General features: G+C 38.8%; 5 protein-coding genes, 1 long non-coding RNA gene and 2 pseudogenes across 18 annotated transcripts; 4 read left to right on the top strand and 4 right to left on the bottom strand.

The window, feature by feature from the left end:
• Positions 1 to 1268: 1268 nt before the first annotated feature.
• MEIG1 (meiosis/spermiogenesis associated 1) lies at positions 1269 to 16388 on the bottom strand. 3 transcript variants are annotated; one of them, XM_077169341.1, is made up of 4 exons: positions 9782 to 9936; positions 9089 to 9268; positions 4988 to 5154; positions 1269 to 1609 (listed from the first exon to the last, which is right to left on the bottom strand). In XM_077169341.1, the coding sequence occupies exons 3-4, from the start codon at positions 5123 to 5125 to the stop codon at positions 1481 to 1483; spliced, it is 267 nt and encodes an 88-aa protein (XP_077025456.1). In that variant the 5' UTR covers positions 5126 to 5154; positions 9089 to 9268; positions 9782 to 9936; the 3' UTR covers positions 1269 to 1480. The 3 variants fall into 3 exon arrangements, with proteins under 3 accessions (XP_077025456.1, XP_077025454.1, XP_077025455.1); XM_077169339.1 differs by lacking the exons at positions 9089 to 9268; positions 9782 to 9936 and adding an exon at positions 16192 to 16388; XM_077169340.1 differs by lacking the exon at positions 9089 to 9268 and having other exon boundaries at positions 9782 to 9932.
• Positions 16389 to 16496: 108 nt separating this feature from the next.
• Positions 16497 to 82149, top strand: DCLRE1C (DNA cross-link repair 1C). 5 transcript variants are annotated; one of them, XM_077169342.1, is made up of 14 exons: positions 16497 to 16697; positions 19618 to 19669; positions 35101 to 35185; positions 39245 to 39304; positions 40788 to 40843; positions 41362 to 41463; positions 41838 to 41910; positions 42091 to 42231; positions 43901 to 44002; positions 47785 to 47921; positions 58350 to 58404; positions 62077 to 62165; positions 64164 to 64261; positions 77541 to 82149. In XM_077169342.1, the coding sequence occupies exons 1-14, from the start codon at positions 16589 to 16591 to the stop codon at positions 78437 to 78439; spliced, it is 2058 nt and encodes a 685-aa protein (XP_077025457.1). In that variant the 5' UTR covers positions 16497 to 16588; the 3' UTR covers positions 78440 to 82149. The 5 variants fall into 5 exon arrangements, with proteins under 5 accessions (XP_077025457.1, XP_077025459.1, XP_077025460.1 ...); XM_077169346.1 differs by lacking the exon at positions 16497 to 16697 and adding an exon at positions 17053 to 17428; XM_077169344.1 differs by lacking the exon at positions 43901 to 44002.
• Positions 82150 to 97281: 15132 nt separating this feature from the next.
• SUV39H2 (SUV39H2 histone lysine methyltransferase) lies at positions 97282 to 116369 on the bottom strand. 4 transcript variants are annotated; one of them, XM_077169351.1, is made up of 6 exons: positions 116255 to 116369; positions 113686 to 113831; positions 102340 to 102471; positions 100463 to 100609; positions 98919 to 99048; positions 97282 to 97957 (listed from the first exon to the last, which is right to left on the bottom strand). In XM_077169351.1, the coding sequence occupies exons 1-6, from the start codon at positions 116298 to 116300 to the stop codon at positions 97851 to 97853; spliced, it is 708 nt and encodes a 235-aa protein (XP_077025466.1). In that variant the 5' UTR covers positions 116301 to 116369; the 3' UTR covers positions 97282 to 97850. The 4 variants fall into 4 exon arrangements, with proteins under 4 accessions (XP_077025466.1, XP_077025463.1, XP_077025464.1 ...); XM_077169348.1 differs by having other exon boundaries at positions 101800 to 102471; XM_077169349.1 differs by lacking the exon at positions 116255 to 116369 and adding an exon at positions 114983 to 116030 and having other exon boundaries at positions 101800 to 102471.
• A 100-nt stretch (positions 116370 to 116469) lies between these two features.
• Positions 116470 to 118374, top strand: LOC143689647 (uncharacterized). Its single transcript, XR_013178866.1, has 3 exons — positions 116470 to 116570; positions 118034 to 118117; positions 118227 to 118374. It is a non-coding gene; the product is annotated as an uncharacterized LOC143689647 (long non-coding RNA).
• A 1024-nt stretch (positions 118375 to 119398) lies between these two features.
• Positions 119399 to 138904, top strand: LOC143690441 (nucleolin-like; annotated as a pseudogene).
• A 2589-nt stretch (positions 138905 to 141493) lies between these two features.
• LOC143691200 (heat shock 70 kDa protein 14) lies at positions 141494 to 192614 on the bottom strand. 4 transcript variants are annotated; one of them, XM_077169355.1, is made up of 14 exons: positions 192336 to 192613; positions 191399 to 191479; positions 191244 to 191326; positions 183306 to 183354; positions 183068 to 183173; positions 182165 to 182255; positions 180783 to 180887; positions 179257 to 179418; positions 177703 to 177858; positions 176186 to 176288; positions 146199 to 146411; positions 145619 to 145792; positions 142502 to 142572; positions 141494 to 141704 (listed from the first exon to the last, which is right to left on the bottom strand). In XM_077169355.1, the coding sequence occupies exons 1-14, from the start codon at positions 192390 to 192392 to the stop codon at positions 141626 to 141628; spliced, it is 1530 nt and encodes a 509-aa protein (XP_077025470.1). In that variant the 5' UTR covers positions 192393 to 192613; the 3' UTR covers positions 141494 to 141625. The 4 variants fall into 4 exon arrangements, with proteins under 4 accessions (XP_077025470.1, XP_077025467.1, XP_077025471.1 ...); XM_077169352.1 differs by lacking the exons at positions 191399 to 191479; positions 192336 to 192613 and adding exons at positions 187775 to 188273; positions 188772 to 189504; XM_077169356.1 differs by lacking the exon at positions 191244 to 191326 and having other exon boundaries at positions 192336 to 192614.
• Positions 192615 to 192721: 107 nt separating this feature from the next.
• On the top strand, positions 192722 to 223626 carry CDNF (cerebral dopamine neurotrophic factor). Its single transcript, XM_077168198.1, is given in 6 exon segments — positions 192722 to 192936; positions 217690 to 217761; positions 217764 to 217816; positions 218807 to 218948; positions 223456 to 223483; positions 223485 to 223626. Coding segments are annotated over 6 exon segments (552 nt in total). The 5' UTR covers positions 192722 to 192821.
• On the bottom strand, positions 205936 to 208983 carry LOC143689646 (52 kDa repressor of the inhibitor of the protein kinase-like; annotated as a pseudogene).
• Positions 223627 to 288358: the final 64732 nt, after the last annotated feature.

Genomic DNA, 288358 nt, shown 5'->3' on the forward strand with positions numbered 1-288358 from the left:
AGGCTCTCTCAGAACGGTGAGACCCAACAGCAGGGCTAGGAGGTAAGGGACTTACCCAATCTGTGGTGGATGTAGCGGCAGGCCGAGAGATCCCTGTCACTGGATATGTGGAGGAAAGAGGAGAGAGGAGGAGTCCGGGTCGCCCCTGGCCAGGCGGGAAGCACCCAGGCCCTCCTCCAGGGTTTCCGGCACCAAATGAAAGGTTTTGGAGGCGAAAGAGAGAAAAGGCAGACCAAGTAACCTTACAGTGAGCAAGTTTATTCCTGCACTCCCGGGCAGAGCTCACAGAACTCAAGGTAGGAAGTTGTGAGTGCCTGCCTGGGTCTTGGCACAGGCGGTTTTTAAGCAAGGGGGTCAGGTGACATCCAAAAGGGGCGGCACATTTTGTACAGCTCAAGTCATGGTGACCTTCCCTGTTCTCCCGACCTAACAATAGTAGAGAAGGATGACAGAACACAGCAGAACCACAAAGCAGAGTCCACCAGCCAGTGACTTTGGGAGATGAATAAAGAAAACACCTCCTGGGGAGCTTCATGAAAAAGAGGCCCGGAGAGAAAGCCAGCAGATGGCACCGTGTTCGCCATGTGCCTTTCCAGAGGAGGGAAACCCTGTGTTTGCCATGTGCCTTTCCACTTGCAAAATCCTGTACTTCATGGACCTTCTTGAATCAAGGTACCTTTCCCTGGATGCCTTAAATTGGACATATCTATAGACTTTCTTTAATTGGGACATCTTCATGGCCTTAGAACTGTAAACTTGCAACTTATTAAATTCCCCCTTTTAAAAGCCATTCTGTTTCTGGTATATTTTATTCCGGCAGCTAGCAAACTAGAACAGGAAGTGACAAGGAAGGGAACAAAGGTGACTAATAGAGGAGTCTATCAAGCAGATGCTCCTGTGGGTGAATGAAGCTTAATCCTACTGGGGAAAGTCTAGGAGCCAGTGTAACACAAGTTCAGACTGGTTGTACCTGGGGAGCAAAGGAGCTGGGTTATTTATACACCTGCTCACCAACAGCCATTGATTGTGGACCACATCCAGGGGGCATTATCGCCTGTCTGTTGGGGAAAAGGAACTCCTAAGGTGATGAAATGCAGATGTGGAGGTTCAGAGTCACATTTGGGTAAAGTGGCAAAGGCAAGGGGTGGTGAGAAACCAAACGAGAACACATATGTAGCCTGATCACTAGAATGGTCTCCCACATGTTATTTTTTTCCCCATGTATTATGGTTATTCTACCACAGTTAAAATGATCAGAAAGAGTGGGATCAAGATGGGTACAACTCCTATGTTTCTGCAGTTATATTTAAGAACAGGATACGATAATTATGGATACCAAGTTTCATAGCTTTTGCATTCAACAACACTACAGTGATGACTACATTTTGAATTATTTTGTAAAATGACAAACATTTGCATGATGTAGAATGAAACTGTGAATTTAAAAGGTGTAACTGACAAGTAATACAAAGAAGAAAGGCTAATATGCATAAATTTTCACTTTGTGGACTTCCTTGTCATCACATTCCCTCTGTTTGTTGTAGTAATAAAAAGTATTGTCCCTTCTTTGGAGTTTCTTTACATATCCTGTCTCTGGCCAACGATCTACCTGTAAATCAAAAACCAGAAAATAAATATAGTAATACTGGTCTTAAAATTATACTGCAAAAATGCCTGAAATCTTAAAGAAACTGTTACACATACACAAAACACATTTTAAGTTGCAGTCTTATACTGTAGAAATACTAATTTAGTGCTTCTCTGTAGACCCCAATATTTAGATTTAAATTTCTGCTTAGTGAAGAAAAATATTAAGAATAAACTAAACTCCTTTCTTCTCATGTTTTCAAATATTTTATAACTTTCTAACTTCTAAAATAATACCCCAGGAGGAAATTAGGACTGCCTATTGCTGATTGTTGTCCCCAGAGCAGTGACTTGACAAGCAGCAGTTAAAGTTAAGATTGATCTCGAAGGCAGATGCATTCCTTTATGTCAAAATTTCAAGTCCACCTTCAAACCCAATTTTTAATAGAAAGTTGAGTTCATGAATGGAGTCCACAACAATCTTACCTCTCTCTACTCTTTCTTATGTATCATATTGGTTTCTTTATTGCCTAGTTTGATTTATTTTGGACATTTTTCTCCCTGCCCCCTCAAAATTCACTTTGTCTTCTTGATCACATCAATCAATTTTTATCTTTGTTAAATATGTTCCTTCTGTATTTTGTGAGATGCATTGTTGAAAATCTATTACTCGGGTAAATGGTATGCCTAAAAAATGAAGTTTTGTTTGTTTTTCAACACCATTTATACAAGCAGCTCTCCACTTCTCATATTTCCCACTTAGAAATTACACATTTCACTTGCAAGAAAAGAATACACCATCTGTGTAGTCACATCTTTATTTTCTAACTACACATTTTACTTTTCTTTTATCTTATTTAAAAATAAACAAAAGTTGGTAGCAGCATGTTTAGTAAATATCAACAGACTCGCTAACATCTACATTATAGAAAAAAAAACAAACAACTTTCCTCCGTCACAAAGTCAAACCTTCCTTGGATTGCCCTATCCCCTCAGACATGAAGGGAAGGTGTTCTGGATGCCATCACAGCTCTCCTCCTCTGGGCCCAGTCATGTTCTCTGTCATTTGCCACTGTCCAGAATACAACTGCTACTTCTCCAAAACATCCAGAACCACCAGCTATACTGACCCTGTGCTGCTCAACTTCGAGACTTCTTTCTTTTTATATCCTTTGCCATCTCTAAGTCTTTTCTTCCTTGGCTTTTTACCTGATCACTCCCATTCAATCTAGGAAAACTTCACTCCTTAAAGTATGGTGAAGGGGAGAAATCTATTTTTCAAGTGTAATGACCTTCCTCTCAGGTAGAGAGACCCACAAACACTAATAGCATCTGTAATAGGAGTGTGCTTCAGGTAAAGAAAGAAAAACAACTGAGCTCAAATCCTTCAGACCACTGTGCACCTAGTAGGGGCATCCCATGCAAGGCAAGACTTCAATTGTCATCCTAGTTATCATTTATGGTCCACTGCAAACACCATTAGGGTCATGAAGTCTTCTGGTGATTGACCCCAAAAAGGAATCCCTGGGCTTCTTTTTCTAATGCATATATCCTTTGATTTGTATAAGGCTTTATTGTTCTTGTTGTTACCTTGCGCTGCAAGATAATGGTAATAATAAAAGTTACTGCTCATTAAACACCAATCATTCAGTCAACAAATTATTACTGAGCACTGCAATATTAAACACTCAAACACATGCTTTCATTTAATTGCCGTGAGGATCTTCTAAAGCACGTGTAAAGGAAATGGAGACACTGTGAAGTTAACACCACTGTTCAGGATTTGACAAGAGGTGGAGCCAGGATGTGAACACTGGAGAGTTAAATCCAAAGCCTGTACTCTCTTCACTGGCCCACTAAATGTTTTGAGGTCAGGGAATCTCTCACTCTTATTTTTATCTTCTAAAACACTTGGCACAGACATTTTCACATGGCAGTAACTCAATAAGAATATACTGAATTAAAACGCAAAATTTCTCCATAATTACCAAGTCATAAAGTAAATAACACTGTTCTACCTTTCACTTTTCACACACACACCTTTCAGTCACCTTTTGGAATGACCCCTATATGAATGTCCCTTGTGTTCTCTTAAACCTGATTTTACCCCAATGACAACATTGTTGGAGAGTGGGTCAACGGCAGGGATGAGAGGAACACAGTGTGCTGTCATTGTCCTTATGATCCCAGGTTTCCTACATCTTGTAGGGGCAACTCAAGCTCTAGGCAAAGTAGGAAGCTCTTCTGTTTTTAAATCCAGCATTAAAATAAAATATTTTACTTACTTAAAGGCCATAGTTACAGTAATGAAAATTATATTTCAGTACTAAGGGCAGAGTAAAATATCAACATATATATATCACAGATACATAAAAAATCACAGTAATTCAATCTTCATTTTGATCAGTATTTTCAATTTCATCCCCACCAACCATAATAATATCAACTAAATTAATGTCTACTATATCAAAGTCTATTAAATTTTAGCTCTGTTTTGCCCCCATTCCTTTTCCTATCTACTTTTTTTTTTGGAAGCCTTTAAATAGAGATCAAAGGATAGAATGAAGGATGACAAAAATAAAAAGATCTGAAAAATCTACAAATGAATTAGTCTCTGAAAAAAGTCAATTTAAAAAATCATCAACAAAAGTTTTTTAAAAGCCCTGTGAATTAATAATAAACTTGCTGTAACCTCAAATCTGAAATTTATGAATATTTATGAATTTATGAATATTATGTCATGTTCTATCATATTCTTAAAAACTTAGGCTCTTAGTATCCAATTAAATAAATGAGTGGAAAAAAAGAAGGAAAATGTCACATTCGAAATTGGTGTCATGTCTCAATTTTGTAAAACAAAGTCAAGTCTCTCAACTCTCAGGAAAGCCTGGAACACACAACCAAAATCAAGAGTAGGTTCTCCAACAGTTTTTGTCATCCCTATTCTCCGTAATAAACAGAGAATTTAGCTCCTTTCTAATTCATGGTTAAAATTTAAAAGTACAAAAAAAACCAAATGAAAGAAAAAATCTTTAAAGTACATTCACAGGAAAGAAATTATAGCAACATAACCAGCATGGGAGAGGATAATATCAGTTAATAAAACTTCTTAAGTGAGGGAAAAAAGACTCTCCTTTTTTTTTTTCTTAACAATAAAAGACTCATTTAGCAGAGTATAACTGCTCAATAAAAGCTAGAAAATTCTTAACTCTTCCAAGTTGAGAGTCTACTCCTTCCCCAAAAACCTGTCTGGAAAATCACTCTTTTGGGCCTCAACCTCATCAATAAATCGACAGCTAGAGGAGAATTCCATTTCAGTTACTCTCTGGCTCTGTTTTTAAATATTTTTACCATCTAACAAACTTATTTTGAGTCGAGTTTGTAGAGGTATAAATCTTACCATAGAAACTTGTTTCACTTGTTTATATTCAATTTCATCCCGATATCCTGCTTGTTGAAATCTGTACAGATTTTCTATCTCATCTGACCATTTTTTGGCACGACTTATTGATTTTGGTTTCACGTCAGAACTAGCCATGGCTAAAGAAGTCTTATTACCAATTATTTCTGAAAGATGTCAAAACAATATTAAGAGATAACATAGTAACGACAACTTCGAAATTCCTTTAAGAAAAAACAAAACTAACATTTAAGAAAATCCTATGGCTTTTAGAATCCCATCAAATATTTTACGTTTTTAACTTTCAATTCCAAGGTTGAGAAGGACTCATGTACTTAGGGAGAAAAAAGCCCTGAAAGATAGAGAACTGTTTATTTCTTGATTAAATAAAATTGCATTCAGTTTTGGAGTGATGTCCTAAATGCTGTATACAAATTCTGGTGTTCCAGGCAATAGTCTGTACATTTCTGAAACAACACTCTTATTTTTAACTGAATTTTTTTTTTCCTAGAAAGGGAATCTAAGATCAATCTTCTCACTCTCTTCTTCTTGTTGGTAAGCAATGGTTTCTTCTCTTTTCCATTTCTTAAGTGCTTGGAAACATCAGTTACTGCAATCTATTTACAGGTCACCGTGGTGGCACCAAATCCTGTGATAAACCAATGTGAGAAGCTAGACTAGCAAAAATTCTATGGCAGCTGTATGGTTGTCATGATACTGAAAGCACTGACTTAAAAACATGTAGGAGGTCTCTAATGGTCTCCGAAATTCAAACATTCAACTCTAGTTCATGTAATTGCCTACTCACCAAATGCCTATAGACAGTTTTTTAAAGAAAATATTGCACTCGTTTTCTCTTTTTTTTATTACCAAAATACATTAACTGAAATAAAGTGCCCAGAATTTTCACCATGATTCCTTGAACCTTTTCTTCCATTGAAATATATTTCTGTTGGTTGAAATGCATTAAAGTCAAACCTGTAAATGAATTCACATGAATTTTTCAAACAATGACAGTGCTCATTATGTTCAAAATCTAAGAAATATAGAAAAGCACAAAAATGAAAAGGCAAAATAATCATCACACCAATTAGAACTATCCATCCCTTGTGGCCTCTAAGCCGACATGGCACATGAACTCATGCCCTCCCCGTTCTACATGGGACATGACTCCCAGGTGTGTAAACCTCCCTGGTAATGTGCGACAGAAATCCTGGGATGAGCTGGGCCTCGGCATCAAGGGATTGAGAAAACCTTCTCAACCAAGGCGGAAGAGAAAAATGAGACAAAATAAAGCATCAGTGGCTGAGAGATTTCAGATAGTTTCAAGAGGTTATCCTGGAGGTTACTTTTATGTATTATATAGATACCCCCTTTTAGGTTTATGGTGTTTTAGAGTGGCTAGAGAGAAGTACCCGAAACTGTAGAGCTGTGTTCCAGTAGCCATGTTTCTTGAAGATGATTTTATGATATAGCTTTCACAACGTGACTGTGTGATTGTGAAAACCTTGTGTCTGATGCTCCTTTTATCCAGGTTATGGACACATGAGTAAAAATATGGATAAAAAATAAACAAATAATAGGGGGAACAAGGGTTAAAATAAATTCAGTAAATTGGCAGACGTACTAGTGGTCAATGAGAGGGAAGGGTAAGGGGTATGGCATGTATGAGTTTCTTCTGTTTTCCTTCTTTTCCTGAAGAGATGCAAATGTTCAAAAAAATGATCATGGTGATGAATACACAACTATGTGATGATATTGTGAGCCACTGATTGTACACCATGTATAGAATGTTTGCATGTCAAGAACGTTTGTATGTTTGTTGTTTACAGTAAAAATAAAAATAAAAAAAGAAATATCCATCTTTAACATTAGGTAAACTTCACTCTAAACATGAGTTAGAAGCATAGTTTTATAAAGAGAGATCTTGATAACTGTATTTCAGGTGATTACATAAGTGACTCTCCTTGTTCTTAGAAAATGTACACGGAAGTACTGTGTATTCAAAGAACATGACATATATGGCCCACTCTCAAATGCTTAAAAAACAAATAGATAAAATGATATGGTAAATGTGGCAGTATGTTAGAAGTTGATGGATCTGAGTATCTGGGGTGGGGGGTATAATAGATTTCTCCGTATGGGGTTTGTATTATTCGTGCAACTGTCTTATAAGTTTGAAATTATTATTATTATTTTTTTGCATGGGCAGTCTCCAGGAATTGAACCCAGGTCTCCAGCATGGCAGGCAAGAACTCTGCCTCCTGAGCCACCGTTGCCTGCCCTGAAATTACTAAATAAAATTAGTTTAAAAAGCAATCTTGGATAGGCCAGCGTGGCCTGGCAGGCAGAGTTCTCGTATGCCATGCCGGCGCCATCATCACAATATCATCACCCCCATGCAGGGGTGGGGGTGGGGTGGGGAGGTGGGCAAGGAGGAAATGGAAGCAAAACTGACAGAATTGCTAAATTTCAGCCAAACGTTTTTCAATGTGATAGATGTAGCCTAAAACGTTCCTCAATGGTTAATAAAGAGAAAATTAGCAAACGTCATTTTTTCTTTTTTTTTTGGGTGCATGGCCCATGAATCCAACGTGGGTCTCCCACATGGAAGGCAGGCATTCTACCACTGAACCACCCATGCACCCTATTTTTTTAACTCTATTTTTTCAGTCATACGCAAGGACTGACTGACACCTTCTTCTATGGAAAACAAGAAAATTGGTATTATACCTCCTTTAGACTTTGTTACGTTATTTACTTAACATTCCACAGGGTTATGACATCTACATTTTACATTTTAGTCTGAAGATATCCCACAGTTGTTTGGATTTAGTTCCAAATTTAAATGAAGTCATTTGAGGCCTACATTTCTTACCTTGAGGAAAATAGTGGTTGCTAAATGGATAAAGCATTAATATAGTTTTCATTTTTCCAATATGTATACATATATATATATAATATATATCAAAAAATTTAGAAAATTGTTCATATTTGAATTTTTAAAAAGTTTTGACCCTTATTAATTTGGGTTCAGTATCATGTTGCACTTTTAAAGGGAGTCATTGTTACATTATTATATGAATGTATGTAAAATTTAGAATATATGAGAAAACAATAAGTAAGCCATGTTTCAGGGAAACACTTGTTCTTCAGTGCCATTCATTTTAATGGGAGGTTAACTGCTTCACTGTTGCACAATATACCAGCTATGAAGAACAAATACATTGGGCATATGTATTTTCTAAAAGTGGTACAATCTTCATTTTTGTTTTACCTAAGTCATTTTTGTTTCAGGCTTAGCTTGTTAATACATAATAAAATACCTTTTTTGTCTAACCTTTCGTCACTTTCAGGCCAATTATATCAGTTATACATATAAAAATGATCTATTTAATAGAAGAGCAGAAAATACATTATATTCAGCTGGACTATTGGGGAAGTCACCATCTACTTCAGCAGAAACACAGATCTTTTAGATATTTCAGAAATTTAAGTACCGTCTTCAACATATATCCTTGGTTTCAGAAGTTTGTTTCATTTTGGGTCAGTTTCCCCAAATATCTAAAAGGAACATGGATGCAACTTGCACTATTACAGGAACCCTAGTGGCTATATACCTGTATTACATGGTGGTAAGAAAAGTTCATATTTTTGGTGTCTCATAACTTAATTTCAATCACTAAAACACAAAATGAAACTAAGATTTGGAAAGATCAACGTACAATTCCATAACTCAGCAGTTCTGGGAAATTCACTAGCAGTCCTAGTTCTGCAATTTCTAACATTTGGCACTTTGAAACTTAGTGGGTGTGACCAAAAATAACTGATACAAAATGCATTTGAACTCTATGATAAGTTATCTGCAGAAACAAGAAACGGCGATGTCATTTCCCTCTTGAAAGATCTGAGTTTCTTGCTTGTGAAAACTGTATTTTATTACACAGCTTTAGGGTTTATACGGGTATAAAAACATCACCAATCTCAAATCCCTAATTTTAACCAAAAACAAAAAGCTAACCTTCTAATGTAATAGAGCCGCCTGCGACAGGAAACTCTATACAAAACCGCAGTTTTCCCCTTAAAACAAGCCCGTCTTACTTCCTCTCGCTCTTTAAGATCCTTCGTGATTTTAAAACCCCATGAGCAGAAGCATCCGTAATCTTCCATTTCTTTCTCCATCTCCTGTTTTCTGTACCCCAGCGGCAGCAGGATGTGGCGGGGGGCCCTTTAACTACCCTGTATTGGCCAAGTTCATTAACATCTCAGGACCTCAGTTTCCTAAATTGCAAAAGAGTGAAGCATTAAGTAGTCTCTAAAATCCTCGCATTCCCCCTCCAAATTCGGGGTGGGGGGAGTGTTTAGCTGAAAGACAAAAAGAGATCCCAAAACACGCCCTTTGATCCACTGTCCAGACTTGCTCATCTGCCTCCTCTCGGGACTCCACGGCGTGTTAAGCGCGTTGCCCCGCCCCAAATGACTAGTTTCGTCGACCAGGCAGTCTACCGGGAGGGCGGAGACGGAGATGGTACTGGAAAATAGGGGGTCCAACAATGTCCGCGCGAAAACTCAGCGAGGAGACTACCGGAAGGTCTCAAACTCAGCGGGAACAAAGAAAGGCCGCCGACAAAAAGAGGGTAGAAACGTGAAAACGAGTAGGGAGAGGCACGGGCCAAAGGCCTGCGGACGGAAAGCGCTGTGCACGCCGGGCGGAAGGGGTGGTGCACGCTGGGCCGCTGGGGCCGGTCCCCACGGCGACGCGACATCCCACCCTGTCCCCGCCTTCCTCATTACCCTTGCTCAGCCGACGTGGAAGGCCGGGTCATACGGCCCGGGGAGCTCCAGACGAGGCGGTTGCCTCGCGTTCTCCTCTCCGGCTGTTGACGCTGGGCAGACAAAAGGCCAACAGTCCTGGCTTCCGTCACCCTCACATCTCCTAGCAACGCGGTGGCACCGCCTCCGGAAGCCCAGTCCGGTTCCGCCCAGATGGAGGCTACCGTGCCCAAGTGCGAGCTAGAAGCGGGGCTTGGGAGTGCATTGTGGGGTCCGTGTGGAGCCGAAGATGCACCACTCTGGGCAGACGTGGAGAGCTAGGAGTGTTGCTGCAGCTTCTTGAATCCCTTCTGGTTATTGCAAAAGTACCTAACAGATCTCCTTTGCCCCTATACTTTTCCAGCCACACTGGCCTACTTGCTGTTACTGGACTAGCTCCCACCTTGGGGTGGGAAATGGCATTTGACAAAATACAGCATTCTTTCTTGATAAAACACTTCAAAAGGTAGGAATCAAAGGTTATTTCCTCAACATAAAGGGTATATATTAAAAACCCACAGCTAACATTGTACACAGTGGTGAGAAACTGAATGTTTCCTTCTAAGATCAGGAAAAAGACAAGGATGCCCGCTGTCACCAATGCTGTTCAGCATTGTGCTACAAGTGCTGGTAGAGCAATTAGGAAAGAAAAAGCAATAAAAGGCATCTGAATCAGAAAAGAGAAATAAAACTTTCACTATTTTCAGACATCATGATTCTATTATTTAGAAAGTCTTGAAAGATCTACCACAAAGCTAGTAGAGCTTAATAAAAGAGTTCAGCAAAGTGATGGGATACAAGATCTACACACAAAAATCAGAATGATTCTATACACTTGTAATGAGCTATCAGAGGAGGAAATCAAGAAAAAATTCCATCTTCTATAGCAACAAAAACAATCAGATATCTAGGAATAAACTTAATGAAGGATGTAAAGGGTTATAGTTCAGAAACTTACAAAACATTGCTAAAAGAAATCAAAGGAGACCTAAACAAATGAAAGCACATTCCATGTTCATGGATTGGAAGGCTAAATGTCATTATGATGCCAATTGTATCTAAACTGATACAGATTCAATGCAATACCAATCAAAATTCCAAAGGCCTACTTTGCAGAAATGGCAAAGCCAATTATCAAATTTATTTGGAAGGGTTAGTGTCCTCAAATAGCCAAAAACTTGAAAAAGAAAAGCAAATTTGGAGGGCCACACTTCCTGACTTGAAAGCATATTACAAATCCATGATGCAGAGAACAGCATGGTACAGGCATAAAGACAGAGATACTGATGAATGGAATTGAATTGAGTGTTCAGAAATAGACCCTCAGATGTATTATTAGTTGATATTTTTTTTGTATGCTGTATTGCAGGATCACATTTCATCATTTTTCCATATGAGTATCCTGTTATTGCAGCACCATTTGTTGAATTTTTGTTTGCTTATTTTTTGTCTGTTTGTTTTGCTTGTTTGCTTTTAGGGAAATGCATGGACTGGGACTCAAACCCGGATCTATCACATGGCAGTTGAGAGTTCTACCACTGAACTACCCTTGCACCCTCCCCCCCATCAGTTGATTTTTGAGAAAGTTCCCATGTCCACTTGCTTTGGTTTGCTAAAGCTGCCAGAATGCAATATACCAGAACGGATTGGCTTTTATAAAGGGGATTTAAGATACAAGTAACAATTCTAAGGCCATGAAAATGTCCACATGAAGGCACCACTACAGGATACCTCTTGGAGGAAAGGCAGCTGGCATCCGGGTTCCTCTGTCACATGTAAAGGCACATGGCCACATTTGCTGTCCTCTCCCAACTTCTGGTTTCAAATAGCTCTCTCAGCTTCTGGCATCTCCTGGGGCGTCTCCTTCTGTATCTCCAAATGCCTGTGTCTGAACTTTCTCCAAAAATGTTTCCCTATTAAAGGACTACAGTAAGCTGATTAAGGCCCACTTGAATGGGTAGGGTCACATCTCCATGGGAAAAAACTAATCAAAAGATCCCAGCCATAATAAGTCTGCACCGACAAAATTGGATTAAATGAACATGGCTTTTCTGGGGTACATAAGTTTCAAACCAGCACACCACTCAACTGGGACAGAACAGTATCTTCAATAGATGGTGTTGGGAGAACTGGATATCCATTAACTAAAAGAATGAAAGAGGAGCACCTATCTCCCACCCTGTTCAAAAAGTAAATGAAATGGAATAAACCCCATAAACATAAAAGCCAGTATCATAAACCTCCTAGAAGAAAATGTAAGGAAGCATCTTCAAGATCTAGTCATAGGCAGTGGTTTCTTAGACTTATACCCAAAGCACAAGCAATGAAAGAAAAAATAGAAAATTAGTCCTCCTCAAAATCAAATACTTCTGTGCTTCAAACGACTTTGTCAAAAGGGTGAAAAGGCAGCTGGTTTGATGGGAGAAAATATTTGGAAACCACACATCTGATAAGAACTTGATACACAGAATATATAAAGAAGTCCTATAACTCAACAATAAAAAGACAAAGAACCCAATTTAAATATGGTCAAAGGGAAGTGCAAGGGTAGTTCAGTGTAGAATTCTCACCAGCCATGTGGGAGACCCAGGTTTCATTCCTGGTCCATTTTGGGGCACTTCCCCCAAAAAACAAGCAAACAAGTAAAACAAACAAGCAAAAATTCAACAAATGGTGCTGCAATAACAGGATACTCATGTGGAAAAGTAATGAAATGCGATCCTACCATATAGCATACGAAAAAAGGGGGGGGGGGGGATGTACAAAGACACGAATAGATATTCTTCCTGAAGAGGAAATACAAATCGCTAAAAGGTGCATGAAAAGATGCTCAGCTTCACTAGCCGTTTGGGAAATACAAATCAAAACCACAATGACATTTCATCTCACACCTTCTGGAATGGCCATTGTCAAATGAAGAGGAAATTGCAAGTGTAGGAGAAGATGTGGAGAAATAGGAACACTTATTCAGAGCTGGTGGCAATGTAAAATGGTACAGCTGCTGTGGAAGATGGTATGGAAATTCCTCAGGAAGCTAAATATAAAGCTGCCATATGATCCAGCAGTCCTGCTGCTAGGTATGTGCCCAGAGAAACCGAAAGCAGGGACACAAACAAATGTTTGCACACTGATGTTCATAGTGGCATTATTCACGATTGCCAAATGATACAAGCAATCCAAATATCTGCCAACCTATGAATGGACAAAGAAAATGCGTATACATGTGATGGAATATTGTAAAGCAGTAAGAATGAATGAACTCCTGAAGCATGTAACAACATGGATATACCCCGAGGATATTATGTTAGTGAAATAAGTGAGATGCAAAAGGACGAATGTGGTATGATGTCACACACTTGAGAAGAATGTATATCCTGCTGTTTTGTGGTTCCTATATGTCTGTTTGGTCTAGTTCACTTATATATTTAAGATCTCTTGATCCTCTGTTTGGGTGTTCTATCTATTATATATAAAGATTATATATTGTATATTATATATTACATATTTAGGATCTCTTGATCCTCTGTTTGGATGTTCTATCTGTTGAAAAGCATGGTATGTTGAAGTCTCCCACTTACTATTGTAGAGAAGTCTATTACTTCTTCAGATTTGCCAGTGTTTGACTTATGTATGTTGAGACACCTTGATTAGGCTCATAGATATAATTATGATTGTTATTTATTCTTGGTGAATTGTGTCTTTTATTAATATATATAGTCTTTCTTTGTCTCGTGATATTTTTTCATTTAAAGTCTATTTAGTCTGATACTATAATAGCTACCCCAGCTTTTTTTTTGTTACTGCTTATGCGGATATCTTTTTCAGACATTCACTTTCAACCTATTTGTATGTTTTGGGTCCAAAATGAATCTCTTGCAAACAGCATATGATGGATCATATTTTTAAAATCTATTCTGCTAATCTGTGTCTTTTTTTAAATCTGTGTCTTTTCATTGAGGAGTTTAATCCATTAACACTCAATGTTATTACTGTAAAGGTAGTACTTACTTCAGCCATCTTAACCTTTGGCTTTTCTAGGTCATGTCTATACTTTTTCTCTTTTCATGCTTTTAATTAAATTTTAATCTTCATTTCTATACTCTCCTCCAAGCTTCTCTCTCCTGCTTTTTCTTCTTAGCCAGCAGAACTCTCTTTAGTATTTCTTGTATGGGAGGTCTCTCGTTAACAAACTCTTTCAGCTTCTGTGTATCTGTGAATACTTTAACCTCTCCCTCATTTTTGAAGGACAGCTTTGTCAGATAGAGAATTCTTGGCTAACAATTTTTCTCTTTTAGTATCTTAAATATATTGTGTTTGGGGATTTATGTTTGGGGTATGTTGGGCTTTTTGGATTTGCATATTTATATGTTTTATAAGGGTTGGGAAATTTTCTGCCATTGTTTCATCAAATATTCTTTCTGGCCCTTTCACTTTTCTTCACCTTCTGGGACCCTCAGAATGCATATGTTTGTGTGCTTCATGTAGTTGATCCTTTTCTTGAGAACCTGCTTAAATTTTTCCATTCTTCTCTCCATCTGTTCTTTTGTGTGTTCAAATCCAGCTGCTCTGTCTTCTAGCCTGCTGTTCCTTTCTTTGGCCACTTCAAATGTACAGTTGTGTGATTCTATTGTATTTTTAACTTCATAATTTATCTTTCATTTCCAAAGGAGCAATTATTTTTCTTTGTAAGCTTTCAGATTCTTCTTTATGGTCACCCAGTGTCATCTTAATATCCTTTATCTCTTTAGTCATGTCCTTGAATTGATTTAGGATATTTGCTTGGACATCTTTTATTAGTTGTTTTAAGTTCTATTATCCACCCTGACATTTTAATTTGTTACTTTGACTGGGCCATAACTTCACATATTTTAGTATGGCTTATGATTTTTTCTGATATCTTGGCATCTGATTATCTTAATGGGCTTATTCTGAAGGATATTTCCTCTTTTTTAGAATTTTTTGTTGTTGTTGATTGGGTTTGTGTTAAGGCTCTTTAAGAGTTGGTTTGTCAGTATTTCCCAGCCAAAACAAGGCCAGGTACCCATGAAGTGGACACAGACCAGATCCAAAAGGCCCTGGGAGAGGGTCAGGAAAGACTCCAAAAAACCTATTTTGTCACTTGGTTGCACTTCTTGTCCTGCCCAGAAGATGGTAGTCTTTGGCTACTTATACCCCTCAGCTCTAAGAAGGCAGACTGTGGCCTCTAGGAAAGCCAAACACATAGCCTACATTTCGTTAGAGTATATTGTGCAGGGCTGTTCTTTACTGTCTTCATTATTTTCTATCCTACCCTTTCCCTTTGTTCTAACTCTCTCAATAATTTCCTTCATTCTTTTGTACTATATCTACTGAGGAAAGTAGTAGGAATAAACAAAGTGGGCAAAGATGTAAAAAATAAAGGTGTACACATTGGATTCTTCAGATGCCAGGCTCACTGTGGAATTTATCCTAAGGCTAGACAGCCTTAACCACAGTAGAACCCCTACACCAAGTCAAATGTGTGGAGGTAGTATACCAGCAGACTATTTAACTCAAATTAGTGATTGTGGTGTCTATACTTCTCCCACTTCGCCCGCCCCCCTCTCCTTTAGATGATTCTATGCAGATCAGTATTTGAAGTGGACCCTTTGCATATTCTGCTGCAGGAACATGTGCTATTCTCTGAGGGTTGTATTTGATCTCTGGAACCCCTGGGAGAACCAAGGTAATATAATTATTCCCATATTACCTTGCGTCCCTGAGGAAGCACTTATTTACTATATTCTACAAGCGTGTTTTGTACCCATGGATTGAAAGTTACTCCAAGGTACGTCTTATCATCTATGTAACCACCCCAAGTCTTGTAACGGTGTTACAGCACAAAGCAGGACCTCAAAAGTGTTCCAGCAGGTTCTGATTAACAATACTGTGATATGTAAGGAGAACTGCTAGGAAGGGCCACAGTAAATGACACTGTGACGATCTGGTGAATCTTAATGCTTTCCCAAATCTTTTAAAAGTTGCTTTGGTAATTAAAAAATTCTAGACCCAAAAAAAAAAAAAAATTCTAGACCGCCCCCCCCCCCCCCCCCATTATCCTACTGTTTTGTTTGTTTTGCATGGGCAAGCAGAGGGAATCGAACCCCGCCTCCGGCATGGCAAGCGCGAACTCTGCCACTGAGCCACCGTTGCCCGCCCACTTACCGTTTTCTTTTAGACTTGATTTTTTTAATTTCCTAAAAAAAATAGCTCAAAGGTGGGAGGGAGGGGACCTAACAGCTAAAATATCTTTGGTATCTTTTGTACCCTAACATTAGGCACCTAAGAGTGATCATCAAGGATCTGTAGAGTACACATGAGTCAGGGAACTTAGAGTATACATGGGACAGGGAACTAACAGTTATTGAGCCTACCAGCAGTCCGATGCAATTTTCTCATACAATCCCCAAGGATATCACACGAGATAGAAATTATTCCATTGTTAAATCTGTAAAATTGAGCTCGATCCTGCCCCGGGGCCCCGCCCCAGGCACGCAGCTCAGCTCCTTGAGGCGGAGGTTACAGGTCTGCACCCGGCCGCCTGCACCCTCTACATAGGTGTGGTTTAGCCCTGGGGCTTCGGCCAGGCGGCGGGGCCCCTCTGATTGAGCGTGGTTTCGCCCAGGCCACCGGGCCCCTCTGATTGGGCACGGCTGCAGCCCGACCGGCCAATGGCGAGCGGCAGGCAGGCTCCCGGAAGTGGCGGCGCGGTCTCGGCGGTCTGGGGATTTGCACTACTGCGCTGTAGGTTCCTCGGGTTTGGCCCGCGGTATGAGTTCCTTTGGGGGACAGATGGTGGAGTACCCCACCATCTCCATCGACCGCTTCGACAGGGAGAACCTGCGGGCCCGCGCCTACTTCCTATCCCACTGCCACAAGGGTGAGTGAGGCCGCGCGGTCGCTGGGAGCTGGGATTGGGTACCCCGACCGGACGGAGAGCTGCCGCTGCCCCCGGTCCCGGCCCCACGCTCCGCTGGCGAGGCTTAGTGCCCTGGTAGGCGAGATGGGTGGGGCGTGCCAGCTGGCAAGGAACCGTCCTAGGTTGTTTAGTTCTGTCGCAGTGGCGGTGGTCCGAGGTTGGCGCGGGTTCCTTCTTCCTCACATCCCCCCACTATGTTATAAGAAGACTGGGCGATTCCTGCCACACACATCTAACAGAACCGGCAGGCGCTCGCACAGATGCGCCTGCTGTGACCGCATGAAGCGCACGCTCGGCGTCGTTTTAGAAGTCGGTTCACGAAGGTTCCTTCTAGTCCAGAGGCAGGATGCGGTTGCCCTGAGAGAAGGCATCGGGCGTCAGAACACTGCGACGTCCCAGCCGGGCCCGCGTCCTGTAGGGGTTAAGCCTACAGTGTCGCCCCTAATGATATGGATTCAGGTCTCCCTAGATGCTCCTTGCGAGGATGGAGAGCATCTCAAACATTTTCGCATTTTTGAACATTCTTTATGCGATTAAGAAATTACTAACTTTTTCAAAGAAAGCCGTTTTAATATTCGTTATGCTAATAAGCACAGCCTTTGACATTGATGAGTCTTAAGATAAACCGAAACACTGTAGCAGCTGCCCCTTGGAGTGTGGGCTTCCAGCGGGTGCTAGAGACTACCCTTTTGGTGAGTGTATTCCCCATCGAGATTAGTGATGGCACATAGAGGGTTACAAATTTATGGATAGGTTCATATCACACAGGGCAGAAGTGTTTTGAGAAGGCTATGTATCAGAAGGCTGCCCTTCCTCACGGGGTTGCGTGAAGATTAGATGTCTTCTTATGTGTGCAGCCAGTCAGTTTAACTTTAACCTGATGTAAATTGCTGAAGTTACTGCTTTTGGTAAGTGCCACTGCTTCCTTACTCAAAGACACCATTAGTCTCTCTTTATTGAGGAAGATCTGGGCTACCTATCGATTTACCAGTAAGCACTGTGAGCCTCTGAGATCTGTCTGCTCATTCTCGAGAATAACATTGTTTTTGTTTCGTTTTGCCGTTCGTTGAGAACCCGCTGCTGTATAAAGCTACCCCCGTGCTTACCTTTTGTGTCCAGTCACCCTACAATCTCTGAACTCAAAATATGGTTGACATTATTTAAGTATGGTTTAGGGACATGCCCTGGATGTTTAGGAGTAATGAGTTTGGAAAAATAATTCCTCTAAATTAATTTGTGAAATCATCATCATTTAGTTCGTACATTAAGCCTGAAATTGACTTCTTACTATCTAGCTGTTTATAGTAACTTCCTCTTCCCTAATTGCATGTGGGTCTGTTTGTTCAGTCAGTATATAAGTTCATCAAGGGTAAGAACTCAATTTCTACTTTTGAGTGTTTCCCATGTTGCCTATTGGTGGTTTTTAACCTTTTTGGGATACAGCCTTTGATTATCCAATAAAAACTATGATCTCTTTTGCTGGGAAAAAAATGCACACATACCTAGCATCTCGCTTTGACATATTTGCACTCCCCTAAGGACCATCGATGGGCCATTTGGAACCCAGTGATGTGGAGGGGACCCTTCTTGGTCTGACAGATTGGCCCAGGGAGAAATCCTGTGAGGGGGCTACTGAGGATGATTTACTCTAGCCAAGGAAAAGGCAAAAGGCCCTGGAACGTAGGCTCTGTGTGCAGTTGTAACAGCACAAAGCAAACTCACCCGGGTTCTCTTGACCAGCAGTTGGAAAGGGGCCCTGGCATGTGGGGATGGAGAGTCCTAATGAAAAGGCTCTCGGGTGCTACCTACTGTCAGTTTGGGAGCACGGACCTCCTTTTGACCATGGCACAAACTCTTTGGAAACCCCAGTTACTGAAAGTCCTATGCTGGGATGGGGACCCTAATAGCCTCAATGATTGGCCTAGAAAGTGAGCTGTAGAGACTCACCCTCTGAGGAGCAGGGAGGCTATTCCTGTGGGGGCACATGACCCATCAAATCAGCTAAGGGAAGTGGAGAGACCACCTTATTTTCACTGGCTCTGAGGAGCCTCACATATAAATTGAAGGCATGTGGAGCAGGTGTTGGGGAGGGGAGATGTGTAAATTAGAATTAGTTTGATTTGACTAAACAGTTTCAAAGCGTTTGGTCATTGTTATCTCCGTCTTTACCTGCTGAAGATTCAGGATGCTTTAGCATGCCATTAAATGTTAAAATTGTGTATTTTATAATTTATAATTTAAAGTTATATAATTAGTGAAATGTTTGGTTTAAATGTTATCTTTCTTTAAATGTCATCTCCATGTATTTCTTTTATTTTTCAGGGCAGTGGAGAAAGTATGTGTGCGTGCTAATATCCCACCTTTCAGCCCATAGTTCAAGCGGGGGGAAGGAGATGAGATAATGTCAACTTCTAATTCTTGTCTAATCCTGATTGATTTCCTAGCTGTGTCCACAAACACAAGCTTGAATTTCTAGATGGAATAACCTTTGTGAGGGGCCTGACATGGCCTAAAGGGTGGTTTGTATTGAAATGAAATAAGAAAGTGAAAGAATGGGCTGGTGGCGGATTCCAGTGAGATCCTGGTCACTTTGTTCCTCTGTGGCATCCTAGAATGATTTAGATTCTGCCCAAAGGTGCAGGGCATCTTTTTAAATTGCCTTTGAGAGCTCAGACATGGTCTACATTTTCTGGTTCCTGTTCTCAGACAGATTCTTCACCTTCAGAAGAAGGAGCCCTATCAATCAATTCTCCTAGAAAAAGTGAACTTCTCATTTAATTTCCCTTAAAAGGAAGCTTAGAGAACAGATGATTCAGTTTCCTTGTCCTAAGGAATCCTCTGAAAAGTGATGTTTATGATTTTTTTATTCGTTTGTTTTTAGATCACATGAAAGGGTTGAGAGCCCCTGCCTTAAAAAGAAGATTGGAATGCAGGTAATGTATTTTGTTACTCATATGTGGTTTTTTTTAGGTAGACATTTTAATTGAGGTGTAACATCTCTGCAGAAAAGTACATACATCAAAGTTTACAAAGTGATCACATCTGTGTAGCTTACAGCATGATAAAGGACTAGGACAGTGCCAGTATCTCCGGACCCCTTGTTTGCCTTCTCCAGATCTTCCCCTCCCCCCTCAGAGGTAGCCTCTGTTTTGATGCTTATCATCGTAGTTTAGCTTTGGCTATTTTTTTTTTTTCTACTATTGTGTTTATTTATGCTTCTTTTCATCCTTGCTATGTACCCAACTTTTTAAAAATGTAATTCCTTTGCGATATGTTCATACATCATACAGTCCATCCAAAATAAACAATCAATAGTTCATAGTTTCATCACATAGTTGTGCATTCATCAGCATGATCATTTTTAGAACATTTGCATTACATCAGAAAAAGAAATGAAAAGATAAAAGAAAACCCAAAACTATCCCACACCCCTAACCCCTCCCTCTTGTTTACCACTACTATTGCATTCTACCCAATTTTAAGACTTACATAGAGGTAGGTTAACTAAGACAATGTAATATTGTTAGAGATAGATATAGATAGATACATAAATCAGTGGAACAGAACAAAACATCAGATCCAACTTTGAGCACTCTTTTTGCTGCTCCACATGGGGCTTCTGGAATAAAAATGAAATATGGATAAAAAAATACTTTAAAATTTAACATATGAATGTAAATTATAAGGTTTTATAGTTTATATAAGGTTTTATAGTTTATACTACACTGGTACATTTATTGAATTTCCCAGTATTCATGATGCCACGGACAGTAAGATGCATCATTGTTTTGTGTATCACTCAGAAAAAAATGCTGTCAATTAAAGTATAATAAAGCACTTTCTTGAGGCCTCATGAGAAAACACACCCCAATTTTAGAGATGTTAAAATGAGGATAAATTGGAAGAGATGAAACAAGGCATTATCTTATTTGATAATGATAATGCAGGTCAAGCAGAATATTCCCCATTTCATAGATAAGCTAAAGCACAGAGAGGTTAGTAACTTGTTTGAGTGGAGGAAGAGATTTTGGATCCCATGGCAAGTGTTTTTTCTGCCACGACCCACCTGTATTATTATTATTATTTTTTTTTTTTGTTCATTTTAAAGCGATTCATTTCATCTTTTTTTTTTATTAATTAATTAACGGAAAAAAAGAAATTAGCCCAACATTTAGAAATCATACCATTCTACATATGCAATCAGTAATTCTTAACTTCATCACATAGATGCATGATCATCGTTTCTTAGTACATTTGCATCGGTTTAGAAGAACTAGCAACGCAACCGAAAAAGATGTAGAATGTTAATATAGAGAAAAAAAATAAAAGTAATAATAGTAAGAACAAAACAAAACAATACAAAACAAAACAAAAACCTATAGCTCGGATGCAGCTTCATTCAGTGTTTTAACATGATTACTTTACAATTAGGTATTATTGTGCTGTTCATTTTTGAGTTTTTGTATCTAGTCCTGTTGCACAGTCTGTATCCCATCAGCTCCAATTACCCATTATCTTACCCTGTTTCTAACTCCTGCTGAACTCTGTTACCAATGACATATTCCAAGTTTATTCTCGAATGTCGATTCACATCATTGGGACCATACAGTATTTGTCTTTTAGTTTTTGGCTAGACTCACTCAGCATAATGTTCTCTAGGTCCATCCATGTTATTACATGCTTCATAATTTTATCCTGTCTTAAAGCTGCATAATATTTCATCGTATGTATATACTGCAGTTTGTTTAGCCACTCGTCTGTTGATGGACATTTTGGCTGTTTCCATCTCTTTGCAATTGTAAATAACGCTGCTATAAACATTGGTGTGCAAATGTCCGTTTGAGTTTTTGCCTTTAATTCCTTTGAGTAGATTCCCAGCAATGGTATTCCTGGGTCGTATGGCAATTCTATATTCAGCTTTTTGAGGAACCACCAAACTGCCTTCCACAGTGGTTGCACCATTTGACATTCCCACCAACAATGGATAAGTGTGCCTCTTTCACCGCATCCTCTCCAGCACTTGTCATTTTCTGTTTTGTTGATAATGGCCATTCTGGTGGGTGTGAGATGATATCTCATTGTGGTTTTGATTTGCATTTCTCTAATGGCCAGGGACATTGAGCATCTCTTCATGTGCCTTTTTGCCATTTGTATTTCCTCCTCTGAGAGGTATCTATTCAAGTCTTTTTCCCATTTTGTAATTGGGTTGGCTGTCTTTTTGTTGTTGAGTTGAACAATCTCTTTATAAATTCTGGATACTAGACCTTTATCTGATATGTCGTTTCCAAATATTGTTTCCCATTGTGTAGGCTGTCTTTCTACTTTCTTGATGAAGTTCTTTGATGCACAAAAGTGTTTAATTTTGAGGAGTTCCCATTTATTTATTTCCTTCTTCAGTGCTCTTGCTTTAGGTTTAAGGTCCATAAAACTGCCTCCAATTGTAAGATTCATAAGATATCTCCCTACATTTTCCTCTGTTTTATGGTTGTATTAGTTAGGGTTCTCTAGAGAAACAGAACCAACAGGGAACACTTGCAAATATAAAATTTATGAAAGTGTCTCACGTGACCGTAGGAATGCAGAGTCCAAAATCCACAGGGCAGGCTGCGAAGCCGATGACTCCAATGGATGGCCTGGACGAACTCCACAGGAGAGGCTCACCAGCCAAAGCAGGAATGCAACCTGTCTCCTCTGAGTCCTCCTTAAAAGGCTTCCCATGATTGGATTTAGCATCACTAATTGCAGAAGACACTCCCCTTTGGCTGATTACAAATGGAATCAGCTGTGGATGTAGCTGACGTGATCATGACCTAATCCTATGAAATGTCCTCATTGCAACAGACAGGCCAGCGCTTGCCCAATCAGATGAACAGGTACCACAACTTGGCCAAGTTGACACCTGTCCCTAACCATGACAGTCCACCCCTTGTCAACTTGGCACATATATATATATATATATATATCACCTTAGACCATACTTAATTTCCAAATGAAAACAAATAAACGCACATTTTTTTTTTTCCTGACAATACTCAACTGTCCTGCATATAACTGGAAACACATTAAATCTCTCCAGAATAGCGTGCAAATCCTTGGGCAACATTCATTTTTAAACTTGATATCTTACAACTTAAATAGTATAACACAAACAAAACAGCATTACAGTCCTCGTTTCTGTAACTGATCACGTGGTCGAAGTTCATATTTATCACTACCTTCTTCCACTACCCATTCCATGTTCCCTTTCCCCTCAGGAAGCACTTCAGCTGGCCGTGGTTCTTTGCCTGGTGGGGTGACCCAAACCTTCATTCCTGAAGTCTCAGAGCCATTAGTGGTCCTGCCTGGATGGTGTTGTTGCAGTTTTCCATTGATTTTAATCACAGGGCATGGTAGTACTAATAGACGCTCCAGGGGATCTCCTATATTCCAAGAAAACTCTTCTTTACCTCCATTATGTAGTTGCAGTCCTACTTCCTTCTGATAGTCAGGGTCAATTACCCCAGACAATAATGTAATCCCCTTCTTGGTGTGTTGATCCAGAGGCATAAGTAGCCCAAAGTGGCCAGGTGGCAATCTTAACTTCCAGTTCAGTGGTATCACTGTTGTTTCTCCTGGAGAAAGCACACCCCGTTTTGGAACTAAAACCTATAGACCAGCAGAACTCAGGGTAGCAGGGACAGGAAGCAAAAATTTTCCTAGTGGATCACTAGGAGTAATAGTGAGTGGCACCACACCCATTTCCACCCCTTGGTTCCTGGACCCATGGATCCTGGCTATGGGAGAAACAGCACCATACAGCAGACGCTGATTCAGAGCATACACAGCTTCCTGGAGAACATTACCCCAGCCTTTCAAGTTTTTGCCACCTAGTTGGCACCGTAATTTTCAAAAGGCCATTCCACCGTTTTCAAAAGGCCATTCCACCGTTCTATCAATCCAGCAGCTTCTGGATGATGGGGAACATGGTAAGACCAGAGAATTCCATGAGCATGTGCCCATTCTCGCACTTCATTTGCTGTGAAGTGTGTTCCTTGATCCGAAGCAATGCTATGTGGAATACCATGATGATGGATAAGGCATTCTGTAAGCCCACGGATAGTAGTTTTGGCAGAAGCATTGCGTGCAGGGAAAGCAAACCCATATCCAGAGTATGTGTCTATTCCAGTTAGAACAAATCGCTGCCCCTTCCATGAAGGGAGTGGTCCAATGTAATCAACCTGCCACCATGTAGCTGGCTGGTCACCTCGGGGAATGGTGCCATATCGGGGGCTGAGTATGGGTCTCTGCTGCTGGTAGATTGGGCACTCAGCAGTGGCTGTAGCCAGGTCAGCCTTGGTGAGTGGAAGCCCATGTTGCTGAGCCCATGCATAACCTCCATCCCTACCACCATGACCACTTTGTTCATGAGCCCATTGGGCAATAACAGGAGTTGCTGGGGAAAGAGGCTGACTGGTAGCCATAGAACGGGTCATCTTATCCACTTGATTATTAAAATCTTCCTCTGCTGAAGTCACCCTCTGGTGTGCATTCACATGGGACACAAATATCTTCATGTTTTTAGCCCACTCAGAAAGTTCTATCCACATACTTCTTCCCCAGACCTCTTTGTCACCAATTTTCCAATTATGGTCTTTCCAAGTCCCTGACCATCCAGCCAAACCATTAGCAACAGCCCATGAGTCAGTATACAAACGCACCTCTGGCCAGTTTTCCTTCCAAGCAAAATGAACAACCAGGTGCACTGCTCGAAGTTCTGCCCACTGGGAGGATTTCCCCTCACCACTGTCCTTCAAGGACACCCCAGAAAGGGGTTGTAATGCTGCAGCTGTCCACTTTCGGGTGGTACCTGCATATCGTGCTGAACCATCTGTAAACCAGGCCCGAGTTTTTTCTTCCTCAGTCAATTCACTGTAAGGAACTCCCCAAGAGGCCATAGCTCTGGTCTGGGAAAGAGAAGGTAATGTGGCAGCAGGAGTGGAAACCATGGGCATTTGTGCCACTTCTTCATGTAACTTACTTGTGCCTTCAGGACCTGCTCTGGCTCTATCTCGTATATACCATTTCCACTTTACAATAGAGTGCTGCTGTGCACGCCCAACTTTATGGCTTGGTGGGTCAGACAACACCCAACTCATGATAGGCAACTCAGGTCTCATGGTAACTTGGTGGCCCATGGTTAAGCGTTCAGTCTCTACTAAGGCCCAGTAGCAGGCCAAAAGCTGTTTCTCAAAAGGAGAGTAGTTATCTGCAGCAGATGGTAAGGCTTTGCTCCAAAATCTTAAGGGTCTGCGTTGTGATTCTCCTATAGGGGCCTGCCAAAGGCTCCAGACAGCATCTCTATTTGCCACTGACACTTCCAGCACCATTGGATCTGCTGGATCATATGGCCCAAGTGGCAGAGCAGCTTGCACAGCAGCCTGGACCTGTCGCAGAGCCTCCTCTTGTTCAGGTCCCCACTCAAAATTAGCAGCTTTTCTGGTCACTCGATAAATGGGCCGGAGTAGCACACCCAAATGAGGAATATGTTGTCGCCAAAATCCAAAAAGGCCAACTAGGCGTTGTGCCTCTTTTTTGGTTGTGGAAGGGGCCAGATGCAGCAATTTATCCTTCACCTTAGAAGGGATATCTCAACATGCCCCACACCACTGGACACCTAGAAATTTTACTGAGGTGGAAGGCCCCTGTATTTTTGTTGGATTTATCTCCCATCCTCTGACACGCAAATGCCTTACCAGTAAATCTAGAGTAGTTGCTACTTCTTGCTCACTAGGTCCAATAAACATGATATCATCAATATAATGGACCAGTGTGATGTCTTTTGGGAGGGAGAAACGATCAAGGTCTCTGCGAACAAGATTATGACATAGGGCTGGAGAGTTGATATACCCCTGAGGTAGGACAGTGAAAGTATATTGCTGACCTTGCCAGCTGAAAGCAAACTGCTTCTGGTGGTCCTTACTAATAGCTATTGAGAAAAAAGCATTTGCCAGATCAATAGCTGCATACCAGGTACCAGGGGATGTATTGATTTGCTCAAGCAATGATACTACATCTGGAACAGCAGGTGCAATTGGAGTTACCACCTGGTTGAGTTTATGATAATCCACTGTCATTCTCCAAGACCCATCTGTTTTCTGCACAGGCCAAATAGGAGAGTTGAATGGGGATGTGGTGGGAATCACCACCCCTGCATCTTTCAAGTCCTTAAGAGTGGCAGTAATCTCTGCAATCCCTCCAGGAATACGGTATTGCTTTTGATTTACTATTTTGCTTGGTAGGGGCAGTTCTAGTGGCTTCCACTTGGCCTTTCCCACCATAATAGCCCTCACTGCACGAGTTAGAGAACCAACGTGGGGATTCTGCCAGTTGCTCAGTATGTCTATGCCAATTATACATTCTGGAACTGGGGAAATAACTACAGGATGGGTTCGGGGGCCCACTGGACCCACTGTGAGACGGACCTGAGCTAAAACTCCATTGATCACCTGGCCTCCATAAGCCCCCACTCTGACTGGTGGTCCAGAGTGGTTTTGGGTCCCCTGGAATTAATGTCACTTCTGAACCAGTGTCTAATAATCCCCAAAATATCTGATCATTTCCTTTTCCCCAATGCACAGTTACCCTGGTAAAAGGCCGTCGGTTTCCTTGGGGAAGACTTAGAGGAAGGTTAACAGTATAAATTTGTGGCAGTGTAACAGGTTTCTTCCCCATAGGGACCTGGCCTCCCCTTCATTCAAGGGGCTCAGGGTCTGTAAACTGTTTCAAGTCTGGAAATTGGTTAAGGGGCCGTGACTCTGTGTTTTTGTAATTCAGGTTAGACTTCTGTTCCCTTGACCTAGAACTCTTTCGTTTATACAGCTCCAACAAGAATTTAGTAGGCTGCCCTTCTATTGTATTTCTAGGCACCCCATGATTTACTAGCCAATGCCACAAATCTCTGCGTGTCATATAATTTTGATGCCTCCTTTGAGTTTGTTGTCTATTATAATATCCGCGTCTACCCTGTCTTTGGTGATTAAGTGCTGCCACCTGGCTTCTGCCAACTCGGGATCCTGTCATCCCCATTGTGTTTAAGGATTCCAGCTCAGTGACAGCAGTTCCTACAGTAATATCTGACCTACAGAGAAGTGCAACCACAGAGCTCTTGAGGGATGATGGTGCTAGTCTCACAAACTTATTTCTCACTGTTCTGGTAAAAGGTGCATCCTCTGGACATTCCTGGGGTGTAAGATCAGGCTTTGCATGATAAATCCACTCTAACATCCCAATCTCTCTAAGCCTCTGGATCCCCTCATCTACATTAAACCAGGGCAGTTCTGGCATTTCAACCTCAGGTAATGTTGGCCACCTTTTGATCCATATTTCAACCAACCACCCAAACAAGCTGTTAACACCTTTTCTAACTGCTTGAGCTATAACATTGAATGCAGAATCTCTGCTTAGTGGGCCCATATCAATAAATTCAGCCTGATCCAGCCTTATATTCCTCCCACCATTATCCCACACTCTTAAGATCCATTGCCACACATATTCCCCTGATTTCTGTCTATATAAATTGGAAAACTCACACAGTTCTTTTGGAGTATAACGTACCTCCTCATGTGTGATACTTTGTACCTCACCTTTAGGGGCCTGTTGGGACTTTAGTCTAGTTTTAGGTCTAGAAGAAATGAGGGATGGTGGGGGTGGGTCATGAAAAGAATTAGAAATATCTTCCAAGCCATTTGCTTCAGGGCTTTCATTTGCAGTTTCATCTGGTGAAACAGGATTAATAACTCTAGGGCTAATCCCTTCACGAGGAGGTTGGGTGGCCAATTCCTCAAGGCAAGCTGGAGGTGGGGCGGCTATGTCCTCAGGGCAGACTATTACAGGGTTATCTATAGAAGGCTCAGCATGGTCTAGGGTTTCAACCTCACCCCCAACATCATTATCAATCCATATGTCACCATCCCATTTTTCAGGGTCCCACTCCTTTCCAATCAATGCCCTCACTTTAACGGCAGACACCATGCAAGACTGAGATTTCAGTTTACGTTGTAAAGTTGCTATTCTAACAATAAGATTCTGAGTCTGATTTTCAGAGATCTCAAGTCTACGGCTACAGGAAATAAAATTTTCCTTCAGGATACTCATAGAAACCTCTACATCTTTCAGACGGCACTTAAGCTTCTTGTTTGAAGCCTTAAGCCCATCCCTTTCACCCTTTAACGTAGACAGTGTATCTAACAACAACCATCTAACATCTCTATAACTCTTATTCCTACAAAACTCTGTAAAGGTGTCAAAAACATTATCCCCCAGAGTCTGGCTTCGTACAAGCGAAGCATTAGGACAATCGAATGATGATATTTTGACTATCTCCTTTGCCAACTCAGTCCATGGATTGGGAGTGTCATTCTGATTACGTGAATCAGAGACCTTAGTGTCTCTGAGCCCAGTCAGAGTAGAAAACCATTCATAAAAACCCATTTTTAAGATTCTGTTCCTTAAGAACCACTCCTGGTACCAAGATGTATTACTTAGGGTTCTCTAGAGAAACAGAACCAACAGGGAACACTTGCAAATATAAAATTTATGAAAGTGTCTCACGTGAGCGTAGGAATGCAGAGTCCAAAATCCACAGGGTAGGCTGCGAAGCCGATGACTCCAATGGATGGCCTGGACGAACTCCACAGGAGAGGCTCACCAGCCAAAGCAGGAATGCAACCTGTCTCCTCTGAGTCCTCCTTAAAAGGCTTCCCATGATTGGATTTAGCATCACTAATTGCAGAAGACACTCCCCTTTGGCTGATTACAAATGGAATCAGCTGTGGATGTAGCTGACGTGATCATGACCTAATCCTATGAAATGTCCTCATTGCAACAGACAGGCCAGTGCTTGCCCAATCAGATGAACAGGTACCACAACTTGGCCAAGTTGACACCTGTCCCTAACCATGACAATGGTCTTAGACCTAATGTTTAGATCTTTGATCCATTTTGAGTAAACTTTTGTGTAGGGTGTGAGATATGGGTCTTCTTTCATTCTTTTGCATATGGATATCCAGTTCTCTAGGCACCATTTATTGAAGAGACTGTTCTGTCCCAGGTGAGTTGGCTTGACCGCCTTTTCAAAGATCAAATGTCCATAGATGAGAGGGTCTATATCTGAGCACTCTATTTGATTCCATTGGTCGATATATCTATCTTAATGCCAATACCATGCTGTTTTGACCACTGTGGCTTCATAATATGCCTTAAAGTCAGGCAGCGCAAGACCTCCAGCTTCGTTTTTTTTCCTCAAGATGTTTTTAGCAATTCGGGGCACCCTGCCCTTCCAGATAAATTTGCTTATTGGTTTTTCTATTTCTGAAAAATAAGTTGTTGGGATTTTGATTGGTATTGCATTGAATCTGTAAATCAATTTAGGTAGGATTGACATCTTAACTATATTTAGTCTTCCAATCCATGAGCACGGTATGCCCTTCCATCTGTTTAGGTCTTCTGTGATTTCTTTTAGCAGTTTTTTGTAGTTTTCTTTATATAGGTTTTTTTGTCCCTTTAGTTAAATTTATTCCTAGGTATTTTATTCTTTTAGTTGTAATTGTAAATGGGATTCGTTTCTTGATTTCCCCCTCTGCTTGTTCATTGCTAGTGTATAGAAATGCTACAGATTTTTGAATGTTGATCTTGTAACCTGCTACTTTGCTGTACTCATTTATTAGCTCTAGTAGTTTTGTTGTGGATTCTTCCGGGTTTTCGACGTATAGTATCATATCGTCTGCAAACAGTGATAGTTTTACTTCTTCCTTTCCAATTTTGATGCCTTGTATTTCTTTTTCTTGTCTAATTGCTCTGGCTAGAACCTCCAACACAATGTTGAATAATAGTGGTGATAGTGGACATCCTTGTCTTGTTCCTGATCTTAGGGGGAAAGTTTTCAATTTTTCCCCATTGAGGATGATATTAGCTGTGGGTTTTTCATGTATTCCCTCTATCATTTTAAGGAAGTTCCCTTGTATTCCTATCCTTTGAAGTGTTTTCAACAGGAAAGGATGTTGAATCTTGTCAAATGCCTTCTCTGCATCAATTGAGATGATCATGTGATTTTTCTGCTTTGATTTGTTGATATGGTGTATTACATTAATTGATTTTCTTATGTTGAACCATCCTTGCATACCTGGGATGAATCCTACTTGGTCATGATGTATAATTCTTTTAATGTGTTGTTGGATACGATTTGCTAGAATTTTATTGAGGATTTTTGCATCTATATTCATTAGAGAGATTGGCCTGTAGTTTTCTTTTTTTGTAATATCTTTGCCTGGTTTTGGTATGAGGGTGATGTTGGCTTCATAGAATGAATTAGGTAGTTTTCCCTCCAGTTCGATTTTTTTGAAGAGTTTGAGGAGAGTTGGTACTAATTCTTTCTGGAATGTTTGATAGAATTCACATGTGAAGCCGTCTGGTCCTGGACTTTTCTTTTTAGGAAGCTTTTGAATGACTAATTCAATTTCTTTACTTGTGATTGGTTTGTTGAGGTCATCTATGTCTTCTTGAGTCAAAGTTGGTTGTTATGTCTTTCCAGGAACCCGTCCATTTCCTCTAAATTGTTGTATTTATTAGCGTAAAGTTGTTCACAGTATCCTGTTATTACCTCCTTTATTTCTGTGAGGTCAGTAGTTATGTCTCCTCTTCCATTTCTGATCTTATTTATTTGCATCCTCTCTCTTCTTCTTTTTGTCAGTCTTGCTAAGGGCCCATCAATCTTATTGATTTTCTCATAGAACCAACTTCTGGCCTTATTGATTTTCTCTATTGTTTTCATGTTTTCAATTTCATTTATTTCTGCTCTAATCTTTGTTATTTCTTTCCTTTTGCTTGCTTTGGGATTAGTTTGCTGTTCTTTCTCCAGTTCTTCCAAGTGGACAGTTAATTCCTGCATTTTTGCCTTTTCTTCTTTTCTGATATAGGCATTTAGGGCAATAAATTTCCCTCTTAGCACTGCCTTTGCTGCATCCCATAAGTTTTGATATGTTGTGTTTTCATTTTCATTCGCCTCGAGGTATTTGCTAATTTCTCTAGCAATTTCTTCTTTGACCCACTCGTTGTTTAGGAGTGTGTTGTTGAGTGTGTATTTGTGAATTTTCTGGCACTCCGCCTATTATTGATTTCCAACTTCATTCCTTTATGATCCGAGAAAGTGTTGTGTATGATTTCAATCTTTTTAAATTTGTTAAGACTTGCTTTGTGACCCAGCATATGGTCTATCTTTGAGAATAATCCATGAGCACTTGAGAAAAAGGTGTATCCTGCTGTTGTGGGATGTAATGTCCTATAAATGTCTGTTAAGTCTAGCTCATTTATAGTAATATTCAGATTCTCTATTTCTTTATTGATCCTCTGTCTAGATGTTCTGTCCATTGATGAGAGTGGTGAGTTGAAGTCTCCAACTATTATGGTATATGAGTCTATTTCCCTTTTCAGTGTTTGCAGTGTATTCCTCACGTATTTTGGGGCATTCTGGTTCGGTGCGTAAATACTTATGATTGTTATGTCTTCTTGTTTAATTGTTCCTTTTATTAGTAGATAGTGTCCTTCTTTGTCTGTTTTAACTGTTTTACATTTGAAGTCTAATTTGTTGGATATTAGTATAGCCACTCCTGCTATTTTCTGGTTGTTATTTGCATGAAATATCTTTTCCCAACCTTTTACTTTCAACCTATGTTTATCTTTGGGTCTAAGATGTGTTTCCTGGAGACAGCATATAGAAGGATCCTGTTTTTTAATCCATTCTGCCAGTCTATGTCTTTTGATTGGGGAATTCAGTCCATTGACATTTAGTGTTATTACTGTTTGGATAATATTTTCCTCTAACATTTTGCCTTTTGTATTATATATATCATGTCTGATTTTCCTTCTTTCTACACTCTTCTCCATACCTCTCTCTTCTGTCTTTTTGTATCTGACTCTAGTGCTCCCTTTAGTATTTCTTGCAGAGCTGGTCTCTTGGTCACAAATTCTCTCAGTGACTTTTTGTCTGAGAATGTTTTAATTTCTCCCTCATTTTTGAAGAACAATTTTGCTGGATATAGGAGTCTTGGTTGGCAGTTTTTCTCTTTTAGTAATTTAAATATATCATCCCACTGTCTTCTAGTTTCCATGGTTTCTGCTGAGAAATCTACATATAGTCTTATTGAGTTTCCCTTGTATGTGATGGATTGTTTTTCTCTTGCTGCTTTCAAGATCCTCTCTTTCTCTTTGACCTCTGACATTCTAACTAGTAAGTGTCTTGGAGAACGCCTATTTGGGTCTAATCTCTTTGGGGTGCGCTGCACTTCTTGGATCTGTAATTTTAGGTCTTTCATAAGAGTTGGGAAATTTTCAGTGATAATTTCTTCCATTAGTTTTTCTCCTCCTTTTCCCTTCTCTTCTCCTTCTGGGACACCCACAACATGTATATTTGTGCGGTTCATATTGTCCTTAAGTTCCCTGATACCCTGTTCAAATTTTTCCATTCTTTTCCCGATAGTTTCTGTTTCTTTTTGGAATTCAGATGTTCCATCGTCCAAATCACTAATTCTAACTTCTGTCTCTTTAAATCTATCATTGTAGGTATCCATTGTTTTTTCCATCTTTTCTACTTTATCCTTCACTTCCATAAGTTCTGTGATTTGTTTTTTCAGTTTTTCTATTTCTTCTTTATGTTCAGCCCATGTCTTCTTCATGTCCTCCCTCAATTTATCGATTTCATTTTTGAAGAGGTTTTCCATTTCTGTTCGTATATTCAGCATTAGTTGTCTCAGCTCTTGTATCTCATTTGAACTATTGGTTTGTTCCTTTGACTGGGCCATATTCTCGATCTTCTGAGCGTGGACCGTTATCTTCTGCTGCTGGCGTCTGGGCATTTAGTCAGATTTCCCTGGGTGTCGGACCCAACAAGGTTGTAAGATTTTTCTGTGAAATCTCTGGGTTCTGTTTTTCTTATCCTGCCCAGTAGGTGGCGCTCGTGGCACACGTTTGTCTCACGTGTTTGGAAGGGATCCCCCCGGTCACCAATCACCGCGGCCTGGGGATTTCCGATCCAATTCTCTCCGTTGGTTCGGGGGGCCGCGCTTAGTGGGGGCGTCAGCCACCGCGGCTTGAGGGGACCCTGTGGCTGGTCGCCGGCCGCAGCGTGCCCGGCGAATTCGCCACCAGACCAGGAAGTCGCCCGTGGGGGAGGGGCGTCGGTCACCGGCCGCCACGGCCTGGGAAATTCCCCACCGGACCAGGAAGCCGCCCGTGGGGGAGGGCCACCGCGGCTTGGGTAGCCCTCTGATCCGAGACTTGTAGCCGGACCTGGAAGCCGCCCACCAAAGAGGAGTGCTGGCCGCCTTGGCTTGGGAAACTTGCCTCTCCGAGACTCTGAGCTGGCCCGGGAAGGAGGGAGGGAGGCGCTCCGGCCGCCACAGCTGCCGCTGCTCCGGAAATCGCGCGCCGTTCGGGGATCTCACCACAGCCGAGTCTCACAGTCAGACTAGCCAGTCCAGACTGGGGTACGCTGTGTGTCCATTCCCTGCCGTGGCCCCGGGAGCTGTTCTGCACTGTTTCAGTTCACCTAGTGGTTGCTCTGGAGGGGGAACTAAGACGCACGTACCTTACTAAGGCGCCATCTTGGCCCCGCCCCCAGCTTTGGCTGTTTTTGAAGGTAATTTGTGTAGAATCACACAGAATAGACCCTATAGTGGTCAAGTTCGTCACTTAACATTCTATTTATGTGATTTATCCATGCTGTTACAACAGCCATTGTTTGTTGTTCTTTGCTTCCATAAATGTGGTTTGTCTGTGAATGTGGTAATGGTTGCTCCATTATAAAGAATCATTTAACATTGTTGGATCTTTTCTCAGAGCTGAACTATTACATTCTCTTCTTATTGCTTTGTCCAAAGTTAAATTCTGAATACTCAAGATATATATTCAGAAAGAGCCCTGTTGACATTTTTTAACTTTGAGCCAGAGAATATTAGGCTTCTCTGCTAAGTAATACTGACAGTTTGTGCTCTGGATAACAGCTGGTAATATGTATTGAGTGCTCCCTGTGTGCCTGGCACCATGCTAACACTTTACATGTATTTATTAGCCCAGCAGTCGTTTTGAGTGCCTGTGGTGAGGTAGGCACTCTGCCAGATATTGAGGATAAAGCAGTGAGCAACACAGACACAATCCTTGCCCTGTCGGAGCTCACATTCCTTGTAGAGCCTCTTGATAACCTGTGAATAGAAACTGTTATTGTTTCTATTTTGCAGATGAGGAAACTAAGAAACCAGAGAGGCTAAATTAGTTGCCCAAGGTCACACTGCCAGTAAGTGGCAGAACCAGGATTTCTACCAGCTCTGTCTGGTTTTAGAGCCTCTATATCAGTTATTTATAACTCCGTAATACATTCCTCCATAACTTAGCATCTTAAACAGCAGTAACCATTTATTATCTCTCTCAGATTATGTGGGTTAGGAATTCGTACAAGACACAGCTAGGATGGCTCTTTTCTGCTGGATCTGGGGCCTGAAATTGTCAGAGGCCTCATTCACTTACTTGTCTGACACCTGGGTTGGAAAGCCCTAGCCATTGCTAGGGCTGGATCAGTTGGGGCCTCTCAGGCATCTCTCAGTCTCTGTGCAGTCTTCACAGCAGAATACCTGGACTTCTTACAAAGCAGTTGTCCTTGGAGAGGGCAAGGAAGAAGCCAAATTGCCGGAAGACCTGGCCTCGAAAGTCATACAGCATCACTTTACCTCACTTCTGTAGGTTAAGGCACTTACAAAGGTCTGCCCATGTTCACAGGGAGGGAACACAGACCAGTGGAGGAATTCCAATGTCTGTATTGTAAGAAGAGCCTGGGGGATGGGGCATATACGAGTGTGACCATCTTTGGAAACTACCACCTGTTACCATCTGTATTCACCACCTTTAACTATGTTATTGATTTTTTTTAAGTTTATTATGAAGTTAATATATGAACAGAATAGCTGAGTAGGAAGTTAAAAACAGAAACCTTCAATCCCCTATACCTCCTTTCATTCCCCCTAGGTAGCTTCACATTTGGTCAGCAGCTCCGCAGATATACTTGATCCTGTGCAAGCATCTCTCATAGAAATGTGAGGTGGTCAGAGGCCATGGTGCCTTCTCTGACTGCTTTTCCCCTCCTGTTATACTTTCGATGGGACTGAAAAATCAGTGATTATAGGTCATGTTGGGAACTAATCTTAGTAGTTTTTGTGCCAGCTGGCACAGTTTGTGAATTATTGGAAATAACTGATAGATGTTGAAGTGTTTCCTAGTGACTAAGTAAGATGGCTCATTTTGGATTGCACTGAAACAGAATTTTTTCATCTTTTTGTTTCAGCTTGAAGGTTTACTTATACTGTTCTCCCGTAACTAAGGAGTTGTTGTTAACCAACCCGAAGTATAGATTTTGGGAGAAACGAATTGTAAGTTTTATTTTTTTGATTAATGCTAATTTTGTTTTAAGTGGGAAATATTTTTGGAGATAGATTTAAAAAAGCAATGGAATTATTCAAAGCTCAATTCCTCACCACTGTATTCATACTAATTAGGATATTGGAATTGTCTTTTATAATTCAGCAATTTAGAAGAGGTTGACATCTTGTTGTTCTAGACTTATTTTTCTTGTCCCTCAACAGTTTAAGCTAGATTTTTTGTTTTCTTTGTTTAATTTCATTTTCTTTCTAGCTAATGTGCATTTTAATAATTTAGAGTTTAAATGTTTCTTAACATAATTGCTAAGTTTTGTTATTTAGATTATGGGATAAGTTAGGAAAAGCAAGTCTAATTTGTAGGTTGTTGTAAGAAGGGTAACAACCAGAAAGTAAAAGTAGAAAGTAGAACTTTCAATCCGGTGGAATAGAACGGATTTATCCAATGGAAGGAAGTAAAGAAGAGAAAAGTGAACCAAAGTTTGATATATAGAGAATGCTAAGATGGCAAAGTCCTGTCATAACAGTAACTACTATAAATACAAATGGGTTTAACTCAACTCTTGCAGCTGTTGATGAAAAGGCAAATTCTCAGTTTAGTTTAAAAATTGAGAACGACCCATCAATATTAGTCTACAGTATATATATAAATATGTACGTGTATCTTGTGTATGTATGTATGTGTGTGTGTTGACATAAAGAATAAATATAGTTGAATGGAAACAAAGGGAAAAAGATACACTAAAAGTGCCAGAGTGACAATTTTTATGTCATACAAAGCAAAATTGAAGGCAAAAAAGCAAATCATAAGGTTCAAGGGGATGTTATTTATGTTAAAAGTGAACCATGGAGCAAGAATATATTTTGCAATTGACAAAATAGCCTCTTTTAAGGCAGTAACTGAGCTTGATCAGAGAGGGAGAACCACAGTGAATAATATAGAATTGGGGTTCCTTATATGGATTAGACCTTAAACAACTGTGGGAGCTGTCAGAGCCATCTGTGCACATATCATAAAATGTCGATTTGAGTTAGACCGCTGACATCTTTCAAGTCCCACCCCTCCTTCCCCTTGTGCCCCATATCTGGGCAAACTGATAAGAAAGCCTGTCCCTCCCTTGGCACCAATGGGGAATTCAAACCATGTAAGGCCCATCCTTATCCACGATAAAAACCAAGGCCACTCACTCCTACTTCACACAAGCCAGTTACTCATCAGAAAGCCCCTTCTTTCCCCAGAAAGCCCTATGATGTGAGTAGTACATTTTTTTCATACCCTCTTAGTGTGTTAGATGTGTCGACATCTGACCTATGAATTGGGAGGAGTCCATCCCTTCTGCACAGGGTGCCACAACATCAAGACTGTAACCCATACCTCTGCATTAGTCTGAAGCTACAGTAGCTCAGCCTGGCTGGCATTTAGGCAGAAGAGCTAGAGGAGAAGTGGAGAGGAGGAGAGGCAGACTGAGACCCACCAGGACAAACTGAAACTCATGTCTGTGGCTCACTTCTTTCAGCTTTGATAATGCTGGTCACTCCCTGTTTTAGTTTCCTGGCTGCTTAAGCTAAAACCATGCAATGGGTTGACTTAACAACAGGAATTATTAATTTATTAATAAATTAGCTCACAATTTTGAAGCTAGAGGAAATCCAAAATCAAGGTGTCGTCAATGCCATGCTTCTTCCTGGAAGATTGCGGCTTTGTGGGGCTGGCTGCCAGGGGTCCTTGGTCCTTGGCTTTTCTGTCACAAGGCAGTGCGCACTGGAGCCTCTCCTGGCTTCTCTCTTTTCTTCTGGGTCTCACTGACATTCAGCTTCTGGCTGTTCTCTCTGACTTTCCCTTTGTTGGCCCTCCTTATAAGGCCTTCAGGAATAGGATTAAGAGCCATCCTGATTCAGCTGGGCCATGCTTTAAGTGAAGTAACCTCATCAGAAGGCCCTATTTACAAGAATTCACACCCACAGGCATGGATTAAGTTTAAGAACATGGTTTTCTGGGGTATAGAGCGCCAAGCCCAGCACACCCTCTTTGCCCCTGGGTTGCACAAATATGAGCTCAGGACTCAGTGCAGCTAATGGAGCTCAGCAGAAGTTGGAGGTACTGTGGGTCTGCTCCATGACAGGGAGTTGAACCTCCGTGACAGCAGTGTACATGAACTGTCATAATTTCTGGCACCCTTCAGACTATAAGAAAATGGCTGCTGCACTTCTGCCTTCCAGATCTCACACAAATGTTCCTATGGCCATCCTAACCTGGAAATAGTTCTAGCTTCGCTAAGTTGATACAGTACAAGGCCATCACTGATAAAACAGTATTTAGGTTATACATGAGTGTTTACAAAAATTGACCATGTGTTATGTCACAAATGAGGTCTTAAATTCTGATGTTCTGTGTTCTCTGGCCATAATTCAGTGATTTTGGAAAGAATAAAGTAATAATAGATAAAAATTACTTTATAAAAAAATTTATTTAAATAAATAAAAGTAATAAAATTACTTTTGAAAAATAATAAATAAAATTACTTTATTAAAAAATAATAAAGTAATAAAAGGACAGCTAAATCATTCCATACATAGGGGAACTAAAGACATATAATAAATAATCTTGAGGTTAAATAGGAAATTGTAAAGAAAACTTAGAATCAATGACAATGGAAACACAATATGATGGAATTTGTGGCGCACAGCTGAAGGAGTGCTTGAAGGGAAATCGATAACATTAGTAGATTTTGTTAGTCTTCTTTAGAAAGCAAAGACAAAATGACTGAAGTAAGACTTTAACTCGATATGGAAAAGAATCAACAGCAAACTGAAGGAAATGTGAAAGAAAGGAGTAATTAAGGTGAAAGCAGAAGCTAATGATATGAAAACGAACAAGTACAACGAAAATAAAAAGGAAGAGTGACAAAACTAAAAGTTGATTCTTTTAGTTTAGAAATGAAGATACATTTCTGCCCATTGAAGTGAAAAAAGAGAAAAGATGTATATAAAATAGAGAACAATAAAAAGGGAAGTAACGGCCAGCACAAGAATACATTTTTTTGGAAAATCATATTCTAGTGTATTTGATAGTTTAGACAAAGCAGACAAGTATCTGGAAAGATGAAAAATACCGAATTGAAACAAGAAAAGTGGAAAATTTGAATAAATCGTTAACCATCAAATAAATTAGGATAATTATCAAAGACCTCTTTATTAAGAAAAGCCCAAGGCCCAGATGGTCTTATAGATGCATTTTACTGAATGTTCAAGAACAAGTAGTTCCTATACTGGATGTGTTGTTGAAATAATAAAAGATAAGCTGCTCAACGTTACTAGCAAAAGTAGATCACAATAGTACATGGAAAATTAAGAAGCCATTTTATATATGAATGAACATGTGAAATTCAAATGAAGACAGTAGCTAACAGAATCTAACAGTATTAGAAAGTACTGCATTGTAAGAATGAGATGTGATTATTCCAGGAGTGCAAGGATGCTAACACCTGAACCCCAATCGCTGTAAGTTTTACGACATCAATGGGCTCAAAAGAGTTAAGATTACACTCATCTGTCCATCACGTGCTTATCGAATCCCCGTTAGGTGCCTGTCACTGCTGTAGTGAGGTGTGTGTGCGTGCGAGTGAGTGCTCTGTGGCAGCTGGAATCGTGGACAGCATCCTGGGTTGGTCCAAACTGTTCTGTGGCACAAACTGTAGTGACAAGGCATCACTACATATTTTACAAAGATTCCAGTTCAAGGGGAAAAGCGCATGAGTGACCATGATGGGAATGTGAAGGAGGACATTAAAATTCAGGGAAATATAATGGCTGTGTCAAAGGATATATACACTGATAAGGTCCTCTAGAAAGGTCCTATTTTAGCTTTATGATTTTTCTAAGCTGTTAAGAAGTGTGTTACAGTGAATTCAGAAATTGTTATACAGAGACAGTCTGTACCTTCTTATTGTAGTCCCCTTACTGTGCATGAGGTGGCAGAGGCATATAAAGCCATGAAAAATTGTGGAAATATCTGATACAGCATGCCTGTGAACTCTTGTTTTATCTTAAAAGGTATCAATTGAAATTGAAACTCCTACCCAGATAACTTTAGTGGATGAAGCCTCAGATGAGGTATGTGTGCTTTTTAAAAATCTTATTTGACACTTAAGTGGTTGTTTATCTTTCTCCTTGATTTCAAATAAAAATTATAGCAATTTTTTTTGCAATTGAATTTTTATTTAAAAAATTTTATGACATGTTTATTTCCTGCATCCAAAGGATTGGATTTGTTTATGTTAAAAATTCCTCCTTTTTAGTGTTACATGCTGATGACTTGGAACTCCAGTTCTTAATATTACTACATGATGTCACTAGCATGTTTATCAAATTTTTTAATAGTGTTTGAGATATTAAATAGTCATTGATATTTATTATGATTTTTTTTTCCTTAATCATTTTCTTATTTAAAAAAAAAAAAAATCACTGCTCAGGCAGATAAAGTTTATTTTTTGTCCTTAAATTTAGAACTGGAAACCTTTGTGTTCTGAATATATTATTCTAATAGAAAAAGAACTGGGAAGCGCCCCTCCCCTTTTTTTGTTTCCTTCAAATTATACCTAGGCCTAGGACCTTTTTCCTATTTTGTGACAAATATTTGTTGCATAGCCTAATTCTAAGGTGCTGCTTTAACATGTTTCTCTCTGAAGGTAGCCCTTGCTTTTTGAACGTGATCAGTATACAGGGTCCCAACTTTCCAGACATTACTTTTTTTGGAAAAGATCAGACATTTGATATATTCCTCCCATCAAATTCCTGTCCTGAAGAGGGGCACAGAGCCTGCTTAGGGTGGGATAAAAAGAAATGAAAGACTGGCCCATGCCTTTCTCATGACAGTTTTTCTGCGACCCCCTCGCTAGCCGGCCGCTGCTTACTCACACTCGGCCAGCACCTCCTGGGGGCAGAGCCCTTCTGTCCTAACAGCCCTTGGTTTCTTCCTGTGTTCTGTGACTTCTGTGCCCTGTTCATCCAGGTCCAACCAATGGGAAATCAGGTTTCAAAGGGGCCCTCTGAGGGAAATTGTTTGAGTGCAGTTAGGAGGGGTTGCCCATTCCCACCTGCAGGGGCTGGGATGGGGGCAAGCCTGCCAGCTCTGCCCAGATAGCACGGTGGCTGGCATAGCTGGGGTGTCAGAGACAGGCTGCAGCCAGCCTTTTTTTTTCTTTAAATAGCAGCTTTATTGAGATAAAATTCATGTACCATTCAATTCACCCATTTAAAGTGTACAGTTCAGTGGCTTTTAGTATATTCCAGATGCACAGACCAATTTTAGAACATTTTCATCTCCCCCAAAAGAAAGTCCGCACCCTGAGCTGTCCACCACCCCTTCCCCTCCTAGATACCTTGGCATGAAATTCCCAGTTCATGGTAGCTCCTGTTTAGCTGTTTATTGAGTGGACACAGATTCTGCTTGTTTACAGAATTGATAAAGAGAAGAGTGGGGAGAAAAGGCAAACTGTATCCTCAAGAGGTTCTTGAATGTGTTCTATGAATCGAGGCTCTATTCACTAGCTCCTAATAATGACTGCTGTTTTTCTTTACTTTGTTTTCTTTTCAGAAGGAAGAGATTCTTGTGACTCTATTACCAGCTGGTCATTGTCCAGGATCAGTAATGTAAGGGGCTTGTCTCTTTGCCATTTTACTGTATCTAGATATGTATGATATTTGTAGAAAGAAATGTTTGGGATCAAGAACATAATACATAAGTATAGGGAAATTTGATTATTTTTCTGGCAATTTCTTTGATCAGTTTCCAACTAGAACTTAGGGGACTGATGTGAAGGCCAAATTTGAAATGTATCTTTCTTATAATGGAAATCTTCAATAGCTGTTTTTCCAAGGACTTGACATTTTCCAGTGATGTGGATTTCTCTCTCCTTGAACAGGAATAACTTCACTATGTAGTCAAGAGTGTTGACATATTTCTGGGCTAGCCATTACAGACTCGGTATTGTCCACAATACACTCGTCTTTCCTACCCCGGGGAGGTGTCAGTGAGTGCCTAGCATGGTTTAGGGGCTAACTTCACACATCTCTCTGGCAGGAGGTATTTGCTGTAGATTTGGCATGTATTTTCTTCACTAAGATTTTGTGTAAGACCTAGAAATCACAAAGACTCATTTCCTTCCCAGGTTTTTATTTCAGGGCAGCGGTGGGACTGTCTTATACACGGGAGACTTCAGGCTGGCGAAAGGTGAAGCTGCCAGGATGGAGCTGCTGCACTCTGGGGGCAGGTATGGCCACCTCTGCCTCTCAGATGCAAGACTGCGCAGCTTCAAAGGTTTATTGCTCTTGATTTCTATTAGAAATAATCTATAATCAAGCTGGATTATAATATTTGGCAACTTTTTTCCTCGAAATGGGTTTGTTTTATACATTGACTTGGGTAGTGATTACATGAATTTGTCAAAATTCACTGAATCATATTCACAAAATCCATGTATTTTATTGTATGGAAATCATTTCTCAACAAAGTTGATTTAAAAAAATAATCCAAATGGAATGGAAAGCCCTTTAAAATAAAAGAACCAAAAGTTTCAATTTTACACACATATTGTGTTACTTTAGATGGAGCAATACCAATTCTGTGGTTTTGTCTGTTTTCCAGAGTAAAAGACATCCAAAGTGTGTATTTAGATACTACTTTCTGCGATCCAAAATATTATCAAATTCCGAGTCGGGTAAGTCTCTGTGGAGAAACTAGGGGACAACCTGGGCATGACTGTGTTTCTTGAGGAAGTTTTATAGGATGATAAATTGGGTCAAAATTGTCCCCATTGTGTTAACTTCTATGAATGTTGGGCATGGCAAGGGCACATGACACTAGTAAGTATTTAATGCCATTTTAAAATACTGTGCAGGAGGAGTGTCTGCACGGGATCCTAGAGCTAGTTCGAAGCTGGATCACTCGGAGCCCACACCATGTCGTGTGGTTGAACTGCAAAGCAGCCTACGGCTATGAATATTTATTCACCAATCTTAGTGAAGAATTTGGAGTCCAGGTACAGTGACCATTCTATCTCTGTTGCTCCTGTCCATCCTCCCAGCTCTACCTTCCACCCCCTGTACCCACCCATATACACACACACCGGTAACTGGAAACAGTAGCAGATGGATACAGGCAGATGGAGGTTGCCCATCCCTAAGCCAAGCACCGCCTGCTCACTTCTGGTCACTTCCTCGCTGAAGGACGCTGGTGGAGCCCCTGTAACTTAGAGGAGCCCTCAGTGAAAAGCCCTATGGAGGAAGTGCATTTTAAACCGTGGGTCACAAAATACATACAGTGATTATGACCAGCACAGAAATCAAGTTTAGAGGAGAAAGTATCTGAGTGTGTTGCTTGCAGTAAGAGTGATTATTGTTTGTGAAACTTTACTTTTGGGATCAGACACGTACATACTCACACTCATCTGTACGTGTGTCCTGAGCTGCGGTTGAAACTTTCTAGCCCATGAGCCATGCCAGAAAAATTGTCCTTGTGTACTAGTGTCTGAGCCCACATGACAGTTCTGTGTCAGGCTGTGCAGGAGCTTTCTCCGGCCTTATTCCCAGCTGCAGCCTGTGGGTCCCTGAGCATCCTTGAGTGTGAGGGTACAGCCATCAACTCCCCAACCTGCCTTCCCCCAACAGTGCTCACGTGAAGTGTGTGGCTAGCACTGTGGTTTCCTAAGAGAAGCTGTATTTGTGATAATGACTGAGTGAGATAAAGTACTGAAACTAGTTGGACATTTAAGTTCTACTTCGTTTTGTACCTTTTCATACAATTCCCACACATGACATTCATGTGCCAAAGACTTAATGAAATGCAGTGTGATTTAGTGAAATGAAAAAGATCTAGTTTTTCTGTACTTGGAATTTCAAAAATTCTCCCCTCCCTTCCCCTCTTATGGAAAAGTAAACAATTATGTCTGTATTCTTTTTATACTTATCTTTTGTATTACATACCACAACAATTTGCTATTATACTCATCTTTTTTGTTATAAAGACTTTGAAATGAGAATACGTCTTTTTGCTGTATCATAATTCTAATATCAGTTTAGATTGTAGTCGTTTTACTTTGAACTACTCAGAAGATAAGCTTTAAGTAAAACTGACACATTTGTTTTAACACCTTAAAAGTTATTCACCTTAAAATTCTAAAAGTGACCTGAGTTTGAATATATGTTTTTCTGCCTCTGCCCATCCCTTCTAGTCCGGTGAAACAGTCTGCAGGGAGGGAGGGCCTGATGTCCTACTTCCTGGTCCAGCTGCCTCTCCGGGGCACACTTGCTTGTGACTTAAAGAAGTGACTCTCGATTCTTTTTTCTCCTTTGTTCACTGCTAAATGCCCAGTATTTAATATCAAGCTTGATACCTAATAGGTATGCAGTAAACACTTGTTGGATGACCACGAAGAAATGAAGATGAAGAAATGAGGGCAATACCAGTGTGATCAAATGAAATCCATGACCGAGGTCTCCACGCAGGCCGAATGGAAGGCGATCCCCAGCCCTTTGCCCTGTTGACTTCCTAGTAGAACATTTGTGTATTGAAACAGCCATAAACTAGATTTCAAAAAAGAAGAGTTAGTCACTAACTGGATGATTTGTCCCTGAAGAGTTAACCTGTGAACAGTTTATTAACAGGACATTCACTTTGCCTAATTTGCTGATGAACTTTATTTTCCTCAGGTTCATGTTGATAAATTAGACATGTTCAGAAACATGCCCGACATTCTCCATCACCTCACCACAGACCGCAACACGCAGATCCATGCGTGTCGGCACCCAAAGGTATGCGTGGAGATGACTGTTCTTGCACTGTGTGAGCCATAGAAAACAGAATTTCAGGTCTAGAAGGAACCTCAGAAATCACATTTCCAGGCTTCCCATTTACAAATGAAAACTCAGGGCTTTGATAAAGCTCGGATTGCAGCCCTAAGTTGTTGCCCAACGCCCGGCACAGGTGTACTTAACCACCATAAATTTCATGATTAGCAAGGAGATGCAAGAACTTAGAGATTGTTAATGAAATACAGTTGTGCACATTGAAAAAATATATATATTTTGCAATGAAATATAATACAACATTCTAGCTTATTTAAGGGAACGTATTCACAATTCACTGCTATTGATTTCTTATACTCTTGACATATGCATGTGTATTAACCTTATTTTTCTTCTCGTTTGAGATTTATATCTAGACATAACTTGCTTCACACTTGGAAATAATTACATGTATGACAGTCCAGCCTCCAATGAATATTCCTAATGTCTTTGCAAATCACTGGTAATTGTTTTCTAATACCATCATGGAGCACCTCTCTGTTATTAAATGCCAGTTATAAAGCTTCTAATTCGAATTTTTAAATAAACTTTTTATCTTGAAATAATTTCGAACATACAGGACAGTTGCAGAAATAATACGAAATCCACACAGAGAATTCTAATATGCCCCCCACCCCCACCAACTGTTAACATTTTGCCACATTTGCCATAACATTCTTCCATCCATCCATCCATATCTATTTTCTAAACATTTGAGAGTAAGTTGCATACATCATGTTCTTTGAACATGTTCCTTGATGCTTCCATTTACATTTCCTAAGAACAAAGATATTCACTTATTAACCACCTTAAGTACAGTTATCAAGTTCAAGAACTTTAACATTGATGGACAGCTTATAGTCTATATTCTATTTTTTTTTGTATGCTCTAATAATGTCCTTATGGGCCTTTTCTCCTCCATTATTAGGTCTAGTCAAGGATCATGAATTGCATTTAACTGTTATTGTCTCCTTAGTATTTCTTCTTTTCTTAATTGTGGAAACATATAATACGAACTTTCCCATCTCAGTCCCTCCCATACATACCATTTAGTGGGATTAATCACATTCACAGCATTGTGCTTCCCTCACCACTATCCATTGCCAGAAGTTTCCTTTCACCCCAAATAGAAACCCTATACCAGTTTCTCATTAACTCCCATTCCCTCTGCCCCTAGCCTCCGTCCCTGGTAACCTGGACTCTACTTTCTTTCTCTATAAATTTACATATTCTAGTTATTTCATATAAGATGAATCATGCAATATCTATCCTTTGTGTCTGACTTATTTCACTCAACATAATGTTTTCAAGTGTCATCCATGTTGTCACATACATCAGAAGTTTATTCTTTTTTTTTGGCTGAGTAATGTCCCATTGTATATGTTTACCATATTTTGTTTATCCGTTCATCCGTTAATGAGCATTTAGGTTGCTTTTATCTTTTGGCATTTGTGAACCCAAATTTGCCCTTAAATGTTTAAAATTTTTAATTTGTATAGTCATAAAACATCACTGCCCTAATTAGTGATTGTCAAATGCAGAGGTATGTCATAATTTTCTGTAAATTTTAAAATATTTTAGCATTTAAATGCTGAGTAATTTTTTTAGTAAACCCTGCATTTATACATTTAGATCACCACTGTATTAGTAATATTGGCTCCATGAGTCCCAAAAGCTTAAAGTGCAATTTCTCTGGCCCTAAAATGAAGCTCAAAACAAGAATTCTTAACCCACAGCATGGAATGTTCTACTTCAGGCCACTATAGGAGAGCTACAAGGTAAGAAATGAGTTTTGGTTGCTTGGTAAGCTGTATGTTATAATGTGCATTCGTGAAAGATTTCATTATTTTGAGTGTATGTGTGTGTATTTACACCCAGAGGCTTCGTGGATGGATACAAGTAATGTAGCTACAAAACAGAATCTGTTTTGAACTTTTTACCTGTGGCATTTGTAGGCTTTGGTCCTTTGTCCCATACACCTTTTAATTGGCAAGTTTCTTTTTGCTCTGAGTACTCAAGCATCCCACAAACCAGTTTAATTTGTATCTGCTACTGCTGTCATTTCCCACATTTGGCTACTTTCCTCTGGGTGGCTCATGCTGTTTCTTAGATCATGTAGCCTTTAAAAATACTGAGCAAAACTGAGTGTGCAGGGCCTGGTAGCAAGAAGCAACAGCTAAGGCACCCCCACCACGTCTGCAGTCTGCTTTGGGTGGACTGCTGACATTTTGAAAGGATTCATACCTAAAAATAATGTGTTTGGAAAAGTAGTCCCATTATTTTTTTTACCTTTTATAAACATTTTTGTTACTTTTTTCTCCAACTTTATCTTTTTTTAATATTTTTTTCAAGAGATATATACACACACAGTCCAACCAAATACAATCAGTGGTCTACAATATCATCACCCTTCACCATTATTTTTAGAACATTTGCATCAATCTAAAGAAAAGAAGAAAAAAGAATTCATATGTCCTATACTCCTTACCTCTCTCTGTCATTGACCCATAGTATTTCAATCTACCCAATTTTTACCCTTTATCTCCCTGTATTATTTATTTATTTATCCTTTTTTTATTTTTTTTTTACTCATCTGTCCATACCCTGGGTAAAAGGAGCATCAGACACAAGGTTTTTAACAATCATACAGTCAAATTGTAAAATCTATATAGTTATGTAATCATCTTGAAGAATCAAGGCTACTGGAACACAGCTCAGCAGTTTCAGGTACTTCCCTCTAGCCCCTTCAATACACCATAAACTAAAAAGGAAATATCTATATCACGCATAAGAATAACCTCCAGGATAACCTCTCGAGTCTGTTTGAAATCTCTCAGCCACTGACACTTTATTTTGTCTCATTTCTCTCTTCCCCCTTTTGGTCAAAAAGGCTCTCTCAGTCCCATAATACTGGGTCCCAGCTCATCCCAGGGGTCCTGGCCCACATTGCCAGGAGAGTTACACCCCTGGGAGTCATGTCCCACATAGGGGGTGTAGGGCAGTGAGTTCACCTGCCAAATTGGCTTAGAGAGAGAGAGAGGCCACATCTGAGCAAAAAAAGAATCCACCTTTATTTTGAAAAAATTTGAATCAGTAGTACAGGTGCCAGACTACTACAGTGAACACCATCTGCCTTCGTCTGGAGCCACCAGTTTGCTAACTGTGCCACAGGATGTGTGCCTGTATGTGTGAACCCTGTGCTCACTCCTGCCTCCAACCGTTTGACGATTGAGTTGCAGATTTATTTATTTTTTTTTTTGGGATACGTGGTCCAGAAATCAAACCTGGGTCTCCTGCATGAAAGGTGGGCATTATAACCACTACACTACCTGTGTACCCTCGGATTTCATTTTGACACCCCACTTCTGCGTGTGTCTCCTGCATTCCTGTATAGCCACAATGTAATCACCACTCAGGAAATTTAACACTGATATGATGTTATAATATAATTAGATATTATACAATTATCCCAGTCTTCCCAGTAATGCCTTTTGTAGCTTTGGGCTTGGGAGCAGTGGCATCCAGAATTTAATTAAGTGTTGTGTGTTGTGTTCAGTTGTGTCTCTTTAGTCTCTTTAATACAGATCAAGTCTCTAGCCTTTTGTTTTTCGTTCACCTCGTTGAAAGTCCAGGGCAATTGTTTTGCAGACCATACCTCCATTTGGAATCATCCAACTGCTTCCTCAGGTCTACATTTGTTTTTGAGACCCTTAGCCTACAGTCGTTCTCTTTTTTTTCCTCTTTTTTAGTCAGAGGAATATTTTCAGTGGAACAAATTACCCTGTGGAATATCTTCTAAGAACAGAATTCCTCTTCACACAATCAGCATTAAGCCATCCACTATGTGGTTTGGAGAAAGAACCAGAAAAACAAATGTGATTGTGAGGTAAGAAGGTGTCATGGGAGGTCCTCTGAGAGAAACTTTGCTTTGAAATAAATCTTCTGATTTAACTTTGCTTAAATGCAGTCCAGCTTTTATCCCAAGAAGATTATTACCATTTTGAAAAATAATTTATTTGCCTTTTTTTAAACTAAAGAGGTGCTGCTTCCACACCTACCCTGACACCATTCCTAGTATTCCCTGAGGTCATCCTGTTTAGAACCTCAGAGGGTGGGAGACCGGGGGTTTCAAGCGCTCGGTATGGAGAATGTAGCAGTTGTCGTAGGTTGTGGAGGCTGGATGGAGTAGGGGAGACACCATGATGGTCCTGCTGGCCATCGAGAATGGCTGTAAGGGAGAGCAGATGGTGGTGAGGTGAGCAGCTCGAGGGCGGCCACAGAGGAGGTGAGGAAGAGAGTGGAGAAGTTCCAAGAGAGCAGGCAGAGGCATGGGACAGGTTAACCTGAGTGACTGCCTGGGCTTTGGGAACAGATGCTTGGGATGAAGTCATAGCTAGAAAGTCTGGAGCCCTAGTTTACTGATGTTCAAAGCATTTAAAGTTTAGTAATTTTAGTTTCACTTATTAAAAAAAAACAAACATGTAAGTACAACATGCTACCTCTGTTGTAAATGCTTTACATGGTTCAGTTATTACCCCCGCAAAATAAGTCTATGAGACAGGTGCTGCTATCACTGTTCTACAGTTAAAGAAATGAAATGTTATTGATGTTTCATAACAGCTGATAAGTGGAAGCAGGAGAGCAGAGCCTTGGATACAAGTGTGTCTGATGCCAAAGCTCAGATGTTTTGCTCAAGAGTGAAGTGCAGATAACATCAAAGATAATGCTTTCCTCCCTTAGAGAATTTTTTTTTTTAGTTTCCAATATCTTTTTTAATTTTTATTAATAAAACCAATCAACATACAATATGAACATTCTTTTTTTCATCACATAGTTGTATATTCATCATCATAATCATTTCTTAGAACATTAGCATCAATTCAGAAAAAGAAATAAAAAGAAAAAATTCATACATACCATACCCCTTACCCCTCCCTTTCATAGATCACTAGCATTTCAATCTACTAAATTTGTTTTAACATTTGTTCCCCCTATTATTTATTCTTAATCCATGTGTTTTACTCATCTGTCCATAAGGTAGATAAAAGAAGCATCAGACACAAGGTTTTTACAATCACACAGTCCCATTGCGAAAGCTATTTCATTATACAGTCATCTTCAAGAAACATGGCTACTGGAACACAGCTCTACATTTTCAGGCAGTTTCCTCCAGCCTCTCTGTTACGCCTTAACTAAAAAGGTGATATCTATTTAATGTGTAAGAATAACCTCCACGATAACCTCCCGACTGTTTGGAATCTCTCAGCCATTGACACTTTATTTTGTCTCATTTCTCTCTTTTCCCTTTTGGCTGAGAAGGTTTTCTCAATCCCTTGGTGCTGAGTCCCATCTCATTCTAGGGTTTCTGTCCCACATTGCCAGGAAGGTCCACACCAGTGGGAGTCATGTCCCACATAGAGAAGGGGAGGGCAGTGAGTTTGTTTGGCTGAGAGAGAGAAGCCAAATCTGAGCAACAAAAGAAGTTTTCTTGGGGGTGATGCTTAGGCCTAATTTTAAGTAGGCGCAGCCTATCCTTTGTGGGGTTGTTTCATATGAACAAACCCCAAGATTGGGGGCTCAGCCTATTGCTTTGGTTGTCCCCACTGCTTGTGAGAATATCAAGAATTCTCCACTTAGGAAAGTTGAATTTTCCCCCTTTCTCACCATTCCCCCAAGGGGACTGTGCCAATATTGTTTTATTCACTGTTAAAATCCTATGGGATTTGTAGGAGCCAAGGGTTAAAACAAGACCTGCAGAATTTGTTGGGAGCAGCTGGCGTTAAAGTGGCAGCAAGAAATTGAGGAGGCAGTTATTTGCTTAATGGAGAACAGTCTGGGAGAGAGAGAATGTTTGTTTTGTCTTAGCCCCAGGTTCTTTGTGGTCATCTTAAGTAAGCACTCTGTATTCTCACCAGGTGCATGGGTACTCTTTGTCACGTGAACCCTGCAGTATATAAGCAGGAACTAGTTGAGAATAAAATTGTCTGATGTCTCTAGTCTGTTATCGCTGAGCTTCAGACCCCCTGAACCCATCTGTGTCTGTCTTTCATTCTGTCTTTCATTCTTTCTTTCTCATCATTCCTTAATATCCTTCGAGCTCCGTTTCATAGGAAGCAACAGGATTTATTGAGACATCACTCTGGACAAACGTACAAAATCTTATACCCTACTCAAGGTTCCATGTACTTAGGGTGTACAATTAAGCTGTCCACATAAGTTATATTAGGAAATGCACTAGTCGAAATATAAATTTTGTACCAAATAAACATTTTTTGCTTTAGTCTCACGAATAAATTACATAAGTAAAATATTACCATCTATTTTCCACACCCTGCATTTTGACATTCCTTTGTTCTTCCTCATACAAGACATTTTTAAATTTGTACATTTAGTCACTATCATCATACACTCTAGGCATTCCTAGATTATACCATCTCAGTCTTTATTGTCTGTCTTTCCTTCTGATTTCCTTTGTGCCCCCAGGCCTCCTCCCTCTATCATTCTCACATTCACCTTCATTCAGTGTTCTAATGTTATTGTATTACAGTTAGGTAGTATTCTGCTATCCATTTCTGAATTTTTACAATCAGTCCCATTGCACAATCTGTATCCCTTCAGTTCCAATTACCCAATATCTACCCTATTTCTATCTCCTGATGACTTCTGTTCTTAACTGAAATTATCCAAGTTCATTCATTAATGTTGGTTCATATCAGTGAGACCATACAGTATTTATCCTTTTGTTTCAGGCTAATCTCTCCCAGCATAATGTCCTTAAGGTCCATCCATGTTGTTAATACTTCATAACTTTATTCTGTCTTACAGCTACATGATATTCCATCAATGTATATACCACAGCTTGTTTAGCCACTCATCTGTTGATGGACATTTGGGCTATTTCCATCTCTTAGCAATTGTAAATAATGCTGCTGTAAACATTGGTGTGCAAATGTTCATTTGTGTCTTTGCCCTCATGTCCTCTGAGTAGATACCTAGCAATGGTATTGCCGGGTTGTATGGCAATTCTATACTTAGCTTCCTGAGGAACTGCCAAACTGCCTTCTACAGTGGTTGTACCATTTGACATTCCCAGCAACAGTGGATAAGTGTGCCTCTTTCTCCACATTCTCTCCAGCACTTGTTTTCTGTTTTATTGATAATGACCATTCTGGTGGGTGTGAGATGATATCTCATTGTGGTTTTGATTTGCATTTCCCTAATAGCCAGGAAAGTTGAGCATCTTTTCATATGCCTTTTGGCCATTTGTATTTCCTCTTCTGAGAAGTGTCTGTTCAAGTCTTTTGCCCATTTTGTAAGTGGGTTGTCTGTCTTTTCATTGTTGAGTTGTACAATCTCTTTATATATTCTGGATACTAGACCTTTGTCTGATATATTGTTTCCAAATATTGTCTCCCATTGTGTAGACTGTCTTTTTACTTTCTTGACAAAGTTCTTTGATGCACAAAAGTGTTTAATTTTGAGGAGTTCCCATTTCTTTCTTTCTTTCTTCAATGCTCATGCTTTGGGTGTAAGGTCTAGGAAACTGCCTCCTATTATAAGATTTATAAGATATTTCCCTACAGTTTCTTCTAACAGTTTCATGGTCTTAGATCTAATGTTTAGGTCTTTGATCCATTGTGAGTTAATTTTTGACAGGATATGAGATATGGATCATTTCATTCTTTTGCATGTGGATATCCAGTTCTTTAGGCACCATTTATTAAAGAAACTGTTCTGTCCCAGGTGAGTTACTTTGACTGCCTTATCAAAGATCAGTTGTCCATAGATGAGAGGATCTATATCTGAACACTCTATTCGATTACACTGGTCCGTATATCTATGTTTTTGCCAATACCATGCTGTTTTGACCACTGTAGCTTCGCAATATGCCTTAAAGTCAGGTAGCATGAGACCTCTGACTTCATTTTTCTTTCTCACAACACGTTTAGCTATTTGGGGTACCCTGCCCTTCCAGATAAATTTGGTTATTGATTTTTGTATTTCTGAAAAGTAAGTTTTGGGGATTTTAATTGCTATTACATTGAATCTGTAAATCAATTTAGGTAGAATTGACCTCTTAACTACATTTAGTCTTCAATCCATGAACATGGTATTCCCTTCCATTTATTTAGGTCTTCTGTGATTTCTTTTAACAATTTCTTATAATTTTCTCTGTTTAGGTCTTTTGTCTCTTTAGTTAAATTTATTCCTAAATATTTTATTCTTTTGGTTGCAGTTGTAAATGGAAATTTTTTCATGATTTCTCCCTCAGATTGTTCATTACTACTGTGTAGAAACAGTACAGATTTTTGAGTGTTGATCTTGTAACCTGCCACTTTACTGTACTCATTTATTAGCTCTAGTAGTTTTGCTGTGGATTTTTCAGGGGTTTTGATATATAGTATCATATCATCTGCAAACAGTGGAATTTTACTTCTTCCTTTCCAATTATGATGCCTTATATTTCTTTTTCTTGTCTAATTTCTCTGGCTAGAACTTCCATCACCATGTTGAATAACAGACATTCTTGTCTTGTTCCTGATCTTAGGGGGAAAGTTTTCGGTTTTTCCCCATTGAGGATGATGTTAGCTGTGGGTTTTTCGTATATTCCCTTTATCATGTTGAGGAAGTTCCTGTCTATTCCTATCCTTCGAAGTGTTTTCAACAGGAAAGGATGTTGAATTTTGTCAAATGCCTTTTCTGCGTCAATCAAGATGATCATTTGGCTTTTCTGCTTTGATTTATTGATATGATGTATTACATTAATTGATTTTCTTATGTTGAACCATCCTTGCATATCTGGGATGAATCCTACTTGGTCATGGTGTATAATTCTTTTCATATGCTGTTGGATTTGATTTGCAAGAATTTTTTTGAGGATTTTTGCATCTATATTCATAAGAGAGATGGGTTTGTAATTTTCTTTTTTTGTAATATCTTTGTCTGGCTTTGGTATGAGGGTGATGTTGGCTTCATAGAATGAGTTAGGTAGCTTCCATCCTCTTCAATATTTTTGTAGAGTTTGAGCAGGATTGGTACTAATTTTTTCTTGAATGTTTGGTAGAATTCACATGTGAAGCCATCAGGTCCTGGACTTCTTTTAGGGGAGGTTCTTAATGACTAATTCAGTTTCTTTGCTTGAAATTGGTTTGTTGAAGTAGTCTATGTCTTCTAGAGTCAGTGTTGGTTGTTCATGCCTTTCTAGGAAGGTGTCCATTTCATCTACATTGTCAAGTTTATTAGCATAAAGTTGTTCATAGTATACTCTCATTACTCCCTTTATTTCTCTGGGGTCAGTGGTTATGTCTCCTCTTCCATTTCTGATTTTATTTATTTGCATCCTCTCTCTCCTTCTTTTTGTCAACCTTGCTAAGGGTCCATCAATCTTATTGATTTTCTCATCGAACCAACTTCTGGTTTTGTTGATTTTCTTGATTGTTTTCATTTTCCCAATTTCATTTATTTTTGCTCTAATCTTCATTATTGCTTTCCTTTTGCTTGCTTTAGAGTTAGTTTGCTGTTCTTTATCTAGTTCTTCCAAGTGGATAGTTAATTCCTCAATTTTTGCTCTTTCTTTTTTTTTGATATAGGCATTTAGGGCAATAAATTTCCCTCTTAGCACTGCCTTTGCTGCATCCCAGAAATTTTGTTGTGTCGTATTTTTCATTTTTATTTGCCTCAAGATATTTACTGATTTCTCTTGTAGTTTCTTCCTTGACCCACTGGTTGTTTAAGAGTGTGTTGTTGAGCCCCCACGTATTTGTGAATTTTCTGGCCCTCTGCCTATTATTGATTTCCAACTTCATTCCTTTATGATCTGAGAAAGTGTTTTGTATGATTTCAATCTTTTTAAATTTATTGAGACTTGCTTTGTGATCCAGCGTATGGTCTATCCTTGAGAATGATCTATGAGCACTTGAGAAGAAGGTGTATCCTGCTGTTGTGGGGTCTGATGTTCTATAAATGTCTGTTAAGTCTAGCTCATTTATTGTATTTTCAAATTCTTTGTTTCTTTATTGATCCTCTCTCTAGATGTTCTGTCCATTGATGAGAGTGGGGAATTGAAGTCTCCAACTATTATGGCAGATATGTCTATTTCTCTTTTCAGTGTTTACCTCATGTATTTTGGAGCATTCTGGCTCGGTGCATTAATATTTATGATTGTTTTATCTTCATGTTGAATTGTTCCTTTTATTAATACATAGTGTCCTTCTTTGTCTCTTTTAACTGTTTTACATTTGAAGTCTAATTTGTTGGATATTAGTATAGCTACTCCTGCTCTTTTCTGATTGCTATTTGCATGAAATATCTTTTCCCAACCTTTCACTTTCAACCTATGTTTATCCTTGGGTATGAGATGCATTTCCTGTAGACAGCATATAGATGGGTCCTGTTTTTTAATCCATTCTGCCAGTCTATGTCTCTTGACTGGGTGGTTTAATCCATTAACATTTAATGTTACTACTGTAAAAGCAGTACTTTCTTCTACCATTTTACCTTTTGGATTTTATATGTCATATCTGATTTTCCTTCTTTTTTACCTTTACTGATAGTCTTCATTTCAACACTCTTCTCTACACCTTTTTCTCCTGTCTTTTCATGTCTGTCTCTGGTGCTCCCTTTAGTGTTTCTGGCAGTGCCGGTCTCTTGGTCACAAATTCTCTGTGATTTTTTTGCCTGAAAATGTTTTAATTTCCCCCTCATTTTTGAAGGACAATTTTGCTGGATATAGAATGCTTGGTTGGCAGTTTTCCTCTTTTAGTAACTTAAATATATCATCCCACTGTCTTCTTGTCTCCATGGTTTCTGCTGAGAAATCTACACACAGTCTTATTGGGCTTCCCTTTTATGTGATGTGTTGCTTTTCTCTTACTGCTTTCAAGATTCTCTCTTTCTCTTTCACATCTGACATTCTGATTAGTAAGTGTCTTGGAGTACGTCTATTTAGATCTATTGTCTTTGGGGTATGCTGCACTTCTTGGATCTGTAATTTTAAGTCTTGCATAAGAGTTGGGAAATTTTCAGTGATAATTTCCTCCATTAGTTTTTCTCCTCCTTTTCCCTTCTCTTCTCCTTCTGCAATACCCAGAATGTGTATATTCATGTGCTTCATGTTGTCATTCAATTCCCTGAGTCCCACTCATTTTTTTCCATTCTTTTCCCCATATTTTCTTTTGCTTGTCAGATTTCAGATGTCCTGTCCTCCAGTTCACTAATCCTGTCTTCTGCCTCTTGAAATCTGACATTGTATGTTTCCTTTGTTTTTTTTTTCATCTCTTCTGCTGTGCCATTCATTCCCATAAGTTCTGTGATTTGTTTTTTCAGACTTTCAATTTCTTCTTTTTGTTCATTCTTTGCCTTCTTTATATCCTCCCTCAGTTCACTGATTTGATTTTTGGTGAGGTTTTCCATGTCTGTTGGAACAGTCTGAATTAATTGTTTCAACTCCTGTATCTCATTTGAATTGTTGGTTTATTCCTTTGACCGGGCCATATCTTCAGTTTTCCTTGTATAATCATTATTTTTTGCTGACGTCTGGGCATTTAATTACCTTAATTAGTTTATTCTGGATATTGTTTTCACTTTTTATACCTAGGATTTTCTTGCTGGATGACTTTGCTGTCTATCTGTTCTTTGACATTCAGCTCAGCTTATTCTGGACCTCTAGCTTAGGTTTTGTTTAACAGATCAGAATTTTTCAGTTCTTATTTTCTTGTTTCTTGACTTGCCTGTATAGTGCCTTTTTATTCCTGTTAGGAGGGTCTACTTAGGTATTATAGACCCCAGCCAGATTTTCCCAGACCAAACTGGCCTTCTGTCAGGAGGAAAGAGTCACCTGCATCAGTTTTCCCTGAGGGTATGACCCAGCAGATTGAAAGGCTTTCCTGTGAAGCCTCTGGGCTCTCCATTTTTCCGTTCCTGCCCTGTATGTCATGCTTGTCTGCCTGCAGGTCCCATCAGCATAAGGTGATGCGGTACCTTTAACTTCAGCAGACTCTCCTTACTGGGGTGTGGTCCAGACAGAGGAGTGGTTGTAGGCTGACTTTAATTGCTTCAGTTTCCCAGACCCTGGGGTCTGAGTTCCTTGAGGGAGTGATTACACCTGATCTGGGCCCCACCCCTCTCTTGGGGAAGGCACAAGCTCCAGACAAACACTCAAACAAGCTTAATTCTGTCTATGCCTGGGGCAGTGGAGCTTGAGAAGCCTTGCAGCTGTATCCAAAGAGCAGTCAAGCCATAGAAACACAGCCACCAAAACAAAAGAGAAAAATCCTTTTCAGAACAGGAACCCTGTTGAGCTTAAGTTGGTATGTTGCTGTATGTATCTCCAGGTCCTATGTGCCCCCTTCTTTCCTTCAGGACCCAGACCTTTTCAAAATCCAAAAAAATCTGTTTGTTTTTTTTTTTCCCCATCAGCCCTGCCCCCTCTGCACCGGGGCAAAAACCAGCGACCTCAGCTTTTACTCAAGGTTCAGCTGAGCTGGGGGCCTATTTTTAGTAGTCAGAATTTGCGAATTAATTCCACAATTGGAGCTTGGTTGTGCTCATCACCTGCTGCTAAAGTCTCTTTCCTTTTCCCTCTGGGAAGCAGCCTGTGGGAGAGGGGCGCTAGCCACTGTGGCTTGGGGAACTCACAGTTCTGGGTGGGCTCGCAGCCGGTCCAGCTGGTCCAGACTGGTATACACTGTGTGTCTGGTCGCTGACATGGCCCCAGCAGTTGTTCTGTATTATTCCTGGGTATTTACTAGCTGCTCTGGAGGACAAACTAAATCCCACACCTCGCTAAGCCGCCATCTTGGCCATCCCTTAGAGAATTTACTATCAAACATAGCCTCCAGTGGGAGGCTTTGCAAGATGATCTGGTACAGTGCAGGAAGAAAGCACTTTAATTTATTTTTTAATCTCATCCCTTCACATTTGTACATTTTATAAATGCATATAATGTGTTTTAGTATTCGTAGAATTGCATAATTTATAAATAAAGGCATAAATATTCACCAAGGGGATGTACAGTAATTTTTTTATGGTAGGATGGACTGATTAAAAAATAGTTTGAAGCCCAGTGAAGTAATGAGGGATGCAAGAAAGCCATCTGTTTCTAGAGAATGTGATCAGAGCCCCAGTGTTGTCTGGCTGGGGAAGTTAAGAAAGGTTTACAGAGTAGAAGGGGCTTTGTCAAGCTGGGAGGGAGGCCAAGGACAGTCCAGTACTGAGGGGTATTTTGAACGTTTAATGATCTCGTACTGAATGGATCTTGCTGACTTCCAGACTGGAAGACCAGAGCAACTTTGGCGCTGCTCTCTGAGAGGCAGGTTTGCCGAGCCAACCTGGCACATGGCCTGGATCGTGGTACAGATATGGATCCAGGCTAGGGTGGTGCGCAGAGCCGGTGGCATGGTGGAAGCGAGTAGGCTCAGAGAACATGAGGCCAGATGGGGCCTCCTTGGGAGCCTAAGATCAGTATTGGTCCTAACTCTCTAGGAGAAGAGCAAAGAAATACAGGGACCAGAATCAAAACCACAGGAACCAGGGAAGGCTAAAAGAATTATAGTGACATCACTTGGAGAAAAGGCTGGAGAAGGAGTAACAATAGTTGCCTCATGTAAATGATGCAAGGCAATCTATCAGATTGATTTCCAATCCATATGTAACCTTAAGGACAGGAACAACCACCAAAATAGGAAAAAATGTTCAGAAATCCCTATTTTAAAACTGCTGATTCTGTAGGAAAATGTCAAAGAAACCTCATCTTAATTACTAGGAATTGGTACTTTCAAAAAACACCTAAAAGAATAAGCTTATTTTGTGTCACTGATTCTTTCACAGCAAATTATACAATTTTGAATAATCTTTGATTTTCCCATTCCTTTATATCCTTTGTAATAACTAAGCCTTGTTTTGTAAACCTTGAACCTAACTCAAACACAGTAAGTATTTTATAACTGTGCAATGCCACAAGTTTCCTTGGTAGCAGGAGAGTTGCCCTCCCTATGTGTTGGGAGCTGGGGAATGGTAAGTGGGGTGCAACCAAGACATGTTCCTTTCTCTGACCCTGACATGTGTATCCTGCAAAGCACATTACCGAGAATAATTTTTGTTCTTTTTTTATGTAAAGGGGAAACACATATTCTGCTTTTTATATTTTCTTCCCGAAGGAGGGCTTACATACTTCTCATCCACATCAGGAAGAGTTCACCCCTATACTAGGAAAAAATTCCTGATTGTAGGGCAATTTCATACTAGGTGATTTCATACCAAGAATTTAGCTCAGTTTTGATAAGTGACCTTTCCATTTTGTGTTTTATTCCTTTAGGACCGGAGAGAGTTCATACAGAGCTTGCTTTTCTTTTCATTCCTCCTACAGTGAGGTAAGAGGACCCCTCACTGCAGACTTTGTGGCCTTCTGGGTGGGAGCTGCCATCCCTGACTTCCAGGGCACCTTTTTCTGCTACTCAAGACCAGGGTAGCATAAATACATGGAATCTTGAGTAGGGCGTGACACCTTGTTGGTTTGTCTAGGTTAGTGTGATGCCCAATATATCCCAGAATAATTTGGGCAGAGAATAAAATAGTATTTGCAAAGTCCACATAGGGGACTGGGGAGAAATGCGGAAATATTTAACTTCCCATGTGGAAAATTCCTGATATTCTTGCAAGCAATAGGGACAACCAAAATCAATAGCCTCAATCTTGGGGCTTGCCCCTGTAAACTTTATTCCTGCATAGGATAGGCTAAGCCTACTTATAATTATGTGTAAGAGTCACCTCCAGAGAACCTCTTTTGTTGCTCAGATGAGGCCTCTTTCTCTAAGCCGACTTGGTAGGTGAACTCACCGTCCTCCCTTCTACATTGGACATGACTCCCAGGAATGTAAGTCTCCCTGGCAATGTGGGACAGACCCAGGAGGAGCCGGGACCTGGAATCATGGGATTAAGAAAGCCTTCGTGACTAAAAGAGGGAAGAGAGAAGTGAGACAAAATAAAATTTCAGTGGCTGAGAGATTTCAATCAAGAGGTTATCCTGGAGGTTAATCTTATGCATTATATAGATATCCTTTTTTCTTTTTTGGTGTATTAGAGTGGCTGGAGGGAAGTACCTGAAACAGTTAAGCTGTGATCCAGTAGCCTTGATTCTTGGAGACAATTATACAACTATATAAATTTTGCAATGTGGCTGTGTGATTGTGAAAACCTTGTGTCTGATGCTCCTTTTATCCAGGGTATGGACATGAGTAAAAAAATATGGATAAAAATAAATAAATAATAGTGGGGTAAGGGGTAAAATAAATTGGGTAGATTAGAATACTAGTGGTCAATCAGAGGGAAGGGTAAGGGGTATGTGATGTATGAGTTTTTTCTCTTTTCTTTTTATTTCTTTTTCTGGAGTGATGCAGATGTTCTAAAAATGATCATGGTCATGAATATGCAACTATGTGATGATATTGTGAGCCATTGATTGTATACCATGTATGGACTGTATGTGTGTGAAGATGTGTCAATAAAAAAAATAAAAAAAGACTAGAGCAACTTTTCCTGTAGAAGTGCAGGGAAAATATCTCAGTGGATGAGATAGATTTGCCATCTGCAAAGGAAATTGTGTCATCACCCTGTTTTCAGCCTAAACATTGAATATGTATGATTGAGGTGATTACCCCATCTTGCTTTCCTAAGTATATTTTAACTTTCCTATTTCACTTGGTCATGTATCATAGAAGAATCAGACATTTTGTTTGAAGGATAAAATCCCACAACCACCAGCATTAAAACACTATCCAGATTACTGGCCTTTCTCAAATTTTAGTGTACTGAAATTTAAAATAAAAATAAAACAAAACTACTTAAAAATAAACAAAGAATATTGAGCAGTGGGGAATAACAAAGCTGTAGACCTACTTAAGAAGGACATAGCATAGTGGAATTACTCAATTCAACTAGTAGATGTGCTTTATAGAGAAAACATTGACCTGTACTAGATTGGGAACTTGATATATATATATATAATTTATTTTCAAAATCCTCATGCATCTCCAAAGAAAATTAGCATTTTATTGTCTTGCAGAGATTCAATAGTTTTATGTATTGAAGAAAAAACAATTTAAAAATAGGCCTATTTCATACTTTATGTCATAAGATTTTAGTTTTGACATTTCTGCACTTAAAAATCCATTTCCTTGATAGCTGTGGACATGGCACTGCAGTAGTGAGCCTTAGATGTGTTAGTGATTTGAGCATGTGGATTATTCCAGAAGTTCCAGGAAGTGGTTCTCTCATCAAGTCTGGTGTGATATTGTAAATGATTCTCTGTCAGACTATCAAAATATCACATTGATATCTCTGTTAAATAGCACGATTTAAATTTCAGGTACCTGCTTTGGCAGGTGTTAATTTTGATGGTGTGATTTAGTTAATATTGTCTTTATCAGTTTATCCTGATAAATCTTAAGTTGTCAGCTCCCCTCTCTGGTGACTTGTCAGTGTTTTGGAGTCCGGTTCAACCTCCAAACAGCTTTCTGTCTTGGCTGTGGGAAGGGCACCCAGCTCAGATGGAGAGGTGGCCTCACTCATCATTTCTTTTGTTCAGGGCAGTTAGCAGCGGAGTCAGGGTGCCATGAACCTCCCCGGGAGTTCATATGGTGGCTTCTCCACAAGGAGGTGTTTCGGCCACCTGTCCTCCCTACCTCAGCTCCCTGAGGGTGGCCATGGGCTCTGAACAGCCAGTAGAGAGAGCCAGCCTCTCCTGAAAAGTATTTTAATCAACAGGCCCATGGCCTACATTGAAGATGTACTGAACCATTTAGAAACCTAAATGGCATATTCGAATCTCATTCCCTTTTTAGTCTTTTCCCAAATAATGCTTTAACGCAGGTGTCTGGGTAAAGGGTCTGGAGCTTCAGGGACAGCTGGAGCTTCTCTGTGGGGACCTCTCATCTCCTTGTAGCCATTTGTCTCTGAGAAGAAGGAATGGGTCATTTCTGGGGTAGGCTTGAGCTTACTTCATCCTTAATCCCTTCAAAAACCTTGGATTTCTACCAGCCTCAAGTTTAGATCGGTTATGCAAACCAGATAGGTGGTAGGCAAGCAGATAATGGTTTTTATTTGCGTACCTCCTCTGAAAGTTCAAAAGAGTGTATATGAAAAATAGCTAAAACAGCTCTCTGTGTTCTTTCACCTATCTTAACCAAAATGGCCATTTTATTTTAATATAAAATTATTTATAATTCCTAGTTTTCTGCCTCTTTTGGTGCCTCATTCCTAAAAAGGGAATGAGATTCAAATATGGAGACTTTGCGTTCCAGTCTCCCCATTTGCAGAAGGAAATACAGATCTTTGTGTGGTCACTGTCAGATCTATAAGGGACATTTTAGTGAGCATTTAACCGTAAGCCAGGTGCTAGGCCAAGCACTTTATGTATATTTCCACATTTATACTTTTAGGTGAAGAATATAAGGCTTAGAGGCAGCGCCTCTCCTATCTAAGGCCACAGAATCACTAGGATTTGATGAGGGCAGAGTAGAAGCCTGTCTGGGTCGTAGAGGCGTTTTCAGGGTTCCTTTGTCTAGCATTCTGGGCTTTGCAGAAAACCAAGATATTGATGAAATGTTTGCATAGAATTGTCCTCACCTGGATTAGAATCAAGCACCTTGAAGATAAAATACCCTTGGTACTGCTAATGACTGCTTTTCTTGTGTGCATTATAGTTAATGAAAACTCAGCTAAGTTCTAACTCACTGGAAACTCATGCAATATAAAAAATAAAAGATCTTTGAATCACATTAGGTAGTGATTCTCAGTACTTACTGTGGACCAGAAACATCTAGGGAACTTTAAATATGCTGATTCCCACGTGCCCCAAAGATGGGTGTTAAAAAGCCCTTTGGGGTGGGAACTGAGTGTGGGCGTTTGCTTTTCTTAAGAGCCCCACAGTGATCCCATGAATGGTGCATCAAGGACTGTGGCAAAAAGAAGTTTCTGCTTCACATTCTCTGACCTCCCTTTATCTCCCTAGAAATAACTGATCTGTTTTATTTTCCTTCTTCTAGATCAAGGATTTCCTGAGCTACATCTGTCCCGTGAACGTGTACCCAAATGTCATCCCCATGGGCGCCACACTGGACAAAGTTGGAGAAATGTGAGCAGTCTCTGCTGTGGGACTCTGGGGTGCGCTCTCCTGGTTCTTGGCTCAGAATCCAGAACAGTTTGCCGGACGTTTATAAACCTAAAACCTGTCTCTGTCTTGATATATATATATATTTTTTTTCCACTGATTTTCGTTTTTGTTTTTCCTCTGAGTATTTGATTTAGTTCTTAGTGTAGCAGATTATTTGGGTTGAATTATCATTTTGTGATCTTGAGCAGATCACCTCTAGGAGCTAATGATTTTTAACCTGCAAAAATAGGAATATTCATACCCCCTGGCTGGGGTTTTCAGAGATTTGGAGATGATGTATGAAAAGCAGCCAGCACAGTGCCTGGTAGTGATTAGTTAAAGGGGTCTAAAGGACAAGGAAATTGAAAGGAGAGGAGTGATAGTGATCCTAAAGACCTGTTCTGGTTGCTGTTTGTCACTTCTCGTTTGGTTTCATTTATCCCTTCATTTAGTATTTCTTAGTCCAGCCATTTTAGGCATTGTGCTTGGGGCCCAGGTCGATGGAGAGCACCCTGTTTCAGGGCTCAGAGCCTGGTGGGAAGGAGCAAGTAAACTGAGGCACACTGTGGCTGAGCCACTTGGGGCTAGAGAAAGGAGAGGCCATGAGGCCCAGGAATCAGGCTTCATCTGGAGATGGTAAGGACAGAGGCCCACGCTTCCACACGCTGGTGGAAATAGGTCAGGAGCTCTGGAGAGAGGCCTGGGTTTCTGGGTTGGAGACCTTGATTCAAGAGTGGGGGTTACAGTATGGACTCGGTGTAAAGATTTGTTAGTAAAAATATTTTTTTAAAAAAGAGTGATTTGTAAAGGTGAACAGTGAGGGTTGGAAATCACCCAGAGCTGCCAAGTAAAAGGACCACAGGCCTCTGTGTGGTGAGTTTAAGGAGTTGCTGGGAGGCCTCTGCAGGGGCTTGTCCCTCCTGTAGGAGGAGAACCTGGGGAGGAGAGTCATGAGATGGAAGCAGAGGGCCCCAGGGTCACAGTCATGCACAAACAATACAGGGACCATGAAGTGTCCCCTTAACTTGGTCATTAGGGTCATTTGTGTGCTCTCAGTGTACTGGTGAGTGGGAAGCCAGGTTTCAGTTGTTGAGCAAGGAGTAAAAAGGGAAGAAATGGAGGATAAACTGAGTATGTTGTTTGATAGTTATTTGAAAGTTACAGACACATAATAATAATAAATGGCCAGAGTCCAGAAGCTTGATCTTAACAGAGCTGAGATGTGAACTAAATGTGCCTTATGGAACTAACTCGAACATACATAAATTTGGTTACACTGAAGATCCACTCTGGGAGTTGGTTAAAATGCAGATTCCCCTCTTGTGCTTTTATCAGGCTATGCTGTTTTGTGTGGGTTGGGGAGGGGTTTCACTTTGAAAAAGCTGTAGAGGGAAGAAGGGTAGTTGAAATGACCCAGGGGAGGAGCAGGCTCTAGGGGTGTAGGGGTCTTGGAATGGGGCCTGAGCACAGAGGAGAGAAGAAAAATGGCTATGACTGTAAATAAAAGTGTCAGGTTGGAACCAGAGGGCTTTCTCCAGGTAGACTCGTGAAGTGTAATCTTAAAGGTTCCTAGGAGTCTGATATAGGGAGGCCCTTGAAAAGTGGCAGTGCACCCTCAAACCTCCTTCTGGTGCTTTTTACGTTCTCTCCCCTGGTCTCAGCTGTCAGCCCTTGGGCCTTTGGAAAAAAAGGTTCAAATTTGTGAGATTCTTGTAGGATACATGTAAACCCCATTAAACAAGAGGGGAGCAGCTAGCTTCCTGTTGTCTCTAAATGCCAGGAGGTGTCACTGTCATTCAGGTGCGTATATGTATCGCTTTATTACCTTGATGTGATTTTTAATTTTTAAACATTGCTTTTCCATTCTGGAAAGTGGTTGTATGATTCTCCCTGAGGTGGGGTTTTCGTAATCTCCAAAATGATGCTTACACTCCAGCTACTTTCCCAAAAGGAAGAATAAATCTTTCTGATTCCTTGCAGCCTAAAGTCTTTATGCCAGTCCTCCTCTCAAGGTGTTGAGCCAAAGTATAAACCTCTCGGGAAACTGAAACGAACCAGAAGCTGCCACCCTGACTCCGGTGAGAAGCCTGCTCCCAGGCCATCTGGCCTTAAGAGTGCTCTGCCCTCCTTCCCCAACCATCTAGGCAGGAGTCGAATTCGTTCAAAGCAAGCGGTGGAGGGAACCGTGCTGTCACACAGTGGTCTGAGGTTTTTGTAAACACGGATTTGTGTTGCCCATAAGGAGAGACTAAGACCTTATCCTCTACCGTTTCCTCCACCATGGTAGTAAATATGGATAACGGAAGATTTCCTATGTCTCCTCATCAGATTGTTCAGCCGTGCTTATTACATGTGGCTTATTGCTGCTTTCTGGCCTTTGTTCATTGTTACTTTCAGTGTCCAGGGAAGGGGAGAGGTCAGCTCTGAAGTAGAAAACAGAACTTTAGATTTGGAGGAAAGCCCTGTTGCATTACAGCAGACAGATTTTAGTAGTTAGGAAGGATTCTGGGCTTTTGTTGCTTTAGTGAGAGCCACTTTCTGTGAAACATAGTCACCAGAACATGCTAGATAATGAGGATGCTAGTTATTGAACACCTGTTGTGTGGCATGCATTATGTATGTTACAGCTAAACCTCTCAACAAACTTGAATCCCATTCACCAATGAGGAAATGGAAGCCTAAGGTTATGACACTCACCCAAAGCCTAGCAGGAAGTGGGTGATAAAGGCTGGCGTTCTCATCCACATCTTTCTTTCCCATCTCCATTTCCACATTTCCCATCACTTAGAATCTAGTTTAAAAACACATCTATGCCAATTAAGGACCAATACAGTAAGCCTATTACTGGTGTCTGAAGGAAAGCACATTTTGTTTCAATAATTAAAAGATTTTAGAAAAATAATTCCATGAATTTCAGATATTAGCTAATGCAAAATGCCTCTTCTAATCCTTATCATTTTCATACCTAGTTTTAGGTTATTTTTAAAATAGTTTTACTGAGGTATGACTGATATACTATAACTTGCACATGTTTCAAGTGTCCAGTTTGTTAAATTTTCTCATATGCATACACTTGAGAAACCATCACCTCCATCAAGAGAATGGAAATATCCCCCATGTTTCTCTGTGCGATTTTAGAATCCCTCCCTCTCACCCCTTCCTGTCCTCCCCCATGACAAGGCAACCACAAATCTGCTTTCCATCACTATAGATTAGCTTTCATATCTAGACCTTTAGGTAAATGGAATCAAGTAGTCTTTCCAGCATCTTTTACTCGGCATTTTTGAGATTCATTCATGCTGCGTGAATCCTCTTTTTTTTTGGTAGGGTGGAGGTGCATGGTCTGGGAATCGAACCCGGGTCTCCTGCATGGAAGGCAGGCATTCTACGACTGAACCACCTGTGCACCCTCAGTTCATTTTTTTACTGATGAACAGTATGCCATTGTATGGACTGCCATCATTTGCTGATCCATTCACTGTTGTATGTTTGGGTTCTTTCTAGTTCTTTGTCAATACAGATAGAGCTGCTATGAAAATTCATGTATAAATCTTTATATGGAAATATGCTTTCATATCATTTTTTTAAATTGTTGAGTTTTATTTGTGCTTTGTTGTTATTGAGTTTTGTGCTTTACAAAGGTCATTTCCCATTGTGTGGCTTATTTGTTTTCAGTCTCTTAAAGTCTTTTGAAGGGCAGAAATTTTCTGTTTTGGTCAAGTCCAATTTATTGATTTTAACTTTTATGGATTTTTTTTTTTTTTGGTGTTATAGCTAAGAAGTCATTGCCTGACCTCTTAAAGTTGCAAAAATTTCCTCCCATGTTTTCTGGTAGAAGTTTTTTAGTTTTACGTTGAAGTCTTTGATTCATTGTGGATATAGATCTAATTTTTTGCACATGGACATAAATGGTTTAGTGCCATTAGTTGAAGAGATTATCTTTTCTCCAGTGGGTTGATTTTGCACTTTTGTTAAAAATCAGTGGACCTTATATAAGTGGTTCTATTTGTGGACCTTATGTTATGTTCCATGATTTCTTTGTCTATGACACCCATAGCACACTTTCTTGTTATTGTAGTTTTTTTTTTGTTTTTTTTTTTTATTAATTAAAAAAAGAATTAACAAAACAATTAGAAATCATTCCAATCTACATGTACAATCAGTAATTCTTAATAACATCACATAGTTGCATATTCATCATTTCTTAGTACATTTACATCGATTTAGAAAAAGAAATAAAAAGACAACAGAATAAGAATTAAAACAATAATAGAAAGAAAAAAAAACAAAAAAAACAAAAACAAAAAACCTATACCTCACATGCAGCTTCATTCAGTGTTTTAACATAATTGCATTACAATTGGGTAGTATTGTGCTGTCCATTTCTGAGTTTTTATATCCAGTCCCGTTGTACAGTCTGTATCCCTTCATCTCCAATTATCCCTTCTCTTTTTTTTTTTTTTTTAATTAACGGAAAAAAAGAAATTAACCCAACATTTAGAGATCATACCATTCTACACATGCAATCATTAATTCTTAACATCATCACATAGATGCATGATCATCATTTCTTAGTACATTTGCATTGGTTTAGAAGAACTAGCAACATAACCGAAAAAGATATAGAATGTTAATATAGAGAAAAAAATAAAAGTAATAATAGTAAAATCAAAACAAAACAAAACAAAACAAAACAAAAACCTATAGCTCAGATGCAGCTTCATTCAGTGTTTTAACATGATTACTTTACAATTAGGTATTATTGTGCTGTCCATTTTTGAGTTTTTGTATCTAGTCCTGTTGCATAGTCTGTATCCCTTCAGCTTCAATTACCCATTGTCTTACCCTGTTTCTAACTCCTGCTGAACTCTGTTACCAATGACATATTTCAAGTTTATTCTCGAATGTCCGTTCACATCAGTGGGACCATACAGTATTTGTCCTTTAGTTTTTGGCTAGACTCACTCAGCATAATATTCTCTAGGTCCATCCATGTTATTACATGGTTCATAAGTTTATCTTGTCTTAAAGCTGCATAATATTCCATCGTATGTATATACCACAGTTTGTTTAGCCACTCTTCTGTTGATGGAGATTTTGGCTGTTTCCATCTCTTTGCAATTGTAAATAATGCTGCTATAAACATTGGTGTGCAAATGTCCGTTTGTGTCTTTGCCCTTAAGTCCTTTGAGTAGATACCTAGCAATGGTATTGCTGGGTCGTATGGCAATTCTATATTCAGCTTTTTGAGGAACCGCCAAACTGCCTTCCACAGTGGTTGCACCCTTTGACATTCCCACCAACAGTGGATAAGTGTGCCTCTTTCTCCGCATCCTCTCCAGCACTTGTCATTTTCTGTTTTGTTGATAATGGCCATTCTGGTGGGTGTGAGATGATATCTCATTGTGGTTTTGATTTGCATTTCTCTAATGGCCAGGGACATTGAGCATCTCTTCATGTGCCTCTTGGCCATCCGTATTTCCTCTTCTGAGAGGTGTCTGTTCAAGTCTTTTTCCCATTTTGTAATTGGGTTGGCTGTCTTTTTGTTGTTGAGATGAACAATCTCTTTATAAATTCTGGATACTAGACCTTTATCTGATATATCATTTCCAAATATTGTCTCCCATTGTGAAGGCTGTCTTTCTACTTTCTTGATGAAGTTCTTTGATGCACAAAAGTGTTTAATTTTGAGGAGTTCCCATTTATTTATTTCCTTCTTCAGTGCTCTTGCTTTAGGTTTAAGGTCCATAAAACCGCCTCCAGTTGTAAGATCCATAAGATATCTCCCAACATTTTCCTCTAACTGTTTTATGGTCTTAGACCTAATGTTTAGATCTTTGATCCATTTTGAGTTAACTTTTGTGTAGGGTGTGAGAGATGGGTCTTCTTTCATTCTTTTGCATATGGATATCCAGTTCTCTAGGCACCATTTATTGAAGAGACTGCTCTGTCCCAGGTGAGTTGGCTTGACTGCCTTATCAAAGATCAAATGTCCATAGATGAGAGGGTCTATATCTGAGCACTCTATTCAATTCCATTGGTCGATATATCTATCTTTATGCCAATACCATGCTGTTTTGACCACTGTGGCTTCATAATATGCCTTAAAGTCAGGCAGCGCGAGACCTCCAGCTTCGTTTTTTTTCCTCAAGATGTTTTTAGCAATTCGGGGCACCCTGCCCTTCCAGATAAATTTGCTTATTGGTTTTTCTATTTCTGAAAAATAAGTTGTTGGGATTTTGATTGGTATTGCATTGAATCTGTAAATCAATTTAGGTAGGATTGACATCTTAACTATATTTAGTCTTCCAATCCATGAACACGGTATGCCCTTCCATCTATTTAGGTCTTCTGTGATTTCTTTTAGCAGTTTTTTGTAGTTTTCTTTATATAGGTTTTTTGTCTCTTTAGTTAAATTTATTCCTAGGTATTTTATTCTTTTAGTTGCAATTGTAAATGGGATTCGTTTCTTGATTTCCCCCTCAGCTTGTTCATTACTAGTGTATAGAAATGCTACAGATTTTTGAATGTTGATCTTGTAACCTGCTACTTTGCTGTACTCATTTATTAGCTCTAGTAGTTTTGTTGTGGATTTTTCCGGGTTTTCGACGTATAGTATCATATCGTCTGCAAACAGTGATAGTTTTACTTCTTCCTTTCCAATTTTGATGCCTTGTATTTCTTTTTCTTGTCTAATTGCTCTGGCTAGAACCTCCAACACAATGTTGAATAATAGTGGTGATAGTGGACATCCTTGTCTTGTTCCTGATCTTAGGGGGAAAGTTTTCAATTTTTCCCCATTGAGGATGATATTAGCTGTGGGTTTTTCATATATTCCCTCTATCATTTTAAGGAAGTTCCCTTGTATTCCTATCTTTTGAAGTGTTTTCAACAGGAAAGGATGTTGAATCTTGTCGAATGCCTTCTCTGCATCAATTGAGATGATCATGTGATTTTTCTGCTTTGATTTGTTGATATGGTGTATTACATTAATTGATTTTCTTATGTTGAACCATCCTTGCATACCTGGGATGAATCCTACTTGGTCATGATGTATAATTCTTTTAATGTGTTGTTGGATACGATTTGCTAGAATTTTTTTGAGGATTTTTGCATCTGTATTCATTAGAGAGATTGGTCTGTAGTTTTCTTTTTTTGTAATATCTTTGCCTGGTTTTGGTATGAGGGTGATGTTGGCTTCATAGAATGAATTAGGTAGTTTTCCCTCCACTTCGATTTTTTTGAAGAGTTTGAAGAGAATTGGTACTAATTCTTTCTGGAACGTTTGGTAGAATTCACATGTGAAGCCATCAGGTCCTGGACTTTTCTTTTTAGGAAGCTTTTGAATGACTAATTCAATTTCTTTACTTGTGATTGGTTTGTTGAGGTCATCTATGTCTTCTTGAGTCAAAGTTGGTTGTTCATGTCTTTCCAGGAACCCGTCCATTTCCTCTAAATTGTTGTATTTATTAGCGTAAAGTTGTTCATAGTATCCTGTTATTACCTCCTTTATTTCTGTGAGGTCAGTAGTTATGTCTCCTCTTCCATTTCTGATCTTATTTATTTGCATCCTCTCTCTTCTTCTTTTTGTCAATCTTGCTAAGGGCCCATCAATCTTATTGATTTTCTCATAGAACCAACTTCTGGCCTTATTGATTTTCTCTATTGTTTTCATGTTTTCAATTTCATTTATTTGTGCTCTAATCTTTGTTATTTCTTTCCTTTTGCTTGCTTTGGGGTTAGCTTGCTGTTCTTTCTCCAGTTCTTCCAAATGGATAGTTAATTCCTGAATTTTTGCCTGTTCTTCTTTTCTGATATAGGCATTTAGAGCAATAAATTTCCCTCTTAGCACTGCCTTTGCTGCGTCCCATAAGTTTTGATATGTTGTGTTTTCATTTTCATTCGCCTCGAGGTATTTGCTAATTTCTCTTGCAATTTCTTCTTTGACCCAGTCGTTGTTTAGGAGTGTGTTGTTGAGCCTCCATGTATTTGTGAATTTTCTGGCACTCTGCCTATTATTGATTTCCAACATCATTCCTTTATGGTCCGAGAAAGTGTTGTGTAAGATTTCAATCTTTTTAAATTTGTTGAGACTTGCTTTGTGACCCAGCATATGGTCTATCTTTGAGAATGATCCGTGAGCACTTGAGAAAAAGGTGTATCCTGCTGTTGTGGGATGTAATGTCCTATAAATGTCTATTAAGTCTAGTTCATTTATAGTAATATTCAGATTCTCTATTTCTTTGTTGATCCTCTGTCTAGATGTTCTGTCCCTTGATGAGAGTGGTGAGATGAAGTCTCCAACTATTATGGTATATGAGTCTATTTCCCTTTTCAGTGTTTGCAGTATATTCCTCACGTATTTTGGGGCATTCTGATTCGGTGCGTAAATATTTATGATTGTTATGTCTTCTTGTTTAATTGTTCCTTTTATTAGTATATAGTGTCCTTCTTTGTCTCTTTTAACTGTTTTACATTTGAAGTCTAATTTGTTGGATATTAGTATAGCCACTCCTGCTATTTCTGGTTGTTATTTGCATGAAATATCTTTTCCCAACCTTTCACTTTCAACCTATGTTTATCTTTGGGTCTAAGATGTGTTTCCTGTAGACAGCATATCGAAGGATCCTGTTTTTTAATCCATTCTGCCAATCTATGTCTTTTGATTGGGGAATTCAGTCCATTGACATTTAGTGTTATTACTGTTTGGATAATATTTTCCTCTAACATTTTGCCTTTTGTATTATATATATATCATATCTGATTTTCCTTCTTTCTACACTCTTTTCCATATCTCTCTCTTCTGTCTTTTTGTATCTGACTCTAGTGCTCCCTTTAGTATTTCTTGCAGAGCTGGTCTCTTGGTCACAAATTCTTTCAGTGACTTTTTGTCTGAGAATGTTTTAATTTCTCCCTCATTTTTGAAGGATAATTTTGCTGGATATAGGAGTCTTGGTTGGCAGTTTTTCTCTTTTAGTATTTTAAATATATCATCCCACTGTCTTCTAGCTTCAATGGTTTCTGCTGAGAAATCTACACAAAGTCTTATTGGGTTTCCCTTGTATGTAATGGATTGTTTTTCTCTTGCTGCTTTCAAGATCTTCTCTTTCTCTTTGACCTCTGACATTCTAACTAGTAAGTGTCTTGGAGAACGCCTATTTGGGTCTAATCTCTTTGGGGTGCGCTGCACTTCTTGGATCTGTAATTTTAGGTCTTTCATAAGAGTTGGGAAATTTTCAGTGATAATTTCTTCCATTAGTTTTTCTCCTCCTTTTCCCTTCTCTTCTCCTTCTGGGACACCCACAACACGTATATTTGTGCGGTTCATATTGTCCTTGAGTTCCCTGATACCCTGTTCAAATTTTTCCATTCTTTTCCCTATAGTTTCTGTTTCTTTTTGGAATTCAGATGTTCCATCCTCCAAATCACTAATTCTATCTTCTGTCTCTTTAAATCTATCATTGTAGCTATCCATTATTTTTTCTATGTTTGCTACTTTATCCTTCACTTCCATAAGTTCTGCGATTTGTTTTTTCAGTTTTTCTATTTCTTCTTTATGTTCAGCCCATGTCCTCTTCATGTCCTCCCTCAATTTATCGATTTCATTTTTGAAGAGGTTTTCCATTTCTGTTCGTATATTCAGCATTAGTTGTCTCAGCTCTTGTGTCTCATTTGAGCTATTGGTTTGTTCCTTTGACTGAGCCATATTCTCAATCTTTTGAGCGTGGACAGTTATCTTCTGCTGCTGGCGTCTGGGCATTTATTCAGATTTCTCTTGGTGTTGGACCCAGCAAGGTTGTAGTATTTTTCTGTGAAATCTCTGGGTTCTGTTTTTCTTATCCTGCCCAGTAGGTGGTGCTCGTGGCACACGTTTGTCTGCGGGTCCCACCAGTAAAAGGTGCTGTGGGACCTTAAACTTTGGAAAACTCTCGCCGTCCTGGGGGTTCGCTAGCCGAAGCGGCTTGATCCGGCCCGGGGTCCGAACGCAGGGAGGGTGTCCGAACGCAGGGAGGGTTGCTGGTCGCCGCAGCCAGGGAAAGAGCCCGTCCGAATTTCCTAGTCGGCCCTGGGCAACAAGCGTGGCGGGAGGGCGCCAGCGGCAGCGGCCCGCCCGAGAGAGTGCACGTTCCCCGGGAGTCACGGGGTCACCGTTCTCCGCGGCCTGGGGGTTTCCGATCCAATTCTCTCAGTTGGTCCGGGGGCTGCGCGTGGTGTGGGCGCCAGTCGCCTTGGTTTCAGGGGACCACCTCTCCAATTCTCCCAGCCGGCCCGGGAAGGGGGAAGGGAGTAACTCCGGCCGCTTGCCACCCCGCCCGGTAAGGCCCGCGCGCCTCGGCGATCTCACCCGAGCTGCTTCTCTCAGCCAGCCAGCCGTTCCAGGATGGGGTACGCTGTCTTTTTTATCTCTGTTGTGGCTTTGGGCGCTTTCTGTATCGTTTCTACTCCCCTAGTAGGTGTCCTGGAGAAGAAACTAAGATCCGCGCGTCTTACTAAGCCGCCATCTTCCAGGAAGTCTTGTTATTGTAGTTTTATGATAAGTCTTGAAGTCAGGTAATTAACTCCTCCAACTTTGTTCTTCTTTTTCAAAGCTCTTTTGGCTATTCTAGGTCTTTTGCATTTCCATATGAATTTTAGAATCAAGCTTGCCACTTTCTACAGAAATCCTTATGCTTATTCTTAGGGTTTTTATTGGGATCATATTACATCCATTGACACCTGGTGTTTTAGTCTTCCAAAGCTGCCAGAATGCAACACACCAGAGATGAATTGACTTTTAATAAAAGGGGATTTATTTAGTTAAAAACTTATAGTCCTTCAGAGCAAAGGCAGCTAACTTTCATCTGAGGTTCTGTTTTTCACGGGAAGCACAGGGCGATGTCTGCTGGCCGCCTCTCCTTGCTCGTGGTTTCTAGCAGCTTTCCCCAGAGTGATTCCTTTCTGCATCTTCAAACGTCTGGGCTGAGCTGCAAGTGCTGAGATTAGGTATGCTGAGCTGCTTGGGCTGTGCTACACTGAGCTCTCTCTTTTAAGCCTTCAGCTAATTAAGTTAAATGTCACTCCCCGTAGCTGACTGCAAATGTAATCAGCCGTAGATTAATTTCACATGCTAATGATTCACATCCACAGCAACAGAACTAGGCACCATCACCTGGTCAAGTTGACATGTGAACCTAACTACCACACCCAGCTTCTTACTCCTAGTGTCAGAATTTCTTCTCTTAACAAGGTTTCATCTAGTCATAGGGCCTAAGGCCCGCCCTCATTCAGCTTGGCCAACCTAAATAGGATCTTAGAAGATCCTATTTACAAATGAGTCCACACCTTAACTGATAAAACATCTTCTAAGAGTTACAAATGATTCACACCCACAGAAATGCAGAGTAAGATTAAGAACATTCCTTTGGTGGGGTACTTGATTCACTCTCAGGGTCATCACATGATTACATGAGGACCACATACATTATCAAGGGTAAATGTCCTTTACTTAAAGTCAACCCACTGTAGATGTTAACCACATCTACAAAATACCTTCACAGCAATACCTATTAGTGTTTTTTTTAAATAACTGGTACTATAGCCTAGCCATCAATCACAGTCCATTTGGCACCCATATAAATCTTAAATCATACTTAATCTCCCAGTGAAGACAATATTAGCTTGTGCAACCAAAGGAAAGGGTAATCCTTTCCCCACAAGAGGATGCAAAGTCCTTGGAGGACGTTTGCCCTTCTTATGTCTTGTAACCTAAATACAGTGATATAAAGTAAGCTACTATTAATACATTTTATGTTATTGATAAGGAGAGAAGGAAGGGAAGAAAACAAAGATATTTTCTATATCATGTATCTATACATACATACATGAACATACTCATTAAAGGAAGAAATACTCTTTAAAGTCCTTATTTCTGCGACTAGTCATGTGGTCATAGCTGATATTTATAACTGCCTTCTTCAGCTACTTTTTCTGTGTTCCCTTTACCCTCAGCAAGCACCTCAGCTGTTCATGGTTCTTTGCCTGGTGGGGTGATCCAGACCTTCTTTCCTGAGGGTCTGGGCCATTGGTAGTCCTGCCTGGTTTGGGTTGTTACAGTTTTCCATTGACTTTAATCACATGGCACGGTAGTACTAAGAAATGCCCTAAGAGATCTCTTATATTCCAGACATACTCTTTCTTACCTCCATTTGTAGAAGCAGTCCAGTTTTCCCTTAGTAATCAGAATCAAACACCCTACCAGTACAGCAGTCCCCTTCTTTGTCCGCTGATTCAGACATATGAGGAGCACAAAGTGGCCAGGTGGTAGTCTTAACTTCCAGTTCAATAAAATTATTGTGTCTCCTGGTAGAAGCTCTCCTCCCTGTGGAATAGCAGAGCATAAGGCCATGGGAAAAGGAAGCAAAAATCTGGCTAGTGGATCACTTGGAGTAATAGTGAATGGTACCATTCCTGTTTCAACTTCTGAGAATAATGGCTATAGGAAAAACAGCACCATATATTGGAAGATGAGTTAGAGCATGTAAACCTCCCTGAGAACACATTGTCCCAGCCCTGCAAAGTTTTGCCACCCATTTGGTACCATAATGGTCTTCAAAAGACTATTGCACCATTCTGTCAAACCAGCTCTTTCAGAGTGATGGGGAACATTGTACTACCTGTAAATTCCATGAGCATGGGCCCATTGTTGCACTTCATTTGCTGTGAAGTGATTTTCTTGGTCAGAAGCAAGGCTCTGTGGAATACCATGATGGTGGATATAAAGCATTCTGTAAGTCCAAGGATGGTATTTTTTGTTAGAAATGTGTGTAGGGAAGGCAAATCCACATCCAGAGTAAGTATCTATTCCAGTAAGAACAAAATACTGTTCATGATGGAAGTGGTCCAGTGTTATAATCCTGGTAGTGGCTAAATACCCATGTTCTAGTTTGCTAGCTGCTGGAATGCAATATACCAGAAACAGAATGGCTTTTTTAAAAGGGGAATTTACGCAGGTGTGTAAATCTCCCTGACAACATGAGACATAACTCCTGGGATGAGCCAGGATCCGGCATCAAGGGATTGAGAAAGCCTTCTTGACCAAAAAGAGGAAGAGAGAAATGAGACAAAATAGAGTTTTAGTGGTGAGAGACTTCGAACAGAATCAAGAGGTTATCCTGGAGGTTATTCTTTTATGCATTATATAGATATCCCTTTTTAGCTTATGGTGTATTGGAGTGGCTGGAGGGAAGTACCTGAAACTGCTCAGCTATGTTCCACTAGCCCTGACTCTTGAAGACTTTTACAGTGTGACTGTGTGATTGTGAAAATCTTGTGTCTGATGCTCCTTTTATCCAGGGTATGGATAGATGAGTAAAAAAATATGGATAAAAAATAAATAATAGAGGGGATAAGAGGTAAAATAAATTGGGTAGATTGAAATACTAGTGGTTCAAGAGAGGGAGAAGTAAGGGGTATGGATATAGAGTTTTTCTTTTTATTTCTTCTGGAGTGTAATACATATGTTCTATAAAAATGATCATGGTGATGAATACACAACTATGTGACGATACTGTGAGCCACTGATTGCACACCATGTATGGACTATATGTGTATAAAGATTTGTTAATAAATATATCAAATTTTAAAAAGGAATTTAATAACTTGCTAGTTTACAGTTCTAAGGCTGAGAAAATGTCCCAATTAAAGCAAGTCTATAAAAATGTCCAAATTAAGGCACCAACAAGAGGGTCACCTTCACTCAAGAAAGGCCAGTGAAGTTCAGGGTTTCTTTCTCAACTGTAAAAACATGTGGTGAACATGGCAATGTCTGCTCGCTTTCTCTCCATGCTTCTTGCTTCATGAAGCTCCCTCAGGGGCGTATTCCTTCTTCATCTCCAGAGGTCTCTGATTGTGTGGGCTCTTTGGCTCTGGCTCTCTTTTGGTTCTGAAGCTTTCTCCAAAATGCTTCCTCTTTTAAAGGATTCCAGTAAGCTAATCAAGACCCCTCTGGACTGAGTAGAGTCACATCTGTATCTAATCAAGTTAATACCCACAATTGAGTGTGTCACATCTCCATGGAGATAATCTTAATCAAATGATTCCAACATACATTATTGACTAGGGATTAAAAGAAATGGTTGCTCCCACAAGATTGGATCAGGATTAAAACATGGCTTTTCTAGGGTACATAAATTCTTTCAAACTGGGACACCCCAGGAGAATAATGCCACACCAGGAACTCAGTATTGGTCTCTGCTGCTGGCAGACTGGGCACTCAGCAGTGGCCAAATTGGCCTTGTTGAGTGTAAGTCCATGTAGCTGAGCCCATGCATAACCTCTCTCCCTACTACCATGCCCACTTCATTCATGAGCCTATTGGGCAATGACAAGAATGAACGTAAAGAGGCTCCCTGGTGCTAACAGCAGATTCATCAGTAGAACAGTAAGTTGCCATATATACCAGTCTCATAAGCATTTAATTTCCATTGTTCTTAGGTTAGGTGACATTAAATGACAGGAAAATAATTGTTGTGTGTCCCCCCCCATTCCATATCTTCTCATTTAACTTAAGGAAATTTCATATCTTAAAATTAGGCAAACTAGAACATGTTCATTCTCCAAGTAAGGTTTTCTCATTTTAAGAATTTAAGCAAACTGGGCTTAATAATATGCTAATGCAACATGCTTAAATATCAATAAAGTGAATTTTGTTGAATTTTAGCCTTGACACCTAATATTGCTTATTTAATATTTAATTAAAGTTGATCTAACTCCTGTGAGTTCTTCTAGCATCTACCACAGGCTTGTGTACAAAGTAGGAAACAGTAAAATGTCCATAAAAGGAAAACTTATGGAAACAAATAACTATTGTCTTTTCATTAAATCTGTCAGCACAGTTGAGCATCTGCTATTTGCAAGAGCACAGTTTACAAACCTCTCTCATGGGTGATTTGCAAATCTGGTGGATGAATATAATCAGTAGCAGAATTTCAAAAATAAAAATCAAATTATTGGCTTCTACCTTCAGGGACTGATTCATTTGGTCTGGAATGAGATAGAAAGCTATATTTTTTAAAAAGCTTTCCAGATGATTCTAGTGATCAGCCATGTTTGGGAACTGATATATGGCAATGTGGCCTTATTTGGAGAATAAGGTATTATATATTTTATAATCTGGCATTATAAAAAGTTAAGGAATGGTAGTTAAATTGTTAAGAATATGTCAGGCATAAGGGGCCTTAATTTCTTTTTGAAGAAAAGGAAACTATTCCTTTTAAGAATTAATAGTATAGCTAAATGCTACAAATTGGGTTTTCATTAAAAGCACCGCTGATTCCATTTGCTTCCTATAATTACTTGTTTTCCTTGTTTTGCTCACAGAGGAGGAAGATGATGATCTCTTTGATGATCCTTTACCACTGCCTTTAAGGTCCAAGGTTCCAAACCAGCAAACTCTTCACTCTGAGTCATCCTTTGTGACTACTATATCACAAAACCAGCCTGGAAAACCAAGACAAAGTACAGGTTGCATCAAAACCTCTTCTTTGGCAAACTTTGTAGATTGTGAAGAATCCAACAGTGAAAGTGAAGAAGAGTTAGAAATTGCAGCTTCATTTAAAGGTGATCTGGATCCTGCAACACTTCAGCAGAAGTCTGATGTTGATGTGCCACAATGGGAAGTGTTCTTTAGAAAAAATGATGAAATCACAGATGGCGATTTGGAAAACGTCCCTTCATCCACAGAGGCAGGGGGATCTCAGTCACCAAAGCTTTTTAGTGACTCTGATGGGGAATCGACCCACATCTCTTCCCAGAATTCTTCTCAGTCAACACACATATCAGAACAGGGAAGTCAAGGCTGGGACAGCCAATCTGACACTGTTTTGTTATCTTCCCAAGAAAGAAACTGTGGTGATACAACTTCCTTAAACAAAGGTGGCTACAGAATCAAAGAAAATATTTCAGCCTCCCAGAAGGAACAAAATATACTTTGTCCAACAGATGCTTATCCTAATTTGAAAAGCAGAAATCAACATATAAATACAGTACCTAATGTTGGAGAGACAGCTACTGTAAGTGGGAACCACACACCTGAGGAGAAAAGGCTGCTAAATCTTAGCACAAATGCAGATTCACAGAGCTCCTCTGACTTTGAAATTCCCTTAACTCCAGAGGCTGAGCGACCTAAAAGAGAACATTTACAGTATTTATATGAGAAGCTGGCAACAGGTGAAAGTATAATAGTTGATAAAAAAAAAAGCTCACTCTTAGATATTTAAGAATTAAAACCTCCTCATTGTAGAACAGCCACTAAAAAACCTATTCAAATAAGTAATGGTTGAAATTACAATAGATAAATTAAAGTGGAATACTTAAAATGTTCAAATAACCTAAAAGGCAGAAAAGGAAAAACAAGAGCAAAAACCAGAAGGAACAAATAGAAAACAGATAATAAAATGGTAGACCTAAATTCAAACATCAATACTTACACTAAATACAATGGTCTAAATACACCAATGCAAAGACAGACTGTGAGAATAAAAACCAAGAAACATAACCCAACTATATACTGTTTACAGGAAACTCACATCAAATATGACACAGCTAAGTTAAAGGTAAAAGAATGGAAAAAGATATACTCTGCAAACAATAATTAAAAGGAGCTATGAGGGCTATATTAGTATCAGACAAGTTTCATAGTAAAAAAGGGTCACTTCACCAAAAAAGAAATAACAGCCCTAAATGTGTACACATTTAACACCACCTTCAAAATACATGAAATAACAACTGACAGCTGAAAGGAGAAAGACAAATATGCAGTTATAGTTGGAGACTAACATTCCTTTCTCAGTAACAGAACTAGAGGACAAGTAATCGCCAAGGATATAAAAGAACAGCAAAACTCCATCAACCAATGGAATGAAAATGACATGTATAGAATACTCCACTCAGTAAGAGCAGGATACTTTCAAGGGCACATAGAACATTCATCAAGATAAGACAATAACCTGAGTCACAGTAGCACTTTTGAATAAATTGAAAGAATAAACTTGGATCTATTAAAATAAACTGATAGGTATGGGGGAAGTCAGCACCTTAAATTTAAAAATATATCACATAAGAAACTTGATATAAATTCAGTGTTAAAATTATAGCTAGAAAAATTAGGACCTAAATGAGATGGCTAAATGAAAATGGCTAAATTATGTGTATGTTTGAGTCATTAACTTATTTAAGTAGGGTTATGCTTTTGCATTGTTTCATAAGATAATTTAATAAAGTTTTGTTAACAAATTCACAAACACTGATGTTTCATAGATTAAGGAAGCAAAAACAAAGATTTCATTTTCATGTTTAAGTGAAATCTCTAAAACACAATTAGATCAGTTAAACCAACAATGACGTGCATCATCACGCCTCATGGTAATTTGACTAAAATTAAGTATTGGACCCACAAGACTAATTAGGATAACAAAGACTTAAAATTTGGTGAGGGGGCCACGGTGGCTCAGCAGGTAAGAGTGCTTGCCTGCCATGCCCGAGGACCCGGGTTCGATTCCCGGTGCCTGCCCGTGTAAAAAAAAAATTTGGTGAGGGAGGACAATTTAAACTGGGTGCTCAGAACCAATGCAGAGGATGCAGGAAGCCAGCTTTTTGTTCCTTCAGAAGGGAATGTTCCATTCCCAAATGTTGAAGCAGGACAAATTAGGCTTGTCCATTTACATGGGAGGATACGACCTAGGCATCAAACTTCTTAGCTGATCCCTCTAACTCCATCGTAAGTGAATGCTGACCACTCTTTTCTACTCCAGCTGCAGCTATGAGTTGAATGTATGATGAAATACATGCTTCAATTTTCAGTAGGTAATGATACAAACTCAAAATGATTGGGGTAGGATTATACATACTACATTTTATCTATCTATCTCCTCTAAGAATACTATAAATTCAAAGAGAATAAATCACTGGAGATAACCAGTAGGGGTTGGAAATATTTGGTGTTTAGTTTCTAGCCATAACTATAATACACCCATTATAGAATCCCAGTCTTTTCCTTTTTTTTCTTAGAGCTCTATAAAGTAGTTATGCTTCATTATCATAAATCATGTAATCAGATGTAACCATATACATTTATATATATCCACTGATACTTAAGATGTAGTCTTAATAGTATGATTCATTCCAAAGTGTTTTTTTTATTTTGGTGTTAGCACTCAGCACTTTATAATCACACCATTGATTTAATTGTACATACTGTGACTTTCATTGCTTTATGTGCAAGTCTGAGATATAAAAGGCATATAATAAATGCTGGCTGAATGAATTAAGGGCTAAATGTGTTGCAACTGACCTGCAGGTTTTAAAGCACAGGTTCATAGTACAGGGTTATAGCTACAACTTTGGTACTTACTCTATGATAATTTCTAAGTATTTTATGTAGCTCAGAACCACCTTTTTAGGTAGAAAATGTGACATCCCCATTTACAGCTGAGATGAATGCACAGAGTACCTGGTAAGGGAGTAAGAGGCAAAGTTGACTCCAACAGGCAGTTTGGCTGAGTCCATGCTCTTAACCACTAAGAGCCTGAAAGTGGTCTGGATTCATTGTAGCGGCTACTTGATTTTTACTTCAAGAACTTCAAAGTATAAAAGGAAAAGTGAAAAGGCTGTTTAAAAATACCAAGATGTATTGCAGAAGAAACCTAGTGGCTAGCCACATTTGCCTTAGGAATACTAGACTGATTTTTTTAAAGTTTAGCTGAAGTTGAAGATTGTTTTAAAATTAGTCAGCTTATTATAATTCACTGCCTACTAGCTGGGTGATCTTGAGGATGTTACCGTTACTTAACCAGTGTAAGCCTATTTCCTTAGGAGTTATTTAGGGAAGACAGCACCACCTTCACAGAATAACGAAAAGTACAGGAGAACATATGAAAGGCCCAGGACTTGCTCAATGTATATTAGCTCTGAATTCTAAAATTCATTTGCATTGCCAGGTATATAGGAATACAGTGTGTTGGGGTTTTTTGGTTTGTTTTGCGTGCTTTAATCTTGTTCTCTGCACTTTGCTGGATTCGCTTATTAGCTCGTAATAGTTTTGTTGTGAGTTCCTTTGTGTTTTCTAGATCATGTCACCTGCAAATAGAGATAGTTTTACTTCTTTCCAATTTAGATACCTTTTTTTTTCTTAGCTAATTGCTCTGGCAAGAAGTTCTAGTACAATATTAAATAGCAGTGGTGAAAGTAGGCATGCTTGCATTATTACTGATCTTATGGGGAAAGCTTTAAGTCTTTCACCATTGAGTATTTTGGCTGTGGGGTATTCTTAAATGGCCTTTGTGCTGAGAATGCTCCCTTCTCCACTTTTCTGAATGTATTTTATCAAGAAAGGGTGTTGGGTTTTACCAACGGCCTTTTTAGCATTTATTGAAATAATTATATGTTTTTTCCTATTATTCTATTTATGTAGCATATTACTTTGATTTTCATATATTCTAATTGAGTCCATTCCTGGGTTGATTTCCACTTGATCATGGTGTATACTCCTTTAAATATGCTGTTGTATTTGTTTTACTAGTATTTTGTGAAGGATTTTCACATTAATATTCATGAAGGGAAATTTGTCTGTAACATTCTTTTCTTGTGTTATCTTTACCAGACTTTTGTATCAGAGCAATGTTGGCCTGGTAGTATGAATTAGGAAGAATTCTTAAATTATGTGGAAGAGGTTGAGAAATATTCTAAATATTTTGTAGAATGCACCAGTGAAGCCATGTGGTCATGGACTTCTCCTTGGTGGAAGGTTTTTAGATTACTGATTCAATCTCTGTATTTGTTATAGGTTTGTTGAGGTTTTCTATGTCCTTATGAGTCAATTTGGGCAATTGATGTATTACTAGGAACTTTTTCAATCCTTCTAGATTATCTAGTTGGCATTCAATTGTGCATAATATTCTTTTATAATCCTTTTTATTTCTGTAAGGTTGGTAGTGACATTACTATTTATTTTTCTGATTTTAGTTACTTTCTTCTTTTGGCAGTCTAGTTAAAATTCAATTTTATTGGTATTTTCAAATCAGCTTTTGTTTTTATTTTCTCAGTTGTTTTCCTATGTCTCTAATCTTGAGTATTTCCTTTGTTCTGCCAATTTTGGCTTTACTTTACTCTTGTTTTTCTTGTACCTCAAGAGGTAATGTTAGTTTTTTTGAGATTTTTCTTCATTTTAAATATAGGCCTTCATAGCAATAAATTTCTCTTTGACCACAGCTGTGACGGTTAGGTTCTGGTGTCACCTTGGTTAGGTGATGATGCCCAGTTTTCTGGCCAGGCAAGCACTGGCCTAACCTTTGCTGCAAGGATATTTTGTGGCTGGTTGATAAACCAGAAGGCTGGTTTATTAAATCATCAGTCAGTTGATTGCAGCTGTGTCTGATTACAACTCAGGGTGTGTTTCTCACAAATGAGATACTCCAATCATTTGGGTTTGATCCAGTCAGTTGAAGACTTAAGAGAAAATTTTCACTGCTTCTTCAGTCAGCAAGCTTCTCCTGGGGAGATCATCAAGGGCCTTTATCAGAGTTGCCAGCTTCACAGCCTGCCCTGTGGATTTTGGGCTCTTGAATCCCCATGGTTGTGAGAGACACCTTTATAAATCTCATATGTACAGTTATCTCCTGTTGGTTCTGTTCCTCTAGAAAACCCTAATACAACAGCCTTCACTGCATTCTGTAAGTTTTGGTGTGTTGTGTCTTTATTTTTATTTGTTTCTAAGCATTTTTTTATTACCCTTGTGTATTAGTTAGGGTTCTCTAGAGAAACAGAATCAACAGGGAACACTTGCAAATATAAAATTTATGAAAGTGTCTCACGTGACCGTAGGAATGCAGAGTCCAAAATCCACAGGGCAGGCTGCGAAGCCAACGACTCCAATGGATGGCCTGGATGAACTCCACAGGAGAGGCTCACCAGCCAAAGCAGGAATGCAACCTGTCTCCTCTGAGTCCTCCTTAAAAGGCTTCCCGTGATTGGATTTAGCATCACTAATTGCAGAAGACACTCCCCTTTGGCTGATTACAAATGGAATCAGCTGTGGATGTAGCTGACGTGATCATGACCTAATCCTATGAAATGTCCTCATTGCAACAGACAGGCCAGCACTTGCCCAATCAGATGAACAGGTACCACAACTTGGCCAAGTTGACACCTGTCCCTAACCATGACAGTCCACCCCTTGTCAACTTGGCATATATATATATATATATATCACCTTAGACCATACTTAATTTCCAAATGAAAACAAATAAGCGCACATTTTTTCTTTTACCTGACAATACTCAACTGTCCAGCATATAACTGGAAACACATTAAATCTCTCCAGAATAGGGTGCAAATCCTTGGGCAACATTCATTCTTAAACTTGATATCTTACAACTTAAATAGTATAACACAAATAAAACAGCATTACAGTCCTCATTTCTGTAACTGATCACGTGGTCGAAGTTCATATTTATCACTACCTTCTTCCACTACCCATTCCATGTTCCCTTTCCCCTCAGCAAGCACTTCAGCTGGTCGTGGTTCTTTACCTGGTGGGGTGACCCAAACCTTCATTCCTGAAGTCTCAGAGCCATTAGTGGTCCTGCCTGGATTGTGTTGTTGCAGTTTTCCATTGATTTTAATCACAGGGCATGGTAGTACTAATAGACGCCCCAGGGGATCTCCTATATTCCAAGAAAACTCTTCTTTACCTCCATTATGTAGTTGCAGTCCTACTTCCTTCTGACAGTCAGGGTCAATTACCCCAGACAATAATGTAATCCCCTTCTTGGTGTGTTGATCCAGAGGCATAAGTAGCCCAAAGTGGCCAGGTGGCAATCTTAACTTCCAGTTCAGTGGTATCACTGTTGTTTCTCCTGGAGAAAGCACACCCTGTTTTGGAACTAAAACCTGTAGACCAGCAGAACTCAGGGTAGCAGGGACAGGAAGCAAAAATTTTCCTAGTGGATCACTAGGAGTAATAGTGAGTGGCACCACACCCATTTCCACCCCTTGGTTCCTGGACCCATGGATCCTGGCTATGGAAGAAACAGCACCATACAGCGGACGCTGATTCAGAGCATACACAGCTTCCTGGAGAACATTACCCCAGACTTTCAAGTTTTTGCCACCTAGTTGGCACCGTAATTGAGTTTTCAAAAGGCCATTCCACCGTTCTATCAATCCAGCTGCTTCTGGATGATGGGGAACATGGTAAGACCAGAGAATTCCATGAGCATGTGCCCATTCCCGCACTTCATTTGCTGTGAAGTGTGTTCCTTGATCCGAAGCAATGCTGTGTGGAATACCATGACGATGGATAAGGCATTCTGTAAGCCCACGGATAGTAGTTTTGGCAGAAGCATTGCGTGCAGGGAAAGCAAACCCATATCCAGAGTATGTGTCTATTCCAGTTAGAACAAATCGCTGCCCCTTCCATGAAGGGAGTGGTCCAATGTAATCAACCTGCCACCATGTAGCTGGCTGGTCACCTCGGGGAATGGTGCCATATCGGGGGCTGAGTGTGGGTCTCTGCTGCTGGCAGATTGGGCACTCAGCAGTGGCTGTAGCCAGGTCAGCCTTGGTGAGTGGAAGCCCATGTTGCTGAGCCCATGCATAACCTCCATCCCTACCACCATGACCACTTTGTTCATGAGCCCATTGGGCAATAACAGGAGTTGCTGGGGAAAGAGGCTGACTGGTATCCATAGAACGGGTCATCTTATCCACTTGATTATTAAAATCTTCCTCTGCTGAAGTCACCCTCTGGTGTGCATTCACATGAGACACAAATATCTTCATGTTTTTAGCCCACTCAGAAAGGTCTATCCACATACTTCTTCCCCAGACCTCTTTGTCACCAATTTTCCAATTATGGTCTTTCCAAGTCCCTGACCATCCAGCCAAACCATTAGCAACAGCCCATGAGTCAGTATACAAACGCACCTCTGGCCAGTTTTCCTTCCAAGCAAAATGAACAACCAGGTGCACTGCTCGAAGTTCTGCCCACTGGGAGGATTTCCCCTCACCACTGTCCTTCAAGGACACCCCAGAAAGGGGTTGTAATGCTGCAGCTGTCCACTTTCGGGTGGTACCTGCATATCGTGCTGAACCATCTGTAAACCAGGCCCGAGTTTTCTCTTCCTCAGTCAATTCACTGTAAGGAACTCCCCAAGAGGCCATAGCTCTGGTCTGGGAAAGAGAAGGTAATGTGGCAACAGGAGTGGAAACCATGGGCATTTGTGCCACTTCTTCATGTAACTTACTTGTGCCTTCAGGACCTGCTCTGGCTCTATCTCGTATATACCATTTCCACTTTACAATAGAGTGCTGCTGTGCACGCCCAACTTTATGGCTTGGTGGGTCAGACAACACCCAACTCATGATAGGCAACTCAGGTCTCATGGTAACTTGGTGGCCCATGGTTAAGCGTTCAGTCTCTACTAAGGCCCAGTAGCAGGCCAAAAGCTGTTTCTCAAAAGGAGAGTAGTTATCTGCAGCAGATGGTAAGGCTTTGCTCCAAAATCCTAAGGGTCTGCGTTGTGATTCTCCTATAGGGGCCTGCCAAAGGCTCCAGACAGCATCTCTATTTGCCACTGACACTTCCAGCACCATTGGATCTGCTGGATCATATGGCCCAAGTGGCAGAGCAGCTTGCACAGCAGCCTGGACCTGTCGCAGAGCCTCCTCTTGTTCAGGTCCCCACTCAAAATTAGCAGCTTTTCTGGTCACTCGATAAATGGGCCAGAGTAGCACACCCAAATGAGGAATATGTTGTCGCCAAAATCCAAAAAGGCCAACTAGGCGTTGTGCCTCTTTTTTGGATGTGGGAGGGGCCAGATGCAGCAATTTATCCTTCACCTTAGAAGGGATATCTCGACATGCCCCACACCACTGGACACCTAGAAATTTTACTGAGGTGGAAGGCCCCTGTATTTTTGTTGGATTTATCTCCCATCCTCTGACACGCAAATGCCTTACCAGTAAATCTAGAGTAGTTGCTACTTCTTGCTCACTAGGTCCAATCAACATGATATCATCAATATAATGGACCAGTGTGATGTCTTGTGGGAGGGAGAAATGATCAAGGTCTCTGCGAACAAGATTGTGACATAGGGCTGGAGAGTTGATATACCCCTGAGGTAGGACAGTGAAAGTATATTGCTGACCTTGCCAGCTGAAAGCAAACTGCTTCTGGTGGTCCTTACTAATAGCTATTGAGAAAAAAGCATTTGCCAGATCAATAGCTGCATACCAGGTACCAGGGGATGTATTGATTTGCTCAAGCAATGATACTACATCTGGAACAGCAGGTGCAATTGGAGTTACCACCTGGTTGAGTTTATGATAATCCACTGTCATTCTCCAAAACCCATCTGTTTTCTGCACAGGCCAAATAGGAGAGTTGAAAGGGGATGTGGTGGGAATCACCACCCCTGCATCTTTCAAGTCCTTAAGAGTGGCAGTAATCTCTGCAATTCCTCCAAGAATACGGTATTGCTTTTGATTTACTATTTTGCTTGGTAGGGGCAGTTCTAGTGGCTTCCACTTGGCCTTTCCCACCATAATAGCCCTCACTGCACAAGTTAGAGAACCAACGTGGGGATTCTGCCAGTTGCTCAGTATGTCTATGCCAATTATACATTCTGGAACTGGGGAAATAACTACAGGATGGGTCCGGGGGCCCACTGGACCCACTGTGAGACGGACCTGAGCTAAAACTCCATTGATCACCTGGCCTCCATAAGCCCCCACTCTGACTGGTGGTCCAGAGTGGTTTTGGGTCCCCTGGAATTAATGTCACTTCTGAACCAGTGTCTAATAATCCCCAAAATATCTGATCATTTCCTTTTCCCCAATGCACAGTTACCCTGGTAAAAGGCCGTCGGTCTCCTTGGGGAAGACTTAGAGGAAGGTTAACAGTATAAATTTGTGGCAGTGTAACAGGTTTCTTCCCCATAGGGACCTGGCCTCCCCTTCATTCAAGGGGCTCAGGGTCTGTAAACTGTTTCATGTCTGGAAATTGGTTAAGGGGCCGTGACTCTGTGTTTTTGTAATTCAGGTTAGACTTCTGTTCCCTTGACCTAGAACTCTTTCGTTTATACAGCCCCAACAAGAATTTAGTAGGCTGCCCTTCTATTGTATTTCTAGGCACCCCATGATTTACTAGCCAATGCCACAAATCTCTGCGTGTCATATAATTTTGATGCCTCCTTTGAGTTTGTTGTCTATTATAATACCCACGTCTACCCTGTCTTTGGTGATTAAGTGCTGCCACCTGGCTTCTGCCAACTCGGGATCCTGTCATCCCCATTGTGTTTAAGGATTCCAGCTCAGTGACAGCAGTTCCTACAGTAATATCTGACCTACAGAGAAGTGCAACCACAGAGCTCTTGAGGGATGATGGTGCTAGTCTCACAAATTTATTTCTCACTGTTCTGGTAAAAGGTGCATCCTCTGGACATTCCTGGGGTGTAAGATCAGGCTTTGCATGATAAATCCACTCTAACATCCCAATCTCTCAAAGCCTCTGGATCCCCTCATCTACATTATACCAGGGCAGTTCTGGCATTTCAACCCCAGGTAATGTTGGCCACCTTTTGATCCATGTTTCAACCAACCACCCAAACAAGCTGTTAACACCTTTTCTAACTGCTCGAGCTATAACATTGAATGCAGAATCTCTGCTTAGTGGGCCCATATCAATAAATTCAGCCTGATCCAGCCTTATACTCCTCCCACCATTATCCCACACTCTTAAAATCCATTGCCACACATATTCCCCTGATTTCTGTCTATATAAATTGGAAAACTCACACAGTTCTTTTGGAGTATAACATACCTCCTCATGTGTGATACTTTGTACCTCACCTTTAGGGGCCTGTTGGGACTTTAGTCTAGTTATAGGTCTAGAAGAAATGAGGGGTGGTGGGGGTGGGTCATGAAAAGAATTAGAAATATCTTCCAAGCCATTTGCTTCAGGGCTTTCATTTGCAGTTTCATCTGGTGAAACAGGATTAATAACTCTAGGGCTAATCCCTTCAGGAGGAGGTTGGGTGGCCAATTCCTCAAGGCAGGCTGGAGGTGGGGCGGCTATGTCCTCAGGGAAGACTATTACAGGGTTATCTAAAGAAGTTTCAGCATGGTCTAGGGTTTCAACCTCACCCCCAACATCATTATCAATCCATATGTCACCATCCCATTTTTCAGGGTCCCACTCCTTTCCAATCAATGCCCTCACTTTAATGGCAGACACCATGCAAGACTGAGATTTCAGTTTACATTGTAAAGTTGCTACTCTAACAATAAGATTCTGAGTCTGATTTTCAGAGATCTCAAGTCTACGGCTACAGGAAATAAAGTTTTCCTTCAGGATACTCATAGAAACCTCTACATCTTTCAGACGGCACTTAAGCTTCTTGTTTGAAGCCTTAAGCCCATCCCTTTCACCCTTTAATGTAGACAGTATATCTAACAACAACCAACCAACATCTCTATAACTCTTATTTCTACAAAACTCTGTAAAGGTGTCAAAAACATTATCCCCCAGAGTCTGGCTTCGTACAAGCGAAGCATTAGGAGAATCGAATGATGATATTTTGACTATCTCCTTTGCCAACTCAGTCCATGGATTGGGAGTGTCATTCTGATTACGGGAATCAGAGTCCTTAGTGTCTCTGAACCCAGTCAGAGTAGAAAACCATTCATAAAAACCCATTTTTAAGATTCTGTTCCTTAAGAACCACTCCCGGTACCAAGATGTATTAGTTAGGGTTCTCTAGAGAAACAGAATCAACAGGGAACACTTGCAAATATAAAATTTATGAAAGTGTCTCACGTGACCGTAGGAATGCAGAGTCCAAAATCCACAGGGCAGGCTGCGAAGCCGACAACTCCAATGGATGGCCTGGATGAACTCCACAGGAGAGGCTCACCAGCCAAAGCAGGAATGCAACCTGTCTCCTCTGAGTCCTCCTTAAAAGGCTTCCCATGATTGGATTTAGCATCACTAATTGCAGAAGACACTCCCCTTTGGCTGATTACAAATGGAATCAGCTGTGGATGTAGCTGACGTGATCATGACCTAATCCTATGAAATGTCCTCATTGCAACAGACAGGCCAGCACTTGCCCAATCAGATGAACAGGTACCACAACTTGGCCAAGTTGACACCTGTCCCTAACCATGACACCTTGTAATTTTTTTAAATTTTTTTAAAAGAATATGATAAGAAAGAAACACAAATATTCTTAACATATGATCATTCTGTCCTACATATATAATCAGTAATTCACAATATCATCATATAGTTGCATATTCATCATCATGATCATTTCTTAAAGCATTTGCATCCATTCAGAAAAAGAAATAAAAAGACATCAGAAAAAAAATTATACATACCATAACCCTTACCCCTCCCTTTCATTTTCATTGACCACAAGCATTTCATCTAAGTTTATTCTAACATTTGTTCCCCCTATTATTTTTATTCCATATGTTTTACTCGTCTGTTGATAAGGTAGATAAAAGGAGCATCAGACACATTGTTTTCACAATCACACAGTCACATTTTGAAAGCTGTATCATTATACAATCATCATCAAGAAACATGGCTTTTGGAACACAGCTCTACATTTTCAGGCAGTTCCCTCCAGCCTCTCCATTACATCTTGACTAACAAGGTGATATCTATTTAATGCATAAGAATAACCTCCAGGATAACTTCTCAACTTTGTTTGGAATCTCTTAGCCATTGACACTTTATCTCATTTCATTCTTCCCCCTTTTGGTCAAGAAGGATTTCTCAGTCCCTTGATGTTGAGTCTCAGCTCATTCTAGGATTTCTGTCCCACGTTGCCAGGAAGGTTCACACCCCTGGGGGTCATGTACCCCGTAGATGGAGGAGGGCAGTGAGTTTGCTTGTTGTGTTGGCTGTAGAGACAGGCCACATCTGAGCAACAAAAGAGGTTCTCTTGGGGGTGACTCTTAGGCCTAATTTTAAGTAGGCTTGACCTCCCCTTTGTGGGGTTAAGTTTCATATGAACAAACTCCAAGATTGGGGGCTCAACCTATAGCTTTGGTTGTCCACACTGCTTGTGAGAATATCAAGAATTCAAGTTGGGGAAGTTGAATTTTCCCCCTTTCTCACCATTCCCCGAAGGGGGCTTTGCAAATACGTTTTTATTCACTGTTCAAATCACTCTGGGATTTATCTGGGCATCACTCTGGACAAACCAACAAAATCTCATGCCCTACTCAAGATTCCATGTACTTATGGTGTTCAATTAAGCTGTCTACATAAGTTATATTAGGAAATGCATTAGTCAAAATATAAATTTTGTACCAAATAAACATTTTTTGCTTTAGTCTTACACATAAGTTAATATTAAAAAATATTAATTACTATCAGTTTTCAACACCCTGCAGTAATGACATTCCTATGTTCTTCCTCATGCAAAAACAATTTTTTAAATTTGTCTTATTGAATTGTTCCTTTTATTAATACATAGTGTCCTTCTTTGTCTCTTTTAACTGTTTTACATTTTGAAGTCTAATTTGTTGGATATTAGTATAGCTACTCCTGCTCTTTTCTGATTGTATTTGCATGGGATATCTTTTCCAAATTTTCACTTTCAACCTATGTTTATTAGTGGGTCTAAGATGTGTTTCCTGTAGACAGCATATAAATGGGTCCTGTTTTTAAATCCATTCTACCAGTCTATGTCTTTGATTGGGGAGTTTAATCCATTAACATTTAGTGTTATTACTGTATGGGCAGTGCTTTCTCCTACCATTTTGCCTTTTGGGTTTTGTATGTCTTATCTCATTTTTCTTCTTTTTACCTTTACTGATAGTCTACATTTCTGGACTTTTCTCCACACCTCTCTCTCCTGTCTTTTCTCATCTGTCTCTAGTGCTCCCTTTAGTATTTCTCGCAGACCTGGTCTCTTGGTCACAAATTCTCTTAGTGAATTTTTGTCTGCAAATGTTTTAATTTCCCCCTCATTTTTGAAGGACAGTTTTGCTGGATATAGAATTCTTGGTTGGCAGTTTTTCTTGTTTAGTATCTTAAACATATCATCCCACTGTCTTCTCGCCTCCATGGTTTCTACTGAGAAATTTATGCATAGTCTTATTGGGCTTCCCTTGTATGTGATGGATTGCTTTTCTCATGCTGCTTGCAAGATTCTCTCTTTGATATCTGACATTCTGATTAGTAAGTGTCTTGGAGTATGTCTATTTGGATCTGTTCTCTTTGGGGTATGCTGCACTTCTTGGATCTGTAATTTTAAGTCTTTCATAAGAGTTGGGAAATGTTCAGTGATAATTTCCTCCATTATTTTTTCTCCTCCTCTTCCCTTCTCTTCTCCTTCTGCAACACCCAGATCACGTATATTCATGCACTTCATGTTGTCATTCAATTCCTTGAGTCCCTGCTCATATTTTCCCCATATTTTCTTTTGCTTGCTGGATTTCAGATGTCCCATCCTCCAGTTCACTAATCCTATCTTCTGCCTCTTGAAATCTGACACTGTAGGTTTCCATTGTTTTTTTCATCTCTTCTACTGTACCTTTCATTCCATAAGTTCTGTGAATTTTTCAGACTTTTGATGTGTTCTTTTTGTTCATTCGTTGCCTTCTTTATATCCTCCCTCAATTCATTGCTTTGATTTTTTATAATTTATTAATTAAAAAAATAAACAAAAATAAAAACAACATACATAATCAGTAATTCACAATATCACTTAGTTGAACATTCATCATTTCTTAGAACATTTGCATTAATTCAGAAAAAGAAATAAAAAACAATAGAAAAAGAAAACACAGGAAAGAAAAAAAAATTATACCTACCATACCCCTTACCCCTTGCTTTCATTGATCACTAGCATTTAAACTAAATTTATTTTAGCATTGATTTGATTTTTGATGAGGTTTTCCATGTCTGTCCAAACATTCTGAATGAATTGTTTCAAGTCCTGTATCTCATTTGAATTGTTGATGTGTTCCTTTGACTGGGCCACTTTTCACTTTTCCTAGTGTGATTTTTTATTTATTTTTTGCTGGCATCTGGGCATTTAATTACCTTAATTAGTTTATTCTGGAGATTGTTTTCACTTTTTTTTTTCCCTAGGATTTTCTTGCTGGATGACTTTGTTGTATATCTGTTCTTTGACATTCGGTTCAGCTTATTCTAGTCCTCTAGCTTAGGTTTTGTTTAATAGATCAGAATTTTTCAGTTCTTGTTTGTTTGTTTGTTTGTTTCTTGCCCTGCCTATATGATGTCTTTCCCCCACCCCTTAGGAGGGTCTACTTAGGTATTATATACTCCAGTCAGATTTTCCCAGACCAAACTGGTCTCCTTTCAGGAGGAAAGAGCCTCCTGCATCAGTTTTCCCTGAGGATGAGACCCAGCACATTAAAAGGTTTTCCTATGTAGTCTCTGGACTCTGCATTTTTCCCACGCTGCCCAGTATGTGCTGCTTTTCTGCCTGCAGGTCCCCCCAGCATAAGGTGATGCAGTACCTTTAACTTCAGCAGACTCTCCCTGCTGGGGGCATGGTGAAGACAGAGGAGAGGTTGTAGACTGGTTTTAATCGCTTCTTTTCCAAAACCTAGGGTCTGAATTCCTTGAGGGAGGGATTTCACCTGAGCTGGGCCCTACCTCTCTTCTGAGGAAGGCACAGGCTCCAGACAAGATCTCAAACAAGCCTGTTTCTGCCTATGCCTGGGGAAGTGGAGCCCAAGAAGCCTTGCAGCTATATCCAAAGAGTAATCAATCCATAGAAACACAGCCACAAAAGAGAAAAAGAAAAATCCTTTTCAGAGCAGGACCCCATTCCTCAGGTTTGTCAATCAAGGGCTTAAGTTGTCATGTTGCTTTGTGTATCTCCAGGTCCTATGTGCTCCCTCCTTTCCTGTAGGGCCCAGACCTTTTCAGATAAAAAAAAAAAAACCTGTTTTTTTTTTTTTTTTTCTTTTTCTGTCAGCCCTGCCCCCTCTGCAGCAGGGCAAAAACCAGGGACCTCCGCTTTTACTCAAGGTTCAGCTGAGCTAGGTGCCTATTTTTAGTAGTCAGAATTTAATTCCACAATTGGTGTTTGGTTGTGCTCAGCCCCTGCCGCTAGTAGTCTCTTTCCTTTCCCTTCTGGGAAGCAGTCTGTGGGGGAGGGGGACCAGCTGCTGCGGCTTGGGGAACTCACAGTTCTGGGGGGCTCACAGCTGGTCCAGATTGGAGTACGCTATGTGTCCAGTCACTGACGTGACCCCAACAGTTGTTCTGTACTGTTTCTGGCTATTTATTAGCTGCTCTGGACCAACTAAATCCCACACCTTGCTAAGCTGCCATCTTGGCTCTGTAAATTTTTTTAACCATTTGTTGGTTGTGTACTAATTCCACATTTGTAAATTTTCCAATTATTCTTCTGTTACTGATTTCTAGTTTCATTCCATTTGGTCAGTGTTTACTTTTTATGACTTCACTATTTTAAAATGTGAGACTTCTTTTGTGCCCTAGTATATGTTCTGTCCTACAGAATGACCAGTGTGCACTTGAAACGAATGTATAGCTGCTGTTATTGAATGTTATTATAAATGTTGGTTATAGATGATTTATAGTGTTTATAGTGTTGTCCAGGTCCTCTGCTTCCTTTTTGATCTTGTTTAGATGAAAGTGGTGTATTGAAATCTCCAACTATTATTGTAGAACTGTTTCTCCCTTCAGTTGTCAGTTTGCTTCATATATTTTAGCACTCTTCTGTTAGGTGCATACATATTTATAATTGTTAAATCTGATTTAATTGACTCTTTTATCGATAATGTCCTTATCTCTCGTAAGTTTTTGGGTTCAAAGTCTATTCTGTCTGCTATTAATATAGTCACTCTTGCTCTCTTGATGACTGTTTACACAAAATATCCTTTCCCACCCTTTCAACTAATTTGTACCTATGGATCTAAGATGAGTCTCTCGTAAACAGCATATTGTTGGGTCTGAAATTCTGCCAATCTCTGCATTTCGGAGTGTAATCGTATTACATTGAAGGAAATTAGAAGCCAAAATTTACTTCCCCCATTATGCTAATTGGTTTTTGTAACTCATACCCTTTTTCTCTCCTTTCCTCAATTATGGCCTTCCTTTTAGGTGTTATTTAAAATGAACCATTTTGAACCACTCATCCTTCCCTTTTGTGTAGCTTTTTAAAATTTTCTTCATGGTTACCAAAAGGATTATGTTTAGCATACTAAATCTATTACAGTTTAGTTTGTGTTGACTTCAACTTGCCTTCAATAGCCTGCATATATACACTAGCCTCCCTGTGTGTTGTTCTTATAAATTACATCTTTGTATGCACTGGGTGCCTGAAAACGAAGATTTGTGCTTGTTTTTTATGCATTTGAATTTTGAGCCTTATAAGTAAAAGGCTGCATTACAAATAAAAAAATACTGCTTTTACATTTAACAGTGTTATAGTGGAGATTTTAATATCTTCATCCAGCATTGAGATAATCTCTAGTATCCTTGCCTTTCAACCTGGAGGACTACCTTTAGCATTTCCTGTAAGGCAGGCCTAATGGTAATGAACTGTTTTTGTCTGGAAGTGTCTTTGCCGGGTATATTATATTCATGTTTTCTTCTTCCCACCATTTTGAATTTGCTGTCCTACTGTCTTCTGGCTTCCATGATGTCTACTGAGAATCCAGATGTTAATCTTACTAAGGATCTCTTACATTGCTTATCTCTGTTTTTAAGTCTTTGTCCTTGGCATTGAACAGTTTAATCATAAATCTGTCTCGGTGTAGAACTGTTTGGGCTAATCCTGCTTGGTGCTTGTTGAGCATCTTATATAGGTATATTCATCAGATTTAGTAAGCTTTCTGCCAGTATTCCTTCAAATGTTTTTTTTGGCCCCTTATCTGTCTCTTCTTCTAGGACTTCTATTAATGCTTATATATTGGTGTGCTTAGTTGTATTCCACAGGTTCCTTGGGCTTTGTTTTTGTTTTTTTGCCCTTTCACTTTTTTCTGCTCCACATTCTGGACAATTTCAATCTTTTTGTCTTAGAACAAAACTTTGTTCTGCCTCTTCAAATCTGCTCTTGAAACCCTGTATTAAAATTTTCACTTCAGTTATACTTTTAAGTTCCAGAATTACCACTTGATTCTTTCTTTTTAACTGTATCATTATATCTGGACCTTTTGTCCAGATATTGTTTTACTGATTTTTTAGCTTTGTCCATCTTTTCCTTTAATTCATTGATCCTATTAATAAGTTGTTTCAAGATCTTTGATTGGTAATTCTAGAGAATGCACTTCCTGTGGAATACTTTCCATTGAATTTTTCATCTGTGGCCATACTTTCCTATCTTTTATGTTTTATAATTTTTAGTAGGAAACTGGGCAGTTTGAGCACTGTGTTTGTGGTTACTTTAAATATCTTGTTTTCCCACTCTTCAGTCTACCACACTAAGAACAAATGGAAAAAAGAAGTAAAAGAAAAAGGGGAAAGGGAAGGAAAGAACAAGATAGGAAAAATACTAACAGACACTGTCTGCCACCCCCACCACATACACTAGTACACAAAAGGAAAATAATGAAGTGCGCTGCTTCTCCAAATATCTTACGTACTGGTGGGAAGCCAAAAGCTGCTGCTTTTGAGGCTGAAACTTTTGAGGTATGTCCATGCTCATACCTCAGGGATCTGCCTGGCCCAAAAATAAAACACAGAGAAAGCCAACCAACCAAAAAAGAGTTAGTTAATTAGAGGTTTTTTTTTTTTTTACCCCTTTGTGTATGTCTGTGCATTTCGTGGTCTGGCAGACCCCTGAGGCCATAGCATAGACTGTAACCTTGGTTTCAGTCCTCTCTTCAGCAGCAGCTGAGACCCAGTTAAAAGACCCAGTTAACTTTTAACCCAATTTAACTGGGTTAAAAGATCCAGTGCACTTTCTTCATTGGATGGGTTTCCTCCTTTTCTTGTGGATCCCTGAAGGCCTAGCACAGATAATAGTAGCTTTGGTTTCTCTCAGAAGCAGTGTCTTCTGCCCTTAAGCCAGCATTTACAGGGACATAATGAACCAGTGCACCCCTTTCTTTTTCAGAAAGAAAACATAAATGGCATTAAAAATCTATTTCACCTTGAGATATTCTGCAAATTGTGGTTAGCAGATACTGTGAAGATCCAAACACATAAACAATTTACCTATATTAAGAAAGAGCAAATCATGGATGGTGATATAATGAATAATAAAGTACAGCTTTTCCCAAAAACTGAGGTTATAGGTTAAGAAGATATTTGAAGTGCTCCATTCTTGAAGTCAGTTCAATTTTACTCAAACTTATTTAGGTCTTGAAGCCTAAGGCAATGAACTTAGGTAGAACTTAATTAGGAAAACTGAAAGTTAAATTTATTTGCTACATTTTATCTTCCTGTTGGACACCATGATTAGAAACCCCAAATCAGGAAAAGATGAAAGCAAATTTTTCTTGATTGAGGTTTTACTGTGCAGGGTGAAACACTAATATATTCAATATCAATCTTTATAGCACAACTAATAAATGGTCTCATAACTGAGGCACACAAAAGCTTTTTTGCCAAGCCAAGTTAAGCTTTATCACATTTAAAAAATTCATGTATAAAACAAGTGTCAGTTCAAAATATAGATTACTTCTTAAGAAGAACCTGCAGGAAATAAAAAGTAATTAAATTTCGTGGAAAGGAAGTGTTAAAACTGACTGAAATTCAGAAGATGCATTATTAATGTATTGTGGAACCATGGTCATTAGGCACAGGGATGCCAGGGGGATGCTGTTTCCATTGGGAACAGAGGTCCTCAATGTGGATCTCCTGATCTGCATTATAAGAGGTGCATTTCAAGAGCTTATTTCCTGCTACCTAGCAGTCCAGAACACCGTACTGGTCTCATGACTTTAGTCCTTTCAAAGAGGCATAATGGCCAGCCATTCTGGACTTTTAGAAAGAGCTTTCTGGAGATTTGTCATCAACAGGATAAAAAATCTTTAAGAACTACTGGTTCCAACACACTTCAGAATGGTCTAGATTGCTTCAAAATAGGAAATCAAGTTGTAATTAATTTTTTTACATTTAATTTTATACCTGAACTTTCTATATCATTAAGATGCCAATGTTTTAATGATAGAAGTATAAAATAGATATAAAATTCAGAATCACCTATTTGTCTCACATACAAGTACAGCAAGTATTAAGCAGGTAAATAGAATGACAATATAGTAACAAAAATAGAATTTGTATATTTGCCCAAATTGAAATAACTATGTCTTCAAACTCAAGGTATAGGGCAAATTGAATGTTTGATCTTGGCAACTGCTACATCATCAGGTTAACACTTCTCATATAATGAAGGAGGTATTTCTCTATTCACACAGACTTTTTAAGTACACATATGCTGATCTGTAAATAGTTTTCCTTCCATGTTCGGCATCCAACCATTAAAAATGCACACTTCAAATTCTTCTGTGTGGGCTGATACTCCTCTCTTCAGAAACATCAGTAATGCTTTTGGATAAGTTTTGAAATATGAACTGTAAATTAACACAGGTATAATCTTAAAATATGAAAAAATATTCACATTAGAAAAAAAAAAACTACAATTATCGTCAGTTCTATTTCCTGAAAATTCAGTTGAGGTAGCCTCTGCAAGTCACAGCTCCACATTTGCACACAGTTCTGACCCTCTTTTTGGCTGGGCTGTGGTCAATAGAATCTGAAGATATATCTCCAGAACCTGAATACACAGAAAAATACAGAAGAAAGAGGACAATTTAGAATGAATTTCAAATTTTCTATTAGTTTTAATGTAGCTAGTGAGTGGGCTTATGTATTCAAGACCATCAAATTTAACTCCCAAGAAAAGGTAGATTCCTTTTGTATATATAAATAAAAGTGAACGCTCAGAGACAAATCATTATTGATTGTCTTGAAAGGATGGTATGGGTGAATAAAAGGTAAAGTGTATGTTATTAGTCCATATTTGTGAGAAGAGATGCTGAAATGATGAAACGTACTGGGAAAATCTAACTTATACACTGGGTTCACTTTATACATTACTTAAGAGCACATCAAGTTGAGGTCAAGCAGTAACAATATGGAAAGGGCATCATTCTCAGAGAAAGGAAAGAAAGCATTTATATTGCCACAATGAGACAGAAGTGAATACAGCTTCTATAAGTCAGATTCAGGTAGGAATGGATTAAGTACGCATGATTTAAACCATATTTTCAATTTTTTGACTATACATCTCTTAGTAAATATTCAGAAATATAAGATAACATTTTTTAAAAATGCAAGCTTATGGTATTGAGGGAAGATGTTATAATAAAGAAGCATCCATAATAGAAGTTCTGAAAAAATTAAGGAGTCTAAGTCCTGCCAGATTTCACGTTGTACTGCTTAAACTTTTATTTGGAATTGTTCGGTATTTTCCTAACTACGCTAAATTAAGGAATATGGAAGAAGAAAGATCCAATGCATCATTCTAAGAAATCAAAAGTAGTTTTGGTTCTGTCAGTTTGGCTTTGTGATCTCAAGTAAAAAGATTCACTCTAATAGTCTCAATTTTGATCATCTTTAATATTCATTTGGCCCAGATGATGTAAGGTCTCTCTAAGGTTAGTCTAAACTCTCGTAAGGTTAGTCTCTTCATACAGAAACAATTAAGATGAATGATATGACGTGAAAAACCATACCTTTCATTTGATAATCAAAAGTCAACTCTTCTCCAGCATTTATGGTTCTGGTGGAAAATAATGCTATTCGGGGAAGACGAGTATCAAGGTTATCAATGAAAACATTGAACACCTGAAGATTTGGGTCACACTAAAAAAAGAACATTAAAATCCATTTAAATAAAAATGACATCAATGTGTTCCTCTATATGCCATATAAAATCCTTAATTTCTCAGAGTAACATAGTTCCAGAGCATTATGCGGGAAATTAAATTGTGTAGAAGTCTTTGAGGCATGCACATAAAATAATATTTTCACCTACAGAAAATTTCAGACATAAATAAAAGTAGAGAAAAATAATATAATTAATCCCCATTATCCACTGTACACCATCCACATCTATCAACATTTTGCCAATCTTGCTTCATCTAGTACCAAGTTTTATTTTCCTGTAAAATTTTAATACAAATCTCCCATACAATTTTACCTGTAAATATTTCAGTAAGACATACCCTAAAGAACTAGAATATTTCAAAAATCAAATCAGCACAACAGAATTAAAATTTCATACAGAATGGAGTTTTACTGCTTAAACTTTCATTTGGAATTATTTGATATTTTGATAACCCTACATTAAATTATGGAATGTATATAAAGATCCAGTGAATCATACTAAGAAATCAAAATGAACAGTTTAATTGTCTTTGAATAGAATATATCTAGAACCTCAAATTTATCACTAAGAAAAAAATCATTTAAAGTAAAAGTTTAAGTAAATTTGAAGACTAACAAGGGACTCAGAAGTTCTCTGGCATTGAAATACTAATTATCTAACTTCTTGGTATAAAGTCCATCAAAAAGTTTAACAGTCTACTTCCTTATTATATCAGTTATTTAATTTACTCTCTGAGACAGATTTTCCTTATTAATTATAAACTGGAAATACTTATCACTCTCACCAGATTATATGATTTAAAACAGGTGGTATTTAGTGTTTAGTAGGTGTACTATAATCTGGAGTTAAGATCTGAAGATCTTTTCAAACATGAATTGAAAATAAAGGAAGAATATTGATTTATAATTTAGAAAAATAGTGCTAAATACTTCAGTACTGTACAAATTCTTAAACATATGCTAACATTTTAAGAGAACACACATTTATCTTTAGTTTTACATCCTAAAACTTAGCTGTGTTAATTTCTGTAAGACATCTGTATAGTTGAGTGATTTTTAAACTTTTGACCTCTTACCTCTTCTGATTATTAATTTCCTCCTCTAATATAATAATACCTACCTTACAAAATTGTTGGAAAGTTTAATGAAGTAACATATGGAGAGTTTTGGCAAAATGCACAGTATTTAGTAGATAGCTTAAAGTGTATATTCCTAATACAACAATAATACAATGACTTACCAGGCCCTCATTATTAAAATACTCTGGAAATGTGAAGCATTTTAAAAGAGTACATAGTTTAAAGATAATTATTCTTCATGCTATGGAAAATCACGAAAAACAGAACTAAGCTGAATTATTGGTCCTACTTATAGTTGAAGTATTTCTTACACTGTGATTCACAAAATGAGATACATTTCCATATCGTGCTGCATCTACTGTGAATTCATCCGATTCATAGTCCAGATCAAAGAGGTATGTAATTCCTTTGTTGTCATATAGCTGTCCCCGTCGTTCAGCTTCTTCACTTGTAATTACCTAAAGAGAAAAAAACTAAAGTATATTATGTAGCTATTGCTGAACTGACGAACACTCATTTATAAATCTGCAAAGCAATGGGAAATAAACAAACTTGAAAAAGAATTTGCCAAGGGCTTAGTATAAAAACGTCCACAAAGGTTTCAAAAGTAAGAAATTAAAGTGTCATCAAAACTAACATCACACAAATTACTGTAGAAAAAGCTAGACAGGAAGATGTGGGAAAATGAAGGGGGCAGAAATAATGGTGCAAAAAAAATTATGACTCAAAATAGGATTTGAGACAACACAGCAATAAAGAAGCTGAAACACTGTACTAGTTTATGATTTATTAGAGTTTTCACAAAGCTATACAGCTACAGGTCTCTCTACAGGACATAAATAAATCTGGTTCTTGAGCTCTGATTTTGTATCCCAGCCCTTCTTTACTACTGTACCGTGTATACTTAGGTTGGGCGAGTTCAATTTCTCTGTTTCATCAATCATAATAATGGAGATAACAGAACTACCTCATGGAGTTGTTGAGAGGATCACTGAGTTAATAAAGTGCTTCAGATAGTATGTGGCAAATAGTAAATATTGTTATCTCTATTTTTTATTTGGATAAAAATAAATTTGCTAGTATTTGTATGTTAATTTAGAGATCATTCTGTGCAGTGCAAAGTATCTGAGCCCTACGTAGGGACAAAGTTTGCATTTTTCTTATGGATGCAATAAAGGCTTTTGTCTGTTTTACAATACTTGTTCATAAAACATTGGTCTACCTTACAATACCTTTCTTTGGATACAAAATTGAGTTTTGCCAACTACACTTAACCACATTTGGTCAATGGATACAGTCAGTTACAATTTAAAGGTTTCAGAGTCAGTATGTGTTTATATGTGATAATCTTCGTAGGATTTTTGTGTAAAAATAGTTGTCACATTTTAAAATTAGCAAATGCCAATTTCAATGACTATGAATGGTTGTTTGTTGAAAGATGACCATATTCATTTGTTATTACATATCCTTTTTGTTCACAGACGGTTCCATTACATGCCAGAGAACCCTCCTCCCAAATCAAAAAATGAATTTCTACCTATCTGCAAATAACATCAGAATGTATCAAATATTTATGTTACTAAACTAAGGTAACAAAAAACATGCCTCTTACATGCATATTATTTACTATGTGATAAATTGAACGTACCTCTCCAACATATTCCATGACAAAGCTCATTCTCTTAATCTTTACAAGGGTTTTTACACCCCAGCCACAGCCATTGCTAGTTCGAAAGATGCAAAGGGAATACTGTGTGCCTTTCTGTACAATCCTATTGGGACAGTCAGGTCCACACTGACACCTTGAGTTGCATTCATAGATGGGGGTGCCAGGGGGGATTTTAATCTGTTGGTTTTTATTATAAGCCAAAAGAACTCCAGCTTCAGCAGGACAACATTTCTCAAAGAAGCAATCTGTGCATGAACAACCAAAGGTGGCTTCATTTACTAAACTGATTCCAGGAGCTGGCTTGTACTCATTAATGTAGTAGAAGTCTGAAGGTGGGCCCTCTAGATCAACAGCATTTTCAACAAATATCATTCCTTTGTGATTCTTTCTTCTATTGAGCTCGTCTTGCCATCTCTGCAGAGCTATCCTTTGTTTAGCCTTCTTTACAATGTATTCAGCAATGGCAGGTTTCAGAGCTTTGTTACTGTCTTTCAGAGTTATTGCTTTACCTTTCTTTACCTGAGATAAATAGTTCTGCTTGTCATTAGAGAACTGCTGAAGTAGTAATGGACATTTCAGATTTTGCAAAGGTTCCCAAGTATTTGTAGAATCTGGCCATCCTTTCCATTTTACGAGATAATATTCCATATCCTTAAAATATAAAAGAAAATGCAGGTATAATTATGATAGTCCCAATTATTGAATAGCCTTAAATATGTTAAAGAGTAAGTAATCATTATTTTTCTTACTAACAGCTCATAATATACCGATTCACAGCTTTCTAACAGATTTTCAGATTTTTATTTTTATAACAATAAAACTATTTTCCTTTACATTATATAAAATATGTATAGAATTTAGATGCAGCAAAACATATTTGGCTGTAGCGTAACAGGTAAAGGTACTGATACTCATGAATATTTTACTAAACAGCAATTAGGTTAAACAAAAAGAATATTTATCTTCTACATGGAAACAGGTAGTCCCAATGCTAACACTTCATGACCTAGGTTTGTGGCATACTTGGCCAGATAGCGATGCCGACGTTTTCTAAGGTCCAAACCTTAATCTGTAGACTGGATCAAGGGAAATCACACTTCTCAGTGTCTCAGGCCTGCATCCTATAAATGTACTGTCCAGTATGCCTAGTGAGCATGGCTGGGAAGAACTGAAATGTGCTTTGAGTAAAAGGCACACTAAATTTTGAAGGCAGTACAGAAAAAGAATGTAAAATATCTCTAACATTTAAAAAATATTGATTACTTGATGAAATGATAATATTTTGGATCTACTGAATTAAATTAAATATATTATTCAAAGAAATTTCACTGGTTTCTTCTTAATTTGTTTAATAAAGTCACCAGAAAATTAAAAATTACATTATATTTCTTTCGGACAGTGCTGTTCTCAAGAACACAAATGATCTATGTAGACTTACACATGATTAGATTAGTAGCAGGCACTCAATCTACCAAAGATCAAACATTTTGATTTATTCCTCAGGCTACTCATGTTCACCACAGTATCTGGAATCCTGCCTTCTTATCTGTGACTTAAGGCAATGCCGTGTTCATTAAGTTTCTCTTAAAGGCAGTAGTTAAATGTATATTACCAGAAAATTCTGAAGTAAAACATAATCTTTCAATTTAGCATTTTTTCTAGTCCTCTGGATTAGTAAGTAAGATATATTCACATGTCCTGGGGTAAAATAAGATCACAAAATGCCTCTGAACTATCAACGTGATTAAAAACTGCATTCTACGTTTTTTTAAGCTTTAATTCACAGATAATTGACAAAATCCTATTAACTGAGAAACATTTGCTTTTCCCTGAAGCCTTTAATAAATTTTTCTTTATAAAGTAAGGATGCCCGTGACAGCTGTTTTAATGTTTACAATTTATCCAGACTGAATGACCCGGAAGGTTTAGGGCTTGTGGTATGTGAAGTGCTGTACTGAAGAGACTCAAAGCAGGCAGGGTGCACTACCAGGCAGCAGTGCAGCAGCCACCCACTTCGCTAGTTAGAAAGCTTATTTTATTCCTCAAGCACTTGCAACTGAATGCTTTATCACAGTCAACTCAACAAGCAGTCATTCTTGTGAATTAAAAGAACTCTGCTTTTCTGGTCATAATATATTTTCTCTGTTTAAAATAAAATGTGGCTAAATTATGGTATGAGGATATTCATAAAAACTGTACTTCCATGGAAATATATACTGTGACTCTAGAAAAGAGAAAGCCAAGACCTACATTTAAGTATTCATTGAACTGAGGGCTTCCTAAAGTCTAAGGATTTCTCCCTCCTGACTACCAGAGAACTACTACACATACATCACCGGTAATGAGAGCCACATGACAGCACAAATAACTTATCTATTACCCTCAACTCTTAAAGTTCTTGTCTTTCTGATGCTAGAATGAAGCAAGTCAACCCTGGTCCTGCGTCTTCCGCTGCTAGTCTTCGCTATCACAGCACTGCATTAAGCTAACAATTGACAGCCAACTGTGAAAGAAACCCACTAGCCTTAATTATTAAATTAAATCATCATCCAGAAAACTAGAAAACATCTCACCATTGAAGATTACCATATTAATTAAGAGTTTTCTTCCAAAATTAATTTATTGTATAGTTTAATGTTAGATGTTACCTGTAGTTTTAGTGACCAAGTTTTATACTTTAATCACTTGGGTACCTACTAACTTTATGGAAGTTATTTAAAGACTCTTAAAAAACATGACGGTTTGTGGCAAAAACTGTGTAGAAATTAAGCAATATTTTATTCCTACTTCGTAGACTTCTGCATTTGATAAGCATGTTTTACTTCTAAAATTAACACCTTCCCCCAAATTGTCGTTTTGAAAAATATTAATTTTTCACAGAAAAGTCACTTTTGACTCAGGAAACAAATTCAATTAATTCACTGCCCTAAAATTCCAAATAAAAGTTTCAAAGTTCATAAGCCTTATGTATTATATCAGTAGCTCATTCTAATATGTAATCAACTCTTGATTACCTACAGAAATGGAGTACAATGGTAAAAATGATCCACAAATCACTGCTACATAATTTGGAATGCATCATATGAATTTTTTCTTATAGACACTTATTTTCTCCCACTATGATTGGTTTAGGTTAAAATCACTCAACTATTTTAACATTTATAATAAAGGTACATGAAAACTCTGTCAATAGAGAGTGTGATGAAATATAAAGTACCACTAGCTTTAGGAGTTAAAATCTCATTGGAAAAGAAGGTAATGATATGTGAAGTAGCAATGCAAGGCAATACATTTTAAAAGCCAAAACAAATAAGATAATATATACCATTAAAGTATAAAGAAAGAGGGAAATCAATATAGGCCAGACAATCAGTAAAAGATAAAAGAAGTAGAACATACTAACTGCACCATGAAGACTGAAAGAATTTGTTGGCAGGCAGGATGTAAAATCACAAGCAAGACCCTGGATCTAAGATCTGCATGAAGTCTCCAAAAAGCAATAAAGAGATGAATCTGGCTAGCTTTAAGGCTCAGAATGAAGCGAGAGATAACACCTTAATGGAAAAGCAAGAGCAAATTTTAGATCGCCTTGAATACATGGCTGGGGTATTTACTTCAACTTTAATTTAGGCCATGCTTCTTACAATTCCTAGAAACTGTTGAGTTTCTATGGGGAGTCATGAAATACAGTTACATTTAACTCCATCTTGTTGATCAGGAACAATTTTACTAATCTTTTTTTAAATTTTACCCATCTTCTAATCACTGAACCAATGAACTGAATCTTCAGTCCTCCACTTTCCTTGACCCCTCTGTAACATCTTGTCAGCTACTGCCCACCATTCCCTAGGCTTTAGTCTCTGATTCTCTTCACTCATGTTCCCTTTCTACCTGCTTTGCTGAGAGAACATCTTGGCCCACCACTTAAACTGTGCAGAAACTCAAGGCTCTATCCTTGGCCTCTTTTCCAGATTAAGAATTCCTGATCTGAATGCTCTCTCTGAGCAACTTCATAATAGTCCAATGGTTTCCAGTAGTAATTATATGCTGACTCCCCATATTTTATCTGCAGTCCCATATATCCAATAGCCTACCGGACGTCCACTAGAATTGTAAAACCATCTATCCACATGAAACTCTCCACTGCCCTTCCTAAAGTGATTCATTCTGTACTGCCCATCATGGTGAGTTTTACCCCATCTAACCTACCCATATTAACCACAAACTATGAAGTCGGTCTGTATCACATTTTCTCAATCTAATTCATCCTGAAGTTTGTTTAGATACTTCTTGGCCATCCCTACTACTATAGTTTTAGTTACTTTTTAGGCCTTCAATTTTTGCCTGAATTATATTATCCTCCCCAACCGGTTTCCCTGACTTCAGACTGACAATGCTTCAATCTATCCTTTTTTACTATAGTGTAGCTTTCTTATAAAATTAAAAAAAACACAGAATCAGCCATTCTGTTTCTTGTCCTTAAAAACTGTTAATAGCTCGCCCATTACTTACAAAACAAAGTTCAAACTTCCTACTGTAACAAAGGCCATTCTTGATTGTCCCTGCTGCCTCTTTGGCTCAGGTGCCTGTCAAGCTCTCCATTCATACGGTCCCCTCTTGCCATATTGAACTGCTACCAGTACTTGAATATGCCAGGCTTTTCCTTATCTTTGTGCTGTGGTCACAATGAGAACGGCTTCTCCTACTTGCCTAACGTACCCTCACTTATTTCAGTCTCATCTTTTTATGTGTAGAGAAACCTAGTTATATTTTAAATTTAGCTCAAACCTCTTCTCTTTCTGATGCCTTCCCTGCCTCTTTTGCCCAAGGAGAACTAATCACTGCCAAGCCAACTATGTTCCCAATTCTAACCTTAACTACAGTCATTTGTGGGGAGGGACAGAATATTCTTTGTATCACCAGAACACAGGACAACTGCTTAATTAATGACTAAATATTTCTAAATGTATAACAAAGAATATGATTACCAAGCGTATGTAATATAACAATCACAACAGTAACTACACAAGTCCTTAAAGAAAAACAAACTGTTCAACTCAACCCGGAGATAGGAGTTCATGCTTTCTCATTAATATCTGCTTTGTCATCTACTAGCAAGCACCAAAATTTAAAAATACATATATATATATATATAGGTGGCCAAAAAACAAAAGCAATTTCTATCTTTCATCAGCTTATTTTTTTCCTGCAAATTTTGAAATCATCATCAGTACTCAATGTTAGTGGTAGGAAAGTCTGTAAAATCTGAGTTGTAGTTCAATGATTTCTGTTATTATAGCTCTTAAAAAAAAACCACTCTAGATGTAATTGGTCCTTTAGGAATATTAATCTGTTGTGAATATGTGGAAAACTGTATCAGTTTGTGCCATGTAGTAGAGTAGTGATTCTAGAGCCACAGAATTACCTGGCTACTTAAAGAAGTCAAAGCTTTGGGTAGTATTTATTACTTAGGTTACCAAGGGAGAAGGCCTATCTATGTGCATGCAGGTTCCTGTTTCTCATTACTGAGCTGGGTCTGTTAATAGAGTCACTGAGCTTTTGTCAGAAATGATTCTGTATGGAGGACAGGGCAAGAACACTGTTGCAGAAAGTCATGTAGCACTGAGATTCAGTACTACTACAATATATATCCTTTAAGTTCAACTGGACCCCTGACTGTCACTCATAATAGTAATGACCTCTTTGTTTCCCCAGTTAGTATTCTGCCATTTCCCAAGTTGGCTATTTCAGACCTCTTCTATTTTCAAGTCCTCTACTCCACACCCACCCCCATTAATTTCTGCAGCATCTGACCTTTGTTCTGAATGCAGAGAGAAAATAGAAACCATGCATAAATGTCCCTTACACGGACATACAACTAGAGAAGGCAGATGCAGACAAAAGAGATGGACTTCCTCCATCAATTATTTCTCTTCTCCTCAAGGTTTTCGGTTACTGCCTCTCTACTGGTTCTCACTAGTACTTAACCTCCCTCATTTTTAAAAAAGTAAAATTAAATTAAACTTCCTTTGAAATATAGATGCTTGTATGTGGAAGAATTTTTAAAAGGTACAATGAATTGCTAAGTGTGAAAGAACCAAGAGACTAGGTCACAAGGGTGGAGACTTCAGTATATGACCTTTTATAATATTGAATTTTTAAAATGAAATAGATGTATTATCTACTCAAAAATTTTTACACGAAAAAAAGAAATTATAAACACCCATACCTACACAGCCCTCTCCTACCTCTCCCTTTCTTCAAACTAGAATTCCTGAAAGAGTTGTCCAGACTACTCAACTCCACCTTGTCAACTCCAATTTATGTTTAATCCATTCTATTCTGGTTTCTATCTATGCCACAGAAACTGCTCTAGGGACAAGAAGGAACCTTCTGCTGCTAAAATCCAAAGGATTTTTTAGTTTTTTTGACTCATAGTTCTCTACTCTCTTTTGCTGACATTATTACTTCCTCAGGCTTCCATTATTTATCCTCTGGGTTTTCTTCTTACTACTTTGTCTTGGTCTCTTTGGCTGTTCTCCCTGAGAGTACCATTTGCTCTTCCTCAGGGCTTATATGCAGGTTCTTGCTCTTTTCCCATATTTCCTTGCCTGGACTATTCCTGACTGCTTTTCTGTCTACTCTCATCACTTTTAATCCATTCATGCACAATGGTCAGAGTAATGTTTCAACACATACACCTCATCTGATCACTTCCCATGCTTAAATCAACTAAATAGTTCCCTACTGCCCTTAAACTAAAGTACAAAATCCTTTTCTTGGCCGATAAGGATGGGTGCTTCTGGTCATCCTTTCAGGCTCACCTTACTACTCCCTGCCCCTATGTCTCATCCACACTGGCTTTCTTTCTCTTCATTGAAGAGACCAGGCTCTCTTCTGACTCCAGGTTCTCCCCTACTTATCTTTTAATCCCTAAGTATGAAAAGTATGAAGGTTAAACACCAGTTCTCAGGGATACCTACCCAGGCCCTCCAGGATAAGCTAGATCCTTTTCACATTAGCACTTCAACTATAATTAAGTACTCCGTACAAAAACACTCAAGTATTTTTACTCTCATTTAAAGATAAACCCCAGGACACCAGGGACCATGCCCCAGTATCAGTCACAGCTTGAGACCCTTAGTGCTTTATCCCATTCTTGAAACAAACACTGATTGTTCTTCATGATAAATCCATCTATACCTGTCTCAGTATCATAGAGAAAGTTACTAGGGGGATCTGGACTTACATTGAAGGAGCCACCATGGTTCTTTTTAATACTGAATTTCGAAAAGTGTTGTAGTTGTTTTTGATGTTTGGTTTCACTGTAGTTTTTCCCATCAATTCAGCTGACCTCTTGCTTTGGAATAAGCAGTCTATTTTGCTCACTTATGCCCCTAACACCCCACTCATATACCCTATTTCTAAAATTATTTAATCTATAAACCCATATTGCCTCAATACCTCCTTTTTTTCTTTCTCTCTCTTCTTATTTTTCTTTTACATTTTTGGGTAGGTACAAGATTTTAGGACTACTGTACCTTTTTCCTTTGTGGTTGCCCTCTAATTGGCTCATAAAAGAGCATGGTCTCAATAACATGGTCCACGATATCATCAGAGGTGCGTCTAATATGCTCCTCCAATGGCATTAGGGCCTTGCTGTAGACCTTTGATGCTTTCCTGTGTCTCCATGTCTGAAACACTTCAGCATGCGATTGAGGTTCTTGACCATCTGGCCACAAGCCACCTTTATAGCCTTTGCCCTCATCCTGCTTTCTCTTATCCTACCTTCTATCCACACTGAAATACTTGTGATTCTTTAATTTAGCTAAGATTTACTGAGCATTTGCTATGATCCAGCACTGTTCTAAGCATTAGGAACATAGCTTAAAAACAGAAATGACTTACATTCTGATTTCCTGGATACATTAGGTAGCTTTGTGCCCTTTTGCTTTTTTTATACTGTCCCCTTTTTGGAATACCATTTCTTCCCCTCGATGCTTGGCAAAATCCTACCTGGTCTGCTCTTGTAGCGCCTTCTTCCCTTCCTCAACTGCAACAAAATTCACTGGTTCCTGTTCAGAACAGGACTTATATACCATTGCTTTTGTCATTATTCTAGAACTTGTCACAATTTATAATTCTGTTTGTCATACTTTTCCTGCTAAATTGTCAACCATTTGAGGGCCAAGACTGTGTTCTCTAGTACATAAGTGATTTAATTAGTGGTTAGGGAATTAAGTTGCCCTTTGCCTCAGTCACTTCCAGTCTCCACCATCACTACTAGACTAGACTTTCATAGCTTCATGCTAGATTATAGCAGCAATCCACTGACTACTATTTCCTGTTTATTTTTGCCATGGACTCACTCAGCAAACATCTGAGTTTCTTCTTTGTATCAAATACTACATTAGGCACTGGGAATATAAAGATTAGCAAGAAACTGCCCCTCACTTTGAGGAATTTACAGCCTAATGAGAAAGACCGACAATTTAATACTCCCTTACAATATGGTATAAGTGCTGTGCCTTTTATCATTACCAGCTCTGTGGGAGTTACATCTAGGCTAAGTCATGGAGAGCTTCCTAGAAGAGCTGATGTCAGCTGGAGCTTTAAGACCAGGAGTATAATTCAGTATGGCTCCCATGCAGAGAACTGGGTGGGAGGAGATGGCAATGGGGAGGAAGGAGGTATAAGTGAAATCCCCCAACCATCCTAAGGTGGTAGGAAATCAGAAGGTTTTAAGACAACTATAACAATATAGAACAACCTAAACTACAGTAGGAATGAACAAGAAAAGATAGAGGCAGAGATAACTCAATCTCATGAACCCTCACATTTAGAGGGTAGAAGGAAGCAAAAATTTTTTTATTTTTGCCTGGGCAGGCACCAGGAATTGAACCCAGGTCTCTGGAATGGCAGGCAAGAACTCTGCCTGCTGAGCCACCGTGGCCTGCCCAGGAAGCAAGAATTTAAAGAAGTCTGAGAGCTTTAGCTTAGGTTACTGGGAGTATTACAATTCTACAAACCATGATGGGGAAACCTAGGGCAGGATCCAGATTTGGGGAAGGACATGGCTAGTGTTCTGTATATGTTGAATTTGGGTATCTATAGGGTATCCAATTCAAAATGAAGCCCAGAAAAAAGGTTAAGGCCTCATAAAGATTTGAAGGCAAATAGTTATCATCAGGAAAGAGTCATCTACAGAACAACTGTGAGGTGAGAAGAGGGCTAAGAACAGAGCTTTGGACAATATCTACATTTCAGAGGAAGGATGAACAGGAGACAGTAAAGGAGAGTTACAAAAAACAGTAAGAAAAATAGATGGAAAGAAGGAGAAGGGATAAGGGGAATAACAATGACAGTGAACGCTCATTTAGCAGTTATGACATGCCAGCCACTGTTCTAAGCATTTTAACTATGCTCATATTAACTCTACAAGATGAGTACTATCACTATCATCAGTTCATAGATGAAGAAACTGAAGGACAGAGCTAAGCAATTCACTGAAGCTCACACAACTAGTACAGAGCCAAAATCTGAATCTAAGTAGACTCTCACAGACAAGAGAGTTTTAAAGAAGAAAGGGTAGCCAAGAGTGTTAACTGTGGCATAGAAGTCAAATGTGGTTTTTAAGTTTGGCAGTTAGGTCACTGATGGGGGCATAAATCAAAACAAAGTAGGTTAAAAAGTTAATGGGACATGAAAAGACAACCCATAGAACATGAGAAAATTTTTGCAAATCCTATATATCTGGATAAGAGACTTGTATATATAAGGCATAAAGACATTACAACTCAATAATAAAAAGACAAACAACCCAATTAAAAAACGGGCACTAATATTATAACACCTCACTAATATGAACTAACTATAATGTGCAAACTTTGAGAATTGAATTCAATAAAAACATGTTGGATGAAAAAAAAAAATGGGCAAAGCTCTGAATAGACAGTTCTCCAAAGATATAATATCCATCAACCAATGAATATATAAATTAAATTTGGCATATCCATACTACGTATTATCTGGCAATAAAAAGGGAACACTGTTACACATTTAAATTAGGGATGAACCTTGAAAACATGCTAAGGAAAAGGAGCCAGCCATAAAAGACCACATATTCTATGATTTCATTTATATGAAATGCCCAAAACAGGCAAATCTATTCACAGAGAAAACAAAATAGTAGTTGCCTAGGACTGGGGGGCAGTGGGGAAATGGTTAAGGGGTATAGGGCTTCTTTTAGGGATAATGAAAATGTTATAAAATTGACTGTGGTGATAGTCGCACAACTTTGTGAATATATAAAAAGCTTTGAATGATACAGTTGAAAATAGGTGAATTATATCTTTTGTGAATTGGATCTTACTAAAGCTGTTAAAAAAAACAACGCGAAGTAATGTAGAAGGAAAAGAAACGAAATGCTTGCTTGAGGAAGGAGGAAAGGTCAAAGGAAGAATTCTGAATGTTAGAAAAGATCTAAATATGCTTATGTTTGAGAAACATCAGTGAAAAAAAGGAGAGCTTCATACAAAAAAGGACATCAATAAAAAAAAAAAGGGAGATCACTGATTAAGCAAATCCTAGAGGGGATGAATAGGAATTTAAAAAGAAACATGGTAATCCCTCCCAGAGTAAGAATGATGCAGATAAGGACCATTCTTCATAAAGATGCACATAGGTGATTAAGAAAGAGGCTGAGTGTTCACACCTGAAGGTCTTATTTTCCACTGAGATAGAAGTGGTCTTCAGTTGAATATGAGGGTGTCTAGGATAGAGTAAGAAGTCAAAAAAACTAATAAAAGCTGGGAAAACTGCTGCCAAGAATGGGAAAACACAGCAACAGATAAAGCCTCTCAAGAGAATTGAGCAGCCTGAGACTGGAAACCGCAAGTCTTTCATGGACCCAAGATGCACGATTATATTATAGTCTTAGCCAGATTTGTCAGCCCAGAGCTTATAAGATGAAATAGCAGATGGCTGAGTTTTTTAGAAGGTTGAAGTTTGTGAGTATAGGTGAAATGTTTGATAAAAAGACACCAATGAGTGGGGAAAGCAGTGATGCCAAAGGAAGATGGACATTTCAAAGGAAAAACTGGATTTAATGACTGATTTGAAACAGAAGATGAAGAGAAAGGAAATAAATTAAACAGGATTCTTGAGTTTATTTATCTAGAACAACTGACAGATGAATGACCAAAAAAAGATTCTTAGAGAGAGAGGTAGGCTATGGAGAAAACAATTACTCAACAATATAATTCTAAGTCTTAGACTGAAAAAATTTCTTCGGAGAACAACCCAGCATTTTAAGAGGAAGAAAGTCTCAGAGAAGTTAAGTGCTGTTGAAGTCAGAAGGTAGTAAACCAAGGCTAGAAATTACTTTGCACTACAGGCTATTCTATTACACCACAGTCTTGCTAATATAGGGTGGAGTTTGACATGATGGTAGCAAAATACAAACAGTGATGCTTCCAGAGGAGATTCAGTATGCTAAAAACTGGTTTGAATCTCCACGTTTGATTCGGTGATAGTAAAGAAATATGATCTAGGAGCAAAATGAATGACAAGAGAAACCAATTGGGAATAAAACATTTTGCTCTGATAATCCACCCAGAGATAATCAAGAGTTGGATGCAGAATAATATAAGCACCTTAAAATATTCTAATGCAAGAACATTTTATCCTTCAAAATCTTCTGAAAGTTATTTGGCAATACAGATGATAAGACATAAAATTTATCATGGTTTAGAGTATTAAATACTAAGGACAGCTTTGCTTGTTTTTAAGGTTATTTTTATTACAGAAATATGAAATACTAAAGTCTGATTGGGTCTCTTTTAAGAGGCTAGATATTTGCCTTACCTTTACTACCTTGTAGTCACACAAGTATTCCACCTCATAATTGTTTAGATTCCTTTTGGTGATTCCAATGGATTTACATGTGAGCTTTTCTTTTCTACATAATTCCTGAAGAGTATCAAGTGAAACTAGGCAAGGCACACACCAAGCTACAATAAGAAAATAGAATTCTTTACTAATGAAATAGCTACTGATTAAAACAAAAAAGAAAAACTTAACACTTCTATATCCCCACCCTTCAACTGGCAATTTTACAGGACTAAAAAATCATGACAAGAAACCAATCATGCATCTTCAAGAAAAAAATTAAGCATTAAAGACTAGTTTGGTAAATTCATCTTCCGGATTTTCTCACAGTTCTCTATCCTACTATGTTTAACTGATGCCAATTAATTTCTACTAAGCCACTTGAACAAAATACTTCATGTCTGTAAGCTTTCTTGAGATTACATACAGATGCAAAAGTCAATAGATAATGTTTTTTTATTTTTCCATTATTTTCTACATAGCATATATGAACGCTATAGAGACTGAAACTTAGATCTCTAGGATATTATACTTATCCATTATATTCTTAATAGAATATGACTGATATTTTCATAAACTTAGATCTCTAGGACAATATTTATTATTGTTAGAAATACATCTAAAGTATACTTTAAAACACAATCTGATAACCCATTAAAAAGTAACTTTTTTCCTTCTTCTTAAGTGGACAATGGGAACTGAAATAAATTCAAATATAGCTCTATAGTTACAAAACATATACACCCTGCATCCTACTTTTCCCACTTTGGAATGTTGCGTGAAATTTTAACTTTTTTGTTTTGCCTATTTGCAATGTATTATCATTAAGGTAAATAAACCCAAGAGCTATAATAAAGAGTGCATGCTAATCTTTTGCAGTACTCATTTCACGTATGGTTTTAAAAAGCTAAGTGTTACAAAACAGAGTATTCAATTTATATAATATATATACCAAACTTGAAGAAAATCAGACCTATTCATAATTAATCTTACAGAAGCCAGAAACTGACTGAACTGATTTGTGTTGCAGATCTCACCCTAAAATATCCGCAAACCATATGCTTTCAAACTGCATTTAAAATCTAGGTTAACACAAAACTGATGTTTAGAAATGTGTAATAACTTTGCTTTTGGTTTAGTCTGAGAGTGAGCACCAGAGGGGGCCGGAGTCCTCTGCCCTATCCCTAGCTGGGTCACTGATTCGCTGAAAAAATGTGAGGGTTAGAAAAAATTTGGTTTACCAAACAAAAGTTTTAAGTAAACTGAAGTATACCTTAGTAGCTCTCCAAGGTAGTGGTGATATAACCTTTTGTGTTTTGAGGCGATTTTCCAGTGAAGAGAGAACACGGCGGCTCAGACTTGACTACATCCTTTCCTCACTCTCCTCAACTCACCAGGAGACTGACTTTATTGTGGGAAACCTTTAGCACCATTTCCAGCAAGCCCCTTCCTTCAAACTTATAATTGTAAATCAAGACAGTGAAATCCCTGGAAGGGTTGTTTGCTTTGAGGTGGTGGTTTAAGAACAGCAGAGTGGTAGAACAGAAGTGATCCCTTAACTGCTTTCCATCTAATCAACTTGAGGATGCTTTGTGTAAAGTTATCCTCACTCCACTAACCATGTGCAAAGGAGGGCCCTCTTTGGTATTTACCCAAGGTGTATTTGTCTGCCATCCCTAAACGTTTTATCTGGTTGAAGTAACATGAGGATTCAAGACAAAACCCTAGATGGAAATGCTATCTTTGAGGATAAAAAATACATATATAAAAAAACCGCAAACATTTAGTAAAAATTCCGATACTCTAATCGCCTAAAAAAAAAAGAATTCGATGACAAGATTACATGTTTCATCACCATCACAGAAACCTAACACTAGTTTACATTTTAGCCATTCATTGCTAAAGGAAGGGAAATTCAGGGATTGTGTGACGGTAGTTCATCTATGTGGGTGGAGAGGAGTGCTTGAAAACGCCTTTAAATTCTAGAATGTGTGGCAAGTTCTAGCCTTTCTGATAACTCCCACACGCACACGCATCGGCATCTAATTCTCTGGCGTCCACCTCAATTTCACGCGAGGTTCTTGTGCCAGAGGCGCATTCCCATATGCCCCTTACTGGGGTATCCTCCACTAAGGGGCTTCCCCTCCCACTGCGTCCCAATTGGGCGTACGCTTGTTTCTTCTTTTTCTTGATATTAAGATGAAAGTTACACAACCCACATTTCTCCCTTTCCAGTTAAAGCATCAACACAACGCAAACGTCCCGTTCAAACCGCCACAAAGAAGTCAGCGCGCCCCCCGGCCCCGGTTACCCGCGAGACACCCCAGAGGGCACCGACCCCGGCCCGAAGAGGAGGCGCGCGGGCCGGGCTGACCCGACCGACGCCTTCAGGCCGTGGGGGAGTCAGGTTCCGGGGCTCGTAGGTGGCCCTGCGGAGTCCCCGCGACCCTACAGCCCAGGCGTGCGGGGTCGCCCGGCGCGGGGAGGCAGAGCCGGGGGCGGGTCGGGCCGGGGCCCAGTGAGCAGCTCCCCTCCCCGGCCTCACCTCGGCGCGCCTCGGGCCCGGCCGCCGCCATCTTGCGGACTCCCATTCAAACTGGCGCGGGCCGCGGGGTCGCCCGCCTCCGCCCCGCCTCCGCCGCGGGTTCGCTCGGGTCTGCTGCCGCGGCGCGGCAACGTCACACGGCGCGCTGGCGTCGCGCGTGCGCCACGGGACGAGCGTGGGGGCGGGGCAGGGACCGGAAGTGGGCAAGGCAGAGAGCTGGACGGAAGGAGGGGTCGTAGGGGTCTTCGCGTCCGAGGTCCCACCTGGGCTTTCCGAGTTTGTTTGCACCCAGCTAGATGCGTCTCGCGTGCTTCGGGTTTGTTTTCTTAGTGCCCCTGTGGGTGTTCGGTCCGAGATCCTGGTGCAACCGGCCTGAGGGGGTCTCAGGTGCCCCGGGGTCGCCGGCAGGAACCCCCGCTTCGCATCGCATCCGTGCTTACTGCCTTTAAACGACAACCAGGCCACGCTTCTAAAGTAGTATATTGCGAAGTCTTTTGTAGAAAGCCATTGGACAAACTCCAATAGTTTTAAAAATTCATGTAAAACTTAAATATTTCAAAACATCATGTATAAATTTGAAATACTGAATATAAACGTCGAACATTAAGGAATGGTTCATTAGATACTGCCTCACCACCTAAAAAAAGATGTTTATGAAGCTGTTAGTATCAGAAGTGTTTGATAAGCCGAAAAAGAAAAAAGAAAACAGTAAACCTAGAAACCCCAAAGAACATTAAACAAACCTCCTAACCCCGGGAAACCTACAAAATATACAACTATAAATGAATAGTACGAAAAATGGAAGAGGAATAAGTGGAAATAAAAGATAATCAGGGGTTTTCTTTTTGGCTTCTCGCTTTTATTTACCCAGTTTCTATAATGAGCATCTTATTACATGGATAACAAAGAATAAAAGGTCCTAGTCAGTCGCATCACATCTAAGGCCCGTGGTAATTTGGTTCCTATTCACTGCTCATCATTTCATTCTACCTTATTTCTTTCTTTCTCAAATATTCCCTGCCACCTTCACTGGCCTTTCGTCATTTACCACTCTGCCTAGAAAGCTCCTACCTTTCCTTCCTTGAGGATTACTCCTACCTGTCCTTCATAACTTGGATAGCGCATCATCCGCTCCCCAGGCTTCTCTATTCCCCAAGCCCTCTCCAAGTATACTCACTGCTCAGACTTCTCTATTCCCCATCCCCTCTCCAAGTGAACTCATTGCTCTTCCCAAATGTGCCCGAGCATCCTTCATTACTGAAGTTCTTTCTTGGTTTTCCTTATACCTCTTTTCCCTCTATCCGAACTAAATGTTTCCCCTCACTCACTCTCCTCCAGGCCTTTTTTCCACTCATTCAAAATCTGTTATCATACATTTCCTTTGTGCTATGCAGGGACTAGATTCTGAGAATAGAATAGCTCCCAAGGAATACTCTGGTCTGTCCTCATGGAGTTTATTTCTAGTGGGAGGAGCAGATAGTAAACAAGTAAATAACTAAGGCAGCCAACTCTAAATTCTTCTTCCTTCAGAGGACATTTCCTCCCTTCACATGGCTACTTGTCCTTGAATGCCAGCTTAAATGTCACTTTTTCAGAGGCCTATTCACTCTATCTGAAGGAGGTACCTTACCATCTTCCCCCATTCTATCTTGCCTTTACATCCTTAAAAACACTCACCAAAATGTGCAATTAACTTGTCTGTTTTTATTTTTCAATAAAAATGTATAGAATGAATGTATTACACTGTTTTGTAAATTGACTTTTCCTTTATTTTTCTAGCCTTGAATCCTATCACTTTCAGGGCATGAATTAGGTCCTGTTCCTTCAGCATTCTCACTTCTATCCAGAGCAGCAATCTTCAAGGTATGACATGGGGACCTTGAGCCCCTGGAGGAGGTTCACAAGTTCGAAACTATTTTCATAAAAATACCAAGATGTTATCTGCTTTTATCTACTATTCTTCTCTCATAAGAGCTTTCCAGGTTATACAACGTGGATGTTGCAAAAGACTGCAGAACCAGATGTGAGATTACAGCTATTTTCTATCAAGCCAGACATTCAAAAACTTTGAAAAATGAGAAACAATACCACTTTTGCCAGTAAACTTTTTATTTTTCATAAAAATGCTATTTATATTGAAAGTAATATTATTTAAAACTGGTCATTTTAAAATAAAATCTCTGTTTTAATTCATAATATGATAAATATAAATATATATAATAAAGCTCTTTGGTATTTTATTCATTTGTGAGAGTGTCAAAAGGGGTCCCAAGAATAAAATGTCTAAGGACTTTGGTAAACCCTCCATAAATGAATGGAGACAGAGACAAAAAGCCACTAAAAGACACCTATATCTTCAAGGGCCATGTGTAGAATTATGCCTCCCTCCATTTTTTTTTCATAAAGACAAGAGAAAACATGATTTCTGAAAGCCCAAAGGGTGTTTCCTCTTCCAATGAAATAAATGTTCTTTGAGAGGCAAAGAAAAATACAATGAACAATGGATTAAAAATGTAAAGTTCAAAGTAATGTTGTAGGTATTGTGCTTAGAAGAGTAAGCAGTCAATACAAATTAAATTTACAAAAAAGGCATCTGAATATTATTCGTTCAGAATTCACCAGTTATCTTTTGTGAAGCCTTGGATAAATTACTTACTTCCTGTGAATCTATTTGTGCATCTATAAACAGAAATAATACATGCCATGCTATTCTCTACAAATTAACAACTACTCACAGGTCTGTGGTGAGAGCAGAGTTAAAAAGGAGCAAAAGAACTTAAGCAAAGAAATAGAACAATATTGTTATAAATATTACATTTTTATGTAATAATTTCATTCGCTGTCATTTTAGAAATCCCGAGATGTTCCCTTAGAATTTGTTTTGTGCTTGGATCATATTTTTTTTATCCTTAAAAACTCTTAGGCATATAAAAGCTTTAGTTTGTGGTTAAATATTTTATGGCCCGCCAGAAATTTCAGAGTATTAACTGGGGTGTTTTGGCTCAGTCTTGAGCTCTAGCTGGCAGTCAAGGGCTGTGCTCTGGCATCCTCAGTAGCCGTGGCCCCCATCAATGTTGCTTATGTTTCTCAGGGCTCCTCTGCGCTACTTGTCTGCCCCACATTCCACCATCATAAGCCACTATCATGGTAAAGCTCATGAAAGCTGGTAAAAATCAAGGTAACGCCAAGAAAATGACTCCTCCTCCAAAGAAGGTAGAAGAAAATGGTGATGATGAGGAAATGTCAGCAAATGAAGATGATAGCAGTGGAGAAGAGATTGTTATTCCTCAGAAAAAAAAGCAAGAAGGCCATCACAACTCCAGCAAAGAAGATGGTGGTTTCCCCAACAAAAAAGATTGCAGTTGTCACACCTGCCAAGAAGGTAGCTGTAACCCTTGGCAAAAAAGCAGCAGCCATACCTGCCAAGAAGACAACTACACCAGCCAACACCTGCCAAGAAGAAGCCACACCTGGCAAGGCAGTGGTAGTGGCGACTCCTGGTAAGACGGGAGCTCTGACCCTAGCCAAGGGGGCAGAGAATGGTAAAAATGCCAAGAAGGATGACAGGGATGAGGAAGATGATGAAGACAGCAAGGAAGAGAACAAGGATGAGGATGAATCTGAGCCAGCAGTGATAAAGGCAGCCACTACTACTTCTGCCTCAGAGGATGACGATGATGAAAATGAAAATGATGAAGACAAAGATGAGGATGACAATGATGAAGATGATGATTCTGAAGAAGCAGCTGTGGAGACTACACCAGCCAAAGGAAAAAAATCTCCTAGAAAAGCTGTTCCTGTGAATCGAAGAGCATGGCTGAAGATGAAGAGGATGAGAAGGAGGAGGAGGAAGAGGATGATGACAAGAAGAATGATGAGAATGATGAGGAGGGGGAGACGGGAGAAAGGGGAAGAGCCTGTCAAAGAAGCACCTGGAAAACAAAAGAAGAAAATGTCCAAGCGAAAAGCCACTCCTGAAGTCAAGGAACAGAAGAATTAGAAACTATAGCGTTCAGTCTTTTTGTTGGAAACTTGAACTTCAACAAATCTGCTCCCAAATTAAAGATGGGGATCAGTGATGTCTTTGCTAAAAAATGAGCTGGGTGTCGTGGAAGTCAGAATTGATATGTCTACAGAAATTTGGCCATATGGATTTTGAATCTGCTGAAGATCTGGAAACAACCTCGGAGCTCACAAATTCAGAAGTCTTTGGCAGCAAAATTAAATTAGAGAAACCAAAGGGAAAAGACAGTAAGAAAGACTGAGACACCAGAACACTTCTGGCCAAAAATCTCCTTACAAAGTTACTCAGGATGAATTAAAAGAAGTGTTTGAAGATGCTGTGGAGATCAGATTTAGTCAGCAAGGATGGGAAGAGTAAAGGGCTTGCTTATATTGAATTTTTAAAAAAATTTTAACTTTTTTATTGTGCAGTATAAAATATATACAAAGAAAAAAACTAAAAATGCAATATTTTTTCAAAGCACTCTTCAACAGGTAGTTACAGGTCAGATCACAGAGTTTGTCATGGGCTACCATATAGTCCTTTCATGTTTTTCCTTCTAGCTACTCCAGAATATAGGAGGATAGAAGGATTAAACATTTTTTTATCATCACAATTGACTTTCTTTCCTTTTTTTTGGGAAAACTAACATATATACAAAAAAGCAATAAATTTCAAAGCACAGCACCACAATTAGTTGTAGAACATATTTCAGAGTTTGACATGGGTTACAATTCCACAAATTTAGGTTTTTACTTCTAGCTGCTCTAAAATACTGGAGACTAAAACATATCAACTTAATGATTCAACCTTCATATTCACTTGTTAAATCCTATCTTCTCTGTATAACTCCACCATCACCTTTACTCTTTCCATCCCTCTCTTTAGGGGTGTTTGAGCTATGGCCATTCTAAATTTTTCATATTGGAAGGGTCTGCCATTAATATGAGGTAGGGAGATGTAACTATCTGCTATTCTGGAGAGGCTGAGCCCCCTAAATTTCAGGACTTATCTGAACCAGTGACCCATCTGGAGTTTGTAGGTTTCTGGAAAGTTACTCTAGTACCTAAAACCCTTGTAGAATCTCATCTGTTGCCCTAGGTGTTCTTTAGGATTGGCTAGAATGGTGCTGATTGGAGGTTGGCAGTTTATGATAGGTAGCAAGGTCTACCTGAAGCTTGCATAAGAGTAACCTCCACAGTAGCCTCTTGACTCTATTTAAACTCTCTCTGCCACTGATACTTTATTAGTTACACTTCTTTCCCCTCTTTTGGTCAGGATGCAATTGTTGATCCCACAGTCCAGGTCTGGATTCATCCCTGGGAGTCATCTCCCACATTGCCAGGGAAACTTTCACCCCTGGATGTCATGTCCCATGTAGGGTGGAGGGCAATAATTTCACATACAGAGTTGAGCTTAGAGAAACTGAGGCCACATCTGAGCAATGAAAGAGGTCCTCTAGAAGTTATTGTTAGGCATGCTCATTAAATTCCCCTTTTTAAAAGCCATTCTGTTTCTGGTATACTGCATTCTGGCAGCTAGTAAACTAAAACAGATTTTGGTACTGGAGAGTGGGGTACTGCTGTGGTTTGCAAATACCAAACGTGTTGGAATGGCTTTTTAAATGGATAAGGGGAAGAATCTGAAGGAGTTTGAGAAGCTTGATAGAGAAGGCCTAAAATGTTTTGAAGAGAATCTTGGTAGAAATGTGGACTCTAAAGATACCTCTGACCAGGCTCTAGACAGAAATGAGATGTGTGTCATTACAGAGTGGAAGGAAGGCGATCCTCATTTTAAAATAGCACATAATGTGGCAAAATTGACTAATGGCTTTGGCTGGAAGGCACATTCTAAAAGTCATGAACTTGGATATTTAGCGGAAGAGATCTCCAAATTAAATGTCAAAAGTGCAGCCTGGTTTCTCCATGCAGCTTGTAGTGAAATGTGACAGGAAAGAGATAAGCTGAAAACTGAACACTTGGGCACAAAGAAACCAGAAATTGAAGTTCTGGAAAATTCTGGGCCTCCAGGAAAGGAGATTCCAGAGAATAGTGCCCCACGTGAGGTCTTGGTCAAATGTGAAATCAGTTAGCCATTTCAGAGAAAGCCAGGATTGGACATGGAGTTATCCAGGAAGGATTTGTGAAAACTCCTTATGTCTGATGGGCATGATTCAATGCTACTGCATAGAAAGCCGACGAGAGTGCTTTGGGACCTGTATGAACTGGGGGGCTCAGAGAAGGGACACATTGGAGGAAAAATAGCTTCAGAGGCAAAACCATGGAGGCTGAGGTCTGAAGTCAAGAAGCCTCAGTACAGGAGAGCAGATCCACCCAAGCCCGTGGAGAGGGTGAGTTTGCCCCAAAGGCAGAGAGGATGGGCCTTTGTGGCAGTCTTCCATAGTGGCTGCACCGTTATACATTCCCATCAGCAGTATGTAAGTGTCCCAGTTTCTCCACATCCTCTTCAACATTTATAGTTTCCTGTTTGTTTAATAGCAGCCATTCTTAAGGTGTGATGTGGTGTGTCACTGTAATCTTGATCTGCATTTCCCTTATTGCCAATGAAAATTATCATCTCTTCATGTGCTTTTGAGCCATCTGTATGCCGCCTCAGGCCTTGGGGAGGGTGAAGCACAATCCTTGGGGTTTGGGAAGAGCCTGGCTGACACCACATGGAGGGGTTGAGCATGTGCCCTGCAGATGGCAGAGAGCCCAGGTGAAGCCTCAATCCTTGGAGAGGTGGAGCTGAGAAAAAGGTGCTCTCCCCAATATCCCCCAAGGTTGCGTTTGGAGAGAGGCAGGCTTCTGGGTAGGCCCTTGGAAACAGTGGGACTACCGCTTTTTAAAGCCCCAAAGATGAATGACTCTCAGACTTTGAAATCTAATGGGCTTTGCCCTGCAGGTTTTCGAAACTGTATGGGTCCTTTGACCCCTGTGTTCCTTCCTCCCTATGGAAATGGGTATATGTATCCTATGACTGTTCCTTCTTTGTTTGTTGGCAGCAAATAATTTGTTTTGAATTTTTATAGGTCCAGAACCTGAGGAGAACCTTGCCTTCTGTTACATGCTTGTGACTAATTTTGATAAGAGTTTGTACTGTTTCTAACTTTGTATTTCATTTGTATTGCTACTGGAATGGTTTAAGGATTTGTGATATTGTTATGAAATTAATGGATTATGTATAAGGGGAAAACATGTCTTTTTTAGGGTCCAGAGGGTGGAGTGTGCTGGTTTAAAAGGATATATGTGGCTAGAAAAACCATGTTTTAATTAAAATCCCATTTCATAAAGGTAGAATAATCCCCATTAAATACTGTACTTTGAAATTGTAATCAGATCATCTCCCTGGAGATGTGATTTAATCAGAGTGGTTGTTAAATTGGATTAGGTGACAACATGTCTCCACCCATTTGGGTGGGTCTTATTAAGTTGGTGGAGTCCTATAATAGAGGAAACATTTTCGAGAATGAAGGAGATTCAGAGAGAGCAGACAATGCTGCAGCACCAGGAAGCAGAGAGTCCATCAACCAGCGCTTTGGAGATGAAGAAGGAAAACGTATCCCAGGGAGCTTCATGAAACAGGAAACCAGGAGAGAAAGCTAGTAGATGACGCTGTGCTCGCCATGTGCTCTTTCCACTGAGGGAGAAACCATGACTGTATTCACCGTGTACTTTCTCAGATGAGAGAGAGACCCTGAATTTCATCAGCCTTCTTGAACCAAGGTATCTTTCCCTGGATGCCTTTGATTGGACATTTCTATAGACTTGTTTTAATTGGGACATTTTCTCAGCCTTAGAACTCTAAACTAGTCTTTTTAAAAGCCATACCGTTTCTGGTATATTGCATTCTGGCAGCTAGCAAACTAGAACACATGCCTATAGGTATCCTAAGCTTCTCCGCTACCTACGTAAGCTTCACAAAAGTAACCCTCATGATCGAGGGCACGGCCTATTGATTTGGGTGTCCCTAAAGTTTGATGTAGTATCAGGGGATTCCCTGATGGTAAGGCTTAATAGTTCCATATTATTTCTCCCATCCCTCAGGAGACTTTGCCAATAGTTTTTGATTATCTGCTTAATATACACTAGGATGTACCCAGGCATTACAATAATCTGTACAGAATTAAAGGACCTCTTTCTTATTCTGGGCTCCCTGTGTTTCAGTTGTTCAAATGAGCTGTACAGATAGTTTGAAATAAATTACGCACTACAGAAAATTTTAGTTCCAGACCAAATAAACCTTTCTGTCATTATTCTCAAAGAGTTGTGTGATTCTAAAATATAGACACTGTCTGCCTTACCCCTGTTCTGAATTACTTTGACCCTAACCTGCTCAGCTTCATTTTTATCTCTAAATATCAGGTTATATATATATATATATATAAAAAACAGCCTCTCAAAATCCAGAAATAATAATAATTACCACTCTGGAGTTAATGAGTCTGCTCTAAAAACTCACAATCTAGGCCCCTGTTTACTTATAAGCAATTTCTAAAGGTGACCATACCATTCTTTCTCTTTTGTTTCTGGCTTATTTTGTCTCATCAAATGTCCCACATGTTCATTCACATCATTGCATGCCTAATGACATTGTTCCTTTTTGTAACAGCACAACCTTTGTTCATAAGTATACACCATCATTCGCCAATCTACTTCTCCATCAGTGCATCCTTCAGACACCTGCATTCAGTGGGCATCATGTAGAGGTCCCAAAGTCCACAGTCCATCAACATTCTTAATTGTGGATGAGTTCATTCTTCCCAAGAGAAAGAAAACCAATAAACACACCCTCGCCAAATAGGAAATCTAAAACCTCCAATGAACTCTTGTCCCTTCCTCCATTATTTACCTCTGCTGTCGCTGAGGTAATGCTGGTGGTATCTTTTTCTTTTATTTATTTTAAATTATTTATTTATTTATTTTTTACATGGGCAGGCACCAGGAATCGAACCAGGGTCTTGTGCATGGAAGGCCATAAATCTGCCACTGAGCCACCCTTGCCCTGATGGTTTCTATTTCAACACAGCTCATAGCATGCAATAGCAGTTTTCCCCCTGTACCCTGGACTTAAACACTCTTTGTACCAGAATCATATCCTTGAAGTAATTCTTGCAAGAACTAATTCATATTCTAGTGTTAATCAACGGGACACATAGGTCTATACAACCCCTTTCAATCTTTTTCCTTTTCAATATGGTAATATTACTTATAGACCCACTAGAGAACCATCTTCACTCCTATGTATTCCCTTACATTGGAGTTCAACTTCATTTGCTAACATTTCACCCATCTCTAACTTCTGTGTATCTCTAAGTCCCCTATATTCCACATTATAAGCTTTTGATTATACCTTTATGTTGGCCATAAAAGTGGACTCGTACAGAATCTATTCTTTTGTGTCTGACTAATTTCACTCAGCATTATGTTCTCAAGGCTCACCCATCTTGTCATGTGCTTCAGGATGTCATTTTGTCTTACTGCTGCATAGTATTCCATAATATTGTTGATCCACTCATCTGTTGATGGGCACTTGGTTTGTTTCCATCTTTTGGTGACTGTGAATAATGCTACTGTGAACATCAGTGTGCAAATGTCTGTTTGCATCATTGTTTTCAGATCTTCTGGGTATATACCAAGTAGTGCTATTGCTAGGTCATAGGGCAATTCAAAATTTAGTTTCCTAAGGAACTGCCAAACAGTCTTCCATAGTGGCTGCACCGTTATACATTCCCATCAGCAGTATATAAGTGTCCCAGTTTCTCCACATCCTCTCCAACATTTATAGTTTCCTGTTTGTTTAATAGCAGCCATTCTTATAGGTGTGATGTGATGTCTCATTGTAGTCTTGATCTGCATTTCCCTTATTGCCAATGAAAATGATCATCTCTTCATGTGCTTTTGAGCCATCTGTATTTGCTCTTCAGAAAAATGCTTATTCATATCTTTAGCCCATTTTATAATGGGTTGTTTGTTCTTTTGTTGTTGAGTTGTATTTCTTTGTATATACAGGAAATCAAACCTATGTTGGATATGTGATTTCCAAATCTTTTCTCCCATTGAGTTGGCTGCCTCTTCACCTTTTTGACAATGTCTTTTGAGGTGCAGAAGCATTTGATTTTGAGGAGTTAACCATTATCTATTTATTCTTTTGTTGCTTGTGCTTTGGGTGTAAAGTTTAGGAAACTACCTCCTGTTACTAGGTGTTGAAGATTTTCCCTAAATTTCCTTCTAGAAGCTTTATGGTGCTACTTCTTATATTTAGGTGTTTGAGCAACTCTGAGTTAATTTTTGTGTATTGATTCAATACACAAAATTGATATCCAGTTCATTTTCATTCTTTTGGCTATTGATATCCAGTTCTTCTATGCCCAGTTATTGAAAGGACTATTTTGTCCCCGTTCGGAGGATTTGGGGGTCTTGTCAAAAACCATTTGACCATAGGTTTGGTTGTCCATTTCTGCATTCTCGATTTGATTCCATTGGTCAATGCTTCTATCTTTGTGCCAGTACCATACTGTTTTGATCACTGTGGCTTTATAATAGGTTTAAAGTCAGGGTGTATTAATCCTCCCACTCTGTTCTTTTTTAGGATGCTTTTAGCTATTCAGAGTCTCTTTCCCTTCCATATGAATTTGGTAATTAGCTTTTCCAAATCTTCAAAGTATGTTGTTGGTATTTTTTTTTTTTTGCTTTTTTTTTATTAATTAAAAAAAGAATTAACAAAACAATTAGAAATCATTCCAATCTACATGTACAATCAGTAATTCTTAATAACATCACATAGTTGCATATTCATCATTTCTTAGTACATTTGCATCGATTTAGAAAAAGAAATAAAAAGACAACAGAATAAGAATTAAAACAATAATAGAAAGAAAGAAAAAAAAACAAAAAAAACCTATACCTCACATGCAGCTTCATTCAGTATTTTAACATAATTGCATTACAATTGGGTAGTATTGTGCTGTCCATTTCTGAGTTTTTATATCCAGTCCCGTTGTACAGTCTGTATTCCTTCAGCTCCAATTATCCCTTATCTTTTTTTTTTTAATTAACGGAAAAAAAGAAATTAACCCAACATTTAGAGATCATACCATTCTACATATGCAATCATTAATTCTTAACATCATCACATAGATGCATGATCATCATTTCTTAGTACATATGCATTGGTTTAGAAGAACTAGCAACATAACCGAAAAAGATACAGAATGTTAGTATAGAGAAAAAAATAAAAGTAATAATAGTAAAATCAAAACAAAACAAAACAAAACAAAACAAAAACCTATAGCTCAGATGCAGCTTCATTCAGTGTTTTAACATGATTACTTTACGATTAGGTATTATTGTGCTGTCCATTTTTGAGTTTTTGTATCTAGTCCTGTTACACCATCTGTATCCCTTCAACTCCAATTGGCCATTATCTTACCCTGTTTCTACCTCCTGCTGGACTCTGTTATCAAGGACATATTCCAAATTTATTCTCGAATGTCTGTTCACATCAGTGGGACCATACAGTATTTGTCCTTTAGTTTTTGGCTAGACTCACTCAGCATAATGTTCTCTAGGTCCATCCATGTTATTACATGCTTCATAAGTTTATCCTGTCTTAAAGCTGCATAGTATTCCATCGTATGTATATACCACAGTTTGTTTAGCCACTCTTCTGTTGATGGAGATTTCGGCTGTTTCCATCTCTTTGCAATTGTAAATAACGCTGCTATAAACATTGGTGTGCAAATGTCCGTTTGTGTCTTTGCCCTTAAGTCCTTTGAGTATATTCCCAGCAATGGTATTGCTGGGTTGTATGGCAATTCTATATTCAGCTTTTTGAGGAACCGCCAAACTGCCTTCCACAGTGGTTGCACCATTTGACATTCCCACCAACAGTGGATAAGTGTGCCTCTTTCTCCGCATCCTCTCCAGCACATGTCATTTTCTGTTTTGTTGATAATGGCCATTCTGGTGGGTGTGAGATGATATCTCATTGTGGTTTTGATTTGCATTTCTCTAATGGCCAGGGACATTGAGCATCTCTTCATGTGCCTTTTGGTCATTTGTATTTCCTCTTCTGATAGGTGTCTGTTTAAGTCTTTTTCCCATTTTGTAATTGGGTTGGCTGTCTTTTTGTTGTTGAGATGAACAATCTCTTTATAAATTCTGGATACTAGACCTTTGTCTGATATATCATTTCCAAATATTGTCTCCCATTGTGAAGGCTGTCTTTCTACTTTCTTGATGAAGTTCTTTGATGCACAAAAGTGTTTAATTTTGAGGAGTTCCCATTTATTTATTTCCTTCTTCAGTGCTCTTGCTTTAGGTTTAAGGTCCATAAAACCGCCTCCAGTTGTAAGATCCATAAGATATCTCCCAACATTTTCCTCTATCTGTTTTATGGTCTTAGACCTAATGTTTAGATCTTTGATCCATTTTGAGTTAACTTTTGTATAGGGTGTGAGAGATGGGTCTTCTTTCATTCTTTTGCATATGGATATCCAGTTCTCTAGGCACCATTTATTGAAGAGACTGCTCTGTCCCAGGTGAGTTGGCTTGACTGCCTTATCAAAGATTAAATGTCCATAGATGAGAGGGTCTATATCTGAGCACTCTATTCGATTCCATTGGTCGATATATCTATCTTTATGCCAATACCATGCTGTTTTGACCACTGTGGCTTCATAATATGCCTTAAAGTCAGGCAGCGCGAGACCTCCAGCTTCGTTTTTTTTCCTCAAGATGCTTTTAGCAATTCGGGGCACCCTGCCCTTCCAGATAAATTTGCTTATTGGTTTTTCTATTTCTGAAAAATAAGTTGTTGGGATTTTGATTGGTATTGCATTGAATCTGTAAATCAATTTAGGTAGGATTGACATCTTAACTATATTTAGTCTTCCAATCCATGAGCACGGTATGCCCTTCCATCTATTTAGGTCTTCTGTGATTTCTTTTAGCAGTTTTTTGTAGTTTTCTTTATATAGGTTTTTTGTCTCTTTTGTTAAATTTATTCCTAGGTATTTTATTCTTTTAGTTGCAATTGTAAATGGGATTCGTTTCTTGATTTCCCCCTCAGTTTGTTCATTACTAGTGTATAGAAATGCTACAGATTTTTGAATGTTGATCTTGTAACCTGCTACTTTGCTGTACTCATTTATTAGCTCTAGTAGTTTTGTTGTGGATTTTTCCAGGTTTTCGATGTATAGTATCATATCGTCTGCAAACAGTGATAGTTTTACTTTTTCCTTTCCAATTTTGACGCCTTGTATTTCTTTTTCTTGTCTAATTGCTCTGGCTAGAACCTCCAACACAATGTTGAATAATAGTGGTGATAGTGGACATCCTTGTCTTGTTCCTGATCTTAGGGGGAAAGTTTTCAATTTTTCCCCATTGAGGATGATATTAGCTGTGGGTTTTTCATATATCCCCTCTATCATTTTAAGGAAGTTCCCTTGTATTCCTATCTTTTGAAGTGTTTTCAACAGGAAAGGATGTTGAATCTTGTCAAATGCCTTCTCTGCATCAATTGAGATGATCATGTGATTTTTCTGCTTTGATTTGTTGATATGGTGTATTACATTAATTGATTTTCTTATGTTGAACCATCCTTGCATACCTGGGATGAGTCCTACTTGGTCATGATGTATAATTCTTTTAATGTGTTGTTGGATACGATTTGCTAGAATTTTATTGAGGATTTTTGCATCTGTATTCATTAGAGAGATTGGTCTGTAGTTTTCTTTTTTTGTAATATCTTTGCCTGGTTTTGGTATGAGGGTGATGTTGGCTTCATAGAATGAATTAAGTAGTTTTCCCTCCACTTCGATTTTTTTGAAGAGTTTGAGGAGAATTGGTACTAATTCTTTCTGGAACGTTTGGTAGAATTCACATGTGAAGCCATCTGGTCCTGGACTTTTCTTTTTAGGAAGCTTTTGAATGACTAATTCAATTTCTTTACTTGTGATTTGTTTGTTCAGGTCATCTATTTCTTCTTGAGTCAAAGTTGGTTGTTCATGTCTTTCCAGGAACCCGTCCATTTCATCTAAATTGTTGTATTTATTAGCGTAAAGTTGTTCATAGTATCCTGTTATTACCTCCTTTATTTCTGTGAGGTCAGTAGTTATGTCTCCTCTTCCATTTCTGATCTTATTTATTTGCATCCTCTCTCTTCTTCTTTTTGTCAATCTTGATAGGGGCCCATCAGTCTTATTGATTTTCTCATAGAACCAACTTCTGGTCTTATTGATTTTCTCTACTGTTTTCATATTTTCAATTTCATTTATTTCTGCTCTGATCTTTGTTATTTCTTTCCTTTTGCTTGCTTTGGGATTAGTTTGCTGTTCTTTCTCCAGTTCTTCCAATTGAACAGTTAATTCCTGCATTTTTGCCTTTTCTTCTTTTCTGATATAGGCATTTAGGGCAATAAATTTCCCTCTTAGCACTGCCTTTGCTGTATCCCATAAGTTTTGATATGTTGTGTTTTCATTTTCATTTGCCTCAAGGTATTTACTAATTTCTCTTGCAATTTCTTCTTTGACCCACTCGTTGTTTAAGAGTGTGTTGTTGAGCCTCCAGGTATTTGTGAATTTTCTGGCATTCCGCCTATTATTGATTTCCAACTTCATTCCTTTATGATCCGAGAAAGTGTTGTGTATGATTTCAATCTTTTTAAATTTGTTAAGACTTGCTTTGTGACCCAGCATATGGTCTATCTTTGAGAATGATCCATGAGCACTTGAGAAAAAGGTGTATCCTGCTGTTGTGGGATATAATGTCCTATAAATGTCTGTTAAGTCTAGCTCCTTTATAGTAATATTCAGATTCTCTATTTCTTTATTGATCCTCTGTCTAGATGTTCTGTCCATTGATGAGAGTGGGGAATTGAAGTCTCCAACTATTATGGTATATGTGTCTATTTCCCTTTTCAGTGTTTGCAGTGTATTCCTCACGTATTTTGGGGCATTCTGGTTCAGTGCATAAATATTTATGATTGTTATGTCTTCTTGTTTAATTGTTCCTTTTATTAGTATATAGTGTCCTTCTTTGTCTCTTTTAACTGTTTTACATTTGAAGTCTAACTTGTTGGATATTAGTATAGCCACTCCTGCTATTTTCTGGTTGTTATTTGCATGAAATATCTTTTCCCAACCTTTCACTTTCAACCTATGTTTATCTTTGGGTCTAAGATGTGTTTCCTGTAGACAGCATATAGAAGGATCCTGTTTTTTAATCCATTCTGCCAATCTATGTCTTTTGATTGGGGAATTCAGTCCATTAACATTTAGTGTTATTACTGTTTGGATAATATTTTCCTCTGCCATTTTGCCTTTTGTATTATATATAGCATATCTGACTTTCCTTCTTTCTACACTCTTCTCCATACCTCTCTCTTCTGTCTTTTTGTATCTGACTCTAGTGCTCCCTTTAGTATTTCTTGCAGAGCTGGTCTCTTGGTCACAAATTCTCTCAGTGACTTTTTGTCTGAGAATGTTTTAATTTCTCCCTCATTTTTGAAGGACAATTTTGCTGGATATAGGAGTCTTGGTTGGCAGTTTTTCTCTTTTAGTAATTTAAATATATCATCCCACTGTCTTCTAGCCTCCATGGTTTCTGCTGAGAAATCTACACATAGTCTTATTGGGTTTCCCTTGTATGTGATGGATTGTTTTTCTCTTGCTGCTTTCAAGATCCTCTCTTTCTCTTTGACCTCTGACATTCTAACTAGTAAGTGTCTTGGAGAATGCCTATTTGGGTCTAATCTCTTTGGGGTGTGCTGCACTTCTCGGATCTGTAATTTTAGGTCTTTCATAAGAGTTGGGAAATTTTCAGTGAAAATTTCTTCCATTAGTTTTTCTCCTCCTTTTCCCTTCTCTTCTCCTTCTGGGACACCCACAACACGTATATTTGTGCGGTTCATATTGTCCTTGAGTTCCCTGATACCCTGTTCAAATTTTTCCATTCTTTTCCCGATAGTTTCTGTTTCTTTTTGGAATTCAGATGTTCCATCCTCCAAATCACTAATTCTATCTTCTGTCTCTTTGAATCTATCATTGTAGGTATCCATTGTTTTTTCTATCTTTTCTACTTTGTCCTTCACTTCCATAAGTTCTGTGATTTGTTTTTTCAGTTTTTCTATTTCTTCTTTATGTTCAGCCCATGTCTTCTTCAGGTCCTCCCTCAATTTATCGATTTCGTTTTTGAAGAGGTTTTCCATTTCTGTTCGTATATTTAGCATTAGTTGTCTCAGCTCCTGTATCTCATTTGAACTATTGGTTTGTTCCTTTGACTGGGCCATATTTTCAATTATTTGAGCGTGATCTGTTATCTTCTGTTGGCGTCTGTGCATTTAGACAGATTTCCCTGGGTATTGGATCCAAAAGTTTGGAAGATTTTCCTGTGAAATCTCTGGGTTCTGTTTTTCTTATCCTGCCCAGTAGGTGGCGCTCGTGGCACACGTTTGTCTGCGGGTCCCACCAGTAAAAGGTGCTGTGGGACCTTAAACTTTGGAAAACTCTCGCCGTCCGGGGGGTTCGCTAGCTGAAGCAGCTTGAGCCGGCCTGGGGTCCGAACGCAGAGAGGGTTGCTGGTCGCCGCAGCCCGGGAAAGAGCCCGTCCGAATTTCCTAGTCGGCCCTGGGCGACAAGCGTGGCGGGAGGGCGCCAGCGGCAGCGGCCCGCCCGAGAGAGTGCACGTTCCCCGGTAGTCACGGGTTTGGAAGGGGCCTCCCCCACCCGTCACCGTTCTCCGCGGCCTGGGGGTTTCCGATCCAATTCTCTCAGTTGGTCCGGGGGGCTGCGTGTGGTGTGGGCGCCAGCCGCCTTGGTTTCAGGGGACCGCCTCTCCAATTCTCCCAGCCGGCCTGGGAAGGGGGAAGGGAGTAACTCCGGCTGCTTCCCGCCCCGCCCGGTGAGGCCCGCGCGCCTCGGCGATCTCACCCGCGCTGCTTCTCTCAGCCAGCCAGCCGTTCCAGGATGGGGTACGCTGTCTTTTTTATCTCTGTTGTGGCTGGGCGCTTTCTGTATCGTTTCTACTCCCCTAGTAGCTGTACTGGGGAAGAAACTAAGATCCGCGCGTCTTACTAAGCCGCCATCTTCCAGCTGTTGTTGGTATTTTGATTGGTACTGTGTGAAATCTGTAGATCGATTTGGGGGGAGTTGACATCTTAACTATATTTAGCCTTCCTATCCATGAACAGGGAATGCCTTTCCACCTATTTAGATCTCTCTTTTTTTTTTTTTTTTTTTTAGCAATGTTATGTAATTTTCTATGTACAAGTCCTTTACACCCCTAGTTAAGTTCATTCCTAAGTACTTGATTCTTTTATTTGCTCTTTTGAATGGAATTTTTTTCCTTAACTGACTCCTCAGCTACGTCATTGCTTGTGTATAGAAATGTTACTGATTTTTTGCACATTAATTTTATATCCTGCCATCTTACAGAATTTATTAGCTCAAGTAACTTTGTTGTAGATTTCTCAGGATCTTCCAATTATAGTATCATATCATCTGCAAATAATGAGAGTTTTACTTATTCCTTTCCAATTTGGATGCCTTTTATTTCTTTGTCCTTCCTGATTGCTCTAGCTGGAACTTTTAGCACAATGTTGAATAATAGTGGTGACAGTGAGCATCCTTGTCTTGTTCCTGATCTTAAGAGAAAAGCTTTCAGTCTCTCTGTGTTGAGTATCATGCTCGCTGTTAGTTTTTCATGTATGCCCTTTTTCATATTGAGGTAGTTACCTTTGATTCCTGTCTTTTGGAGTGTTTTTTTTTTTATCAGATAAGGATGCTAAATTTTGCTGAATGCTTTTTCAGCATCAATAAAGATGTGTGAGTTTTTCCTTTTGATTGTTAATGTGCTTTATTACATTAATTGATTTTCTTGTGTTGAACCATCCTTGCATCCTGGTATAAACCCCACTTGATCATGGTGTATAATTCTTTTAATGTGTTTTTGGATTCGATTTGCTAATACTTTATTGAGAATTTTTGCATCTGTGTTCATTAGGGAGATTGACCTGTAGTTTTCCTTTCTGATAACATCTATACTCGGTTTTGGTATTAAAATGATAAAAGCTTCATAAAATGAGTTAGGTAGAGTTCTTTTTCTCTCAATTTTTTGGAACAGTTTGAGCAGGATTGGTGTTAGTTCTTTTTGGAATATTTGATAAAATTCCAATGTGAAGCCATCTGTCCTGGGCTTTTCTCTGTAGGAAGATTTTTGATGACTGATTGAATCTCTTTACTTGTGATTGGTTTGTTGAGATCTTTTATTTCTTCCTGAGTCAGTGTTTCTTGTTTGTGCGTCTCCAAGAATATGTCCATTTCATCTAAATGGTGTATAGTTGTTCATAGTATCTGCTTATAGTTTATTTCTTCAGGGCCTGTGGTAACACATTCCTTCTTTTTTTTTTTTTTTTTTTTTTTAACATGGGCAGGTACTGGGAATCGAACCCGGGTCCTCGGGCATAGCAGGCAAGCACTCTTACCTGGTGAGCCACAGTGGCCCGCCCCGCATCCCTTCTTATTTCTGATTTTGTTTATTTGCATCCTCTCTTTTTTTCTTTGTCAGCCTTGCTAGTGGCCCATCAATTTTATTGATTTTCTCAAAGAACCAACTTTTGGTTTTCTTAATTCTATTGTTCTTTTGTTCTCTCATTCATTTATCTCTGCTTTAATCTTTGTTATTTCTCTTCTTCTATTTGCTTTGGGGTTAGTTTGCAGTTTTTTCTCAAATTCCTCCAGGTGTGCTTTTGAGTCCTAAATTTTTGTTCTTTCTTATTTTTTAATATAGGCATTTAGGGCAATATATTTCCTTCTCAGCACAGCCTTTGCCGCATCCCATAAGTTCTGATAAATTGTATTCTCATTTTCATTCATGTCCAGATAGCTACTGATTTCTCTAGCAATTTGTTCTTTGACCCACTGGTTGTTTAAGAGTGTGCTGTTTAATGTCAATATATTTGTGAATGTTCTCATTCTTTGGTGGTTATTGAGATCCAGCTTCATCCCATTGTGATCAGAGAGGATGCTTTGAATAATTTCAATATTTTTATGTTTATAAAGACCTGTTTTGTTCCCCAGCATATGATCTATCCTGGATAATGTTCCATGAGCACTAGAGAAGAACATATATACTTGTGCTTTGGGATGAAATGACCTATATATGTCTCTTAGGCCTAATTCATTTGTCAAGTTATTTAACTTCTCTATTTCCTTGTTGATATTTTGTCTGATTGTTCTATCTATAAAGGAGAGTGGTGTATTGAGGTCTCCTACTATTATTGTTGAAATATCCATTGCTCCCTTCAGTTTTGCCAATGTCTGTCTCATGTACTGTGGAGCTCCTTGATTGGGAGCATAAATGTTTATGATTGTTATATCTTCTTGGTGAATTGACCAGACCCTTTAATTAGTATATAGTGTCCTTGTTTTTCTCTTATGATGTCTTTACATTTAAAGTCTATTTTGTCCAATATTAGTATAGCTATTCTTGCTTTCTTTTGGTTTCAACTTGCATGGAAAATTTTTTTCCATCCTTTCACTTTCAATCTAGTTGTATTTTTGTGTCTAAGATGAGTCTCTTGTAAACAGTATATAGCTGGATTATGTTTCTTAATCCATCCTGCCAGTCTGTATCTTTTAATTGATAAGTTTAGTCATTAACATTCAAAATTATTACTGAAAAGGTGTTTCTTGAATCTACCATCTTCTCTTTTTTAAATTTTATTTGTCAGGTCTATATGTTGTTTTCCCTCTTTCTGTTTGTATTCTTTAAATTACTTCTAGTGGTACTCTTCAATTCTGTGCCCCCCTCCAGACTTCATTCTCCTATCTTTTTTTTTCAGCTAGCAGAACTCCTTTTAATATTTGTTGCGGGGCGTGGTCTCCTGTTGACAAATTCTTTCACGATTCAGTGTCTGTGAAAACTTAAATCTCTCCCTCAGTTTTTTTTTAAATTATTTATTTTTTTAAACGGGCAAACACTGGGAATCGAACCCAGGTCTCCGGCATGGCAGGCAAGAACTCTGCCTACACAGCCACCATAGCCTGCCCTCTCCCTCAGTTTTCAAGGACAATTTGGCTGGGTACAGAATTCTTGGCTGGAAGTCTTTCTCTTTCAGGATCTTAAATATATCATACCACTGCCTTTTCACCTTGAGGGTGGTAGTTGAGTCGTCTGAACTCAGTCTTATTTGTTTTCCCTTGTATGTAGTAGATTGTTTTTCTCTTGCCACTTTCAGGATTTTCTACTTCTCTTCAACATTTGACAGACTGATTAGTATGTATCTCGGGTAAGGCCTATTTGAATTTATTCTGTTTGGAGTTCTTTGGGCTTCTTTGCCTTGTATATTTATGTCCTTTATAAGGGTTGGGAAGTTTTCCCCCATTATATCCTCAACTACTCTTCTTAGCTCTTTACTCTTCTCTTCTCCTCATGGACCCAAATGATTCTTTTATTTGTGTGCTTTGTTTTGCCTGTCATTTCCCTGAGACCAATTCAAATTTTTCCTTGTTTTTTTTGCCATATGGTGTTTTGAGACTTTGAAGTCCTTGTCCTCTTTATCACTTCTTTCTTCTGTCTCTTCAAATCTGGTGTTTTGTGTGCCTCTAGTATGTTTTTTATTTGGTCAACAGTCTTTAATTTCTGTGATATCTGCTATTTTTCTTTATTCTTTCAAATTCCTCTTTATGCTTTTCTACTGTCTTCTTGATCTCCTTTGTCATTTGCTACCTACTTATTTTATTAAGCAGAGTTGTATTATCATCTTTGATTGGTTGTTCCAATGTCTGTATCTCCTCTGGTGTTTTAATTTGGTCATTAGGGCTATATCTGTCTGCATTGTGATATATCTAGTAATCTTCTCCTGTCTTCATGGCATGTAAACATGTTGATTGATTTACCTTGGGAGTTGATTTCTTTCAGTAGTCTAAGGCCTTGTGCTTGTGGGATGGCTGTATAGCAGGGAGCAGGGTATGGGATGGGACACTCAGTGCAGTGATTTATTTCAGGGCAGGTATAGGCACAGGTTGGGGATGTTATGCTGCTTGTAAATGTGGGTGCCCAGGAGCCAGGGAGGATGTAGCTTTGTGGGTGCTGTGGTCTGGGGGAGTGTAAAGGTGGTGTGTGCTGGTCTGAGGCCCGGGGCCTTTTGTGCGCATGCATAGAGCTGTGGCAGTAGGTCAGTGTTATGCCTTAGTGGGTTGGGGGCAGATGTGCACGTGTGGTTCTAGGACTGCTGTACACTGAGGTTCCTAGAGCTGAATGACATAATTGAGGGCCTGTGCACCTGTGTGGGTCTAGGAGTGCTGTAAACTCATGCACAGAGCTCAGGTGGGGTGGGGTGAGGCTGTGCGACACTATCGGCAGGGATAGTCTGGGTATGGAAGTTTGTGCCTGCAGCCTTTATGTGCTGGCAACAGCCTGAAGGGAACAGGGAGGGGGAGGTAGTGTTTGAGAGTGGTGCAGGAGAGGTGGGTTGGACTGCAGTTGGGGTGGGAGTGGTGAGCAGGTATGTACACTGAGGGCTGGTGGGGTGGGGGTGCATGGAGTGTGGGGAATGGGAGTGGGTGACGGGGTTCGGGTGTGTGGGGTGTGAGGCAAGTAGCTAGTCACACAGCTGTGCTGGTGAGGGTAGTGCACCTAAGGAATGCGGCCTGGCTTACTTCCTAGACCCCAGGTTCCGTCCATGCACTCCCGCAGGCTTGGCACTTCCGCACCAGGCTCCAGCTTTCTGCCTCTTAGTTCCTTGGGCTCTGCAACTAGGGATGCCCTTTGAGATGCAGAAGGCTCTTCCAGGTCAGCCGCACTCCTGAAATCGCAGCCTCAGTAGCCTTCCTGTCCCTTCTCTAACTTTTCTGTGGAGCAGGGCTAATCTCAAGCTACTCTATTCGGCTTTCTTTCCAAATGTCCTGCTTATATTGAATTTAAGACAGAAGCTGATGCAAAAAAAAAAAAACAAAAAAAAAACATTGGAAGAAAAGCAGGGACCGAGATCAACGGGCGACCCATTTCTCTGTACTACACAGGAGAGATAGGGCAAAATCAAGATTTTAGTGGTGGAAAGAATAGCACTTGGAGTGGTGAATCAAAAACTCTGGCTTTAAACCACTCTCCTACAATGCAACAGAAGAAATTCTCCAGGAAATATTTGAGAAGGCAACTTCTATCAAGGTACCCCAAAACCAAAATGGCCAATCTAAAGGGTATAGCATTTATAGAATTTGCTTTATTTGAGGATGTTAAAGAAGCTGTAAATTTCTTTAACATAAGAGAAATTGAGGGCAGAGCAATTAGGCTGGAGTTGCTAGGGCCCAGGGAATCACCGAATGCAAGAAGCCAGCCATCCAAAACTGTGTCAAAGGTCTGTCTGAGGACACCAATGAAGAGATATTGATGGAGTCATTTGGCAGCTCCACTCATGCCAGGATAGTTACTGATTAGGAAACAGAATCCTCCAAAGGGTTTGGCTTTGCAGACTTCAATAGTGAGGTAGATGCCAAAGCTACCACAGAGGCCATGGAAGATGATAAAATTGATGGAAAAAAAGCTACTTTGGACTGGACCAAGCCTAAGGATGAAGGTGGCTTTGGGGTTGTGGTGGAGATAGAGGAGGAAGAGGACAGCAGAAGCCACCAGGAAAGGAGATAAAATTTGAATAGTTTTTCCCGTCCCTGTTTACTTCTTTCATTTGAGAAAAAGGACTCTCGTTTTTACTCTACTACCTGATCAGTGACAGAGCCTTCTAAGGACAGTCCAAGGCAGTATATAGTCTGCTGGTCCACTTGGAAATATGTATAGATAACATTTCCAGGGAGATGCCCTGTTGGTTTTGACTGGATATTCATATAAACGTTTTAAAGAGATGAGTGATAGAGCTAACCCTTATCTGTAAGTTTTGAATTTATATTGTTTCATCCCATGTACAAAACCATTTTCTTCCCCCATGAATAGTTTTTTCCTGCATTGGGGGAGGTTGTAAAGGAAAGCAGAATGTTCTATCATGATTTTTGCTTCAGTGACTTTGGGACAAATTAAAAGAACTAAACTTTCGTACCAGAAAAAAATAAGATAATTGGGAAGTGCACAAAAATATGATCAAGATATTTTACTAAAAATATCTTAAGAGTGGTACTCTAGGTGGTAGAATATAGGATGTTTTACATTTCTTCTTTTTAAAATTTTAATTGTATAATGAACATGTATCATTTTTATCAGAAAAAAATTTTAAAGCTATTTGAAAAATAACACTTGAAAATCTTTCACAAATTAAAAAAAAACAAAATATGAGGACATATGAGGACACAAGAAAATTTGGGGGTATTATCATTAGAAAACAGCACTTACTTATGGCAATCTCAAATTTGATATCTGAAAGAAGTCATGCAAAGCTGACTGGTAAAGACAGATGGGATGGTTTTGCTTCCTTTCTTTACTACTTTTCTAAACAAAACATAAAATTTACAAGAGATGTCCTGTAGGATACAAAGACAAGACTGCTATTTTTGATTCCACATAACTCATTTATTGAGTACCTACTATGTCCATGTACTTTTCCAGATGCTGAGACATAATGGTGATAAGCTGATAGCCCCTTCCCTCATGACTAGTGGAGAAAGCAAACTCAATAATTACATGAATATGAAAGAAAAGGAATTCTTGAATAAATTTTTTATTGTTTTTTATTCCACAAGTTTCAATAATCTACCTCAGGGGTTAACAAACTTTTTCTGTAAAGGGTGCGATAGTAAATATTTTTAAACTTTTGGGCCCTACAGTCTCTGCTGCAACTACTCTGCCATGATAGGACAAAATAGCCACCAACATATGAGTGAAGCTATGTTCTAATAAAAAATAATTTACAAAAATAGGTGGTGGCGGTGGTGGGGTTGTGACAGTGGCTCAGTGGCAGAATTCTTGCCTGCCATGCTGGAGACCTGGGTTTGATTCCTAGTGCCTACCCATGCAAAAAGAGAAAAAAATAGGTGGGGGTACAAAGATTTGGAACTCAGACCATAGTTTGCTACCCCTTGATCTACTTTAAAAAGCTAACAATAACTACAAAACAAAATCCTAAAGCATTTTTCAAACTCATAATTAAAAGCACTTAGGCTTAGAAACAACTAATTCAGCTGGTATTTTCCTATTTTCTGAAGACATTAAATGAATGGCTCATAAATATACTTAACTTCTAATTATTTGTAATTTTGGAAAAGATCTTAAGAAATAACTGAGTACTAAGTTTTGTTAAAAGGGTATGCCTTTGAGGCTGCTTCTATATTTAAAGACTTTGCAAACTTAGAATTATATCTGAATCTTCTTTATGGTTCTTCCAATAATCTGGTACAGAATTATAAAAAAAAATTAAGTTCAAGTTCTGTATCTTTAGGAACAGAAGAGTACTGCCACAGAACTCCATAAAAAACAATTTATTATTAAAGGCCCACTTGTAAACTTTGAATAGCTAAAAAACAGCCCAGCAGAGTAAGCTAATTTTACCAGTAAGTTAAGGTAATTCCTCTTCTCAGATCTGCTCGGAAGGAATAAATGCAACCTCCTCTTGATAATAAAATCTAGAGTATGATGTGTATGTCTCACCTTTCTGGCTCTCCCCCAGTACAGGGAGCCTGGTTCTCTTGCTATATTAAGAGAATAAGCTTTTTCGTGAGTAGCCCACTGATTTCAATGCCCAAAGGAATATTGTCTGAGGAATGGAATGTAACTAGCTTGCCCTCTCTTCAGAAAAAAAGAAAAATCTTTTATTTTAACTTCAAAAAGAAAACATTTGTTGGAGGGGAAAAAATCAAACTATCCAAAATCGTAAAAAGAAAAAAAGTAAAAGTCCCCCAACACCCAATAACCCCCACCACAAAAGAAGCCACGGTGAAGAGCTGGTGTTTAGCTCTGTGTACAGCTTATGTGTACAGATATATTCACATAAATGCAATGAGATGTGAGTTTGTGTTTTTTCCCTCTTTAATCAAAAATAGTATACTTTGCATGTGGTTCTGCCATTATTTCATTTAATATTAAGGAGTTTTAATTTCTCTAAGTTAATTATTTAACAAGAATCAATAAACTACTGTAAAATTGGAAGTTATAGAGGTAGAGAAATTTAAAAAGCACAATGTTAAATTTCTAACAAAATTCCCTTCAATCAACTCATTTAACAGCCTCATGACAGAAATGTCTCCTTATATTTCCCACCAATTCATCTGAAATGAAAAACATGTTCAACAGTTACCAATATATTGTAGTTTAATAGAAACATAGATTATACGGTTCATTTAAAAAGTTATAAACACCACTTACAAACAAAAAAAAATAATGTTGATATTCTAGTTCTAAAAAAGTCATGGTTTCTCTAAAACACTAAGATGCCACCTCAATAGTGATTGCTTCACATTTTCCAGTTTCTTGATCTGTGCATGTCACATGTAAAGATCCATCCCTAAACAAACAAAAGAATAAATAACATTTTATAAGCTCACCTGAAGAAAACAGAATGCCCTTAGGAAATGTCTTATGGATGAGATTATTTTAATTTTTGAAAGAATAATAAGAGAAATAATAAACACAATTTCAGCATCTTTAAATTTAGTGTCAACTATTTACAGAGTTGTTCTTAGCAATTTCCTCCTAGACCACTGAGAGAAAATTTGTATCCTGAAAACCCATGATAAAGTTTTCAAGTTCAAAACCATGTATATCGTACAAGGTCAAGATGCATCATGCTGTTTCAAGCCCAGGCCAAGGAAAATCCCTCCTGATGAATTTGATATTTGTGCTAAGTATAATTTATGGAATAAGTTGTTCCTAATATTAATATGGGAAGGAATTACTTACTACGGATGGGCTGCTATTAGGAATATGGTAATTAGTAATTTATTTCCTAGAGATTTTCTGTAACAATAGTAAAATAAACTTATCCTTTTATAGGACAAGTTAATATGAATTACACAGATCTTAGAAAATTATATTTGAAAATGATTAAAATTATATTTCATGTTAGCATGGACCATATTTTAGGTTGATTGATTATATCCAAAATAATTAATTAAAAGTACAAATGATGTGAGATATATGTATTTTTGTAATATATTTTGCAGGGTGTAAAGTGACAAATCATTATAAATTTTCAATAAATGTTTTGCACAAAATGACAATGGGTGAAAATTAATAAACTCGGGAAAAAAATCTAAGTCTCAAAGTGAATGTTTTAGCATCAGAAGTAGTTTAATTTTGTACCTTTTCATGGTAAGAACAGCTAATATATCACGTAATCCATTTTCTTTTTTGTCTAAATCCTGGAGTACAACCTGTTCATGCAAAAACACAATGAAAAGGATGAATCAGTACTTTGACATATAAATAAACTGATGCATCAATTATTCCAAATTATACTTAATCTTATTTATTACTGAAATAAATATTTTAATTTAGGCAGTTTTCAGTTCTACCATTTAAACAGAATTCATCGAATTAAGCTATCTTAATTCAAATCGCCTCCTCTAGAAGGAGGAAATATAGGACAACTAATGTATTTGTTCCTCTTAAATGTCATGTCCTAGGATTAAAATGGCTCTATATAGTACTGTTTGGCTCAGAAAATGATTACTTTTTTTTTTGGTAAGTAAGCCACTATCAGTAATATGCAAATCACATTTTTGCTAAGACTTCTACAAATTTTTTTAAAAAATCAAATATTTTAAATAAACTTAAAAATCCTTCTATTTAAAAGAAACGTGATAAATTCTTTTGTACAACCCAGATTATATTTGAAAATAAGAGATTCTAATGAATTTATTACAAAATTCCTTGGTTTTCAGAGAAAACTATGCCAATAAATCAGATTTGGAATTTGAAAATAATTTTTCTGACTTTGCCAATATCAAGTTTTCTGACTAAAATTAGAATAGATGGGAACTCGAAAAGGCTTTATTTGGTGTTTTTGTGATTTTGTAATTGTGCCCAGATAAAGTGAACACTCTACTCCTTCTTCTGGCAGCTTTAAGTCAGGATGCAGTAACAGCACCTACAGAATCTCTGAGTGGTATGTGAAGAGACAAGAGGGCAAGCAGCAAGGGCACTACGAGGACTGTCACTTGAGCTTAGACATCTGATGTGAAGGGAAGTGCTGGTATGCTGCCACATGCAACTGGAGGGGCTTCTGAAATATCACTAGCTGGAGTGATCTGATTCCAGGAGATTCCAAGTTGGAAACTAGGCATATTACATATCTGTATATGTTTTCATTATTCCTTTGTTGGAATTATAAATATAAAGCTAAAAGAAAAAATAAATATTTTAATATAGATGTTAAGTCACTAACAAGTCCCTTACCTCCAAAACAACCTGATATCTTAGCCTGATTCCAGATTTTTCTCCGAATATATAAATAATATATAAAACAAGAAACAATCATACTATAAATCTTTTTTTAACCTACATTTGTTTTATATTTATTATAAAAGTAATTCATGCTCATGTCCTATATTGTTTGCAAAAAGTTCATCAAAAGTATAGAAAATAATGGGAGGGGTAAGGGGTATGGTATGTAAAATTTTTTTTTCTGTTTTTCTTTTTCTTTTTATTTTTCTGTTGTCTTTTTATTTTATTTTTTCTGAATTGATGCAAATATTCTGGGAAATGATCATGATGATGATTATGCAACTGTGTAATGATATTGTGAATTGCTGAGTGTATGTGTTGGGGATGTTTGTGTTTCTTTCTTGTAATTTTTTTTTAATTAATAAAAAAAAGTCAAAAAAAAAAAAAAAGTATAGAAAATAAAACTCCCCTGTGCCAGTCTGAATCTATTATGAAAAGATTCAGAAAAGCCATGTTTTTTTTTTTTTTTTAGAATTTTTTTTTTTTTTTTTTAGACAGAGAAGGAAGGAAGGATGGAAGGAAGGAAGGGAGGAAGAAAGGGAAACATCTTTAAACATTTTCGTTTTTTATTATATTTTGTTTGTTTGTTTGCTTTTTACATGGGCTGGGGCCGGGAATCGAACCGGGGTCCTCCGGCATGGCAGGCAAGCACTCTTGCCCGCTGAGCCACCGCGGCCCGCCCAGAAAAGCCATGTTTTAATCCTGATTCAATTTTGTGTGGGCAGCCGTTTCTTTTAATCCTAATTCATTAATGCAGGGTAGACACTTTTGATTAGATCATCTCCACGGAAATGTGACACACCCAATTGTGGGGGTGACTGTTGATTAGATGAAGATGTAACTCCATCCATTACAGGTGGGTCTTGATTAGTTTATTGGAATCCTTTTAAAAAAGGAAACATTTTGGAGAGAGCTCAGAGCAGAGCTGACACAGATGCCAATGCTTGGAGAACAAAGACACGGATGTTTGGAGATGATTGGAACCCAGCAGATGTTGCCATGAGATGTTAAGCAAGCCTGAACCTGGAGAAAGCCAAGGAAAGTCAAGAGATGAAAGCCAGCCTTGGATAAGCAAAGTGATGAACCCCCACAGGAACAGAGGCTGAAAGCAATGGAGCCCAGGAGCAAGGGACCAGCAGATGTCAGCCACATGCCTTCACAGCTAACACGTATTCTGGACTCATCAGCCTTTCTTGAGCCAAGATCTCTTTGCCTGGATGCCTTAGTTTGGACATTTTTATAGTCTTAGAACTGGATGCCTGTAACTTGTTAAATTCTCTTTTTAAAAGCTGTTTCATTTCCGGTATATTGCATTCCAGTAGCTTAACAACTTGGTACCCTCAAATGTATCCACTATCAAGATTCCATCTAGTTCTATAGATCTATAAAGATCTATAGTTATTTTCTGCATACATGTATGGTGGTCAGCAGCTCCCCCCTCACAAACAACCATGCTCCCACAGGTTTTTATGTAACTGTATTTTCTGGGCATGCTGCTAATTAAATAATGTGGCTCTTACGCATTCTTCTTAAAGATGCAGAAGATTATACTGTATGAAACGTGCACTTGGTGTTTTGAAAGAGTTTGCCAGGGGTTCCGATGGGTTACAGAAACTCATACTATATCAGAGGCCCTGCTGTGTAATGAAAAGAGAATGAGGCCAACACTGAAACCAACCTGAGAATAAATCCATCCTCTAGCTAGAAAATGAGGCATTTACTACACTGAGCTTCATTTCTTAATGACCAAGGAAGGTCAAAAGTACAAATAGTTTTTATTTGTCCACAACTCTTTAAAATTAAAATTGCTGTTGCTTCCCTCTTTCGAAAGTAGATAAGCAGAAATAATACATTCATTAAAATGGATTCAATGCCCTATATCCATTTTGTATTAACTGAGAGTTTAAACTAAATCTAATCCAAAAGGAAAAGGAAATAGCTTCAAATGACAAATTCATAGTCTAATGGATTTACCTGGGCAAACTTGTTTTCCTCCTTTGCAGAATTTTTCCCCTCAGACTCATAGAGTTCAAGACACACTGATGATATGTTTCCAGGGGCTTGTAAGGTGTGTTGTCTCCGAGCTGGCAAAGGAGTCCCTGATGGAAACAGTACTGTGAACCTGTTGGCTCCTGACTCATCCATTCCCTAATAAGCAGAAGAATATGCATATTCTTTGGTCTTTATCTTTACAATGCCCCTATTAAAAATGTTATATATATTTTCACTGTAGATAATTTGGACTTACAGATAAATACAAAGATAAAAAATAAAAATAATCCTTAATCCCAATCAATATACTTTATCCAAAGATATATTGAAACATATATCTATTAGAATCTTAGAATTAAAATTAGTTTTCATTTTATTAAGAAACTAATATGATACACAAATAATAATTAAAAGAATGTAAGAAACTCATTTAAAAGTAAAATTATAACAATTTAAATTTATAATTTTGAAGTTTTACTGTAAAAATAGTCTGTATGAAAATTTAGGACAATTAATTTCTTCCGTTTTTCTGTAAAAGTATAGAAGACTTAGATAAACATACCTTAACTAAAATATCTTTGGCTGAACACTCTATCATAAGACAGTCTCCCAATGAGAGGTTCTCTTTTCCAATTAGAATTCCTGCTTCTATAGCAGCACCAATAGGGATAACCTCATCAGGAGGAATGGAATTTAGAAGCTCAACAGCAGGGAAAAGATCTTTAATCAGCTGCTGTAGCCTTGGGATTCGAGAAGACCCTCCACAAAGGACAACCTAGAAAATGCAAATAATTTTCAAATTTTTACTTTTAAAAGAACAGTTATTTCTCAATATTAAGTGTAACAGGCTGAACTATCTTCATTACATGTAATGGTAAATTACAAAACCCTAGATTTTAATATATTAGGAGAAATCTTGCTTATTACATGTACAAATGAGGCTTAACCCCAAATAGTCATTGGAATAGCAAATAAAATAGTGATTAATGTTTCATGCTGCTGTTATGTTTTCTAAAGAAATGTTTAAATCTGTTGCCTGTGAAGAACTTCATATAAAACTGCTGCTTTTTAAACATCTTAAATCCTTATCAAATCATCTCTTTACCACTTAAGACTCCTCAGGTAGGCAGAATATAGAATAGTTAAATAGAATTCCCAAGGAAAATCATTAAAAAACACTTCTTATTTCAGTCTTTTTATGGTTGTCCTGAAAGTTCAACATGCAAGGAAGAGGCCAGCTTAAAGAAAACAAAGATCTTTAAGAATAGGTGAACAACGGCAAGGGACAACATGTTAATTGTCAGCTGAGGGCCAATACACGCTGAAGGACACACAAAAACAAACAGAAAAAGCAGTTTTATTTTGGCAAATCCCAAAAGTTCCGTTTTATAAGTAAAAAGAAAAGTCCTCTTTAAAATTTTATGATTCTTGGTAAATCCCATGAGAATAAAAATGAAGAATTTGCCCATTCAAATTTCTCATTTTCATTATCAAAAAGCTGTATTAACACACATTAACAGAGGACTGTTGAAAGGAAGCTCAAGGAATTGGTCATTTCCTCTGCCAAGAAAATTACTAAACTGGCAAGAACTGTGGGATCAACTATCTAGAAACTCCGGAGTCTAGTAGAACACTATGAAGCATCAAGAGAAAAGCAGGAAGAGGTTGGTGAATTGTGTTAAGTACCACTGAATTTCATTTTTTGTGCAGTGTCTAGCACCTCTCACCCCATAAGAAAATTAAGTTTAGCTTTCACACAAGATGGCACAGGAAAAGGGCTGCAGAATAACTTGAGCTGCAGGTAGGGAAGGAGAGCGCCTCTGACCGACGCCTAGAATTGGGTCCAAACAGGTAGATGCCTGAAAATGTAGAGCTGTGTTCCAGTAGCCATGTTTCTTGATGATGATTGAATAATGATATAGCTTTCACAATGTGACTGTGTGATTGTGAAAACCTGTGTCTGATGCTCCTTTTATCTACCTTGTCAACAGACGAGTAGAACATATGGAATAAAAACAAATAATAGGGGGAACAAATGTTAAAATAAATTTAGTTTGAAAAGCTAGTGATCAATGAAAGCGAGGGGTAAAGAGTATGGTATGTATAATCTTTTTTTTTTCTGTTTTCGTTTTACTTCTTTTTCTGTTGTCTTTTTTTTTCTCAATGGATGCAAATGTTCTAAGAAATGATGAATATGCAACTAAGTGATGATATTGTGAATTACTGATTATATATGTAGAATGGAATGATCACATGTTAATGTTTTAGTTCGTTTGTTGTTAAATTTTTTTAAATTAATAATAATAAAAAAACGCCCAGACCTTAAAAAAAAAAAACAGATAGAAACAAGTTTAAATAAATAACGGCCAGGGTCACTGAAATAAAAAGGATAATAAAAAATGGGAACCTTCCACTGGAAATTTGAATTAGTTAGATTATCTGGAGAGGCTGTAAGCTCTGAAGTATCCAATCAGCAGAGAAACAGGGGCGAGACTTGTGGGTTAGATACATATTGCTTCTTTTAGTTGTTCAGGGGGCCAACCACCATTTTTCGGGTGGGTGCCTATTCTGGCAAGATCGTGAATAAATTATTTTCTTCTTCACAATTGGGTAAATGCTTACTCTTGTTCAAGTATGGTATTCTTTCTAATAATTTGTGGGCTTGTCTGGGACCCGAGGCTTCAGAGGGGGACCCCTGGGGAGGATGAAAGGAAGGTGTACCCCGCTGATTAAGTGATCTCAGACTCTCATTTGGGGGCCCACCTCTGGCAGCCAGAAGGACTCGAGACCAGATGCTTAAATCCGCCAATTGTGAAGAAGAAAGGGGGGATATCTGCCTCACAGTGAGCAGGCAACTCTGTGAACAGACCAAAGTAAGAAAAAGGCTATTAAGTACTACCATGGTGGTCAGGATGAATTCCCATAAATGAGGCTGGTGTTAAGCAAGTGTGGAGTTCCAATCCACGGTTCCCCTCTCCTGCTAGGAAAAAGGCTGGAGTAGGACGATTGAGATGGTGTCGAAACAAAGGAAACCAGGCAGACTCAGAACGGATAGAGGCAGTTGGCTGGCCGGGGAAAAAGGGAGGGGTACCTATAAAATCCCACCCCCCCCTCCAGGAGCATTCCCCTGGATAGTTCAGAGGAAGAATGTTGGAACACTGGCAGACCAAGGGAAAGAAAAATGTACATTTGGACAAAAGAAAGCACTGGGCTACCCAACGTATCCTGGCCAAAATACAGGGCAGATGAGGACTGGCTTTGTGTGAGACCTTTAAGGCCTCACTATACAGGGGATAAAATTGGCTATACCAAAATCTCAGAATTTAAATAAAGCCTTTGAGGTAGCTGAAGGAAAAGACAGCTAAAACTAGTAATTTTTAGTCCTTAAAAGGGACTTGAAGAAGCTACCGAGAGCTACTTGTATTCGGTAATTTCCTAGTTTTGTCTCTTTGATTCAATAGAACTATTTCAAAGTGGTATGTGACCACTTGATGCAGTCTCGGTTTCTCTATAATAAATCCCTTTGCCAAATGCAGGAATTGCAGACTTGCTACTAACAAGAGTAAAGCAAATGGGTGAATAAAACTGTCTTGACGTAGGAGCGTTTTCCTGTATGAGTTCAGTTTTCAAAGTGTCAGTGCAGGAATTGTACTCCTAGGAGGGTTAGGGTGTCTCCTAAGAGGACCTGCCAACCACTTCTGAGCAATAATGCTGGCATTATTTGAGGTGGCAGAAAAGATGCCACGCCTGCTTTCTAAGTTATTTAGGCAAGTACCTGAGTCAAGAAGAGGTTGGATGATTAAAGACACACAGGGATTCTTAATAAACTGAAGATGCATCTTTTCCAGCAAAACCTTCCTGGACAGTTTTTTTTAAGGAATGAACTTAAACAAAACTCCTTTGGCTTACCTGCCGAAGTTGAGGGACCAAGTAAGAAAATATTGAGGGACAGACTCTGATAGTCCTGTGACCCCAAACTGTAAAGGAGTCCTGAGCTAACATTCAGAAAAAGATCCAGAAGATAAAGAGCTGAAAGAATAAATCACTAGGAAGGTTATTAAGAAAGTCTCAGAGTGTATTTTAGATGTGATGTTTTGCTGTATTCAACTTTACTGGTGATGGCAGCCCTTAAGACCCAATCCGGCTCCTTTCTTTGCTCCTACATTTTATTTTAGATGTAGAATCACCTGTTCCTTCTTTTGTACAGGCGTGGACTTTTGTTTGTTGTTTGTCTGCGTTGAGGTATTGTACAAGAAAGAAATGGCAAGCAGGTGAGAGAGGGGTATTCAAAACTGCTCAGTGTCAGGGCTGCAAAAATAAATGGCACTGAAGCACTGGGCCTATACCTGGCTGTCACCAGCAGCTGGGATGTGTGCAAGAGGGACAAGAGTGGGACGGGCCACCGCCGGTGGTGCCACCTGAATCCCCCAACCCCGTGAATGCTACGCTGCTGTGATGAGCCTTGAAGCCTAGCGTGCAGGCCCGGGTGGAGCTGCCGCAGGTGCAGATTTTGGTAGTAACAGCAAATATTTAAATGAGAACTTTGAAGGTCGAAATGCAGAAGGGTTCCATGTGAACAGCAGTTGAACGTTGGTCAGTTAGTCCTGAGAGCATGAGCTTGGCACCCACCCAGCTGCCCCCTCTAAGCCCCAAACCCCTCTACCATATGTGGCCCAGCTCCGGGCTCTCAGGACTGTGTAGCCATTGGCCCCTTTGCGGGTGGGGAACAGTGCTAGAGATGGGCCAGGGACAAGTTTGGCTGAGGGGCTAGTGCAAATGCTGGCTGGGTGTTCCTCAGGCTGCCCGCCAAGTGCAGAAATCAAGTCACTTAGCTGGATGGCTTCCCCTGCCATGCCACTGGTTATAGTGCGTTGTGAAAAGGAAAGCAGAAACAAGTTAAAATCACGTTGAGAACAGTCAACCACAAGATCAAGAAAGGATTAAAGATAAAGCAAGGAAGAGACAGGCAGAGGCGAAATAGAGAAACAGTCTGGGACAAAGGGGATAAAGGAGCAAGAGGGGTACAAGACCTAGCAGGGTGTTATCACTATGGGAAACCTGATCATTTCAAAAGGGAGTGCCTCAATTTAAAGAAGGTTGGGGGATACCCCTAATAAATTTTAAAAATTAGGGAGGTTAAAATCTCCTTGTCTCAAAAGCCTACCAGAAGCCTGATAAAATCTAAAGATGGGCCCATATCAGGAGAAATTACATTTTTGATGGACACCAGGGCGGCTCGATCTTCTGCGACCCAGGCCTTGGAGAGAGGGTTGAGCACATTCCTTAGGGAATTGGGGAGAGCCTGGCTCCCACCACCTGGAGGGGTTGAGCATGTGCCCCAGAAATGGCAAAGAGCTCAGGGGCAGCCCCAGTGCTTAGAGAGGGTGGAGCCAAGAGGGGTGTGGTCTCCTCAGTGTTCCCCAGGGTTGCATTCAGAGAAAGGTGGGCTGCTGTACATGCCCTTGGAAACGGTGGGACTGCTGCTTTCTAAAGCCCTGAAGATAAATGACTCAGACTTTAAAATCTAATGAAGTTTGCACACTGCAGGTTTTCAAAATTGCTTGGATCTGGTAACCCCTGTGTTCCTTCCATCCAATTTCTCCTTATGTAAAAAGGGATATGTATCCTATGACCGACCCTCCTTTGTATGTCAGCAGCAAATAACTTATTCTGAGTTTTATAGGTCCAGAGCTAGAGGATTTGGGGAATTTTGCCTTAGGAAAAACCATGCTAGTAGCTAACTTTGCAAAAGACCTCTTCCTTAAGAATTATGTACTGGCTTTGTCCTCTACTCTGTCATCCCTCAGGCATCTCGGCTTGCTGGCCCAAACCCCACCTCTTGAATATGCTGTCCATCAATACCAACCTGGAAGTTGGGTCCTCATCAAATTGTGAAGAGTCCAAACTCCAACAGGCCTAAGAAGGATGTTGACAACTGAAATGGCCATCTGGATGGCAGAGAAAGGCTGGACTAACTATACCCAAGTGAAAGAACAAATACCTAAGCCAGGCGGTAAGTATCCAACAACACAGTCTGATTCCTGAGAAATATCTCCAACTTGGACCCTTTAAAATCACGTTAAAGAGACAACAGTTTGGAGGGTAGAAGGTAGAAGGGTTTTTTTTTTTTTTTTTTGATTTGGGGTTTGGATTCTGTACTTTAACATAGTTAATAAGTGACCTTGGCCAAAGAAAAGTCCTACCCAAGGAAGACAGATGAGGGATCTGGGGCTCAATTTAAAAATGAGAAAAATTATAGTCCAAATTGGGGATGCAATAAACCCTGTCAAATTAGTAATGAATGTAACTGAAGTTTGAAGCCCCAAACTGTACAGTTTGATGAAAGGCAAACTCAGCAAAGTCACCAGGAAGGAGGTAGAACAAAAGGTTTTACGCAAAGGCTTTATTTCAGGGAAAAACAGAGCTACCTAGGCAGTGTTCCAAGAGAAAGAGAAAGACGGTTGCCCCGAGGTAGTGGGTGAGGATAGGGTTTTTAAGGTTTAGGATTAAAAAGCTAGGGTCAAGGTTTAGGCAAGTCCCTATTGGCTAGTTTTCAGAAATAGGGGGCTAAGTTTGGAGTTGGCAGTTTTCCACTGGTAAAATTTAAAATTTCTGCCTTAGGCACACAGTATTATAAATGCTGGAAGGCGAATAATAAATAAGGGGAGTTTACGTAAGAATGCATTTGCTGGAGAACAGAAGCTGAATAATGAGAAGTAACTGCAAGAACACAACTGATGGAGGGTGGGGAGAAGATGCTGGGCTGAGGCAGTTTGGGGTAAGAGAGCCTTTCTGAAATATTTGCCCAGGGGTAGGTTACATCCTGGGGGAACGGGTCCTGTCCTCAAGGCCTAATATTTGATGCTTGGCAAATAATAGACAGCAGACACTTAAGTCAATGAAAATAGAGTTGGAAAAACAAATACTTGCATCCAGAACCAGCAGGGGGATGTACAGTAGAGCATCTCCTTGCCCCTCCTGGGATGATGTATGATGGATTACCCAATTTCAAGGATGAACCGCAGACATGGAATTAATTTCACAGACTTGAAAACAGTGTAACCTGGTGGTGATAACCATCAAGAAAGCAGACAAACATCTAGTAGGGGGCAGCAGCAGAGATGCAGTAATAGTTGATAGAATATATGGGATAGGGGAGACCTCACTGGAAAAGACCCTCTAGGAAGGTTCAGGATACAAATCCTGTCCGGAACACCAGTAATGCCCTCTCCAGTTAACTCTTCAATAGCGCCTAAGGACACTCAGCTAAAGGTTAGTTCCCTAATACAAAATAATCTCAAAGTTGTCAGGGTGGATGAAACAGAGAACTTGGAGCAAACCATAACCATAGGGACAGGGTGAAGAGATACAAATGCCTGGGTAGAATGGATCATATATATAGTCCAGAGTCTAAACAAAAGCAACTTATGTGTGTGCAACAGAATGACCCACTGTTCTTGTTGTGCCCTTTCCGAAGAGTATGGAGGAACACAAAAAGGAGTTCAAGTGCATGGTACTCCTTTTTCAGAATACTACTCCTGGTGAGAACTGTAGTACATTGTCCTCACTTTTTCCTCCAGTCAGGGGTGAAAAAGTCAGGACCATACTGACTTCTTGCCTGGGTTCAGGAAACTACTTTTCCTGTCTCTCTAGATGGGAAAAAGGGCTCCAGGACCTCAGGACCATGGTCTCAGGTACCCAAGCATGGGATGTGACTGATGATAATACTGGCAATTTCTCTAGTTTAACCACACCACAAGTAGGCCTTTGGTGGTATTGTGGAAAGGGAATCCTCCAACCAGTTTTACCCAAGAAGGGGAAAGGGACCAGTGCTCTGGTCCAATTGGTCATCCCATTTTCCCTAGCATTTGAAAAGGATAAGGATTGAGTTAATTTAGATAGTATAGCGGTACCAAGGGAAATCCCAGATGAGTTTAAGGCTAGAAATTAAATAGCTGCAGAATTGAAATCACCCTTATTCTGGTGGGTCACCATCAACAAAAATGTAGAGTGGAGTAATCAATCACACCCAGGATGCAGTTGAAGAAAGAGCAGAAGAGTTGGATGCTACTAGCCAAATGACATGGGAGAATACGATGGCCCTAGACATGATGTGAGCCAAAAAGGGAGGTGTTAGCTTTATGGTGGGGGGTAGTTGTTATACATTTGTCCCCAATAATACAGACCCAAATGAACGCTCACCAAAGCTTTCCAAGGTCTGAAGGCCTTATCTGAAGAATTGGAGAAAAATTTAGGCATTGATGACCCCCTCATGGGATGTTAAAAAAAACTAGTCTAGGAAATGGAAAGGGGTGGCCCTGTTCATGTTAACTTCTTTAATCACCCTAGCTGGGGTACTCACAGCACTTGGTGCTGCATTATCCCATGTGCCCAAGGGTTAGTTCAGACTTTCACTGAGTCTGCCTTAACCAAGCAAATGCCTATTCAGTATGAGCAAAACACTTTGTACCCCCTTAAAAAGGAAGATCCCTATGATAAAAAGTGTGAAACGGCTCTTATCAAGTTTGAAAAAATAGTAAAATGTGAAAACTAAAAAAGTTCAAAAAGAAAGAGGGGGGGACTTGTAAGAAAATTAAATTTAGCTTTCACAGAGGACCTGAAAAGGGCTACAGAACAACTCAGGCTGCAGGAAGAAAAGAAGATCACCTCTGATATAAGCCTAGAATTGGCACCAAACAGGGAGAAACAAGTTTAAATAAATAACGGCTAGGAACTTTCCAGAAACCTACAACCTCCAGATGGGTCCCTGGTCCAGATAAGTCCTGAAACCCAGAGGGCCCAGCCTCTCCAGAACATTAGATAGTTCCATCTCTACCCCATTTTATGACAGATCTTTTCAATATGAAAAATTTAGAATGGCCCTAGCCTAAACACCCCTAAAGAGAGGGAGGAAAAGATCAAAGGTGATGGTGGAGCTATGCAGTGAAGATAGGATTTAACAAATATGAATGCTGAATCATTAAACTGGTATCTTTTTTGGTCTCCAGTATCTCAGAGCAGCTCAAAGTAAAAACCTAAAATTGTAGAATTGTAACCCACGTCAAACTAATTGTGTAAAATATGTTCTACAACTAATTGTGGTGCTGCACTTTGAAATTTATTGCTTTTTTGTATATATGGTAGTTTTCACAAAAAAAGAAAGAAAAAAAAGTTGATTGTGATGATAAAAAAATATTTGGGCCTTCTAGCCTCCTATATTCTGGAGTAGCTAGAAGGAAAAGAACATGAGAGGATCGTATGGTAGCCCATGACAAACTCCAGGATCTGTCCTGTAACTACTTGTTGAAGAATGCTTTGAAAACTACTGCTTTTTTATTTCTTTGCTTTGTATATATGCTATGCTATAAAATAAAAAAGTTAAAAAAAAAAAAAATTAACAGCCAGAGTCACTGAAATAAAAAGTGAATCAAAAGTAGGTACCTCCCACCAGAAATATGAATTAGATTATCCGGATAGGCTGTAACCTCTGAAGTATTCAATCAGCAGAGAAACAGGGGAGGGACTTGCGGGTTAAATAAATGTTGCTTTTAGTTGCTCAGGGCACTGACCATCATTTTTTGGGTAGGCACCCGTTCTTGCAAGACTGTGAATAAATTTTTCTCTTCTCTACAATTAGGTGAGCGCGTAATCTCTTTCAAGTATGGTGTTCTTTCTAACACCCACAGTCTTGTGGCTGGCAGCAATGGGGTCTTCAACCCGGGATCCTAGTGCAGCTTGCTGGTGCACTAAACTAGACAGTAACCAAAGATCTGGGTGTGTAGTCCAATCCCTTGCGCACTACTTTTTTTTTTTAACCTTTTTTCTTTTTAATTTTAATTTTTAAAAAAATATATAACAATAAACACAAACATTCTTAACATATGATAATCCTGTTCTACATATATAATCAGTAACTCACAATATCATCACATAGTTTCATATTCATGATCATGATCATTTCTTAGAACATGTGCATCAATTCAGAAAAAGAAAAAGACAACAGAAAAAAATTCATACATACCATATCCCTTACCCCTACATTGATCACCAGCATTTCAATCTTCTAAATTTATTTTAACATTTGTTCCCCCTATTATTTATTTTTATGCCATATGTTTTACACATCTGTTGATAAGGTAGATAAAAGGCTGCTCACTACTTTTGAGCAGCTATTCAGGTTGCTAGGGTCTGATTCTTTAAGCCATTGTTCCAAACAGCCTTGAGTAAATGCAGCAGAGAAGACTTAAACTCAATACCCTTCCCAAAACTACAGAAAATGTTAAAGAGCTGCATTAACCGGGCAAGGACCATATCAAGAAAATGTGGCCTCAAAAAGCCATAGGAGAAACTTGAGGTGCCCTCACTGGACCCCTTTCCAGTGTACTGTGAAGCTGTTTGCTCTCCTATTGTGAGTTCCTAGTGTGCTCTTATTGGGAAAAACGAAGCTAGGAAACTCCTTTTGGGCTCCAACTCCTCGCCTCACCCCCAGAATTTGCTCTCCAACCAGTAAAACCCTAGATAAGTGAGAAAAACTGAATTTCAAAGTAAAAACTCATCAAGATAATCAGATGCTTAGACATCAGCAAAAACTAACAATCCATACCAAGAGGAAGATAAGGCCCAATCAAAGGAACAAATCAAACTTTGAGGGTGACAGAGAATTAGGAACAAATACTCAAAGATGTTGAAACAAATCTCTTAAGTGAATTCAAGGAGATGAAGAAAAATATAGCTAAAGAGATATTAGATATTAAGACACTGGGTAAGCATTAAGATGAATCTGAAAGTTTGAAAAGAAATATAACAATTATGGGAAACAAAAGTACAAGAGAAGAAATTAAAAATACACTATGGGGACACAACAACAGATAAGAACAGGCAGAAGAAAGAATCAGGAAAGCGATCTGAAATTTTACAGACAGAAGAACAGATAGACCAAATAATGGAAACAATTGAATAGTAATCTCAGGGATTCGAACAACAGTGCAAAGTGTACAAATCTATACATCATCGATGACTCAGAAGGGGAAGAGGAGGGAACAGGGCTAGAAAGAATATCTGAGGAAATAATGGATGAAAATATCCCAACTCTTACGAAAGCATAAACAAACACTTCCATGTACTAAAATCAGAATAAATCGTAACAGACTTACTCTAAGACACATACTAATCAAATTGTCAAATGCCAAGGATGGACAGAGAATCCTGAAAGCAACAAGAGAAAAGGAATCTGTCACATACAAAGAAACCACAAAAAGTCCTGGTTTCTAAGTCCATGGAGGCGAGAAGGGAGTGGTATGATATATTTAAGGTACTAGAAGAAAAAAACCCTGCCAGCTATAAATTCTTTATCCAGCAAAACTGACCTTCAAAAATGAGGGAAACTTTAAAATATTCACAGATAAACAGAAACTGAAAAAGTTTGTCAACAAGAGACCTGCCCTACAAAAAATACTAAAGGGAGTTCTGCAGGCTGAAAATTAAAGATAAAACACAGAGGCTTGAGGAGAGTGTAGAAGTGAAGAGTATCAGAAGGGTAAATAAAAGGGTAAAAACAGAGATAAAAATAAGATACAACATATAAAAAACAAAGGATAAGATGGCTGAAGTAAGTACTGCCTTTTTAGTAATAACACTGAATGTTAATGGATTAAATTTTCCAATCAAAAGACATAGATTGGCAAAATGGACAACAAAATATGATACCTACATGTGGTCTACATGAGACTCACCCTAAATCCAAAGACATAAATAGGCTGAAAGAGAAAAGTTGGAAAAAGATATTCCAGGAAAATAGTAACCAAAAGAGAGCCAGGATAGTTATACTAATATCAGACAAAATAGACTTTAAATGAAAAAAATGTTACAGGAGGCAAAGAAGGACAGTATATATTAATAAAAGAGGCAATCTACCAAGAAAATAACAATAATAAATATTTATGACCTAACCATGGTGTCCCAAAATACATGAGGCAAACATTGGCAAAACTAAAGACTAGATAGATATATTGACTAAGGAATTGAACTGAGTTCAGAAATAGACTCTTACATTATTGGCAACTGATATTTGACAAGGCGGCAAAGTCACACAGTGGGGACAGAATAGTCTCCTCAACAACTTGTGCTAGGAAAACTGGATATCCACACAAAAAAGAATGAAAGAGGACCACAAACTCGTACCTTGTGCAAAAATTAAGTCAATATGGAACAAAGGCCTAAATAGAAGAACTATTTAGGGTACTAAAAAACTCCTAGAAGATAATGTAGGGAAGCATCTTCAAGATCTTGTGGTAGGTAGGGGTTTCTTAAGAGTTGACACCCAAAATACAAGTAACAAAAGAAAAAACATAAATGGGATCTCCTCAATTTAAAAACTTCCGTGTTCTAAAGGACTGTGTCAAGAAAGTGAAAAGGGAACCTAATCAATGGGAGAAAATAATTGGGAATCACATACTTGGTAAGGGTTTAATATCCAGAATATGTAAAGAATTCCCACAACCCCATAATAAAAAGGCAAACAATCCAATTAAAAAACAGGCCCAACTGATAAATCCCAGAGTAATACGGGCAGTGATTAAAGAAGTATTTGCAAAGATCCCCTTGGGGGACTGGGGAAAAGGAGGAAATATTCAACTACCCCATTTGGAGAATTTCTGATATTCTCGTAAGCAGTGGGGACAACCAAATCAAGAGGCTGAGCCCTCGATCTTGGGGTTCACCCCTATGAAACATATTCCTGCAAAGAATAATTTTAAGTATACTTAAAATAAGAGTTATCCCAGAGAACCTCTTGTTGCTCAGATGTGGCCTTGCTCTCTCTCTTTAAGCCAACTCAACAAGTGCACTCACTGCCCTTCCACATATGTGGGACATGACTCCCAGGGGTGTACATCTCCCTGGCAATATGGGACAGTACTCCCAGGATGAGCCATGACCCAGCATCAAGGGCCTGAGAAAGCCTTCTTGACCAAAAGGGGGAAGAGAGAAATGAGACAAAATAAAGTTTCAGTAGTTGAGAGATTTCAAACAGAGTGGAGAGGTTATCCTGGAGGTTATTCTTATGCATTATATAGATATTCCTTTTTAGTTTCTGGTGTATTGGAATGGCTGAAGGGAAGTACCTGAAACTGCTGAAATGTGCTCCAATAACCTTGATTCTTTTTTTTAAAAATTTATTTATTAATTTAAAAAAATTTAACAAACTTAATAAAACATTAACATAGATAATCAGTAATTCACAATATCATCACTTAGTTGCATATTCATCATTTCTTAGAATATTTGCATCCATTCAGAAAAAGAAATAAAAAGACAATAGAAAAAGAAATAAAATGAAAACAGAAAAAAAAGAAAAAAGATTATACCCACCATACCTCTTACCCCTCACTTTCATTGATCACTAGCATTTCAAACTAAGTTTAACATTTGTTCCCCCTATTATTTATTTTTATTCCATATGTTCTACTCATCTGTTGACAAGGTAGATAAAAGGAGCATCAGACAATGTTTTCAAAATCACACAGTCACATTGTGAAAGCTGTATCATTATTCAATCATCCTCAAGAAACATGGCTACTGGAACACAGCTCTACATTTCCAGGCAGTTCCCTCCAGCCTCTCCATTACATCTTGAATAACAAGGTGATATCTACTCAATGCGTAAGAATAACCTCCAGGATAACCTCTTGACTCTGGAATCTCTCAGCCATTGACACTTGGTCTCATTTCACTCTTCCCTCTTTTCATCTAGAAGGTTTTCTCAATCTCTTGATGCTGGCTCTCAGCTCATTCTAGAGTTTTTCTCAATCCCTTGAGGCTGAGTCTCAGCTCATTCTAGGATTTCTGTCCCACTTTGCCAGAAAGGTCCACACTCCTGGGAGTCATGTCCCACGTAGACAGGGGGAGGGTGGTGAGATTGCTTGTTGTGTTGGCTGGAGAAAGAGGCCACATCTGAGCAACAAAAGAGGCTCTCTTGGGGGTGACTGTTAGTGTAGACTTGATTCTTGAACACAACTGTATAAAGCTGTAACTTTCATAATGTGACTGTGTGATTGTGAAAACCTTGTGTCTGCTGCTCCTTTTATCCAGGGTATGGACAGATGAGAAAATATATAGATAAAGAGTAAATAAATAATAGGAGGGTCAAAGGGTAAAAATAAATTGGGTAGACGGAAATACTAGTGGTTAATGAGAGAGAGAGGGGTAAGGGGTATGGTATGTGTGATTTTTTTCCATTTTATTTCGTTTTCTGTAATGATGCAAATGTTCTAAAAAATGAACATGCCAATGAATACACAACTATGTGATGATATTGTGAGCCACTGATTATACACAATGTATAGAATATAGGTGTGTGAAGAGTTATCAATAAACAAACAAACAAACAAACAAAAAAACAGGCCCAAGACTTGAATGGACATTTTTCAAGGAGGAAACACCAAAGGCTAAAAAAGCACATGACAAGTTCTCAACATCAGTACCTATAATGGAAATGCAAATCAAAACCATGATATATCATTTCCCACCTACTAGAATGGCCACTATCAAAAAAACATAAAACTACAAGTGTTAGAGAGGCTGTAGAGAAATAAAAACACTTATTCAGTGCTGGCAGGAACGTAGAATAGTGCTGCAGCTGTGGAAAACAGTTAGGCAGTTCCTTAGGAAGCTGATATGTAACTGCTATATGATCTGGCTACCTTGCTACTAGCTACATACCCAGAAGAACTGAAAGCAGGAACTCAAAACAGGTTTTTGCACACCAATGTTCATAAGTAGCATTATTCAAATCTTCCAAAAGACTGAAGCAACCCAAGTGTCCATCAACAGATGAATGCATAAAAACAAAATGTGGTATCTCCATACAATGAAATATTATTCAGCTATAAGAAGGAATGAAATCCTGATGAATGCAACACCATGGATGAACCTTGAGGACATTATGTTGAGTGAAATAAGCCAGACACAAGAGGACAAATATTATATGATCTCACTGATATGAACTAACTGTAACAAAAAACCTCAGAGTTAGAATTACAACATATGTTACCAGGGTACAGGATGGGGAGCAGATGCTTAATTTGTGCAGAATTTCTATTCAGGTTTATTGTAAAGGTTTGGGAAGTGGTAGTGCCGATGGTTAACACATTATTATTGGTGTAATTAACAGTGCTGAATTATGGTTGTGATTACAGTTGAAAGGCAAGTATAGGGTCGTGTATGTCACTAGAAGGAATGCTAGAGGATAAAACATGGGAATGTGCAACACAGCGAATCCTGTTGTGGATGATGACTGCGGTTATTAGTACAAATATAAGTATGTTCTTACATGAACTAGAATAAATATACATCACTATCACAAAGCCTTAATAATAAAGTGGTATATGGGAAAATATGACTAATGCAAACTATAGATTACAGTTAACAGTGATATTATAAAATTCTTTCATTAGTTGTAATAAAGATACCACACCAATGCTAAGTGCCAATATGAAGGGGTTATAAGGGCTATGGGATTTTTCTTTTTGAAGCAATGAGAATGTTCTCAAATTGATTGTGATGATGAATGTGAAACGCTGTGATTATAAAGCGAGTCAATGGTTGCACACTTTGGATGGACTGTATAGTGTGGGAATAAATCTATTTTTTTTTTGTTTTTAAACTTAAATAAACAGTTATATTAAAAAAAAAAGAAACAAAAGATATCCTACAGAGTGGGAGAAAAGAGTTACAAACCAAATGTCTAATAATGGCTTAGTATCAAGTATACATAAAGAATTTTTATAACACCACAACAAAAAGATAATCCATGGGCAAAGGACTCAAAAAGACATTTTCCCAAGGAGGCTAATAAACATATCTAAAGATGCTTAACATTATCAGCCATTAGGTAACTGCAATCAAAACCACAATAAGATCTCACCTCATACTCAACTAGAATGGCTATTATGAAAAAAGATGGAAAATAACAAAAGAGGATGCAGTGAAATCTGAACTCCAGTACATTGTGAGAATGTAAAATGGTTCAGCCACTGTGGAAAGCAATATGGTAGTTCCTTAAAAAGTTAAACATAGAATTACAATGCGACTGACAATTCCATTCCTAGGTATATCCCCAAAGAAAGTAAAAACAGTATCTGAAACAGACACTTGCATACCACTGTTTATAGCAGCGTTTTCAAAACTGGAAAACAGCAGAAACAAAAGCATCCATCAACAAAAGGATAAACAAAATGTGGTACATACAATGGAATGTTATTCAGCCTTAAGGAATGAAATTCTGAGATACTACAACGTGAAGATCATTGAAAACACACTGAGTGAAATAAGGACAAATATTTTATCTTTCCCTTTGAAGAGACATGTAGTAATAGCAAATACACAGAAAAAGAAAATAGATTACAGGTTACCAAGGGATAGAGGAAGAAGAGGGGGGAAGTTTTTGCTTGGTCAGTGTACTGCATTTTTAAGTAAAAATTATCTAAAAAAAAACCAAACAAAATCAGAGCTTAGAGTATTTCATCTGGTACAGGGTCTAAAGAAGTATGGTTGTGAACTGTAAAGAAAGAACTATTATTTTTCCTAGTTAGGTAGCAACATTTTAGAATGTTAAATTTGCTGTCTCATTAAAAAATAATTTCACATTTCATTTAACTTTTAAAAAATTATTTGTTCAGATGCACAGAATGGCTAAAATAGCACTGTAGGCTAGATGCTTCCAAAAATTTAAGTATTTATATCTTTCCTGTACATAGCTTAAAATTCAGCACATAAAAACAAAGTTGGAAATTAGTTACTAACCCTTAAACATCAGAAAATCTTATTAAATAATCCAGATTATGGGAGCCTCTGAAGAAGCCCAAGGCTGTGACAGCGCTGGCTCATGTTTCTGAGTGGGACTGCCCTGAGTGGGCCACACACAGAGAGCACAATGACTCTGGGACCAGGACAGCTTACGGCCTGTCTGCAGCAGGCCCACCACCACCTCCTGCGGGCCTCACCAGCCAGGGTGCAGTGCCCATTATAATCACACTTGTGCTGCTGATTTCCTTAGAGGAAATGGCTGAATGTGAAACATTTGATAAACCCATCTCTCAATCTAAGTAGCAGAATGAAATACAGATTAAGAGGACTGTGGATTTCATGAAAAAATGGTAGGGAGCAATTTCTTTTTTAATGTGAAGAATATTCCTTCCAATATGTAAACACAAGTGTGTCTATGTTTAATTACTATAACTAAGTCACTACTATAAAAGAAAAATCGTGGTAAGAAATATTACCAGAAAATGGAACAGATATATGATGGAAAACATAAAAAACTGAGGAAAATACACATTTTCACAGAGTTTGGTTTGGAATGAAACAAATTAAATGATGCTTCTGTGAACACTAGCTATGTATTAAGTAAAAAAAAATTACATGAGCATTTCAAGCTTTGACAGAGACTGAGACACTTGTACTCAAGATGTGATATTGAAAATAGAAAATATGGTGGGCGGGCCACAGTGGCTCAGCAGGCAAGAATGCTGCAGGCAAGGACCTGGGTTCGATTTCCGGTGCTTGCCCATGTTAAAAAAACAGAAAATATGGTATGCCAGGAAATAAATTATCATTTGCAAATATGTCTAAAAAGATATGCTTCTGCTCAGCAGGTTGAAAATATGGATAAGAAATTATAGCACAAATACCAGGAAAAAATAAATCATTTATGTACTTTCTAGGGTAACTAATGAGAATAGAAAAAAACAATACCTCCTAGTTGGTTATTAAAGAAAATTTTCATATAGCCAAAGAACTTTATTAGATATGGTATTCACAACAGATACTTTATCCATAATCTACTTATTTTTGTGAGAAGGAATCCTAAATTTCATTTACACACCCATCTCTCTATCTAAGTGTGACAGAGTATGCTGATGTTGGACTTGGTAGGAAATTTAACTCCAGGGTGCTGACATTTTGCACTGATGTATAACTTAAGCCCATTCATGGCATGTTTTATTAAAAACTGTTTTGTGCTAAAACAACAAAATGGACACACATCAAGGAAGGAGTCAATATGCTCAAATGGGTGCATGCTTCTGAAGTGAACCACAGTCAGTTCAATACTTTGCTTGACAAATAGAATCTGCAGTAGAGTGAGCCTGCTGTACTGCATGGCTGTGAAGCCAGTGCTTTAGATATTTAGTGTGCTAGAAAGAAATGGACTTTTTTCCATATCTTCTGTAGGAAAACCTCAGCATCAGTTCATCAGATATGACTGGATCAAACTTAGGCTTTTTGATTGATATTATAATCCCTAGAAGGACTATAAACATATCTCTGCATAGGCATTCTCATGTAGTTGCACAAAAAGAGGTTTTGATTTGCTCATTCCTAGAGAAATAATATTTTGGGGAAACTCACTTGACAAAGGACTTCATACACTTTCTTAAACTGAACTTAATTTACAGAAATGAAAGTGATAGCTTAAAATTATATTCCCTTAATTAAGGCACTAAAGCTTGACCTCAGAATTCTTTGAAGTGTTTATGCTAAAATTAAAAACAAATAAAAAACTTGGAAAAGGTTCCAAAATTGTTTAAAGGAACATAATTTACGAGCAGATGTTTTCCATTATGAAAATGGAAATAAAATGTTGTTCCTACTGTAAAGGTTTAAGGCTGAATCCTACAGCAACCATATAAACTCAAAAGAAAAGCCTGTCAATGATATCCTGGTGTGGAAGAAAAGGCATTTTAGGTTCCAAATCAAGGAGAAATAAGTTCTGAAAGAAATATTAATAGTTAAATATTTCTTTTTGTCAATTTGTATTTTTTCTAACTTGTAATTTAAAAGAAAGTATCAGATATTTGTATCTTTATATGTTTACACTTAGTTCAATTGAAATTTCTGGAGAGTTATTTTCTCCTGTACTCAGACAACTTCACTTAGTTCCATGCCTGGCACCTACAGCAACTGGAGTTCGTAATCATTCTCATATTCTCGAGTCTTAGGCTATGAAGAAAGTTAGTATTAGCTTGTAATTTCTGAAGAATGTCAGGTATCAGATGTCACCTAGGAAAAAGGAAAAGTAAGAAGTCCTAGGTGTTCTGGTTTAGGAAGTACTGTTTTGAGTGAAGGAGCCAGATATATTGTGGCATTTTGTCATTTTTTAAGTTCAGACACTTGAGCCAAAAAGGATTAAACCTCCTATTTCTTTAAGTGTTGTCTCAGGAGCTTTCCAAAAAGAAGAGAGAGATAAAGTAATGTTTATGATGTTTCAACCTTTTAAGGGACAGGCCATTAAGGGGCAGGACATGATTGATGGACTGAAGGAGGGAGTTGAGGAGAGACATTATAAAAGGACTGAGCTCAGGTGAGGACAGGCCTGCTGTGCTCAGCCTACAACATGCATCTTGTTTAGATGAAATTTAAAACTCAACCTTCTGTCTTTGATTCTCCCAAAATAGAAGCACTGTTGAGAAGGAGGACCACTGACAACTCATTATTCTGGGATGAGAGTAGAGGCAAGCAGCAAAGGCACTTCTTTTTCCAATGCAACCAGGAATATTATTCTCCTTTTAAGTGTTTGGTGAGAGAAACATGAAGGAGCCATTATTTCTAACTCAGCAGAAACAATGTGACAATTACAAATGAATTACCACAGAAAAATAATATGCTAAAAGAAAATTTCTTCAAAACTAAGTAAGGTCTATATCTCAGGAATACCAGGATAGTTCCAAATTGGGAAATTATTAATACTGCGTCACATTAACTTTAAAAGAAATGAAGAAAATCATAAGATCATCTTACTGGTGTATGCTGGTTTGAAAAGTTATATACGCAAGAAAAGTCTATGTTGTTAATAGTTAATATTGGAGTCCTCTATGAAGGAAATAAAGATAGAAAACACAGAAAGATAGACATTGCAAACAGAGAGAGGAAGTCAAGTGAAGGACACAGAGAGAAAGACATGCCCTGGAGAAGCAAGGATACAAGGAACCTAAAAGCAATGGAACCCAGGAACAAAAGACGAGCAGGTGCCTTTCCATGTGACATGGTAACCCTGCATGACAGTGGCCTTTCTTCAGCTGATACATTAATTTGGACACTTTCATGGTCTTAGAACTGTAAATTTGTAACTATTGAAAAAGCTAATCCATTCTTAGTATATTGCATTCCGGCAACTTTAGCAAACTGAAACAGATTTTGATATTGGAGAAGCGAGGTGCTGTGATTTACAAATACCAAAAATGCTGGAATGGCTTTATAAATGGATAAAGGGAAGATTTTGGAAAAACTGTGACGACCTTGATAAAAAAAGGCCTAGTTGCTTTCAAGAGACTGTTGGTAGAAATAAGGATTCTAAAGGTACTTCTAGATAGGCCTTAGATGGAAATGATGATTGTGTTGGTGCAAACTGGAAGGAATGTGGCCCTTGTTTTAAAGTGGCAGAGAATTTGACAAAATTGAGTACTGGTCTTGGATCAAAGGGAGAATTGAAAGCAACAAGCTGGGATATTCAGCGGAACAGACTTTCAAATAAAATGTGGAAAAATGCAGCATGGCTTCTCCTTGCAGCTTAAAGTAAAAGGCGGGAGGAAAGGGATAAACTGAGAACTAAACTCTTAAGAATAAAGAAACCAGAAACTGATGGCTTGGAAAATTCTAAGTTTCCAGACAGCGAGTCCCCAAGGAATAGAGCCCCATGTGAGGATTTAAATAATCAGCCACGTCAGGACAAGTCAGGACTGGAAATGGAGTTAGCCAGAATGGATCTGTAGGAAGTCCTGTTGTATGAGAGCTGGGATTCCTATATGGTAAATGGAAAATGACGAGTTTATTGTGGAATCTTTATAAATGGAACCATGCCAGCCTAGACTAAAAAGGACAGACTGAAGGAAAAGTGACTTTAAAGGCAGAAACATGGAAGCCAAGGTCTGGAGCTAAGATACCTCAAGCCAGAAGAGAAGATCCACCCATGCATGTGGAAAGGGTGTGTTTGCCCCAAAGTTTATATAGGGGAGTCTGGCCATCCCATTTTCAGGAAGTTTTGATGCCCCAGGTTTCAGACACAGTAAAGCATAGTTCCCAGGGACTTGAAAAGCCTGGGGTTGAGCCTGTGCCCCAGTGATGGCAGAGTCTGGGTGTCACTCCGAAGCTTGAAGGAAGTGGGGCCGAGAACAAGATAATTACCCCAATACTTGGATATGTTAAAACCCTCATCCCAGTGTTTGGAGAGAGCAGGGCTGTTGTGTAAGTCCTTCTAAAGTGTGGAACTGCCACACTCTCAAGCCCAGAGTATAAAATGTCTCTCTGTACCTGACTCTCAGACCTTGAAATCTAATGAAGTATGACCTATAGGGTTTTGGAATTGTTTGGGTCCAGTTCCCTTGTTTTCCTTCCAGCTTCTCCCTAAGGCAATGGGAATGCTCATCCAATGACTGTCCCTCCTTTGTAAACTCGAAGCAGATAAGTTGTTCTAAGTTTCACAGGTCCACAGCCAGAGGAGAATTTTGCCTTAGAACAAACCACGCCTGTAAAGATTTTGTGCTTAATATTATTACTGGCCACTCCTGCTCCAACTTCTCATGATAAAGCAGGACTGCAGAAACTCCTCATGCCCTGAAACTTATATCCCATCCAATTAAGTTTTGTCACTTTTATAGCCAAGGGAGGAGAGTAGTGTTCTAGTTTGTTAGCTGCTGGAATGCAATATACCTTAAATAGAATGGCTTTTAAAAAGTTATTCTCTCTAAAAAATATCTCTTCTTTTATAGGATCCCAGTAAACTAATCAAGACTCATGTGGAATGGGTGGAGATACATCTCTGGAGTCTTCCCTCCTGGAAGCTCAGAATTTTCCAGAACATCAATTTCTGGTTTCTTTGTACCCAAGAGTTCAGTTTTCAGCTTATCTCTCTCTTGCCGCATTTCACTATAAGCTACAAGGAGAAACCAGGCTGCACTTTCCACATTTAATATGGAAATCTCTTCTGCTAAATTTATGACTTTTAAAATCTGTTTTCCAGCCAAAGCCATTAGCCAATTTTGCCAGATTTTCTGCCACTTTAAAACAAAGCTAACCTTCCTTTCGGTCTGTAATACATGCCTCATTTCTGTCTAAGACCTTATCAGAAGTGTCTTTAGAGTCCATATTTCTACCAATAATTCTCTTCAAAGCATTCTACGCCTTCTCTATCAAGCTCCTCACAACTCCTCCAAAATCTTCCTCTTATTCATTTAAAAAGCCATTCCAAGGGTACATGGGTAGTTCAGTGGTTAGAATGCTCACCTTCCATGTGGGAGACCCAGGTTCAATTCCTGGACCATACACCCCACCCCCCACCGGAAAAAAAGCCATTCCAACATGTTTGGTATTTGCAAACCTCAGCAACACCCCACTCTTGGTACCAAAATCTGTTCTGGTTCGCTAGCCCCTGGAATGCAATATATCAGAAATGGAATGGCTTTTAAAAAGGGGAATTTAATAAGTTGTTAGCTTACAGTCCTAAGGCTGAAAAAAATGTCCCAATTAAAGCAAGTCTACAGAAATGTCCAATCTAAGGCATCCAGGGAAAGACACATTAGTTCAAGAAGGCCGATGATGTTCAGCATTTCTCTCTCAGCTGGAAGGGCACATGGTGAACATGGCTTTCTCTCCAGGCCTCTTGTTTCATGAAGCTCTAAGGGAGGCGTCTTCCTTCTTCATCTCCAAGTCGCTGGCTGGCACACTCTGCCTTATGGTTCTGTGGCATTCTCCTCATTCTCCCATCATTCTCCCATCGTTCTCCCAGAATCTCCAAAGGTTAATGGCTGGTGGGCTCTGTGATTCTCTAGGCCTCATGGCTCCACTTGGCTCTGCTATGGCTTTCTGGTGGTTCTCAAAAGGCATTCTCTCCAAAAAAATGGGTGGAGACATGGTTTCATCTAAACAAGTCTAATACCCACAACTGATCGAGCCACATCTTTGTGGAGACAACCTAATCAAGTTTCTAGCATATTAAATAGGGATTAGAAGAAACCGTTGCTCCCACAAGATTGATTATGATTAAAACACGGCTTTTCCAGGGTACAGAAATACTTTCAAATTGGCACAGGGAGGAAAGGAAATCCCTAACTCAGAGGCAGGCTTCTAAGGCAGCAATTGAAACATTTCCTGTGAAGGCTGATTTTAGCCCGCAGGAGTGTGGCTTTGGAGTTGCACCTTATAAAAAAGCCCTCTGGTGGTTCTAGCTAGAAGGCTCACTAGTTCCGATTGTGGAGAGAGTAGTAGTTCAGGGGCAGAGCCAATAGATATGGCAAACAAAGTTGCAAGGTGGCCGTGCTGCCCCCATCTGGGCACATTTCTCCTTTCCCCAAAGGACCTAGGACAACCTGGTGACCTGGCCATGCCCCCTGGGGCCTTTGGGGAACATGGGTGAGCATTTATGCAGCTGCCCTTCCTGTTGGCCCTGTCCAGAGGCCCTCTGCTTCAAGTACCCTTCCAAAACCTAGGGTCAGAATTCTCCAAGAATAGCCCCTCCCTTGCCCCGCATTTCCTGGTGTGAATTGTTCCTTATTTGTGCTTGTGCGCATACCCTACACTTCCCTTTCTCTGAAATTGGCAAGCAACCTGAGAGCAAGCTCAGCAGGGTCACCACAGAGCCACCTACTGCAGCTGTCGGTCCTGGTGGTCTTGCAGGTTACCTCTGCAAAGCGTACATTGCTTTTTGGCTTTTACTGTACAGTCAGGACTATAAAGTTTCTGTTTTGAGTTTTGTAACCTTGAAGCATTTTAGCAACTTTGAAGCATATTCTTTTGTGTAGAATGAGCAAATTGTACTGAATAAACCTAGGTTAGAAAAACAAACAAAAAACTCAATATCTCTATGGTAGGTTGAGTTATATACCTCTAACAAACACATATTCTTAAAACTTAATCCCCGTGGGTGTGAACCCATTGTAAATAAGACCTTTTGAAGATGTTAATTTTAGTAACAGTATAGATCTTAATCCAGATTACTGGGTGCATTATAAAGAGATCCCAGAAGTTATAGAACTGAAAAAGCCGAGGACACTGCCATGTGATGGGAGGCAGATCTACAAGCCAAGGAACTCCAAGTAGTGTCAGAAGCCAGTACCAAAATATAACCCCAGGAGAAAGCAAGTCTTACTGTTATCTTGATTTTAGATTTTGTGCCAGTTTGAATCTATTATGTACCCTAGAAAAGCCATGTTTTAATCCTGATTCAATCTTGTTGAGGCAGCTGTTTCTTTCAATCCTGATCCAATAATGTAGGCTAGGATTTTTGATTAGATTATCTCTATGGAGATGCAGTGTGCCCAATTGTGGGTATTAACTTTTCATTAGATAGAGATGTGACTCCATCCATTACTGGAGTCCTTTAAAAGAGGAAACATTTTAGAGAAACCTCAGAAATGAGAGTCTAGAGAAATGACAGAAGCCTTAGAGCTGACATAAACTTCACAGCAGAGCTGACACAGATGTGGATACGTGGAGAACAGGGATGCCTGGAGATGCTTAAAACCCAGCAGATGTTGCCATGAGACGTTAAGCAAGCCAGAACCTGGAGAGGCAGATGCTAGTTACATGACTACCCAGACTACAAAGGTGTTCCTAACCCATGGACCTTCCTTGAATTAAGGTAACCTCTTGCTGGTGCTTTAATTTGGGCATTTTCATTGCCTTAGAACTGTAAACTGGTAATTTATTAAATTTCCCCTTTTAAAAGCCATTCTAGTTCTGGTGTATCGCATTCTGGCAGCTTGCAAATTAACACAGACTTACAGTATCAAAACTGTGAACAAATAAATCCCTGTTGTTTAAGTCAACACACTGTTATATGTGACATCTGCTCAAACTAAGACAACCTATTTCATATATAAACTTTTAAAAATAGGAAGAAGAGAAAGGTTTTTTCATATGATAAAGGGAAACTATTTCAAACTATCAGTAATCATTTTGTTGGTAAAATACCAACAGCTTTTCCATAATAAAAGAAGGGGGGAGACCCAGTGATAACAAAAATTACTTATTTTTGAGGCACTTATTATAGTATCACCACTTACAGATGACATAGCCCACCACTAATAACCCAGCCCTCTCCAGCTACTCCCATTTTCTTGCTGTTCTTCTAGCAGTACTCTAAAGAGAGCTGTCTATAGCCACTGTCTCCAATCTTGCCTTATATTCTGTATTCAACTGCAGTGAGATGCTGTGCCGGTTTGAAGCTGTCATGTACCCCAGAAAAGACATGCTCTTTTCCTAAACCAATCTTGTGGGGCAAGACCTATTGTTTAGGGTGTAATCTTTTGAGTAGATGGAGATATGACTCCACCCATTCAAGTCGGTCCTGATTAGTTTACCAGAGTTCTTTAAAAGGGGAGACATTTCGGAGAAAACACAGTTGCTTCAGAGCCAACAAAGACACAGACATGTGGAGATGCTTGGAGCGCCAACAGAGGCAGCAGACGCCTAGACAGATGTCTGGAGATACAGAGTTCAGAAGATACTGTCATATGCCTTGAGATGCTAAGCAAGCCAGAATTCAGAATTGTTTTTGTGTCCTAGGGAAGCTAGGTGAAGCCAACAGATTCTGAGAGAGGAAAGTGCTAGTATCAGAGGTTGAAAACAATGGAATGAGGAACAACGACAGGCAGATACCTGCTACATGCTTTCCCATGTGACAGACATCAGCCTTCCTTGAGCAAGATATCTTTCTCTCGGTGCCTTAGGTTGGACATTTTTATGGCCTTAGAACTGTTAAACTTGTAACTTAATATATTCCCTTTTTAAAACCATTCCATTTCTGGTATATTGCATTCTGGCAGCATTTAGCAAATCAATACAGATAATCACCTCCATGTCACAAACAACTGCTTGGACCGACCACTCCCATGAGGCCATGCCCACAGTCAACCCTCGGACTCATATGACCGGATTCTCGGATTTCAGGGCAGTTGCTCTTTCCCTCCCTCATTAGAGCACTGTTGTTTGTGTTCCTTATCTCCCCTTTGCTCACTGCCACTTCTCAATCCCCTGGGCTAGTATCCCTTCTCTGCTTGTCATGTCCTGAGCCCTGGGCTTCCTCCCCATTGCAGTGATACCTCCTCTGTAGGTGAGCTCATCCATCCAGGCTCACGCTCTGAATTTGTGCTTACAAATGCCAACCTCAGCCCGATTCTCTCCTGAAGTCCAAACTCAGCCTGGGTCCAGGAATGAAAAGCAAATGGAAAAGAGCTAATGTGCTGGCCATTTGTAAGATAACTGAGAAAAACAGTTTACTATAGAAAACCACTGCGATTTGGGGTTTGTTTATTGCTGCAGCAAAGCCAACATGCTGAAGTGTCTTTATATTTTTAGGCTCCCCAAAGCCTTGGGAATATCTGTAGCGGGAACCCTTAATAACATTCTTCATCCTAAAACTATACTTGGCTCAATTCAAGCAACTGGAAAATACACTATTTGTGATATCCAAATGTGAGGGATCTATGATCACTTAATAACGGAAGGGAACCTACGTTAATTGATCACCAAAATATGCCACACACCATGCTACAGATGTTATTTAATTCTGAGATCAAGTCCATGGAGTTAGTTATGCTTATTTAATATTTACTTACAAGATAAGTATCATCACCTTTTTTTAAAAAGAGAAAAGCAAGTCTCAGACAAATGAATTTGCCTAGTCCGGAACAATTAGCACAACAAGGGTTCTGACTCAGGTGCGCCTGTCTCCAAGTCCATTCCTTTCCTACCACTGCCTTGCTGACACTGTGCGACATGCCTTATTCTTTATGATCCACCCCCTCCCCCAAGCACCTAGCACACTGCTTGGAACACTGCTTAGAACACTGTTAATGTTCAAAAAAATTTGCTGAACTAAATTGAAGGGGGGAAAAAAAGAATTCCATCATACACATTCATCAAAATAGTAAAAATATGAAAACCTCTGAACTACAGACAAATGAAAATAAAATAGTATCAAATATTTATCACACACCTGAACAAAGATGGGATTTATAAACTTTAGAAACATCTGAAGAAAACAGAGTAACAGACAGATAGGTTTCAGGTACTAAATGAATGAACAAAAGGAAAGTTCTGCCTATGAAACGCCTCTAAATTTGGTCCTCTAACAGGACCAAAATTAAATAGCAAACTGTAAGCCTTTCAAAAAGATTGTAGCAACTAGTTATTATTCTAATTATACACAGCATTTACATAAATAATTTCTTTAAACACTAAGATTTAAAATATTAAAGAGGGAGAGACTGAAATTTGCACAAAGAAAATACAAAATTAAATAAACGTGAAAAAACAATCAATCTTCTAATAACCAAAGATATATTAAGTGAAATGATATCTTTTTCAACTACTTAACTGAAAATTCATTGTTAAATGCTAAAACTCAATGTCAGCAAGGTTAAAGTTAAATGTATATTCTGATGTGTTGCACTGGGAATACTAAGTAATTTAACTCTTTTGAAAAGTAACTTGAGGTAAAAATAACCTTACACTATTTATTATCTTTGACCCGATAATTTTATCATGACAATCTATCATAAGAAATAAACCTAAAAATACTTTGTACTCTTTAAGAGTATTTTGTACTCTTAAAGTACTTTGCTTTAGGGGGAAAGAACTAAACAAATGACCAAGGTGTCAGCAATAAAATTATCTCTGGTCTATTTCCCTTTTAAGACATAGCACAAGAAAATAGATGCAATAATGAAGGGGGAAAAAACAACACATGATCATCTCAATTAATGCAGAAAAGCATTTGACAAAATCCAGCACCTCTTTGATGAAAACACTTAAGAGCACTAGGAATAGAAGGAAACTTTCTCAACATGATAAAGGGCATAGATAAAAAACCCCACAGCTAACATCACACTCAAGAGTGAAAAACTAAAACCTTTTTCCCTCTAATATTTTGAACAGATAAGGATGCCCAGTGTCACCACTGTTATTCAACATTGTGCTAGAAGTTCAAGCCAGAACAGTTAGACAAGAAAAAGAAATAAAAGCATCCAAATTGGAAAAGAAATAAAATTTTCACCATTTGCAGGTAACCCAAGCCTATATAGAGAAAATCCTGAAAAATCCACAACAAAGCTAATAGAATTAATTAATGTATTCAACAGAGTGGCAAGCTACAGGATCAAAATGCAAAAGTCAGAGTAACGTTTCTATACTCTAAGTATTGAACAATCTGAAGAGGAAATCAAGAAAAAAATACCATTTACAATAGTAACTAAAAAAAATCACACACCTAAGAATAAGTGTAATCAAGGATATAAAGGACATACCAAAAAAAAGGACAAAACATCGCTAAAATAAAGCTAAGAAGATATTCCGTGTTCGTGGTTTGGAATAATAAATATTGTGAAAATGTCAAATCTACCAAAGTGCTTTACAGATTCAACGCAATTCCAATGAAAGACTAACAGTTTTCTTTGCAGAAATGGAAAAGTTGGTCACCAAATTTATACAGAAGGATAAGGGGTCCCGAATAATCAAAGCCATCCTGAAAAAGAAAAATGAAATTGGAGGACTCACACTTCCTGATCTGAAAACTTTTTACAAAACCACAGTAGTCAAAACAGCTGGTATTGGCACAAGGACAGACATACAGATCAAAAGCATTGAACTGAGAGCTCAGAAATAAACCCTCATACCTACAGACAACTGATTTTTGGTAAGTCTACCAAATCGAGTGAATGGGGAAAGAACAGTCTCTTCAACAAAGGATGCTGAGAGTGAACAGTCATATGCAAAAGAATGAAGATGGAACTTAACCCATACCATATACAAAAATTAACTGGAAATGGATCAAAGACCTAAATATAGGTACCAAAAGTATGAAACTAGAAGAAAACATAGGGAAGAATCTTTTGGTCCTTGTGTTAGGCAATGGTTTCTTAGACTTTACATCAAAAGCAGGAGCTACAAAAGAAAAAATAGATACCTGAAACAATCGAAATTAAACTTTTGTGTATCAAAGGATTCTACCAAGAAAGTAAAATGACAACTTACCCATTGGGAGAAAATATTTGGAAAATCATATTCAATAAGGGATTAAGATTTGTAATATATAAAGAACTTTCCCAACTTGACAACAAAAGAATATTCCAGTTACAAAATGGGCAAAAAACCTGAGTAAACATTTCTTCAAAGAAAAAATACAAATGGCCAATAAGCTCATGAAAAGATGCTCAACCTCATTAGATCTCAGGGAAATGTAAATCAAAACCACAATGAGATACTATTTCACACCCAGTGGAATGGTTACTATTTAAAAAGTGGAAAATTACAGGTGCTGGAGAGGATGTAGAGAAATAAGAATACTCATTCCTTGTTAGTGGGAATGTAAAATGTTACCACCGCCTGTAGAAAACAGTTTGGCAGTTCCTCAGAAAGTTAAGTACAGAATTACAAGACCCCCACAATCCTATTTCTAGGTAAATACCCCAAAGAACTGAAAGCAGGAATGTGAATACACTTGCATGCTGATGTTCATAGTGGCATTAATTCATAATTACCAAAAGATGGAAGTAACACGAGTGTTCATCAATTAACGGATAAATAAAATGTCATACATACATATCATGAAATATTAGTCAGCGACAAACAGAACAAAGTTCTGATACATGTGACAACACGGATGAACCCTGAAGACATTATATGTGACTGTAACAGACCAGACACAAAAGGACTAATACAGTAATGAGCTACTGAAATGAATCAGAATAAGCAACTTCATAGAGTCAGAAACTAGAATATAGATTATCAGGTGTTGGGATGGATGTCGGGAATAGGGAGTTAATAATTAATTGGTATAGTTTCTGTTTCGGGTGAAGGAAAAGTTTTGGTAATGGTTGTTACAGCATAACATTGTGAATGTAATTGACACCACTGAATTAAATATTTGAGTGTGGTTAAAAGGGGAAATTTTAGGTTGTATGTTATTAGAATAAACATTAAAAAAAAACCACAGGACTGTATAACACATACAATGAATTTTCAACTATGGACCATAGTTAATGGTATAATTATAGTTATATTGTTTCAACAGTAACAAAGGCACCACACTAATGCAAGGTGTTTCTAATAGGAAAAATGTATGTAACAGGATGATATAAGGGAACTCTGTATTTTCTGTGTGATTTCTCTATAAACCTACAACTTCTCTAATAAAAAAAAGAAAAACATATACTGGAATATGCTGAATATATGTAATTATGAGTACACCACTGTCTTTAATAAAAATTTAATTAATTTCCTTACTCATTAACACAAACTCAGAAAATAAAAATATTCTTTCAGTATCAAAAGGCTATTTCCTAAATACCAAGTCTGAAACTATTCTCGCCTGCCATGCGGGAGGTCCGGGTAGGATTCCCAGCCCACACACTTCCCAAAAACAAAACAAACAAGCAAAAGAAACAAAAACAAACAAAAATTCAATAAATGGTGCTGCAATAACAGTCTACTCACATGGAAAAAGAATGAACTGTGACTCTACCATACAGTATACAAAAAAAAATTTTTTTTAAGGATTACCTTATTGATATCGTCTGTTGTAAATCCACTTTGTTCTAAAAGTTCTCTGATTGCTTCTATACATTTATTAAAAAGTGGAGAACAGAGAAGTTCAAATCTTGCTCTGTACATACACATGCACAAGCATATAGAGAGAAGAGAAAGACAAAGAGATTGTCAAACAATACATCTTTTTCTTTGAAAAGTAATACGAGTCCTAAATTGACAGTCCTTTGGAGAGTAGATTTATGGTCAGCACAGCGTATGAAACAACTAGTAATACAATATATCATGAGGAGAAAAAGGTCAAAGCTATTCATCTACAAAAATATGAAGATATCAAATATCAAATTCATATTTAATATTAAATTCAAGTACCCAACTAATGTTAAAATAAATTTAGTAGATTAAAATGCTAGTGATCAGTGAAGGGGAGGGGTAAGGGGTATGGTATACATGAATTTTTTTCTGTTTTCTTTTTATTTCTTTTTCTGAATTGATGCAAATGTTCTAAGAAATGATCATGATGATGAATATACAACTACGTGATGTTATTGTGAGTTATTGATTATATATCAAGAATGGAACAATCATATGGTAAGAATACTTGTGTTTCTATATTGCTATGTTGAATAAAAAAAAAAAATTCAAGTACCTGTAGCTTAATTAAACTTTTAAAATAACCTAAAAATACAAACCCTATGAACAACAGTTCCAATAAATCTAGAGATGCTGAGTTATCATTTAGAGATTTTTATTTTTATGTTAACAATTTTTAAAAGTACTTCTAATTATTTTTCTTTATAGTCTGAGATTATGTGATACATAAATTTAGTTCTCTTGCATCCTGAAAAGCTTAAAAATGCCAGCATATAATAAAATTTTAAGAAAGATCTATGTTCCTGAAAAATGTACTCCCTGATTTCATAGTGCACTTCATAAATGCAGATAAGTGATTCTGAAATCTATTTGTTATCTCTTTATAAAACGTAATTTTATGGTTGCAATCTTTGTGATAAAGGCACAATTTCCTTACTGAAAAATTATAAAGTTCTATCTCCTTAAGTACTGGTATTAATAAGCAAAGTTATACTGAGTACTTGGTTATAAACTAAGAGCTACATTAGGAATTTTGCAAATAAAAAGAAATATAGACACTTTATGCAGAGTGTCAACTTAACACCTATCTTTTGTAGCTTTAAATCTTTCCTAAAAGATCAAAAGCAGTGCTGTTCCAAGAGAATCTCTGTGAGCCATAAGCCACAGGTGAACGTAGAGCACTGCATTTCAAATACCGCTATTTGTAGCTGCAAAATAACAGCGCAAGCAATCAGTAACTGATACGATTCCTTTGGACACAGCTATTTTGTCTGACAAAAATTGGGCCCCAAAAATAAGACAGGAAGACTCCCCTTTTGGCTTTGTAAATCTCAAACAATGAACAAACAAAAAAATCCCAAAGGTAGAAATACAATCTAAACATGAATATTCTTGGAATAGGGTTTTCTGTTTAAAGTTTTTTTCAACTTCAATTTTACCTGGACACAATGCAATCAAAATCTTGACCTTCATATAATGAGTCAAGGAAACAATTAGCACTTCCCAAGGTTGACAAGGAATGTTTTGCGACCTCAGCACTGTTCATCAATTTCATCATGGCACGGGCATTTCCTCTCACATCATATTTGAAGGATCTAAATTTAAAAAAGTCTTTGAAGTTTAAAAATCATTAGGTCATTTAGAATTTATTTTAACTAAAATCTGGATAATTCCTATTAGAACAATAAAAATTCACAAATCAGTAGTACATGCCAGATTTAGTATTTGGCTTCTAAATCTTTCTAAAATTTCCTAAGAAAATTTTCTGCGCCTCAAGAAAAATGAATAACTGATTTATTTAATACTTTGAATTGCTGCAGTATGTAGCCATAATAATAGACTGTACTTCTGAGCAAGTGGGATAGATGTCATCTTTGCAGGTGAGACAAAGAGGTTGAAGGAGATTTACTTGACTTTATGGGTCAAAGTCTCACAATTTACCTTACAATTATAGCACAATTATCGTTTAATGATATAAAATTACCTGTCCAGTATAAGAAATAAAAAGCAACTAAAAGTGCTTCTTTAAAGAAATCTGACATATAAAAAATAAATAAAGTTACAGTTAATTTGTAAAACAGATTGCAAAGTAATGGTCAATGTCTTTAAACAACACTTTTATAATGAAAAGCAGTATAGGTTTTTATTAAACAAGTGAGAAATTACCACCTTTTCAAGATTTATTTTTTTAACCAATCAGTGTAAATTGGTGAAAATAGTTTCAATTACACTTTCCTAGCGCAGCAATGTCCAAAATATAACCTTTATACATTTCACTCTTGATATGTCCCAACAAGATTAGAATTTTGAATGCAATAATTACAGCCAGTAACAAAACTTGTAGTAAGTTGGTAATTAAACACCCAGAAGGCATTAATTCACTGGAATGTGACTATAACATAATACAGTCTTCATTAGCTCTACTTTTTTTTTTTTGTACTCCAAAATCTGTTCTGTAACGACTTGCTGCGGTGTGCTTTGAAATTCATTGCTTTATTTGTATATGTGTTAAACTTCACAATACAAACATAAATTAAAAAAAAAAATTAAGTGGGGGAGGAGAACGTGGCTTGGTCTATTCGTTTCCAGCATGTGCTTATTTTCCGGTTTATTCATTCGGGCCCTTTTAATGGTTGTCTTCTTTCTGTTATCTTTCATTTTTATTTTTTGTGTTTCTTAAATTTCAAGAAAGAAGAATGGATTACTAAATTTCTTTTCTAAAATCTGTAGTGGATCTTTGTTCAAAGAACTGCTACTCCAGTATTTAATGCTGATTTGCACTTCATGCAACTGATTAACTCTACATTTCCTGCTTCCGTGTTATTGCCTGGTTAGGACATTTTAACTGTAGACACAAAAATGTCCAGCTTCCAAAGAATGGAAAAAAAAATTGCCCTTTTGAAGCAGGGCAATTTAAAATAAATGAAGAAAAATTTATAAAAGCTGAAGAACAATATTCATGAAAATTCATTATCAAATCTCTTAAAACTCACCTCTGAAACTCAGAAGCTAGAAACTGTGCTAAGGTTTCTGTGAAATGTGCACCTCCTATGTTACCATCAGTGTTTGTTGAAAGAATACGATATATTCCACTGTTAACTTCCATGATACTGATGGATAAGGATGTTCCTCCAAGCTTAAATACCAAAATGTTGCTTCAAAAGAAAGAATGAGTAAGTTATCAGAGAATCATATTTTAAAGCTAGGATGGACATTAGAAGCCACTTTGTTTAATCCTTTAAATTACAAACGAGGAAACAGAACATTTCAAATGAGTGACAGAGTTGCTTGGTCATTTAAGATGAATGAAGCCTAAGACCCAGATCTTCTAATGCCATGTCAGAGTTCTTTGTTTCTTACTTACCTTGGTAAAACAATAATCTTTTGAGTAACTGGAGTTCAAAACATTACATTTCAAGGTAAATCAAGAAGGGACTTGTGATTATAGTGAATTATAAGAGAACTGAATATAGATATTTTATATATTAGTATTAATGATTCTATTGTGCAAGTTACTAATGCAAAAACATGTTTTACAGATATAAAATATATGCAAAATATGGAGCTAATTTCCTGTGTATCAAAATTCACAATTTTTGATATTCTACATTTACCTAGTTCCCCTAAAAATAATTTCCTAGTCACTAATACATATAGTTTTTTGAACCTAAAGCATGAATAAGGTAAAACAATTAAGGAAATTTAACACAATAACTGGATTAATTTCCCTAAAGTTGCACTGCATGATGCATGAGGTCTATAAAGGTAAGTTTTGAGAAATAAATCAGGAGGAAGTATGTCTTATAATTTCACCATCAAAAGAATTCTCAAAACCCATGCTGGGGACAGGCCACGGTGGCTCAGCAGCAAAGTTCTCGCATGCCATGCTGGAGACATGGGCTTGTTTCCCAGTGCCTGCCCATGTAAAAAACAAAAAACAACAACAACAAAAAAACCAGCCCATGCTGGGAGTTCAATTCCTGACCCATGCACTCAAACAACAAAAAAAATCAATACATGGTGCTGCGTTTACAGGATAGTCACATGGAAAAAGAATGAAATCTGATCTCCACCACACAGCATACAAAAAAACAAAACAAAACAAAACCCATGTTGGATTCCCCCCTCTTTCCTGCCAAGTCAAATTTATAAAAAAGTATCTACTGTATCTACACATATCTAATCACTGGAATTGATAGTGAAATTAACAATGTCCTACCTTGAGTTGGAACTTGGCAGTGCCAATACTTTCTAAATCTTTCTCCAATAAATGGACAAAATGAGGGTGCTAAGAGAAGAGCAGAAAAGCTCAATATTCCCTCCTGCAATGTTCCTCTTTTCTGAGAATTCCTAGGAATTCTCTCTTATCTACTTAAAAACTCTAGGTGAGAGATTTCATGTTTTTCATCCACAGAGGATGGGAAACATTGCATCTGATAACAATTCCTAGTGATGTAACTGCTATAATCTAAAACGCTTTCTGCACTGAAATACTTACAATTCCAATTACGCTTTTTACCTTTTTCCTGTGGGAGAGTCTTGTCCAATTCCATAAGCAAGGAGAGCTGCAGATGACTCATGAATTAATCGTAAAACATTAAATCCAGCAGCTCCAGCTGCTTCCCTGCCAACAGTTTGTTTTCAATGAAGTTAATATCACAACACGTTCAATCCACATTCAGATAATCTCATTTATTAATAATCTTATTTGCTAATTTGCAAGTAATCTTTTCATCCATATTTTTTACTCACCTCTCCATATAGTAGATAAAAGTAGCATCAGACACAAGGTTTTCACAATTACACAGTTACAATGTAAAAGCTGTATCATCATACAGTCACCTTCAAGAAACATGGCTACTGGAACACAGCTCTACAGCTTCAGGTACTTCCCTCTAGCCACTCTGATACAACATAAACTAGATATCTATGTAATGCATAAGAATAACCTCCAGGATAACCGTTCGACTATATTTGAAATCTCTCAGCAACTGATACTTTATCTTATCTCATTTCTCTCTTCCCCCTTTTGGTTGAGAAGGTTTTCTCAATCCCTTCATGCCAAGTCCCAGCTCATCCCAGGATTTCTGTCCCTTGCCAGGAAGGTTTATACACCTGCAAGTCCTGTCCCACGTAGAGTGGGGAGGGCAGTGAGTTCGCTTGCCATGTTGGCTTACAGAGAGAGAGAGAGGGGCAACATCTGAGCAACAAAAGAGATTCTCTGGGGGTGACTCTTAGGCCTAATTTTAAGTAGGCTCAGCCTATCCTTTGCAGGGATAAGTTTCATGGAATCAAACCCCAAGATTGAGGGCTTGGTCTATTAATAATTTGCAAATAATCTTACTTTCAAATAGATCTTATTTGCTAATTTGCAAATAAGATTTCCTAAGTGAAACATGAAGTGTAATGATCTTTAGAAGCAAGACAATGGAACACAATAAATGCTATAACTGTAAAAAGTAGATCATTTTCTGTTTAAAATAACATTTAGAGCCCATTTTCTTGAAAAAGAAAATAACATGCACTTATACTGAATAAGGAAATATCTCTCAAAAATATCTATGCTTATAAATTTTAGTGACTAAGACACATTTATGATAAACTTTGGAATTTTCCAATTTCTTTAATCTAGGACCAGAACTTTTAAACTTTACTTACATAAAACTAAGGCAAAGTAATTCAAAAAAATCAACTCAGTAACCATAAACGTTCCCAATCAAAACACCAAGAAGGCATATCACATCTAATTTTATGTACTTTAGGGCTTTCATTAAAGATAGGAAACCCAAAAGCACCATACTAAATTTTCAGATGCAATTTTACCTTTTATTGTATAGTGATAATGTGAAATTTGCATTTCCTTCAAGTAAGCAAATAAGATAAAGTCCAAATTATACTTACCCAAGAGCACTTTTTTGCTTTTCTCCAAAATCAAATGGAACAGTAATAACTACATCATTTGCATCTGAGCCCAGGGCAGAATGTGCTGTTTCTGTATATTAAAAAATATAAAAAGAAATTCTGACAAATCAGAAAAAAATAATAACTAGTGATACTGAGATTTATTAATTTGTGTCAAAGATCTTCTCCCTGAAATAATTGTTCTAATTCACTTGGATACCCCTTCCCATCAGTTTTCTTCTCTTGTTCTCTTAAATCGCACAGCACTTTTTATGGTTTTGGTGACATCTTGTGGACGTGGACCCAGATACTTTCCAAACAGCCTGACTCTTAGACTTCAAAGTTCTAACCATCTTCCAAATAGTCTTGGTCTAGTTCAACAGAGCGAACTTCTAATGCAGCATGAAGACACATCATAATGCTAGTTCAACAAACTCATAACAGAATTCCAAAGCTGAAGTAAACTTTATAAATGATCTACTCCAGAATTCACAAAATTGTTCCACAGAACACAGCAAGGCTCAGACCCTATCTATAAGTGTTGATAAAACCAGACATACCTATCTATCTAAATTATTATCAAGAATGCAGTCAATCTCTAAAAGAAGGAAATAACATTCATCATCCACCAATAATTTGGCCACAAAATCTAAATTTTGAAAAGGATAGATAATCAGGCCCAATCCATTTACTTTACTTTTAGAGAAACTAGTCAGGGAAGGTAAGTCACTTGCCCAAGGTCCCATGGCCAATCAGAAGCCAAGACAGGTCTGGGGTTTAGGTATTCTAACTGCTAAATCCACTGAGTCATTCTGCTCCCCAGATCCAAAAGCACCTCTAACTTTGAAGGTCAACTTTTAAAAAGATCATTAAAAGTTAACTGTTATCTCTTCTGATCAGTACCTTTCATTTTACTAAATATCAGCCTGGCAACATCTTCTGGATTAACAAATTTTGTTTCTTCTCCAGTACCTATTTGGTACTGTAATTTTTCATTTTTTTCAATGACCTACAAGAAAATAATTATGATGTTAATAAGTAAGGAATAATTTTAATAAAATAGAAAGTCTCTCAGTGTTGTAGGTGATGACCTTGGCAATTACTTTATTTAATAGGGAAATAACAACAGAACCATACTCACTAAACATTTACTTTCTGCGATGTATTTCTGAGCCTGTGGATCATCAGAGCTGTCCATAAAGAAAGATAAAGAGAGCTAAGTATTAAATCCATATTACAGATAAAAGGTCTGAGGACTTTATTTTTCAATACCATTGAACAAATATGAAAACATAAAGAAAACTACTGTTGCTTAGTATTGAGAAAAAAATCAAATATTATCGAAGTTGGGATTAAACAGATGGGTTATTTACAGTGGTCAGAGTAATTCTATTAAAGTGTTAATCTTCATATTTGAAAGTAAATAAGCTTTCTTGTACTGACCTTGTTGCAGTAAGGTTTTAATTAACAGATTATTATACATTTTTGGGTGATTTTTCATATGAATGATTTATTTTATATACCAGCACACCCATGATCCAGAAGAACCTACGACTAAGTTGAAAAGGACAAAAAAGGTAAGATTGCAAACTAAGGGCAAAACAGAATATCCAATACCATCTTTGCTGCCTGGTTTCTGAACATAGATCAACACCCAAAACTAAAAGATAGAATGGAAATAAAAATGTTGCTTGCTGAGAGGTGTTGCTAGAGGGTAAATACAGTCGCAGAGTACTATGGGTAGACAGATAATATCCTAGATAAAGTGGGCATTAAATAAATATGGTGGCAATGGAAAAATGAAAACTACGAAGGTAGCACGGAATAGGAACACCAATTTATGCAGTCTCAACAATGCACTCGCTTACACTGCCTCACCATCCTTGCTGCAGTCCCGTGTGGTTAGTTTGGCAGGTACAGGTTCAGAACTGCTCCACGCCTTATAAGCTAGGAAGAGGCAAGCCAGTACCTGTCCATGGTCTTCCAACACCGCCTCCCAGTAAGGCTGTGAACAAAGTCCTTCTATTCCCTGGCTGGAATAAGAATCTCTGAAGCTTGCCTTAAATTCATCTAGAAATTAAGGTAAACTAGACGAGTATTTTTCCATTAAGTCCTTCTTCTAAGGGGCTGTTGCTGTTTCTTTTCAGAGGCCAGCCTTAAATGTTTCATAAGAGTTGAACAGGGATGGTGGCTAATTACAGAAAGGTTATTGAACATTTGAGGACCCCAATCTGTATAAAGAGGCAGACGAAAGGGTCTATTCAGCATAGAATTCTGTTTGGAATGCCTACTTTCTTCTCTATCACCTCAAAATCACCAACTGATAGGAGAGAGGTTAAGTAGCTTGCCCAAAATCACATATTAATGGCATAACTGGCTGAAATCCACATCTTCAATATAAAGTTTAGTATTTTTCTACTAAACCCTTCTTTTTTCTAAACCCAATGTTTTTACTACATTCTGAACAAATATTTTAATAGAAAAAAAACAAAGTGTGCACACAGTATTTTTTTTTGCACCAATATTAATTCCAGCATGACACTTACCAGTTCTGTTTTTTAGAACAGAAGGTAAGTCATCCACAATAATTTATTTTTTCTTTCATATGTTATCCACTATTCAGACAAGATAATTTACCAAGAATATTTTATGGAATTTATAGAATCTTAGAAATGGAAAATTATTTCTGAACTGCCAATGAAAGAGGGCTTCTTTCATCTGACAGCAGAAAGCACATGTAGCAATTAGGGCCATAGTTGGGCAAGACACTGGAGATCAGTTAGTAGAGAAGCAGAAAGCAGAGAATGGATGTGACAAATGATCATGGACAACATCAGAAAATAGCGGACTGACCCATAACTATACACAAGTAAAATTTTATTTGTCCATACCAGGATTAAATTGTGTAACAGAAAAACAAAGGAGGGTAGGGAGGTTGATATACATAGCACCTCATTACATCATGGTCTTTAGGAGGCAGAGTTAGTCCTATCATTGTATCATAACCTTCAGCAATGCTATTTCCCCTTTCTCCTCCTTCCAGGTCTAGCATGAACAGGAGGCCCAGACTCAGCACAGATCAGCACTTACATACCCACCGCACCGTCCCATCAGCACATCACACGCCCAAGAATGCACCTACATTCATCTGTTCTGTGATCCTCACAACACCCCTGTGAGGTAGGTAGGACAATTTGTTTCTCACTGTGCAGATGAGGAACCTGAGCTAGAGAATGGTGAGAGGACTTGCCTAAGGGCACACGGCTGGTAATGGGTGGGCCTAGAACTTAGGCAGGGGTGACCGGGCTTGTCTCTTTCTTCCACACTGCCTCCCCTTACTACAACTTCCCTCATCCTAACAGTATTTTCAGCCTGTATTTGTTTCCTCCTTCTGCATCTTTCCCTTTGGTCTTATTCCCACATTAAGATGATTTCATCCATTAGACTGTCACACTATCATCAAAGATGAACTCTGCCTCTGCTCTTCTGTTCTTGTATTTCATTTATATCCCTGCCTAAATTCGTTGTTACTAGTAACAAATTAATGTAAAAGTACAGATCTAACTCTCCTTTAGTTATTTCCTTCTGCTTTTCCAGAAAGTTTACCCAGACATATTAGCCTCATCCAGTTATAAGTGACACATATCTTTCTATAAGATGGCCTAAACATGGAGAAAATGAATACATATATGTGCCCATTCAATGCCTTAATATATGCTCCTTGAGATCAGAGAATCTTTATATCTGGTGTAGTGCACAGAAGTTCATGAGTGTATTAGCAAACATTAATGTCCCAATGCTTCCTTAAAATTGAACTGTTACCAGTATTTCAAGTATATATTGTTAAGCTTCTGGAACTGAAAATATAATATTTCACTTTTATTTTGCCTTGCTGTTGCTATGCTATTATTGAACTTCTCTAGAACTGGAAGTACGAGGAAAATCACCTGATACAAATTCCTCATTATAGAGATAAAGCCCCCCCATTCATCAGAGCAGCTTGTTGCCATCTACTTGTGCTCCAGGTATATTCCCTCTGTTTTTCTGACCATTTCTCTACCCATTTGTACTCCCAGCATCTAGGTAAATAACTAAGTCTGTAAAATATATATATATTTAAAAAAAAAACCTCTCAATATATCCGCACTTCTTGGTCAGTCTCTAATAGGAAAGTTTTTTAAATTCCAAAGGCAACTATTTGTATTTTCTCAAAGTACTATATAAATCACTAAAAGTATTACAGTTAGTTCAATGCTAGCCAGTAATGGCTTTCTTTCTAAAGTAAATTGCAAGTGTGGTTCAACACCAAGGAGTTCTGTTGAGGGGTTATGCATAAAAGGAATTAACTATTGCAGGCACCCTTTATATGCACCACACCACCCTTAAGTATTCCCAAAGCTAAAGGGGGAAATAAAGCTGTTCTTGTTCATCAAATGCCATTAACTAAGTGAACTTCTGTCTACACCATTTGAGGAAAACCGACTTTGGAACGTTTCCTGGAAGGAAAGTTTTCCAGGGTTTGCCTCTGTAATATACTGGCTGGAAACAGTATTAATTGAAAAAAATGACATTAGGTAAAAACAGAATATGAAACTGAAATAATCAGAACTGTTTACATGATGTTCAAAAAACTATCAAGATTTAAGGATATATATTTATGCATATAAGGGACCCAAATAATATGAAATGCAAAGAATTTACTTACATTTAGTATTTTATATTACAGCCAATATTTCATTTTATCAGACTATTATCAACATGAACCATAACACACTATTGTGGCTTCCTATCAGTTCTTAATTATATCTCATATTGATAGGAGACTAAGAACTAACAAAGTGAAGATGAAAAAAATAGTTTGGCTATTAAGAATGTTTACCAGTAGACATGTCCTAGACATAGCAGCAAAAATATAAGACAAAAAGGTATAGTTACACTTTATGTCTATATTAGTCAAATGAGCTGTAGAGGATTAAAAAAACTAAGATCTCAAATTCTAACGAAGCAGTCATGTAGAGACTCAAATTCATAAAGGAAAGATTCAAGCAATGAAGTCATGGCATACAACCATTCTGCTGTATCTTGTAAACTAAGGTGCCTCACCCAAACTTACCTCAGCCAAGGTATGCTATTATAAGTTATTAATAACTTATGTTGTATATAGTGCTTTTAGATCTTTCACATCTATTAGCCACTTGACCCTCACAACAACCCTGTGAGGTAGGCAGGTTAGTTATTATCTCTTCCCCATTTTGCAGATGAGGAAACTGTTGTAAGAGAGGTAAATGAAATTGCCTTGTGCTACACAGAGTGTCAGTGATAGAGCCAGGTATTAATGAGCTCCCTGGTCTTAGCTCCATCCTTTCTCCACTGAGCCTCCCCTCCCACTTCTGGAGGGTCTCTCAGTTGGTGGAGAACTTAGGGAAATGAAGGAGCATGTACATTCCTATACTTTTATATTTGTGGTCCATCCACTCCATCTTATCTGAGACTAAGTGCGTAGGAAGGAGTCACGGTACCAACAAGATGGGTTCTGGAACTAGACTTCTAATGGTTTAGGAGATATACCCTTTCGTAATCAGTATCTAACTTTTGGTATTAGAAATTAACCTTTGAAGCAATTTTTCCAGCCCTAGCTGGAAAGCACCAGTTGCCTCTTCAACAGCTGTTGCCAAGCGCCTGACCGCGATCACAGCGTCCCTGCGCAGCTCATTGGCAGTGTCTTGCTGAGCACTGGCCTCCTCACCAATAGCAATCAGCCTGTCCAATTTCTCTTCCTCCCGCTTTGAGAGTTCTCGTGCCAATCTCCTGTTTTCTGCCAACTCAGCAGCAATAGTCCTGGCCACAGAACGCCTTCTTCTCCTTGCCCACCTTGGAGGTGGCTCACTGGTTAAAAGCCTATCCCCACCAGAAACAAAACGGACTCTGGATGAAGAGACCTGAGGCCGCTGTGCGGAGGCTACACCGGGAGGGTTTCGGCAGGTACTGGTGCAGGGACTGGGCTCACAGGACACACCCAGTCTGGTCATAGTGCTGCTCTGACAGGGAGCAACTGCACCTCTGAAAGGGTGGTGGGAGCTGCTGTAGCTGGGGGTCCCTTGAGAGCACCCTGAAAAACAAAGCAACAATGTTGCAAAGAGTACATTCCTGCTGAGGGAATGTTTGGTGCCAGCAGCAAATCTGAGAAACAATTATAAAACTATGGTAGTTCCTGATAAGGCCGCTTTCCTTACTCTGGACATTTTGGCCTGTTTAATCTTACCTCCAAAACCTCCCCTGGTCTTCCTGAACCCCTCTCCATGCAGGGATCCAACCCACTCCATATATACAAATTCCTACAGATCCATTATATAAAAGGTTAAAACTAGTTGGGCTCTAGAGAACATATCTAGATTTAAAGAATTCTAATACATTACCATACCTACATTCACAGCATTTTAAAACCTGAAACCTTTTTTGTCAACATGGGTTAAAAAGCGTGGGAAGGGGGCGTCAGCATGGGAAGGGGGCAGAAACTGGGACTATGCTGAGGACACTACCCAAACAGTTCTGTTGTTCAGAACCAAGTGAGTTCATAACCCAAATCCTACACATGCTTGGGAGTTACCTGCACCCGAGGATTCATCCCAGGAGTCCTCAGGGTCACTGATTTCTCGCATCCGGTCACTGATTCTCAGCTGACAATCCTCATCTGATTTCTTAACTGTTTTCAAGATAGGCTGATGATCTGCTGCCTGTGTCCTTTTTGCTTTCAGAATGCTGGTCCCTTCTTCCCCTGGGCTGTCAGAGGCCACTAAATTCTGATCACAGTGCTTGGCCCAAGCAGCATCCTCCATTAAGTTGTCTGGGTCAGTCACTATCTGATTCCGGAGAAGCTGATCCAAAGTGTCATAAAATGGACAGTGTGGTGGGTCAACCATACTTGTGGCATGGGCAACATATGCCTTTAAATATAGTGCCTTCAGAACTTTAAACTTGGAACGGCACTGACGTTCGGTGCGGCGGAAGCCCTCCTGCTGCATTCGTTTAGACACAGCCTGATAGACATCTGCGTTATGATGTACAGTCTGGAGGCGTTGAATATATTCTGCCTCGCCTAGTATGGAGAGAAGAGTTCGTGTCTCCTGTCTGGACCACCGGATGCCCGCACTGCTATTGGTACTGGCCATGGTGGGCTGGGAATGAAGGCTAGCTGAAGGAAGCTCCTGGACAGCAACGTGCAAATCGGAAGGTGTGGTGTGGGGAAGTTCTGTATGCTCTCAGTTTATTCCAGGAGCCAGCTGCTTCTTCCCTCTCAGGGCTAATTGCTGAGAAGCCAGGTCCAAGGACCGCATTTCTGGCTGGAAGGCCACAGGGGAATGAGAGTTACAGGGAGGATGTAAGGATAAGTTTGGAGCAAGTTAAGTGGTGCTCTGAGTAGTTCATAAATAGGTATGATGTCAGGACTTAGAAAGCCCAACTGTGGGACTCTGCCTGGGATGAATATTGGACCAGGGGCTAAAAAGGGTATTATTGGCTTGTTAACAAAAGGACTGGCATCTCTACAAAGGGGCCGAATGCTTCCAAGGCAGAGACCTGGTACAGCTTTGTGTCTGTAAGAAACACTATTGTCTAGTTAGGTAGACAAACTGAGGGAAAAAATAACTGGACTGTGAGGCACTAACTCTGGAGAAGTCCTAGCAGGACCACATTGTAGCAATACATCTGAAGGGCACTTATTCTTCGCTGCCTTTGACTTAAGCTATATGCTGGGCCATATACTATCCATCTAACTGTCATGAAGGCACCCCTATCAGGGCAAGAGAAGAGAGCTTAAGCTGCTCCTGTTAATGAAAGCTTTCAGCATAATATGTCAGAAAATAGGCACATTATTACATTCACCATTTGCCTCAAAATAGCAGCATAAATACAACAAAAACATACTGTGGCTGCTTACAGTGATTTTTTTCTGGAATTTGAAAGTTTTTGACACCAACTTACTTCTTTTCAATATACTCAGAATTAAGTTTTGTGAGTGTGTAAAAGGATATGGGAGTATAAAAATTTGAATTCTCTCCCAAATGCTAGTTTTTGGCTTAGTGCATAGATAGCCTAAAGAAAATAATTACCATGAAGTTCAATTAAGACAGAGGAAAACAAAAATACTTCCATACATAAAAGGAATAAATATTAAACCTAATCTATAAATCCCAAACTCCCAGACCCATAAACACAAAGAAATTTCTACTTCAATTCTCAAATAAATGTAAAGGAAAAACCTGGGGCTGAGGGGTAGAAGACCTAAATTGCAGTCCTTTCTAATTTAACCCCCTAACTATTTCAGAATGCCACAACTTCTATGTGCCTTGATTTTCTCATCTATAAACAGGGAGGGATAATACCTGCCCTACCAACTTTATGGGGATGTTGAGAGGATTAAATAAAATAATAGATGTGAAAGCACTATGAAAATTTAAAAACACTATATCAAGTATTACTACTCTAGTGAAAATGAAAACCACTAATTATTATGGTAATCTATAATTTGAGGAGACGTAAGTCTGGGAAAGCAAGCCTCTTTAATCTAAATTAAAGTTACAACAGATGATTAACCTGATTCTTAAGACATTAATTAAGCTGTTTCTGTAATGATTAAATTTGTAAGCTGACTGGGAAAAGTTAGTCATGAAAGGCTCTGAGAAAGAAAATCACTAGCTTCTACACAAATTAGGATCAATTGTAAAAGAGTTTATAAAATTTACCTACAGTCAAAGAAGACTCCAAATTCTCACAAAATCTTCAAGTCCCTCATTTAAAAAATAGAATATAAAAGTGTGAGAAACCCTGATACCACCTCTATGACATAAATAGCAATACTAAATGAATGTTGGCAGACCTTATCAGGAAGAAAGAAATGTCAGAATGAATTTCATCCTTGAGAAGACCCAAAACAAATTATCAAATGAAACTGTCTACAAGGGTACTCTCTGAAATGACAGTCATGAAAAGACAAACTGGTGTTTCTAGTCTCACTTCACATCAAGCTTGGAATTTATAAATATGTTTTTAGCATATGTAAAAGTATTATTGCATTCCATACCTTCTGCCGAGGATTTGCTTTACTTTCATTACTGTGTTTGAAATATTTCTAATTCTACTTTGTTTTGCTGCCAGTCCAATAACCTAAAAAAGAGCAATATTTTACAATGCTGGCAATTTTTAGTTATTTCAGAGCACAAAAAGGAGGGGAATTACCTCTTCATTTTCTGAATAAGCAACAACTGCTGGAGTAACTCTATCACCTGCATCATTTGCAACCACACTAGCCCGGCCATCCTAGAGGAAAACACACAACTTGTATTAGTTGTTTTGAAATGAAATACACAGTCCTATTAGAGACATTCATGTACATGTGGGTCAACGTTACTTTGCCATAGACGTAAAAAGGATTTCTGTACCAATATTTTAAACTTGTAGATTTAATCGTTATTAATTTTCTAAATCTACAGAAGACCTACATTCCACAACGTGCCTCATTTTTTGCATTTTGTTCTGCACAGCCAATAAGTGGATTCAATATAACCTTTCTATATACAATAACAAGACTATTATTACATCATCCTTCCTACTGCTCTCCCTCCCCCCAAAAATACATCCCTCCTCCCTTTTCTACAATGTAAGTAATACTGATCCTTCCAGTTTTTCCTTTCAGATCATTTAACGTTTACAAAGATAGTCACTAATGTCAGGGGAGTTCACTATTATTTTTCCTTTCGCCTCCCTGCTGATGGGAGGAGGGCCATAACTCCTTTTTGGGACCCCTGAGTTCCAGTCTTACTTCTAGGCATGCACTATCAACCCATTTCACAGCCAAGCACGGTGTTCACAGGAGCAAAAGGTCCAATTTCAGATCGCGGCCACCCTTTCTGGCAAGCGTCCAGAAGCCTCCAGGTGGCAGGTGTCCGGATCCACCTGGGCGCATCCTGCGGCCGGAATATCCCCGGGACCCCGTGCCCACCTCCGGGCATCCGGTAGTCCCGACGTGCCTGCCCTCAAAGCGCCGGCGCCGCCAGGGTCCCCGCTCCTACCACGCAAACACCGCCCAGGGCGCCTTTCCGCGGCCAACTCGCGTTCACAACCGTGCAGATGACCAATAGAGGACCGGCGCTAAGGCCGCGGCGCAGCCCTTCACCTTATAAACGGCCACGCAGGCCGATGTGCAACCCAAGTGAACTCCTACGGCCGCCATGAGGCGGCGACAGCGGCGACAGTGGCGGCGGCAACGAGGGTCCCAGAAGCAGCAACACGAGCTTTGAAGCCCGACGAGCACCTAGGAACCTCTTGTTCCCGCCAGCCACCGCGCCGTCTCGTAGCGTCTGTCGCCCGCGCGCCACCAATCAGTGCGCAGGTCCCGCCTCCTTGAAGAGAGGCGGACGAATCGCTTCAGCACTTCTCGGCCCGCTCCGCGGGGACAAACGACGCCTGCGCCGGTGGGAGAGGGACCGGAAGAGGCCCCTCCCTTTCTTGCTGTGTCGTGAGAACCAATGGGAATGCTCAGGGGCTTTACGTCATTTTTTTTCCCAGTCACTGCGTGTGGTTTTCCCACCCGCGCTTGCGGTCGGGGGTCTGTTACTTGGTGTTTGGGCTTGCTGTTCAGGCGTCAGATCTGCCCCTCGGCATGTGGTGCATGAAACCGGTTGCCGTAGTGGCCCTTTGCACCCGGCTTTGGGTCATTCGTCCGGCGCTGGCGCAAGGCCAAGAGGCGCCTGGGCGGTCGGGGGCCGAATGTGAAGGTGAGCAGTGTGAGGCGTGCTTGCATGGCGGGGCACCTCTCCGCTGTGCGTCCCTTGGCTGCCTTGGCTTCTCTGCCCCCCGCTATGAATAGCATTTCACCTTGGAGGTACAGGTCCTGCACTTAATTTCAGATCACCTTCCCCCAGTCCAAGGCAAACGCTTGAGCCTGGCCTGTGAATACCGAGCGGACTTTTAGGGCACGTTCCGGTCTTGTTGTGAATACCAAACAGTCGCAGTAAAAGCGGGTGGGTTTGACTTTGGTTTAGATTTTGGGTTGACGCGCCTAGGTTCAGATAACCCCGGTGCAGAACTGATTTCCTGCTTCTAACAGGCGAGACTTGCCCTCCTTGTACAGAAGTTGTCTTTCAAGTTCAAATTAGCGTGTGGCTCCCAGAAAGAAAATAAAATATGGCAAATCGATTGTGATTGGAGGGTGGGGAGGGTTATATTAGAGAGCATAACTAACACTTGTCAGGACTTGAGAGATAAAAGTTGCTTTGCAAAGGCATATATTAACTCCTTAGCAAGGGGAGGAGTACAAAAGAATGATACTTTTATGTTCACAGAATCTTAGGTGCAAATGTCTGTTACAACCCTTGGGGTCTGGGATTTACTAATCTCACTGGCTCTGATGCCCTTGTACCTGGTTCTTGGAAAATCAGTGTGATAATACCTACCTCACAGAATCAAAAAAGATAATTCTCTGTGCTACCTAGCTCCTTCGTCCTGGGCTACTATGACACTTAATGTCCATGTTTCATTGAAATAATTAATTCATATATATGCCCACCTCCCAGGAAATGGTAATCTCAAAATATACGTGAGCTCACAAATATTGAATGAATGGATGAGTATAATCTGAAATGTGACAAAATAAAGTCTTAATAATTGGAGTCCAGCTTTCTATCAACTACAATAATTAAAAAGTTTTCTCCAAAATTCTAAAATATATGTTACTTTTAAAACTTTGTATAGGTATAGATATTTGTTTGGCTAAAGTTGATTGTACTTAAAAATCTCTATTTTATACAATTAGAGCAGAATTTGCAAGGCACAGGCAACCTATTTGATCAGTCATCAAGAACTTATTTTCTGAAACTTCTACCTAAAAACATTTCAGAAGAATCAAAGCATCTGGATTAATTAAATGTGGGACTTATGCTTAAATTTATTATAACAAATTGTGATTATTAGCTTGTTTGTCTGACTAACCTGTGTGTATATTTCAATTTGTTAGATAAGAGACTGTAGTTTACAGAGGAAGGTAATACTAATTTTGGAACAGGAGAACTAGATACTAAATGTGGGTCTCTTACTGGTTATGAGCCCTTATTGTTTGTCATTTAATTTCCCCTCAATGTATACAATGAAAATACATGAGTCTCCTACCTATTGATGCATTTTTTAAGAATTCATGAAGTATTAAAAGTAATTAGCTACAGTTTTTAATTGGGAGGTGTATTAATTAGGGTTCTCTAGAGAAACAGAATCAACAGGGAACACTCGCAAATATAAAATTTATGGAAGTGTCTCACATGACTGTGGGAACGCAGAGCCCAAAATCCACAGGGCAGGCTGTGAAGCCAATGATTTCAATGGAGGGTCTGGATGAACTCCAAAGGAGAGGCTCACCAGCCTAAGCAGGAAGAGAACCTGTCTCTTCCGAATCCTCCTTAAAAGGCTTCCAGTGATTAGATTAAGCATCACTCATTGCAAAAGGCACTCCCCTTTGGCTGATTACAAATGGAATCAGCTGACATGATCATGATTTAATTCTATGAAATGTCCTCATCGCAACAGACAGGCTAGCACTTGCCCAAACAGACAAACAGATACCACCACCTGGCCGAGTTGACACATGAACCTGACCATTACAGGAGGTTTCATTTTTTTAAAATTCCAATTTCTTGCTTTTCTTGAAAATCTGGTGACCTGCCAAGACTGACCTGTATTCCCATGTATGATTGTAATAGGAATTAGCTGTGGCTGTTCCTTTTAAAAAGGACATGTGTTCTCCAGGGATTTATTTCCCCTTAGATTCAGAGTGCTTTATTCATTCATATTACTTGTGTTGCCCTATCTGTATTTCAGTTCATAAGCTGCTTTAGATAATGTGAAGCTTATTGGAAAAACAAAGTAAATGCTTCTGGATCACTTTATAAGGATTGTATTATGGGACTGCTAAAAAATATTTATTTTGAAATAATTATAGATTCACTTGTGGCTACTAAGTTTTTTAAAAACTTTTCCATATTTTCTACACAAATATTATATGCTAGACTAACAATAAACACTAAGAGAAAGATGAACGTTTTATTGCTATATACCTTCCTTGATTCCAAAAGCGACTTGTTATGATAATGTTGAATTTTACCTGAACCCTGTAATCCTGGAAAACAGCGTAGGTTAAGAAACCCCCACCCATTGTGTTCCTGATCAAGATGGACTTTGTCTCAAACTCCCTGAGCTACCTCACCTGGGCCCTTACAGAACCCAGAAAGAACATGTTCCACCTTGCCTCAATAGTAAACTCAAGAGATAACCTCATGTAATGGACACACCCCATCTCTTGACCTCCTCTTCCAGCCGTCTTCCATTAACTCCTACAGAAGTCCTTAAAATCTCTCATGCCTCTGTATCAGACAAGCTGAGCCATCTCTCTTTCCCCTATTGTGATAGCCTGTTTTCTTTCTTCTCAATTGCATATAACTTTGAGTAGAGTCATACTGGCATGTTTATCATTGCTTGGTGCAGATTTTTCTTTGACAGTTTTGGTTTTCTTCTCAGACGAGGATTTATAGAACCTGGTTTTGAGGTGATAGTCTAGAATTCCCCTTAAAAATACCAACCAACTTTACATAGGGTTCTAGAACTGAAAATCATGTCCTATTACTGGGAAGTACATTTTCCTCTTCAATTATTTTGTGATCCCCAGTCAGAATATTTATGCATTTAGTTAATTGAATCGTGCTGCATTTCATAAAAGATTTTTCTCTACCCTACTGCATACCTGTAAGGACTGTGAACTTGAACAAGAAAACAAAATAAAATGTGATTATATTTGCCATGGTTTGATAATCTTAAAAGAATGTTAGACAAGATATTAATTAATGGGAGCTTACTTGAGCAGTTTATGATTCATGAATTCGGTGGCATCTGAACTGCAAATGGAAGGGAGCTCCAACAGGGAGTAGAAATGGGGAGCTAATATAGGGTAAGTGAGGACATGTTCTGAATGGCTGACATTAAGTTTCTTTTTGACATAGGGGGAGTCTACAGGGTGGGGAGCAGATATACACTGATTAGTGTGGCATGCTTGGCCATTCTTCTAATCTAGCTCTACTGGACTGAAACTGAATTATCACCAGGTGTTTCTTATCAACAATTCTGTAGGGTGCATTCCTCTTTCTTGTCCTTGCGGGTCAATTGTTTTTGTCTTCTGGAAAATACTTTTATTGGAAAGGGATCCATCCCAGCCATGCCCAATGCAGGAGGCCATTTTATTTTACTTAACAGCCTTGACCAGCTGAGCACAGATCCAGGACCAAGACAAAATATGCCATGTGTTCCCATCATGTAGCTTTATCTTCAGTGGCCCTGCCACTCTGGGACTATTTTTAATAAACAAAAACCCCACAATATAAATATGTGAGTTTGTTATAGCAATAAAAACATGCAAGGAACCTTAAATCACTGATTTGTCAGGTGATTTATATGAGGTTATTCTGATGGATTTGTTAAATCCAGGGAATAAATTTCCATTCTTAGATTGACTTGTTAGTGACATGTGACACCATTGATTCTATTCTCTTACAGAAACTTTACTTGATGGTTATGACTGTTTTTTTATTGCCATTGCTTCTTTGTACCCTTTCGTTCACAGTCTTTCTTTACGAGCTTTTAGTCTACTAGCCATGTGTGGTGGTTTGAAAGGATTATGTGCCCTAGAAAAGCCATGTTTTAATCCTGATCCAGTCTTGTGGGAGCAAAAGTTTCCTTTAATCCCTATTCAAAAATATAGGTTGGAGTCTTGATTAGGTTATCTCCATGGAGATGTGACTCACCCAATTGTGGGTATTAAACTTTCGTTGAAGGGAGATGTGACTCCACCCCTTCCAAGTGGGTCTTGATTAGTTTACGGGAATCCTTTAAAGATAGGAAGCATTTTGGAGAAAGCTTCAGAATGTTAGAAGAGCCACAGAGCGGAGTCATGAGAATGAGAACAATGAAAGCCCACGCAGCCAGAGACCTTTGGAGATGAGAAGGAAAATGCACCTGGGGGAGCTTCATGAATGATTTCTGGAGAGAAAGCTAGCAGATGTCGCCATGTTTGTCATGAGCTTTTCCAGCTGAGAGAGAAACCCTGAATTTCATCAGCCTTTCTTGAGTCAAGGTAGCCTCTTGTTGGTATCTTAATTTGGACAGTTTTATAGACTTACTTTAATTGGGACACTTTCATGGCCATAGAACTGTAAACTTGCAATGTAATAAATTCTCCCTTTTAAAAGCCATTCCATTTTCTGTTATATCGCATTCCAGCAAACTAGAACAACATGTCTTAAATACTGGGGTTTTTCAGGGTTCTGCCCTCTGCCTTCCTCTTCTCAGTCTTCTCCCTTCTGTGCAACCAAAATCAACCTATGTACCAGTCCGATAAATCCAAAATTCTTATACCCAACCCATCCCCTTTTTAGAGTTGCAGACCTTGCAGCCAACTGACTACTAAATTGCTCCACTTAGACACTGCATACTTCATGACAGAAGTCATTAAGACCAAAGTCATTGTTTCTTCCCCTTACTCCCCAAACCAGTTATGCTTATGGTGTCAGCGTCTACCTGGCCAGCTAGAATAGACTCTAATTTCTTTTCTCCCTTCTCTCTTTACAGCCAGTAAGTCCTTGTGTCCATTGATTCTACCTCCTATTGACTCTGTTCCTTTCTCCTTCTTCCCCAGATCCAATGACTTGTTACAGATCTTTATCATTTTTACCTTCCTTGTTGCCACTACAGTATCCTCCCTACCATCTTCTTCCTCTCTAGTACCCTGGGAAGGTTGTCATGTCACCCCCTTTTTAAAAAAAATTATTTATTAATTAAAAAAAATTTAACAAACAAACTAAAACATTAACACGTGATCATTCCGTTCTACATATATAATCAGTAATTCACAATATCATCACTTTGTTGCATATTCATCATTTCTTAAAACATTTGCCTCAATTCAGAAAAAGAAATAAAAAGACAACAGAAAAAGAAATAAAACGAAAACAGAAAAAAAAGATTATACATACCACACCCCTTACCCCTCGCTTTCATTGATCACTAGCATTTCAAAGTAAATTTATTTTAACATTTGTTCCCCCATTATTTATTTTTATTCCATATGTTCTTCTCATCTGTTGACAAGGTAGATAAAAGGAGCATCAGATACAAGGTTTTCACAATCACACAGTCACATTGTGAAAGCTATATCATTATACAATCATCATCAAGAAACAAGGCTACTGGAACACAGCTCTACATTTTCAGGCAGTTCCCTCCAGCCTCTACATTACATCTTGACAAACAAGGTGATATCTACTTAATGCGTAAGAATAACCTCCAGGATAACCTCTCAACTCTGTTTGGAATCTCTCAGCCATTGACACTTTGTCTCATTTCACTCTTCCTTCTTTTCCGCGAGAAGGTTTTCTAAATCCCTTGATGCTGAGTTTCAGCTCATTCTAGGGTTTTTCTCAATCCCTTGATGCTGAGTCTCAGCTCATTCTAGGATTTCTGTCCCACGTTGCCAGGAAGGTCCACACCCCTGGGAGTCATGTCCCATGTAGACAGTGGGAGGGTGGTGAGTTTGCTTGTTGTGTTGGCTGGAGAGAGAGGCCACATCTGAGCAACAAAAGAGGCTCTCTTGGGGTCACCCCTTTTTAAAATACCTTTCAGTGGCTTCCCAATTCCCTTCGCATAGGTGCTTCTCCTTTGTTTCTGCACAGTACTTAGTATATTTATATTGTTTAGTCATTGTTTTGGTCTCTTCCATGTGACAGTCCAGTCCTTGGAAGCCAGGACTCATTCTGAGGGGCTACCACAGTGCTTGTTATATGGCAGGCACTTGATTTTGTTTGATAAATAAATACATGTGTGCAGTGAAAAAGATTTGTATTATCTTTTAATGAGTCAAAGAATATCTTTTAAAGGTAAAAATTGGAATTCATAACTCATTATTTGGATGACACATTGGCAGTGTGACAGTTGAGGTATAAAAATCCCCCCATTATTTATTTATTTATTTTATTCATCTGTCCATACCCTGGATAAAAGGAGCATCAGATACATGGTTTTCACAATCACACAGTCACAATGTAAAAGCTATATAGTTATACAATTGTCTTCAAGAATCAAGGTTACTAGAACATAGCTCAACGGTTTCAGGTACTTCCCTCCAGCCACTCCAATATACCATAAACTAAAAATGGATATCTATATAATGCATAAGAATAACCTCCAGGATACACTTGCAACTCTGTTTGAAATTCCTCAGCCACTAGAACTTATTTTGTTTAATTTCTCTCTTTTGGGGTGAAGAAGGCTTTCCCAATCCCACCATGCCAGGTTCCAGCTCATCCTGGGAGTCCTGTCCCATGTTGTCAGGAAGATCTACACCCCTGTGAGGACAGGAGTTCGTCTGCCAAGTTGGCTTAAAGAGGGGGCCATGTCTAAGCAACAGAAGAAGTTCTCTGGGGTGGGGGGGTGATTCTTAGGTATAATAATAAGTAGGCTTAGCTTCTCCTTTCCTGGAATAAGTTTCACAGAGGCAAACCGCAAGATAGAGGGCTCAGCCTATTGAATTAGTTGCCCCCACTGCTTGCAAGAATATCAGGAGTACTGCAGATAGGGAAGTTTAATATTTCCTCCTTTCTCCCCAGTGCCCCAAGGGGACTTTGCAAATATTTTTTTTATTCTCTGCTCAAATTACTCTGGGATGTACAGGGGCATCATACTAACCTGGTGTATTAGTTAGGGTTCTCTAGAGAAACAGCATCAACAGGGAACACTTGCAAATATAAAATTTATGAAAGTGTCTCACGTGACCGCAGGAACGCAGAGTCCAAAATCCACAGGGCAGGCTGTGAAGCCGATGATTCCGATGGAGGGTCTGGACGAACTCCACAGGAGAGGCTCACCACTGAAGCAGGAATGGAACCTGTCTCCCCTGAATCCTCCTTAAAAGGCTTCCCGTGATTAGATTAAGCATCACTCATTGTAGAAGATACTCCCCTTTGGCTGATTACAAATGGAATCAGCTGTGGATGCAGCTGACGTGATCATGATCTAATTCTATGAAATGTCCTCATTGCAACAGACAGGCCAGCACTTGCCCAACCAGATAAACAGGTACCACAACTTGGCCAAGTTGATACATGTCCCTGACCATGACACCTGGGTAAGCCAATAGGAGTTCATGCCCTATTCAAGATTCCATGTACTTATGGTGTTCAACTATACTGACCATACAAATGAAATCAGGTAATGTGCTACCCAAAATATAAATTTTGCACCAAATAAACATCTCTCCCTTTGGTCTCACACAGAACTTGAAGTTTTAAAATATGGACCGTATCATCCTTTGCCCTATTTTCTGATTTACCTTAGTCCTATTCAGATCAGCTTCATTCATATATCTAGTTGAAGTCTGATTACTTTTTCATCTTTTTGAACAGTTGCTGTATGGGGTAATGCTGACTTTTCTAGCTTCAGAGCTCTAACTCAGTCTCAGGTGTCACATAAATACCTGAAGTTTCTGGGAATGACCAGGTTACACATAAATAGCTCAGTATCTCAGAATTAAGAAATAGCAATTACAACTCCTGAATATATGTGACGGGGGGGGAGGGCGAGACTTTTTTAAAGCTTTTTATAAAGACTTCTTTTTAAAGCTTCATTGAGATATAAATGCATACAGTAAAATTCATCCACCCATCCAGTGATTTTTAGAAAACTGCAGAGTTGTGCAGTTACCACCAAAATTCAATTTAAAAATACTGCAATTACCCTAAAAATTTCCCTGGTGCTCCGCAGTTTATCTCTGCTCCCATTCCCACCCCCAGGCAACTACTAACTTCTGTTTCTATTAATATGCTTTTTCTAGACATTGCATATAAGTGGATTTGTACAAGATGTAGTCTTTTGCATCTGATGTCTTCCACTTAGTATGATGTTTTTGTTTTTTTGTTTTACATGGGGACATGAAAGTGTTTTATTACCAGGAATTCACCAAACTTTGGACAGCACCCACCAGTGAGGATTCCATTTCATTGGGGAGGATAGGTGGGGTAGTGCTAGTGACCCAGAGGCAGATTCAGGGATAGAGCCCTTGGATCCACTGTTCACACAGCTTCACATTGGGGGTGGGGAGTGGGAGGATGGGTGGGGTGGGGTGTGCGTATGTGTGTGCTCAAGACTTCAAATGACAACCCCATTCTTCCAGATTTCAGGCCAGTTACCCCTGACTTTATCTCTCTCGCTCTCCACATTCCATATCCAGTCAGTTAGCAAATTCTTTTAGCTCTTCCTTCAAAATGTATCCTGAATCCAACCACTTCTCATCACCTCCACTCTGGTCCAAGATATACAGCGATTCAAGAGCCTTCAAACTGGTCTCTCTGTTTCTATTCCTGCTACCCCTGCAGTCTGTTCTCCAGGCAGCATCCAGAGATATATATTTAAAAATAATTTTAGATCATATCTCTCCTCATAAGTTTCCTTCTCAGAGTAAAATCCAAAGTTCTTTCCATGGCCTAAAGACCCTAGATGATTTGAGCATGCTGCTGCCCATTTGACTGTTTTCTACAGTTGCTCCTCTACTTCATTTCACTTCCGCTGCACTGGTCTCCTCACTGTTCACCGGACCCACTAAGAACATCTTGCATTAGAGACTTTGCATCACTTTCCCCTCTGCCTGGCGAGTTCTTTCCCAAGCAGTTCATTGAAATTGCTCTCTCACTTCCTTCAAAGTCTCTGCTCAAATATCACTTTATCCAAGAAAGACCCCACCTGCCAACTTTGTCATCCTCTGTCTCTCTTAACATGCTTTATTTTTCTTTTTAGCCACAAGATACTTTTATTTATTCACTAGAATGTAGTCATTTAGGGCAAGGACTTGTTTTCTCCATTACCGAATTTCAAAAACCTAGAATATAATGTAGTACTTGGTGTTCAATAAATGTTGGTTATAATAATGAATGGCTATTATATTTGGGATTGTGTTCCTATAAATCAGTAGCAATAGAAATGATTATGACTTCAAGCTCTAAAAGATGACATAATTGACCCTCTCACTGAAGACAACCAAGAAATACTGAATGAAATTAAAATGTAAATATATTTTTAAATGCAAGCTTGTAAGGAATACCCAGAGGCCAAAAATAAAGTGAAAGTGGGAACCAAAAGAGGTAGGAGGAGTCCTAAAGTTGGCTTTTGCCTTGGGACAGTTGCTAGTGAGGTGGTGTGAACTTAGTATCATCTGAATCATCACTTTGGCAAAATGAAGAGAATAACAAAACCAGGGTCCTCCCCAGTTAGTAATGTAATAGCATATCTTCCCCCTCACTATAAATGGTGAACTGGAAGAAACAACCACCCCAATTCTAAGAACTAAAAGGAAAATTGTATAACTTGAAATTTTTACTCAGTAAAAGGAAAAAAAAAAAGACACCAAACTCATGATCACAGGCTAGTCCACATAGGATTGAAGCCCAAATTCACACTACCAGGATAGTCTGAAAATACTCAAACTTAGAATTTAGTTCAAAGTGATTTCAAGCAGGAGTCATCCTCAGGTATCTAGCAAATGTCAGTCTTACCTAGAGGAATCTACGTTTAATCCAGCCTTTAAAGAATTCCCTCAAAATTCTAAGAAATAGAGCTCACATTAAAAAAAAATAAATAAAAAACACATAAGGAAGGAAGGCACCATTAGTGACAGTCAGTTGAAATAGGAGACAGAGGAAGCATTCCTGAAAAGGCTTCAGGTATTAGAACTGTCAGATCCAGAATATAAAATGTGCTTATTCAATTTAAATAAAGGAAGTGATAGAAAAAAGAATAAAAGACATATGGCTATTTAAAATGCCCACACATATTTGAAAACGAAATAAATAAACTTCAAATAAGAATTTATAGGTTCAGCCACTGATAGACACAGCTGAGTGAAGAATTGGTGAATTCGAATATCTGAAGAAATTATCAAGAATGAATCATTGAGCAATTTAAGAGATGGAAAATACGAAAGACAGATAAGGATACAAGGTGGATAAAGAGAGACATCACAACATTTTAATCAGACTTTCAGGAGAGGAGAGAGGGTATGGGCAAAAGTGATGAAGGTCATCAATCCACAGATTTGGAAGTCCAATGTATTCAAAATAATATAAATAGAAATAATTGTGCATCTAGTCACATTATAAGAAAATAGTAGAAAGCGAAATAAAAAAGAGAAAATCTTAAATAGCTAGAGAGAAAAGATTGAAGAAAGGTATGACAATTAGTCTGACAGATGATTTCTTTTTTTCTGACAAAACAATGAAAGTCAGAAGATTGTAAAGAAAAGTTACCTTTAACATTGTGGGAGAGAACACTAGTGGTGGTGTTGCTGCTGCTGTTTGTTTCTGACTGCTTTTAGAGCTGAACCATGCCCATCTTAAAAACATAGTTTCTTTGGAAGCCCAAGTCTTGGGCAATAAGACATATCCAGAGATATTGGAGGTTCAGAGGTGATGGAGAAGATAAGGTGTGGGAATAAAGTTAAGTTAATGACTTTTCTATTGAAGCTTGTTGTTTTAAAATATTGGGACCTTCATCTTTGTGATTGAGGTTTGCCTTTTAGCTTACCATCTGTAATTGTTAAGTTCATATGTCATCTTGGCCATGTTATGGTATCTGGTTGTTTGGTCAAGCAAGCACTGGCCTGATTGTTTCTGTGAGGATATTTTGTGGATTTAAGCCATCAGTAAGTTGATTGCATCTATGGCTTATTATATCTACAATCAACAAATGGGAGAAGTCTCATCTAATCAGTTGAAGGCCTTAAAGAAAGAACTGATGATTTTAGCAGCCAGGAAGAAGAATTTCCACCTCTACTTCAGCTACTCAGCTTTTCCTGAGAATTCATCAGAAATCTTAACTGAGTTCCCAGCTTGTGGCCTGCCCTATGAAATTCAGATTTGCCCATCCCTGTAGTTGTGTGAGCCAATTCCTATAACTCTTACAATATTTACATTATATATAGTATATACATATAATACATATGTTCTATATATATAATATATGTGTGTGTCCTGTTGGTTCTGTTTCCCTGGAGAACTCTGATTAATACACCATATGTGATAGGAACAATCATAAGGAAATTAAGAGCAATCTATGGCCAATATGCTGCAGTGTAATTTCAGTTCTGCCTAACCAGATTTGCCGTTTAACACTTCTTATTATGCTATCTAAAACAAGCAAAATCCTAATAGATTTAGGTATCATGATAAATACATTTATCAAGTGCTGACTATTTAGAAGACACATGTAAGTGCCTCATACATATTAGCTTTTTGAGGCCTCACGACAATCTTTTGAGATAGGTACTTGCATTTAAAAAAAAAACCTTACAAAATTGATTTTCTTCACCAAAAATAACAGCAATATATTCTGTATTATTCCTAGATAAACCACAAAACACTTATTTTTGTAGATTTCCCAGGTTTTGCTTATAAATCAAGGTGAGGCAGTAGATACAGTCATGAAAATAGAAGAAAACAAACAAATTAGCTATCAGTATTCATGACCTCTGATTCTGTCTAGACTGTGAAACAGAAGTGTTCAACACATACCCGCTAAAAAGCTTATGAAGGTGTAGGCTCAACAAAGGAATGTAAACAGCAACAACCAGATGTGGAAAAAGGCATTCAAACTTTAACTGTAACTTGTTCCTTTAGGTTCATTTGATAAAGACAAAATCTACACTGAAATCCTTGCTTAGCAAGCTTAGTTTCTCTTACTCTTTGGTAATTCCCTTAACTGTCCAATACATATTCTTACCAACATACTTAAAAGTCCGACTAGTTAAAGGTCAGTTGTGAGCCTCATTTTAACATTTTACAAAATGCCTTCCTTCCTTCTACATCTCCTCTGTTCTAGTTTGCTAGCTACTGGAATACAATATACCAGAAACAGAATGGCTTTTAAATAGGGAAATTTAATCAGATGCTAGTTTACAGTCCTAAGGCCGAGAAAATGTCCCAATTAAAACAAGTCTAAAGAAATGTCCAATTTAAGGCATCTGGGGAAAGATACCTTGGTTCAAGAAGGCTGATGACGTTCAACGTTTCTCTCTTAGCTGGAAGGGCACGTGGCAAATATGGCGGTGTCTGCTGACTTTCTCTTGGCTCTACCTAAAGGGACTCTCTCCAAAATGTTTCCTCTTTTAAAGGATTCCAGCAAGCAACTCCACCTTCAGTGGGTGGAGATACACCTCCATGGAAATCATCTAATCAAAAGTTACCACCCACAATTGTGTGGGTCACATCTTCATGGAATTAAAATGCTCCCACCCAGCAATATTGAATGAGGATCAAAGGGCATGGCTTTTCTGGAGTCCACCACAGATTCAGACTGGCACATCCTCAAAATTTATTTCTTTAAAGTATTGATAACTGGACTGACAATTGAATCCACAGTAATGATTAATGTTATGTCTAAAATGACTTAATTAAAGTAATTCCTGAGTGCCACTAACAAAGATCACACAAAAATTAAATGTGGCACTTTCAATGCTATCTTCTGGAAGAATAGATGGGCCCTTCAAAGCATAAGAGTTCAAACAGGGGCCTTTAAATAGGTAGATTATTAATGACTAATGTATTCAATGGGAGACCTATAGGCAAAGATAGTGATTAAGCAGCCTACATACACCTCACAGCTCCTACAAATGTAAGATGAAAACATATTATAGAAGTCTTTTAAGTATTTTCAATGGTTTCTGAATTGTAGGAAGCTCTGACTTAGTTGTATAGTGTTTGATATATATGTCCACCTTCAAATACAAATAATGTTTATATGAAAATTTCTGTTAAGCAAAGCCAAGTTACTTGACCTTTGGTCTATCAAAGTGTTCCTCAGGTATGCTTTGAGACACTTTCGTCCATTTTCATAGCGTTCATGTCAACCTTCATCACAGGAAGAATACATAAGACCTTCAACAAAGCATAAACATGAGGAAAAAACTTGATGTCAGGTAGATGGAGGGCTTCATAAATGGTGGATAGATGCTCTATGTCTTTCCCTCTATGTTTCCACTTGATTCTCCAACAATTAAGGTCGGCTGAGAGTGTGTCAGGATTGGGTAAGTCGCATCTGTACGTGTCAGTATGGTGTTCCTCTGACGTATTGAACTTGAGCTATCCCGTGACAGAGGGTACCATAGATAAGCATTTAAGAGCTTTGAGGTGCTGTTCTGAAAATGTATCTTTAAGTTCTTGAATACTGTTCTCCGCTGTTGGAACACTTAGGTTTCTTTATAGTAACTCTCTGAGGTTAACTGAGATTCCAAGTTACCTTGCTGACTTCTGTGGAATTTGCCAGGGAGTTTTATGTGAACATCAAGTTTGGTTGCTAAATTTGTGGTTTCCTCAAACCAAAATGCGTGATAAATTTCAATATTTTCCATCACTTCATTTAGCGAATGCAGCACTGCAGTCAAGCTGCTAGCTGCACAGAAGACATCAGAGGTTTGCCCCTGGAGATATTTCCCAAAGGCTTTTGTAAAGATAGGACATTCTTAAGAACAACAATGGTAACAATGAAATCAAAATCTATTACTGCACTACAGAGTACAAATGCTTGGCCAGCTATACAGTTATTCCATTTAATATTTGTGTCACTGTTTATACCATCTAACCATAAAACAAGTGCTTGCAGAAGTTCTGCTAAAATTTCAGAAGCACCATGCCTGCCTGTCCACTGAGAATGGCAAATTTTCTTTAGTTCATTACCCCTTCATTGCTCTGAAAAAGGACTGCAATTACATTGCCAAGTTCTAAAAGTAGTTGCAGTGATGGATGAAAAAAGAAGAAACTTCCTCAATTATTCCCAATGCAACAGATACTCTTCCATAGCAGGCACTGATTTTGCTAACCACATAGCAAAGGTACAGGAAGAGCAAAGTGTGTAGATAGCTCGGAGATATTTCTCTAGAAGTCTGGAAACAACAACTTTCATTTTGGAAGAAAATCCACGGGACACAATGTAAGCCTGTCCATGGCAGTATTCCATGTTTAGTCCCCATTTCTCAGTTATTGCAGTGTGAAATTTCACAGCAAAAATGTCTGCATCTGCTGCATAAAGGAGGAAGCCCACAAATTCCTCTCTCAGGTTATGAAATTCATCCACAAACCTCACCAACACAGGCAGGTGCTCTTCCCCTGCTATGTCCACTGCAGCATCAGTGATAACTGAAAAGAAGTGTGAGTCTCTCACTTCCCTCAGAGTTTCTTCCTGAATGCATCTCTTGCATACCTCAAGCATCTGTTTCTGCTGTGTTTTTGAACAGAAGAATGTGTTAACTGCTGTTGTCTCAAAGCACTTTCTCAGAACCTCTTCAGCAAATTTATTCAGCACTCCAGCAGTGCTTAAAAGTTATCAGGAGTAAAGAGACCTTCAGGGAGTTCATCAGCCACATGTCCATCCAGGGGTATGTTTTGTTTTCCCATAAGAATAAAAATTTCAAATAAAGATTTTAGGTATTGTCATGGTCTGTTTCATGTGTCAACTTGGCCAGGTGGTGGTACCTGTTTGTCTGGTTGGGCAAGTGCTCCCTGTCTTTTGCTATGAGGACATTTCATAGAATTAAATCATGATCACATTAGCTACATCCACAGCTGATTCCATTTGTAATCAGCCAAGGGGAGTGTCTTCTCTAATGAGTGATGTTTAATCTAATCACTGGAAGCCTTTTAAGGAGGATTCAGAAAAGACAGGCCCTTTTTTGCTTCGGCCAGCAAGCCTCACCTGAGTTTGTCCAGACCCTCCATCAGAATCATCAGCTTCACAGCCTGCCCTCCAGATTTTGGACTCTATGTCCCCATGATTATGTAAGATATTTTTATAAATTTTATATTTATGAATATTTCCTATTGATTCTGTTTCTCTAGAGAACCCTAACTAATACAGGTATTCTTTGTTTTCCTTCTCTTCAAGGTTTAAAGGTAAAATATCTTCATCCTGTTCCTCACCCCCTTCTCCTGCATTTGGGTTCTGAGCATTGCTGTTGTTTGTTTCTTTATGTTTTCGTTCTTGTTCAGAAGTTTCTTCAATCTTTTTTCTGTTTCAGTGTCCTGATTTCATCTTCACTCAATTCTTTTATTTGTTTCCTGTGTCTTCTATGTGGATTGTTCAAATGACTGGTAAGATCAAATATTGTTGGTATAGCATTATCTCCAAGAATTTTCCTATAAGAACTCTGCGAATGACTTCACAAGTATCTGCTCCAATTAATTTTGAGAAATAAAATAACCTGATCATTCTTTAGTTTCTGATGCCTCTTCATAATGTACAGTTCTGCAGATCAGAGATGTCTCATAGTGTTTGGCACATAACCCATAATGTTCATTTAGCTGATCGGGTGTTTTATCTTTCAAGTTTGCTCTCCTTACAATTCTCCACTCACTTCTGGCATCTGGCCAGGTCCGGCAGGAACCTGAAGAAGGCTGGGTGGGACTAAGCGCTCTTCCACGTGCAGTTGGCGGCAACGCAGAAGTTCGCCTTCTTAGCCTGTGGGCCCACATGCGCAGTCCTCCCTTCCCCGCCTCCTCAGGCAGCCAGCCAGCTCATCTGGGCCAGGAGGGGAGCCAGGCCAGTCCGTCAGCTCTGTGGGGAAGGGGCCCATTATTTTTTACAAGTAGGGAAACCAAAGTACAGGAATAGTTACTCAAATTCACACAGCTAGTAAGTAAGACTTAGACCCAGTGAGTGGCTTCACAGGCTAAATGTTGAACCATTACTTGTATCATCCTTATGAGTGTGGCATTGGTAGCTGATTTATTTAGGGCAAAAGAAAAGATAAAATTGGAACTGTGATGTTTTTTACAAATTATTCAAGAAATTCTGGGCACTTTTACAGTCTTAACACATCATAAAGAGTGTTATAATCCTCCTTCTGTCCTGGATTTTCCAAAAGCAAGCTGGAGTAGAATTTTTCATATTCAGTTTCATTTATTACCAAATATTTTACTGAGTATGTTGAAGATTTTTGTGATAGTCAAAATTATCATAGAGTTTAAAACAAATTAGAAAGTATTTCAAACATGGTGAAATATATAATCTATATACCTAATATCTAGATGAAATAGATATTTTGCAGTATATGCTACCATTCTCTGTCTTTGAAAAACAAGTGTTAACTACAGCTGACTCCTTTCCCTTCTCCCTCCCTCCTTTTTTTTTTTTTTAGAGGAAATGGCCATTCTGAAGTTAATATATGATACCCATCCATTTAAAAATAATTTTCTACAAATGTATATACCCATAAATAACCTATGCATTTGTTTTGTGGTTTAAATATATATACATTTTTCTCTGCACATGCTTATTTTCAACATTTTTTCAGTCAACATTATATTTGGAGGATTTATGCACATTGATAACTATAGGCCTAGAACATTCATTCTAATTCTTCTATACGAGTCTACTTTTTGAATGAAATACAGGTTATTTATATTTTCTCTCTTTGAGGGAAGGTTAGGGTTTCCTATTTCCACATAATTTTAAAAAATGCTCCTCTAATTATTCTTGCATTAATATATTTGATGATTTCTCTAGGTCACAAGATGAATAGCTGGATCATATAGCACATACATTTCCAATTTTTTAAATGTTTTTTACATATATCTGTAGGAGTTCATTTATTCAACCAACATAAACATATTTAATACCTAAATTGTACTGAGCAGTGTGGCAAAAGTGGAAGAGAATGGCAGAAGCTGAGGTCAGAGAGGTAGTAGAGGTCACCCAGGGCCTTGAAGGACATTACAAAGACTTTAGATTATACTTTGAGTAAGGTGGAAAACCATCAGAGAACTTTGAGCAGGTAAAGTAGCATGAACTGGCTTTCATTTTAAAAGGATCATGTTACCTAGATTTTTAGGTATTTAGTGGGTCAGATTATCCTGATTTCTCTGGCCAAAAATTACTAAAAATGCTGGAGAAAATATAACAACATCATTAAGGAATCAAAGTCCTGCAAGACAAAGATTTGGGGTAAAATTTAAGAGAAAGAATCAATCCTGAAAGGTAAAATGAGGTCATAGTCATTTTTTCCTGAGGGTATTTACCAGTCAGAGTAAAGGGAATCTTTGGTGTGAGAGGAACAGAAGTAAAAGTAAAAGGACTTGCTTTAAGTGGGGGTATGTCTATAGAAGACTCTTCCTTGTTAATCTGGGATTCCCAAAGGGCCACAACTTCAGGGTGATATTGAATCAAAAATACCCCTAGAAGATGATAAAGAAATTTGCCTTTACACTGGGCAGAATAGAAAAAGAAAAAAAATTCTCTGAGAGGTTTTAACCACAAGATGACCTTCTCTTGGATTTGCAGCCCAGGTTCACATCAATGCTCCAAAGGCTTCAAGCTGTCAATTTAATTAAAACAATGCCTGGCTAGTGACCCCCAGGTCCTGATATGGACAATCACAGATCCCTTCTGAAAGTAAGGCATCTTCATTCTGGCCTCCAAATAATCTTCACAAATAAATTTCAAGGACTGCGAGCATTCTGTAGTTAAAAATAAGCACACAAAAGAAGAGGTACTATGAGCAAGAATCCACAGAAGGGTCAAGAAGTAGAAACATATTCATGAAAGCTTCAGATACTGGAATGATAAGACACAGATCATAACATAATCATGCTTAGTATCTTTAAATAAATGAAAGAATAGCTTCAACATATCTGCAGGAAATAAGGCACAATAAATGTAACAGATTTGAAAAATAATTTATTTCTGGAAATAAGGATAAAAATTTAAAAGTTAGTGAATAAGTTTAATAATAGAACATGCAGAGCTGATGCTGGGATCTAGCTGATGCTAAAAACTTACCACTCAAAGAGTGGTCTTCATACTAGCAACTTTGGTGTCTCCTGGAAGCTTGTTAAAAATGCAGGATTTTGAGTTCCATTCTAGTCCTATGAGATTAGAATCTGATTTTGAAAATAAGGAAGGGAGTTTAAGAGACATAGAGAATAAAAAGAGAAAACCCAATAAACGTATAATTGGAATTCTGATAGACAAGGAAAAAGAATGATGCAGAAGCAATGTTTGAAGAGATAATCATGAATTTGCCATAACTGATGAAAGACACCAAGCCACAGATTCAAGAGGTCCAGTGATAAAATAAAACAAAATAAAACATACATAGACACACATACACACATAGATATCATGGTGGAACTACAGAACACTAAAAACAAGAAAAATTTAAATCTGCTAGAGAAAAAAACAATGACAGTTAGCATGAAAACTGCCTTCCTAATAAAACAATGGGAGACTGAAGCAAGTGAAATGGTATCTTCAGTGTACTCAAAGGAAACAATTTCCAGTGAAACCCAGTACACATATATTTCAAGGATAATAGTGAAAATTATGTTTTCAAACAAACAGAAAAAGAAAAATGTAATAATAAAATTAAAAGAGATTAAAAATTAAAAAATAAATTTTGAAGAATCTTTTCAGGCAAAATAAAGACTCCAGATGGGAAATCTGAGGCTTAAAAGATAGAATGAGCAAATGAAGTAATAAATATATGAATAAGTCTTGAATACATATGAGAAAAATAAAAATATTTCTTAGGGTGGAATAAAGCAACTAAAATCAACTAAATGGCTGGATAACAATAATGTAATTCAACAGGGATAAATGTAACTCAAGTGTTCTAAGGTCTTTTATCATCTGGAAGGAGGATAATGCTATTGAATATGTGGGTATAATGGATGTGGTGGCAGAAGCAGGTGAGTATTCTTTTCTGTTGCTTTTCTTTTCAAAGAAATAGGAAGTAAAGTCACCAAGTGGGAGTGAGAATAGGGCTAGAGGTGTTAGACAAAGTTTGAGGAGAGAGCAGATGTGAAATAATCATTTTGTAGCGTGAGATATTGTATAAGCTAGGTAAATGTAATAGGGTTGCAGGGAGGTCCTAATGGCATCCTTGAAATTAGCGGTTGTGAATTTCAAGTGAGGTGAGCATAACTGTGTTATTTTCTCCAGCCGTGTTCAGATCTGTGAATATAGGTACGGAGTTGATGGAGAGTTGGTTTTAACCAGGGTTAGGATTTTGCTGGGTGAGTTCAATGAGGGAGAGTGATGTAAGGGAGTTGAGAGTGTACCGAAAGGAGTGTTTATAATGCCAGACAATGGAATCTAAGTAAGCTGGATAAGGAAACACAGTGAAAAGGTTCAGAATCAACGGATTATATGAACTGGTAGAGTCAGGGTGTTGTTGGAGTTGGATAGTGTCCTAGTTCGCTAGCTGCCGGAATGCAACACACCAGAGACGGATTGGCTTTTAATAAAAGGGGATTTATTTTGTTAGTTCTTCAGAGGAAAAGCAGCTAACTTTCCACTGAGGTTCTTTCTTACATGGGAAGGCACAGGATGGTCTCTGCTGGCCTTCTCTCCAGGCCCCTGGCTTCCAACAACTTTCCCTGGGGTGACTTCTTTCTGCATCTCCTAAGGCCTGGGCTGAGCTGCGAGTGCTGAGATGAGGAATGCCGAGCTGCTTAGGCTACACTATGTTGTGCTCTCTCATTTAAGCACCAGCCAATTAAGTTAAACGTCATTCATTGCAGCAGGCCCACCTCCTAGCGCACTGCTGATGTAATTAGCAACAGATGAGGTTCACACACCATTGGCTCATGTCCGCAGCAACAGAACTAGGTGCCTTCACCTGGCCAAGCTGACAACTGAATCTAACTACCACAGTTAGAGGACGTGAGCTGTAAAGATAGGAGGTGATGGACAGGGAATGAAATTATGAAGATGTTGTATCATTGGTAATGACTGGAACTAAGGGTATGACTATAGCAATTTATCATATATTCTGCAAATGAATCCTTTGTCAATTTGTGGCTTGTCTTATCTTTTGTTTGTGGTTTCTCTTGCATCACAGAATTGTTTAATTTTAATGTAATCAAAGGTATCAAATGCATGGCTTATGCTTGAGCATCTTATTTAAGATATCCTTCCCTACCCTGATGTCATAAAGATATCTTACTTTGTTTTCTTCTAAACATTTATAGTGTTGCTTTCCCCATGTAAGTCTTTAATGTATCTGGGATTCCTGTTTGTGGGTAGCACTAGGTAAAGATCTAATTTTACATTTTTCCATATGAGTAAGTTGTCCCAGTACATGTACTGACTAGCCCATTTTGCCCCAGTGATTTTTAGTGCCATCTTTGTCCTATACCAAGCCCTGTTAGATTTGTGGATTTGAATCTAGTTGTTTTAATTGTAACTTACTGGAATACAATATACCAGAAACAGAACAGCTTTTAAAAAGGGAGTTTACAGTTCTAAGGCTGTGAAAATGTCCCAACTAGGCATCTAGGAAAGATACCTTGATTCTAGAAAGGCCAATGGGTTCAGAACACCTCCGTCACCTGGAAAGGCACATGGCAACATCTGCTAGCTTTCTCTCCTGGCTTTGCTTTCATAAAGATTCCGCAGGAGGTGTTCTACTTCTGTATCTCCAAAGATCTCTCTGACTGTGTGGGCTCTTTTGGCTCTGCTCTTTCCAAAATGGTTCCCTCTTAAAGGGCTCCAGTAAACAACCCCATCTTGAATGGATGGAGACACATCTCCATGGAAACCATCTAATCAAAAGTTACCACTCACAACTGGATGAGATTTTGAGATTTTGATTGGAATAACATTGAATTTATGGATCCATTTGGAGCGAATTACCATCTTTATAATAATGAAGCTACCTATCTGTTCTAGTTTCCTAGCTGCCAGAATCTGATATACCAGAAACAGAACAGCTTTTAAAAAGGGGGAATTTATTAAGTTGCAATTTTACACTTCTAAGGCTGTGAAAATGTTCAAATTAACGCAAGGCTATGACAATGTCCAAATTAAGGCACCACAAGAGGTTACCGTCACTCAAAAAAGGCCGATGAAGTTCAGGGTTTATCTTTCAGCTGGAAGGGCACATGGTGAAGTCTGCTAGCCTTCTTTCCAGGCTTATTGTTGCATGAAGCTCCCCCAGGGGTGTTTTCCTTCTTATATCTCCAAAGATCTCTGGCTGTGTGGGCTCTGTAGCGTTTTCTAAAATGGTTCCCTCTTAAAGGGCTCCAGTAAGCAACTCCACCTTGAATGGGTGGAAACACATCTCCATGGAAACCATCTAATCAAAAGTTACCACCCACAACTGGATAGGTCACATCTCCATGGAGACAATCAAAAGATCCCACCCAGCAATATTGAATGAGGATTAAAGAACTTGGATTTTCTGGGGTACACAACAGATTCAAATTGGCACACCATTCATGAACATGGCTTGCAGTACCATTTCTTAGGTATACCTTTAGGCCTTTTAATAAAGTTTTAGAATTTTCTCTTCCAAAGTCTTGATGAATTTCATTGATGTACTACTAATTTCTCTAGAAGTTTTGTTTCAATTGTAAATTGTATCTCTTTTTAAATGTGCAGTTTCCTAATAGTTTCTTTCTAGCAAAGAAACACTTTCTTTATATTAATCTAATACTCCACAAACTTGCTTAATGCTCTCATTCTTAGGAGAAAAACCCATCAAATTCTCTTGGATTTTCTATGTACATAAGTATATAATCTGCAAATAATGGCAATTTTGCTATTTCATTTCCAATATAATATACAGCTTTTAGATTAAGGAAGATGCCCATTCCAGTATTGAATATGTGATGATAAAGGGACATTTATTTATTTATTTATTATATTTTTTAAAGTATGGCATTTTAAGTAGGGTTTTGGTAGATATCCTTTATCAAGTTGATGCTCCCTTCTGTACCTTGTTTGCTCTGTGTGTGATCATAAATAGAAATAGGATTTTATAAAAAATACTTATACATGTATTGAGATGATTACATACATTAATAATTTTTCTAGTTTTAAATTGTCCTGGTATTTCATGCAATTCTTACTTGATTTTGCTTTTAAAAATACATATATTTTTTAAAGTAAATTTGACCAATGATTTTTCTTTCTTATATGTCCTTGCATAGTTTTGATAGCAAGGTTTGACCAGCTTCATTAAAAACTGGGGAGCTTTTTTTCTTCTCCTTTTTCTGTAATAGCTAATATAAGCTAGTTTGGTTAACCAGGACCTTTTTTCTTCCGATATATTTTTGATTTCTACTTCAATCTTTAAAATGTCTTTTAGGTCTGTTCAGGTTTTTATTTCCTTTTGAGACTATTTTTGTTTATTATACTTTTCAAGGATATTGTCCATGTTATCTCTAATTTGTTGAAATGTGCATATAAATTTAAAACGTTAAAAATTTTTTCTGGGTAACTGGTTTATTTTAGCTGTTTCATCTGACACAGACCTTTATTAATATAAACTTCTTATAATGCTCTTTCTTGATTTTTCCAGTTTAAGATATCATCTATTATTATCCAATGGTGAAAAGTGAATCTGGCAAACTTATGAAAATATGCCATATTTTCTTGAAAATAATGTGAATTCTCTAATTTGTGGGAGAGGGGTTCCACATGGGTTATCCAATGAAGCTTATGAATACTGTTGTTCAAATGTTTAAATGCCTTTCCTAACTTTTGGTCTATTTGATCAAATAATTTCTGAGAGGGTGTAAAATCACCTGCTATGATTGTGAGCTTGTCAATTTCTTCTTGTAGTCCTGTTAGGATTTTCCTTTCTGTATTATTAGGCTGTAATTGGTTTTGAACTAGTTCAAGGTTATTCTTTCTTTCTGGTAAAGTGTTCATTCAGTGATTACGTAGTGACTTTTGTTATCCCCAGTGAGCATATTGCTGAACTTTTAAAAGTTCCAATCTAAAAAATCTTGTTATATAACTGCAAATTTAATACATTTACATATATTATCATTACTGGTATATTTTATTTCTACCACTTAATTTTGTGGATTTAAAAAAAACGTTTTGTGCTTTTTTTCTCCCTCTTTTCTCTTTCCTGCCTTCCAGTAGACAAAGTTTTAAAAATCTCTGTTCCTGCCCTGTGCCAATACTGATTTAGAAGTAATCTATTTACATTCCTTTAGTTATTATCCTTAGATTTTCAATATGCTCAATGATTGAAATTTGACATGACTTAATGATAATATTTCTTTCTCTCCTCTTGGATAATAAAAGAACCTTAAACAGTTCAATTCTAATTCTCCTTTATTTCCCATCTTATGTGTTATGATTTCCTGTATTTGGGTTTTACTTTGTGTTACACCTCTATATGTTCATTATTATTATTTACAGAGTTAATCTATATCCAGATTTTCTCCCATTTGCCATTTTCTTTTCTTATCATTTCTTCTTACAATATGCTCCTACTTTGTAGTCAGTTTCCTCTTGAAGTTCATCCTTCGTTATTTCTCCCCTGGTGGTTTGCACATAGAAGGTGCTCAGTAAATGTCTATTAATTGACTACATTAATTTAACCAAATGAACATAGTTTGAACAATTTTAGGTGCCTAGTTTGTCTATCAGAATGATTTCTAGATCTTCCCTCATTTACCAGGCATATAGAATAAGACCCTTGGTTATTGGGTCATGGAGGACAGAGTACGTTACTTTGTTTTAGTTGTAGCATGAATCAAGAGGCAGGATAGAGAGAATCAAGAGAATCTCTACTCTTTCTTATTCCCCATTGTAGGGCCATCGTCTTCCTGCATAGGCTTTGGCCTTGCTTTCCATCTTGGCTCTTTTGGGTAGACACTGGCTCTTGTTTGGGAAGTAACATGGGAAAGCAGTCCCCTCACACTGCAAGCAGGCTAACCTAGTGTGTAAGGGTGTGGGCCCTAGTGTCAAACTGCCTTGGATCTAATCTGCTTTTTTCACTTATTGGGCAAGTTAATTGACCTCTCTTTGACTCAGTTTCCTCATCTGTAAAATGAGGATAATCATGTATCTGCCTTATGGATTGTTGTGAGAACTGAAGGAGTCAATAAACATTAGGTGCTTAGAATGGTAGTAGCATGTATTAGCACCGACATATGTTAGCTATGGTCATTGTTGCTACTTCTGAGTGCCTCTTCTGAGGGCATCCCTTGCACTGACTCTGGATGCTAGGACTGAAAATGATCAAATTGGGACCTCCACTTCAAGCTCATGGTGAGGAAAATGAACATACAGAAGTAGACTACCAATGGGCTTTACTCGAGACACCTATACAAGGTCTACATTTACAATTAAATTGTCCCAAGCATCATATTCTCAAGAATGTTGTATGTTCTTCTCAGGTCAGCCAAATGTGGAGAAGTTTCTCATTTTAGGTGGAATTTGATTCCAAGCAATTTTTTATTTAACAAGCTCATAGTAAGTGTCCACCACAGTTAGGCCTAACACTAAGCTCAAAGCTACAAGCCTGGAACCATTTTTACTTAGAATGATCATGATACATTGCACTATACCTACTTTTTCATTTGGTGAGTGGTGGAACATATGCATGGGTATGGCATTGGTTATGTTGTGTAAACCTTGCATCATTTCTTTGTTCCTTCTAGTATGCACAGAATTTTTGAACCGAGTCTATAACTCCTTGATAGCCAAAGAAGTGAACTTTTCTTTGGATGCCATAGAAAAGAATTGATCAGCTTTTGCTTGGATGTCAAAGGAAAAGAAAACCGTCTGGCATGATAAATTTTCACCTTTTGTTTTTCCCTTGTGCTTGAAGAAACTTGCTAACAGTTTAATTTGTTTTTCTGCTTCAAGCATGTTCTTTATAGACAGCAATCATAAATTGATCTTTCAGTGAAGTGTAGTCATATGTATTTCATCCCAAATATACCCAGCTTCATTTTTCTGAATAAACCACGGGCGACCAATTCTCTGTTTTCCTAAGTGAAATTTATAAAGCTGAATTCCTAATGAGAATATACTGTTCTGAGTTGAGTATGTAGACTTTCTACCTCTTATCAAACCCAACAAACATTTTATACTATTACTTATGTATAACTAACAAAGTATTTACCTTTTCTTATAATATCTTTATATGGCTCTTTTTGGGTATGCACGTATAACTTGTTTCAACATATTGTTTGTCCATCACTAAGACGATTTTAGGCCAATTCATTTTGCCTAAAGTTGTAACGTTGAATTTGTGTTTTGAATTTGAACTGTAGGTGGCTCACATTGGCACACTGTAAAATTTTGTGCCATTATTTTTCGTATTTTTAAATGTGAAAACTCTTAAATCAGGTATCTTGAAAAAAGTGTGACAGAAAAGGGCCTGGACTCTAGAGCTAAAATTCTGGGTTTTGAATTCTCTTTTACTTGCTAGCTAGGTGACCTATAGTTGGCATGGGTGCAACATGGGGACAGTGATTATTGTGAGAATTAAATGAATTAATTCCTACAAAACACTTAGAGCAGCTCCTGGAACAGAGAAAACCCTTAGGAAGTGTTAGCTTATATCATTTTAGCATCATGTGTATTGTGAGTACTTCTAATTAAGATGAGTGCAGCAACTGAATCACTTGCTTTCTGGCGTCTTAGTCAACAGGGGTTAAGATTTAATAGCTGGACCATGAAAACTAGGTTAACCACCTTCTTACGTCTCAATATGACATTACCTCTTTTTTTTCATTGTCTGAACACTAAATTATCATATTTCTCCTTCAGTGCTATTATCTAGGAGCAATGAAAGACATAGCCATGAAGATCCTAAGTGAAGTCACTCACCCAATGAGTGTGTATATGCCTGTAATGAAGATTTGTGAGAAGCTAAAGAAAATAAATGACCAGATCTGTGAACTGAAATATGGTAAAATAGAGTCAGGCACTTTTTCTGTTATGTCTGATGTATTACCATACATCTGAATGTAGGGCCATGATTTCTAATAAGTCGGTGTTAGAAGGAAAGGAATTCCCTACTCACCAATTGGTTGCTGGGCTGATAAATGGAGCCCAGTGCCATTTAAACTTCTTTAAGGGAAGATAAATAAATAGTACTGGCACAAATACATTAGATAAAACTGCCAGCCTGTCTAGTTTGCCAGGGCTGCTGTGACAAATACTACACACTGAGTTGGCTTAAAAACAGGAATTTATTGTCTCATGGTTTTGGAGCCTAGAAGTACAGAAGCAAGGTCTTGATAGGCCATGTTTTCTGGACTCTCAAGTTCTGGCATTGGCTTGCTGCAATCCTTGGGGTTCCTTGGCTTGCATCTCTGCCTCTGTTACATGGCTTCTTCTGCTGGCTTCTACGTCTCCTGTTCAGTTGTCTGAATTTCCTCTGCCTGATAAAGGCTCTAAACATATGGACCATGTCCCACCCTGATTCCATGTGGCCTCATCTAAACAGGGTCTTTGAAGGTGCCACTAAAAAATGAGTCCACACCTTAAGTAACAATAACATCTTCAGAGGTCCTAATTACAAATGGATTCACACCCATAGGGACGTGGATTAAGACTTGAACATGTCTTTTGTGGGGGACATAATTCAATCACCAAGATAGCCCACACAACAATATTTAAACTATTAAATTTCCAAGGCAACACTGCTGTGTAGGTCAAGGAAAATTTCCAACTATAAGAGTAACAGCTAATCCACATGATTTGGATCTTGGTGACCTGCTAAGACAAAAGCTGCATGTATTCAAAGCTGATTTATGGACTTGGAAGCATAACTGTATCTTTCTTCTTAGTCATGTCTACCATTCTGCCTTTAAATTTTAGAAAATAGGTTATTAGAATAAGTTAGCTTTCACCTGATGAAATAGCCTATCAGCAAGGAAAAAAAAAAAAAGAAAAAAAAGAGCTGCCCTATTTAAAACATTATCCTTGGCCTTATAAACTTTACACAGATCTATTCTTACACTGCAGATTTGTATCTGGGCCAGCCTTTTGGATAGATATGCTAGGTATGATAAAAGGCTGGAGTATTTCTCCCTCAGACTATTCTGAATGTCTGAAATTCCATCAGTAGAGATTTATTCCTTTTTTTAAAGCCTTTGTTTTCTGTTACACATAACAGTATTGGAAACAAACCAAGTCATTAGCCTCTAACTGAATTATTTCAGTCTTATTTTCCAACACAGCTAAACAGAGCAGCTAGCTTTAAATAGTTTTAAGACTGGAAGGTACCAAAGAGAACTTATTTCCCAGTTTGCCCAAGGCACGCCTTAACTTGCAGCCTCATGATTACAGGATAGGCTTCCCTTTATATTGGCTTTAAAGAAATGAGGCTGTGGTAGAAACCACGGAACCCATGCACAACTGTATCCACACAAGGAATGAACCTGTGCTGATTCTTTCATTCAACAAAGTTATTTTGAATAACTTCTACCGTGTGCAGGGGATCTTACTGGGATCCTTGGATGATGGAAAAGCTAATCAGATATTGTTGAGAAAAAATGAGTACTGCCTCATTTTTTTAAAACGTTTTTTTAAAATTTTTGCATGGGCAAGTACCGGCAATCGAACCCAGGTCTCCAGCACAGCAGGCGAGAACTCTACCTGCTGAGCCACTGTGGCCCACCCTTTAAAACTTTTTTTATTGTACGATATAAAATATATACAAAGCAAAGATATATAAAAAAATAGCTTTCAAAGCACTCTTCAGCAAGTAGTTACAGGACAGATCCCAGAGTTTGTCATCGGCTACCATACGATCCTCTCAGATTTTTCCTCCTAGCTGCTCCAGAATATAGGAGGCTAGAGGGCTTAAATATTTTTTTTTTAACATCACAATTGACTTTTTTTCCTTCTTTTTTTTGTGAAAAATGCCATATATACAAAAAAGCTATAAATTTCAAAGCACAAGGTTTGACATGGGTTACAATTCCACAATTTTAGGTTTTTATTTCTAGCTGCTCTAAGATATTGGAGACTAAGAGAAATATCAGTATAATGACTCAGCACTCATACTCATTTGCTAAACTCAATCTTCTCTGTCTAACTCCACCATCACCTTTGATCTTTCTCCCACTCTTTAGGGATATTTGGGCTATGCCCATTCGAATTTATTCATTTTGGAAGGGGCCTGTCTCATGTTTTGACAACACTGGCCACTAGAGGCCCTTGGGGAGCCATGAACTAGTTTTAAGTTTTGTATCGACTTGTTCTTTGTAGCTTGTCACAGAGACTGCCCCCTTTGTAAAATTAATGCCAGATGCTAAGTTGAAAAAGACTGCTGATACTTACAAAAAAAGTATTTCTCTTTAACCATAAATTTTGAATAGACTAATAGTTCTAAGTTCTTCTCTCCAGTTTATTGTTGGCAGGAAAGTTGAGCTGCATGGCATTGATAATTTGAACTTTAAAAGTTTCTACTTAAAGGTATTCTGTCAGGTCAGCTGCGAAACTAACAAATGAGAGAAGTGTGGAGTTGGATTATTTTTAAAATAAGAATGCTGTCATTCAGTTTTTGATTTGTAAGTTTTGTAAAACATTTGTAAATGTTTTTGTTCATTTGCTTTGCTTTTTAAAAGGATCACTATAAAAACTGAGGCGTTCTCAGGAGCAGAGTGTAGCTGACTCTCCAAAAAAAAGGGTTCAAAAATCCATTTAATTTTTGATAAGTAATTTGACCATTATTAGGTTTTTAGAAGGCTTTTAAAAAGAAAAAAAAATAGAATAAAGGGCTTTTAAAATATTATGTTCTATTATACAAGAAAAAAAGGAAAGCACTTTTAAAGAAAATTTAAGCTGAAAAGGTCCTGGGCTTCCAGTAAGTGTTTCATAAGTAAATTTAAATATATCTACATTCACCGGAAGGTGGTGGAAGGGTAAGGAGACTATCCTTCAAAAGAGAAAAATTTTCTCTTTTTGATAGGGAAAAATTGTAGTCATGAGTATATTATAGAGGAGCTTAATTTTTTTTTTTCTGCTTTCGGGCTTGTCAGTAAGAAGTGGCTGAGTTTTAAAGTTTTCTGCAGATAATCCGTGAGCAATTTTAGGAAATAAGCAAAGCAGTCTTGCTAAAGGAGTTAGATCTTGAAGAAAAGTATTATTGGCTGGCACAGAGGGATTGGTATTAGAGAAGTGGATAGATATATTACAAAGGGCTTTAATACATGCTGGGATAATTTAGTAATTCCACTGCTAGGAATAGGGGCAGTTTAAACAGAGAGCCCAACAATTAAGGTTCGGTGAAAATGCACCTAATTTATCCAGGTGTTTGGCTTTCTTTGAAACTTTTATCTAACATCAATAGTGCTTTTTAATATCTGTGGCTACATGTTTGAATACAGTAATATATTTGTGTAAAAGTGAATACAGCTGTGCTGGTTTGAAAGGATGTATGTCCCCTAGAAAAGTCATATTTAAATAAAAAATCCCATTTTGTAAAGGCAGAATAATCCCTATTCAATCCTGTATGTTTGAAACTGTAATCAGATCATCTCCCTGGAGATGTGATTTAATCAAGAGTGGTTGTTAAACTGGATTAGGTGATGACATGTCTTCACCCATTTGGATGGGTCTTGATGAGTTTCTGAAGTCCTACAAAAGAGGAAACATTTTGGGGAATGAAGGTGATTCAGAGAGAGTAGAGAATGCTGCAGCACTATAAAGCAGACAATCCACGAGCCAGCGACCTTTGGAGATGAAGAAGGAAAATGCCTCCTGGGGAGCTTCATGATACCAGAAGCCGGGAGAGAAAGCTAGCAGATGATGCCATGATCGCCATGTGCCCTTCCAGCTGAAAGAGAAGCTCTGACTGTGTTCACCATATGCCTTCTTACTTGAGAGAGAAACCCTGAGCTTCATTGGCCTTCTTGAACCAAGGTATCTTTCCCTGGATGGATGCCTTTGGACATTTCTATAGATTTGTTTTAATTGGTACATTTTCTCGGCCTTAGAACTGTAAACTAGCAACTTATTAAATTCCCCTTTTTAAAAGCCATTCCTTTTCTGATATATTGCATTCTGGCATCTAGCAAACTACAACAACAACTTTCTAGTTAATTAGCAACTGTAGCTCTCAGAGGCTCACACTCACCACCATTCCCAAGGGATGCCTTTGATCTAGTTCCTTCTTTTTACCTTAGGAACAGCAGTTAGGAGACATTGGTCTTGGGAAGCCATAGTTAGAGACAGGTGGCAAACTGCAAAACCTCACCTGCCCCTGTTCTGAAGCAAGTGCCAAACCTTAAAGAGAAATGCTGAGGGAATACAAATCATCCCAATAGCTTTGCATATGATGCATTTTCCTTAGGTATATCTTGGTTTCCATGGACATTGCACCAAGATAAGTAATAACGTTTTGGCTTTCAAAGCGTCTCATGGTTTTACTTTGTTTTCATTGTGTTTTTCCTTTGGTCGCTTAGAAAGGAAACTGGACCTGGCGTCTGCAGACTATGAGACTCGCAGAGCTGAAGCAGATCCTGCAGGGCTGGGGGGAGGAGTGCAGGGCCTGTGTGGAAAAATCCACCCTGTTGAGCCTGATCAAGGAACTGGCACCCAAGTATGCGATAGCACACCCTGGTGCAGGGCAGTGAGCCAGAGGCCTGGACCTGAGAACTAGGAAGCAAATCCACGAGGCTGGTGCAGGCGCCAGAGAAAACCCACCACATGAGTCGACCAGTGGAACTATCAATGCCAGGGATGCCTATTTGTAGTGTATCAACATCTAAAAGTGCCTTTCTCATAATTTTCTTGTAAAATCTATGTGCATTAGCATTGCCCACTGTATTAGTTAAGGTTCTCTAGAGAAACAGAATCAACAGGAAATATTCGTAAATAAAAATTTATGAAAGTGTCGCATGTAACTGTGGGAATGTAAAGTCCAAAATCTGTAGGGTAGGCTATGAAGCTGACAATTCTCACAGAGGGTCTGGGCTAACTCCACAGGAGAGGCTCATAGGCCAAAGCAGGAAGACAACCTGTCTCTTCTGAATCCTCCTTAAAAGAATTCCAGTGATTAGATTAAGTATCACTCATTAAAGAAGACATGCCCCTTGGCTGATACAAATGGAACCAGCTGTGGATGTAGCCGATGTGATCATGACTTAATTCTATGAGATGTCCTCATAGCAAAAGACAGGCCAGCATTTGTCTAACCAGACAAACAGGTACCACCACTTTGCCAAGTTGACACATGAACCTGACCATGACAGTCCACCCTTGTCAACTTGGCAGCTGTACTCATCACCTTAAACCATACCTAATTTCTAAATAGAAAACAATAAGACACTTTTTTTTCTCTCCTAACAATACTCAGCTGTCCTGCATATAACCAGAAACACATTAAATCTTTCCAGAATAGGGTGCAAGTCCTTGAGTAATATTCATTCTTAAACTTGATAAGTTACAACTTAAATAGTATAACATGAACAAAACAGCATTACTGTCCTCGTTTCTGTAACTGATCATGTGGTCATAGTTCATATTTATCATTATCTTCTTCTGCTACTCATTCCATGTTCCCTTTGTCCTCAGCAAGCACTTCAGCTGGCTGTGGTTCTTTGCCTGGTGGGGTGACCCAAACCTTCATTCTTGAAGTTTCAGAGCCATTGGTAGTCCTGCCTGGATTGGGTTGTTGCAGTTTTCCATTGATTTTAATCACAGTATGGTAGTACTAAAAAAACGCCCTAGGGGATCTCCTATATTCCAGGAAAACTCTTCTTTACCTCCATTGTATAGTTGCAGTCTTATTTCCCCCTGATAGTCAGGGTCAATCACCCCAACCAGTAATGTAATCCCCTTCTTGGCTTGTTGATCCAGGGGCATGAGTAGCCCAAAGTGACCAGGTAGCAGTCTTAGATTCCAGTTTAATGGAATCCTTGTTGTTTCTCCTGGTGGAAGCACTCCCCCTTTTGGCAGTAAAACCTGTAGACCAGCAGGGTCGCAGGGACAGGAAGCAAAAATTTTCCTAGTGGATCACTAGGGGTAATAATGGTGCCATTCCCATTTCCATTCCTCGATTCTTGGACCCATGGATCCTGGCTATGGGAAAAAACAGCACCATACAGTGGACACTGATTCAGAGCATATACAGTTTCCTGGAGAACATTACCCCAGCCTTTCAAGGTATTGACACCTAGTTGGCACTGTAATTGAGTTTTCAAAAGAGCATTATGCCTTTCTATCAATACAGCTGCTTCTGGGTGATGGGGAACATGTAAAGACCTGACAGCATGTGCCCATTCTTGCACTTCATTTGTTGTGAAGTGTGTTCCCTGATCAAAATCAATGCTGTGTGGAATACTATGATGATGGATAAGGCATTCTGTAAGCCCATGGATGGTAGCTTTGGCAGAAGCATTGCATGCAGGGAAAGCAAACCAATGTCCAGAGTATGTGTCTATTCCAGTTAGAACAAATCACTGTCCCTTCTGTTCTAGCTTGCTAGCTGCCGGAATACAATATACCAGAAATGGAATGGTTTTTAAAAGGGGGAATTTAATGAGTTGCTAGTTTACAGTTCTAAGGCTGAGAAAATGTCCCAATTAAAACAAGTCTATAGAAATGTCTAATCTAAGGCATCCATCCAGGGAAGGATACCTTGGTTCAAGAAGGCTGATGAAGTTCAGGGTTTCTCTCTCAAGTGAGAAGGCACATGGCGAACACAGTCAGGACTTCTCTCTTGGCTGGAAGGGCACATGGCAAACACAGCACCATCTGCTAGCTTTCTCTCCTGGCTTCCGACTTCATGAAGCTCCCAGGGAAGCATTTTCCTTCTTCATCTCCAAAGGTCGCTGGCTGGTGGACTCTCTGCTTCATGGTACTGCAGCATTCTCTGTTTTCTCTGAATTTCTCATTCTTGAAAATGTTTCCTCTTTTATAGGACTCCAATGAACCAATCAAGACCCACCCAAATGGGTGGAGACATGTCATCACCTAATCCAGTTTAACAACCACTCTTGACTAAATCACATCATCCAGGGAAATGATCTGATTACAGTTTCAAACATACAGTATTGAATAGGGATTATTCTACCTTTATGAAATGGGATTTGGATTAAAACATGGCTTTTCTAGGGGGCATACTTCCTTCCAAACCAGCACACCCTTCCATGAAGGGAGTGGTCCAATGTAATCAACCTGCCACCGTGTAGCTGGCTGGTCACCTTAGAGAATGGTGCCATATCTGGGGCTGTCGCCAGGTCAGCCTTGGTGAGTGGAAGTCCATGTTGCTGAGCCTATGCATAACCTCCATCCCTACCACCATGACCATTTTGTTCATGAGGCCATTGGGCAATAACAGGAGTTGCTGGGGAAAGAGGCTGACTGGTATCCTCAGATTAGGTCGTCTTATCCACTTGAGTATTAAAACCTTCCTCTGATGAAGACACCCTCTGGTGTGCATTCACATAAGACACAAATATCTTCATGTTTTAGCCCACTCAGAAAGGTCTATCCACATACCTCTTCGTCACCAATTTTCCAATTATATTCTTTCCAAGTCCCTGACCATGCAGCTAAACCATTAACAACAGCCCATGAGTCAGTATACAAACCACCTCTGGCCAGTTCTCCTTCCAAACAAAATGAACAACCAGGTGCACTGCTCGAAGTTCTACCTACTGAGAGGATTTCCCCTCACCACTGTCCTTCAAGGACACCTCAGAAAGGGGTTGTAGTGCTGCAGCTGTCCACTTTTGGGTGGTACCTGCATATTGTGCTGAACCATCTCTAAACCAGGCCCAAGTTTTCTCTTCCTCAGTCAATTCACTGTAACAAACTTCCCAAGAAGCCATAGCTCTGGTCTGGGAAAGAGAAGGTAATGTGGCAGGAGTGGAGACCATAGGACCATAGTGACCATAGGCCACTTCCTCATGTAACTTACTTGTGCTTTCAGGACCTGCTCTGTCCCTATCTCATATATACCATTTCCATTTTATGATGGAGTGCTACTGCACATGCCCAACTTTATGGCTTGGTGGGTCAGACAACACCCAGCTCATGATAGGTAATCAGATCTCATGGTAACTTGGTGGCCAAGGGTTAAGCATTCAGTCTTTACTAAGGCCCAGTATCAGGCCAAAAGCTGTTTCTCAAAAGGAGAGTAGTTATCTGCAGCAGATGGTAAGGCTTTGCCGAAAAATCCTAAGGATCTGTGTTGTGATTCTCCTATTAGGGCCTGCCAAAGGCTCCAACAGCATCTCTATTTGCCACTGACACTTCCAACACCATTGGATCTGCTGGATCATATTGTCTAAGTGGCAGAGCAGCTTGTATAACAGCCTGGACCTGTTGCAGAGCATCCTCTTTTTTCATGTCCCCACTCAAAATTAGCAGCTTTTCTGGTCATTCAGTAAATGGGCCAGAGCAGCACACCCAAATGAGGGATATGTTTTTGCCAAAATCCAAAGAGACCAACTAGGCATTGTGTCTCTTTTTTGGTTGTAGGAGGGGCCAGATGCAGGAACTTATCCTTCACCTTAGAAGGGATATCTCAACATACGCCACACCACTGGACACCTAGAAATTTCACTGAGGTGGAAGGCCCCTGTATTTTTGTTGGATTTATCTCCCATCCTCTGGCACGCAAATGCCTTACCAGTAAGTCTAGAGTAGTTGCTACTTCTTGCATACTAGGTCCAATCAACATGATATCATCCATATAATGGACCAGTGTGATGTCTTGTGGGAGAGAGAAACCATCAAGATCCCTGAGGACAAGATTATGATATAAGGCTGGAGAGTTGATATACCCCTGAGGTAGGACAGTGAAAGTGTATTGCTGACCTTGCCAGCTGAAAGCAAACTCTTTCTGGTGATCCTTACTAACAGTTATTGAGAAAAAAGCATTTGCTAGATCAATAGCTGCATACCAGGTACCAGGGGAGGTATTGATTTGCTCAAGCAATGATATCACATCTGGAACAGCAGCAGCAATTGGAGTTATCACCTGGTTGAGCTTATGATAATCCACTGTCATCCTCCAAGACCCATCTGTTTTCTGCACAGGCCAAATAGGAGAGTTGAATGGGGGTGTGGTGGGAATCACCACCCCTGCATCCATAAGTCCTAAGAGTGGCAGTAATCTCTGCAACTCCTCCAGGAATCTGGTATTGCTTCTGGTTTACTACTTTGCTAGGTAGGGGCTGTTCTAGTGGCTTCTGCTTGGCTTTTCTCACTATAATAGCCCTCATTGCGAGAGTTAAAGAGCCAATGTGAGGGGGATTCTGCCAGTTGCTTAGTATGTCTATTCCAATTATGCATTCTGGAACTGGGGAAATAACTACAGAATGGGTCCAGGGCCCCACTGGACCCACTGTGAGATGAACCTGAGCTAAAATTCCATTGATCACCTGCATCCATAAGCCCCAACTCTGACTGGTGGACCAGAATGATATTTTGGGTCCCCTGGAATTAATGACACTTCTGAACCAGTGTCTAATAATCCCTGAAATATCTGATCATTTCCTTTTCCCCAATGCACAGTTACCCTGATAAAAGGCCATCGATATCCTTGGGGAAAGCTTGGAAGAAGATTAACAGTATAGATTTGTGGCAGTGCAACAGGGTTCTCCCCCAAAGGGACCAGGCCTCCCCTTTGTTCAAGGGGATCTGGGTCTGTAAACTGTCTTAAGTCTGGAAATTGATTAAGGGGCTGTGACTCTGTGTTTTTGTAATGCAAGTTAGACTTCTGCTCACTTGACCTAGAATTCTTTTGTTTATGCAGCCTGAACAAGAATTTAGTAGACTGTTCATCTATTGTATTTCCAGGTGCCCCATGATTTACTAGCCAACGCCACAAATGTCTGCAAGTCAGATTATTTTGACTCCTGCTTTGAGTTTGTTGTCTATTATAATAGCCACGTCTGCCCTGTCTTTGGCAATTAAGTGCTGCCACCTGACTTCTGCCAACTCAGGGTCCGGTCATCCCCATTGTGTTTAAGGATTCCAGCTCAGTGACAGCAGTTCCCACAGTAATATCTGACCTGCAGAGAAGTGCAACTACAGAGCTCTTCAGGAATAATGGCACCAGTCTCACAAATTTATTTCATACTGTTCTGGTAAAAGGTGAATCTTCCATAAATTCCTGGGGTGTAAGAGCAGGTTTTGCATAATAAATCCACTTTAACATTCCAATCTCTCTGAGCCTCTGGATCCCCTCATCTATATTATACCAGGGCAATCAGAATTGCCCTCAGGTATCATTTCAACCTCAGGTAATGTCAGCCACTTTTTGATCCATGTTTCAACCAACCATCCAAACAAACTGTTAATGCCTTTTCTAAGCACTCAAGCTATAACATTGAATGCGGAATCTCTGCTTAGTGGGCCCATATCAATACATTCAGCCTGATCCAGCCTTATATTCTTCCCACCATTATCCCACACCCTTAAAATCCATTGCCCCTGATTTCTGTCCATATAAATTGGAAAACTCACGCAGTTCTTTTGGAGTATAACTTGCCTCCTCATGTGTGATACTTTGTATCTCACCTTTAGGGGCCTTTTGGGACTTTAGTCTAGTTATAGGTCTGGGAGAAATGAGGGGTGGTGAGGGTGGGTCATGAAAAGAATTAAAAGTCTCTTCCAAGCCATTTGCTTCAGGGTATTTCATTTGCAGTTTCATCTGGTGAAACAGGATTAATCACTCTAGGGCTAATCCCCTCCAGGTGGGGCTTGGGTGGCCAACTCCTCAAGGCAGACTGGAGGTGGGGCAGCTATGTCCTCAGGACAGACTATTCCAGGGTTATCTAGAGAAGACTTAGCATGTCCTAGAGTTTCAAACCTTGCTACCGACATCATTATCCATCCATATGTCGCCATCCCATTTTTCAGGGTCTCACTTATTTTCAATCAATGCCCTCACTTTAACGGCAGACACCATCCAAGATTGAGATTTCAATTTACATTGTAAAGTTTTGCTACTCTAACAATAAGATTCTGAGTCTGAATTTCAGAGATCTCAAGTCTATGGCTGCAGGAAATGAGATTTTCCTTCAGGACACTCACAAAAACGTCTACATCTGTCAGATGGTGCTTTAAGCTTCTTGTTTGAAGCCTTAAGGTCATCCCTTTCACTCATTAATATATACAGTTAAACAACAACCAGCCAACTGGTTTCCTATTCCTGGAATAGGAAATACACTTCCTATTTCCACAAAACTCCTTAAAGGTGTGACAAACATTTTCCCCCAGAGCCTGGCTTCATACAAGCAAAGCATTAGGAGAATCGAATGGGGATAGTTTGACTATCTCTTTTGCCAACTCACTCTATGGATTGGCAATGTCATTCTGATTAGGGCAATCAGAGTCCTTAGTGCCTTTGAGTCCAATCAGAGTAGAAAACCATTCATAAAAACCCATTTTTAAGATTCTGTTTCTTAAGAACCACTCCTGATACCAAGTTGTATGAGTTAGGGTTCTCTAGAGAAACAGAATCAACAGGAAATATTTGTAAATATAAAATTTATAAAAGTGTCTCACATAACCATGGGAACGTAGAGTCCAAAATCCATAGGGCAGGCTATGAAGCTGATAATTCTGACAGAGGGTCTGGACGAACTCCACAGGAGAGGCTTGCCGCATCTCTTCTGAATCCTCCTTAAAAGGCTTCCAGTGGTTAGATTAGGCATCACTCATTAAAGAAGACACTCCCTTTGGCTGAATACAAATGGAATCAGCTGTGGATATAGCCAATGTGATCATGACTTAATTCTGTGACATGTCCTCATAGCAAAAGACAGGCCAGCACTTGCCCAACCAAGCAAACAGGTACCTGACTATGGTCAAGTTGACACATGAACCTGACCATGACACCCACATCTTAAGATTGGGAAAAAGGAATCCCTGAAAAAATTCATGCAGTAAATTGCTTCTGAGACTGGTGAGAGTGCTCCGTGCACTAACTTTGAATGAAATATATTGGATTAGAACAATAAAAACAATGTTTAACTTATCCAACTCACAATTTCAACTCAAAACAATAACCTGTTGTAAGCAAAGTGTATTTTTTAAAAAAGTTAACTAGTTATGTTCTGAACTGCAAATGGTTCTGCCATTCTAGTTCTGTTTGGTATCAGGAACTGTTGCACAGGAAGCATTCCTTTCAATTTGTGTGTCTCATCTGAAGAAAACCTTCTGAAAACCTATTTTTACAAAATAGATCGATAATCCATGCAAATGTTGCCAAAGTTTTGGCAAATCACCTTATCTTTTTTGCTCTTGACTGTTCTTCATTAGACAAGATTTTGTTAGACAATTACAGCATATTAAAGTACCTAATAGGCAACACAGAGTTACAGCATTCTTAATTGCATTTTATCAGATTTAAATAATAAAATACTTTGGATTTCAATTTCCTGGCCACATAAAAATAAAACCCAGGGTGGAAGTGAATACCCCTGTGTGGCGGGAGGAGGTGGCACAAGGGAATTTCTTGGGCCATGAAGGGGTCCTATGTCCTGATTGGGTTGGTGCATACATGGATGAACACAATCTTCAAAACTCATCTAGCTGTATGATTAAAATCTGTGCATTTTATTGAACAGAAATTATATTAGGAAAAAAAGCTGCTGTAGAACAATTTGAGAATTAACTATTATTAATTGATTCCCAAACTGGTTTTTTTTTAAACCAAAAATTGGTTTAAAAAGAATTGCATTTGCTGACTGAGAGTCTTTTGGGCACATAGAAGAGAAAGTGTCCAGACTGAAAGTATGGCTTTCACTTATAAATACTGCAGGGGTTAATGAATTTTCACATGGGAAGTTAGAATGTAACTGAATTTGTCAGAGAATTGTTATCAGACAAAGGTGGTGGATTTTCTGCCTAATGTGCTCAATGGCCACTTCCTGAGACACCAGGTTTCAAAGAGAGAGTTTATTGCTAGGCACGAAGCAGAAGATCAGATGGTCTATGGGCCCAAAAATCTGTCTCCTTGAGCTGCAGTAATTCTGATAGTTTTATAGTAGAGAAAGATGGGCAGGTTTTAGGATAGTGAACACAATGGTTCCAGATGATGTAATTAGAGGTGATCTAATTATTGAGCATGTGCAGATTGATTACACACTTAGTCACAGAATATATGGAAGAAAATGGTGGCCTTACTATGATGATGGGAGTGAGTTTAAGTATTATAATGAGGTGTAGGGCACTTATAGGTTAAAGTCTGAGCTACTGCGAGTACATCAGGCAGGCCCATTTTGGTTAGATCCAGCTTCTGATATCAATATAACACTTGGACTTGGGGTGGGTTAGTTCTGGGCTGACCCAAGGCCCTTCATTAATAAACATTAGGGGCTGTCTTTAGTCACCATAAGATCTAAACTCAAAAAACCAGATAAAATGGGTCAAGTGAAGGTAAGTCACAGGTTTTAACAATCACTAGGGCACAAGATAAAGTCTATATAGTCATCATCTGAGATCAAGGCATCTGGATTACAGTTCAGAGATTTCAGGTATCTCCCTCTGTGCACTCCAATATACCAGAAAGCAAAAAGGAATATCTATATATAATGATTCAGTAATCAAAATCATCTCTTCAATCCTAAGTTCTTTTTTTTTTTTTTTTTTTATTAACGGAAAGAAAAAAAAGAAATTAACACAATATTTAGAAATCATACCATTCTACATATGTACTCAGTAATTCTTAACATCATCACATAGATGCATGATCATTGTTTCTTAGTACATTTGCATCAGTTTAGAGGAACTAGCAACACAACAGAAAAAGATATAAAATGTTAATATAAAGAAAAGAAATAAAAGTAGTAGTAATAGTAAAAAACAACAACAACAAACAAACCAACAAGCAAACAAAAACAAAAAAAAACCCTATAGCTCAGATGCAGCTTCATTCAGTATTTTAACATGATTACTTTACAATTAGGTATTATTGTGCTGTCCATTTTTGAGTTTTTGTATCTAGTCCTGTTGCACAATCTGTATCCCTTCAGCTTCAATTACCCATTGTCTTACCCTGTTTCTAACTCCTGCTGAACTCTGTTACCAATGACATATTTCAAGTTTATTCTCGAATGTCCGTTCACAACAGTGGGACCATACAGTATTTGTCCTTTAGTTTTTGGCTGGATTCACTCAGCATAATATTCTCTAGGTCCATCCATGTTATTACATGGTTCACAAGTTTATCTTGTCTTAAAGCTGCATAATATTCCATCGTATGTATATACCACAGTTTGTTTAGCCACTCTTCTGTTGATGGAGATTTTGGCTGTTTCCATCTCTTTGCAATTGTAAATAACGCTGCTATAAACATTGGTGTGCAAATGTCCGTTTGTGTCTTTGCCCTTAAGTCCTTTGAGTAGATACCTAGCAATGGTATTGCTGGGTCGTATGGCAATTCTATATTCAGCTTTTTGAGGAACCGCCAAACTGCCTTCCACAGTGGTTGCACCCTTTGACATTCCCACCAACAGTGAATAAGTGTGCCTCTTTCTCCGCATCCTCTCCAGCACTTGTCGTTTTCTGTTTTGTTGATAATGGCCATTCTGGTGGGTGTGAGATGATATCTCATTGTGGTTTTGATTTGCATTTCTCTAATGGCCAGGGACATTGAGCATCTCTTCATGTGCCTCTTGGCCATCCGTATTTCTTCTTCTGGTAGGTGTCTGTTTAAGTCTTTTTCCCATTTTGTAATTGGGTTGGCTGTCTTTTTGTTGTTGAGTTGAATTATCTCTTTATAAATTCTGGATACTAGACCCTTATCTGATATGTCATTTCCAAATATTGTCTCCCATTGTGTAGGCTGTCTTTCTACTTTCTTGATGAAGTTCTCTGATGCACAAAAGTGTTTAATTTTGAGAAGCTCCCATTTATTTATTTCCTTCTTCAGTGTTCTTGCTTTAGGTTTAAGGTCCATAAAACCACCTCCAGTTGTAAGATCCATAAGATATCTCCCAACATTTTCCTCTAACTGTTTTATGGTCTTAGACCTAATGTTTAGATCTTTGATCCATTTTGAGTTAACTTTTGTATAGGGTGTGAGAGATGGGTCTTCTTTCATTCTTTTGCATATGGATATCCAGTTCTCTAGGCACCATTTATTGAAGAGACTGTTCTGTCCCAGGTGAGTTGGCTTGACTGCCTTATCAAAGATCAAATGTCCATAGATGAGAGGGTCTATATCTGAGCACTCTATTCGATTCCATTGGTCGATATATCTATCTTTATGCCAATACCATGCTGTTTTGACCACTGTGGCTTCATAATATGCCTTAAAGTCAGGCAGCGCGAGACCTCCAGCTTCGTTTTTTTTCCTCAAGATGTTTTTAGCAATTCGGGGTACCCTGCCCTTCCAGATAAATTTGCTTATTGGTTTTTCTATTTCTGAAAAATATGTTGTTGGGATTTTGATTGGTATTGCATTGAATCTGTAAATCAATTTAGGTAGGATTGACATCTTAACTATATTTAGTCTTCCAATCCATGAACACGGTACGCCCTTCCATCTATTTAGGTCTTCTGTGATTTCTTTTAACAGTTTTTTGTAGTTTTCTTTATATAGGTTTTTTGTCTCTTTGGTTAAATTTATTCCTAGGTATTTTATTCTTTTAGTTGCGATTGTAAATGGGATTCGTTTCTTGATTTCTACCTCAGCTTGTTCATTACTAGTGTATAGAAAAGCTACAGATTTTTGAATGTTGATCTTGTAGCCTGCTACTTTGCTGTACTCATTTATTAGCTCTAGTAATTTTGTTGTGGATTTTTCTGGGTTTTCTACATATAGTATCATATCGTCTGCAAACAGTGATAGTTTTACTTCTTCCTTTCCAATTTTGATGCCTTGTATTTCTTTTTCTTGCCTAATTGCTCTGGCTAGAACTTCCAACACAATGTTGAATAATAGTGGTGATAGTGGACATCCTTGTCTTGTTCCTGATCTTAGGGGGAAAGTTTTCAATTTTTCCCCATTGAGGATGATATTAGCTGTGGGTTTTTCATATATTCCCTCTATCATTTTAAGGAAGTTCCCTTGTATTCCTATCTTTTGAAGTGTTTTCAGCAGGAAAGGATGTTGAATCTTGTCAAATGCCTTCTCTGCATCAATTGAGATGATCATGTGATTTTTCTGCTTTGATTTGTTGATATGGTATATTACATTAATTGATTTTCTTATGTTGAACCATCCTTGCATACCTGGGATGAATCCTACTTGGTCATGATGTATAATTCTTTTAATGTGTTGTTGGATACGATTTGCTAGAATTTTATTGAGGATTTTTGCATCTGTATTCATTAGAGAGATTGGTCTGTAGTTTTCTTTTTTTGTAATATCTTTGCCTGGTTTTGGTATGAGGGTGATGTTGGCTTCATAGAATGAATTAGGTAGTTTTCCCTCCACTTCGATTATGTTGAAGAGTTTGAGGAGAGTAGGTACTAATTCTTTCTGGAATGTTTGATAGAATTCACATGTGAAGCCGTCTGGTCCTGGACTTTTCTTTTTAGGGAGGTTTTGAATAACTAATTCAATCTCTTTACTTGTGATTGGTTTGTTGAGGTCGTCTATTTCTTCTTGAGTCAAAGTTGGTTGTTCCTGTCTTTCCAGGAACCTGTCCATTTCTTCTAAATTGTTGTATTTATTAGCGTAAAGTTGTTCATAGTATCCTGTTATTACCTCCTTTATTTCTGTGAGGTCAGTAGTTATGTCTCCTCTTTCATTTCTAATCTTATTTATTTGCATCCTCTCTCTTCTTCTTTTTGTCAATCTTGCTAAGGGCCCATCAATCTTGTTGATTTTCTCATAGAACCAACTTCTGGTCTTATTGATTTTCTCTATTGTTTTCATGTTTTCAATTTCATTTATTTCTGCTCTAATCTTTGTTATTTCTTTCCTTTTGCTTGCTTTGGGATTAGTTTGCTGTTCTTTCTCCAGTTCTTCCAAGTGGACAGTTAATTCCTGCATTTTTGCCTTTTCTTCTTTTCTGATAAAGGCATTTAGGGCAATAAATTTCCCTCTTAGCACTGCCTTTGCTGCGTCCCATAAGTTTTGATATGTTGTGTCTTCATTTTCATTTGCCTCAAGGTATTTACTAATTTCTCTTGCAATTTCTTCTTTGACCCACTTGTTGTTTAAGAGTGTGTTGTTGAGCCTCCATGTATTTATGAATTTTCTGGCACTCCGCCTATTATTGATTTCCAACTTCATTCCTTTATGATCCGAGAAAGTGTTGTGTATGATTTCAATCTTTTTAAATTTGTTAAGACTTGCTTTGTGACCCAGCATATGGTCTATCTTTGAGAATGATCCATGAGCACTTGAGAAAAAGGTGTATCCTGCTGTTGTGGGATGTAATGTCCTATAAATGTCTGTTAAGTCAAGTTCATTTATAGTAATATTCAGGTTCTCTATTTCTTTATTGATCCTCTGTGTAGATGTTCTGTCCATTGATGAGAGTGGTGAATTGAAGTCTCCAACTATTATGGTATATGTGTCTATTTCCCTTTTCAGTGTTTGCAGTGTATTCCTCACGTATTTTGGGGCATTCTGGTTCGGTGCGTAAATATTTATGATTGTTATGTCTTCTTGTTTAATTGTTCCTTTTATTAGTATATAGTGTCCTTCTTTGTCTCTTTTAACTGCTTTACATTTGAAGTCTAATTTGTTGGATATTAGTATAGCCACTCCTGCTCTTTTCTGGTTGTTGTTTGCATGAAATATCTTTTCCCAACCTTTCACTTTCAACCTATATTTATCTTTGGGTCTAAGATGTGTTTCCTGTAGACAGCATATAGAAGGATCCTGTTTTTTAATCCATTCTGCCAGTCTATGTCTTTTAATTGGGGAATTCAGTCCATTGACATTTAGAGTTATTACTGTTTGGATAATATTTTCCTCTACCATTTTGCCTTTTGTATTATATATATCATATCTGTCTTTCCTTCTTTCTACACTTTTCTCCATGTCTCTCTCTTCTGTCTTTTTGTATCTGACTCTAGTGCTTCCTTTAGTATTTCTTGCAAAGCTGGTCTCTTGGTCACAAATTCTCTTAGTGACTTTTTGTCTGAGAATGTTTTAATTTCTCCCTCATTTTTGAAGGACAATTTTGCTGGATATAGGAGTCTTGGCTGGCAGTTTTTCTCTTTTAGTAACTTAAATATATCATCCCACTGTCTTCTAGCTTCCATGGTTTCTGCTGAGAAATCTACACATAGTCTTATTGGGTTTCCCTTGTATGTGACGGATTGTTTTTCTCTCGCTGCCTTCAAGATCCTCTCTTTCTCTTTGACCTCTGACATTCTAACTAGTAAGTGTCTTGGGGAACGCCTATTTGTGTCTAATCTCTTTGGGGTGCGCTGCACTTCTTGGATCTGTAATTTTAGGTCTTTCATAAGAGTTGGGAAATTTTCAGTGATAATTTCTTCCATTAGTTTTTTTCCTCCTTTTCCCTTCTCTTCTCCTTCTGGGATACCCACTACACGTATATTTGTACGGTTCACATTGTCCTTGAGTTCCCTGATACCTTGTTCAAATTTTTCCATTCTTTTCCCGATAGTTTCTGTTTCTTTTTGGAGTTCAGATGTTTCATCCTCCAAATCACTAATTCTATCTTCTGTTTCTTTAAATCTGTCATTGTAGGTATCCATTGTTTTTTCCATCTTTTCTACTTTATCTTTCACTTCCATAAGTTCTGTGATTTGTTTTTTCAGTTTTTCTATTTCTTCTTTATGTTCAGCCCATGTCTTCTTCATGTCCTCCCTCAATTTATCGATTTCGTTTTTGAAGAGGTTTTCCATTTCTGTTCGTATATTCAGCATTAGTTGTTTCAGCTCCTGTATCTCATTTGAACTATTGGTTTCTTCGTTTGACTGGGCCATATGTTCAATTTTCTGAGCGTGATCCGTTATCTTCTGCTGGCGTCTGGGCATTTAGTCAGATTTCCCCGGGTGTTCGACCCCACAGGTTGAAAGATTTTTCTGCGCAGTCTCTCGGTTCTGTTCTTTCTATCCTGCCCAGTAGGTGGCGCACGTGGCACACGCCTGTCTGTGGGTTCCACCAGCGAAAGTTGCTGTGGGTCCCTCAACTCTGGAAAACTCTCGCCGTAGGGGAGGTTCGGCAACCGAAGCGTCTTGGAAGAATGCCAGCCGGCCCGGGGTTCCAAACGCGGGGAGGGTCGCCGGCTGTCGCAGCACAGGAGAGCGTCCGGCCAAATTAGCTAGTCGGCCCGGGGCACCAAGCGTGGCGGGAGGGCGCCAGCTGTCGCAGCCCGGGAGAGTGCACTGTTCCCAGCCGACGGGGGAGTCACGTGTTTGGAAGGGATCCCCCGGTCACTGTTCTCCGCAGTCTGGGGATTTCCGACCCAACTATCTCAGTTGTTCCGGGGGGCCTCGTGTGGTGGGGGCACCAGCCGCCGCGGCCTAAGGGGACCGCCTGTCCAATTCTACCAGCTGGCCTGGGAAGGTGGAAGGGAGGGACTCCGGTCGCTTTCTGTCCCACCCAGGAAAGCCCGTGCCCCTTGGTGATCTCACCGGAGCTGGTTCTCCCAGATAGTCAGCCGTTCCAGGATGGGGTACGCTGTCCCTTTAATCTCCCTCGTGGCTCCGGGAGCTGCTCTGTATTATCTCCACTCCCCCAGTAGTTGTTCTGGAGGAGGAAAGGTGAGAGCGGCAAGGCTGTCGAGGCTGGTGGTGGAGGAGCACGGTGAAGGCCGGGGAAGAGGGCACCGTGTTGGTTGGAGAGCAGCCGGAGCAGGAGGGGGAGGAGGGGTGTAGGGAGGTCGGGCGGCTCGGCTGCTGCGGGGCGCGTGCGCCGCGCGGCGGGCCGGCGGAGAAAGAGAGGGGGTAGGGAGGTCGGGCGGCTCGGCTGCTGCGGGGCGCGTGCGCCGCGCGGCGGGCCGGCGGAGAAAGAGAGGGGGTAGGGAGGTCGGGCGGCTCGGCTGCTGCGGGGCGCGTGCGCCGCGCGGCGGGCCGGCGGAGAAAGAGAGGGGGTAGGGAGGTCGGGCGGCTCGGCTGCTGCGGGGCAATCCTAAGTTCTTGTTATAGAAATAGTACTTCCTAATGATAAATGAATACTATATAACTTAAAAATGACAATAAAAATGCTTTCATGTAGTGAATGGCCAGTAGTGGTTATTGTTTTTGGATTTTAGCAGCTTGATGATTATATGTAATGTAATTTTATTTTGAAAAAGCCCAAGGTTAGTTTTTTTTAATTGTTTGTCATCTTTTTGTTTGTTTTTCTTTAATGCATTTTGAACTTATTTAGATCCTTGTCACTTGGGAATAGGATGATCTCAAAATCAGGTTGGATATTTCAGTGCCCTTTTTTTCAGGTTATGACTCTAGGTTATAGGAATACTGCCAGTATGTCAGTCAAATCCATGGTGTTTAGTCTGGGTTTTCAAAAGAAATTTACTCCAAGTCAGTGCTCAAACTTTACTATGCATACAAATCACCTGTTAAAATGTGGATTCTGAGTCAGTAGGCCGCCCGAGATGCTGCAGTTCCAAGAGGCTCCTAGATGTTGCCCACACTGCTGGTCCAGGGACCACATTTGGAATAGCAAGGACCTATGTCCCAAATCTTGTAATTGATATATTTTCCCTAGTGCCAGGTTTTTAATAGAGCAGACTATAATAAGAGTAACAGAAACCAATGGCTTAAGAATGCAAGAATTTATTCCTTCATGTAGAAGAAGTACACAGTAAATAAGGCAGTTCCACGAAGTTATTAGGGACTCAGCACTGACTTTTTTGCTTTATATCCTAGTGGTGAGTTCCACTTTTAACCCATTGTCCAGGTTAGCGACTGGAACTCCACATTCCAAAGGGGGAAAGGTACGAGAGGCCCTGCCTCCTACCTGAGAGAGCTTCCTTAAGGCAGCCTGTCCCCCACCTTCCTTCTCATTCAACACTTGTAGTCATTGACTGGAACTGAAATTCTATGCTAAACAAGGGAGTTTGTGAAATAACAGCTTCTGGTTATGTTCATTGCTGCCCAGATTAAAAAAAAGATTTTTTAGTGAGAAAGAAGAGAGGAATAGATACTTCATGGCCACGAACCATCTCTGCCACAAACTAAATTTTCTCTTACTGTGAATCTTATTTATAATTGCTGGTTTTGAATCTTAAATAACTTTCCTTCCCCTTTGATGTTTGCATCTTTTTTGGAAATGTAGCAGTTAGAGTTTTCCTTTTTAAATTTTTTTTTGGTTTGACAGGAAATAACTACTGTTGTTCTATTTTATTTTCTTTTGAATCACTTCCTTTCTCGTTGTGTACATTGTATGTCCGTTTTTGGTCTGTTTTTACCCCAAATCCATAAACACAAGATTTAGAAGCCAGACATTCTGACAAAAGTGACAAAATTCTGGGACTGAAAACTTTCATAAAAACTGTAATAGTAGTAGTCCAAGACAGGTATTATTCCTGGTTTGATTTAGATTTTAAAAATCTGAAGCAGAGGACCCTTTAATGTGGTTCTGAAATAAGCCTGGGTGACGAGATACAATATTTTAGAGTACAACTTAAATGTCATAGTTCTTCATTTGAATATGGAGAACTCTATATAGTCTGCATTCCACTGACAAATTTTAAATTTAGAGCAAAGTGGTTTGGTATAAAGGACAAGGAAATACTTGATTAGTAGAGACCTAAAAATCAGGAGAGCATATGGTGACTCAGAGCTCCTATTTGTGGGAGTCAGTTGAACTTTTCTGGGTAGACTTCTGTAAGTTTATTATGCCTTGAGTTGCATTCCAGAAGAAATGATAGTCAGGTGACCATTCTTTCACAGTGTGCTTGAATAAAACAATTCCACTGAGGGAGAACTCCTCTTGGACATGTTCTCATTCTGAGTTTAGAAACTTTTTCATTAGTTTCTATATTGTTTATTCTATTCTATTCCTTTCTAATTTTATTTTATTTTACCTTTGTCTTTTAGGAGAGCTCAAGCTTGTAGAAGCAATAAGTTGAAAATTAGAAATACATTGAATCAGGTATTTATTCCCCCAAGATTTTTTTTTCTGGAAGCCCAAAACAAAGGTCATTAGAAAAGGTAATGAATGGTACACGCCATTCACAGCTTTTTGTTTGTTTTGGTATGCTCTTTTTTTCTTTTTCGCAATCACACAGTCACATTGTAAAAGCTGTCTCATTATGCAATCATCTTCAAGAAACATGGCTATGAAACACAGCTCTACAGTTTCAGGCACTTCCCTCTAGCTTCTCTAATACACCTTAGACTAAAAGGGGATATAATGCATAAGAATAACCTCCAGGATAACCTCTCAACTCTGTTTGAAATCTCTCAGTCACTGACATCTTATTTTGTCTCATTTCTCTCTTCCCCCTTTTGGTTGAGAAGGTTTTCTCAATCCCTTGATGCTGAGTCCCAGCTCATTCTAGGATTTCTGTCCCACATTGCCAGGGAGGTTTAAACACCTGGGAATCATGTCCCATGTAGAGACGGGGTGGGCTGTGAGTTTGCTTGCTGTGTTGGCTGAGACAGAGAGAGGCCACATCTGAGCAACAAAAGAGGTTCTCTGGGGGGTGACTCTTATGCCTAATTTTAAATAGGCTTAGCCTATCCTTTGTGGGGATAAGTTTCATAGGAACAAACCTCAAGATTGAGGGCTCGGCCTATTGATTTGGTTGTTCCCACTGCTTGCGGGAATATCAGGAATTCTCCAAATGGGGAAGTTTAATTTTCCCCCTTTCTCGCCATTCCTCCAAGGGGACTTTGCAAATACTTCTTTATTCATTGTTCAAATCTCTCTGGGATTTATTGGGGCACCACACTGGCCAAACCTGCAAAATTTCATGCCCTTTTCAAGGTTCCATGTACTTATGGTGCTCAGTTAACTTGTCCATATATCTTATATTAGGAAATGCACAAGTCAAAATATAAATTTTGTACCAAATAAACATTTCTTGCTTTAATCTCACATTAAGTTGAAGTTTTAAAACATGAATCACCATCTACTTCTACACCCTGCAATATTGACATTCCTTTGTTCTTTCTCATGCAAAAATATTTTTAAATTTGTACATTTAGTCACTATCATTGTACACTCTAGGCATTCCTAGATTATACCATCTCAGTCTTTATCATCTATCTTTCCTTCTGGTTTCATATAGCACCTGGGATCTTTAAAAAATCCTGAAACCCAGGCTGCATCCCAGACCAATCACTTCAGACTCTGGGTGGTACAGGGGAGGGGAGAGTCCCAGATATCAGTATTTTTTTTAAAAGCCTTCTCAGGGAAGAACCACTGTCCTTGGTACTCCTCATACAATTCCAACAGCTGCCTTCTAGCAGGAGCAATGTATCAGCACACAAGCTCCACCTGTGGAATTGGCTCTCCCAAAGGTTTGATGGTTGACCTCACAAAAGACCATATGGGATCAGGCAAATTGTACACTTTCTGAGAAAATTGACTGTGGATTGGTTGACTGTAATGTGTAAGAAAAGGAGTAACCTGCATTTATAACAAGAGATGAAATTAAAAAAAAAGACATATAATACAGGTCCACAATGCTTTGCTCAAAATTCTTGTAAAGCAAAATAAAACAGGACAACTATAAGTCCCTGCTTTCCTGTCCAGCACTGAAAAAGTTAATGGACAACCGAGATAAAATAGGACAAATGCAAGTCCCTGCTTTCCTCTCCAGCTCTGAAAAAGTTAATGGACAACCACAAGTCCATTGTTTCTTATCTAGCTCCAAAGTAAGTAATGTAAACTGTAAATTTTAACTGCAAACTTCACAGGACAAAAATTTCCCCTAAAACCCCCAAACCTCCCCAAACCATCAAAACTTTCCCAAACCATTGAAACACCTTCTAACCGTAAAAGCTTGTAAGATTACGGCCCGAAGCAAACTCTTAGTTAATAACAAAGGCTTGGGGTTGGAAAGATTGATAAGCATCTGTGCAAAGACAAATTTTGGATATGTGTCAGACTGGCCACAAGCATCAATAGTTAATCTATTCCTAAAACAATGCTAGCCCTATAAGCTCCTGGTTAATATAACCCTTAAAAGACCCTAGTGTTCCAAGGTTACTATGGAAACCTGCCACTAGCAAAAACCTTCCTATAAATCAAGCTAACTCATTCCCACTCAGTGTGTGTCCCTCCCTTGGACACATCTGTGTTAACTTCTTTAATGTGTACTCTCTCTTTAATAAACTTTACTACTTAATCCTATTCGCTCTGTCCTTGGACTAAATTTTTTTAGTGGTGACACCCTCGAACCCGAAACAGGGCTCAGCTGGCAGCATTGCCAGCAGGACACCAGTTACATTTGGAGTCAGGTATTCCTGGAATTCATGAAAGCAATGGGATTCATACAAATGATATTGCATAATGCCCCAAGGGGCTTGGGCAATACCCGGAAACAGCCTCCCTGAAGTCTAGGGCAGCTTTTGCCACCAGAAATATTTCAATCAGGTCAAGTTTTGCTGTCAAACAAGTTACAAAAAAGAACTTCTGACATTTAGAGCTTTTTTGGGGACCTATAATTTTGTGGTGACTCCAATCTAGTTGTTTTTACCCATCATTAAGTAAGACTCTGGGTCTTTTATAAAATCTTTAGCTTCTCTCATGCACAGAGTTCTAGGAATAGTAAAACAACCAGGGGAGGGGAACAACTCCGAAAACTGAAACTTGAAGCTTCTTTCTTTTAGCCTCTTGCCTCCCTGGAACATGAAGCATTAGATCCCCATGGAGGAAATGCACTCACTAGGTTTTTCTTCCCTAAACAGGGGATTCAGTGGTGGTGTTTTCTCCTCAGGTCCCAGCCAAGAAACTGGAAGGAGTGACTGCTTCTCTTTTCTGAAGTACTTGAGCTTCTGCCCCCTCCTTCAAGATTTCTCTCCTCAGACTGATAGTTTCTCCTGTTTAGACTGTAGGGCCAACAGTGAGATATTCTCTGTGGCTGCGATGTTTTTACAACCAGCTTCTTATCTTTGATCCTTTTGAATTTTCAAATGCCTGTTTTGGAGATAATCAGATCAAATGTTGGCTCCTTGGCGGTGGGAGCAATAAATATTTTATGAGAGATCCTGGGCTGGGCAGTTTCTAACAGTTGGTAAACTTGCTCCCCTGTAAGATTACCCCAGAGTCTGTGTGTACCCCAGGAATTCAGGAGCTCCCACTTCTAAACTTCTGCCAGCAAAATATTTGTTTCTCATATATCTCCACTCTTCCTCAGCCCTACATTAATCAGATTCTTATTCCTTTCAGAAAGGAACCCAGACTTCTCTTTCCCAGATTTCTGCAGGGCTAATTGTGAAGATGGAATGGAAACATATGCAGATGTGTTTTGTTTCCCCAGAAAGTTTTTAGTATCCTAGCTCCTTGGCTCTGGGCTGTGAGTGCTCCAAAGCCAAGTTCAGATTCAGCCTTTGCAAATGACTTTTGTAGTCTCCTTAGATTTCTGTAATACATGTTACTGATGAGTCCCCAAAGTTTCAGTCCTATTGGAAAATCTTATTACTTTAGTAGCATCTTGAATATTCTAAGCTAGAAGCAGACAGAATAAGAGGATGTCTTAGTTTGCCAGGGCTTCTGTAACAAATACCATAAACTGATTAATCTAAACAAAAGGACTTTATTGTCTCACAATTTGGGGGGCTAGAAGTCCAGGTTTTGGCAGAATCGCACTTTCTCTGAAGTCTGATGCTGGCTTGCTGGCAAGCAATCTGCCTCCATCCCATGGCTGTCTGTTTTCACTCTGAGTCAAAATTTCCTCTGCTTATAAGGACTCTAGTCACATTGCATTAAGATCTCCCTTGATTCAGTTTGGCCTCATCTTAATAGGATCTTTAGGATCTTTAGGATCAGGGGTTGGGACTTGAGCATGCCTTTTTTTTTTTTTTTTTTAATATTTTTATTGACAAAACAACATACAAACACAAACATTCTTAACATATGAACATTCTATACTTGGTGTACAATCAATGGCCCACAAGATCATCAGACAGCTGTGTATTCATAACCATGATCATTTCTTAGAACATTTGAAGCACTCCAGAAAAAGAAATAGAAAAAAGAAAAATCTCATACATACCATACCCCTTACCCCACTCTCATTGACCACTATTATTTCCATCTATCCAATATATTTTAACCTTTGTTCCCCCTATTTTTTTCTATACCCCTTATCACTCCCTTTCACTGATCACTAGTATTTCAATCTACTCAATTTATTTTAACATTTGTTCCCCCATTATTATTATTTTTAAGTGTACATCATACATTAATTACCAATAACCCTCCCCCATAATTTGTTTATTTTTTATCCATTTTTTTACTCATTTGTCCATACAATAGATAGAAAGATAAAAGGAGTATCAGACACAAGGTTTTCACAGTCACACAGTCACATTGCAAAAGCTATATCATTATGCAATCATCTTCAAGAAACGTGGCTACTGGAACACAGCTCTACAGTTTCAGGCAGTTCCCTCTAGCCACTCTAATACACCTTAAACTAAAAAGGGGATATATATATATATATATAATGCGTATGAATAACCTCCAGGATAACCTCTCAACTCTGTTTGAAATCTCTCAGCCATTAACACTTTATTTTGTCTCATTTCTCTCTTCCCCCTTTCAGTCAAGAAGGATTTCTCAATCCCTTGATGCTGAGTCCCAGCTCATTCTAGTATTTCTGTCCCACATTGCCAGGGAGGTTTAAACACCTGGGAGTCATGTCCCATGTAGAGAGCGGGAGGGCAGTGAGTCTGCTTGCTGTGTTGGTGAGAGAGAGGTCACATCTGAGCAACAAAAGAGGTTCTTGGGGGTGACTCTTAGGCCTAATTTTAAATAGGCTTAGCCTATCCTTTGTGGGGATAAGTTTCATAGGAACAAATCCCAAGATTAAGGGTTCGGCCTATTGATTTGGTTGTCTCCACTGCTTGCAGGAATATCAGGAATTCTCCAAATGGGGAAGTTTAATTTTCCCCCTTTCTCACCATTCCTCCAAGGGGGCTTTGCAAATATTTCTTTATAGATTTATCAGGGCATCACACTAATCTGAACAAACCTACAAAATCTCATGCCCTATTCAAGGCTCCATCTACTTACGGTGTTCAATTAACCTGTCCATATAAGTTAAATTAGGAAATGCCCTAGTCAAAATATAAATTTTGTACCAAATAAACATTTCTTGCTTTAATCTCACACAGAAGTTGAAGTTTTGAAATATGAATGACCATCTATTTTCTACACCCTGCAATACTGACGTTCCTTTGTTCTTCTTGAGCATGTCTTTGTGGGAGATATGATTCAATCCTAACAGATGGAAAGAGCTTTGAGCAGGGATTCAAATCCTAGGGTTGACTATGATTAGTTAAGCTGTCAGAGAAGAGTCCTTCTGCTTTTCTGGTCTGTGGGTTTTCAACTTAGAATGGAGCAAATATCTACCCAATAGGACTATTGCAAGGATTAAATGGAAAAATGTAAGTAAGATAGCACAGTGCCTAGTACAGAGTAGACCCATCAACAGATATCTACTGAATTTAACTGCGCTTTTGTTTGAAAGATTTCACTAGTTCTCATGCATTCCAATCCTACCTAAGCCTTGACATTAAAGCTAGGCCTTCATGAGGAGATAGCACATTGAAGACACTAAGCTCACTTAAGGTCTTTAACTAGTCATTGTCATAAATACAATGGAAATTTTCCTTAGCTATAAGAATTATGATGAATTATTTAATAATTGTTTAAAGTCACTGTCACGTGGCATAAGTGGAAGGATGATTGTGGGAGTGGCGATTGGAAGCTTCATCCCTAAAATCTAGACTCTTTGATGACAGGGCACTCCCTAACTCCTAGGTTACCCTTTCTATTAGTCTCACCCACCTTGTCACACAAAATCAAAAGGTTCACAAAGGATATCCACTCACAAGCCTACCTTCTCTCTGTGCATATAAACCACACTTGTGTATGTTCAGTGATTCGCAAGTAATTTGGGGGCCAGTTTTTGTTTTTGTTTTGTTTTTTTAATTTTTAAAAATATATAACAACAAACAAAAACATTCTTAACATATGATCATTCCGTTCTACATATATAATCAGTAATTCACAATATCATCAATAGTTGCATATTCATCATCATGATCATTTCTTAGAACATTTGCATCAATTCAGAAAAAATAAAAAGACAATAGAAAAAATTCATACATACCATATCCCTTACCCTTCCCTTTCATTGATCACTAGCATTTCAATCATTGATCACTAGCATTTCAATAAAGGTTAAAATTTATTTTAACTTTTGTTCCTGGGGGCCAGTTTTTTTGCAAGAGAAATGTCCAAGGCATTGAATGCTTTTTTCTGGCCAAACATAGACTCCTTTTGGATCTCTAAGTCTGCTTGAGACCAGTGAGGGCCCTCCTTGTCTCTCTGACTCAATCCCATAGGCTTAGGGAAGCTTACATTCTTTCATTGATGGCCTTTTCCACTTCTAATGACAAAATAATGACATTTATGCAGAAACTTTGCTATTCCCAATATGCCAACTATGTTTCACACTTTTAAAAGTTATATCCATGTGGGCATCTAGGAGAAATTGCTCTTTTAGCAATAAGCACAGCAGACAAAGTTGTTTTCTCCAATTCCATTTTTTTTTTTGCTGATTATGGATAAGCCTGAGTAATTTTGCATGTGCAGGTTGTTTGTAAAGCATTCATGGCTGTAGGATAAGGATAAGGGTAGAAATTCCCATGTCCATTCCTAAGCAGGCCAATAAAGAACATTCTAAGTTAAAATAACAGGGAGTTTTGCAAGAAGATTGTCAGAAAGAAAGATAAGACAATCTTGAAAATCTGCCCATTGCACTGCTAGGGAGAGGCAAAAGAAAAACTTAGGCCCCACTGAAGGGTCTTTATGATCTTGTCCATTGCCACCAACTTTATCTTGAACTTATTGTAACTTTAGAATACTTGTGCAATCCGAATCTGAGAATTTCTTTCCTCCTACGATTGTCACATACAGTGGTTCACATGGTCATTTTAAGTACATAATCTTATTTACTAGTAAAAGTTTTAAAGAAAAATAAACATATTAAAGGATATTGGATAGCACCTTGAATATGTTCCAATAGGGAATTGGTTTTAAAATGTTGGACTATCGACAGAAGACAAGTCTATGCAGCAATTAAAATGTCAATTTTGTCTATACTGACAGGTAAAGATCTCCAAGACATATTTATAAGAGACAGAAGCAAGTTTCAGATCAGTTAGAACAGTTTGTATAGTATTAGCCTAATAAAAAACAAAACAAAACAAAACAGCAGTGATAAACCCCTGTGTATATACATAAGCCTAGAAAAATATCTAAAATATTTTCCCCCTCTCTATCCATACATACATTTTTACTTTTTTTTGCTGAAAGTTGGGGTTGACTTTTATCATATGCTTTTTGGAGTAATATTATTTTGAAATAATTTTAAAGTTATGAAAGAGTTGCAGTTCAAGGATAGTAGACAGAAGTCCTGTATACTCTTTCCCAGATTCCCCAATTGTTAACATACCATCATATTTTCCTTATCTCTCTTTATATATACACAAATATTTTTTCTTTTTTCTCAGCCATTTTAAGTAAGTCGCAAAAAGCAAGTACTCCATTACCCCTAAACATGTCAATAGGCATTTCCTGACAATAAGGACACATCCCTACACAGATATCCACAGAGCTTATAAGGATCAGGAAACTAACCTTGATCCCATGACAGCTTCTAGTCCACTGGTCCTCATTCAGACTTCACTGCTTGTCCCACTAGGGTTCTTTCTAGCTTCAGGCTCCCATCTGGGATCATCCTTCTTTGAGCTAGCATGTCTCTTCATTCGTCTTCAACCTGGGACTGTTATTTACTTTTCTTTACTTTTCATGACCTTGATACCTTTGAAGAGAATAGGCCAATTACTTTGAAGAATGTCCCTCCATTTGGGTTTGCCTGATGTTTTGTCATGAGTAGATTCAGGGAGAGCAGAGGAATCTCACAGAATCACTCAGAAGTGGCGGAGTTTTGGGTGCCTATTGTCAGAAGGGGCACTATGTAATGTCAACTGCTATCACTTGATGATATTTGTCCTCAGTAAGGTTAATTAATAAGTACTTTGTGGGGAGATAGTAATAAGTATTAAATATGAATGAGAATTGATAAGTATTCATCAAGATGTTAATAATTATTTGATGGAGAAATAGTTTGAGACTGTGTAAATATCTGGTTCCTTATTAACTTTTCATACATTAACTTTAGCATCCATAGATGCTTGTTACCGAAATCAATAGTCATTAAGATGGTTGGTGTGGTAGTTAGATTCAGTTGTCAACTTGACCAGGTGAAGGCACCTCGTTCTGTTGCTGTGGACATGAGCCAATGGTACGTGAACTTCATCTGTTGCTGATTTACATCTGCAGTCGGCTAGGAGGCGTGCCTGCTGCAATGAATGATATTTGACTTAATTGGCTGGTGCTTAAAGGAGAGAGCTCAATGTAGCACAGCCCAAGCAGCTCAGCATACCTCATCTCAGCACTTGCAGCTCAGCCCAGGCCTTTGGAGATGCGGTAAGAAATCACCCTGGGGAAAGTTGTTGGAACCCAGAGGTCTGGAGAGAAGGCCAGCAGAGACCATCCTGTGCCTTCCCATGTAAGAAAGAACCTCAGTCAAAAGTTAGCTGCCTTTCCTCTGAAGAACTAACGAAATAAGTCCCCTTTTATTAAAGCCAATCCGTCTCTGTTATGTGCATTCCAACAGCTAGCAAACTAGAACAGATTTGGTACCGGAGAATGGGGTGCTGCTGTGGTTTGCAAATACCAGATATGTTGGAACAGTTTTTTGGATGGCTAAGGGGAAGATTTTGGAGGAACTGTGAAGAGAATGATGGAGAAGTCCTGGAGTGCTTGACGAGACTGTTGGTGTAAATGGAACCACTGCCAATCTGGACAAAGGGGGACACAAAGGGACAAATTGGAGTTTGCAGAGTGAGAACCATGGAAGCTTGGGTCTGAAGCCAAGAAACCTTGGCCAGGAGAGTGGACCCACCCATATACATGGAGAGGGTGAGTTTACCTTGAAGGGTGAGGATGAGCCTCCCACCTTGTTGCAGTGGAAGAGTTGTGTAGCCTCAGGCCTTGGAGAAGGTACAAAAATGCTTGTACCTCCTTGGGGAACTGGGAAGAGTCTGGCTGTCACCACATGGAGGGGTTGAGCATGTGCCCCGGAAATGGCAGAGAGCCCAGGGGTGGCCCTGATGCCTGGAGAGAGTGGAGCCGAGAAAAAGATGTCTCCTCAATGTTCTCCGAGGTTGATTTGGAAAGAGGCCGGCCACTGCATAGGCCCTTGGAAAGGGTGGGACTGCCACCTTCTAAAGCCGAAGGATAAATGACTTTTAGACTTTGAAATCCCATGGCGCTTGCCCTGCAGGTTTTACTTCTGTGTTCCTTCCAATTTCTCCCTATGGGAATGAAAACCTGTATCTTGTGATTGTCCCACCTTTGCATATTGGCACCAGACAACTTGTTTTGAGATTCACAGGTCCACAGCCAGAAGAGAATTTTTTGTACCTTAATATTGTTTAAGGTGATGCAAGTAGTTGCCAAGTTGACAAGGGGTGGATATGTGGTAGTTAGATTCAGTTGTCAACTTGGCCAGGTGAAGGTATCTAGTTCTGTTGCTGTGGCCATGAGCCAATGGTATGTGAACCTCATCTGTTGCTGATTTACATCTGCAGTTGGCTAGGAGGTGTGCCTGCTGCAATGAATGATGTTTGATTTAATTGGCTGGTGCTTAAATGAGAGAGCACAACGTAGCACAGCCCAAGCAGCTCAGCATTCCTCATCTCAGCACTCACAACTCAGCCCAGGCCTTTGGAGATGCAGTAAGAAATCACCCTGGGGAAAGTTGTTGGAACCCAGAGGTCTGGAGAGAAGGCCAGCCGAGACCATCCTGTGCCTTCCCACGTAAGAAAGAACCTCAGTCGAAAGTTAGCTGCCTTTCCTCTGACGAACTGACAAAAAAAAATCCCCTTTTATTAAAAGCCAATCTGTCTCTGGTGTGTTGCATTCCAGCAGCTAGCAAACTAGAACAGTTGGTAAATGCATAATGCCACCATTCCTTCTGCACCCGAAGTAGAGCTGTTCCTTCCTATTTATTCATATTGGTATGGACTCACTGATTACTGTTTTGTTGCGTGATTATAATCCATCACTAGCTTTGTTTATTTTGATGCTGAGATTGGCCCAGATATGGTAAATGAAGGCTTTTTCATGCTGACTTCTGTGACCTCTTTAAAAAATTATTTTGAACTACTTTCAAACTTACCAGTTACAAAAACAATGCAAACCCTACTGAGCACCACAACATACTCCATCTCAACTGCTCCCAAATATACCATTCAATGAGATTAATCACATTTATAATATTGTGGTAACTTCACCACCTTCCACTACAAAAACTTTTTCATCTCCCCAAACAGAAACCCTATACCCATTATGCATTAACTCCTCATTACTCTTGCCCCCTGCTTTTGGCAAACTGTATTCTAATTTCTTTCTCTATGAGCTTGCATATTCTCTAATATTTTTCTTTGTAGTTACCATGGGGCTTAAATATAACATCCTAAATCTGTAACACTCTTGTTTGCTTTGATATGAAACTTCAACAGTATTTAAAACACCATGTTCTTGTACTCCTCTGTCTCTCCACCTTTATGTAGTTCTTGTCATAAATTACATGTTTGTGCATTATGAGTTACATATTTAACATACATTTTATACACTTGCCTTTTAGATAAAATAATACTGGCACTTACCTTTACCCATGTAGATATTCTCAATGGAGATCTACATTTCTTCGTGTGACTTTCATCTACAGAAAGCCTTTCTTTGCAACCTGCAGAACTCTCTTTTGCATTTCTTGCAGGGCCAGTCTGGAACAGTCTAACAAATTCCCTCAGCTATTATCCATCTGGAAATGTATTAATCTTTCCTTCATTTTTGAAAGAGAGTTTGCTGGATATAGAATTCTTGATTGGCAATTTTTCACTTTCTACACTTTAAATATGTCATCCTACTGCCTTCTTGCCTCTCTAGTCTTCAAAGAGAAATTTTTTACTCAATCTTATTGAGGCTCCCTTTGTAGGTGATAGGTTGCTTTGCTCTTGAAACCTTCAGAATTCTCTCTTTATCTTTGGCATTGACTGTTTGATTATATAATATGCCACAATGGGGATCTATTTGGGTTCATCCTGTTTGGAGTTTGTTGAGAGTCTTGGAGTGTATATTCATGTCTTTCATTAAATTTGGAAGTTTTTACCTGTGCTGGTTTGAAAGGATGTATGTCCCCTAGAATGCCATGTTTTAATCTAAATCCCATTTCATAAAGGCAGAATAATCCCTATTCAATACTGTATGTTTGAAACTGTAATCAGATAATCTCCGTGGAGATGTGATTTAATCAAGAGTGGTTATTAAGCTGGATTAGGTGACGACATATCCCCACCCATTCAGGTGAGTTCTTGAAGTTTCTGGAGTCCTACAAGAGAGGAAACATTTTGGAGAATGAAGAAATTCAGAGAGAGCCAGAGAAGAACGACATAGCCATGAGAAGCAGAGAGCACACTAGCCAGCGACCTTTGGAGATGAAGAAAAATGTCTCCCAGGGAGCTTCATGAAACAGGAAGCCAGGAGAGAAAGCTAGCAGATGATGCCTTGCTCTCCATGTGTCCTTCCAGGCAAGAGAGAAACTGGGACTGCATTTGCTATGTGCCTTCTTGGATAAGAGAGAAACCCTGAACTTCATCAGCCTTTGTGAACCAAGGTAACTTTCCCTGGATGCCTTTGATTGGACATTTCTATAGATTTGTTATAATTGGGACATTTTCTTGGCCTTAGAACTGTAATCTAGCAACTCATTGAATTCCTCTTTTTAAAAGCCATTCTGTTTCTGGTATATTGCATTCTGGCAGCTAACAAACTAGAACATCAGCCATTATATCATTGAATAGTCTCTTTGCCCTTTCTTCTCCTTCTGGGACTCCCACAATGCTTATATTGGTATGCTTGATGGTTTCCCATAGGTTCCTCAGTCTCTGTCACTTTTCTTCATTATTTCTTTTTTCTGTCCCTGGATGGGATGAATTCAATTGTCTTATCTTCAAGGTCACTGATTTTTTTCTTCTTCCAGCTCCAATCTGCTATGGAACCCCTGTAAAGAAATATTAATTTCTGTCTAATATTTCTGTCTAATATTTCTGTCTAATATTCTGAAGATTCTAATCTTCAGAATCTAATATTCTGAAGACCAAAGAGAGTCTTCAGCTCTCTTTGGTTCCTGTTCATGATTTTCTTCTCTCTATTAATATTCTCTTTGTACTCCCCTAACATTTTTCTGATTTCCATTAGTTCTTTACCCATGTTTTCCTTTAGCTCTTTGAGCCTATTAAGGACCATTTTTTAAAAAGTATTTGTCTGATGTGTCCTAAATCCAGTCTTCTTCACATATAGTTTCTAATGCTTTAATTTTCTACTTTGCCTGGGCCACCACTTCTTGTTTCTTTGTGTGGTTTGTAACCTTTTGTTGAAACCTGGACATTTTGATACTTTAATATGTTATCCCTGGAACACACTTGAAGAACATTCTCCATCTCTTTCCAAAAGTAATTGGTATTCATTGTAGAAAAGTTAGAAAGCCCATATAGACAAAACTATAAAACTATAAAACTAAAGCTATAACTAGTAATTCCACCAGGCAAAGAGAATGAACGACCACTAACATTTTGGAATCAGTCCTTCCCTCTTATTTCTGTGTACACTCTGCGCTCTTCCTTCTCCCCAACTCTGCTGGCTAAATTCAGTGGCACAAATTCCCTATAAAGTGGACAGGAGGGCAGGGGTCACGTGCCCCTCCTGCCAAGGCCCCTTCCTGAGGGAAGCACTCTTTTCCCAGGGCAGAAGGCCAGGGAACAGGTTTCCTTGCTCTTTGATCATAAAGAGTCGTCTACTACAGAACCTGGCTGTGGCCCAGACCTCAGAGGAAACAGCAGCACAGGCATTTCTGTGTCAGCACCACTGTGTTGGAGTTCTCTGGTTGAGGTGCTGGCAGTGAGCTCAGCTCTAGGATAGGCTCAGAGCGGAGGTGGGGGTGGGGTGGGGTAATGTGTGCGAGCTCTGGCTGGGGGAGGGTATCGCCTTGCCTTTCATCTCTTCCACGTTAGTGTCAGCTCATTCAGCTTGTCTGCCCATCGTGAGATGGTCAGTTTGTGAATATTTACTGCATTCTCAAAGATTACATCATCCTGAATTGATACCTGGGGAGAAACAAACCAGAGAAGAATGTAGAAAAGTTGGTCCTATTTCTCGGAATTTTTACAACACAACCAAGGGGAGTTCAGGTTCATGTTTGCTGGGCAGCCCTTTTAGTACTTTCTCTGAGGACATGCTCATGTTCTGGTCACTATGTCCATCTGAACTCACCAGTTTTGGCCCATCTTTGTGTTTCGTTCTTTTAATAAACACATGAACATGTGCTAGGTATCCTGCCCAACGTTTGCTTCTCACTGTCTGTAGATGTTTTGAAGTTTCATCCTTAGAGATTTAAGACCTTTGTGCCTGGAAGATTTCATTCATCAAACATAGTGTCTGGTTAAAAATCAAACAGCCCTGAACCATGACAGTGAATGTGTGGCCGTGCATTAGTTGACACTAGCTGGATGGAGGGGAAGAGAGAAAATCCAGAGAAGCCGCAAAATGTGACCCAGGAGGGACCAAAGCCAGGCATCACTCAACATGTTTGTGGAGTGTGCTGGCTTCATATTTTATCAAGCATTGGACGTAGCTCATTTCTTTCTTTCTTTAACTCCATCACCACCCCCATGTCCACACTTTCCTCTTACAAAGCTTAGCAATGTTATAATCTTTGCTGTGCCTTTATCCACAACAACTTTGACCCCTAGCCAGTAGTTTCCTGGCCAAGCCTGAGGAGATCTATCTATGGATCACTTTGCCCCTGTACCTGAGCCACTCAGCATAGCTGGAGAAAAGCACCCAACCCTGAGGACTGTCCCCCATTGGCCACAGGACAATAAACTGCTAGGAGACCTCAGTGCCTCCAATTCTGCCTCATGTTCCCAGTCAATGCCTGTTCTCAAAGAAGACTATTTCACATCTTTTGTCCTCTCCTGAAACTGCAGCACCTCCTTTCTGCCTAACTCTCAGTCGATAATATTGATTCCAATTGAGGAAAAAGAAGTGATCATAGGAGAACATCCTCAACCTTCCCATCAAATCTACTGACCTTCCTGTGCTGAACTCATATACTTTGCTTTCTCTCTTGCTACAAATGGTGACCAGTCCATGGTCTTCCCTCCTCACTACTCTGAGACTTTGCTTCAGCATTTCTCTCTCTCTGCATCCTTCCTTGACTCCCCTCTTTTACATCATTCCCATTAATACCTAAATATGCTGTTTATCTCCCATCTGAAAGCAAAGAAAAAACTTAAATCCCAACCCCCTCCAAATCATGTGCTCTTGCCCCATGTCTCTGTTCCTTTTTATAGCAAAATATCCTAAAGCTATTATTTCTGCCTCTTTACTTCCAATTTCCTATTCTATAAGATACTGTCATCTTTCTAAATACATATATATTTAAAAACATGTTTTTTAAAATTTATTTATTAATAAAAAAATTTAACAAAAGAACTAAAACATTAACAGAATCAGTAATTCACAATATCATCGCTTAGTTGCATACTCATCATTTCTCAGAATATTTGCATCAATTCAGAAAAAGAAATAAAAAGACAACAGAAAAAGAAATAAAACGAAAACAGAAAAAAAAGATTATACATACCATACCCCTTACCCCTCGCTTTCTTTAGCATTTCATACTAAATTTATTTTAACATTTGTTCTCCCTATTATTTATTTTTATTCCATATGTTCTACTCGTCTGTTGACAAGGAGCATCAGACACAAGCTTTTCTATGTATATGTTTTTAAATATAGGCAAAGAAGCCCTCTGCTCTATATTTTTCTGTGAGGTTTCAGGCTCTCTCCTATGCCCAGAGGCATAGATGATATAAATGATAGAACCTATACTTTGAACTAAAATTTGAGATATAAATAGCTTTGGGGAAAAGGATGTTAGGGTGTAGGAGGATTTCACTTTTTTATGTGGCATTTTTCCATGCAGTTTGAATTTCCTAACTGAATACATATATTACTTTTATTAAAATATGTTAACATGAGTAATCAGTGCAGTTAAATTATGGCCCAATTTATCTCCCTTTTATATCTCTTTGAGTTATAAAACCTTAATACATATTCTATTATTTTTAATAAAATGAAAATCTTTTAAAAACCTAGAATTTGAGTCATATTTAAAAAAATCATTATTATCTAACCGAGCCTTCTATTCCAATCTTCTATTTAGGGTTTGTGCTGGTTTGAAAGGATGTATGGACCCTAGAAAAGTCATGTTTTAATCAAAATCCCATTTCGTAAAGGCAGAATAATCCCTATTCAATACTGTATGTTTGAATCTATAATTAGATCATCTCCCTGGAGATGAAACCCAATCAAGAGTGGTTGTTAAACTGAATTAGGGGAGATGTGTCTCCATCCATTTGGATGGGTCTTGATTAGTTTACTGGAATCCTATAAAAGAGAAAACATTTTGAGAGATTCAGTGAGAGCAGAGCAGAACGACATAGCCACAAGAAGTAGAGTCCACCAGCCAGCGATCTTTGGAAGTGAAGAAGGAAAATGCCTCCGGGGGAGCTTCATGAAACAGGAAGCCAGGAGAAGAAGCTAGCAGGTGATGCCATGTTCGCCATGTGCCCTTCCAGCTGAGAGAGGAACCCTGACCATGTTCACCATGTGCCTTTCCAGATGAGAGAGAAGCTCTATGTTTGCCATGTGCCTTCTCGCGTGAGAGAGAAACCCTGAACTTCATCAGCCTTCTTGAACCAAGTTATCTTTCCCTGGATGCCTTTGAATGGACATTTCTATAGACTTGTAATTGGGACATTTTCTCGGCCTTAGAACTATAAACGAGCAACTTATTAAATTCCCCTTTTCAAAAGCCATTCTGTTCCTGGTATATTGCATTCCAGCAGCTGGCACACTAGAACAGGGCTTCATTCTTATCCAGTAAGTCCAGTGTTTATTATTAACATGAAACAAAATTCAGTTTTTCAGGAAAAGATTTGACAATACATATCAAGAACCAAGGAAATATTTATATCCTTGTACTAATATCTGGATGGAATAATCAGAAATATAGGTTAAAAAAGCTGTAATTATGAAGATTCTCTCCCCAGTATATTATAAAAGGGAAAAGTGGAAAGTAGCCATACAAAGTATAATACACAGGCACTGAAAATGATGCAGTGAGGACCTTGTACAAAATACTTCTGCTATGATAACTGAAGTAATTACGACGCTAGATTGTATATAGCATATAATATAAGAAAAATATTCAAATACAAAGACTAGAAATTATGTTAGCTCTGGGTAGTATTAAAAAATCTATTTTCCTAGATTGCATAATGTTAAATATGTAATAAATAATTCTTAAGATTACTAGAAATATCTAAAACCTTAAGAAAGTGAGAAGGTCTAAGAAGTTAATAAAATACACAGCTACATTACAGAAATGATTAAGTTGCTAATGTATTTGGGGTTAGAGAAAGTTGTTTATGGTGTTTTTTAAGTGATACTGTTAGTATCTTATACAACATGACATCACAAAGAAATAAGAACAGTTTAAGGAAACTTCGGTGACATAGTATATGTCTGACATTTTTTGTTTTCAAGTATTTCAGAATTTTCTCTACTTCTGCACAGACCATGTATAAATATAAAATATATATATTTAAAATTTAGGTTAATATTTCAGGACCAGAGAATACAGTAAATAGTTAATAAGCTTCTTATTCACATTATCTTCTAAATAGTTTATTGAGTTTTTTTTATTAATTAAAAAAATAAACTAACACAACATTTAGAAATCATTCCATTCTACATATGCAATCAGTAATTATTAATATCATCACATAGATGTATGATCATCATTTCTTAGTACATATGCATCGATTTAGAAAAAGAAATAGCAAGACAACAGAAAAAGAAATAAAATGATAATATAGAGAAAAAATAAAAATAAAAATAAAAAATACAAAAATATATAAGAAAAAAAACTATAGCTCAGATGCAGCTTCATTCAGTGTTTTAACATAATTACATTACAATTAGGTAGTATTGTGCTGTCCATTTTTTTTTTTTTTTTAGAAATCATACCATTCTACATATGCAATCAGTAATTTTTTTTTTTTCATTTTTTTTTTAATTAAAGAATTAACAAAACAATTAGAAATCATTCCAATCTACATGTACAATCAGTAATTCTTAATAACATCACATAGTTGCATATTCATCATTTCTTAGTACATTTGCATCGATTTAGAAAAAGAAATAAAAAGACAACAGAATAAGAATTAAAACAATAATAGAAAGAAAAAAAACAAAAAAAACAAAAACAAAAAACCTATACCTCACATGCAGCTTCATTCAGTGTTTTAACATAATTGCATTACAATTGGGTAGTATTGTGCTGTCCATTTCTGAGTTTTTATATCCAGTCCCATTGTACAGTCTGTATCCCTTCATCTCCAATTATCCCTTCTCTCTTTTTTTTTTTTTTAATTAACGGAAAAAAAGAAATTAACCCAACATTTAGAGATCATACCATTCTACACATGCAATCATTAATTCTTAACATCATCACATAGATGCATGATCATCATTTCTTAGTACATTTGCATTGGTTTAGAAGAACTAGCAACATAACCGAAAAAGATATAGAATGTTAATATAGAGAAAAAAATAAAAGTAATAATAGTAAAATCAAAACAAAACAAAACAAAACAAAACAAAAACCTATAGCTCAGATGCAGCTTCATTCAGTGTTTTAACATGATTACTTTACAATTAGGTATTATTGTGCTGTCCATTTTTGAGTTTTTGTATCTAGTCCTGTTGCACAGTCTGTATCCCTTCAGCTTCAATTACCCATTGTCTTACCCTGTTTCTAACTCCTGCTGAACTCTGTTACCAATGACATATTTCAAGTTTATTCTCGAATGTCCGTTCACATCAGTGGGACCATACAGTATTTGTCCTTTAGTTTTTGGCTGGATTCACTCAGCATAATATTCTCTAGGTCCATCCATGTTATTACATGGTTCATAAGTTTATCTTGTCTTAGAGCTGCATAATATTCCATAGTATGTATATACCACAGTTTGTTTAGCCACTCTTCTGTTGATGGAGATTTTGGCTGTTTCCATCTCTTTGCAATTGTAAATAATGCTGCTATAAACATTGGTGTGCAAATGTCCGTTTGTGTCTTTGCCCTTAAGTCCTTTGAGTAGATACCTAGCAATGGTATTGCTGGGTCGTATGGCAGTTCTATATTCAGCTTTTTGAGGAACCGCCAAACTGCCTTCCACAGTGGTTGCACCCTTTGACATTCCCACCAACAGTGGATAAGTGTGCCTCTTTCTCCGCATCCTCTCCAGCACTTGTCATTTTCTGTTTTGTTGATAATGGCCATTCTGGTGGGTGTGAGATGATATCTCATTGTGGTTTTGATTTGCATTTCTCTAATGGCCAGGGACATTGAGCATCTCTTCATGTGCCTCTTGGCCATCCGTATTTCCTCTTCTGAGAGGTGTCTGTTCAAGTCTTTTTCCCATTTTGTAATTGGGTTGGCTGTCTTTTTGTTGTTGAGATGAACAATCTCTTTATAAATTCTGGATACTAGACCTTTATCTGATATATCATTTCCAAATATTGTCTCCCATTGTGAAGGCTGTCTTTCTACTTTCTTGATGAAGTTCTTTGATGCACAAAAGTGTTTAATTTTGAGGAGTTCCCATTTATTTATTTCCTTCTTCAGTGCTCTTGCTTTAGGTTTAAGGTCCATAAAACCGCCTCCAGTTGTAAGATCCATAAGATATCTCCCAACATTTTCCTCTAACTGTTTTATGGTCTTAGACCTAATGTTTAGATCTTTGATCCATTTTGAGTTAACTTTTGTATAGGGTGTGAGAGATGGGTCTTCTTTCATTCTTTTGCATATGGATATCCAGTTCTCTAGGCACCATTTATTGAAGAGACTGCTCTGTCCCAGGTGAGTTGGCTTGACTGCCTTATCAAAGATCAAATGTCCATAGATGAGAGGGTCTATATCTGAGCACTCTATTCGATTCCATTGGTCGATATATCTATCTTTATGCCAATACCATGCTGTTTTGACCACTGTGGCTTCATAATATGCCTTAAAGTCAGGCAGCGCGAGACCTCCAGTTTCGTTTTTTTTCCTCAGGATGTTTTTAGCAATTCGGGGCACCCTGCCCTTCCAGATAAATTTGCTTATTGGTTTTTCTATTTCTGAAAAATAAGTTGTTGGGATTTTGATTGGTATTGCATTGAATCTGTAAATCAATTTAGGTAGGATTGACATCTTAACTATATTTAGTCTTCCAATCCATGAACACGGTATGCCCTTCCATCTATTTAGGTCTTCTGTGATTTCTTTTAGCAGTTTTTTGTAGTTTTCTTTATATAGGTTTTTTGTCTCTTTAGTTAAATTTATTCCTAGGTATTTTATTCTTTTAGTTGCAATTGTAAATGGGATTCGTTTCTTGATTTCCCCCTCAGCTTGTTCATTACTAGTGTATAGAAATGCTACAGATTTTTGAATGTTGATCTTGTAACCTGCTACTTTGCTGTACTCATTTATTAGCTCTAGTAGTTTTGTTGTGGATTTTTCCGGGTTTTCGACGTATAGTATCATATCGTCTGCAAACAGTGATAGTTTTACTTCTTCCTTTCCAATTTTGATGCCTTGTATTTCTTTTTCTTGTCTAATTGCTCTGGCTAGAACCTCCAACACAATGTTGAATAATAGTGGTGATAGTGGACATCCTTGTCTTGTTCCTGATCTTAGGGGGAAAGTTTTCAATTTTTCCCCATTGAGGATGATATTAGCTGTGGGTTTTTCATATATTCCCTCTATCATTTTAAGGAAGTTCCCTTGTATTCCTATCTTTTGAAGTGTTTTCAACAGGAAAGGATGTTGAATCTTGTCGAATGCCTTCTCTGCATCAATTGAGATGATCATGTGATTTTTCTGCTTTGATTTGTTGATATGGTGTATTACATTAATTGATTTTCTTATGTTGAACCATCCTTGCATACCTGGGATGAATCCTACTTGGTCATGATGTATAATTCTTTTAATGTGTTGTTGGATTCGATTTGCTAGAATTTTATTGAGGATTTTTGCATCTGTATTCATTAGAGAGATTGGTCTGTAGTTTTCTTTTTTTGTAATATCTTTGCCTGGTTTTGGTATGAGGGTGATGTTGGCTTCATAGAATGAATTAGGTAGTTTTCCCTCCACTTCGATTTTTTTGAAGAGTTTGAAGAGAATTGGTACTAATTCTTTCTGGAACGTTTGGTAGAATTCACATGTGAAGCCATCTGGTCCTGGACTTTTCTTTTTAGGAAGCTTTTGAATGACTAATTCAATTTCTTTACTTGTGATTGGTTTGTTGAGGTCATCTATGTCTTCTTGAGTCAAAGTTGGTTGTTCATGTCTTTCCAGGAACCCGTCCATTTCCTCTAAATTGTTGTATTTATTAGCGTAAAGTTGTTCATAGTATCCTGTTATTATCTCCTTTATTTCTGTGAGGTCAGTAGTTATGTCTCCTCTTCCATTTCTGATCTTATTTATTTGCATCCTCTCTCTTCTTCTTTTTGTCAATCTTGCTAAGGGCCCATCAATCTTATTGATTTTCTCATAGAACCAACTTCTGGCCTTATTGATTTTCTCTATTGTTTTCATGTTTTCAATTTCATTTATTTCTGCTCTAATCTTTGTTATTTCTTTCCTTTTGCTTGCTTTGGGGTTAGCTTGCTGTTCTTTCTCCAGTTCTTCCAAATGGATAGTTAATTCCTGAATTTTTGCCTTTTCTTCTTTTCTGATATAGGCATTTAGAGCAATAAATTTCCCTCTTAGCACTGCCTTTGCTGCGTCCCATAAGTTTTGATATGTTGTGTTTTCATTTTCATTCGCCTCGAGGTATTTGCTAATTTCTCTTGCAATTTCTTCTTTGACCCAGTCGTTGTTTAGGAGTGTGTTGTTGAGCCTCCACGTATTTGTGAATTTTCTGGCACTCTGCCTATTATTGATTTCCAACATCATTCCTTTATGGTCCGAGAAAGTGTTGTGTAAGATTTCAATCTTTTTAAATTTGTTGAGACTTGCTTTGTGACCCAGCATATGGTCTATCTTTGAGAATGATCCATGAGCACTTGAGAAAAAGGTGTATCCTGCTGTTGTGGGATGTAATGTCCTATAAATGTCTATTAAGTCTAGTTCATTTATAGTAATATTCAGATTCTCTATTTCTTTGTTGATCCTCTGTCTAGATGTTCTGTCCCTTGATGAGAGTGGTGAGTTGAAGTCTCCAACTATTATGGTATATGAGTCTATTTCCCTTTTCAGTGTTTGCAGTATATTCCTCACGTATTTTGGGGCATTCTGATTCGGTGCGTAAATATTTATGATTGTTATGTCTTCTTGTTTAATTGTTCCTTTTATTAGTATATAGTGTCCTTCTTTGTCTCTTTTAACTGTTTTACATTTGAAGTCTAATTTGTTGGATATTAGTATAGCCACTCCTGCTCTTTTCTGGTTGTTATTTGCATGAAATATCTTTTCCCAACCTTTCACTTTCAACCTATGTTTATCTTTGGGTCTAAGATGTGTTTCCTGTAGACAGCATATCGAAGGATCCTGTTTTTTAATCCATTCTGCCAATCTATGTCCTTTGATTGGGGAATTCAGTCCATTGACATTTAGTGTTATTACTGTTTGGATAATATTTTCCTCTAACATTCTGCCTTTTGTATTATATATATCATATCTGATTTTCCTTCTTTCTACACTCTTTTCCATATCTCTCTCTTCTGTCTTTTTGTATCTGACTCTAGTGCTCCCTTTAGTATTTCTTGCAGAGCTGGTCTCTTGGTCACAAATTCTTTCAGTGACTTTTTGTCTGAGAATGTTTTAATTTCTCCCTCATTTTTGAAGGATAATTTTGCTGGATATAGGAGTCTTGGTTGGCAGTTTTTCTCTTTTAGTATTTTAAATATATCATCCCACTGTCTTCTAGCTTCCATGGTTTCTGCTGAGAAATCTACACAAAGTCTTATTGGGTTTCCCTTGTATGTAATGGATTGTTTTTCTCTTGCTGCTTTCAAGATCTTCTCTTTCTCTTTGACCTCTGACATTCTAACTAGTAAGTGTCTTGGAGAACGCCTATTTGGGTCTAATCTCTTTGGGGTGCGCTGCACTTCTTGGATCTGTAATTTTAGGTCTTTCATAAGAGTTGGGAAATTTTCAGTGATAATTTCTTCCATTAGTTTTTCTCCTCCTTTTCCCTTCTCTTCTCCTTCTGGGACACCCACAACACGTATATTTGTGCGGTTCATATTGTCCTTGAGTTCCCTGATACCCTGTTCAAATTTCTCCATTCTTTTCCCTATAGTTTCTGTTTCCTTTTGGAATTCAGATGTTCCATCCTCCAAATCACTAATTCTATCTTCTGTCTCTTTAAATCTATCATTGTAACTATCCATTATTTTTTCTATGTTTGCTACTTTATCCTTCACTTCCATAAGTTCTGCGATTTGTTTTTTCAGTTTTTCTATTTCTTCTTTATGTTCAGCCCATGTCCTCTTCATGTCCTCCCTCAATTTATCGATTTCATTTTTGAAGAGGTTTTCCATTTCTGTTCGTATATTCAGGATTAGTTGTCTCAGCTCTTGTGTCTCATTTGAGCTATTGGTTTGTTCCTTTGACTGAGCCATATTCTCAATCTTTTGAGCGTGGACAGTTATCTTCTGCTGCTGGCGTCTGGGCATTTATTCAGATTTTTCTTGGTGTTGGACCCAGCAAGGTTGTAATATTTTTCTGTGAAATCTCTGGGTTCTGTTTTTCTTATCCTGCCCAGTAGGTGGCGCTCGTGGCACACGTTTGTCTGCGGGTCCCACCAGTAAAAGGTACTGTGGGACCTTAAACTTTGGAAAACTCTCGCCGTCCTGGGGGTTCGCTAGCCGAAGCGGCTTGAGCCAGCCCCGGGTCCGAACGCAGGGAGGGTGTCCGAACGCAGGGAGGGTTGCTGGTCGCCGCAGCCAGGGAAAGAGCCCGTCCGAATTTCCTAGTCAGCCCTGGGCAACAAGCGTGGCGGGAGGGCGCCAGCGGCAGCGGCCCGCCGGAGAGAGTGCACGTTCCCCGGGAGTCACGGGTTTGGAAGGGGCCTCCCCCACCTGTCACCGTTCTCCGCGGCCTGGGGGTTTCCGATCCAATTCTCTCAGTTGGTCCGGGGGCTGCGCGTGGTGTGGGCGCCAGCCGTCTTTGTTTCAGGGGACCGCCTCTCCAATTCTCCCAGCCGGCCCGGGAAGGGGGAAGGGAGTAACTCCGGCCGCTTGCCACCCCGCCCGGTAAGGCCCGTGCGCCTCGGCGATCTCACCCGAGCTGCTTCTCTCAGCCAGCCAGCCGTTGCAGGATGGGGTACGCTGTCTTTTTTATCTCTGTTGTGGCTTTGGGCGCTTTCTGTATCGTTTCTACTCCCCTAGTAGGTGTCCTGGAGAAGAAACTAAGATCCGCGCGTCTTACTAAGCCGCCATCTTCCAGGAAGTTATCGCAATCAGTAATTCTTAACATCATCACATAGATGCATGATCATCGTTTCTTAGTACATTTGCATCAGTTTAGAAGAACTAGCAATATAACTGAAAAAGATATAGAATGTTAATATAGAGAAAAAAATAAAAGTAATAATAGTAAGAACAAAACAAAACAAAACAAAGCAAAACAAAAACCTTTAGCTCGGACGCAGCTTCATTCAGTGTTTTAACATGATTACTTTACAATTAGGTATTATTGTGCTGTCCATTTTTGAGTTTTTGTATCTAGTCCTATTGCACAGTCTGTATCCCATCAGCTCCAATTACCCATTATCTTACCCTGTTTCTAAATCCTGCTGAACTCTGTTACCAATGACATATTCCAAGTTTATTCTCGAGTGTCGATTCACATCATTGGGACCATGCAGTATTTGTCCTTTAGTTTTTGACTAGACTCACTCAGCATAATGTTCTCTAGGTCCATCCATGTTATTACATGCTTCATAAGTTTATCCTGCCTTAAAGCTGCATAATATTCCATCATATGTATATACCACAGTTTGTTTAGCCACTCGTCTGTTGATGGACATTTTGGCTGTTTCCATCTCTTTGCAATTGTAAATAACGCAGCTATAAACATTGGTGTGTAAATGTCCGTTTGAGTTTTTGCCCTTAATTCCTTTGAGTAGATTCCCAGCAATGGTATTGCTGGGTCGTATGGCAATTCTATATTCAGCTTTTTGAGGAACCGCCAAACTGCCTTCCACAGTGGTTGCACCATTTGACATTCCCACCAACAGTGGATAAGTGTGCCTCTTTCACCGCATCCTCTCCAGCACTTGTCATTTTCTGTTTTGTTGATAATGGCCATTCTGGTGGGTGTGAGATGATATCTCATTGTGGTTTTGATTTGCATTTCTCTAATGGCCAGGGACATTGAGCATCTCTTCATGTGCCTTTTGGCCATTTGTATTTCCTCCTCTGAGAGGTGTCTATTCAAGTCTTTTTCCCATTTTGTAATTGGGTTGGCTATCTTTTTGTTGTTGAGTTGAACAATCTCATTATAAATTCTGGATACTAGACCTTTATCTAATATGTCGTTTCCAAATATTGATTCCCATTGTGTATGCTGTCTTTCTACTTTCCTGATGAAGTTCTTTGATGCACAAAAGCGTTTAATTTTGAGGAGTTCCCATTTATTTATTTCCTTCTTCAGTGCTCTTGCTTTAGGTATAAGGTCCATAAAACTGCCTCCAATTGTAAGATTCATAAGATATCTCCCTACATTTTCCTCTAACTGTTTTATGGTCTTAGACCTAATGTTTAGATCTTTGATCCATTTTGAGTTAACTTTTGTGTAGGGTGTGAGATATGGGTCTTCTTTCATTCTTTTGCATATGGATATCCAGTTCTCTAGGCACCATTTATTGAAGACACTGTTCTGTCCCAGGTGAGTTGGTTTGACTGCCTTATCAAAGATCAAATGTCCATAGATGAGAGGGTCTATATCTGAGCACTCTATTCGATTCCATTGGTCGATATATCTATCTTTATGCCAATACCATGCTGTTTTGACCACTGTGGCTTCATAATATGCCTTAAAGTCAGGCAGCGCAAGACCTCCAGCTTCGTTTTTTTTCCTCAAGATGTTTTTAGCAATTCGGGGCACCCTGCCCTTCCAGATAAATTTGCTTATTTGTTTTTCTATTTCTGAAAAATAAGTTGTTGGGATTTTGATTGGTATTGCATTGAATCTGTAAATCAATTTAGGTAGGATTGACATCTTAACTATATTTAGTCTTCCAATCCATGAACACGGTATGCCCTTCCATCTATTTAGGTCTTCTGTGATTTCCTTTAGCAGTTTTTTATAGTTTTCTTTATATAGGTTTTTTGTCTCTTTAGTTAAATTTATTCCTAGGTGTTTTATTCTTTTAGTTGCAATTGTAAATGGGATTTGTTTCTTGATTTCCCCCTCCGCTTGTTCATTGCTAGTGTATAAAAATGCTACAGATTTTTGAATGTTGATCTTGTAACCTGCTACTTTGCTGTACTCATTTATTAGCTCTAGTAGTTTTGTTGTGGATTTTTCCGGGTTTTTGACGTATAGTATCATATCGTCTGCAAACAGTGATAGTTTTACTTCTTCCTTTCCAATTTTGATGCCTTGTATTTCTTTTTCTTGTCTAATTGCTCTGGCTAGAACCTCCAACACAATGTTGAATAATAGTGGTGATAGTGGACATCCTTGTCTTGTTCCTGATCTTAGGGGGAAAGTTTTCAATTTTTCCCCATTGAGGATGATATTAGCTGTGGGTTTTTCATATATTCCCTCTATCATTTTAAGGAAGTTCCCTTGTATTCCTATCCTTTGAAGTGTTTTCAACAGGAAAGGATGTTGAATCTTGTCAAATGCCTTCTCTGCATCAATTGAGATGATCACGTGATTTTTCTGCTTTGATTTGTTGATATGGTGTATTACATTAATTGATTTTTTTATGTTGAACCATCCTTGCATACCTGGGATGAATCCTACTTGGTCATGATGTGTAATTCTTTTAATGTGTTGTTGGATACGATTTGCTAGAATTTTATTGAGGATTTTTGCATCTATATTCATTAGAGAGATTGGCCTGTAGTTTTCTTTTTTTGTAATATCTTTGCCTGGTTTTGGTATGAGGGTGATGTTGGCTTCATAGAATGAATTAGGTAGTTTTCCCTCCACTTCGATTTTTTTTGAAGAGTTTGAGGAGAGTTGGTACTAATTCTTTCTGGAATGTTTGATAGAATTCAGATGTGAAGCCGTCTGGTCCTGGACTTTTCTTTTTAGGAAGCTTTTGAATGACTGATTCAATTTCTTTACTTGTGATTGGTTTGTTGAGGTCATCTATGTCTTCTTGAGTCAAAGTTGATTGTTCATGTCTTTCCAGGAACCCGTCCATTTCCTCTAAATTGTTGTATTTATTAGCGTAAAGTTGTTCATAGTATCCTGTTATTACCTCCTTTATTTCTGTGAGGTCAGTAGTTATGTCTCCTCTTCCATTTCTGATCCTATTTATTTGCATCCTCTCTCTTCTTCTTTTTGTCAATCTTGCTAAGGGCCCATCAATCTTATTGATTTTCTCATAGAACCAACTTCTGGTCTTATTGATTTTCTCTATTGTTTTCGTGTTTTCAATTTCATTTATTTCTGCTCTAATCTTTGTTATTTCTTTCCTTTTGCTTGCTTTGGGATTAGTTTGCTGTTCTTTCTCCAGTTCTTCCAAATGGATAGTTAATTCCTGAATTTTTGCCTTTTCTTCTTTTCTGATATAGGCATTTAGGGCAATAAATTTCCCTCTTAGCACTGCCTTTGCTGCGTCCCATAAGTTTTGATATGTTGTGTTTTCATTTTCATTCGCCTCGAGGTATTTGCTAATTTCTCTAGCAATTTCTTCTTTGACCCAGTCGTTGTTTAGGAGTGTGTTGTTGAGCCTCCACGTATTTGTGAATTTTCTGGCACTCTGCCTATTATTGATTTCCAGCTTCATTCCTTTATGATCCGAGAAAGTGTTGTGTATGATTTCAATCTTTTTAAATTTGTTAAGACTTGCTTTGTGACCCAGCATGTGGTCTATCTTTGAGAATGATCCATGAGCACTTGAGAAAAAGGTGTATCCTGCTGTTGTGGGATGTAATGTCCTATAAATGTCTGTTAAGTCTAGCTCATTTATAGTAATATTCAGATTCTCTATTTCTTTGTTGATCCTCTGTCTAGATGTTCTGTCCCTTGATGAGAGTGGTGAGTTGAAGTCTCCAACTATTATGGTATATGAGTCTATTTCCCTTTTCAGTGTTTGCAGTATATTCCTCACGTATTTTGGGGCATTCTGATTCGGTGCGTAAATATTTATGATTGTTATGTCTTCTTGTTTAATTGTTCCTTTTATTAGTATATAGTGTCCTTCTTTGTCTCTTTTAACTGTTTTACATTTGAAGTCTAATTTGTTGGATATTAGTATAGCCACTCCTGCTCTTTTCTGGTTGTTATTTGCATGAAATATCTTTTCCCAACCTTTCACTTTCAACCTATGTTTATCTTTGGGTCTAAGATGTGTTTCCTGTAGACAGCATATCGAAGGATCCTGTTTTTTAATCCATTCTGCCAATCTATGTCCTTTGATTGGGGAATTCAGTCCATTGACATTTAGTGTTATTACTGTTTGGATAATATTTTCCTCTAACATTCTGCCTTTTGTATTATATATATCATATCTGATTTTCCTTCTTTCTACACTCTTTTCCATATCTCTCTCTTCTGTCTTTTTGTATCTGACTCTAGTGCTCCCTTTAGTATTTCTTGCAGAGCTGGTCTCTTGGTCACAAATTCTTTCAGTGACTTTTTGTCTGAGAATGTTTTAATTTCTCCCTCATTTTTGAAGGATAATTTTGCTGGATATAGGAGTCTTGGTTGGCAGTTTTTCTCTTTTAGTATTTTAAATATATCATCCCACTGTCTTCTAGCTTCCATGGTTTCTGCTGAGAAATCTACACAAAGTCTTATTGGGTTTCCCTTGTATGTAATGGATTGTTTTTCTCTTGCTGCTTTCAAGATCTTCTCTTTCTCTTTGACCTCTGACATTCTAACTAGTAAGTGTCTTGGAGAACGCCTATTTGGGTCTAATCTCTTTGGGGTGCGCTGCACTTCTTGGATCTGTAATTTTAGGTCTTTCATAAGAGTTGGGAAATTTTCAGTGATAATTTCTTCCATTAGTTTTTCTCCTCCTTTTCCCTTCTCTTCTCCTTCTGGGACACCCACAACACGTATATTTGTGTGGTTCATATTGTCCTTGAGTTCCCTGATACCCTGTTCAAATTTCTCCATTCTTTTCCCTATAGTTTCTGTTTCCTTTTGGAATTCAGATGTTCCATCCTCCAAATCACTAATTCTATCTTCTGTCTCTTTAAATCTATCATTGTAACTATCCATTATTTTTTCTATGTTTGCTACTTTATCCTTCACTTCCATAAGTTCTGCGATTTGTTTTTTCAGTTTTTCTATTTCTTCTTTATGTTCAGCCCATGTCCTCTTCATGTCCTCCCTCAATTTATCGATTTCATTTTTGAAGAGGTTTTCCATTTCTGTTCGTATATTCAGGATTAGTTGTCTCAGCTCTTGTGTCTCATTTGAGCTATTGGTTTGTTCCTTTGACTGAGCCATATTCTCAATCTTTTGAGCGTGGACAGTTATCTTCTGCTGCTGGCGTCTGGGCATTTATTCAGATTTTTCTTGGTGTTGGACCCAGCAAGGTTGTAATATTTTTCTGTGAAATCTCTGGGTTCTGTTTTTCTTATCCTGCCCAGTAGGTGGCGCTCGTGGCACACGTTTGTCTGCGGGTCCCACCAGTAAAAGGTACTGTGGGACCTTAAACTTTGGAAAACTCTCGCCGTCCTGGGGGTTCGCTAGCCGAAGCGGCTTGAGCCGGCCCCGGGTCCGAACGCAGGGAGGGTGTCCGAACGCAGGGAGGGTTGCTGGTCGCCGCAGCCAGGGAAAGAGCCCGTCCGAATTTCCTAGTCAGCCCTGGGCAACAAGCGTGGCGGGAGGGCGCCAGCGGCAGCGGCCCGCCGGAGAGAGTGCACGTTCCCCGGGAGTCACGGGTTTGGAAGGGGCCTCCCCCACCTGTCACCGTTCTCCGCGGCCTGGGGGTTTCCGATCCAATTCTCTCAGTTGGTCCGGGGGCTGCGCGTGGTGTGGGCGCCAGCCGTCTTTGTTTCAGGGGACCGCCTCTCCAATTCTCCCAGCCGGCCCGGGAAGGGGGAAGGGAGTAACTCCGGCCGCTTGCCACCCCGCCCGGTAAGGCCCGTGCGCCTCGGCGATCTCACCCGAGCTGCTTCTCTCAGCCAGCCAGCCGTTGCAGGATGGGGTACGCTGTCTTTTTTATCTCTGTTGTGGCTTTGGGCGCTTTCTGTATCGTTTCTACTCCCCTAGTAGGTGTCCTGGAGAAGAAACTAAGATCCGCGCGTCTTACTAAGCCGCCATCTTCCAGGAAGTTATCGCAATCAGTAATTCTTAACATCATCACATAGATGCATGATCATCGTTTCTTAGTACATTTGCATCAGTTTAGAAGAACTAGCAATATAACCGAAAAAGATATAGAATGTTAATATAGAGAAAAAAATAAAAGTAATAATAGTAAGAACAAAACAAAACAAAACAAAGCAAAACAAAAACCTTTAGCTCGGACGCAGCTTCATTCAGTGTTTTAACATGATTACTTTACAATTAGGTATTATTGTGCTGTCCATTTTTGAGTTTTTGTATCTAGTCCTATTGCACAGTCTGTATCCCATCAGCTCCAATTACCCATTATCTTACCCTGTTTCTAAATCCTGCTGAACTCTGTTACCAATGACATATTCCAAGTTTATTCTCGAGTGTCGATTCACATCATTGGGACCATGCAGTATTTGTCCTTTAGTTTTTGACTAGACTCACTCAGCATAATGTTCTCTAGGTCCATCCATGTTATTACATGCTTCATAAGTTTATCCTGCCTTAAAGCTGCATAATATTCCATCATATGTATATACCACAGTTTGTTTAGCCACTCGTCTGTTGATGGACATTTTGGCTGTTTCCATCTCTTTGCAATTGTAAATAACGCAGCTATAAACATTGGTGTGTAAATGTCCGTTTGAGTTTTTGCCCTTAATTCCTTTGAGTAGATTCCCAGCAATGGTATTGCTGGGTCGTATGGCAATTCTATATTCAGCTTTTTGAGGAACCGCCAAACTGCCTTCCACAGTGGTTGCACCATTTGACATTCCCACCAACAGTGGATAAGTGTGCCTCTTTCACCGCATCCTCTCCAGCACTTGTCATTTTCTGTTTTGTTGATAATGGCCATTCTGGTGGGTGTGAGATGATATCTCATTGTGGTTTTGATTTGCATTTCTCTAATGGCCAGGGACATTGAGCATCTCTTCATGTGCCTTTTGGCCATTTGTATTTCCTCCTCTGAGAGGTGTCTATTCAAGTCTTTTTCCCATTTTGTAATTGGGTTGGCTATCTTTTTGTTGTTGAGTTGAACAATCTCATTATAAATTCTGGATACTAGACCTTTATCTAATATGTCGTTTCCAAATATTGATTCCCATTGTGTATGCTGTCTTTCTACTTTCCTGATGAAGTTCTTTGATGCACAAAAGCGTTTAATTTTGAGGAGTTCCCATTTATTTATTTCCTTCTTCAGTGCTCTTGCTTTAGGTATAAGGTCCATAAAACTGCCTCCAATTGTAAGATTCATAAGATATCTCCCTACATTTTCCTCTAACTGTTTTATGGTCTTAGACCTAATGTTTAGATCTTTGATCCATTTTGAGTTAACTTTTGTGTAGGGTGTGAGATATGGGTCTTCTTTCATTCTTTTGCATATGGATATCCAGTTCTCTAGGCACCATTTATTGAAGACACTGTTCTGTCCCAGGTGAGTTGGTTTGACTGCCTTATCAAAGATCAAATGTCCATAGATGAGAGGGTCTATATCTGAGCACTCTATTCGATTCCATTGGTCGATATATCTATCTTTATGCCAATACCATGCTGTTTTGACCACTGTGGCTTCATAATATGCCTTAAAGTCAGGCAGCGCAAGACCTCCAGCTTCGTTTTTTTTCCTCAAGATGTTTTTAGCAATTCGGGGCACCCTGCCCTTCCAGATAAATTTGCTTATTTGTTTTTCTATTTCTGAAAAATAAGTTGTTGGGATTTTGATTGGTATTGCATTGAATCTGTAAATCAATTTAGGTAGGATTGACATCTTAACTATATTTAGTCTTCCAATCCATGAACACGGTATGCCCTTCCATCTATTTAGGTCTTCTGTGATTTCCTTTAGCAGTTTTTTATAGTTTTCTTTATATAGGTTTTTTGTCTCTTTAGTTAAATTTATTCCTAGGTGTTTTATTCTTTTAGTTGCAATTGTAAATGGGATTTGTTTCTTGATTTCCCCCTCCGCTTGTTCATTGCTAGTGTATAAAAATGCTACAGATTTTTGAATGTTGATCTTGTAACCTGCTACTTTGCTGTACTCATTTATTAGCTCTAGTAGTTTTGTTGTGGATTTTTCCGGGTTTTTGACGTATAGTATCATATCGTCTGCAAACAGTGATAGTTTTACTTCTTCCTTTCCAATTTTGATGCCTTGTATTTCTTTTTCTTGTCTAATTGCTCTGGCTAGAACCTCCAACACAATGTTGAATAATAGTGGTGATAGTGGACATCCTTGTCTTGTTCCTGATCTTAGGGGGAAAGTTTTCAATTTTTCCCCATTGAGGATGATATTAGCTGTGGGTTTTTCATATATTCCCTCTATCATTTTAAGGAAGTTCCCTTGTATTCCTATCCTTTGAAGTGTTTTCAACAGGAAAGGATGTTGAATCTTGTCAAATGCCTTCTCTGCATCAATTGAGATGATCACGTGATTTTTCTGCTTTGATTTGTTGATATGGTGTATTACATTAATTGATTTTTTTATGTTGAACCATCCTTGCATACCTGGGATGAATCCTACTTGGTCATGATGTGTAATTCTTTTAATGTGTTGTTGGATACGATTTGCTAGAATTTTATTGAGGATTTTTGCATCTATATTCATTAGAGAGATTGGCCTGTAGTTTTCTTTTTTTGTAATATCTTTGCCTGGTTTTGGTATGAGGGTGATGTTGGCTTCATAGAATGAATTAGGTAGTTTTCCCTCCACTTCGATTTTTTTTGAAGAGTTTGAGGAGAGTTGGTACTAATTCTTTCTGGAATGTTTGATAGAATTCAGATGTGAAGCCGTCTGGTCCTGGACTTTTCTTTTTAGGAAGCTTTTGAATGACTGATTCAATTTCTTTACTTGTGATTGGTTTGTTGAGGTCATCTATGTCTTCTTGAGTCAAAGTTGATTGTTCATGTCTTTCCAGGAACCCGTCCATTTCCTCTAAATTGTTGTATTTATTAGCGTAAAGTTGTTCATAGTATCCTGTTATTACCTCCTTTATTTCTGTGAGGTCAGTAGTTATGTCTCCTCTTCCATTTCTGATCCTATTTATTTGCATCCTCTCTCTTCTTCTTTTTGTCAATCTTGCTAAGGGCCCATCAATCTTATTGATTTTCTCATAGAACCAACTTCTGGTCTTATTGATTTTCTCTATTGTTTTCGTGTTTTCAATTTCATTTATTTCTGCTCTAATCTTTGTTATTTCTTTCCTTTTGCTTGCTTTGGGATTAGTTTGCTGTTCTTTCTCCAGTTCTTCCAAATGGATAGTTAATTCCTGAATTTTTGCCTTTTCTTCTTTTCTGATATAGGCATTTAGGGCAATAAATTTCCCTCTTAGCACTGCCTTTGCTGCGTCCCATAAGTTTTGATATGTTGTGTTTTCATTTTCATTCGCCTCGAGGTATTTGCTAATTTCTCTAGCAATTTCTTCTTTGACCCAGTCGTTGTTTAGGAGTGTGTTGTTGAGCCTCCACGTATTTGTGAATTTTCTGGCACTCTGCCTATTATTGATTTCCAGCTTCATTCCTTTATGATCCGAGAAAGTGTTGTGTATGATTTCAATCTTTTTAAATTTGTTAAGACTTGCTTTGTGACCCAGCATGTGGTCTATCTTTGAGAATGATCCATGAGCACTTGAGAAAAAGGTGTATCCTGCTGTTGTGGGATGTAATGTCCTATAAATGTCTGTTAAGTCTAGCTCATTTATAGTAATATTCAGATTCTCTATTTCTTTATTGATCCTCTGTCTAGATGTTCTGTCCATTGATGAGAGTGGTGAGTTGAAGTCTCCAACTATTATGGTATATGAGTCTATTTCCCTTTTCAGTGTTTGCAGTGTATTCCTCACATATTTTGGGGCATTCTGGTTTGGTGCATAAATATTTATGATTGTTATGTCTTCTTGTTTAATTGTTCCTTTTATTAGTATATAGTGTCCTTCTTTGTCTCTTTTAACTGTTTTACATTTGAAGTCTAATTTGTTGGATATTAGTATAGCCACTCCTGCTCTTTTCTGGTTGTTATTTGCATGAAATATCTTTTCCCAACCTTTCACTTTCAACCTATGTTTATCTTTGGGTCTAAGATGTGTTTCCTGTAGACAGCATATCGAAGGATCCTGTTTTTTAATCCATTCTGCCAGTCTATGTCTTTTGATTGGGGAATTCAGTCCATTGACATTTAGTGTTATTACTGTTTGGATAATATTTTCCTCTAACATTTTGCCTTTTGTATTATATATATCATGTCTGATTTTCCTTCTTTCTACACTCTTCTCCATACCTCTCTCTTCTGTCTTTTTGTATCTGACTCTAGTGCTCCCTTTAGTATTTCTTGCAGAGCTGGTCTCTTGGTCACAAATTCTCTCAGTGACTTTTTGTCTGAGAATGTTTTAATTTCTCCCTCATTTTTGAAGGATAATTTTGCTGGATATAGGAGTCTTGGTTGGCAGTTTTTCTCTTTTAGTAATTTAAATATATCATCCCACTCTCTTCTAGCCTCCATGGTTTCTGCTGAGAAATCTACACATAGTCTTATTGGGTTTCCCTTGTATGTGATGGATTGTTTTTCTCTCGCTGCTTTCAAGATCGTCTCTTTCTCTTTGACCTCTGACATTCTAACTAGTAAGTGTCTTGGAGAACGCCTATTTGGGTCTAATCTCTTTGGGGTACACTGCACTCCTTGGATCTGTAATTTTAGGTCTTTCATAAGAGTTGGGAAATTTTCAGTGATAATTTCTTCCATTAGTTTTTCTCCTCCTTTTCCCTTCTCTTCTTCTGGGACACCCACGACACGTATATTTGTGTGGTTCATATTGTCCTTGAGTTCCCTGATACCCTGTTCAAATTTTTCCATTCTTTTCCCTATAGTTTCTGTTTCTTTTTGGAATTCAGATGTTCCATCCTCCAAATCACTAATTCTATCTTCTGTCTCTTTAAATCTATCATTGTAGGTATCCATTGTTTTTTCCATCTTTTCTACTTTATCCTTCACTTCCGTAAGTTCTGTGATTTGTTTTTTCAGTTTTTCTATGTCTTCTTTATGTTCAGCCCATGTCCTCTTCATGTCCTCCCTCAATTTATCGATTTCATTTTTGAAGAGGTTTTCCATTTCTGTTCGTATATTCAGCATTAGTTGTCTCAGCTCTTGTATCTCATTTGAACTATTGGTTTGTTCCTTTGACTGGGCCATATTCTCAATCTTCTGAGCGTGGGCAGTTATCTTCTGCTGCTGGCGTCTGGGCATTTAGTCAGATTTCCCTGTGTGTCGGACCCAACAGGGTTGTAAGATTTTTCTGTGAAATCTCTGGGTTCTGTTTTTCTTATCCTGCCCAGTAGGTGGCACTCGTGGCACACGTTTGTCTCAAGTGTTTTGAATGGATCCCCCCGGTTACCAATCTCCGCAGCCTGGGGATTTCCGATCCAATTCTCTCCGTTGGTTCAGGGGTTGCGCGTGGTGGGGGCATCAGCCGCCGCGGCTTGAGGGGACCCTGTGGCTGGTCTCTGGCCACAGCGGGCCCGGGGAATTCGCCACTGGACCAGGATGTCGCCCGCGGGGGAGGGGCGTCAGTCACCGGCCTCCGCGGCCTGGAGAATTCCCCACTGGACCAGGAATCCGCCTGTGGGTGGGGGGGCACCGCGGCTTGGATAGCCCTCTGATCCGAGACTCGTAGCCGCGGACTCGAAGCCGAGACTCGAAGCCGCCCGCAAAAGAGGGGCGCCGGCCCCCTCGGCTTGGGAAACTTGCCTCTCCGAGACTCTCAGCCGGCCTGGGAAGGAGGGAGGGAGTAGCTCCGACCGCCACAGCTGCCGCTGCTCAGGAAATCGTGCGCCGCTTGGGGATCTCACTGCAGCCGAGTCTCGCAGTCAGACTAGCCAGTCCAGACTGGGGTACCCTGTGTGTCCATTCCCTGCCGTAGCCCCGGGAGCTGTTCTGCACTGTTTCAGTTCACCTAGTAGTTGCTTTGGAGGAGGAGGAATTAAGACACACGTACCTTACTAAGCCGCCATCTTGGAACCCCCGAGCTTTATTGGGTTTTTTGTTGTTGTTGTGTATAACTTCTTAGCATGAATGAGCGTAAAGCTAGGAGTTGCTAATCACCCTTGATTATATTTTTCTTTCATCTCTTAATAAAGTTTTATGTACATGAAATTCCTTGTGCCCTTGGTCACAATGGATAGCATCTGAAATTAGGTCTGTTACTGTGTGAGTAAAAATAAATAACTCTAACCTGACAGAGGTGCTAATCAAGATCTAAAGTTAATCAGTAACTCTCAGACAAAGATATATTTAAATCCTGAATCCCCAAGACAAATTTAGATAAGAAAGGTCATCACTACTTAGGTAAGATTTGGAGTTCATTCACTCATGGAATGTTGCGAGCACTTCAGGTGGTGGTTGATAAAACCAGTAGAGCTGGAGAGGAGGAATACCCAGGGAGGAAATTGTTGATGAAGTGATACATTTGAGGAGGCAGGTCTGCACAGGTAGAAGGGTTTGGTGGGGGAAGGGACACCCTAAAGGATGAGTGGCATTTTGATTTACTTATTCTTTATAGCAAACGGGTCGGATTTTATGTTTTGCTTTTTAGTTGTTTGAAAATTTTAACTTCTTTTTACATTAATGCTCATTTTTCCTACCTTTAGGGACCCAATTTATGACATAAAACATTGTGTAGTTATAGCCCACAAACTGAATACATGTACTAGAATGTTCAGAGCATCAGTATTTGTAATTACCCCAAACTGGAAGCTAATCAAATTCTCACCAACAGTAAAATAGATACATTATATTATATTGGCACCATGGGATACTATACAATAATGAGAATCAGCAATCTATGATTACACACAAAAATATGGGGAATTCAACATCCTGATGTTGAGCGAAATAGGGCAGAAGTGCAATTACATTTACCTAAAGCCATAAAAGGCAAAACTCATCCGTGTTGTTAGAAGTCAGTGTTCCTCTCTGGGGGAGTAATGACAGGAAGGGGGCCCAGGGGCTCTGTTGATCTGGGTGCTGGTTACATGGGTGCCTGTAATTTGTGAAAATAGACTGAGCTGTACATTTATGATATGTGCCTTTTTCTGTATGTATATTATACTTCAACAAAAAATTTAAAAAGATTTAAATTTTGACCTATTGACCAAGAGTCAGAAATCCTCAGTCTTTATAATCTTCGTTTAACTGCCACATAAGTCTTCATTTTCCTGAGGCACAAGTAGTTTGCTCTTCTGTCCCAGAAAATTTATATCACCCTTTCTATTTTCAAAGTGACCAAGTTTGACTTCCACTTCCACTCATGAAAGCTTGTTACCAGATTTTTCCTACCACCCTAAAATACTAGAAAGCCACAAAAATGTACAAAAGAGACAACAATTTCCCGACCCTGGGCAATAAGCATTGCAGTACTGTAATCCTGGGAGAAGAGAAACAAATGATGTAAGATCCATGATCACATCAGCTTACTGCTAGAGGCAGTTTCCAGGAGTCAGTGCAGGGAGGGGGAGTCAAAACAGAACCTGGTGAATTCTCGCTGAGTTGGGAGACAGAGATATGAATTTCATGGTCTAGAGAGAGGGTAAATATTCAGAGGAGAGTAACAGAAAGGAGGCACTGCACAGAATTCACTGGAGACATGCAGAGGAGTCTCTGTAAGACTTTGGATGAGTGCTGACACATGCATGAAACCACCCAAGGCTAGAGCTGGTACCACAGGTCTGGTTTATATTCCCACCAGCCAGAGTGAAGATATCTCATACGTCATGCTTTCAAAGTAGTGGGGTCAAATTAGTCTCTGAAAAAGGCTGCGCTGAATCCTTAAAAACAATCTTCAAAAGGAAAAAAAGAAATCAGCCAAGAATTAGGCATGCTGGAGGAAAATCTAACATTCTTTAAAGGAATTAAATAAAATCCAGCACCCCCAAATGTAAAATTTACAATGTATGGCATCCAATCAAACATTACTAGTCTATAAATAAGCATAAAAATGTGACTCATAACCAGGAGAAAAATAATGTATCAATAGAAACAACTCTAGAAATAGAGAAGTGATAGAATTAGTAGATAAGGATCTTTAAATACCTATTGTAATTTCCATAAATATTCCCAAAGATGTAAAGGAAACCATGACCATGATCAAGAGTAAAATGGAAGACATCAAAAAGATCCAAGCGGAAGTTTGAGAGTTGAAAATAAAATATCTGAAATGAAAAATAGAATGGGTGGGATCAACCACAGAGAAGAGACTGCCTAAGAAATGGTCAGTGAACTTGAAGACATGGTGATAGAAACCATCAAAAGTGAGGTTCACAGTGGAAAAAGAGGAGGAAAAAATGAATAGCCCCATGGTGAGCTGAGGTTATAATATCAAGCAGATACAACTCCAGTATAACTGGAGTTTTAAAATGAGAATAGAGAGATTGTTAAAAAATAATTGACAAAATAATGGCTGAAAATGTTCTAAATTTAATGAAACTATAAATCCACAAAGTTGGGAGCTTAAAGAACCATAAGGAAAAACACAGAACAAAACAAGACAAACACAAAGAAAATCATACCAAGAATCATTTAAATTGGGTTGCTAGAGTTGGTCTAAAAGAAAAAAGCTTAAAGGCAGCCACAGGAAAAAGATACAACCAACTGAGGAATACAGATAAAAAAATCACAGCAGCTATGTTTAGCAGGAAAACATCAACAGCACTGCAGCAATACCAGGGATACATAATGAGGGGAGGGATTGTTGACTTTGACATTATGCCTGAGTTATAGACAGTAGATGGAGGTGGCTGAAAGATGCACGGACTGAGAAGTAGATTGGCAAACAATGGTGCATACGTATGAGCGAACATTGTGCTGCTACAAGTTGTGAGGCATGCAATGATACAAATGAACCTACGGGATATTTGGTGAGGCAAAATAAGCCAGAAACAAAAAAGCAAATATTGTATGATCTCATTTAGAAAGCACTTATAAGAAAATTGGGGCCTAGATTGTAAGCTCTTATGGCACTCACATTTAGTCCGAGCGGTAATTGTTATTTTTGGATTTTGGGAGGCTGTTTTATATATGTATAACCTGGTATTTAGAGATAAGTATGAAGCTGACAGGTCAGGATTAAGGTAATTCAGAATATAGGGGTAAGGAAGACATTGTATTTTAGAACTTCATCTACTCTTTGAAACCAAAGGAAGAAAGGTTTATTTTGTCCAGAACTAAATTTTCTGATGTACATATTCTAATTCAACCTGTCTGGATAGATCATTCAAATAATCCAAACATGGGAAGTCCAGAATTAGAATGAGAGCCTTTAATCCTATATAGCTTAAGTATATTAAGCAGATAATCAAAAAGTATTGGCAAAGTATTGGAGGGATGGGTGTGGTAGTTAGGTTCAGTTGTCAACTTGGCCAGGTGTATGTGTCTAGTTCTGTTGCTGTGGACCTGAACCAATGGCATGTGAACCTCATCTGTTGCTCATTACATCTGCAGTCGCCTAGGAGGCGTGCCTGCTGCAATGAATGATGCTTAATTGTCTGGAAGCTTAAATGAGAGAACTCAATGTAGCACAGCCCAAGCAGCTCAGCATACCTCATCACAGCACTTGCAGCTTAGCCCAGGCCTTTGGAGATGCAGAAAGGAATCACCCCGGGGAAAGTTGTTGTCACCCAGAGGCCTGGAGAGAAGGCCAGCAGGGACCATCTTATGCCTTCCCACATAAGAAAGAACCTCAGTGGAACGTTAGCTGCCTTTCCTCTGAAGAACTAATGAAAAAAATCCCCTTTTATTAAAAGCCAGTCCATCTCTGGTGTGTTGCATTCTGGCAGCTAGCAAAATAGAACAATGGGAGACAAAATATGGAGCTATTAAACATTACCTCCGCAGAAATCCTGGATATTGTGTCAAACATTAGGGACACCCAAATCAATAGGCCAAGCCTATTGAGACTTGCTCTTGCGAATCTTATGTATGTAGCAGAGAAGTTGGCCTGCCTATAGGTATGCCTAAAGTCACCTCCAGAGGACCTTTTTTGTTGTTCAAATGTGGCCTCTCTCTCTCTAAGCCCAACTCTGAAAGTGAAACCACTGCCCCACCCCACCCCACTACGTGGGACATAATATCCAGGGGTGAAAGTCTTCCTGGCAGCGTGGAAGATGACTCCCATGGAAGAGGCTGGCCCTGGCACCGTGGGACCAATAATGCTATCCTGACCAAAGGGGGAACAAATAAGGTATCAGTGGCTTACAGTTCAAATACAGTTGAGAGACTATTCTGGAGACCACTCTTATGAAAGCTTCAGTTAGACATTGCTACTTATCATAACTTGCCAGACTCCAACCAAAACCATTCCCGCCAATCCCCAAAATATGTAGGGCATTATATAAGATTCTACAAAGGTTCCATGCACTGGGGTAAACTTCCTGAAACCTACAACTTCCGGATGGGTCCCTGGGCCAGATAAGCCCTGAAATGCAGAGGGGCCAGCCTCTCTAGAACATGGCTTTTCTGGGGTACACAGCATTTTTAAACTGACACACCAGGAATGTTTAAGAAGGGCCTCCTTCTTAAAATAAACTATTTCATATGGACTTAAATGGAACTTGTTTCTGGGGTCTACTCTTACCTTTCCTTAGCAGAGCATTTGGCAATGTTTTGATAAGATTGATTTCTCGGCGGTTTTTGCTATAGTATTTTTCATGGTGTGGTTCATTTTTAAAATTTTTCCTGTAGACTGAGGTCTCTATGATCCATGCAGTTTCCATTTATGCCTAAGTGTCCTGGTAAATCTTGTGAGACTTTTGCTTTAAAGGCTGCTCTGTTGTCACTTTGAATAGAAATTAGAAGCCAAAATCTAGGAATAATTTCTTGTAGCAAGGCTTTAGCTACTGCAGAGGCTTTCTCAGTTGTGTAAGGAAATGCTTCTATCCAGCCTGAAAATGTATCTGCAAAGACTAGTAAGAATTTGAAATTTCCTATTACTTTTGGCATCATGGTAAAGTCTACTTGCCAGTATTCTGGCACTAGACCTCTAGTTTGTACTCTTTTAATTGGTGGGGGTGGTCCAGTTTTGGGGGCTGTTTTTGGCACATAATAAGCAGCTTTGAGTTAGGTTTTGGATGATTTTTAGTATTTTTGGTCCAATAATACATTCTTTTAGCTATTGACACATAGCCTCTCTTTCATTATGAGTACTTTGATATAAATGGGAGAGAACACCTTCCATTAGGTGTTCAGGGATTAAAATTTTCCTTCTTTGTCAAAGATACATCCCTTTTGGTAGTTTTAAAGGGATAATCTTAAGTGCTGTGGATTCCCACTTGGGAGTCTCATTCCTTGGCTCAGGTTAGGTCCATTGAGGAATATTTAGGGCTGACCTCTTCTAGGTCTATGTGGGGTATCAAAGCCATTATTAGAAGAGCAGTTTTAGATTAAGCAGCAATTTTTGCTTCTCTATTGGCCTTTTGATTTCCTTTTATTGCATGTGCATCACCTTTTTGATGCCCCAAACAGTGAATTATTGCTAGTTTTCCTGGTAGCATAACTACCTCTAATAAGGTAGTTGGTATCTCTTTTTGCATACAATACCATGTACATAAACTATGCTAAAGGCATATTTTGAGTCAATACATATATTTACTAGTAATTTTTTCCCTAGGTATAAAGCCCTGGTGAGGGCAATGAGTTCTGCCCCTTATGCAGACACACCTGGTGGAAGGAGTTCACTTTCCAGAATTTCTTGAAGGGTTACTACAGCATATCTGGCTTTTCAAATTCCTTGGTCTGTGAAACTACTTCCAGGGATGTACACCTCCAGGTTGAGTTCTCTAGAGGCTGATTGGTGAGAACTGGAGGATCAGAACATACTTCATCAATTATTTGAATATAGTTATATATTGGTTCTTCTTCATCACTTAGAAGTAAAGTGGCAGGATTTAGGCAGGAGGAGGCTTTTAATGTTATATTAGGATTGCCTAAAAAAATGGCTTGATATTTTCCCAGTCGACCAGTCATGAGCCAATGCCCAACTTTTTGTTCTAATAATGGCAAAACATAGTGTGGAGTATGAAAGGTGATGGGCTGCTCTAGGGTGAATTTTTCAGCTTCTTTAAGGAGGTTACACGTAACCGCAACTGCCTTTAAACACACAGCCCTTCCTGAGTGGTGGTTGTTTAGAGAAGTGAGCCACAGGACGGCTGATGTTTACCAGATTCTGGGTGGAAACTCCAAGTCCAATTCTTTGCCTCTTATGTACAAAAAGATCAAAAAGCTTTCTTGAGTCTGGGAGTCCAAGGGCCAAGGAAGTGTTTCTTTTATGTCTTGGAAGGCATTTTTACATTCAGCAGTCCAATCTAGAGGCTCTTGGCCTAATCTTTTTTAGAGCCCCATATAATGGTTTAGCTATGAGTCTGAAATTTGGAATCTAAATATGATAGAAATCTGCCATCCCTAAAAATCCCCTAAATTGTTTTCTGGTGGCTAGTTCCGTCACTCTTGCCAGGGCTCTGTCAGGTTAGGTAATACATTCTTTTGCCCTTTTGACAGTTTAATGCCTAAGTATTTTACTGATACTTGCAGAATTTGGGCTTTATTTTTAGAAACTTTATATCCTTGGTCTGTTAGGAAAGTTAAAGTTTGAATTGTATTTCTATTCAAGGATTCTTTTGATAAATTGACAGTTAAGATGCCATCTACATTTTGCAATAAAATCCCTTCTTTCAAGTGGAATTCTCTTAATCGAAGGCCTCTCCAGGGGCATTTTTACACCATTGTGGGAGAACAATCCAGCAATATTGTTGCTTTATATAGAGATTAGGATTTTCCTTTCAAAAGCAAAACAGGTTTTGAGATTCTGGACTAAGAGGTATGCAATAAAAAGGATCTTTTAAATCTAGGACTGTAATCCAACAGAGATCTCCTCATAGGGTAGTGAGCAAAGTATACAGATTTGGAACTACAGGGCGAATATATTCTACAATTTGGTTGATAGAGATTTTGTACACACCTGTATTCACTCAGAGTGCTTGGCTTCTGTGCCGGCAGTACTGGAATATTACATGGAGATTGACAAGGCTGTTTTAATTGACATTTTAAAAATGCTTAAATTTGTGGCTCAATTCCTTTGATTTTAATTTGTTTAACATGACAACTTGTACATGGCTGTTGAAGCTTTCTTTATCTGGATCAATTCTGCCATTTTTGCTGATCCAGACTTTCCATCTGTCCAGGCTTCTGGATTCACCGATGACAGGATTTCCTCTGGAATCCTGGGGATTTCTGTGGGGACTTCTGCAAACAGCAGAGCAATTGATAGGGCACAGGCCTGCTCTGGAGATACTTCTATGGTTAAATGTTTTGGAGTAAAGGTTATTTGTGCATTTAATTTGCCTAGTAAATCTCATTCTAACAGAGACGCTGGACACTCAGGCACATATAGAAAAGTTTGTTTTACGTTTTTATCCCAATTTGACATTGTAATAGTTTGAAAAGGGGCGAGTAGGCACTCTTTCCAGATATATCAGTTATGGCTACTGTTTCAGATGAAACTGCTTTGCTTTTTATTTAGTACTGAGTAAGTTGTTCTGGTGTCGATGAGAAAGTCAATTCATTGTTTTCCCACATGTATAGTTACCCGAGACTCCTGGTGGGAGGTTAGGAGGGTAGATGAGTCTTCTAGAACAGCCCCTAAGGTCCCTTCATTCTAGGTCACTGTTGCCAGGGTCCCATTGGGGCATCTGGAGTTTGGGTTTTCCACCCTCCCTCGGAAACCAGTCCCAAGGATACCTGGGATAATCCCTTTTCTGATGCCCTTGTTCTTTGCAATAAGCACCTTGACCAGAACCCAGAGTCCTTGGACTGGTTAGGTTTCTATGTGGTCAATGAGGGCACCAGGGTCTTACCTTCTCAACTCCCAGTCTACAGTTGCTTTATTCCATAACTGCTCTGATCAAGGCAGCTTGTCGGTTTAGGTATCTATCTTACTTAGCCTGGTCTCGGTTGTTGCAGACTTTAAAAACAATCTCAACAAGTTGTGAGGTGCACAGTCTTAGGCCCCCATCCAGTTTTTTGCCATTTCTTTCTGATGTTCAGTGCATTCTGGCTGATAAAAGTCATGTTTTTCAAACTTGCATCATCTAATTTTTCTGGGTCTATGTCTATGAACTATCTATATATTTCAAAAATTCTTTCAAGAAAAGGTTGAGGGCTTTCCTTTGGCTCTTGCTATATTTTCTGCCCCTGTTTTAGGTTTCTAGGCTTTGGCACTCCTTTCTGTAGTCCTATTATTATACATTCCTTATAATGGTCTAGCCTGGTCCTTCCATCAAGATCATTTGGGTCCCAGTGTGAGTCAGCTGTTGATAGAGCTTGATTGGCTCCTGAACACAAAGGATTATCAGGTCATCCACATGTAATCCATCAGCTTCCTGCTTTGCCTTTTCTAACACCATCCTTGTTACTTCTGCTGTTTGGTAGTGTATTAAGCAGGGCTTGTATATCAGCCCCAGTTAGAGTATGTGGAGCAAAGATGGAAGCAAACGAATTCTCTATTTTCTTAGGATTATACTATGAGTAGAATTGTTGTTTTTCCAATTAAAGAGATCTGATGTTGAAAATGGTGAATGTACATATACAAATCCATGAGAATTTCACTGGTCGTCTAGTCCTACAGGAGCTTGACTGATGGGGAATATGCTACCCGGAGGCTCTGTAGTTGGGATGATAACCTTCTGGCCAAATTGAATACACAGAAGGGCATGTGATGTAGAGACCATTCTTTTTGCATAGTGGGCACAAAAGGACCATTTACCCCTGTATGCTGGGCACAGGGGCCATTTCCTCTTGTATGCTAGGTACAAGAGGGTAACATGGGCAGTTGGAGGTGAGCTCCTCTCCTAATAGAAAGCCATTAGCATACAGAGTTGGGGCTGATGGAGGCACAGAGGCAGATCAAAGGGATCCTCTAGATTAGAGTCCAGAAAGACCTTACTTTTTATTGGCATGTTCTTGCACTTTTTCTGGAAATGCTTATTCTTAGAGAGGGTGATGAAAGATTGTATGCAAGGTTCTTCATCCCACTTTTCTTCCCTCTTACAGAACACATTTACCTGTAGAATATTTTTACAATTAACAGATCCATTCTCTGGCTTCTTTCCCCCGACTCTAATTTATATTGTGCCCAGGCTGGATTACAAATGTAAATCTTTTTCTTCCATTTCATTAGTTTATAGCTGAACACTGACCAATTATTCAATATGTATCTCAGAGGGCTACAATCAGGTATGGTATTAACACTTCACTTGATTATCTAAAACAGCAATGAATTTTACAATATTAATAAGTATTTTTATAAACACAGTACTAGTACTTTACAGAGATCTAAATAACACAATAACCAGATCAATCCAAATTAGAACCAGATCAGATACAGAACCCAACAACCAGATCAGATATGGAGGTAGGGGCAGAGGAGGTCTTGGAAGACAGAGGGATTCAGGGAACTTTAACTCCAGTTGGGGACTCGAACCCAAGGCAACCTTCCTGGCCTCAAATATATCTTCCCCCTTACTCACTGATTAGACATCTGGAACCTGGAACTGTTTCTTGTTTTGAAACAAAATCATGCCAATGTGTCTGTTACACCAGCAGGGACAGGAGAAGCCTCTAGACAAATTGTGGCCATGGGTTAGTGACAGGACAAATCCATCCTCATGGGCCCTAGAACTCAGGCAACAAAGTCCCACCAGCATGGCCAGATTGTTACTGGGCAGGGACCCATTGCCTGATATGCACAGAAGTCAATGCTATAGCATCAGGAGAAAAGAAAGTAGTTTATTGTAAGGCAGTCAAATAAAGAGACAGGAGAAAATAAAAGCTCAAATCTGTCTTCCTGGGTCTAAAGAAATTAGGGTTTTTATGAGGCTCAAACAAAGGGAGGTAAAGATAGTGACATTTTTACATTGGTATATATTGATTGGTTATAGTCTTTGAAAATTGATGAAAGCCAGTTGGGGAGTCTGGTTACAATGGTCATAAATCACTCAGTTAACATAAGACAACAAGCTATAATAACAAGTAAAGAAAAGGAAATAAACTAAACAATTGCTATAAAGGAGGGCAAGTGGATGGGCTGGTTACAGCAGAGTTATAAATTCCTCAGTTAACATAAAATAACAATTACAATGACAAATAAAAGGAATAAGCTAAAACAACAATTACGATTATAAGTAAAACTGCTGCAGTCAGTGGTCATAGAAACACCAGGGCAAAGCCTCAGAAAGTGCAGCTCTTAGACAAGCTCACAGAACTGTCCCCAGCCAAGGCCCCTCCATCACCCAACACTAATGGTGTGATCTACTGGTCAACCTGAATAATTTGCTCTTATCACCCAAACAATTGGGCAGAGGGTGGGTGGGAACATGTGCATTTATAAATCGGAGATTTGGAAAATGCCTTCACTCGTGGATCTCTGAGAGAGGGCCCTCCCAGAATGGTCTCTTGGCAGAACTAGCTCTAGATGATTATTTTTCATTGGAAGAGATGGATGCCAAGAATGATGTCATGATTTGTTCAAGGTCACAGAGCTCCAGAAGACGAGGGCTGGGCCTGGGACATGAGCACTCTGACTTGCAATCCACTGCTGCCTCAGATGCATTACTATGGCCCCAGACAAACTTGGTGTGCAGTGTGTAGGCATGGCAAGAGAAAACAGCTCCTGCATGGACGTGTCCTCCCAACCAGCAGATGGTAGTCTATTGGGAAATTTCAGATCAATGTTTGCTCCAGACCTTCCGTTTGCTACCCATGATTCTTCCCACAGGTAGGGGATGTAGCCTGAGAAACTCAACCCTGTCTCAACTTTCTTTCAGTTGCCCTATCAAGGATCCTAGGAAGCTGGGAGAGCAAAAGTGACATCCTATAGGATAAGGGTGAGGATAGCTGTGATATAATAATGATAATTAACATTTGCTTGGTAAATTGTTTTCACAGCTTTAATTATCTGATTAAATGTGAGTAAATGTAAGAAGCTATTTCATTCAGATCTTAGTTGTTGACTTTTTAAATGTGATAGTCCATTTCCAGCACAAGTAAATGAAATATATAGAGCATGATTTGCTCTTTGATTAAAAGATTCAGTAATGGTCTATGTTAACATCAATTCTCATTATTCAGTATTGATAATGCACATACAAAAATCCTAGAATATAATATGGTTTAAAAATAAATCCTTGATGTGCTATGCTATTGGGTTTGGTTTGCAGTATTTTTTTGAGGATTTTTGCATCTATAGTCACAAGAAATATTGTTCTGTAATTTTCTTTTCTTGTAGGGCATTTTTATGGCATTGGTATGAGGATGATGTTGGCCTTGTAGGATAAATTAGGGAGTAATCCCTCCTCTTCAATTTTTGGAAGATTTTGGGCAGGATTGGTGTTAAGTCTTGTTGGTATGCTTGGTAAAATTCCCTTGTGAAGTCATCCTATCTGGGATTTTTCTTTGCCGGGAAGCTTTTGTTTACTGATTCAATCTCTTTACTAACAATTGGTTTGTTGAAACCTTCCATTTCTTATTGAA

Source organism: Tamandua tetradactyla, chromosome 7 (genome assembly GCF_023851605.1).
Source record: "Tamandua tetradactyla isolate mTamTet1 chromosome 7, mTamTet1.pri, whole genome shotgun sequence".
Lineage (NCBI taxonomy): Eukaryota > Metazoa > Chordata > Mammalia > Pilosa > Myrmecophagidae > Tamandua > Tamandua tetradactyla.

Excerpts from the sequence above, each read along its gene's own strand:
- DCLRE1C (XM_077169342.1), top strand. The coding sequence starts at position 16,589 with ATGAGTTCCTTTGGGGGACAGATGGTGGAGTACCCCACCATCTCCATC. Across the intron at positions 35,186-39,244 it reads GATTTTGGGAGAAACGAATT|GTATCAATTGAAATTGAAAC; the intron begins GTAAGTTTTATT and ends TTATCTTAAAAG. Across the intron at positions 47,922-58,349 it reads AAAACAAATGTGATTGTGAG|GACCGGAGAGAGTTCATACA; the intron begins GTAAGAAGGTGT and ends TTATTCCTTTAG.
- SUV39H2 (XM_077169348.1), bottom strand. The coding sequence starts at position 116,300 with ATGGGAGTCCGCAAGATGGCGGCGGCCGGGCCCGAGGCGCGCCGAG. Across the intron at positions 99,049-100,462 it reads CTCATTTTGTGAATCACAGT|TGTGACCCAAATCTTCAGGT; the intron begins GTAAGAAATACT and ends TTCTTTTTTTAG. Across the intron at positions 97,958-98,918 it reads TTTTGATTATCAAATGAAAG|GTTCTGGAGATATATCTTCA; the intron begins GTATGGTTTTTC and ends CTGTGTATTCAG.
- LOC143691200 (XM_077169352.1), bottom strand. The coding sequence starts at position 189,333 with ATGGCCAGTACCAATAGCAGTGCGGGCATCCGGTGGTCCAGACAGGAG. Across the intron at positions 142,573-145,618 it reads AGGAAAACAAGTTTGCCCAG|GTTGTACTCCAGGATTTAGA; the intron begins GTAAATCCATTA and ends TTGCATGAACAG. Across the intron at positions 141,705-142,501 it reads GCTGTTCTTACCATGAAAAG|GGATGGATCTTTACATGTGA; the intron begins GTACAAAATTAA and ends TTGTTTGTTTAG.
- MEIG1 (XM_077169339.1), bottom strand. The coding sequence starts at position 16,216 with ATGAGAAAATTGCATCGGACTGCTG. Across the intron at positions 5,155-16,191 it reads AAAATTGCATCGGACTGCTG|AAATAATTGGTAATAAGACT; the intron begins GTAGGCTCAATA and ends GACATCTTTCAG. Across the intron at positions 1,610-4,987 it reads AAGTGAAACAAGTTTCTATG|GTAGATCGTTGGCCAGAGAC; the intron begins GTAAGATTTATA and ends TTTGATTTACAG.